Source organism: Crocodylus siamensis, chromosome 9 (assembly GCF_052110815.1).
Source record: "Crocodylus siamensis isolate JL-2025a chromosome 9, ASM5211081v1, whole genome shotgun sequence".
NCBI lineage: Eukaryota > Metazoa > Chordata > Crocodylia > Crocodylidae > Crocodylus > Crocodylus siamensis.
In genome coordinates, this window is record NC_143403.1 from 42,678,761 (window position 1) to 42,964,729 (window position 285,969).

The window sequence follows — 285,969 nt, forward strand, 5'->3', positions numbered from 1 at the left end:
GCCGGCAGCCGGACCCCGTCCCACCCATTCAAGGCCCTGCGCGGCGCCGAGGGCTCCGGCTACGCGGGTGGGAGGTGGCCATGTTCTGCCCGCGCGAGACGCAGCGGGGCGGTTCAGGCGGCCCCTTGGCAGCAGACAGCCGCCCCGCACTGTCCCTAGCGGCAAGCTCAGCCCACACCCTCCCCCGGCCGGGGAGGTAAACCACCAGGCTCCACCACGATCCCGCCATGCTTTGCTGCACCCCAGCTTAGAGGGCAGCAGCGGGTCGCCTCCCTGCCTTTCATTCAAGCGGGTTCCCGGGAATTCGTGAAGGGCGGCGCGGAGCGCGCCGGGAGTTGTAGTCTGCCAGCGTGGCCGCGAGGCATCCTTGGGCGCGGGGCGGACTCGCTTTCCCGGCGGGCCGCGCGCGCGCGGAGGCTGGCGGGCGGGGCCGGGCCGAGCCGAGCCGGGCAGGGCGGGGCGGTGCGCGCGGGGAAGGAGCCTCAGTGGTTCGGGCCGCGCTCGGGGCTGCCGCCGTCGCCGCCATACTGGGAGCTGAGGGGTGAGTGTGAGGCCCGGGCTAGGGTGAGCCCGGGTTGGGCGGGCCGACCAACCGCCCCCGGGGCTAGGCCCCGGCATCGCCCTGCCCTCTCCAGGCCGGGCCGCGTCTCCGGCTAGTGGGCGAGGCGGGCGGGGAGCCCGGCACATGGCCCGGCCCCGCCTCACGCTTCGGGTCAGCGCGGCGGGCGGCGCGTTTCGGCGGCCCCGAGGCCCGCCCCAGCTCTGGCCTGGTCCTGGCCCCGGGGAGAGGAGAGGCGGGGGCCCCCATTTCAGGGGGAGTTGTGTGTAGCCTGGGGCAGCTTCGCCTTGCTCCAGCCTGGGCTCCGCTCCCTGACTCGGAGGCCGGCTTGAGCCTTCATCCAGGCACGTGAAAGCCGATCTCGGTCTGAGTTGCTTGGTGCCCCCTCGGGGAGCGGTGTGTTCAGTGCCCACCCGGCCTGGCAACCTCTCCCGACTTTCGCAGCCTTCGAGGGGCTTGTGGGTGGCGTTTGAGTCTCTGCTTTTCACCCCGTGCAATCCCCTCCCGTAACAAGCTGCAGTTTTGTTTCCTGGGGGAAAAATTCCCTTGAGATTCCTGGTCTGGTGCTGGCCCTCTTCCCTATTCCCCAGCTGGCTGCTAGTGATCCCACTGAGCACAAGTGACCAAAACTATGGTGGGCACCAAGCAGCAGCTAGCTTTGCGTTTAAATGAAGCCTGGTTTTGTTCTCAGTGACAGGTGTTCAGGAGGTGGAGCTGGAGACCTGGCCAGCCTTTTAATCCAAACACAGATGAGTTTAGAGTGTACAACTACTAGTGTGTAAGTTTGAAAATCTTAATTCAAGAGTGTTATTTTCCTCTGGTTTAGTATTGCAGAAGATGGGAAATGTTCACCTTATTCCACCAGATATATTGGAGACTATGACTGTTTCAGAAATAGCTGATGCAAGCAAGCTTATATCAGTATAAAACTCAAAGCAAAATCTGTTATTGATGTTAGTCATAATCGTATGTTCTTCTAACTGGAAAATATCAAATGTGATGATTGGAATCTTTTCTGTTCAGGAGATATTTTTGCTGCCCTTAGCTTGAGTTTGTTCTGCCTGGGTAATTGCACAGCTCTGTGCTTCTGCAGAGAGTTGCTGTCTGGAACCAGACTCTTCTTGAAATGACTTCTAACTTCCACTGGTCTTGGTCTTGCTTTAATTTCTGATTACATCTGAAAGACATGGAGAAAGAGGGGATTGAGAGTAGAGCCAGAAGAAAATACATCCTGAGTCATAATTCAGTTTCTCGCTCGCTCGCTCACTCTCTTGCTTTCTCTCTCTTCCCCTCTTCCCTACCCCGCCAATGTCCTTGGACAAGTAACTTGACATTTTGTAGCTCTTTTTTTTCTCATGTGTAAGAAGGAAACCGTGCTTATACACCAAACATGTGGATTTGGTATAATATTTTGAAAATATAAAGCACAAAAGCTTCAGGTCCATAAATTAAATGCACACACATTTTACATCTTTTGTCCCTTGATTATTTTCTCAAGTAACAAAGTTATGCAATTCAAAGCAACCCCTTAATTCACATTCTTGAAGGACAAGAAACCAGACCAAAATCTGTTATAATACTTATTAGAAGTCCACTAACATTAATACAAGGAGCAAACTTGGAGACCTAATCAGTGGTCTCTGAGCATGTGCTAGGCTAGGAGATGCCAGGTTTATACGAAGAAATAATTTTGTAAGAGAGCATATTCTGTCACTTACTATAAATATCTGTCGAATCCTCAGACTACTTCCTTGCTTTCATTCTTTTGCCTGCATCTCCTACTCTCTGCTTTGCTGATTAGTGACATAAAAATGGCTAATCACATCTTACTTTGTAAATGAGGATCATTCTTAGAGCTCTGTACTGGAGATGTAGTAAAACATCTTAGAGCAGCTGTGCAGAACTCTTTTGGTGCATGGGCTGGATGAGTGGGGTGCAGCTGGTCCATGGGTCAGGTCTGGCATGCAGACTAACCCTGTGCTTTGGGCTTCACGCTGGCCCAATATGGCATGCAGGGCCACATCACCTGGCCCATGGGGCTCCCCACATGTCCAGAAAATTTGGTGGTGGTTGCAGCATTATATCCACAAGGCCCGTGGAGCCATGACAATTAACTCTGCCCCTGCTCCTCTGCAGCCTAATTTTCAGACGTGTAAGGAGCCCTGTGGGCTATGCTTTGAGCACCACTGTGGTTCTCAGTCAGAGGGCTGCAAGACTTTTCAGGAGTCCTTCAGTGGCCAGGTGGAATTGCCCTACATGCCATATGTACAGCCAGATGAGCAGGAAGCAGACAAGTGCCCAGTATGGCTGCTGCCCTTCTTGGTCTGGTGCTTTTCCACCACCCCTTCCTGCTTTTCCTGGAAACAGGGGCCTGTTAGCCTGGTGGAACTGCTCTATGCCTCTCTGTTTCCAAGAGGTGTGGGTGGGGGTAGATTAGGAAGGGCTATTCCAGGAGCAGGTGCTTCTGTCTGCTTGAGGTTTATCTGGCTATGCACAAAGTTCCACCTGGCTGCAGTGTTGGTGATGGTCCTCAACCAGGGTGATGCCTAATTAAACAAAAGTTATGGAAGGATGCCCTGGATTGAAAAAGGTTGAGAACCATGGTTTAAGAGGACAAATATATTCTGGACACTGCATTTACTTTACACAATAACAGATATTGTTTGTCCTTTTAGACTTGAGCCAATGTCTGGGGTCCAAGAAATGTGTTAGGTTTTGTTATTTGCTATTTCACTTCTAACCAGGGATCTGGGCTTTCCGTTTCCCACGGAAAAAACCATGGATTTTCCATGTTTATCAGAGAAAACGTGGATTTTCCCTTTTAGCAGAGAAACCTGTGGATTTCTTGCTTTTGCAAAGAGGTCTGCAGGCAGGCAGAGTTCCAGCCCGCAGGACCTGATTGCAAAAGGAGCTGGAAACCCCCAGCCCTGCCTGGAGGGGGAGGGAGAGGGAAAAGGGTGGGACCTGAAGCTTTTAGTGAGTCCTAAGGCATATCTATAGCTCACTTTCCTTTTGGAGCCTGTAAGGTTAGATAAGTGAGGCTTACAGGGGGTTGGGAGTTTGTGGGGTAGGGCTGGAGGCTGAGCTGGATGGAGGGGTGGGAAGCTGGATGTAGGGGGGGCTTGGCTGAGGGAGCAGGGAGGTGTTGATGAAAAACATGAAGTGCCCAGCTGGCTGTACTTGGACCATGAACGGCGCTATGGGCCCTTAAGGGAAGTTGTGCCAAGCCTGGTCGGGCCGATAGCGCCAGTCACAGTCCATGTGCAACCGGCTGGGCACTTTGTGTCTTTCACTCTCGGGGTGGGAGAGACCCTCTCCCCCATATCTGTGTATGGCGCAGGCTGTGGGCTCGAGCTCCCACCCTGCTTCCCTCCTGTGGGGCCTCTGCAGCCCTGCAGGCATGACCTGGCGCAGCTGGGAACAGCAGGGCCGCCTGGGGATTTCCTTGCCCCTCTGTTGCTCTGGTGATACAACTCCTGTGCCTGCTGCTGCTTTGAGGGGCGCAGCCCTGTGCCGCTTCCCTCAGTGCAGTCCCAGGTGCAGGAGACAACAAAAATATAGCATAAAACAAAATGGTGTAATATTAAGATTATATGGTACCCTTAAAATTTCAAAGTCAGTCTGATAAAGTATGGTTCTGCCATAAAGAAATTCAATAGGCAGAATTGATCTTACAGTGGAAAAAAACTTCAATTTAGATAGTTAGTGATGATTCATAACCATACTCAAATCCACAATACCTACATATACAAAATAAGGATGAATATTATTTCCAATTATGTTTGTATATTGTTTGAACAAGAATTTTTAAGAGAAAAAGCTGCAGTCATAAGTACAGTTTGAAACATTATTCCTTGTGTTTTTCAAGTAACCTGCAAATTTCTCTCCATGTTCCACTTAATAGATAGATGATAGATTTTAAACTGGTTCAGTAATCCAGTACTTTTACGTAAGAATGATAAACATTGATTTTCTACTTCTCCCAGACTACCAAAAATCAAGGAATAATTCTCCTGCTTATAACCACTTTAATGGACTGTTTTTCAGAAATTTATCTTTCTACCTTATTTATGCAGACATGCATAAAATGCAAATACACCAACTGCACTAATATGTGGCAATACAATTAATACTCTATTGTAACTAAACTATTATGGGATCTAGACGCAACAAAAACAAGCTGCATACAACTATGGGAAACACTGACTCAGCTAAATCAAGTTAGGTAAGTGGCTGTGACACTAGTAAAACTTTTGTATGTTACTCATCTGCTTATAAACTCAAATATATCATTTCATTTCTGACTTGAAGTTTCATAGGACTCCAGTCCAGACTAAACTTTATTTCAGTGTGTTTTTGAGGTTTAAGACTACAGTTTAGTAAGCACGAAAGTTACAAAGAAGCAGTTTTATGAAAAGCAGGCAAGTTTTTTTTTTAATGTTCTTCCAAGAATATCTAAATAAAATATCAATCAAAATATTTAAAAGGGCTTTTTCTTAACCTCATGTTGTATCAGACAGGTATGGTCCCAGTCAGAAGCAACGATCCTGGTTTTCCCTGATAAAAAATATTGCACATTCTCAGATAAAACCCCCAAATCTGTGATTAAAATTAAAGGCTCCCCCTTCCCCCAGCCCTCCGCTGCCAGGAAGCTGAGCCTGGGCACCATGCTGCCCCACCCCTGCTATGTGTCTGGATGCAGCAGGACTAGCCACGTGCACCATGGCCCAGACTGCTCTCTGTGCCTAGACAAGCTGGAGTTGAGGGACCCACTGGGCCAGATAAAATCCCTGGCAGGCTAGATGTGGCCTGGAGGCTGTATTTTGCCCACCTCTATTTTATGTGTTTGGCTAACTGGCAGCCACGTGCCTGTCAACATCCCCTAAATAAAAATATACTGAAAATTGGCATAATTTCTGCTTTAATTTACGTAAGTTTCATAGTTGGTAGGGTTGGAAGGGTCCTGAGCAGATCATCAAATCCGATCCCCTGCCATGGGCAGGAAAGAATGCTGAGGTCAAATGACCCCGGCAAGGTGATTATCTAGCCTCCTTTTGAAGACCCCCCACTTCCCTCAAAAGTTGGTTCTAGATCCTAGCTGCCCTGACTATGAAGTCGTACTTCCTGATATCTAGCTTGGATCTACTCTCAGTCAACTTATGGCCATTATTCCTTGTTACTCCCAGTAGTGCTCAGGGAAACAGGGACTCTCCCATTGCCTGCTGGTCCCCCTTGGCCAGTTTATAGACGGCCACCAGATCCCCTCTCAGCCTTCTCTTGTGTAGGCTGAACAGGTTCATGTCCCGTAGCCTCTCCTTGTAGGGCCTGCCCTGCTGCCTCCTGATCATGCGAGTGGCCCTCCTCTGGATCCTCTCCATGTTGTCCACATCCCTCCTGAAGTGCGGCGCCTGGAACTGGACACAGTACTCCAACTGTGGCCTGACCAGTGTCACATAGAGGGGGAAGATCACCTCCTTGGACCTGCTTGTGATACATCTCTGGATGCATGACAAGGTGCAGTTAACCTTCTTGACTGCATCCCCATGCTGCCGGCCCATGTTCGTCTTGGAATTAGTAATGATTCCAAGATTCTTTTCTGCCTCTGCACTGATGAGAAGGGAGTTCCCCAGCCTGTAGGTATGGTGCTGGTTCTTCCTCCCCAGGTGCAGTACCTTGCACTTGTCAGTATTGAATCCTATCCTGTTTTCATCCGTCCACCCCCGTAACCTGTCCAGATCTAGTTGCAGCCTGTCCCCCCCCCTTCTGGCATGCCCACTTCTCCCCACATCTTAGTGTCATCTGTGAATTTGAACAAGGTGCTTTTCACTCCCTTGTCCAAATCTCTGATGAAGATGTTGCACAGTGTGGGCCCGAGGACCGAGCCCTGGGGAACCCCAATGCCCACGTTGCTCCAGGTTGAAAATGACCCATCCACCACCATGCTTTGGGTGCGGCCCTCCAGCTAATTTGCGACCCATCTTACTGTGTAGGCATTGACACCACAGTTACCTAATTTTTTAATGAGAATGGGGTGAGAGACAGTGTTGAAGGCCTTCCAAAAGTCCAGAAAGACTATGTCCACTGCTACCCCTGCATCTAAGGATTTTGTGACCTGGTTGTAGAAGGCAGCCAGGTTGGTATGACAGAACCTGCCTCTAATGAACCCATGTTGGTTGCCCCTAAGCATATGCTCCCTTGCTGGTCCCCTGCAGATGTGCTCCTGGATAATTTTCACAAAGCTTTCCCAGGACCAAATAAGACTAGGGTCTATAGTTTCTTGGGTCTTCCTTCCTCCCTTTTTTGAAAATGGGGACCACATTGGCCCTTTTCCAGTTCTCTGGCACCTCGCCAGAGCACCATGAGTGCTTGTAAAGCTGTGCCAGCAGTCCTACAATGACCTCTGCCAGTTCCCTAAGCACTCTGGGGTGGAGATCGTCAGGACCTTCTGATTTGAACACATGTAGTCCCACCAGAAGTTCCCTGACTCGGTCCTCAAGTCCTGGCTGCGCTTCCCCTGGGTCTGTCTGAGGTCCTGGTCCCTGCTCAGAAAAATGGAGGCAAAGAATTTGTTAAAGAGGTTAGCTTTGTCATCTGGTATGACCACCAGATTTCCAAGTGTGTCCTGCAGAGGCACCACGTTACCTAGTACCTTCTTTTTACCCCCTATGTATTTATAAAAATACTTCTTGTTATCTTTGAACTAGGTCACTAGTCCTAGTTCTGTCTCCACCTTAGCCTTCCTAACAGCCCCCTTACAGTTTTGAGCCATGGAGGTATAATCCTCCTTGGTGATGGCCCCTCCGTTTCATTGTGTGTATACCTCCTTTTTAGCTTTGAGACGTTCCTGGATGCTTTTGGTGAGCCATGGGGGCTTTTGAGCACTCTTGCCCCTTTTGATCCGCATTATGATTGTCACCCTTTGGGCCTGGAGGATTGTCTCCTTAAGGAATGTCTTGGACTCCCAACTCCTCTCTGGGACCTCAGTCCCTCCCCAACTAGTCTCCTTACCTCACTGAAATCCGCCCTCCTGAAGTCCAAGGCTGCTGCTTTGCTGCAGGCCTTAGACACCCTGCACTGGATGGTGAATTCCAGTAGGCAATGATTGCTACTGGTCGAGAACCCACAGTCCCCTCACTGTGTCGTTGCCTGTGGCCAGGACCAGCTCCAACAAGGCATTTTCCCTGGTGAGACTACGTACCTCCTGGGTTAGATGGAGGTCCTGTAACTCGGCTAGGAACCTAAATGAGTGGTCAGACCTGGCTGGCTGCTCTTCCCAGCAGATGTCCGGATAGTTTAGGTCACCCATGATTAGCATGTCGCTTGACTTAACTGCTTCTGCGAGCTGACCTGAGAATTCATGGTCCAGCTCTTCCTCCTGGTTGGGTGGTCTGTAATAGACCCCCACTGTTAAGTCGCTTTCCTCCCACCCCCCTTGTATTCTGACCCAGAGCACTTCATTCTGCCCCTCCTCTGATCCAGTGCTGTTTGCTGAGGATGTGTATTGCCCTTTGACGTAGAGCGCCACACCCCCACCTTTTCTCCCCGTTCTATCCTGCCGGTACAGCCTATAGGCCTTGATGTTTACCACCCAGTTGTGACTTGGATCCTACCAAGTGTCAGTGAGCCCCACTATGTCTGGGTTTGTGTTAGCTAGCAGGCGGGCAAGTTCCTCCTGCTTGTTCCCCATACTACGAGCATTAGTGTAGAAGCACAGCTCCACTAATCCGAGAACTATCCGGACCCCTGTCTCTTACCTGGATACTACTTGTGCTCATTGCCTGCCTTGTCTGGGCTGTTCTTATGGGTGTCTCTTGGCTCGGTGTTCTGTGGCTCCCTCTGTCCTCATCCTTCCCTTCCCCCCATGAGCCTAGTTTAAAACCTGCCTGAAAGAGATCAGCCAACCTGAAAGAAAACACACGTTTACCTTTGGGGGAGAGGTGAAGCCCATCCTACCCGAGCATGTCTCTTGTTCTGAAGTATGGGTCATGGTCCAAAAAGCCAAAGCCCACCTCAAGACACCATTTCTGAAGCTGCGAGTTGACCTCCCTGATGCAGGTCTCATGGTGTCGTCCACATCTGCTCAATGGAAGGATAGATGAGAAAACCACCTGTGCCCCCGTCTCCTTCAGCTTGCCCCCCAGAGCTTGGTAGTCCATCAGGCGATCTGGGCTGCTCCTGGCTGCATCATTAGTGCCCACATGGATTAGGACCATGGGGTAGTAATCGGTGGGCCGGATAAGGGCTGGGATAATTTTTGTCGCATCCTGAATCCGCGTTCCAGGTAGACTGGAGACCTCACGTGTTATGGGACCCTCTGTTCCTCTCAGGATGGAATTGCCTATGACAAGCACCCAGTGTCTCCTTCTGGGTCAGCTTGCCTCCTGCAGCCTGTTCTGTGCATGGAGTGGCCTTCTCTCCAGAGGTTTCCTCCTCTCCTTTCTCTTCCTCCAATGTCGCCAGGGCCTCATACCTGTTCCCTAGCTGGACTGGGGGAGCTAATACTGCACTGCTGTGAGCAACCCTGGCTCTGGAGGGAACCTCCTGCCCTTCCGCTGTGGAGGGCACCTCCTGGGGTACTTTTCCCTTTGGTGCACGGCCCTGCAGGGATAGGAAATACCCATCAATTTCATCCTCTGCTTCTCTGATCCCTCTCAGCCCGCTAACCTCCTTTTGGAGCTCTCTCTAAGTGAGAGAGAGCAGAGGAAATGAGAGAGACAGCGCCTCCTTTCCCTTTTTCCACAGTGGAGAAACATCACTCCCAACTAACTAATTACCCTTCCTGCATTTAACTAGCTTTTGCTCATCACTCTGTACTTATTACTAGAGTCTTAAATCTGGAAGGGACATTTGATGTAATCCAGGGTTGTCCCTATTTTGGTGCATTCAGGGTCTACACACATTGCCAGCATGCAGCCTCCAGGCTGCACATGGTGCGGGACATGCAATGAAGGGACTTTTTGTTTTTTGCTTCCACCTTCCATCAGCCATCTTCAGACCCACAAATAAAGCAATCATGGAAGATAATCATTTTTGCTTGCTTGCCAATATATATTAAGGATGATTGTCTTCCATGATCACTTCATCTGTTGGTTTGAAGATGACTAATGAAGCTGATCCAGGATTGACAGGCTCTGTTGTAACCTGGGCACATGTTTCTGTACGGGGTGGGTAGCTCTGGATTCTTGATTTGGTCTGCAACACAGTTTCTGCCACTCACTTTCCTGTCTCCTGTTGTCATGATGTTTCAAAGCAGTAAGATCCTTGCAGTAGACTTCCCCCTTTTGGGGCAGTCCTGGGCAAAAGTCCCCTGAGTTGATGTCAATGTTGCATTTTTTTTTCAAGTTGGACTTGAGCATGTCCTTGAAGTACTTTCTCTGCTCTCCTCTTGAGTATACATCTTGAGTGAGCTGGGAGAATAAAACTTGCTTTGGGAATCTTGTGTTGAACATCTGGATTATGTAGCTGGCCCAGTCAAATTGATGTTGGATGATCATTGCCTCGATGTTTGCTTGATGTTTGCTTGCAAGAGGGCATTAATATTGGAATGTATGTCTTCCCACTGGATTTGAAGGATCTTCTGCAGGCAGCATTGGTGTTTCTCCAGCAACTTGAAATGTCTCCTGTACGTTGAACACATCTCAGCTCTGTACAGTAAAGTGGGGATCATGACTGCCTGATAAACCTTGAGCTTGATTTCAAATTTGATGTTGCAGTCTTCAAACACCCATTTCCGCGGGTGTCCAAGGGCTGCCCCTGCATTTTTAAGCTGATGTTGGGTTTCTTTGTTGATGTTGGCCTTCTGTGAGAGAGGGCTTCTGAGGTATGGGAAATACTCAAGGTTTTCCAGTCTTGCTGTAAATCTGAATGACCAGAGCTGAGGACTGCTCACTAAGAACTTATTGATGGAGGACCTTAGTCTTCTGAGTGTTAAGCGTCACTCCCATTTTCTTGTATGCCTCTGTGCATCCACAGGTGGCAGATGAGTGAAATGACCTTCAGGGAAACTTAGCTGCAAAATAAGCAGGGGTAATTCTGATGAATAAACAGTTTTGGACCAAGCAGTGGCAACACCACTACAATATGGTGGGGACATCAGATGGCAGTGCTTTCCCTTTTGAAAAGCCAGATATGTTCTTTGATAGTGCTGTGACATGGTGAGTATAGGTTGCCGTTATAATAAGCCTGTTCAGTCCCCAGCTATGGATCTACAAGTCCTCAAGGGTAGAGTTAGGAAGAAGATGATGTTGGAATCTTAGTGGCCACTAAGGTGGATGAAGGCTGCAGCAGAACAGGCTCTCCAGTTGTCTTGGCCTCCTTGCCATTGGATCAAGGTCCCATTCTGTCAAGAACCACGTGGAAGCTGATGTGCAGCAGCTTCTTTGTGATAAAAGAAATCATGCACAGGCATCTTCCATGAAAATGTCTTTCACACCGTTAAGCTCTGGTTAAACTAGAGAAATCTTTTAGGGAGATCTTATGGATTTAGAGGCTTTAAGTGACAGTCTGCCAGATCTGTAAGTAAATTGTTCTATTGCATCATCATGTCAAGTGTTAAAATTATGTACTTCATTTACTGTCACTTGGCATATTCAAGAGCTCTGACTAGCTACATTTCTCCAGGAGGCAGAGGAATTAAAAGAAAGCAAACAAAGGGAAAATTTCCCAGACATCCAAGTCCAAAAACTAGTAGGAGTAGTGCATCTGCAGCTACTCTTTGAGGAGAACTTAAAAAAAAAAGCTTTATTAGTATACAGTGATGCTAGTTCACTATATAACTGTATTCTTGGTAAGTATGCCAAATGGAAAGTTCCTTGGTTCTTGAAGAATTAAGTCTTTTAGTGGCAGATCTTTATATGAAAGAAGGGATTAAAAAAATCAACTCACACTGCTCAGAATGAAATGCAAATACCAAAAGGACAGGAACTCTTTAGAAGTTTTGATATAGCTTAGTATGATAAAATTTCATTGCTAACAGGAATGGAAAGAAAGAAACTTTCATTGTTATCACCAGTGAGCATGAGGCTTGGACAGCTGATGGTCTATAGTGTTATTCTGCCATGTGATGCTAAATACCTGTGATCAAACAATATTGTAGGTTTTACTAAGGTTTTAAAGTAAAATTTTACTTTAGCATACTTTAGTTTCAAAATAGTCATTAAATACTGAGAGATTCAGAAATTTCCTGCAAGCTCTTACTGTATTCAGTAGGGGTGCACTAATAAAGATTTTTTGCTAATACTGATGGCTGATTATTAACCAGCCGTATTGGCTGATACCAGTCTGATAGCCAATATGCAGCCTGGCAACTTGGAGAGCAGCATCCAGCCAGTAAGTCTGTGGGGGAAGGAAAGAGTGTGGAGGGACAGATTGAGGACCCCTTGGTTACGGAGGGAGTGGGTCTAGGGCAGGGTCAGGCACTGCCCAACTGGTTTGCAGGATGGAGACATAGGCAGCTTGTCCAGGGGGCACAGGAAGGTGGAGAAGGGGGGCTGCTCTTAGCTTCTGTGTGCACCCCTGGGGGAGGTATGGGGGGGATATGTCCCCCAGATTTATGTGCTGGGTGAGGACAGGCTGCCCGCTGTGGGCTTGGGGCCAGGGGCTGTGCCAGCTTCTTCCTGGTGTGGGCGCTGGGTCGGGGTTGCACTTGGGCTGGGGCAGGTGGTGGTGCTGGGAGGAGGGGCTATGGGGGCAGTGGGGCTACAGCTGACTCAGAAGTTACTGTAGCCCTCCTCTAACTGCCCTTCCTGCTGGGAAGAGGCTGGTGCAGCCCCTGAGCCCACAGTGGGCAGCCTGCCCATACCGTGTGCAGAAATCCGGGGGGGAGAGAGCAGGGGAGCACATGCCCTCCCTGCCTTTTCTGGCCAAGACCAGAACAGTCAAAGGCAAGGATGCCCATGAGGGACAGCCAGAGCCAGGGACCTGGAGTTCTGACTGGCCTAGAGTGAGGCCAGGGCCTGTGTGGCCAAAGGTCCCCAAGGGGGCCACTGCTGGAAGGGGAAGGGGTCTAGGGAGTTTGCAGCCCTGCATGTTGACAGAGGTTAGGCTGCCTGACTAGGAAGCATCCGGGTCAGGGTCTGACTAGAAATAACGGTCACAAGCTGGCAGAGGGTAAATTCAGATTAGTCATCAGGAGGTGCTGCTTCACTGTCAGGGTGGCTAGGATCTGGAACCAACTTCCAAGTGAAGTGGTGCTGGCTCCTACCCTGGGGGTCTTTAAGACAAGGCTTGGCAATCACCTTGCTGGGGTTGTTTGACCCCAAGTACTCTTTCCTGCCATGGCAGTGGGTCGGACTTGATGATCTGCTCAGGTCCTTCCAACCCTACTAACTATGAAACTATGTCAGGCTGGAATGTAGTGGGGTCCAGTGTGGGTCTGGAGCCATATAGTGATGCCATCTGCAAGGCATGGACAATGGTGTAGGAGCGGTATGGAGCCGTGTATTATGCCCTTGTCATCAGGCAGTAAAAATGGGCAGCCCCCATCTTTAAACAACTACTTATCAGTTGTATCAAAGGCATGGTAGGCAAGTCAGGTAGGCAGATTGCCCTAGACAGGTGGGCGGGCCAACGGTTAGACCGGCCATGTGACGGCTCCCTGTCACAGTGGGGAAACTTATGGGCAAAGAAGCAGAATGTTGTGTAGTCCTCAGTTTTTGCCTAAATTATTGGTCTAAATAATACTAGTCATACTTGATTGCACAGAAAAACAGCTTTGTGTGTATAATATGACATGCTGACAACTTTAGAACTGAACATGTTTTGAGTAGGCTTGTCACTCAAGTTTGAGGGACATCACAGAAAAGACTGCTGGAAGTTATTGCATGTTATGGTCAGTAGTGTGGTTAAAAAAATTGCATTTTTGCTCTTTCTGAAATGAGTCATGAAGACAGGTGCTGTTTCCTCAAGCTCAGTGTAATTTTATTTTATTCATCCTGAATCTTTCATTTTGATGCACCAAATAAATCTAGGAAGAGAAGAGAGAAGGAGAAAAAGCCCCCTAAAACTGTAATTCTACATGCTGACTGACAAGAGGTGGGGAAGAGAGAGACTGTTTTTTTCATAGATTTCATAGACATTAGGGGCTGGAAGGGACCTCATGAGATCGAGTCCAGCCCCCTGCCTGCCATAAGTAGGAAGTCAGCTGGGATCAAGTGACACCAGCAAGAAATACATCCACCATTTTTTGAAAGAGTCCGGAGTAGGTGCTTGCACCACCTCTGCAGGGAGGTTGTTCCAGACCCTGGACACTCGCACTGTAAAGAGCTTTTTACTTACGTCTAGTTTAAATCAGCCTTCCTGGAGTTTAAGGTCTAACGGCCACCCCCATCAGGGTAGGTAAGTAAACACCCAGGGCAGCCTTCCTTGGGTACCAACATAACCCTAGCTCTGGGTTATGTCCTCTTGTAGGCTCTCAGGGTCTTGCTTGCAGTTCCCAGGCAGCTTAGTGGTTCATCAGGCACTCCATTGCAGCTTTCCTAGCCAGGAGCTCTTTCCCCTGCAGTTTGCAGGGCCAGACTGCCCCCGTGTGGCTCAGGGTCTGTGTTTGTAGGGCTCCCCTGCTGACTACCTGCTTCCCAGAGCTACTGCAGATTTGGCTTGTTGGGGCAGCCTCGGGGAACCTGCAGGGCTTCTATGCAAGCCCCTGACTCCTAATGTTGCTGTTACTGCTGGTTCTGTGGTAAGTATTTGCTTGAGTCTTTTCCACCCTTAAGTCTGCACCTGGGGGTTTGTCTGGCCAGCAGGCCCTGGGGTTTGCTCCCCATTCTCTGTAATGGGGTAGGGGCCCTGTTACAGTGTGGTGGCAGTGCTGTCAGGTCTAGCTGTTGTAGTGTCAAAGAGAGGCATTGTGTACAAGATGAGCTTCAGTGAAGGTATCTGATCCTGAGATTACGAAAGCTGTATCACATTAGCGTGGTCTGCAGCTTGAAGAAACTTTCTGTCCACAGGCCAGGTGAGGATGGGAGAGCAGAGGGTGTCTTCCTAGCCTCTGTCTTCTCATCCAAGGCCCCCCAGTCCATCAAATGTGGAGACTAAGGACAGACATTACACGCAAACTGATTTAATGTTAGAGGTGTTTTCTACCGATACATTGTCTTCTCATCCACAGACCCCTGCCAGCCTGTGCTCTGCTTTGGGCCCCACCGGTGTTGGCCCTGGGACATTGGTCCCAAGATGGTAACCAGGGGGCAGGGCACCTGTCAAGGGGCGAGGCTACCCATGCAGCCCTCGACAGCCTGCCAGAACTGGGTAAGCAACCCTCTGCCCGAAATAATTGCCTGCTCCTGGTGTAGAGTCAGCTCCCATTACCTTCATTGGGAACTGCAGATTGCTGGCACCGTTGAAAATCAGTCCAGGCATCTTTAAATCAAATATAGTGACAGCTCTCTTAACTATAGTTCAAAGCAATCAGGGTTCATGGGCAGAGGTGATATCTTTTATTAGACTAACAAGATTTTTGCAAAAAAAAATTCTTGAATTGCAAGCTTTCAGGTACAAACACCCTTCATCAGGCATCAGAGAAAAGACTATAAAAGTTCTGAGTAGAAATGAAAGTTTATATTTCATAAGATTTCACAGAGGAGTAAATAGATGGAAAAACCCTCTGGGCTGCAGTTCTTAGCTGGTTAACTATAGTTCTTAACTATATTTCAGCACTTGGTAATATCCAGACTCTAAAAGTAGAGCATTTTCTGAAATAGTAAGCTTGTATTCTACACATGGCTACCAGAAATGAATTTCCAGTCTGTTACCAGCTTGATCTGTAATGAAAAAGGTGAAGGGAGAGAACTATGCGAAGACCTGACTTAACTTACCATACTGATGTCTTTCAGTTGTTAACTGCACACAGAAAAAACAGCAGTGTTGATGGTTCTTCACCCTTGGTTTGTACAGTAAAAAAGACCTTGACTGCAAACCAAAATCTGCAAGTGCTAGCTTGTGGGGCACAGACACAAGTGCAACTCCCTGCTGTAACTGAGAGTGCTTTGCAGGAAGTGTTCTGAGTTGACATGATCCCCCAACCAAGCAGAAGTTCACTGTTGGTTCCTGTGGGGAGGTGAATCTAGCTAGTGGCTGCCACCTGCATATGTCTTCCCCTAGCAGTGACCCTTCCTTCCTGCCAGCCTGTGGTGTTTTCAAAATGGGAGTGGGGAAGGGAGCAGAGGAAGCTGTTCTAGGGATTCCCCAGGTGGCACTGGAGGGTGGTGGGGTGGGTGAATCCACTATACCTGTCCCACCCTCTGGCGAAGGCTGAAAACCCCCCCGAGACTGAACTCCCTCCACTCCCTTTCCCCATTCACATTCTGAAAACAGCAACAGGCTAGGAGGGAATGCAGACAAAAGTTACAGAAGACATTCTGTTTTGAAACAATGTGGGTTCAGATTTTCACCTGATTGGCTGTTTTGAAGCGGTTGGCAGCTGTGCACTTGTGTTTGATCACAGCTATAAACCGCTTTCTGTGGCCAGATCGAGCAAAAAATGTCATTTTCTGATTGTGCTCCTAGTGCAATGATGAATGTGATGCAGTATATTAAATTTACCTAACAATTGTATTTCACTGCTGTAAAGTTTTTTAACTAGATTTCTTGTGTGCTTTTAGCTTTAATTGTCCCTGTTTAAAACTTGAAATCTCAACAGGTTAATCATCCTAATTGGACTATGAAGTCGAATTAGTCGTAAAGTCATAAAGTGCAAATGAAAAGTTGTAAAGTGCAAATGAATGGCCTGAATTTAAAAGGCTGTTTTAGAAGACCTCTAACTACACTTAAAGCAATCCTGCCTCTCACCTTAAGCAGTTAGATGCGTCACAGATACTGATTTTTGTGTCGTGTTGTACGCTCGGAACTAAACCTATACTATTACCAGCCCCATTCAGGTTACTGATGATCTCATCACTGTTGATACACACAGTACATAGAAGGCATGCTGGACCTCACTCAGGTGTTTCAATAAAAGAAAAATGGTCTTTCTTTCATGAAGTTGTTTTTCTTCACTTCTGAACCTGAACTGTTGTGTATAGCTATTCTGCTTAACAGTGGCAGTATTTCCTCATAGAGGAGGCTAAGTTTGTGTGGTAGATGAAGAGCTATTTGTGTATGGTCTGTACACAACTTTGGTATCTTTCTTCATGGAGTTTTCTTAAATTGGTTTGTCAGGAGCAGTGAAAGCTGAAGGTGCTCATTTAGATTTGAATGTAAGCTGAGCTAGAATCCCATCCAGCTCCCAGTAAAGAGAAGACTACATGATCTGTTCATAATGAGAGACCTGAGTATCCCAGATATAATGCTGTTGAATCATATGTGTGGGAGCAGTGGAAGAAGTGAGGGTCAAAGAGATGCATGGGAATCAGGAAATAGCTATGGATATACCTTCTTCATCCTTTTCCAGTTTGAAAATTGAGGAAATCTCCATGGCCCATCACGTTTATAGTTAAGTGTTCCTCAAGAAATGAGACTCCTGAGTCCTATGTTCACAGTGCAGTTACAGGCTACCTGAGCTTCAATCAAAGATCTGGCTCTGCATGTGGGGTTTACTTCCCTGTGAGATGCATGATTGGCTCTTGCCTGTCTCTTATTGGGATCTCCAGGACTTATGGTATTGACTGACTCATTCTAAAGTTAAAAAGATTTATCTCAAGGTAGATAAAATGGAAGATTTAAAAATAAAAAATATTTTTTTTATTTAAGATTATTTGTTTTGATTTATTTATAAAACAAAGGCAGCTTAAAATTAAATTTTAATTTAATATAGCATAGGCTAAAGTATCAATTAAGGCCATATAGGATGGAGGAGCCATCTGGATGGAGGAGTTCTCCAAGGTTGAAACCTTCCAGGTCTTTGAAGCCTTGGTCAACAAGCTAGCCAAGTGGATGGGGCTACATGTTTCCAACTGTACCTTCCTGCATGTCGACTGTAGGAAGAAAAGCACCGTCTTGGATGGTGACAGTGGAGTCCAGGACAAGTAGATGAGGTGCCTGAAGGATGGGGAGAGCGACCTCTACTTGGGAATGCCCACTGATCACTGGGTGAAGCAGATGCTAGAGGAAGCCATGTGAGGGATCATGCAAGATGTCCATAAATTGGATTAGTCCCTGCTGGCCCTCTGGCAGAAGATTGATAGGTGAACACTTTCCTCATCCCTCATATTGCCTTTGTCTTAAGAGGCTCGATGGAAGGGACCATCGAGCTTCTTCAGACTAATGAGGGGGCCAGCAGGGACTAATCCAGTTTATGGACATCCTGCACGATCCCTTAGATGGCTTCCTTTGGTATCTGCTTCACCCAGTGATCAGTGGGCATTCCCAAATAGAGGTCACTCTTGCCATCCCTCAGGCACCTCATCAGCTTGTCCTGGATGGTGACAGTGGAGTCCAGGACGGTGCTTTTCTTCCTACAGTCGACATGCAGGAAGGCGCAGTTGGAAACATGTAGCCCCATCCACTTGGCTGCCTCAGAGTTGATGTCCAGCATCTTCTGCAGCTGTTTGGAGTCACTGTCAAGAACAACAATCTCATTGGTGCAGGTCAGAAAGCTCAGCTTCTGTCTGCAGAGGCTGAGCTCTTCAGGGCCTTCTGCTACCACTTGAAGGAGCAGTTCCATTGTCAGGTGAAAGATGGGGCTGAGCAGGAAGCCCTGCTTGACTCCAGTCCAGATTGGGATGTTATGCATCTCGCCCACTGACAGTGGGATGGCTGTGTGCAAGAAGGAGCCTCAAGAAGGTGGATGATAAGCACTGAAGGGTTGCTGAAGAAGTGGCTGTACCTGCTGCTCTGGGTCAGCAATGAGACTTCATACATCTTCTACTGGTAGAGAGGTGCCAACATCCCCTGCATGGGTCATGTCTGTGACATCATGGTGGTCACCCACACCTCCTGACCTGACTTGACCTGACCTGACTTGACGAGTTGCTGATCAGCACTTCTGCCAGTCCCCTGAGGGAGATGGCATGTAGGAGAATTGTCAGGCAGCCCACTGGCAGAGGCCTAGCCATCTACTTTCCTGAGTGGCCCGCTGGAGGGCGAGTTCAGCTGAGATGGAGCTGAGATGCCTTGCGGTGTAGCTGGGTCCACAATATCACATGTGGCCTCAGGAAGTGCATCTACTGTTCCTGGACCTGGTTCAAGGAGTGCCAGGAGTTGAGAATCTTACTGTTCCCAGCCCTCAATACCAGCCACATCACTGTGACCTCCCTCATCTGAGGACCTGCCTGCAGAGGTTCCTAAAGGATGCTGTCAGAGCCAAGTACTCCAGAGACCTGAAGGCAAAATCCTGAAGGCAGGATAAGGTCTTTGAGCTCACCTCAGAGTGGGATGTGAGCAACCACTTCTTGCTCGGTGGGAGCTTGACGTATTTTGCAGACTGGCATTTCATCCACTGCTCCCAACTCAACTGACAGTGCCATCCAGTATGGGAACCATGACAAGAGGTTTTGACGACGATTCATAGTACGTCTGTGAATTGGAGACTCTCCCCCACATGCTGTGTGCCTGCAAGCCTTATGCCAGAGTATGGCAGCTTCGCTACAACACTGTCCAGGACCTGCTGCTGAAGGCCATTCTGGCCTCAGTTGGGACCAGGCCTGTCAATTGCATTGTCCCAGGCTGCAAGAGCCAGCTGTGCCCAGACATCATCGTGACTGATGAGAATAGGCACGTTGTGTTGGTCGACATCGCTATCCTGTTTGAGAACTGGCGGCAAGCCTTCATTGAAGCCTGTAAGTGGAAGCTAAGTACTAACCAATGGCAGATGTCCTGAGGAGGTGGAGGTATGAGGTAACGGTTGAGGTGTGGATCTTTGGGGCACTTGGAATATGGGACCCCAGTAATGAGAGTCTGGTACACCTGCTGATTATCCTGTGGCTGCACCAAAGTGATGAGATGCCCCATAATGTCCAACACCATTAGATAGTCCAGGGACATTTACATGGAACACATCACAGACGGGTGCCAGTATGAGGACTCCAGCGGACCGCCCAGAAGCAACCCCGGGTGAAGGGGACTACCTGATTGCCCCCTCCAATGGACCATGATTGAGAACACTTATGTTGTACCCCACATGCTGTTACTTGTGTCCGTGTGTATCTTTAAAACCCACAACTCTGCAACCATGCGGCTTCATCGTGTGGGGACTCTGTATCTTCTACTCCTGTATGTGCTGTGCCCTTATCTCCCCTATTCCTGCCTCCCCCACAGTAGGCTTCATAGTTGCATCCTCCCCCCCACCCACTCTCTACTATGTAGCCAGCCTTGTTGGGGCCTCTGTATCTCTTTCTACCTCTTCAACTTCTTCCATTTAACATTTACGAATACAGTTAATCTATTAAAATAATTTAAATAAAATATTATGTTGAGTAAGTGAGCCTCTACTAAAAACTTTGGAGATAAGACTGATTCCCTTCTATACAAGAATGAGGGGGGGAATCTAACTTTTGAGGTCCAGCTTTAAAAAGATGGTACAGTATTTCATGTATTAGGAGCTTGATCCTTCAAGGGGGGTAGGTTCTGTATTTGGATGCAGAGGGTCAGGAAAGTCATCACAAGTGTTGGAACTAATGATGCAAATGTAGCAAAGAAGAGAAGGAACTTGGAAGAAGATAATGAAGCAAACCTGGAACTTAAAGCATATAGTTGCAGTGCTCATTTGATGTATATTTAAGCCAAAGCTTTAAGTACTGCAGGAATAAAGGAAGATATTGATATTGAATTATTACCATATTTACGCAAATATAAGATGAGGTCCCCCCACCCAACTGGCATGGGGGAAAAAAGCCTCTCATCTTATAAATTGTGCTGTATAATCCCTTCCATAAATTGTGCCAGAAGTGCCCCCCACAGTGGCTTTTCTAATGTTTTTAATTTTGCCGCTTGCCTGACCCACCTCTGATTGGCGGAGGGGCCCCACTGCCTGGGCCATTTGCTGCTGATCACCAGGGAAGCAAAAACTATGGTTTTAAAGTGCAGGGGGCATTTCCGGTGTGATTTACAAAGATCCCTATTGCATACAAGGAAACCTTATTAAGTACGCTGTCTGTCATTAAACTGCTGCTAAAAACGCTCACCAATGGAAAGCAACTGTGAAGCTGATTAAGTGCAGCCAACACTGACCATGACTATAAAATGCATTGCCCACGTTGGGCAAACATGCTGATGGGAGTTTACTGGAAGGCTAGATTTGGGCAGTCCACCAGGAATATGGCACAATCCCCCTCATGGCCAACTCTTTTTTTTTCCCCCCTCTTCCCCCTCCCCAAGTCATGAAGAGTAATTATGGTGTGTACAGTTTGACTTCCTCTTCACTACCACAGCTGAGCTGTGCCTTTCTTTCCCATTTCCAGTGATTCCTGGAATCACACAGCCTTAAATGCCTGGCAAACATCACCAAATGAGGTCCCAAGCAGTTCACCCAGAATCCCCCTGTCACCCCCTCTCTCAGCCTGGTGAATATGATTAGTTGGCTCTGCCCTCAGTTAAAGCCAGACTAGGTTGTCCTGCACTTCATCTGCATATAAATTTTTAGAGCATTCCAAGACTCTTGACAATAAAACCTGGTTCTAGTCATGAGTGGGGGCTAATAAGCACATGAATTCTTTGTGAAGGGTATCTGAGTATGCACAAATGTTGACCTGTGGGGTGACCACAGCTTGAAATCCTATTGACCCTGGTGGGGCTCAGCCCAATGTACTATATGGCAAGTCATAAACCTTTGATTTTGGACTAACATGCATAGTTTGTACATATGTTAATATAACATATTAACATATGTTAATAGGTGCCAAAGTGCTGTTCAAAGTGTTTTTATGGAGTACCTGTACTTAAACTTTCAGCAGTTTCAAAGAAAGGCAATATGCATCAGTTCTGAATGATCTGTGGGTGTATGTGAATTGCTGTAGCCATGTTTAATTTCAAGGTCATTGTTTTCAAATTTGCTCTTTGCTTCCATGTACTCATGGAGGGCAGGGTCTGACAGTAAAGAGAGGTGGAAGAGATTGTCAGAAGAAAAATTGAGGGGTGGGGTGGGGGGAAGCAGAAGACGGAAGTGGCTACCTGACCCTCCAGATTCATTTCTCCTGCTGTAGCAGTTGGAGTGGGGACGTATTCAAGGTAGACCTTCAATAATTAGATTCTATACCTTGAAAATTATACAAGGCAAACCTTATATACAGGCCATCCTTGGACTTAGGACATAATTGGTTCCTGAAAACTGCGTTTCAAGTTGAAACGTAACTCTGAACCAATTTTCTCATTAAAAAAGCAATGTTATAAATGGGGGATTGGTTCCTGAAGCAAGGCCCGATACCCTATTTTCACCAAAAATACCCTAGAATTTTATACTCGATCAATTATAGATGAGTAATATAGCTATATTAATGTATCTATTTTGTAAATAGCAGTCACATTGATTTGGAATGACTTCTTTGAGGTGACTTTGCTGCACTTTTTGAAAGGCTCTTGGTTGGAATTTTTGAAGGGCTCTTGGCTGGAGTCTTGTCAGGAGTCTTGGCTGCAGGTTTTTCTGGAGTCATCTGCTTTCTTAAAAAAAGTATCCAAGGAAGTTTGGGCAGATATTCCTCAGGGAGATGGGCGACACAGCGAACTTGTTTGCTGGCATGGCGTTGCATCGGATAAAGTGTTGTAAAGTTGAAAATAAACTCTGCCTAGTCTACTGTCATTTAATTACCTACTGATCATCATACACTAGCATTTGCTCAAGGGGGACCAGCCCAATATAGAAGATTTTATCACTTTACAATTTCATTGCAGTCTTTAACAATGGTCCAGGGTGTAACTTCATTCTATAGGGAGTACATTCATTAAGAGTTTAAAAGTATAAAATATAAAATGCCACGGTAAAGATGAGACAGATGAAAGATAAAAACACACTGTCAGAAATATATAAAAATGCAATGTGAGGTAGTTAGAATCAAAGGCTACTGGGGACAGTAAGTGAGCTAAGTTAGCACCAGGATATATTTACAGTTTTGAAGTGCATATTTTAGTTCTTTTTCTTCTTTAGTGACACAGCTTAATTGATATGTAGATGTCGTTTGTAGGTTTCTCCTACAGAAAGCAGCTTCAGCTTTCTGGCTTGTTCTGAGCCTTGCCACGCCCATGCAGTGAATGGGTTAGGTCTCTGACAATACTTAGAAGGAAAATGAAATGCACAAAATGTGAGGGGAGATGTAGGCAAGAAGGGGCTTCTGTTGTGTCAGTGTTCAGAAGCGAAATGTACAAAGCAGGCTTTCTGCTATAGTGTGACCAGTCTGACTTGGCTGAGCGTTCCTCCCCTCACACAGCTTGACCCAGATGGTTTCTTCTTTGGAGTCGATGTTGGCCTCCAAGGAGGTGTACTGCTCCTTCACATACAGAGCTGCACCTCCACCTTTCTTCCCTACCCAGTCCCCTCTATGGCTGCGCTCCACTCATGAGGAGTCCCACCCAGTCTCTGTGGACAGGTACTGATCACCCATCAGTCGTGCCAACCATAATAAATGTCAGGGCTAGAAGTGAACAATTCAAGCAGTATAAGTTTACTATGGATTTCTTAAAGAAAGTCGCATCACTGAAGCGGTGGAAGTCAGTAGCAGAGCACCTGAAACCAGAGGGCGTTTATGCACATACTTCTCTGTGCTGCGACATGCCAGAAATCTGCTGCTTTGGAGCAGATTTGATTAATCAAGTCTGTTCTGCACATGAACTGAGGCAAACTGCGCCACGCCATATGCAGTTGTATAATTGGCAAAATGCACATCAGCACACAGAAAATGGCAGTTGTGCATTTTTGGACTAAAGCACCTCTGATGTGTTTTCGTTTAAAAGCGTGCCACGGCCATTTTCTCAGTGCTAATGCATATTTAGTTGCTTATACAACTGTAAGCATTGCAGCACCAGGTGCTTTTAAAAGTGCCTGGCGCTGCGGCCTTTGCATATGTAAAAATGCCCAGAGTTTTTTTGAAGTGCTAAACTGGCTTTTTTCAGTAGTAGCCTCCTCTCCAGGTGCATAAAGAATATTTTCTTCATTTGGACTGGTTCATTTAAAGCTGAGAAATTGGATTGGGAATTGAAAAAATTGGAAAGCTTTTTTCCCCCCTTTGTTTATGAGTAAAAAGGGGGAGGAGGATGAGATTAATGAGTTCTAAAAACTTGAAAAAAGGGGGTAAAAATTTTCAAAACAACCTAGGTTAAAAAAAAAGAAAGAAAAAAACCCCCCAGTCTCACTTTCAAGAGAATTAGGCAAGTAGGAACTTAAATAACTTTTGCCAAGGCATTTTATAAAACTTTCCCCAGGGTAACTTGAAATAATTGGTTTCACTAAATATAGTTCGCTTCTCACACCATATCAGCTTAAAACTAGTTTTTAGAACATTAGTTAGTTGTAAATGTGCACCATGTTTTGATTAAAAAAAAAATGTTTCTTGTTCCAAAGCCTTAAAATTTTGTTTAATAAATTTGAAGTGCTGGTTTTGTGTTTTTAATTAAATTCAAATTACCGTTTTAAACCAGCTGAATATCAATTAGAAGAAAAAGTAAATCTGGTGAATAAGAAATATATATTTCACCATTTTATAAAAGGTAGGATTGCTAACAATCCAAATATATTAAGTGTGTATGTATGTTTGTATACCTAGGAAGCATATGTACCAAATATACTGTAACATTATATTTAGTTTAATTATAATTATATTATATAAATTAATTACATTTTAATTATTATATCAACCCTTAAAAATAACCGTTCTTTAAAAAAATACAATGGGAAAGTTGATAGAAAATCAATTATTTAAATTGGGCTTTTGGGCTTGCTGACTTAAATCAGTGATTTAAATTGACTCGATTAAAATCAGTCCACCCTGATTTATCCATTGCCTTAATTCTTTTACACAAGTTGTACTGAATGTACTTAGGCTTTTGTAGCTGGAGTTTGTGGTCCTGGGAGAAGAATAACCTTGCAGTATTCCTATTTGGGATAAGTCTCATTTAATTCTTCTTTCTAGAAGGAAAAACCTTGCTGGAAAGTATATATTTTCTTCTTAAGAAAGGACTTTGCTTTTGGTCAGTTTTTCCATAATACAGGGAGGAAACTGGCTACTACTAGTAGTTCTAAATGTTTGCTTCTAGTTTAGGAAGGAAAATGTGTGGATTTCTCTTGGTGCCTCTCCTTGAGAATAGATCTTTTAGGTTTTGCTTCTGTTAGGGACGGATGGCTCTCATGAGTTTTTGAGAGTTTGTGGACTCTCCAGTACACTTCCTGTTACTCTGGTTCTTTCAAATGCAGTTGTTGACGTACGTTGTAGGCTTTCAGCTGAATTTGCCCTGAGCAGTCTGGCAATGGGAATTGCTGTGGTAGGGAAGGAAGCAAACTGCCTGTCTTTAAGTGTAAGCTTGGTTGTCTGTTGTGTTCTAAATCCATTTGAACAAGAAATGAGATTACCAAAAAGTTGGCTTGAAAAATTTACTGCATTAGAGATCATAGCTTTGACTCTTAGTAGGAGTAGGCTTGTACTGCTGTTGGACTATCTGTATAGTTGGGAGAGGTGTTGAACAAGTTTTTGGGCATCAGGTGCCCTTCAGGTCAAAAGCTCAGTGTTCAAAATCTTGTCCAACAGCGCTCTCAGCTAGACAATTAGTCCCTTAAAAGATATCATGAAAAATCCTTGCTGCTTGGGCTCTTAAGACTATCAGTTTTAATTATATTTATATAGGAATGTTAAGTGTCATACACATCATAACTTCTTTTGCTTGTTCCTGAAAAAAGCTACTTTACTTACCCCACCCTGGCCTGATTTTGTACTGTGTGATGTCTGTAAAGACTAGCCTGAAAGGGACTTGGTTTTTTCAAAGTTTAAAACACAAAAATCCTTTCATTTCCTACTAGTGCTCCTTACCTGAATTTTGAATTCTTTTATATAAATGTCAGTCATTCTGTTTTGTTTAGGGATGCATCTTGGGGAAAAATTAAACATCTTTGTATACAACTTTTCTTCCCCAAATCCCTAGTACAATAATTTGAACCTGGGGCAGAGATATCACTAGGGATCCTGGTTTTCCTAATTTCTCTGATTAAAAAAAAATTCCAAAATTCTCTGATTTTAAAAAACCTAAAATGCACATTTTCCCATGATTAAAATGAAATGCCAATATATATGTAGGTATCAGTTGAACACAATATTTTATTGATATATTTACAATGTTAAAGCAGTTTGGAACCCTGCCAGTGCCTCAATGATTATAATAAAATAAATTCTAAATATCTATATATTTTGGCATTTTGATTTTAATTTGTTTGGGTGTGTATTAATTCAAACTTTTCTTGGCCAATAAGGATAGCCGATACTTAACCAACCATATTGGCTGATGCCTATCCGATTAACTAATATTAAGTAATAGTTCAAGCCTTTTTAAACTACTGACATAAATAAACCTTTTTTTGTTTGGTTTGCATTTATAAATATGTGTGTGTGTATGTGCACACCCCCCCACCCCCACCACCCTGTAGCCCTGCTCCCCACACAGCCCATGCTGCTGCCATCGTGGACAGGTGGGGCAGTGTACAGCAGCTCCGGACACACTGCTTGAGTGCCAGTGGGCCCTACACAGGCAAGCTCCTGCAGCTGCTGAAGAGAAGCCACTTTTGCAAAGGCACCCAGTGCTTGCTGGAGCAGTGTCCCTCGCACAGTGCGATAGGTGGCAGAAGGCCAGGCCTTAGCTCCCTGAAATGTGTGGCAGCAGATGGCTGCAGGGCAGTCTAGGCATGGGGTCTAGGCAGTTGCGGCAGGGGAGTGGGGGAGGAGAGGGATGCGCACAGACTCAGACATGCAGCTGCAGCCTGCATGCAGCCAGGATTGCAGTCCAGGAGTGTGTGGAGCGCTGCCCAGCACAGCAGTCAAGGCTGAAGGGGAAGAGGGGGGAGCAAATCAAGGCCCTCACAGTGAAGGAGGGAGTGAGGCCTGGGGTGGGGTCATGGGATGGTCGGAACCCAAGCAGCTTGTCCAGAGGTGTAGGGGGGTGGCTCCTGCTGCTGCGTGTGTACCCCAGGGGAGGCATGGGGGGTGCATGCCACCCAGATTTGTGCACAGGGTGGAGGCAGGCTGCTGCTGCAGGTTGGGCTCTGCGACCCACTGCCTCGGGAGGTGCACAGTGTCATGTGCCTGTCACTGCCCGTGGAGGCCCCTGAGGGGAGGGCAGCAGGGCAGGGAGCCCTAAGCCTGCAGTGGGCTGACTGTATCCTCCCTTGGCCTGCACATATGCCCCCCATACCCTCCCCAGTGGGTCACTTCTGGTGCCCAACTCATCCCTGAGAGTGTGTACAGGGGTGGAGAGCTGGCCTCCTTGCCACTCCCCAGAAGAGCCATCTCTGGCTCTGTCCCACTTCCCCAGCAGCCACACATTCGCGCCCCAGGCACCACCTTGGGTAGGCAGCATCACTAGCCCCAGCTGGCAACCCTGCCCCACTCCCTCGCTCGTCGTGAGGGCCTCAGTCTGCTCCCCCCCCCCTTTACATTTACCTGCAGGCAACTGGGGGAGCTGCTGTCCACTGCTGTCTGGCTGTTTTGCTGGCCACGCACACGTGCACACATGCATGTAGGCACTTCCTGTGTCTCATGGCTCCCAGTCCCAAGCAGCCTCTTGCAGGTTGGAATTCTGCCAATCTGCAAAGGGAAACTGTGGGTTTCTCATGTTTTTCTTCTTTAAAGGAGAAAATCTGCTTTTTCCATGGCAAATGGAAAACCCAAATCCCCAGATATGACATAGCAAAGCCATGAAAAGATGTTGGCAGTTAAACACGCTGGTCAGAAGAGGGCTTGGAGAGTCCAGTACAAGAAGGAAACCAGTAAAGAGAGTCATTGGGTGGCTCAGAATAAACTGAGCCAGAGCTGAGCTTCCTGGAAACTGCCTCCAGCTGCTTCTTCAACAAAAGTTTATCATGATCTGTGAAGGTCTCTGCTGGGATAGGTTTGAAGAAGCAGAGCAGCTCTGTGTCCATTTGTCCTGTGTAGGGAAAAGAGATAATCTTTAATTTGGGCAGAGAAGAACTTCCTCTAGCCCTCCCTCTTCTGTTGAGGGGAAGCTTGGTGTCCAAACAAACTTGTTAAGTAGGCAGTTCTCAGTCAGGGACTGTTATGCCTTTGTCCTAAAGTACCTAGTGGAGCACTTGTTTGAAAAGGTTAAAATCGAGGAGGAGCTTATCTGTTGGTGGTACCTGATGGATCTGAGCTCTGCCTCCCGAGCTGGGAGGAGGCTGAAACCTGTTGCAGAAGTTGTATGCTCTATTTCACACTGAGGTGCCTGAACAGGGGAAGATTGTTTTTTGGAGTGTTTGACTTGCTGTTGTCTCCTCAGCTTATATTCATAGTCACCCATGGAAAATCACAGTTGTGAAAGGGAATCCAAGCTAGAATTCATGTCAGATTGACAAACTTTAAAAAAATTGTTGAGCCTGTTTATTACACTAGAAATAATTGTACAGGAAGGGGAAGCATAGCTTTCTCCATCCATATTGCTACTAAAACAAGGAAAAATCAAATTACAATGCAGTTCAGGGTCCCTTAGGAGCCTATGGCCTGAGGGACTATATCAAACAAAGAATCATCTGTGGGCAGCTAAAACTGACATATCTTTGTGGTGAAGAGATTATTCTCCCCTGCAGGTATTATGATGTATACAAGTCTTCTGGCTCCTTTTGACTTTGCTCCAGTTGGAGGACAGAAACAAGACAGTGACTGAGGATAAATTGTTATTTTTCTCACCAGTTGAGGGCAGTCATTGTAGTGACTTGAATAGATGATGAATGCAAACCACCTCTCTCCAGCTCCTTAGAAACCACAATTACAAACTGTTCCAGGGAATGTAGGTAACCTCAGACAAGCTGCATGCATATACATTTTGGCTGCTATTTTGGGTGCTGGTAGTAACTTTAACTTGAGTTTGTATTTTTAGATTTGATTAACCTGGTTTCTACTTAAAGGAGAAGTACAGTGATTTGTTTTAGAGAGTATATGTAAGTGGCTTTTGATTCCTGGGGTTTTCAGTATGATGGAGAATTCCAAGAATTCCAGTCAATTCAAATGGAATAATTCTTCTGAGCAAGAGGTTTGGAGGATGATCTCACCATAGCAAACTCCATATTCTGTCAGAGCAACAAATGGAAGACAGCATGGATGCACAGTGACTCAAGACACTGGCACCTGAATGACTGTGTCATAGTGTGTACCCAGGACTGTTGCAATGTCCGTATCACCAGAGCTATGACCAGCGCAGATGGCTGCTGGACTGATTATTGTTTTAATATACTTCATCACCTAAACTACTCTGACATCTGTTGGGAGGAGCAGTCAGCCAAATCTAACCACTCATGTAGGTTCTTAACCTGCCTACAGAACCTCCACTTAACACAGGAGGTATACGATCCCACTAGGGGAAACACTTTGCTGGCCTTTGTGTTAGCTACAGGGGATGACTTGGTGGGAAATCTGCAGGTACAAGGTAACCTAAGGGATAGTGACCATCGATTGATTGAATTCATTATCTGGTGAAGGGTGGGTAAACTAGCCAGCAGGGCTGAAGTGCCAGACTTCAGAAAGGCTAACTTCAGTGTGCTCAGGAGATTAGTTATTGAGGCATTAAAGCACAAGAGCATTGGCAAAAGGGTGGTTGTTCTTCAAGGGAGCGGTCCTACAGGTGCAGATGGAGACAATCCCATTGCACATAGAAGGGGAAAAGGGGCCAAGAAGCCCTCTTGGCTGAACAGGGAAGTCCAGGAAAGCCAAAGGGCAAAGAAAGAGGTATACAGGCTGTGGAAACGGGGAAGCTACCAAGGAGTAGTTTACCTCCCTGGCTCGCACTAGCAGGGAATCAGTTAGGAAGGCCTAAGCAGGATTAGAATTTAGGCTGGCGACAAAAATTAAGGACAACAAAACGTCCTTCAGGTATATAGGGAGCAAAAGGAAGGCGCCAGGTAGCATAGCAGCTCTACAGAACAAACTGGGGCAATTGGTGACAGAGACGAGGGACAAGGCTGAGCTCTGTAATGAGTTCATTGCATCTGCATTCCTAGACACAGACAAAGACAGATCTCCAAATTGCATCATAAATAGACACAGGAGGGATACCAGCCCATGAACTGTTAGTGCAGACTTAGTGAAAGGGTACTTGGAGGGGCTGGATGTGTTCAGATCAGCGGGTCCAGATGAACTTCATCCAAGGGTGCTGAAGGAATTGGCTAGTGTCATAGCAGAGCTGCTGGCATGGCTGTTCGAGCACTCATGGTCTCTGGTTAGGTCCCAGAGGACTAGAAAAGGGCTAGTATGGTTCCTATTTTCAAGATGAGGAGGAGGGAGGAACTGGGAAACTATAGGTCAGTTGGCCTCGATCCTTGGGAAAACTCTGGAAAAAATTATTAAGGATCACATTTGTGGGAGCCCAGCAGGGGAAATAATGCTGAAAGGAAATCAGCACAGATTCATTCCAGGTGGATCCTGCCTGCCTAACCTTGTTTCTTTTTATGACCAGGTTACAAAATGCTTAGACACAGGAGCTGAGGTAGATGTCATCTAACTAGACTTTAAGAAAGCCTTTGGTACGGTATTGCATTCTGTTCTCATAAGTAAACTGACAGGCGGTGATGTAGATGATTACATGGTTAGGTGGGTGGCAAATTGGCCTAGGGGTCGCACCCAGAGAGGGGTGGTGGACAGATTGATGTGCACCTGGAAAGAGGTGGGCACCGGAATCCTGCAAGGCTCAGTCCGTGGACCGGTGCTTTTCAGTGTCTTCATCAGTGACTTGGACGAGGGTGTGGAGAGCACCCTGTCCAAGCTTGCAGATGATTCCAAATTATGGGGCAGAGTTAACACACTGGAGGGTAGGGAACAGATCCAGGTGGATCTGGACCAGTTGGAAAAATGGGCAGAATGAAATGGGATGCAGTTCAACAAAGACAAGTGCAAAGTGCTGCACTAGGGCAAAAAAACCCACCAACACACAGGCTGGGGGATGACCTTCTCAGCAGTATGGCAGCGGAAAGGGATCTTGGGAGTCATAGTCGACTCCACGATGAACATGAGTTGTTAGTGTGACGAAGTGATCAACAAGGCTAACCACACTTTATGATGCATTAGCAAGTGCATCACGAACAGGTCCAGGCAGGTAATGCTTCCCCTCTGTGGCACTGGTCAGTCCAGTTGGAGTACTGCATCCAGTTTTGGGTGCTGCACTTCAAAAGAGATGTGGAGAATCTTGAGAGTGTATAGAGGAGGGCCACTCATATGGTCAGAGGCCTGCAGAAAAGGCCCTGCAATGGGAGATTGAGGGACCTAGATCTCTTCAGCCTTTGCAAGAGAGAGCTGAGAGATGATCTTGTGGCTGCCTGTAAATTCATCCGGGATGGGCAGCAGGGATTAGGAGATGCTCTATTTACTAGGGCACCCCCTAGAGTAACTAGGAACAATGGCCACAAATTGACGGAGAGAAGATTTAGGTTGGATATTAGAAAGAACTTCACAGTAAGAATTGCCAGAATCTGGAGTGAGCTTCCAAGGGAGGTGGTGTTGTCCCCTACCTTGGGAATCTTCAAGATGAGACTGGACAAGCACCTAGGTGAGGTCGTCTGACCCCAGTGCTCTTTCCTTCCTAGGGCAGGGGGTCAGACTTGATGACCTACTGAGGTCCCTTCTGACCCTAATATCTATGAATCTATATCAGGTCATACCACTCCAAAACAGTGTAAGCAAAAGAAGCAACCGAGGAAGTGATTCAGTACTGAGTGCTTGAAAGAGTCTGCTAAAAGTGATTATTTCCAGAAGCACCTTAATGAGAAACTCTCCAACCTCCCTGATGATCTTGAGGCCATTGATCATTGGGAGAGCCTCAAGAAAGGCATATATGAGGCACGTGAAGAATCTCTGGGCTTTTCCACAAAGAAACATCAGGACGATTTGATGGGACTGATATGGAAATTTAAGCTCTTGTTGACAAGGAGAGCCTTCAAAGCTTGGCAGAATGACATCAACTCCAAACAAAATCAAGACACTTAGTGTATTATTAAATCAAGAGACCCTGAGGAATATTGAAGAACAAAAGAACGAGTGGTGGGAGGACAAAAGAAAGAGATCCAAAAGTTTGCTGACATCTACAATATGTATAGTTTCTTCAGTGCAACCAAAGTTCTTTATGTATCAAGCATACAAGGAGCTGCCCCCTGAGGTCTGAAGATGGAACAACACTCCTTGGAGACGGTTCCCTTATCAGTGTATAGTAGAAGAACCCTAACATCTATGAATCTGTGTCTATGTATAGTAGAAGGAACAGTTTTGAGAGCTTCTGAACTGAGATTCTAATGTTGAAGATAATGCCATCAAAGCCATTCCACAATGCCCCATTAAGAACTGCCTTGCAGACCCACCAACCTGTCAAGAGGCCTTGAAAATCATTGGGCAGATGAACAACAAAGTGTGTGGGCTTGATGGAACACCAGCTGAAATTTGTAAGTAGGGTGGGGAAAAAAGCTGAATTATGACATTCTGGAATCGTGACCAGATTCCCAGTGACCTGAGAGATGCCAGAATTGTACCCATATTCAAGAAAGGAGAGAGATCAGATTGCAGCAATTACCTGGCATTGCACTTCTACCTATAGCTGGGATGCCTCTCCCACATTCTTCTCAGCAGACTCAGTCCCCTTGGCAAAGAGATTCTTCTAGAGTCCCATGTGGTTTCAGACCATTCTAACGTACAGTAGACATGTTGATCTTTGTTGCTAGACAGCTGCAAAAGAACTGCTGAGAGTAACATGGAGATCTTTACGTGGCCTTCTTTGACCTGACTACGGGCTTTGATTCAATCAATAGAGAGGCCCTTTGGAAGATCCTGATGAGATTTGGATGCCTGCTAAAATTTGTTACTGTCATCAGACTTCATGACAACATGACAGCAACTGTCTTAAGCAATGGCTTCGAAATAGATCCCTTCACTATTAGGATCGGAGTCAGTCAAGGATGTATGATTGCACTAACACTTTTTTCCCCCATTTATATCTGTGCTGTTCTGCATCTCATTGTTGATAGACTTCTATCTGGAGTCAGGATCTAGTATTGTATGGACAGGAATCTCTTTCACATCAACCAACTGGTTGTAAATCCAAAATAACCAACACTTCCATTACTGATCTTCAGTATGCTGACAATTCTGTCACGTGTGCCCACTCAATTGAAGAACTCAATGTCACTTGCCTGCTTCTGTAAAGTGTACAAAATGCTTGGACTCACTGTCAACTTCATGAAAACTAGTATATTTTACCAATTTACCTCAAGCCATCTAGCTGCTCCCTTACAGATTACAGTTAAAGGGCAGTCCCTGGAGAATGTTGAGCATTTCCCCTACCTGAGTAGCCACCTTTCTCAAAAAGTAAACATAGATGATGATGATCAGTACTGAATAAAATCTGTCAGTGCTGCCTTTGGATGTCTTAGAAATCTTATCTTTGTTCATGACATCAGGACCCAGACCAAACTTCTCGTGTACCAAGGTGTTGTCATTCCTACCCTGTTGTATGCGTGCAAAACTAGGATGACATTATTAGAAACACCCAAAAGCCTTGGAACGTTACCATCAGTGAAGTCTTCAGAAAATCCTCCATATTAACTGGAAGGACAGAAGAACCAATGCCAGTATTCTGGCTCAAGCAAACACCACCAGCATTGAAGTCGGGTTTATACAGCACCAGCTCTGTTGAACAGGACATACTATAAGGATGCCTAATAACTGGCTCCAGAAACAGGTCCTGTACTCCCAACTTATGAATGCTGAACCTCTCTAGAGGTGGACAGAAGAGGAGATTCAAGGATACCTTAAAGGCCAGTCTGACTGTCGCAGGAGCACTTGGGTGCCCTGTTCCTATGAGGGAATAAGGGCTGCTGAAGCTTCTTGAGACAGCACAGGTGTTGGTTGCTGGAGCAGCCAGGCTGGTCACATGACCAGAAGGGGGCAGGGCCGGGCCTTTATAAACAGCCCAGGCCAAAGCCTAGCGGCAGTTCCCTTCTGGCAGCCTGAGGTGCAGGAGCTCTGGAGGAGAGCCAAGCAGAGCAGAGACGAGCGGTGCAACCTGAGCACCCGAAGGGGCTGCATCATGGTAAGGGTGGAGAGAACCCTGATTGGGAGGCCTTTGCAAGAGATCCAGGTGGGCCTAGATCCTATGTTATAGCCAGGAGACTTATTGTTGCATTACAGCCGAATGGCTTATGGTTCTGTTTAGTTATTGTTATACCGGAGGACCGGGCGACGCTGTAGGGGTGGAGGAGGCCTCATCAGGAGCTCCCCAGGGAAGTGGGCTGCTCCCAGTGCCAGAGAGGGGTACTGTATTGCGGGGCGTCTAGACCCTGGCCCCAGAAGGGGAAACAGATTGAGGAGCCGGTTGCGTGACAAGCCCAGGGGCGCCAGTGAAGGGCGCATACAGGAATATGGCCAAATAACGTCTGGTACATCTGCGAGGCTTGGGGCGTGCTAAAGGGGAGGTTGGAGGCACGCATAGCCCATAAGGCTGGGGTGCACCAGGTTACTCCATATGGAACGGGGGACAGTATAAGCATAGCACGGTGTCCAGGGCGACAAGAGGCAGCCTCCCTTCCAGCACCATATAACAACAAGACGTGGCGGGTGAGTAAGAGGGTTCTGGACCATCTACTTGGCATGGCAGGGGGCGCTAGAGAGATCATGGCCACTCCTGCGCCCCACTCCGTGACACTGACGAAATGCGATATTAACATAAGTACGTGGGAGACTCGAGTACTGAATTGTCCCCACTGGTGTCATGAAGTACAAAAAAAATATTGACCATTTTGAGCAAACTTGCCTCACTATGGAGGCGAGCAGGCAACAAAAACAAAGGGGATCCACTCTTTCCTTCTGGAACTGTATGCCATATCTTTTCAGATTGGCCTCTTCAATCATGTCTGGACTCACTGATGAGTTTCCTATTTAGTAGAAGACTGTCATCCTTGTATCGAGGGACTGCTGACTGTGACAAGTATAATGGGTGGTAGGGAGAAGGACTGTGCAAATGGTGCTTGCTCTTTATTGTTTCCAGTTGCCAGGAGCAAAACAGGAGGAGGCTATAGGTGAAAGGAAGAAAAGAGACCCTGATTTAACTTTCCCAAAAGAAGGGTTAACACTTAGATTGCCCCCAGTATGTATCCTCATACTGGTAAAACTAAAGTAGTTTAATACACCATTTCTTCTTGGGAACAGCTTTCAATCCATTTTAAAATAGCTTGTATTGATTTTGTTTAATCCAGAAAAGAGTTGGAATAATCTAAATCAGAGTAAACCAGGTTTAATTCAGTGCTATCAGTTGCAAAAGTTTTAGCTTTAACTGAATTGGCTTTAAATTTATTTTAGTTAAATTGCAGTGATTGTCGAGAAGAACTTATGGCCCTAATGACAAAGTATATCTAGCTGGGTTTTTAGTTGTAGCCATGTTGGTCTAAGGACCTTGAATATCTACTATGGTAGAGTCTTCTTTACCTTTTGGCTCCCCCCCTTCCCGCTTTCCCTGCTCTACCTTTTTTTCCCCTAATTTCTACCTGTTTACATTCTCACTGACATCCTGCCACACTTTTAGCTTCTTTCATTCCTTGGAGTCTCAGAACAGCAGAGACTCCCTGTGCCTGAAGAAGGGTGATTACACCCAAAAGGTTGCAAAAAGCTTTTTTCCAGCTACTCAGTTGGTCTAATAAAAGATATTGCATCTACCCAAAGAACCTTGCCTACCTAAAGTACATCTAGACCTTTTCTGAAGTGATTTGTGTAAACAATTGGTGTAGCTTCCATGTGGCTCTTCTGCAACTAAGTGGAAGGAAACATGACCGTAATACCATCTGTGAGATTGTCTACTGAAAAGAGTAGAGTTCTGTTTTTGAAATCCTGTTTGGCTGTAAGTGAGCATATATTCAAAACATCCCTTAGTACTAATCTAGTAATATCTCCATAACTGAATGGGACTGGTAACTGCTTTCTGCTCATACTGTGTTCAGAGAAGAGTTGACTGATGGGATGAAGAGGGCTGGAATAGCACTTCCTCCCTAAATACCTGAAAAACTTGTCATATATATCAAGAAGTGGTGGTTGTGAATTGGGGCCTCTACTCTTGACAAACTAAGCACAGTACCTGTGTTTGAGGGTGGCATGAGAGGCGATAATGTTGAGCACTGGCTATCCCAAAACTATAACTGCTTTGCATATGTACATTCTGAACTTGAACATACAGCTTAAGCTGCATAATCATGGTTAAGATGTCTGATTCCTGTTTTCTTTGTTTTTGATGCTTTAGCTTTTTAGTGGCGAGATGTATCTGCAGTTGAATTCTGCCTAGTCTGCAGTTTTTCTTTCAAGGGACTCTTCTAGTCATCAGTGTCCATCACATTAAAGATGAGTAATGACTTTCTACCTCTGAATTGATTTATCTAAACAGTAGCATTTGTTGGGATTTTTTTAAAGCAGATCTCTCAAGAAGATGAAGCATCTTTAATAAGTTGTGGGGGGGGGCGGTGTTGAGTGAGTTGCTTGTATGGGCCAGTATCCACACCCTACTGAAACTGGTGCAGCCAAGATGGGCTGGCCACATTTCAAGAATACCCAACACTCACCTGCCGAAGAAAATCTTCTACAGTGAACTGTCAAATGGAGTTTGCTTTTGCGGCGTACCAAACAAGCGGTACAAGGACACCCTAAAGATGTCCCTAAGGAGTTTTGGCATTGACCCTGAGTCATGGGAGCAAATCGCTCATGACCATCCATCCTGGAAGTCGTCAGTCCAGAGTGGAGCACTGGCTTTCGAGCAGCGGCGCATGGCAGAGGCAGTGAGGAAGTGCGTGGCCAGGAAAAGGAGGACTTCTTGTGTCCAGTCCTCGTCGCTGTCCTGCCCCTGCTGCAGCATATTGTTCAGGGCAAAGATTAGGCTTATAAATCACCTGCATACCCATGCAAACTAGCCTCCACCCCCTTCCTCTCTCTTTTCTCTCTCTCTCCTTTCTCCTCTGTTTCTCCCTTTCTCTCTCCCTTTTTCTTTCCCGTTTCCTTTCTCTCTTCTTCCCTCCCCTGCTCCCCCACTGGATGCGGTTATCTTTGCTTGTGAAGGATGAACAACAACACTTGTACAGGCTCTTGCTAGTGCTCATGTGAGATGGCAGACAGTGAGCAAACTTCCTGCATGTGGCTGTCTGGATTCACTTCGTAGTGTCCCATAACTCTTTCCAGTTCAGGACTTTTGGGCAAGCATGGCTAGTCAGGTTGAGTTGTGTAGCAGTTCTATAATGTAGTGTCCATGGTGCGTTTGGCTTGAAGACATCTGACACTTGGACAGAATTGTAAATATAAAAGGCTAGTACTATGTGCTCCTGAGATGCTGTAATCCCAAGTAGTGGTTTGGGGTTTGTAGTAATAGAGTTGGAGTGGTACTTGTAGCTGTGAACGTCCAAGAAATATGCAAGAAGCGAGGGCTTTTTTGTGATACTTTTTAAGGTAATGGAAAGTATCCAGGACTGTTGAGTAAGTTTAGGCTGTCAGCTGCTTAAGAAAAGCATAGTCATTAGGGTCTCAGTCTGACCAGCACTTCTATACCTGAGTTCAGTGTTGGGCTCAAGTTTCACAGAAAGTCTGGAATTTTTCCTGTGCCATGTTTACACAGCACCTTGTACAATAGACTACTGTAGTCATGATTTCCAGGTTCTGTTATATTTTTAGATAAGTGTTTGCACTTGGCCACTTTTTTTTCTAGAGTGTATGGCAGGCTAGTTCCTTCTTGCCTATATCATCAGTCGGTGTCCAAGAGGAGCTTTGATTCACTGCGATCAGGAAAGAAACCGTACAAAAATATTTCTGAACTACTACCAGGAGGTTGCTTTGTTAGCCTTATTTATATGCCACCCTGAGTCTTTCTTTAGGAAGGGTAGCATATACACCAAACTAAATAAATAAAATCGTTAGTGAAGATGTCTTTTGAGGTAAACAGAATTAACAAGGGAGACTGTGTGTCAGGAAGGAAGAGAGCTCTTTGGGGTGCTTGTGAAACCAGAAGAATAGAGATTATGCTTTTAATAATAATGCTTTGTCAGAGTATCAGAGTGTGCTGTCTGACAACACACCTATAGTAAAAACAGCTTTTGTCTACTTCTAAACACTAGTAAAGTAAGTTTGCAAATATTCAGAAAGTTTCAGCATCTATTATTTGGTTCCTGAAAGGAAAGGTGCGTTCTGTTAGAAGGACAGGAGGCTCGTCTGGGATGCAGCTGAAGTTTGGCTGTTACTTTAGAACTTCTTACCGCTTAGTGTCTTCAGGAACTTGGAGCACAGAAGTGCGATTAAGTGAACTGTGTGGATTTTTAAACTACCTCACACTCTCTTGCACAATGCTTCTCCTGGACTTGTAGCTTTTGGGTACTGTTGTTTAACATTCATTGTATTTCAGAATGTGTACATAGTTAACATAATCATCAAGGAAGCAGCAGTGGTAGGGTTAGATGGAGTTTTAAAATTTTGGGGTGTCTTTTTGGGGGCCTGTTGTCTTGGTTGCTTCTCTTTTTTTTGTAGGATCCCTGAACTTTTCTGGAAAGCATGAGATACAAATCTACAAGATGAAGATGATTATTATGGCAGATGCATTTTACTGTATATAAGTTTGGTGGTCTTACTATGAATTGGGAAATGCTTCCTTCCCCACATCAGTTATCTCTGAGAGAAAAAGGGTGAGGATTTCCTCTCAAATTTTACAGATCCCTTGCAGGCTAGCTAGAAAAAAAATTTGCCCCACTCAAAACCTACATGGAGTTCAAGAGGTTCTACAGTCCTTTCAAATGTCCTGATCCTATACAGGATGTTCAAACTACTGTTTGATTTGTCTTTCCGTTCTGAGGTGAAGTCCATTTTCAGTGTCTGAGAAATAATTCTCCATGCAGAGATCCATAATTTTCTAGAAAATATCAGCTAGGTTTACCATACTTTCTGAGCCTCCTGCCTGACGAATTATTCTCACATTATGTTCCACTGAGTTTTCTTGGTTTGGTTGTTTTAATATGGATGTTCTGTGGATGCTGTTACAGAAAATCACTGCAGGTTCTCTCTCCAAGCCTCTGACATCATAGCACTGCTTTGGTGATTTCTGGTTGTCTCGGTGCTTACCAAAGTGTGGAGAATCTAGGATCACTGAGTAAGGTTAGGTTGAGGGGCATAACTTCCTGAGAGAGTGGGAACTTTTGTCATTTTATTTACAGATTAGGAAAATGTATTATGAGACTTTATACTGTATTGTCAGAACAAGGTGGCAGATGATGTTGATTCTGTTAACTAGGAACATCTCAACTCCTACCTTTCAATTAGCTCTCCATATTGCATGCCATAGTATTACCAAATTTTATCTGCAGACTTTACAAGTAGGGTTTCTCAGGTGGTGTCAGTTCCTGTGGTAGGGTACCATTTGATCTGTGTTTTGAGACCACTTACTGTAGGATAGTGATTATCATCTGCCTGCATCCTTAAATGGTGCTTCCGGTTTGATTGTTACTTCAGATTTCCCCTCTTACTTCTGAATAGCTAGCCTGTATGGACTGTTTCTCCACCCCCAGTACCCTCTTCTCCCAGTTCTGTTGTTTGTTCTGATAGAATATGGACAGGTCTAAGTCATGCCTTTACAAAAAGCGTACTGAAATTCAGTTGCTATACAGGAGATGGCAGATGCTGACACAGCAGTGAGATTAATGTACAAAACAGTTTAAGATGACTGGGTTCACTGGTTTGGCGTTATTGAGAGAGCTGTTTGGAGAACCTTTCAGAGACCGCTGTATAGTGGCATTTGCTAGTTGGTAGGTGCTACATTATTGGTACCATCAAAAGCTCCATTCTCCATTGCCAGCAAGCCAAGGAAGATAGGAGCTGTCTAAATGCAAATGTCTGACATCTGCAAACACACTGCGCTACAGTTGCTATATTGCAGCAGCACAGTTCTTTGCAGTTCCACTGTTCAAAAGCCTGGAGAGGGGGTTTTGTTCTTGATTGGCTGGAAACTGGAAGGCTTCAAGTCTCAGTTAATATTGTTGTTTACACATTAAACATAGCATTTAGCTGCTCCTGGATGTCACTGTTCTCCCTCCTGATTTTTTACAGTTGCTGGCTCTGGCTGAAGATTCAGAATGGGAGACAAGCCTATTTGGGAGCAGATTGGATCCAGCTTTGTACAACATTACTATCAGCTCTTTGATACCGACAGGACCCATTTAGGAGCAATATATGTAAGTACTTGTGGAAAGAGGGTGGTATGTCCCTTTGACTACTTTAAATTTGCTTCTTTTCTGAGGGGGAAGAAGATTCTTAACCTCTATTGGATTTAATTGATGTTTGTCCTAAATGCTTGCACAGCAGTGACAGATAGGTTTTGTTCCAATTCCTAAATATTGATCATCTTAATTCTGCTTTCTGGCTTATATCTTTGCTGGACTCTCTCATTTCTGTTTAATCTCTGGAGTATTTTTTACTTGTTTGAAGTTTGTGTAGTTATACTTGTAGCTGCTAGTGATGGGAAATTGTGACTGGTAGAGTAAGTTGTCCCATGGTGACATTTCTTTGTAGAAGCTATAATTCTTGCCTAGAATCAGATAAACTTGAGCTCAATCCTGGAGTTGCTAACTCAGTGTGACCAGCTTTCTGTGTGCCAGTCTGTGTACTGGGAACAGGATCATTCTGTTTCTTGTTACAGAAGGGAGTAATGTGGACTACAGGATTTAACACCCCCACTGCCTGCTCTGTGTCTGAATACTTATTCAGGTTTATTTTTCAAGGACTGAGGGGTTATGGCAAAAAGTTTCTGTGCTGTCTGTCTGCTCTTTACTTATTGTGCACCTCCAGACTTTCTCTTTCCTGGCTGCACAGGAAGCAGGCATAGGCCTGTCAATTATGGCTTGATTTAGTTTAAGTTTCCATCTGTATCTGACAGCTGCAGCTTATGACTCTTGGAGCTCAGGCTGTATTTTTCATCAGAGCACAAGAATTTAAAGCTTGTTCATTTGGCTCCAAGTTATTTATTTGGCTTCCCAGATTAAAGCCATCTGTGACTGTCTTGCTTCCATCTCCACAGCAGTCCTACCTTGACCAAATCCCTAGCAGGGTAGAGAGACCTGAAACAAAGAGAAAAGCTAGGAACTGTCTATTCCATTGCCTTCTTTCTACCTTGCATTGAGAGATACTCTGTTACCCAGCAGCAAAACTCAGGCCAGAGTGCCGCCTCCTGAGGATTTGCTGGGGAAAAATAGCCCCATCAGTGCTACCTATCTCTGTTATTGGTCCTTGCTCCCTCCAATTCATGAAGCAGTTGTCAGTTGGCATGGTGGAGACACTGCTCCTGCATCCTCTACAGTAACTCCCTTGAAGAAAAAAACATCTTCTAGAGGTTGGGCAGGAGTTCGGCAAACCATGCCACCTGCCACTGTTTCTCATTCTGCCCTTCTGGCACCTGTCTCAGTTACCATATCTACCAACTGCAGAGAGCCCCTTCACTGTAGTGACTGCAGTAGTGAATCAACAGGTATATATCACATTTTTTTGTAGATCTTCAGACAGTGTCTAGAAGAGACCTTCACTTGCAGAATTTCTCCAGTGATTGCAAGGTCCCTCTAGGACATAGGCCCTTTAATTATCCCAGTTATGCTTTACCCTTCCCGTACAAACCTAAACAGCCAAAGACTTTTGTAGCCCTCAAATTGTCTTAAGCTGAATTTGGCAGTTAGAGGATTTCTTATTAGCTCTTTCTCCAGTTGTACCCACGCTTGGCACATTGCTGATGGCCATGCTTACTTTCACACTAGCTGTTTTCTAACAAAAGAAGCTCCAACCAAGTTTCAGCCAAGCTCCAACACTTTTCCCCTTAGAAATACCTGGAGAACCCAGAACTGTTAGACTTGGACCTATGTCATGCTTAGAAAGCCAAGAAATGAAACCCAGACTAAAAAGATCTTTGAGTCAGTGTATTGTGACCGCTTATAGGAACAGCATTTAAAAAAGCAGACAGTCCTTGTTCCCAGAGGAACCTAAATAAAGATACTTTCAAATCATCTGAGGTCTGCTGACTCTCAGCAGGTAGCAGGAAACTGCTGCTAGAATGGACTGTTTTGTTTCTTGGTTTGGCTGAAGTCTGGGTCATATACCGCAGAGCCACTTGGCTCATTGCATTGTGTTTGTACAAAAACAAATTATTGCCTGAACTTTTGGGAATAGATTGTCAAAAGACATGGGCCATGAATAAATCACATCATCCCTTGAAACATAGAGCAGCTAACAGCTATGTTACTTGGGCAGTCAAGTAGCCAGTGTGATATTCAATCTTTTAGTGGGCTTTTGAAGTATGGCTTTTGAAGTATGGCCTTGGAAAAAAGTCCTCTGTTTGATAGTATAAGCAAGTTGGTCTATATCAGTGGTGCTCAACTTGTTGGCCCTGTGGGCCAGATAAGTGACCCAGGGCTGGTCTGTGGAACAGATTGAGCCCTAGACACCAAAATCAGGCCTGGTGTCACCCTCTCCCTGCCCTGTGTGCCGGGATGGGGCCCAGTACCACCCCGTTCCTGCCCCACATGCTAAATTTGGACCCCAGGATCCCGGTGCCGTACCTGCTGGGATTGGGTCTCTGAGGCTTGGTCCCTGGGTTTCTTGCGTAATCACATTGGCTGGGGGTTGAGCACCCCTTGTCTCAGTGAATTAATCCTAAATGCCAGCTCACTGAGATACGTGATGGCTGTTGTCAGTATTTATTAGACAGTAATTTGTTGTAGTGATTTTGACAAATGGTAAATGAAAAAGAGCAATATTTTACTGAAACCAATACAAACCACTAGCAAGAACAGCCTGGAAGGAACAAGGTGGTGCTGTGTTCTGTGGCATAGTACAGTAGCGTGGATTAAATCATTACTTTTAAAAACTTTTGTCTTTAATTGCTGCAGTTACTATTTTGTACTAGTGTGTTGTTGTTTTGTTTTTTAAATAGCTTGATTTTTTTTTTACACAGTTAATGCGTTTCATAATTTGTTTAACTTCATGAAAAGCCCCAGGATCCCTTTTTTAACTAGAACACACACAAAGTTGACAAGCTCATAGCCGGCACTATATTTGCAAACAGTAACATATTCTGATTAATTGAACAACTAGAAATTGGAAATGTTGAAATGCTTCTGTCAGACTGTGCTGTTTTATTAGGGCTTGCAATGACCATATGCTTTCAGCATTAAGAGTTTCAGAGAAGGCTGAGATTTCAGAAACTCTGAGCATCTGAGAGTGTCCAGATGAGGGAGCGTAATTTTTGCAGTGATTTCGATATGTTACAATAACTGCTAAGGGAGCTGTTTTCGTCACATGACAGATGTCAGTATCTGCTCTCCACATTCATCTGAATAGTTGGTTTTAATTTGAGGCCCTTGGCAGATATTCAGTTAAACGTGCAATTCATGGATTCATAGATGTTAGGGGATGGAAGGGACCTTGTAGATCATCGGGTCCAGCCCCCCCTACACTAGGCAGGAAGAGACATTTGGGGTCAAGTGACCCCAGCGAGGTGACTGTACAGCAAGGGTGGGCAAAATATGGCCCGCCAAGAGCTTTTGTCAGGCCTGCAGAGCCCCTTCAAAACCTAGTAATGGCAGCTGCCTGTCTAAAAGCCTCCAGCAGCAGCCAGTGGCACCAGCTGCAGGACCTTAGGCTGTTTACTTGGTTTTTGGTTGGGAGGCAACCAACCCTGACCTCAGCCTGACCCAGCTGGCCTTTCCCTGCCCCTGGCTCAGGCCACTTTGCAGCTCAAGAGGGGCAGGGGGGCTGGGCCAGAACCTGTGGTGCTGGTGAGGGGAAGGAGAGTCTGGGCCAGCTTCTGCCTCCTGCACAGGACGAGAAAGAACCCTGTTGTGCAGGTCAGCCCAGGAAAGCCGCTGCTGGGCTGGCTTTCCCCATGCTGTGCCGCTCGGGCCATGCCGGGTTGGGCTGCGTCGGCACTGGGCAGGGGAAGCAGCAGCTGGGCCGGCTGTGCCACGTGCAGCTCTGGCCTGGTCAGCACCAGGGTGGAAAGGTGGCAGCTGAGCTGTGTGCCACTTGGGACCGGCTAGGTGGGCTGGCTGAGGTAAGGGGAAGCTGCGGCTTTGCCTTGTATGGTTTGGGCAAGGCTGGACAGGCACCAGGGAGAGAGAAAGCTGCTCCTGGGCCAGTCCCGAGCAGCACATGGCTCAACTGCCACCTCTTCTGGCCGTGCTGACCCAGCCGGGCTCCTCCTGTCCACAGCAGCACATGGGAAGCCAGCTTCAGCTGCATGCCACTTTTCCTGGCTGGGCCCTTCCCATCCAGAGCAGCATGTGGCTGAAGCCGGCTTCCCACGTGGTGCTGGGGACGGGGTGAGCCCGGCTGGGTCAGCACCAACCAGCAGAAGCGGTGGCGGAGCCTCCTGCTTTTTGGAACCAGCTGACGCAGGTAGGGGGAAAGTGCAGCTGCACTTGGGGAAGGTGCGGCTGGGCTGGTGTCAGTCCCATGCCACTTGATAGGGGATGGGATGGGATGGGATGGGCTGGCACCGGGGAGGGAAAGCTACAGCCGAGCCCCCTTCGGCTCAGGATGGGATGGGTCCTACAGCACTAGAGGGGGCTGTGCTGGTGAGGGGACCTGAGTCTGGGATGGGTTCTGGTGTGTCACAGGAGGAGGGTGGGGTGGGCTGGGATGGGTCAGGGCCAGGTCATGCTGGCACCAGTGAGGGGTGGGGGGGTTGGCCAGCTTTTGATGCCTGGGGCCTGATGGGGTGGGCTGGGTCTTTGCTTGTGGGTGGGGTCTGGTGACCAGTACTGGTGAGGGGAAGGGAGGCTGGGCTAGCTTCTGCTGGCCTGTAGGTAAGGAGGGGCTGAGCTGGGTCCTGCCCCACAGTTGAGGGGAAGGGAAGGGTGGGTTGGCTTCTGCTGTGCTGTGGTGTGCCAGCCCCTGCCTTGCAGCTAGGAACACTTGCTGGGAGGGGATAGGTCTGGCCATGAGGTCCTGACCTTGTAGCTGGGAACCAGGTACTGCTGGCTTCTTGTCCCCCATGCAGGTCCAGACTTGCAGCTGGCCACCATCTGCTGCAGCCAGAACAGGACAGGCAGGGCTGGCTCCTTGCTGTACTATGCAGGTCTGGGGCTTGTAGTCAGGAACTGCTTGCCATTGGAGCCATGGGCAGCCTAAGGTGGGCTAGGCCGTGTTAGGCACATAGGTCTAGTGCTCCTAGTGCAGTTACTGGTACACCTACCAAGTTCCCCCAATCACCTGGGCAGCTGTTATAATATCCCTAATCTTAAAACTCCACAGAAGAATAATTTGGATATGAGCATACCAAAGAAGGGAAGGTAAATGTTGAATGTTGAATATTCAACAAGGAATGGACCGTTAAATATTTTTTTACTGAAGTAGGTAGGAAAGCTGTGTGCTTAATTTGCAAAGAAAGTGTAGCCGTATTCAAAGAATACAATTTGAATCAGCATTTTGAGACCAAGCATGCATCCAAATATGAAAAATTGTCAGCCCAAGAAAAAGCAAAGGAAGCAGAGGAGATGGTTGCTGCAATGCAGAAAGAGCACAGTTTTTTTTTCACAAAAGCATTGGCAGCACAGGGTGAAATTATGAAAACAAGTTGTTGCACACACAGTCGCCAAGAGGAGGTAAGGAATGTGTACTCAAGTTTGCTGAAAATTTGTGCCCAGACAAGAAAAAGCAGTTTGAGAATGTTAGTGGCACACTGTTATGAGACTTATTGGAGATATCTCTGAGAACCTGCACCAGCAATTAAAAAGTAAGGTAAATGATTTCTCATACTTTGCGTTGGCACTCAATGACAGTTGTGATGTCAAAGACACAACCCAGTTGTTGATTTTCAGTCGAAGAATCACTGAAAATTTTAAGCTTTCAGAAGAATTGGCATCAACGCAGTAAACGAAAGACACAACAACTGGAAAAGATTTATTGGACGCAGTAAATTAATCTGTCAAAATTGGGAATGGACTGGAAAAAATTGATGTATGAGACCACTGATGGAAGCCCAAACTTGATAGGCATACATGTTGGATTGCTCAAAAGAATTCAAGATCAAGTCAAAGAAACAAATCCAGAACAGAGAATTATTTTTTTACACTGTATCATTCATCAAGAGGCCCTTTGTAAAAATGTTCTAAAACTAAGCACTGTTGTAGACATGGTTACAAAAGTGGTCAACTGCATTCGAGCAAGAGGATTAAACCACAGGCAATTTGTAGCTGTGCTAGAGGAGTCTGAATCTGAGTACACAGATGTTCTGTATCATACCAATGTAAGATGGCTCAGTTTGGGTAACATTTTGAAAAGAGCATGGAAACTGAGAGCTGAGATTTCCTTTCATGTTCAAAAATGAACCAAAGATTTGGATTTCCCACAGCTAAATGATGCAGATTTGCTCTCTGATTTTGCATTTGCCATTGATATTATGGGCTACATGAATGATCTGAATTTACAACTGCAAGGGAAGGGGCTTTCTGCTCATGAATTGCATTCCAATGCCATGTCACTTACGATGAAAGAACTCCTTTTCTCCCATCAGATGGAAAACAAAGGTTTCGGCCATTTTCCTACATTGCAACAGATTGCTGTTTCTAATCAGACCCCCCAAAAATACATATCGCTACTACTGCAGTTGCAGGCTGAATTTTCTCGCCAATTTGAAGATTTTTGAATAATAGAAAAAGACTTGTGTTTGGTCTCCTCACCTTTCACATTCACTATGACAGTGCTCCATGTGACCTGCAACTTGAGCTTATTGACCTGCAGTGTGATGCACTGCTTGCAGAGCAATTCATATCAGTTCCACTTCCTAGCTTTTATGCCTCTCTCAATGAACAGAAGTTTTCAAAGATCAAGGCTCATGCCCAAAAGACACTTGCTGTTTGGATCAACGTATGTATGTGAGCAGGCATTTTCTGTAATGAAAATCAACAAATCAAACATTAGATCTTCAATTTGCAATGACCACCTTGCAGCAGTGCTCCACATTGCAACAACAGAGATGATGCCTGGTTTTGATTTTCTTGTTAATGCACATCAGAGGCTTCATTCTTTGCATTGAGTTCCTTTGTTTGTCTTTAAGTTAATCATTTAAGTTATTTATATTATGGTTGTGTGTTTGTCGTGTTGTTTTTGGGAGCATTAAGTTAAGTTAATCACAACTCAAATTATCTTTTTAAATAAAATTAAAATCTGTTATAGTAGATGTTTGATTTTTAGTATATGCTACTTTATACCTTGTTAAAATGATTTGTTCTGAAAGATTTTATGTGTGTAGTCCTTGACTCGATTGGTTTGGCTCCATTCTGGGGGAGGTCTGATGCCTCTGAAACCCCACTGCTGGGGCAGGATGTTAGAGGGGTCACAACCCCTTGTTACCTGGTAAGTTGTGTGTGTGTCTCGTGGCCCATAGGGCAGAACTCTTGGGGCCCCAGGAGCAGGCCACGCACTGTGAGGGTGGACGCTGGTGTTGGGCAGTGTTTCCCAGTCAAGGCGTACACCTTCTGATATCAGGGATCATGTGATGAAGGCAGGGGATTCTGAGACAGTTATGGTGAGCAGGGCAGTTTGGTGTTGGGTGGGTGGGTCTTATGACACAGACCATATGACAGGGTGTAACTTTCAGTTCCAAGGCCACCTCCCCAAAAGGAGTACTTCTAGGGGCAAGGGGACAGACTTCTGGTGGCAATAGTCAGGGGTTAAGGGGCGGGACTTCTGGTCCCAAGATGGCAACCAGGTGGTAGGGCAGCTGTCAAGGGGTGGGGCTACCCATGCAACCCTTGACACCTCACCAAAACTCATCAAGCAGCCTTCCACCTGAAATAATTGCCCACCCCTGCTGTCCTGTCTCTTTTTGAAGATTTCCAGAGTAGGTGACTGCACCAACGAGTTTATTCCACAGTCTGGACGCCCTGACTGTGAAGGAGTTTTTCTTTGAGCCTGAAGCAGCCTTCCAGGAGTTTGTATCCATTGCTCCTAGTCTTCCCCAGGGGTGCCTTGGTGGACAGCTGTTCACTGAGTTCTTGATGTAGCGGCAAGCCGCTACCAAGTTCCCACTCAGCCTTCTCTTCTGTAGGCTGAAGAGGCCCAAGTCCCTCAGCCTCTCTTCGCATGGCTTGTCTTGTAAGACCCTGATCATACGGCTGGCTCTTCTCTGGACCCTCTCAAGTTTTTCCATGTCCTTGTTGATTATTATCTTGTTCCCTGTAATTATTATCTTGCTTCTCTTTCCCCATGGTCTGGTGAAATACCAACCTGATCCATGATCCCAACAATTGCATCTTGTAGAATCATAGAAAGTTAGGGTTGAAAGGGACCTTGGGAGGTCATCTAGTCTAGCCTCCTGCTCAAAGCAGGACCAGCCCCAGCTAGATCATCCCAGCCAAAGCTTTCTCTAGCTGGGTTTTGAAAACATCCAAGGATAGAGCTTCCACTACCTCTCTGGGTAACCTGTTCCAATGTTTTACTACCCTCCTAGTGAGAAAATTCTTCTGAATATCTAACCCTAAACTTCCCTTTCTGCAACTTGAGACCATTGCTCCTTGTTTTGTTGTAGAAGTCAATCAGGTTGGTCAGACGTGACTTGCCCTTGGTGAACCCATGATGAGTGTTCCTAATCACCTTTTTTTCCTCCAAGTGCTTAGAAATTGATTCCTTGAGGATCTGGTCCATGATTTTTTTCCAGGGACTGAGGTGAGGCTGACTGGTCTGTAGTTCTGTGGATCCTACTTCCATTTCTTAAATATGGGCACTATGTTTGCCCTTTTTCAATCATCTGGGACCTCTCCAGATCACCATGAGTTTTCAAAGATGATGGCCAATGGCTCTGCAATCACATCAGTCAAATCCCTCAACACCCTTAGGTGCATCCCATCCGGCCTCATGGACTTTTACACGTCCAGCTTTTCTAAGTAGTCCCTAAGCTGTTCTTTCGCCTGCTCCCCAAACTGTGCTTCCTGGTGCAGTAGTCTTGGGGCTGACCTTGCCTGTGAAGACTGAGGCAAAAAAGCTATTGAGCACTTCAGCCTTTTGTGCATCCACCATCACAAGGTTGTCTCCCCAGTTCAGTAAGAGACCCACGCTTTCCCTGATCCTCCTCTTGTTACTGACATACTTGTAGAAACCCTTCTTGTTATCCCTTCCTAGCTCCAGTTAACTGATTGGCACTTCCACCCCGGGAATGCATCTGAGCCAAGGGCTCTGAGTTTCCGAGACTGGGAGCACTGATCAGCTGTTTGGTCTGGCCACGCATTCAATTTAAGGAGTGATGGGAACCAGTCACAGTTATTACACATTTTGTGTAATACCTTTGTGGCTTATTCCCTAATTTATTGGGCCACTAATTGCATGAATGTGTGACTGGGTTACTTAAAACAGGATTAACTAGTGTAATGTCTATCAGTGGCCTGAAATGCATTTGAAAGGTGTGAGGGGAATGCTATATGATTAGTGCTAAATGTGGGGAGTGCTATATGATTAGTTGGCTGATGAACAACTGAATCAATGTAGCTGAAATGTGGAAAAGTTTGCCAGTAACAGTAGATTTGCACACACAATTTTTCAGTCAGGAGACTGAGGGACAGCATATCAGCTCATACTGTCTGTGTAGTTAGTTTCTTTAACAATCGTCTTGTATCTGCCAAGCACAGGCAGGAAAGTGACTATGCATTTCTTATGCCTTCTGAAGTAAGAGAGAATACTATTGTGTGTTGCTAAAAGTTTCAATGCAGTCAGAGTTTATGAAAATCTATGGGTGTGGGAAGAATAGAAGCCAGCTTTTAGCTTAATTTTTTAAAAGTTGGTTTGAAGAGTGGGGCTGAGGAATTGTTTCAGTCACCAGTAGCAATAACACTTAGCCATGGAGTAAGGAATTCACGTTCAGTTGCTGAAGGTTTTCAGGGTGGAAGAAGAAAAATTCACAACAGAAGTGGTGGCAAAATATGCATTGCTCTGAAAGCATTATTATCATGCATTAATGATGCATCGCTTCCTAACATTTATACTGTCCCCACATGTGCTATTTTCCAGTCATGCTAGAAGACTCCAGAGCTGTGTGAAACAGCACCGTTCTGCTTTGACTGATGTTTTGGTGGAACAGTGTTTCATTTAGTTTTGTTTAATTTTGAAAGCACCGTTCCGTTTCGTGTTGAACCTGTTTCACTGTTTCGCCCATAGGCTATTCCATACCCAGTGCTAGTGGCAGCACGGATCTTCCCAGCATGGGCTGTACCCAGCACCAGTCCCAGCCAGGAGCACTAGCCTCCTGTCATCCTGCAGGCAGATTGGGGGCTTGCCTGCACCCCCAGGAGGGCTGCAGGGACTATGTTGGACTCCTCCTCCTGGGGGTGCGGGCCCCGATCGGCCTGCTGGGGGAGGCTGTTCCTGTCACCTGGGACAGTCCTTGGCACAGCCCGCACCCAGCGCCAGGAAGATCAGTGCTACCACTGGCCCCAGCCAGCAGCACCAGCCTCCTGTCATCTGGCAGGCAGATTGGGGGCTTGTCTGCACCCCTGGGAGGGCTGCGGGGACTGTGCTGGACTGCTCCCGGGGGTGAGGGCCCCTGATCTGCCTGCTGGAAGACAGGAGGCTGGTGCTGCCAGCTGTAGCTTGAGCCGTCCTGGGCCCCCTGCTTTTTGGGCCCTGCAGAGCTGGGTGGTGTGGCCATGGCAACTCTGCACCGTCGTCACCAGCTTCGTGTCCGGCCACCCGCTACCCCCCTGATGGCACTGCCACCAGTGGTGGGGGCTGTGCAGGCAGGCCCCTGATCTGCCTGCCAGATGACAAGAGGCTGCTGCTGCCAGCTGGGACTGGTGCTGAAGCCAAATAAACCTGGCTTTGAAACTTGAAATGTTTTGAAACTTTCAAAATGTTTTGAGTGCCATTGTTTTGTTTCAAAGGCTTTTGTTTGTTTTGTTTTTGCTGTTTCAAGCTCAAAATACATTGAAACAGCTTCGAAACAAAACACCAGGTGAAATTTTGCACAGTCCTAGAAGACTCTACTATACTTCAATATGCTGGAGACTTATACTGAAAATGGGTTTCTGCTGACAGTAATTCAGTTGAAATTACTTTGGCTTTGAGTCATTTTCTCTTGTGAAATACTTGGAAACTGTAATCACTGTTTGGTGACAGAAATCTCAAGCAAACAAGCATAAGTGAAAACAAGGGTGAGACCACGAAATAAAACTTGCAGTGGTTAACGACTCATGTCTCTCCTGTTAGTGTTGAAAGACTGCTTTCATAGCTTAGTTTGGTGCAAGCAGTTATGTGAATGGGAACACACAAGACTTCAACTATGGCTTTTTGTCTCAAGTAATTTAATTTGCAAAATCTTGTGCATCCTCAGCCAATTGAGTAATAGTGGTGTAGTGAAGTGATGCTTTTTTGGATTGTGGATGGTAATTTGGCTTTAAAATGTTATACTATAAAAATGTATACTGTTATATAAAACTTTCACAAATTTGACCTTTTATTCAATGCTCAATTTGTTGCATTTTTGTATGGACACAGACTACATGCTACTTTTGGTTTATAAGCAGTTGCGAATAATAGTTTTCATATTTTCAGTGGTTTGCCAATAAATCTATACTGTTCAGGAAAAATCCTGATCCTAATGACACTGGCATTTGCTTAAACTGTGCTTGTAATTCATTTAAATGTGGACATTAAAATTGTAACAGAACAAAATCTTTCAGTTAGGTTGAAGCTTTGGAAAAATTAAGCTAAATCAAGGATGTATTTAAAAAAAAAGTTTATTCAAATAATCCATTCTTCACTTTATGGGAGTGAGACATCTCTGAGTGCATTTGCTGACCAAATTCTCTGTTGAATGTGCTAAGTGGCTTTAACAAACTAGAGATAGGGCAGGCCTCTTTTACATGTTAAGTGTTCAAAATGTCTGTCTCAATCTAAATTGGCTAAAGTATTAGACAACTTTATAGAGAACCATCTGGCCTTTTTGTGTGAACATTCTTGATCTTCTAAACTTCTACATTTCTGTAATTTATTTTTTACTGGATTTGTAAAGGAGTGTGAAGGATTTATATTTGCTTCAGTGATCTCCTTCCTTTCCCTTTTCTTCTTATCCTTCTTTAATTCCTTCTGTAGAAGATGAAGGGGGACTTATTTCCTGTTCTCTGACATAAGTGGAATAGATTTTTTTTTTTTTTTTTTTTTTTTTTGGCCAATAGAATCCTGTTTGTGACGTTTTATTACTGTCTAGCCCCACATAATGTCATTTGCATTGCATTTGATCTTTGGGTTCTTTCCCCCTGTCTCCCCTTCAGGTAATTTCCTCACAGCTGTGTTCTAAGGCTACAGGATAAGTAGTTTTTTCCCTTATTAATAGCACTGCCAATCAACTGATCTAGCTATAGGTAACAGTGCAAGCATTTAATTGTTGTATAGAGTTTATTGCTTTGTAGAGAAGCATACAAAATATAATGCTCCAGTTCTCTTGGAGAAATTGAATGTTTAATCTCTGAAGTCAGGGTGAGCTCTGTTTCAGAAACAAGTGAGGACCAACATGTTGTTAGTAGGTCTTTCCTTGCTATGTTTAAGAGGGAAGGAAAGCTGAGACTTAACATTTTCTTGTCTGTTTCAGATTGATGCATCATGCCTTACGTGGGAAGGGCAGCAATTCCAGGGCAAAGCAGCTATAGTTGAAAAACTCTCCGTAAGTCTGTGGTTTTGTTTTGTTTTTTTTCAAACATCTGGTCTGGCATAGAATGCTCAGGATCTAAATTGCTTTGTTCCTCAGCTGGAGTAAAAATTTCAGAAGTGACTTAATGGTTCCAAATTGCTTAGATGTTCAGAAAATATTACCCCTAGAGTTCCATGTAGAGAAGTGATTGCACCTTGGATGTGTTAGGTAAGGCAGGTTCTAATTTAAATTTGTCTCATCTGGCTCTGAAGTATTCAGGATATTAATTTCACAGAACACTTATTCTTTCTCTTTCCAAAATAATTGGAAAGTTTGATTGGTTAGTTAAGGTTCAGAGCACTGAAGTGTTCTCTTTTTGAGTTGTCTGGCATGTTCTTCTGGGCTGTTTGGGACCTGATGAGTAGGAACTGACTCTCCTTCACCCACAGGCTGCTAGCTTACAGCATCATAGCTGGTCATTGCCTAGAAGGGATGATGGGATTTGGTGGTCAAATTTATTTTTATTGGACTTAGATGTCTACTCTTCATTGCAGTTCACAACTCTGGAGATGCTTCCTCTGTCTCCAAGGGGAGGCAGTTTGATTCTAGAGCATCCAGGAATTTGTAATGATTATTGTGTCATGGCATTTGTCATGAAAGTAGCAGCTGCCTACACTGACTTGTCAAGTGACAAGTCCTCTATTTCATTTTCAGAGACTGTACATGGTTGCCTGCAATTTTATCTCTGTTGGAGTTCATTTAATTCAGGAAATAGTGCTCTGAACACCTGTAAGTTTGTGTTTAAATACTGTGGATAATAGTTTCTAATTTTCCCTGAAATTTTTTATTTTGTAAAGTAATTCTGAAAGTAGGGCACCTGGTTTCCCTAGAGCAGGGGTGGGCAAAATGCGGCCCAGGGGCCGGATGCAGCCCACCAGGCCATTCTATCCAGCCTGTGGGGCCCCTAAAACATTTAGAAAATTAATATTTATCTGCCCCTGGCTACCTGTCATGCGGTCCTCAATGGCTTGTCAAAACTCAGTAAGCGGCCCCCCGCCCAAAATAATTGTCCACCCCTGCCCTAGAGAGAGTTGTACAGTCCTGCTCCTGTGGGCCCAAACTTTCAAGAAGACCTTGATGCTTGATCCTTTGGGAAAAAAGATGTTAGTCCAAGATAGCTTATGACTATTGACTGCTTCTAGGCTACAGTGGTAGCATATATATATAAAGAATACTTGTACTTGAATATACAAGGAACCTGGGAGAGTGATACTGTTTTAGAAGTTTCTTACAGTAAACATTTCTGTTAAAGAGCTTACATGAACAAGCAAGGCCTAATATTTGTTTGCTTCTGGAAGAGAGAATCCATATTTAGAAGCCTGATCCCATCACTGAATTGTAGAGACTCACGGAGGAATTTTGTGTGTGTTTGTATTTAGTTCAGGTTGATGACTGAGATTGCTTTGCTTTTACAATAGCTCAACAAACCCTGTAAGGCTCTCTGTTGTGCTACTTATAGGCATGATATTTTTCAAAGGATGGCTCTGATATTTTCACTTAAAATATTCCACTTGAAACATGCATTAAATGAATGCAACTGTGTTGATTATTTAATGTTAAATTTTGAATGGAGAAGTATTTAATCAGTTTCATCTTTCACTAAGAACTACCCCTGGTATTTCCTTGTGCAAAAGGGGAAGAAAAAAGGCAGAATGGGTCCCAGGTAGTAGTGGAGCTGGATGGTCAATTTGAGGCAGGAGCCCAGTAAGTGATACTGATCATTTGTGGCTGATTCCTGTCGATTCAGTCTAAAACTATATGGGCTGTACCCACAAAAACATTTTTCTAGACCAGGCTCTCAGTTGTAAACCCTGGAATTTGACTGCAGTAAATTAGGATGTGTGCCTAATATAAGGTTCCCTTGCAGAAGGATATGGACCTTATGGGGTGATCATCTGAAAAACTATTCCTTAGACCAGTCTTGAGAAATTCACACACTGAATTGCTGACCAGCAGCATCTCCATATGACACTGAGAACCTAAATATGGCCAGTTCTATGGCCAGAGTAGTTCAATATTTCATGCTGTTGGATTTAACTGACTGACTTTGTGTAATGTAATGAACTGCATGGTGAGAGAACACTTTCCATCTGCTAACCATGTTCTTTTTCTTCTCGTCTTAGAGCCTCCCCTTTCAGAAAATACAGCACAGCATCACAGCACAAGACCACCAGCCTACACCTGACAGCTGCATACTCAGTATGGTAGTGGGGCAACTTAAGGTAAATTTTTCTTTCCATTAAGAGGAATATGTGGTAATGTCTTACTTTTTCCAGGATATTCAATCCTCTCTCTTTGAAGGAATTGGCCTATATTGAAGGCACTTGTTAAGGCCTATGTTTGGACATGCTTCTGGGATAGAAGGCTGGAAGAAAACCATTTGACTTCCAGATAAACAGCCTTGTTAAAATCAGCATCTTGACAGTGGTCCTTTTGGGTCGTATAAAGGCAGAGGTTACATGGTATAGCATTTAAATATTATGGTTTTCCTTCACATTGGTGCCATTATTGTCATAAAGATCTTAATTGATACAGTTGCTGCTCAAAGGTAACATAGTTTATAATGCTTTTGCAAGATGTAGGTTCAGTTAACTCGATCCTTTGATTTCAGTAGAATTCCTCCATCTGCCTTCAGCCCCAGTCAGTCCATGGGAGTGTAGGGGCAAGTCCTTTTGTACTAAATAAAGGCTGCCCAACTCCCAAGTGGCCAGGGGATGCGTGCCCCACAGGCTGCACCAGTGGGGGCTTGCTCCTCCCCCCACCCCACCACTGTGGTCTCCCTCCCCCATCTTCAGGGGTGGAAGCCAGAAAGGGAGCCAGGAGACTATGGATGCTGATGCAGCCAAAGCAGTGGCGGTGTGGCAAGTAGGCAGGAGTCTGGGGGCTGCAGCTTAATCCCTAGTGGCCTACTTGCTGGATAGTTCTGCACTAACTGGTAAATCCTTTAGTAGAGGTTTGCTATTCTGTTTCTCTGTAAATTGCTAAATTAAGGTTTATCAGCCACAGTATGAGAGAGAGTAGCATTGACTGAGATGTAGCTTAAGTCCTGTCTCCAAGGAGGTTGCAGCTGAGTTACTGAAGTCCTAGTGTTTTTCTGGCCAAAATAGATTTACAAAATGGTAACTCCTACCTTGGAGGTCTTTAAGAGGAGGCTTGATATTCACCTAACTGGAGTCATATGAGCTCAAACCTACCACGGGTCATATGAGCTGAGTATTCATTCCTGCCCAGGGCAAGGGGTCGGACTTGATGATCTACTTTAGGTCCCTTCCAACCCTACATCTATGAAACTATGTAACATTAAGCTTGGACCACTAAAGAGACTGCTCCACTTGACACTGCATCAGATTATTTTTGCCCAGAAGAATTCAGTTTGCAGTGAACATTGTTTATGCTGTCACCTGCCCTGCTTTTGAACAACGCTAGCCTTGTCTGGTCCCATACCTTCAAAGTCCTGAAGGCTGTTGGAGGAGACTTGATGGGTTACTAATTTAAAATAAGCCTTAGGATGAGAAATGCATCTAAATTCAGGACTTGCCATTTAATGGGAAATTTTAAAATAGCAGTAAAATTTAGTTGAATGTGCAGAGGCCAAGACCTTTTTGGTTCAGTTTAACTCTAGCTGCAGTGGGGGAACTTAGTCTGGTGGCAGCCAAGTGCCTAGATGAAACCCATGGTGTTGGAGTCCCAGCTGGCATCTTTTCCTCTGTTGGAAGCTGAGCACCTGGGATGCTGGGTCTCTTCCTGCAAGGTTGTGGACCAGTTGAAGCTGGCATCACACGTACTGAATCTGACATGGGTGGATGGAGGGGGATTCGTGGACCTGATTTGGTCTATGGCTCAGGCTCTGCACCGTTCAACTGGCCCATGCACTGATCCCACACTACATATCTGACCCATGGGGCCAGATGAATTTGACACTCCTAGCCTAGGTCTCATCTCCCACAATTAAGTTAGTTGCTTTAACTTGTCTAGACTCAAGACAAGCTCGGAAAATGCCATCTCTTAACTTTCACTTGCTTTATGACTATGGAAAAATAATAGATCAGTTCTGTTGCAAATAACTCAGACCACAGCAGGTCAGAATGTTTTTGACACTGGGTCAAAATCTTGGGGTTTAGCTTGTGAGTCAGGTGTTTGCACATCCAACTGTCCTGTTGCACTCCGGTTGAGAATCAGTGGATTAAGTAGTCTGGTATGTAACTGCCCTCTTCAGCATGGGGCAGGGACTTGGGTGTGAATGACCATGTAGGAGCTACTGAAGTCAGTTTTATTTGGCTCTCCAGGTCTCAGTGGCTGTACTGTTCTTCCAGCATTCCAGCTGGACCCCTTGTCTGGTTCCAAGTAACAGTGCTGGGAGCAAGCACTATGATACAGTTAACTTAGTGAGAAAATCTGAAGGAAAAGAGGTGGCTGCAGAGATGCAGGAGAAACACAGTTCAGATACCTGGCTGTATCAAATAACTGCTCTGTGGAAAAAATGTTAGATTTCTTTGAACATGTGGGGTGGAGGAAACACTCAACTGGTCATTCTTAGAATCTTGGAGCACGTGGGGCCATTGTCAAGGTGACAGAAAAGCTGTTTGAGTCTAAAGTATTATTTCAGACTGTCAAATTCAGCACATGATGCTGCTTTGGTTAACCCTGCACACAGCACTGGATGCGTCTTCCTGGGCAAGATAGAAATCTGTTTTAACTGGATTACATCCTATAGCAAAGTATGCATTCCATGGAAAATCCTATAGTCATGGTGTGTATATATATCATGGACCCCCCTGCCTACGATTTCCTTAAGGAAGCAGGTAGTACAGATTTTGTTTTTGGCTTCTGTGGTAGGAGCATGAAGGTGATATTGTGTATAGTCTATGACTTTATCATATGTAGTGTTTTTGTTGCTTTGTGTACTTCATATATCTCTGAATGTCTTAGCTTGCCAAGTTATACCCAAGTACTAAAGAGACCACAGGGTGGTGTGTGGAGCTGTTTAACAATGTACACTTGAGTACATGGAGCATTTGATGACTAACCACATAATGTAGTGTTGAATCTGATTTCTCCCCTGCTCCCCACCCCCATTACTGTGTAGCAAGTTAAACACTTAAAGTAGGTGTTGGATTTCTACCAAAAAGCCTGTCTGTCTTCGTGTTGGGTACTGAAGTAGGATGCTAACAGGATCCTATTATGGAGTTTAGTACTGTGTTAAAATAGCAGTATCCAGAGTAGCACAAATTAGCAAAGCTAATTTTTAACTCCTGAATAATGTTAAGCTTTTGGGCAGCACTAATTTATAGGTCACGGGCATGATACAGAGGAAGGAAAATATTCTTTGGAGGTAGAAAATGAGGCATAAACTGACTTTCATACAGCAGGTCAAATAGCAGACTTAGAAACAACTTGCTGGTTTTCACTCTGTTCACAAAATTACAATGGCAAATACTTAAAAAGTACCACTTGGGATAAGTGCATACATTTCCAAAGCTGAGCTTTTAAAAGTTGTGATGTTTTATGTAGACAGTTACACTTTAGGGACCTTTTGTATCAGGGGTGGGCAAAATGTCGTTTCTGTCCGGTGACCAGACTCTGTTTCCCAGCAGCCTGCGCTTGCTTTGCAGTGGCTGGTTTCCATAGAGACCCCAGTAGTGGCAGTGCTGAGCATTCCTTCCTCCCTCCCAGATCTAGGGTGTACGGGCAGCGGATTGCAGCCCTGCTTTGCTCCGGACCACACTGTCACCGCTGCAAGATCCCAGCTTCAGTCCTGGAGCAGCTCCCCACCCAGTTGCGCACCCTGCCAGTGCTGCTGAGGCCAGTCTCCATGGAAACCCCGTCCCTGAACTGTCATGGCACTGCTGCTGTCTCCATGGAAACTAGCCACCTGATGCAGGGATGGGTGCTAGGAAATGGAGTCTGCTGCAGGGCCAGTCTGGCTTGCAGGCTGGACTTTGCCTGCCCCTGTTTTATGTGGTCCCAGGGTGCATAAAAATCAACAATTAAAAAAAAATTGGATTTTTTTATTTAAATCAGATTTTTTTAATATCATTGTGGGATAGGGATTATAACTTCTAATATTATATTATTTGAGACAATATGTTCATGTAGCCTTTTTAGAAGTTTTATAAATGGGTCCCAACAGGCCATGGACTATATTAAGGGCCTAATCTTATGGGGGTTCCCAGAGGCTCCTCTATAGATTAGTAAAGATTAAAGAAAAACATTCTACCCGGTGGGATTCAGTGCTCAATCTAGAAGTTCCCATTAAACATCTCTGATGCTTAGTTTCAGTTTCTCAAATTGTGGATTTATGTCTCCAGAGATCATAGGCAGACAAGGTTCTTTGGGTAGATGTGATATCTTTTATTAGACCAACTAAATGGTTGGAAAAATTGTTCTTTGTGAGCTTTTGGGCACAAATGCCCTTCTTCAGGCTTAGAGAGTTTGCTGCCTCAAGAGATAACATCCTTGTTAACAACAGTATATAGAAATGAGAGAGAACAGACCTGATTACCCACCTGTCAGCCCTATTGTCTCCCTGCAAATTTGTGTACACACAGTCAAGCCTTTATCTAAAAGTGCAAAGCTTCAAGAATTTAAATGAATAAATGATATCAAATAACAAGAATGCACTTTTTGCAGAAGACTGATTCAATCAAGGGTTCCTGACCAGTTATATAAATTGTGATTTTTAAATTGTGATTTACATAGATTTAATTTAAATCAAATCCACCTTGTGTGGTCCTTTAAAATATCTTCTTGGAGAGAGAAAGTATGTGAAAAGCTGATCTTTGCAACATCCTAACAAAAAAAAGTGGCCACACTTCATGTGGTTTTTTTAATGCGGTTTCCAGATATGTCCAACTGATTTGGGAATACAAATCACAAGTAAAGTCTGTTAGACCTCCTGAAAAATCCCACTCTTCATCCACAGAAAACCTCTCTCCATCTTTTATGATAAATTATATTGACAAAATGCTGAAAGTTAATTATCTACTTTCTCTCCATCTCTTCTGGGTTGTTTCCCCTTAGCCTTACAGTTCTCTGTTGAAAAGTGTTGTATGATTGTCTGGATTCTTACTGACCTGAGCAGATAGTTTCTTAAACCAGCCTTTCAACTTACTTTGGAGCTAACAATAAACTCTCTTCATATAAAATGGTTTATAGTCAGAGTGAGGAAACCAGATTATGTGCAGAATGGTAGTGCATCATGACTACATTTGGAATTAGTGCATGACAGGGGTGTCAAAGATATGGCCCACAGGCCAGGTCTGACCCTTAGAGTCCAATCATCTAACCTCCATTGCTGCCCCTGGATCTGAGTTGACCAACATACTGCTGGACTGGCCTCGTGAGCAGTGTCTGGGATGTGGATCACATGCAGCCCCCACCCCAGCCAGTCCAGAATCCACGCTGCATGTTACCCCATCCCACCCCCCACTTGGTCCAGCTCCTGGACTGGCTGGTTACCTTCATGAGGCCTGCAGGGCCAGATGCATTTGACATTCCTGATTTATGGGAAAGGTGATAAACTCAGTATATCTGTCTACCTTTATTTTGTTTCTACCATTTCTTGCTGCTTTTCCATGTTACAAGTGCCTGTGCTGCTGTTGAGCATTTGTTTGTTCAGCCAGGAAGAGGAGACAGTTTTTGAGGCCCATTACTTTGACCTACATTCAGAGACCTCCCTCAGCCAAATCCAGCAATAATAATGGCATCTTGTGTTTTTAGAGCATTTTTTTAGTAATGTTTTTCTTCTCCTATCCTGCTCAGGCAGATGATGACCAAGTTCTAGGCTTCCATCAAACTTTTTTGTTGAAAAATTTTCAAGGTGCCTGGGTATGCACCAACGAAATCTTCAGGCTAGCTCTCCACAACGTTTAACTTCTGTCCTCCCTCCGTTCCTGGTGGTCTTCACTGTCCGTGCTGAGTAAGGAGTGCTCTCTGCTCACTCTTAGACATTGATTGAACTTGTAGCATGCAAGTTGCATGTCTGGGGCTTGTGCATTCTTGAAACGATATGGCAGCTCTGTGATTCTCCAAATGCCTGTGGATGGAGTGTGGGTTTGGAAGTGATTGCTGCAGGACACATTTTGAATAGCTAATTCTGTGTGCAATGTCCCATGATTTTAACAGTTCTGGTTTCAAAAGGGAAAATGCAAGTTGCTTAGGAAACTTGAAAGTTTGTGTGATGCATGGTGAGTACTTTATTTAAAACTCGCACCAAACGAGATGATTGAAATCTGAAAGAACCTGGGACTTTAACTTTTTGTCTTGAGCCTTTATCTACCCGATTGTCTCTTCCTTTGAAGTAGGAAGGTAATTATGAATCTGCTACCTGACCATAGGCAGAAGGTGATTAGTGAAGAGGGAATTGAATTAATTGTCTCTAGTTAGATAAGAGGAGAAAAGTTATGCTTTGTCTTCACTTGCTGTAGAAGGTCCTGGAAGCTAAACATGAATCACAGTCTTTAAATATAATGCGCTCTGATATTCCTACCCTTCTGTATGCATCCATCTAGACATAATTCTTGATTCATGGATCATCTGGCATAAAGGAGGGGTTTGAACTAGGTAGTAGGGAAACTGGGAAGAAAAGAAGAACTTATAGGGAGAACATGGGCTTTGTCTTAACCCAGTTGGGACCTGACTGTTGGTACAGAAATGGACTATATTTTTGGGGGAGGAGATGATTTTAAACTGACTTGGGCTGGGAACATCCCCAAGAGCCAGAGGGGCACCTTAAGCTGAAACAAAAAATCTGTCTGTTGTTTAGGTATACAGGTTTCCCTTGCTTTATGTGGGTTTGGTATGTGTGAATTTGCTCTTATGTGATGACCCTTTTTATACCAAAAATTCGTTATATGCGAGGTAAATTCACTCTTCTGTGATCTGTGTGGTGGAAACCCGCAGTCAGCTGCTTTGTGCAGGACATTGTGGGAGTGATGTGCACCCAAATATAGTCTCCTGTGTGGATCTGTGCTCCTTGCTTGTTGTCCGTGACACATGTTTCTGTAGTTGCCATCCCCATTATGGTAACATTCACCACCACCCTGTTTGTGTGCGCTGCCTGCTGTTGGCGAGTACCAGAATTGTCTTGTAGAAGTGGTAGAAATGGGTCTGGGATCAACACAGTTGAGGTCTTGGAATGTATCCCTATTTGTTACATTGTAAAGTGGGTTCCTTTTATGCAAATATGAGTTATGCGCCATTTTCCAGGAATGCACCTACAGCATAAAGTGAGGGAAACCTGTATTTTTATCCTGCATAAAATTGGACAAATATCGTTGCTGAAATAGAAAACATGTTAATTGGAGGTACATTCTAGAAAAGGAAAAGGATGTCAGGGCTAAGCTATACCTACAGGCATGACCAAAGCCCAAAACTGTGAATGTATATGGACAAATGTAAGAAGCATAAAAATTGTAATGATTAAATCGAAATGTGTACAAAGGAACAGGAGCTTGACATGGGTGGTTGACGTATGGCTAGAACAGTGTGATACTTGGTTACCAGCTGTTTAGGAAGGACGGGTTAGATTGCAGAGGTGGTGGGAGTAATGCTGTATTGGAGGAGATGTCATAGACCAATTGGGGTCTTTTTGGCAGATGTGCCACAAGTTAAGCCCGGACTACGGGGCCAGAGACCCAGGTCCACAGACCCTCCCACAATTGCCTGCTGCAGGCTCGTGCAGGTAGGGTGGGGCTGGCTCCCTGTTGCTGCATGTACTCCTCAGGGAGCAGGGGAGACCTGTGTTCCCCAGATCTGTGCATGTTCGGACTGCCCTCTGGGTTCGGGTTCGCACCCTGCTGCCTTCTCCCGGGATCTGTGCAGCCCAGCAGGTTTGACCTGGCACTACAGGGCACAGTGGGGCCGTGCAGGAAAGCTGCCTGCTGCTGTGTGCTCCATACTGTGATGCGTCTCCTGTGCAAGTGGCAGCAGTAAGGGGTACAACCCTTATGCCACCAGCCCTGCTGGTGCTGTGCACATAGGGGATTCACAGGGGCAGCCATCTTTCCCCGCTGTGCCGTGCAGCGCCGGGTTGCACCTACTGGGCTGTGGAGATTCTGGGGGAGGGCAGCAGGGTGAGAGTCCAAGCCCACGGTGGGCAGCCTGCCCCCAGCTCTTGCACAGATGGGGGCATGGATCTCCCCTGCTCCTCAGGAGCGTGCGCAGTGGTGGGGAGCCAACCCTGTTCCCTAGATAAGCCACCTGAAGCCCCGTCCTGCTCCCCTCCATGGCCTTGTGGCCGCACATTGTAACCCCAGACGCCAGGTCTTAATGTGTTGCTCAGCTGGGCAGCAGTCCCAGCCTGGCCCAGCTTCCTCCCCCTGTTCCCCCCCACATCCCCCATACACACATACCCATCCACCCTCCTGTGGGAATTTCCTCTGTGTGCATGTACATGCACATGGAGCTCCCTACCTGACTGCCCTCCTCTTGCTCCCCACAACTTCCTGCAAGCTGGAATTCTGACAGCCTGCAGAGAGAGCGAATCCACAGGTTTCTCTGGCAAAATGGGAAATCCTTGGTTTCCTTTGGCAAAGGGGAAAATTCATCGTTTTCTCCGTTTTTCTGTGGGAAACAGAAAACCTGAACCCCTGATGATCATGTTTAGGTGCTTTTGGTCTTTGGGTGAGAGAGTATAATGTGGTGACAATAGATTAAAAAATTAGTGGGTGGCTTCTACCAACTAAATGGGCAGTCTATATAAAGAAGTGTAAGGGAACATTTTCTCTACATCTTTAAATTTTTCAAAACTGTTAGCTCTGAAGCATAACAGAAGATGTTTTTCATAGTCCAAAATAACAAGTGGCCATCAAGTAAAATTGACTAGGTAAGTAAGAGTAATTAGGTTCAATATTTAAGAGGTAGGAAGAAATATTCACAAATTAGCATGACGGTATTCTCCTTTGGGAAGGCAGGGGGACTAAATTTTTTTTTTAAGTTTAAAATTTTTAAAAAACATAATTGTACCTTGATGGCAAAAATGAAGTTAAAATTCATAGATTTAGCATGATGATCTATAAGGTCCCTTCCAGCCCCTAACATAAGGTGACTTATGCTATTATTGAGAGGCCCAAAAAACCTAAACAAGAGCAGGAAGGCAAGAGAGAGAGAGACTATGTAGCTGTTAATAGCTATGGTCAGATCTATCAAGAAATGGTAGTCCAATCCAAATTAAATTAATAGAAGTAGAAGCGAATGGTTTATTATCTTCTAGTCACTTATGCCCCTTATTCAAGTGGTTTGCTTCATTCATAGATTTTGTTAATGACCTATGGAAAATGTCAGGTAATATCAGTGGGCAAAAAACTTTTAAGATATTTAAAAATTACTTCTTTCTAAACTAATAGAAATAATCTGATGTCACAAAATGTAAGGTACTGGCCAAAGTTTAGTAGGATTAATGAAGAGATTATATAATGATGACCAACAAGAAAATTTATATTTTATAGCTTAGAAAAGCTTGGATTGATTAAACTGCCATGTTTCAGGGCATTGGCCTCTTCTATGTGGCAAGAGGGATGGAAAAATCTCTGTATCCTGGAATGCTGTTTTTGTATTGACATTTCTAGCATTGTCCTCTGAAACAAACTGGTTACATTGTCAGGATAATGAATGAGGTGTAACATTTACTGTCTAAGCATCCAAGGTCTGGAATAGCCTGCCACCGGAGGTGGTTCAAGCACCTACTTTGAACACCTTCAAGAGAAACCTGGATGTTTTTCTTGCTGGGATTCTATGACCCCAGTTGACTTCCTGCCCCTGGGCCAGGGGGCTGGACTCGATGATCTTTGAGGTCACTTCCAGCCCCGATGTCTATGAAATCTATGAAACATCTATACCAGTACAGCTGTTGCATGTTCACATTATGCTGATACCATGGAATCTCTATTCAAAACCTGAAAAGCTACTGCTTGGTTGTTTCCAATAAGGTTTCCTTCAGATTGACTTGCTTATTGATTGGAGAGAATAAAATAGAATGTTTGATTTAATCTTGGGTCTCAGGCCAATAGAATTGCTGTCACCAGGCCCTACTGTTGGTTGAGAAGAAAGTATGTTCTCCACATGAAGAGTAGAGCAGTAGTGTTTCCTTCTTTTTTTTTTTCATGGAATCAGAAAAATAGAGCTGGAAGGAATCTCTGGAGGTTATCCCATCCACCCTCCCTGTCTGAGGCAGGATCATCCCTATTCAAACCATTTTATACGAGTCCTTGTTTAACCTATTACTAGTACTACACAGTCCACTCTGCCACACCAGCACAAGACATAGGCTGCTTGCAAACATTAAAAAAAACAAAATGGTGCTTTAAACTTGACACGTTCCCACATCGAACCCCATGCATGTCCAGAAGAGGTAGCACCGCCTTAGTTGGACTTGGCTCACCTGATGTTTGTATAGATTGAGCACTTTAGTAGGGCTTTTTTGGCACTTTTATCTAACAGCTGATTGAATCAGCTTTAGCTATAAGCACCAAAAAGTCCCACTAAAGTGCCAATCTATACATGCACTGTGGAGCCAGGTTGAAGTAATGCCCTGCTGTTTCCAGTAAGCGCTGTTTGGTTGTTTTTTGTAATGTCTGCAAGCAGCCATAGTGCCCAAACCTGCCACAGATAAAGCAGGGGATCACTGGCGGCCAGTGTCCTGCTGCTGTCAGGGTTGTTTAATATGCTTGAGAGATCCAAGGAAGGGGGCCAGGTCCCACCACTGCAGTAGAAGGCTAAAAACCCCTATAATCCATAATAATATGACCATTGTGTAGAATTCCTTCCTGACTCCAGATGTGACAATTGATCTGACCCTGAGCAGGGGGCAGTACCTTCTAGCCAGGAACCCTCTCGGTTTTAGTCCCAGCAGAAGCATTGGCACACCCTAGTCTAAATCCCCAGCTTTGGTTGCAGCCAACAGCCAATGCTTCTGAGGAAAGCAAACCCTCCCACCCCCTTCCTGGACATGTGTAGCAAACATGCCATGTGGCAACCAGCAAAGCCCAGAAACATTTTGTAGTTTTTTAAGTGTATTGAAAAGCTTAGAAAGTCTAAAGCAAGCTGCCTTGTGAAGAACACTTGCATGTTTTGGATCTGTTGATCTCTAACCAACAAATGTATAGCTCTTAACTGCATGTTTTTTCTTGCTTGGTTTGTCACTTGTCTCCAGATGAGGTGCCATTCTGCAATCCTTACACTCAGTGGTGCTCAACCTCTGGCCTGTGGGCCAGATCTAGCCTGCAGGGCTGTATCATCTGGCCCAAAGGTCTCCCCACAGGTCGGGAAATCTGGTGGTGGGAGGTTGTAGCATTGTTGTTTGCTGTTTCTCTGCTGCCAAATTTCTGGACCCTTTGGGAGCCCTGTGAGCTGAATGGCATTGTCCTGTACAGGAGCGGTCCTGCTGAACACAGATGTACTTAATTTACAGGGTTTAACCAGGGACCTTGAGATAATGGTGGGAAAACTACTGTGTAGGCTGAGTCTTCCCAAACTATCCAGTTTTATTGATTTGTATAATTTAGCATTTTATACCTGAAATGAGGAATTTTCAGACATTTAGTGTGGTGTATATCCTGCAGAGGTTTCCTTGGATGCTTTTTGTTACCATGCTAAACTGTCATTTGGCAACTTCAATAATTACTGAAATGGAAAAGTAAAATTAAGGTGGTATTTTGTATATTTTATGAGACTTCTACCTGGAAATCAGGCGTTGGTACCACATGACCAGCTAGGTTCCACATAATTCACATTTCAGAAACTGGTACCCCAGCCGTCATCTAGTTAACATGAATAAGCTCTGCTAGTGCTCCTGATTCCTAGAGAAGCTTCATTTCAGATCAGCCTGCCTGACAGCAACTAAAAAGATTTTTAGCTGATTTCAGCTATTTTGATTCTCATGAAACTCCTTCATTCTTAACCATCTGATTGTTTGTTCCTGGACTTCTTCCTTGGGAACAAGAATGAATAGAACTTCAAAAGGCTTGTTTCTGCAAAGACAGGAACAACATCATCTGTAGTGTTAAGAATGCTGCTATAATAATACCAAATCTTCTGTAAGCCTCTGACTGTAGGAAGCCCTGTCAAGCACCAGTGACTGTTTAATTTCACTACACAAATCCTGCATCACTGGATTATAAATCTGTGCTGAAAATCTAAGATCTTAACCTCCGGTTTGGTTAAAACTGAATATCTGTTGAGGTGGAAGGTGTATCTTATCAAAGCATGATGTCACCATTGTCATCAACTACTCAGTCTTATTTCCATGTTCTTTTTTAATGTATTTGGCACAGTTACAAGTTGATTAAAATCTTTTTTTCCCCCCTCTCTCCACAGGCTGATGAAGATCCAATCATGGGATTCCACCAGATGTTTCTATTAAAGAACATCAATGATGCCTGGGTTTGCACCAATGACATGTTCAGGCTAGCGTTGCACAACTTTGGCTGAGCTGGCATCCCCAGGCACCAGTGCTTTCTTTCTCCTCTCCTCTTCCTGATATTATTCACACTCACGGAACATTCCAAATATCATACACAAACCTGCAACACCGCAGCGAATGAGTGAGCAAGACTTGTGATCTGCCCTTCTGCTGAGTTTACATTGTCACTAGATGAGTTCCTTGTGCATGATGTTTGGAAGTTAGACTTAGCTGCATTTGACAAGAGAAATTTGTGTTGTACCAGCATGCCTCGGAAAGAATCCATAATGCAAAAGGTTGCTTGTTTATGTACTGACAAGTTGCTTTAGTAACCCAAAGAAATGAAAGGAAATAACAGCAGCCTATACAGCCCAGATATTCATTTGTTCAGATGTTTCAATGCTACATTACACAATAAAACCATGAGATTTTCTTAACAGTTTAAATTGTTTTAATGAGCGCATAACTGTAAATTTTTACAGTCAATTCTTTGGTTCTCCCGTGTCTGCCTCTCTGGGAAATGTTTACAGATCTAAAACCCTTGTAACCTTTTAGTGCTAACAGAACACTCCGTCCATGTTTTACTGTTGCAGGTTAGGGCAAATATGCCTTTGCCATAGATATAGGTATCTTCTCTTCCCTATCACCCTCAGCGTGGAGGCTTTGGGCTCAAATGTTGATATTCCCCTTTAAAAGATTCGACTTCGAAGTTTTTTCTTTAATGTATTAATCGTTCTACATAAAACAGAAGATAATGCATAATCTTGACAATCCTGGTGACTTGCATTAGTTGATATGTCATAACACTTGCTGTGATGTCAGTCATTGCTGAGCCCTCCTTGCTAAATAGGCCAGCAGTATTTCCCCTGTGTTTAAACACTGGGTAATATAACTTCCAACTTCCTGAATTGTCTGTAGAACCTTGAGGGGGTTTCTGGTTCCTTTTTCAAAATTGCATTTAGCTTCAGTGTCCTGGCTAAATTCCTGTTCTGGTTTAGCTTATCTAAACCTGTCCTGCAGTTTTGAGTTGGGTATGGCATTCTTTGTACTCTGTCCTAAACCAATGCATAGTGTTCTTAATGTTAAGCTGCTACATGTTGCCCCAAGGGTGGCAGCATTTCACTAGTGAAGTGCATTTATCAAGTATGTTTATATTTTCCAAGATAAAAAGTGCCACATAAATAGGACTGGATTCTTCACTTCCTAGCTGAATAGCCTGCTGGTTCCAGATTTCAAGGCTCAGTATGCCCAGTTTGGTCTGATTTATTTATTTATTTATTTTTCCCCCAAAACTGCACAGAACTCAGTGGTTATGACTTTTAAGAAGTCAAGAAAACTCAGTATGATGTGCTTAGCTGCTCAATTCCTGAATTTCTGGCCACTTAATTTGGTGTCTAAATTGGAGTTGAGCTTTCATGAAAACTGATCTTGGGGCTCTCTAAAATGATATAATAAATGTACTGTCTTTGTTTTTATAGTAGTATTAGCAGTCACTTGCTCTTCTATTACTCACTGTCTGCTTGAAGTTAAATGGAAATAGAATACTGAATTTCCTAATACGCTTCTTTGGCATAGAAATAGTTCACAATGTTAATCCCTCCAAGGAATTACTCCTTAAGAGAAAGATCCATATAAACAAAAGAGCCATTCTTTGTGGTCAGGAGCTAGTGGAAAAGCCTTCTTTATGGTATTAGCCTCCAGAGCCAAATGCTTCCAGTCCACTCTGGAATCTGAGGGAGAAGGACTGACTCTCCAGTCAAACTTGGTCTGCAGAAAGATCTTGTCCACCAAGCCTGGTTGGTCCCTCAGCATCAGCAACCAACTGGATGATTAAGAACATGTGAGTAGATTAAATACCAGGGTTGAGGGATGCCCCGATGGGTCTTTTAAAAAAAATCTCTCAGTATATGACCTCTTGTTCCTGGCAGGCTCTCTGACCTTCAGAGCTATTAGCTGCCCTTTGAAGCTTCTTGCATAACATTATATTTTTCCCTTTCTCCACATTCTGCTGTTCAGCCCTGGTTCCCTAACCAGAGGAGATATAAGTGCCAATTTTACTTCCTAAGTGAGCCAATGCTGCATAAAATGCTTCTGGGAAACCAATGCATTCCTCGAGCCCTTAGTATGCAGACAAACTTGCTGTCTCTTAGTAACTGCTTCAGCTCAAGGACTTCTTTTAAGAAGAGAAGCCATTTGGTCCAACATTAACTGTTGCATTGATGGGTCATGCACCAGTTTCCATTTCTCATTGCAAATGTTGGACTGAAGACTAGTCACTTTCAAATGTTAAGAAGGCTTTTTAGAGGGATAGGGACAGGTAAAGTTGCTGCCCCTTTTAATTCTCTTAGGTGGGAGAAGGTTGAATTCTTTATACCAGAGATTCTTATTCCAAGCAGCCTGTCTTGTCCTGCCCAAACTGAATGAGATTTGGAACCATCTCATGCTTAGCTGGGCTGGAACATCATGTTGGCCTTAATATTTGCAGTGTTAATAGCCATATTAAAAAGGTGCCTTAAGAAAACTCCTTGAATGTGATTCTTGCAGGCACTGGGCACTCCACCTACTCTCATGTGTTGGCTAGGGGATGGGCAAGGGAAGACCATTTTCTCTGCATCTAAGACAGGAATGACTAGCTTATGTTTGCAATTAACCTCTCATTGTGAATATTACCTTTCAACCCTAGTGTATTTATAGCTTATTTTTCTTGATGGCATTTATGTACTGCAGTTGCAGGCAGTATAGATAAATACCTAGATTTGTCTTGGCTAGGGAAAATGAGTTCTGATCCTAGCCCAAACTGAAGGGGGAGAATTTCTAAGGTAGCCTGCACCATAGACTTGAAATTTCTTCAGTTGTGGAAAATGGCACCCAAGAGGCATTGTGAAAAAACTGTGCCAAATGTCTGACCACCTGGCCCTGTCTATTAGCTATCATGCCAGAGCTGCTTTTTTGTGAATGCACTGGAAAGCCTTTATGCTTTTTGTCACAAATAGGACGACTACATTACCTCTCTCAAAGCTAATACTTCAAATGTGACCCTCCTTCAGAATACCTCTGGGTCATTATTTCTGTCCACTAGATGTAAAAATAAAATGTTACCAAGAGTTTTGCTTATGTATTACTGAATAAAACTTGGCAGTAGATGTCGGGAGAGAGCTTACACAGTACCATACGGAGGGCATTCTACATACTTAGAGGAAAACATCTTTGTAAAATTGTAGACAATATTCAGCAATAGTTTTGCAGGTAATAAATCAGGTGAACAGTTATGTGGAGTAAAATTATACATTTAATATAAACTATTGTATGATGTTGGCTTGTTCTGATTGTACCTGTGACAAATGTGTTAATAAAGATTTCTTTAACAAATGTTACTTGCTTGAGCCCAAGCCTAGAAAATAGAGGCCAAATTATGGCTGGGACCCAGCACTAAGAAACTAGAGACCTTGAGAACCATTCAGTGGAGCTCTAATGGAACATTCCTATCTTTGGGTACTAACTGAAAGGTAACTAAGCCCAATGACCTTGCCAGCTCACCCTCCTTTCTTCCCAACCACTGTACTAGGAAGGATGCTGTTAAAGTCATGCCACTTCTGTAGCAGGCCAGATTTGTTCTGAGTACCTGAAATTCTTTAGGGAAGATCTTGCATCTCTCCAAGTGCATTAAATGTGGCTTTCTTTCCTGAACTGTAGTTGCAGGGACAGCAGCTGCTGCCTGTGTTTTCAAACTATTGGGTGGGAGAGCTTTCTTCTAATGGAAGACAGCTGTTTTTCACTCCCTGAAGAGCAGCCAGAACCTTCCTGCAATGTTGTCTTGACACACAGCTTCAGTACATCCCTTTCTTCCTGCAGTTGGGCCTACCATGGTAAACTGGCCAGAGCTGTCAGTTTCATGCCAAGTGCCATTAATAAGGTGTCTGGCATAACTGAAGGTTAAGTACAAGCAAACTTTTAGCCCAGCCAGAAGCAGCAAGTGAAAGCAAGGCCAGGGTGCTGCATCCTGTATACTCTAGCCCTTGCCTACTACAATCAAAGCTGGGGAGAAAGCAAAGTGGTATCTCTCTGAGATCACAGTATTCCCTGGTACTTTGGTTGGAGGAAGATGGGTTCTGGTTAGGTCTCCAGTGAGCTGAAAGTAGGTTCTGGGAGCAAGCCTCCACCCTTGGCTCTATGATGCGGAGGTCAGACGTACATGGCCTGGGACACATACTTCCACGCAGCTGGGAGGTGGCAGCCCATTAGGACAAGGAGGAAAGAGATCAACTGAGACAACAGCACTAAGGTTTCCTCCCAGCCCCAGAGCGGAGGGAGGCTCCCGATGCGGGCCTGGTGTCTCAGGGGAAGAACTGCAAGGAGCGGTGCAGGCCTCCTACAGGAAGGCAGGACGCGGGAGCCGCTCTTTTTTTTGGCGGCGGTTTCCACGGGCTGAGGCGGTCAAGAGCTCCGTCTCAGACGCCTCGAGCTGCCGAGGGAGATGCGGCTTTCGCTGCCCGCAGGGCTCGGTCCGCCGGCTCTGCTCCTTCCCGCCGCCAGTCCGGGGCCGCGGGAGGTGCCAGCCCACAGTGCGCGCAGCAGCCCCGGCCTCGCTTCCAGGCCCCGCCCCCTCACGCGGAACCCGCGGAGCTGGCGCCAGTTTCCGTCGGTGCCGCAGCGTGCGGACCGGAAGGGGAAGTGGGGGTGCGGCCGGGGGTGCGGGGCAGCGGCAGCGGCAGCGGCAGGGCCGGGCCCATGGCCTCCGCCAGCATCGACATCGAGGACGCGACCCAGCACCTGCGCGACATCCTCAAGCTGGACCGGCCCGGAGGTGAGGCAGCGGGGCCGGGCCGGGCCCCCGGCTCTGTGTGGGAGCAACGCTGAAGCCCGTCAGCAGGGGCAGGGCGCGGCTGCCGCGGGCCGGGGCGTCCCTGCGCCCCGGAGGACTGCTCGCTCCTCGCGCCCCGCCTGTGGCGGCCCGGCGAGCCGAAGGCTGCTCGACCCTGTGCTGGAGGCGGCAGGAGCCTGCAGAGGTCCCTCTCTGCCGCCCTGGGGGGAGGAGTGAGGCGGAGGGTGGGAAGGGGCTCCCCCGGGTCCAGCAGCTAGAATGTGCTCCCTGGAAGGATGCGGCTCCCTCTGTGAATTGTGGTCCGGCCCGGGTCGGCAGCCTCGACTCCCAGGCCAGTCCCGCAACTAGGTCATGCCCAAAGAGTTGCTGGCTCAGAGCAGCCAACCTGGGCAGCGGTCTGATTCCCTTCACTGGACCCAGTCATGCAGGGAACACTTGGCATTTTTGACTTATGCTGCCCCATTATTGATGTAGGCAAAATGCAGCCCCCAGGAGGCTCCCTGTTGCCCTCGTTTCAGAGGCTCAGCCCTCCAAGGCCCCTGCCCAGCTTGCAGCATTTCATCCCTGGGTGCCAGCGTGCCAGCACGGGCCTCCATGGGGAACATGTTGTGTGTCCAACCATCCTGCTGCACATGGTAGAAAACCTCCCTGGCCAGGTTTGGTCAATGTGTGTTTACATGACGAGTGATTTACTTTCAATCAAATCAAATTACAGAAGACCCCCTCACAGGCTGCCAGCCTGGATCTCGGAGGACTGTTGGGGGTGAGGGGGGGAGAGACAGGGCAAAAAGCTTTGAAATGCTGAGCTGCAGGTACTGTTTGTTCTCTATACTTCAAGCCTCCTTGGATTTATTAGCTCAGTTTGAAAGTTAAAATAAGCAGTGAAAGAAGAGTGTTAAACCCTTGGTTCATCTTACTCTCAGAAGCTCTCTATCAACTTTCTCTGGCTTTGTAAGTGGCAAGGTCTACCTTGGTTTAATAGTACCTCTGTACTCTGTAATAGTACTTCTGCACTTTAATAGTACTTCTGACACTTTGCTACTTGACAGGGCCCTTGTGTGACTCACCCAGCTGCCTTAGAAGTTTCTAATTCCATACGCAGTGGGCACATCTACACAAGATAATACGCAGTGAACTAATTCTACTGCACATTAGCACATCATGGCAAAAACTGTGCTAATGTGCAATAGTATTAGTCTACTGCGTATTAAGCATCATGAAAAGACCATGCACTGGTGCTACTGTGCAGTAGCAAAGGTTACTGTGCATTTAGTTAGTACCTCATATTTCAGGTACTAAGCTTAATGCACAGTAACAATAGCATATTACTGAATATGTAGAGGCACCCAGCGTTGTCCAGGTTGCAGGCCATTTATAACACTTTCATTTTGTTGTGTAGTTGTCTCCATTGTAGTTGTTCCTGAACCATGCTCAAGCTTTAGTCTGTCTACCTATTTGGAAACTATTTGTCTTCCTGATCTGGGCCAAGACTCTTCTTATTCCACTACCCTGATGTAAGCATTTGCTATTTAATCTATATACATGGGCAGTAGCAGCCCTGGCAACTTTGCTTTCCTCTTTAGTCTCATGGGCTGAATCTTCACCCCTTTGATGTATGCATGGAGAGCAGGTTACGCTACCTGGTCCGTATACAAAACGTGAGCAGGAAATATGAGGACCGAATTAATATTGGCTAACAGAGAATTTCCTGGTTCTCATTTTTGTCTTCACCTTTGAGAGTTTGCAGGGGAGTTTCTTTTCTTACCAGTCTGATAATGTGATTGGCTTGTTAGCCCAAAGATAGTCTGGAACAGAGCCTTCATTAGAATTAACCCCTTGTATTCTGGAATGGGGAATGTGATGCCCTCTGATTCCCTTTCACTTACCTCTTTATAGGTTGTTTTCTGTGAGGTACAGTAACTGTAAGCAAGTGCTGCTTCAGTAGCTCAGATGTCCCTGGTTCATAATCCCCATTCTGTTTTCAGGCTCTTTACTGGATTGTCTGGATGGGCCACTTAGTCTCTCTGGAATTGTCCCTCTGTTCCCATGATGGATGGTTCACTGTACCCTCTTTAGTCCTGCTTATCTGAAGAAATCTGATCCCTGTCTCAAATCTCTCTTTCTGTTTTCTCCCAAAGCAGGAACAATCATCTGCATTGCCTGCTGAGTGATCCCACTGGTCAATCATGTATTGAGTGAATGTATTTATTTATTTACCCACAAAAGTGTTTTGTAACGCACTGAAACCGTTCTTTGTGGTTAATTTAGGGTGAATTCATCTCAGCTTTTTCTGATTATTTTAAATTTCTTCTTTTTATCTTTAGTTTCTTAAGTAGGCCCAGGGTTATAGTGCCATTTTTTTTAGAATCCCTCTCTCTATTGCAACAAGTTTATAACTGCAGAACTGTCTCTGCCTCTTACACTAAAACCAGGTTGATTCTACTATCACTGTAGTGGCAAGTATCTGCTCCATCAAGGGCCTAGAGAGAGGGGCCTGGATTTTGAAAGGAAAGTATGTTCCAAAGGTTATCTAAAACTGCTTCTCTTGTTTCAGGTGGCCTGGCTGTTTCCTAAAGTAGGAAGAAACTTCTGGTGGGAGCCAAGAAACTGGCTTAGGACTGTGGTTCTTCTGTCTTTCTCATCTCTCTTCCATCCTAATTATTGTTCCTCCTCCCTGGGTCTTATTTTTTCTCTGTGTTCACAGACATCTCTACTTATTTCCATCTTATGTCTGTTTACATCTCTGGCCTGTCTTCTCCAAAACATTTCTACAAGTAGATGCTAGTTGCCTTGCCCTGGAGTTGGCAGATGGCAAACTTCTTCCATCCAAGTAATGGTTTTGTTAGGGAAACCCTGCAGGTGTCAACTGGATGTTAAGAAACTGGTAACAGAGAATACCTTAAAGAAGCAGATTCTGGTTCTAACTCCTAGAAGAGGAAGGGAGGAGGTAATCTTTCCCTTATAATCACCTTAATGTGGTTGCTGGATCCAACTTCATACTGCTTTCTCACACTTGCCTTGTTTTCAAGGAGTAGCTCTAAAAAGGTACGTGGCCTCTTAAGATTTGTTTTGAACAGTCTTGTTACCTGCCTGTCTCTGTAATTAGCTTAATGAGCACTAGGTAGCACAGGCTTACAGCACACAAAAACAAGTGGTGTTCCTTGCACTTTCATAGATGTTAGGGGCTGGAAGGGACCTTACAAGATTGCTATGTTCCAAAAGACTGTGATGGGGAATACAGTCTTCAAAAAGCCAGAAGAGACCAACCTAGGATAGAGAGGCAGAATTGGCTTGCAGATTAATAGTAGGAAGTTATGATCAACAGCAGTTCAGGAAGCACTTACTGGTAAGTAACTGATGGATCATGGTTAGTGGGACTCTGCTGGGGCTGACGTTAATGTCTTTGTAAGTGGAGTAAAATGATGGGATCAAGTCACCTATAGTTGATCTTGGAGCTGGAGGTATTGCTTGTGTAGCAGAGTTAAAAGGGAGTTGAAAGACCCCAGGCAAAGCAGAGTAAGATGAAAAGCTGTTGTTTAGGGCAGTGGTCTCCAAACTTTTTTGATCGTGCACCCCTATCAGTAAAAAAAACTTGACCGTGTACCCCCAAGATATGTGTATTTATATTCGTGCGCCCCATCAGTAAAAAATTTTTGAGCATGCACCCCCAATATATGTATATTTATATAAATATACATCTAAATAGAAATTCTGATATTTTCTTCCCGCACCCCAATGGATCGTCTTGCATGCCCCACTTTGGAGACCACTGGTTTAGGGTGAAGAATGTCTCTGAAGGCCTTAACTAGGGAGGTGGATTTGGGGAAGCCAGAAGGGGAAGCACTGCTGCTTCAAAGACTCATAGATACTACTGAAACAAAAGCAGTTCCTAGAGCAGGCTGAGACTTACTTGTATGTGTGGGGGTAAGCCAGTTCTCAGTAAAGGATGTTAGTGCTCTCAAAGATCGTTTCCAGTCCTTAACTCTCTTACTGTTTGGGTTTCACAGATATACCAGTTACAAATGTAAGTCTCCCATGCACAGTGCAGGTATTGCCTTACATGCCCCTTGCAGTAAGAAACCTCTGTCTTCCTAAAATTGTTTTAAGACTGTGCATGTCCTTTATTATGATTGTAGTGTCTCAGAGCTCCTGCAGTCATATGTTGAACTGCACTGTTCTAGGTGGTGTGCAAATGCAGAATGAAAAGAATCCCATGCTTTATAAAGGGACTCCCCTTGCTCTGTCAGTCAAATGCTGCTTCTTCCACAAATTCTGTCTTGATACAGGTTTTTAAAGCAGGTTTCTTTCAGCTCAACCCAGGGGTGCAACAGCTGGTGCCTTTTCTCTGGTATCATGCCCCAGGTGAGAACTGTTAATGTTTTCTCTTGCCCCATTGAACATGATCATGCTAGGAGTCTTTTGGCAGCTGTGTGACCACTGCTGATTACTGTGGGCATGCTATGCTGCAGAAGCCAGCAAGTTAGCTAGGAGACCTTCTGCTTCATATGTGGCCAAATTCCTTTAATTTCTTATTCAAACATTATTTGGCAACAGGCATCAGGCCAACTCCATGTGTGTCACTGACTTAGTGTAAAGCTCTACATTGTACAAGCCAGCATTACTTTATTACTTGATGGGAAAGTAGAAAGCATCCTACAAGAGGCTGTACTATGACCCAGAGGGTCCTCTGCAGGAAGGAGGAAATGTGGCTGTATCAGACTCTCTTCCTGAAGCCTTTGGAAGGCAAGTATTAGTGCAAAAAACATTGCTGTTCATTTGCCAGAGTGGCTGTCCTTTTTCTTCATGTGGATGCTTGGGCTGATTGCTGCTGCTGCAATGTGTTCAGCTCCCACTAGGGTGGAGTAAGGAACTCAGTGTCAGGTTTCATAGTTTGTAGGGTTGGAAGGGACCTGAGTGATCATCTAGTCCGACCCCCTGCCATGACAGGAAAGAGTACTGGGGTCAAACGACCCCAGCAAGGTGTACTTCTAGCCTCCTCTTAAAGACCGCCAGGGTAGGAGCCAGCACCACTTTGCTTGGAAGTTGGTTCCAGATCCTAGCCGCCCTGACTGTGAAGTAGCGCCTCCTGATGTCTAGCCTAAATCTACTCTCTGCCAGCTTGTGACCGTTATTCCTGGTCACTCCTGGCAATGCTTGGGGGAGAATTGCCATGGGGGTCCTTAAGCCAACAAGCCCTGGCCCCCATTTGTGCATATTGATTTTTATTTCCCCTTTCCATGAGAGTCACATCTTTGATCTGTAGGCGGCAACAGAAGCACATTCACTGGGGGCTGAGAGAGCAAGAACTTCTCTCTTTCAAGGCATTTCTTACTACAGCAGAAGGTCATGCCTGTGCTGCACAGGATGGTCTTCTGGTGGAGCCACCCATTTTCAGATGAATAAAACTAGCCACAATTGCTTCACTTTCATGCTGCTGTTGGGGAAGCACATGGTTCAGGATCAGTGCAATGGAAACTGTCCTTATCCCATAGTAATGAGTTCAGTGGTCATCCCACAGTAATGGGTTTTGCCTTTGGTGACTGGTAGTCTCTTCCTAGTGGATGAATGCAGTTGCTGTCTGTTCATTAGCTTCAGGCTTTGGCCTGCTAGTGATGTGCCTAGGTAGCATCTTAATTGGGATATCCTAGTTCTCTCCTTGCATGCTAAATAGGCATGTTAACTGATTTAGCTTCTTTTCTTAAAAGGAATCATAAATCTTCTAGAGAATGAGTAATAGCAGTTACTGCTGCTGATAGCAGCTTTAACTGCATTCCCTGCTGACTTGAAGCACTTAACTAACCTGTTTTGTACCTGAAAGCTTGTCTGGCTTTTAGAGGATTTGTTCTGTTTTGTTTTTTTGCAGTCAGAGTTATATTTGGGTTTCTTGAACTGGCCAGTAGCATAGGCGCATTAACCTTCCGGTCACAATAGCAGGCATTTCACAAGACCTTGCAAGCAGTTGTTTCTAGGGCAACAAGAAATCAAGTTTCAGTTTGCTGGACTGGTGAAAATTTCACAACCATAGTAAAGAAATTGTGCTGAGAGATGTGATTTCCTGTTATGTACAGTGCCGCTTGAGTGCAGTGAGTTTTGGTTCTCATTTCTGTTTGACATCCATTGTCTTTGGCATGGAAATGTCTCTGATACCTTTTAGCATCAATCTCCTTTTGAAAGCTGCTAGCAGACATGGTAATTAAATTCCAGCGGGTGAATGGGGTTCAGTGATTTGAAGGGCAAGAATCCCAGGAACAGGATTCCAGAGTAGGGGATAGAATATATATCCATGGTTGAAACACAGATGCCAGTCATGTTATTGAGAAGCTTGCACCTTTGCACGTGCAGTACAATCCTTATGGCTAGCAAACACAAAAAAAAAAAAAAAGGAGAACTCTGGCAGGCCCATTACTCCAGTTGCGGCCTGACCAGGTGGCACTGCATCCAGTTCTGGGCGCCGCACTTCAGGAGGGGTGTGGACAACATGGAGAGGGTCCAGCGGAGGGCCACTCACATGATCGGGGGCAGCAGGGCAGGCCCTACGAGGAGAGGTTACGGGACCTGAACCTGTTCAGCCTCCACAAGGGGGGGAATCTAGTGGCCGTTTACAAACTAGTCAGAGGAGACCAGCAGGCATTGGGGGAGTCCCCCTTCCCCCAAACACTACCAGGAGTGACTAGAAATAACGGTCACAAGCTGGCAGATGGTAGATTGAGGTTAGACGTCAGGAGGTGGTACTTCACTGTCAGGGCGGCTAGGGTCTGGAACCAACTTCCCAGAGAAGTGGTGCTGGCTCCTACCCTGGCGGTCTTTAAGAGGAGGCTGGATGAACACCTTGCTGAGGTCATTTGACCCCAGTACTCTTTCCTGCCATGGCAGGGGGTCGGACTTGATGATCTGCTCAGGTCTCTTCCGACCCTACCTACTATGAAACTATGAAACCTTTGCTCTGGTATACCAGGTGTGTATACAGAACTTCAGGCATAGTGTTCCTGCATATGTTTAGTAAATTGGACCAGATGACCCTTGAGATCCTTTCTAACCCAATGATGCTGTGTGCTTACTAGTTAATGTACATGCACACAGCCACAGTAACTGCATTCACGTACAAGTACTAGATCCACAGCAGTGTACTTGCAAGCCAGATTTTCAGAATTTGGTTGTGTAAGTAGGAATCAAACTTGGGCAGCTGATTTTGAATAGGTTTGTTCATATATGCTGTTTCAGACTGTCTGCAGACTTGAAGAATTTGCCACCCCCAGAATTAGCTGCCTCCCTTTTAGAAGGTTTCTTCTTTGGCCATAAGGACTAAAAAGCTCAATGTCTGAAAAGTGTTTTGTTCTGAAGCTGGATGAGTGGCTCAGGCTGCCTAGTCCTGGCCTGCAGGTCAGGTGATGATGCCACTAATTTGGGTTTTTCAGTTCTTAAATAAGGATTTCCTGTTCGTGTCTGTTCCCTTCTCTTTGTTTCTTTCCTGAGAAGAGTTAGTCCGATGGAGGAAAAGCTATAGCTCCACACCTATCCACAGAGATGCTTGTTACTCTGGGTTCATTGTCTCTTACCTCACTTGGACAGGTCAACATATTCCCAATAAGGTGGTGAAACCTAAGGAGATCATCCAGGTAAAAGGTATTTTGCACTGTACTGCATCACTTCCAAGGCTGACTCTTGTGCATGCTGTTCATGCTTGTCCTTAGGTTCAGTGAATGAAAATCAGCGACCATCCAATTCATACAATGGGGACCTGAACGGGCTGCTGGTGCCAGACCCCATCACAACTGGAGATGGAGCTTCATTGGCTAAGTCAATGCACCGCAGTGTTCCTCTGGGAACCCTGCAGGAGAAGCAAGTCATGTAAGTTGTTCACCATTAGTCATTTCTAATATGTGGAAATGCCCAAAAGACCAGTCTGATACAGCTCAGTTAGTTTATTGATTAAGCCTATGAAGGCTGTTAGCAATCCTTAGCCTGTGGTACTGCTGCAGAAACTAAAATGGAGCAAGCTCAGCATATTGGTTAATGCATCTCCAGTTTTAATCCCCATATAACTATAGAATTCAGCAAACCTCCATTTGCTTTTACCTCAACCGGTAAGAATCCCAAAGTCCCATGCATACACTTTCTTAAGGCTATATGGCAGTTCTTAAAATTTTTAATATTATAAAAGCCTTAGTCTGTCTGTCCATAACGCTTTATTCATGCTCTGATTGGTTGCCTCAGCACATGGTGGAGCACCGTGGAGATAGCAGAGACTGAGGGGCCAGAGCAGGGGGGGCCAGGCCAGCTTTGCTGGCTTTGCTCCCTGCCGCTCTGTTCCTTGGAGGCAGAGGGGGATGACAGGGAGTGGAGCGCTGCCATGACAGAGGGCACGCATCGGGGTGGGGAGGGAGTGAGGCCAGTGATGCTGGCCTCGCCCCCTCCCCGCCTGCACCTTGCAGCCAGGGACTGGGGCACTCCCCCTTCCAACAACAGCCTGCAGAGAAAGGCAGGGAGGGAGGGGAGTGGGAAGAAGGGGGGGGAGTTTGACTGGTGGCTGCACCCCACCGTAGCCACCACTGCTCTGGGCCTTGGCGGCTCTGGCCCTGGCCTGGAGCAGCGGGGGGGAGGTGAGGAGCAGCTCCAGCCCAAAGCAGCGGCGGGGAGGGCAGAGTGGCCCAGGCTCTGGCCCTAGCCTGAAGCGTTGCGGGGGGCGGGGGGGAGGACAATGGCCTCAGCCCTGGCCCAAAGTGGCAGGGGGGAAGTAGGGAGCAACCATGACCTGAGGCAGGGTTGAGGGGGGAGGGAGCTGAACACAGTCCTCTGTCCCTGCCGTCCCCACACCCCATCATTCTTGATGAGCATTTTGCTAGTGGAAGCATAAAAGTGCAAGATTCATCATGCTTGTCTGGTACAAAAGAAAAAAACCCGATTATAACAAATATTTTGAAAACAATGTGTTTGAATATTGGAAGATTTCATTTCATGATTTAGTATAGTGCAATAAACAACATCTTTATACGTATCTGAGTTAAATAGATACCCAAACATATACCATGCTTAACATAACAGCCTAAAGATAATATAGCTTTAGCTAACAGCATTTTGCAGGGATGCCTGAGAACAAATGGGAAGCTCTGTCAAATCTTGGTTCTGGTGAGACGGATATAATGAGAAGCTGTGAAAATACAGTTTATATTTTATAGCAATTCAGCAAAAATATTTTTCTCTTCCAAAGGCCGGTGCCTACATTTATATTGGATTGTGAGGAATATCTCTGAGGCAGATATGACTATAAAGCACCCTAGGTCCAATGTGCAGCATCTCTGCTGTTCAAGGATTAAGGAGCCCTGGTGGAACTGTGTAAGAGAGGGGGAAGCAGCTCTGAAACAAAAAAAAAAAAAAAAAGAAAGATATTCTGCAAATTGGGATTTGAAAAAAAATCAGCAGAACTAAGGATGCATGTAGCAGCAGGTACTGCAATTGATATGTGTTGGTAGAGCTGTATATGGAGACTTGTGTACACTGCAGTTCACCTATCCCCATACTTCTGTCACTTCAAGTAATGTTTGTGCTTCATGTTATAGAGCAATGTAGAGATGCCTGATTTAGGCTGGTCATAGGAAGCAGTCTAGCTGAGATAGTGTAGAGCTTCACATGTGCTCATTTCTCAAGTGGGAAAATGAACATGCATGGAGCTCTGTGCCGTTATAACTGGACTGCTTTCAGGTCTTTGGTTAGGTCTGATTTCTCTTGCACCATGCTATGGAGTGTAGACATGCCCTATACATTCCGTAGGCAGTTTGTCTTCAGGTAGCACCTAGCAGAAGAACTGATCCCAAGGTAAGTTACTACCCTGCTGAGTGGTATACATAATTAGGTGTGCCTTTGACACTATACAAAGGTTTGGCGGTGACACTGCAGGTAACTTTTTTACTTACTTTCTATTACAAGGCATGAGTGATGGCATAGCAACCCAGGTATTACTGTATAGGATTAGAGCACTGATCTGTTCAGTGCAATCCTCTTTGTCTTTGCGTGACTGCTCTTCTCTGCATTAAGCTAGTCGCATGAAGATGCCTGCAATTTGGCTTCTCTGAAGATCAGTTGTTTAGCATGTTCCTGAGAGGTGCTATTGGGGGAAGTGCTTAACAGCACGTTTCACTTATTCCAGTGACAGCATATGTTTGGTCTTAGACCAGCTGCATTTTTTGGGTGGTATTTGGACTGTGGCCCAGACCAACTGTGAGGAATCTTACAACTTGAAGGCAGAAGGGTGGATAACTTGGGTGTGAGAAACCTATGAGAGATTTTAAGCTGAAGAAACTAGACCTTTCTGCATGGTATACTAATGCTGAATTTGGACATAGAAGAGTAATGCAAGTATCACTGAGTTGCAGTTTAAAACTGTTTCTTATGACACTTGTGCAGTGTCACTCTCTTCACTCAAGAAGGCTGATGTGTGACTAACTCTATTTTTCTTCAAAGCTGCCTTTCTGGAGATGACAGCTCTACCTGCCTCGTGATATCAGCGAAAGATGTGGAGATAGTAGCCAGTAGTGATTCTAGCATCACCAGTAAGGCCAGAGGGAGCAACAAGGTAAAGGGGAAGTGTGCCTCTGTCTGGTCAATCTAAGCCAGTGATTCTTGATTAGGGTGCTGTGAGATGCTGTTAGCCAGGGGTGGACACAATACAGTCCATGGGCCAGATCTGGATCACCAACTGATTGATCTGGCCTGTGGGACAACAGCCACCAACTTAGGGGATCTGGTCCACCCACTGGTGGCTCCAACCACCATGTGGACAAGTGGGCTAGACTATTTCCACTGTACCAGGTGGGTAGGCAAGCCTGTTTCCACCTAGCGCTTCCACCACAGCAGCATCACTTGTGGACCTCGTTGGACACCCCCAATCTCCACCTGCTGGGCCCCTCCACAGCTGTTGCCAGCGCCCACCTGGGGCTGCTTATGTTATGCCAGGCAGGTGGTGGTGTACGCAGTGGACACAGCTGGCAGGTTTCAAGTTAGGAATGGGGATCAGGGCATGGTGTGGGGAGAGACGGAGGGTGACAGAGAGGGGATCAGGGTGTACTACAGCTCTAGGGCAGGGGAGAGTGGGGGAAGGGAAGAGAGATGGCCTGCAAGAGGACACTAAAACTCATTAAGTGGCCCTCCAGTCAAAATAAGAGCCCACCACTGCTTTTAGGGATGCCATGCAACATTAGTGCTGTTGGGTGTGCAAAGACTTGCACATGATTTACAAGATAAACCAGAGATTTCAAATAGGAATCCATTGTGTCAAAAATATTTGGACATGTAATCTTTTGGGTTTTCTGAAACCAGAGAATTGTTCTGTTGTTTTTCTGTACTCATAAAGTCTCAGCGAAAGATGAGAGCTGGCATTTTGCAAAGGTTTTGCTTGAGTCTAAAAAGTTTGAGAACCACAGGTCTAAGCCCATCACTGTAACACCCGAGTACCTCTTAAGGTTTTAAAAATGAAAATAACTGCTTCCTTCCCAGTTTGTCAAAGGGTAACATCTTCCTTAATTATGGCGGGGGGGGGGGTGTTGAGGAACCTGTTGAGAGAACGGTGAATCAGAGATGGATTTTGGGCATGTAACTCATTTTTTTGCAGCAGTGAGCTCCATGGTCTAGGACAGTGGTTTTTAACCCCTGGGTGTCCTCAGACTATATCTAAGTGATCTGCAAAAGATGACTATAATCAATTAAAAGTATGTGAATACCCATACTTAAAATTCAAAGGGGTCTGCACCTCTATTCAAAATTTACAAAGGGGCTCATGCCCCCATTCAAAAATTTTTAAGGGTCTGCAAATGGAAAAAAGTTGAAAACCACTGGTCTAGGTGCAGCTTCTGTGAAAATTCCCTTCCCTGCACTTCCTGTTAGTCAGTGGTTTCCTTGCTCCAAAGGGAGGTCATGGCCATGAAGGGAGAAGTGACCTAAGCTGTAGGTCTGACCAGGTCCACTGAGGGCTCTGGTTAGCATGGTTGCGCAGAAGTAGGGCTGGAAAAGACCTTGAGAGGTCATCGAGTCCAGCCCCTTGCCTGAGGCAGGATCGTCCCAATCTAAACCATCATATACAAATCCATTGTCTAGCCACTTAGCAAAATTATGCTATCAACCCTGACACAAAACAACACATAACACCCTAACCTGCTATAGGTAAAGCATTGAATTTAAGAGGACCCCCCCAATATTTAGATTCAGTACATGGACAATTATAAATATAAGAACATCAGAAGTTCCACACTGAGTCAGACCAATGGTCCATCTAGCCCAGTATTTTTTCTCCATTCATGAGTGGCAGAAGTGGATGCTGGAGGAGAGCACTGAATCAGATATCTCTAGAATGATGCATCTCCTTTTCAAAACCTTCCCTGGTGTCTACCATGTATTGGGTTAGAGATGCCAGAGAAAACACCACCAACCATTCTGTTCAATACCCATTAATACCCACCACCACCTGTGGCAGTTAATTCCACAAGTTAACTGCACATTGCTTTATGTATTTTCCATTATTAGTAGTAAACATGTCACCTACTAATTTCAGCAGGTATCCCCCCTACTTCTAGTATTCTGGGACTTGGAGTCTAATTAATAGACATTCATCGTAAATTCATTCCCCCCCCCGGTGCACGCTACTTCTGTGGAAAGTAGTGGTGGGGGAGGGGGCAAGAAGTAGACCCTTGCCCCTGCCTCTTGTCTCCCCCAACATGCCTGTGTCTGCCACCCTATCATGTGTCCTCTCTGCCCCTTTGTGCTTGTGCCTGGCTGCCACTTCTTCCTTGTGTGCCACCCTTCCTTACCTCCTGCTGCAGCTCTGTTCTCTGGGCAGCAGATGTATGACCCTGACCCAAACCCCAGCCTAGCGGGGCCAGGGAGAAGTGGAGGTAGTTCCCAGCTAGGCAAGGTTGGGGCTGGAGGACTGGAGCCACAGCCGAAAGTAAGATGGGGGAGGGGAGCAAGGGGTGAGAAGGGCAGACATAGGCATGGAGGGGGGGCAAGGAATAGGGAGGCAGGGTGCAGGGTCCCCCACCCCTGCCATATAGTCTCCCTTGTGCTCCCCACAACTGCATACCCCCTCACCTCCCAAGTGAGCCATTCTGGCTTGGGGCAACTGGCAACTAGTGGTGCACTGATAGAGATTTTTGTGGCCGATGCGGATAACTAATTTTCAACTGATAGCAATCTGATTTCCAATAGCCATGCTTTTCATGGCATCATGGAGAGCTGCGTCCAGCTGGTAAGTCTGGTTTCCTGGAAGGGGAGGGTGGAGGGAAGGGGCTGCACAGGGGCAGATCAAGGCCTCTGCAGTGAGGGAGGGTGTGGGGTTGGGGCAAGCTCTGCCCAGCTGCAGCAGGGTGGCCATGGCACAGAGTCACGGTTCATCAGGGGGATGTGGGGAGGGGAGGGTGGCTCTCGCTGCTGTGTGCCGCTTGGCCAGGCGCCATTATTCTGGCAGCTTGTCTGGCACTTGCCTGCTCATCCGGCAGCTCCCGCTGCTGCTTGTGCCACTCATCCAAGAGGACAGGGTGGGGGGTGCCCCCAGATCTGTGTGGGGCTGGCTGGGGCCAGGGCTGCACCAAGCTCTTTCTGGCAGGGCAAGGCAGGGCTGTGCTGGGAAGGGGATACAGGGGGAGGGGGTGCTGCTGCCATAAATTTGCTGTAGTCCCTTCCCAGTGCAGCCCTGCCCCACCAGGATGAGCTTGGCATAGCCCCGGGCCCATCCTACCCCCCATAAATCCCCACTCCCCTCCAAGATGAGCGGCGGGAGCTGCCAGATGAGCCACTGGACCAGCGGCTCCTGGCTGAGTGGCGCACAGCAGCGGGAGCTGCCCCATGCCACCTGGATGAGCTGTGGCTCCATGCCGTGCCTGCCCTGCCATGTCTGGGCAGCTCTTGCCCACCCCCTGCCCCAGTCCAGCCCCACTCCTCCCTTACCACAGGGTTCTTGATCTGTCCCCCCAGTACCTTTCTTCCCCACTCCCCTTCCACCTCATCAGACTTACCAGCTGGAGGCAGCTCTCCAAGCTGCAGGGCTATGCTCCTCGCCGCCTGTCAGCACTGTGGCTGCTTGCATGCACGGGTCATTTATTGGCCTAGTTATTGGCCTGATGTGGTCGATTTCTGATATAGTAAATTTTCTTTATATTGATGCCGATCCAATATTGGACTGATGTATCAGTGCACCTCTACTGGCAACTTGGCTGTTGCTTCAGCCCCAAGCCTAGGGCCAAAGCCAGAGTTGCTGCCTGCCCCAGTCTGGTACTCATATATAAGATGAGGTCTTCCCTGTCCCCCATGCTGTATTTGAGTAAATATGATAACTCTTGTTTGCAATGCATAGCCTCAGGAGCATGGCTGCTTTGGGCTCTCTAAAAGTCTCTATTTAGGCTACACTCTTCTGGATTCAGTCTGAAATTTCCTTATGAAATGGCCATTTGGTTTCTGCAGTGCTGCCTCTTTCCCACTGAAGGGTGTTTGTTCATCCCTTCTTTTTTCATTCTTCTCCAGGTTATGTGTTTCTTTCTTCCACACAGGTAAAAATCCAACCAGTTGCCAGATATGATTGGGAGCAGAAATACTACTATGGAAACCTGATAGCAGTCTCAAACTCTTACCTAGCATATGCCATCCGAGGTGAGGCATCCTTCTGTTGTTTTGTAGGTTCTGTCTGTGCTGGGTTCCTCTTGTGTTTGAGTTGTTATTAGGGCGAATACTTTCAACTTTCTTTGGAACATTCCATGTCTCATGCTCATGTTAGGGATGCTTAAGTTAGGTAGACTTGGAAGTAGGTGTGGGTGTTGGTGTTAAAAGAAGGGGTTGGTAGGTTGGAGTGGAAGAGAATACAACTATTGAATACAACTATTGAAGAGAAAGCATGTAACTCCAGTGGGAAAGGTTGAATATAGTGGGAGGAGCAATGGTGAAGAGCAGGCCTTTGAGAGAGAGAGAGAGAATAGCAGAACCAGGGAACGAAGGAGATAATGGAATGGGGCTTGCAGAATACCTCACTGAATCCACAGGATTCAGTCAGATTTGGGAATAAACATTTTAGAGGCTGGGCATTGAGAAGCTACCATGAAGAGAAATATGGCATGTTTGCAGCTGGGGGTGCCCTGTCCTTGGAGTCACTCTCGCCAGACTCTGCTACCCCCTGTTTGCTCTGCAAGTGGGGTTGTTTGAAATGATGCTTTGATAAGGCAGTCAGGGACCACTTCGTGTTGGAGCTGGGATTCCATAGGGACCTGGTTCCATCCTATTGAGAGTTCATCTCTCCTCTAGAGTTAATGTTTCTATTGAAAACAAACCTCGTCTCCATGGATAAGCACAAAAATAGGCCCTGAGTAACGAGAGTGCAAAACTATTTAAGACTGATTTATTTGCATATGTTAAGAGCAGCTGTGGGGTTAAGAGAAGCTTCAGAAGAGATGAAGCAAGTACAGAGCAGAATGCTCCCTTTGGAGCAAGAAGCTGATGCACCTTGTTAATAAAGCTCAAGTTTTCCAGCCTGAATGCAATCAGTTTTTGGACACACTTGATCAACTACAGAGGCCCTTCTTCCTCTTGCCTCACCAGAGGTCTCTGAGGTTCCCTTCATGCTGTCCCTCTCTAACACCTAGCACTCTCCCTCTACAGCAGTGGTTTCCTGTACGGTGCTTGTTGGTGCCATGGTGCCGCACCCCCCCCCCACCCCACCCCCAGTTTATTCAGGTGCTTGTGTGCATTTTTACGATCGGTAAAAATCATTATTCCAACAAATATTTTTGTAAGAAAAAGGAATCTGCATTTTGAAGTTGCAGATCTAATGCAATTTTAGGTAATGGATGAGATGATCAGATTGATCTAAATTCTATACTTTAATATTCATATGGTGCCCGCTGCTTTTTCTTTTAAATTCGAATGTGCTCTTGGGCACATAAATGTTGGGAACTCCTGCTCTAGAGAATATAGTTGTCAGGAATCTGTTGCTTCCCATCTATTTTTGTTAGGTGTGGTTGCTCTGTTGTAGGTATTTCTGAGATGCCTGAAGTCTTTGTTTTGAGATGTGGATGTAATAGAATTTGTGGCCCCAGAAACGGAGGCCGTTGCTATGTTTGGCCTGCCCTTTCCCACCAAGGTGAGTGTGGAGAGCTGGAAGTAGAATGTAAGGCACATCTGTTAGAGAGGCCTAGTGGTTTGGACGGTGGAAGTGGGAAATTTCCTGGGTTCAAGTGTGTATCTTGCATTTGATTTCCTTTTTCATTGGCCCCACTTTGCTATATGAATGCATGTAATTTTTTACTTTCATCCAGTAGAGGATGTAACTCTGTAAGCTTCTGCGAAGCTTTATCCCAGATTTCTGAAAAACTGAGTTGAAACTTAAAATTACTTAATGCTACTGGAATTTGCTGAATTGTTGGAAGCCTCTTCTCCTAATTGCCAGCTTAGGGTGAATATTTAAGGTTCTGCATAAACCCTTGAAGTTGGTTATGGACACTTCTATTGGTACAGTTCTGCCCATTAATACAAATCCTAACGTCACTGCCTTCCAAATAAGCTAAAGCAAACTTTCTGCATCAGAGCAAAGTCACCTTGGTGTGGGAGGGAGCATAACATACAGCTGGCTACTTGAGAGATCACAGGAGATGCAGGAAACTGAGCGAAGTATTTACAAGGCAGTCAAATCCATCTCATTGCCATAATGGCTCTTTTTTTTCCTCCACCAAAGGTGACTGTTTTAGTGTGATGTGGTATGAAGTACTGTACTGTACCACGCTGTATGCTGACAGGGACTGTCAGCATGCTATCCAGAATGGCTGCTGGCAGGGATGAGTGTTGAAAACTGTTGGAATCAAAGAAGAGCCTATGGAAGAACTTCCTGATGGCAGGCAGTGACTTTTCTCTTTTGTATTCTTTTCTGTAGGTGCCACTAATGGCTCCGCCATGGTGCGTGTGCTGAGTGTCAGCACAGCTGAGCGAACCTTGCTGAAAGGATTCACGGGTGGTGTGGCAGACTTGGCTTTCGCCCATCTCAACTCCAACCAGCTAGCCTGCCTGGATGAGGCTGGCAACCTCTTTGTCTGGCGCCTAGCCATGGTTAATGGGAAAATCCAGTATCTGATCAAGCCAGCTCTGTGGCAGTGTTTGTGCAGTGATGACACATTAATGTAGTAGCAAATCAGGCTGGGCTTCAGGGGCTTAACAAGCAAGCACTTAGCAAACAAGAGCCTGGATAGTTTTACTCCTTCCATTAAAGGTTATGCTACTGTGGTGACTGACATGAATGTGAATCAGTTGAGCAGAGATCATGGGTAATAGAGTTGATTCAAACCTCATAGATTTCATAGATATTAGGGCTGGAAAGGATCTTGTGAGATCACTGGGTTCTACCCCCTGCCCATATGGCAGGAAGTCAGCTGGGGTCAGATCACGCCAGCAAGATAAGCATCCAAGTGCTTCTTAAGGGTATCCAGAGTAGATGCTTGCACCACTTCTGCAGCAGGTCTATTCCAGACTGGAGACTTGGATGGTAAAGAACTTTTTCCTCATGTCCAGTCTAAAATAGTCTTCCAGCAGTTTGTGACCATTAGATCTTGTCTTCCCTTGGGGTACCCTGATGAACAGACGTTCTCCCAGTTCCTGACGCCCACCCCTTATATACTTCTAGACCGCCACCAAGTCCACCTGAGCCTTCGCTTCTCCAGGCTGAAGAGTCCCATGCCTCTCCTCATAAGGCCTGTTCTTTTGACCTCTAATTATGTGAGTGGCTCTCCTCTGGACTTTCTCAAGCTTCTCAATGTCCTGTCTAAAGTGTGGAGCTGAGAAGTGGATGCAGTACTCCAGCTGCAGCCTCACCAAAGCCAAGTAAAGAGGGAGGATGACTTGGTCTACTTGAGATCCATCGGTAGATGCAAGCCGCAGTTTTATTTGCTTTGCTGGCTTCAGTATTGCATTGGTGCCTCATGTTCATCTTGTGGCTAGTCATGACCCCCACATCTCTTTTGGTTGTGGTGCTAGTGAGTGTAGCGCTGCTGAGCCTAAAAGTATGATGTGTGCTTTTTCTCCCATTGTGGAGCACCTTGCATTTCTCTGTGTTTGAATGTCATCAGGTTTTCATCTGCCCACCTTGCTAGCCTGTCCAGGTTGGCCTGAATTGCTAGCCTATCCTTTATATGCAGTAACTTAGAATAGCGGTCTCCAGTCAATGTTTAGAGAAGGTGTCTCCATAAAGCCTTGGCCCTTTACAATCTCACTAGTGTCTATGATGAGCATCTGCAGAGAACCAGAATTTTAAATGATCCAACTCCACCCTGTGGTTATTGCTGCAGGCAAAAATGGTCTTTCTAGTTTTATTCTCCCATTGACTGAATTAAAAAATGACCCTTTAGACTAGCCAGTCTCATGCATGCATTCCCCCTAATGCCCTCCACTCTCCTGTTTTGAAACAGAACACTCATGATCTCTTGGAGGTACTTGCTCATGTTCCACTGATGGAGGCAAGATTACCTTTTAGAGTGTTGTCTCTAGCCCTACTGGGCTTCCTGGGGCACTTCTCAGCCTGGTGCAGTGCACTGCCTCGTAGGTCATGGCAATGATCCTTTAAATGTCTGAGTTAAGCCATTTTACTATAATGAAGCAGGGCAGGACAGAACCCTTGCACCCCAGTGTGTCACTTGGCTGGGATGTCCTTCCTGCATCTCTTACCATTGCCTTTTTTTCCCAGTGCTAGCTGAAATAACACAGCCCAAAGCTAATTCAGTTTCCAGCCTAAACAGCTGAGAATTTCACTCCACTTGTGTGCGTATAAGTGTAACCTAGGTATATTTCCCTGTTTTACTTTTCTATTCCATTCTTATGCAGACAGTAAGTGAAACATATAGAAGACATCTAGATCCTTGTCAGCTTCTCTTTGCAGCAGAAAAAAGCACTCTCCCTACTTACATCATCAAAGTCCTTTAACTGGTTTTCCTTTGGATCTCAGTGATCCAAAAAGTGCTAATTAACTTCAGACTTCAAAAGAGGACTCAACTTGAGCAGATTATTGGTAAACTATACTAACAGCCCAAACTGTGCAAGTTCCTTAACATTATAATTAGAGAAGAGATCCTGGTGAACATTAAACGACCTGACGGTACCCCCGTTGAACAACTTTCGGAGGATCATATGGTGCCCCTTCATTCCAGATGAGAATGAGGAGAGCAGTGAAGAGGGGAGCCAAATACTGGCGCTGCTGCATGAGGACAGGGTAAGGAGGCCTGTGGGTCTTGTTAACATGTTCCTTATTGTTATATCTAGGGGGAGAGAATATAATTGCATGTGAAATGAATGTAGTGGTTATAGCTTACTTGCAATGTGTAGTGTATAGCACACTGCCAATGTGTAGTGGCTTTTTCAGAACAAGTTTGATACTTGTATAGTAGTGAGGATGAAAAAGGGGCATGCTTGTTTCTGACTGTTAGCCAGTGTTGTTAATCCTCACTATTGTGAGCATATAAAATTCATAGGATGGTGTATTTTTTGTAAAATAAAAGCAGCCTTTTTCTCAGTTCAGTCAAATCCTTTTCTGTTGCTTTGATTTCAGTAGGTGTATTCTCTTGCCAACATAACTGACATGGTGCTGTTTATAAAAAAAAATGTCTGGAACAATGATTTTGAGCACTAAAAACACATGCTTTTAGGTGACTAAACATAGATACCCTTCTTCACAGAGGTTAGTCTAATAGGGCAGAAATGACATTGTCCAGACATGTCTGTTTCATGTTGAAGTTCTGAAAAAACTGAAACACTTAACCCAGCTCAACATTGTAGATGTGTTGCTTGTGGAGAAGATCATCATGATACATTCTAAATTAATTGTGACCATCCATGATGTCACTGTTGTCACATTGGTGGAAGCTTTTGCTCCAAGTGCAGTGACAGTCATAAAGCCAATGTATTAAGAAAAGCATTGAGAATCAAATAGCATATAATGTCATTATGCAGATAACTGGTAATCTCTTTCCTCAGATAACATGTCCAGTTCTTAACACTTTATTTAAAAAATTGCATAGGAGAAACAAAGAGGAACAAAAAAGCTTAGAGGCATGGAAAGACTTCCATGTAAGAGGGGGATGATAATAATAGAACTGTGTAGCCTAGAGAACTGAAGAAGCAATTTGTGAAGTTTCAATGTAATTTATTTTCCATTTTACTTTAACTTTGCCCTGCAAGTATTTGGATTAGTATGATAAATTGATCACATTCTTTTTCTGCAGCATATGGTCTTATTGGGTGCCAGATCAGACAATGAATGAAGTTGAAGTTCTGAGTATTCTGCAAGTGCAGAAGGTGGACTGTGTAGTGAACAAGGCAGGAAGTAGTCTGCAAGAATGGGGGGGATAATCTTGTGGATAAAGCAAAGCACTGAGTCTTAGGAGATGCTTCAAGCTTCTCTTGAGCCTTAGCAAGACACTTAATCCTTCTGTGCTTCTCTGCCATCTGTAAATAGGGATAATACTTTCCTGCTTCACAGGGTGCTGTGAGGATACATTTAATTCATAACGTCTCTTGAGAGGCACTGAAAAACTATGGTCTGAGTCATGGGGTCCCCATTCAGAGAAGTGCATGAATGCTGTGCATTGTGAGGTGATTTAAGTGTTGAACACTGAGCACTTCCCATCCTGTGCACTGAATGAGGCGGGGATCCTATAGAAGGGCAGTGTGATCATAATAGTCTGGATATGCATATGTGTGAGGGGGGAAAAAGTAAGTTTGCATGAGCAACCTCAGTATTGTCTTGTTCTGCTTACTTCATTGCACAGCCTTTGTGTTCCCCTAATGGTGTTTAAAAATCTAGAAAACCATTAAGAAACAGCAGATGTTCAAGCACCTCTATCTGCCAGACAGCAATAGTGTTGTGCATGGCACCATCTTTGCATGATGTGGAAGGGGGTGTCCTTCCACAGAAACCCCACTTGCTATATGGAAGGAAGTCTAGATGGAATGGTTTAGTACACAGAGTTCAAACTTCATAGTGGGCCAAACTCAATGAGAAGGGCTGTTCTGAACACCCTGCCAATCTGATATGTAGTCAGTCAGCCACCCCTCTTTCCCACTGGGGCTGGAACAACTTTCATGTGGCAGCTATCACAGTTGCTGATGTGGGAATCATAATAGCAAACCAAGGTATTTGTAATGTATTTTAGCACTCTTAGGCAGTGGGAATGAAGCCAACATTCCTGTTTAAAGTGGGAAAGAAGCAAATGGAAGTTTAGGTTTGGCACTGTGGATTGGCTGAGAACATTGCTTTGTAGACTTCTGTTGTACTAAATTTTGTGCATTTGGCGTACTCCTGCCCCCATGGAACATGAATGCTAGTGGGCAATGGCTAAATGCAGGTCCTTAGTCACTAATTTCAGTGGGACTCTACTAACCAAGGATGTTCAGTGTTGCATCATCTTTTCTAGGGTACTTCTGAATACCAAGTATAACTTTGTTATGTGACTTTTTCCTTGTATGCTCTCAGTTGTAGTTCTGTCATTCTTATTTTAGAGAGAGGAGAATAAAATGCTGACTGTCAGAAGAAGATAACGGGTATGAGAGAGAGAGACTCTCAAAAGCAAAGACCTCAGGGGTGGGTTCTTCTTGTGGAAGGCACCTCATCACTTTCTGCCAGTGTAACACAGCCTCCTATTTTGCTTGTCCACTTCTGTATGTCATTTTATGGATCACCTTCAGGGATCTAGTACCAGAAGTAATAAGCCCAATCAATGAGGTCTGTAGATGACACTGAAGGAGTTGGACAAGAAGATTGGTGAAGAATTAATTTAGAGGGGGAGAGAGAGAGACTAGAAACAGGCAGAAAATGAGATTCTGTGGGGAAACTGCACCTAGTACATAAAGGTAAAAGTCATAATAAAATTAGGAGCAGGACTGAATTCTGAAAAGCAGTGACACCAAATGGGGTCCTATCTGCCAGGAAAATGTAAGTTTGTAAAGTGGTAGGGCTACACAAAACCTCATGTAGTTTTTGCCTCTGTGTGCACAGTATCATTACATTATACTCCTTCAAAATAGCAAACTCAATATAGTGTGGCAGTTGACTGTAAGTGAGGGGTATCAATGTAGTGTAATTTGCAGGGGAGGGGTGGACTTGACTGGTGTGGCTATATGAAGAACCAGTTGGGACTTGGGAACAGTTCTGCAGGTGTGTACATGCACTTTGTTAGCACCACTGTCCACCAGATAGTGCTTAGGGATTGTTAAAGCACAATTAACCCTTAAATGGAATGTGAAATAAATGTAGACAACTCAGTGTCTTAAAATCAAAGTCTAACTTTATTAGTACAACAAGTATTAGCAGTTTCTGTATTCGGAAAGAGAAAAAAATTCAGTGCAATAACCTTACTCAATCCCAGATGTTACTTTGCTCAACAGAAAAGATGGCCACTCAGTTCCTGGAAGCAAAGGGTACATCATGGGTTGGGACAGTTCAGACAGGTGTTGAAGGCTGGATTTATGACAACAATGATGAACTTTCTTGCTCCCTCCTTTTATGCTTTTCTTCAACTTCACTTCTTTGACTCTTCACTTTTGGATTGGTCTCTCTGCAGTCAGCACGCTGTCCGTCTTTTATCCTGTCAGCATGTTCCATTGTCTAACAGACCCGTTACACTCACACCTCTTAATTTGGCCTTTTTCCTGTTTTTCTTTGAGCACTGTCCATTAGGTCTCCCTTATCACTTCCATTAGCATATATCCAATCCTTTTATCCTCCTGATTCAACTGGGTAGTGCCAAGTTCAGTTAACTGGAGCTGGTAACAACGCCATTGCTATGTTATGTTAAAAGAACTTCTCTCGGTGATTAAAAAAAAAAAAAAAAGATATAATGAGCACCTATGAGCTCTACAAAAACAACTCAAAGCTAGCTAGTAAAAAAACCAAAAAGTGAATAAGGACAAAACTTAAGCAATGATTAAATAAGGCTAAATATAAACACTATTTAGGTACAGGTACAACTCCAAAACATTAAACATAACAAGCTACCCTAACAACTTATCCATCCTCATTCTTTTCTAGGCAGAGGTTTGGGATCTGGACATAATCCGAGCCAATGATAGCTCTTGGCCAGTGGAGGTCACCAACATCAAAGAGGGCTTCATTGTGGTGAAAGGCCATAGCACGGTAAGAGCTCTTCTGCCTTCTGTTCAGATCCTTTTATTCTCTCTCAGAATTGGGTTTCCTTTGGGGAATCACATTTTTCAGAACAGTACTATAGGGCCAGGATCATTATTGCTACACTAGAGTCTCTTGCTAGTCGGTGGGTGCTTGCCAAAGTGCAGTTTCATTCTGTGGTACATTATGACTCCTTAGCATCTTTGACTGAAAGCTTAAGCTGCTGCCATACTTTGAGTAATGGTGTTGCAGGGTGGCCTGCCACCCAGAGTGATTTAATAATGAATGATTCTGGCATTGCGAAGCTGATGAATCATCTGTCTGGAATTATTAAACACTTAAGTATAAATAACATTCAGATCACTTGATGAAATAAAGGCAAGCCAGCTAGAGTTGGGCTGTAATCCTTTGCTCTGTATCCCTTTCATGTCCAGCGACTGTGAGGTTGGGGAGAGCAAGTAGTATCAGAAGGCAGACCCCTGAAATGCCCTTTCTTAGTTGAGCTTGCTTGTATCTTGGGGCTATGAGTCATGAAACAAATTGGTGACTTCTTAAACCAGTGGTGCTCGCTGTTTTGGCCCTGCAAATTAGGTGGATAGCACAGGACTGATCCACAGTCTGAATTAGGCCCCACATCCCCCCTGAACACTGGGATTGGGCTCTGGATTGGGCCCTGGCCAGCCAGGATCAGGCTCCATCTAGCTGGGATTTGGTCCTGCACCACCACGTGTCCAATCTAGTGCACAGGGCCATGTCCCACAGGGCTTCCTGCAGGCCAGATGACACCGTACCAAGGGCTGGATCTGGCCTCTGGGCTGGGGGTTGAACATCTCTTCTTTAAACTGCTCCAGTGTACTGGGGCCAAGTCATTTGTAAATACTCAGATTTGTCCTGTAGTTTCTTTTTTGCAGGGCTTGGTGGACAATTCTTGTGTGAACCTTCTCATGTTTTGTTAGTCAAGTCCTGATTTCGGAATGCTCTGCAAATTGACTAGCCAAAGATAACCCTTGGGAATTATTGTATTGGCCCATAAATATTTTGCTTACCATAGCTAATTGAAGGCATATTGCTTGCCAGGCCAATTAGCCCTGTGAAGCCTGATGCTCTGTTTTTGTATGGATGTCTATGACTACTCTAGAAGCATATTACTTATAGGTTAGCCCTCAGAGCCTGTAGCCTGGTGTGTAAAAAGGCGTTTGGGTTTTCTAGCTTTTCTTGTTTCAGCAGTAGCCATCTTCTTGATGCTCTTAAACCTACCTTCCACACTGATTGCTGCCCTACCACTGGTTAACTGTTATAATAGGAAGGTTACGGTACAGGTGTGAAGGAGTCTGGTTGAGTTGAACATACTATAGGTGGTATTAAGGGAAATTCTGGCCTCTACAAAGAGTTGAACATGATTTAATGGCACTTTCATTAAATTCTGCCCCAAAAGTCTCAGTTTCCATTGCAGTGTATACAAGTAATCCCCGCTTAATGCTGTTTCGCTTAGCGCTGTTTTGCTGTAACACTCATTTTAAATTGATACCTGATTTCACTTAACACTCAGCGAGTTTCATTATAACACTTGTGGTTGCCATCTTGGGTCATCAAAAACTTTCGGTTTTGTGTAATGCTCAGTTATTCAGGAACCAATTAAGAGCACTAAGGGGGGGGGTTGCCTGTAGTTAAATTATTAATACAAACAACTAAGTGTATCTCCCTTGAAGGGGATGCTGTCAATTTCTGCAGGGTTCAGCCTTCAAAATTATATGTCTATAAAATATTTTGGAAGTGTGTGGATGACTTAAGTGATTTAATTCGCTTTGAGCAGCGGTGTCCTACAGGGGTCGGTGCTTGGTCCAGTACTTTTCAACATCTTTATTAACAGTTTGGATGTGGGGGTGAAGAGCTCACTGGCCAAGTTCGTGGGTGACACCAAGTTGTGGGGGAGCACGGTCATGCTTGAAGATAGGCTACTGATACAGGCGCACCTAGACAGGCTAGCAAGTTGGGTGGATTGGAACCTGATAAAATTCAGCTTTGAGAAATGTAAAGTGCTTCACCTGGGGATGAACAACCCCCAACACACCTACAGGTTTGTGGCACCAAACTGACTAGCACCACAAATGAAAGAGACCTGGGGATAATAATAGACCACAGTATGAATATGAGCTGTCAGTGTGATGCTGTAGCCAGTAGGGCAAATAATACTCTGGCATGCATCAATCAATGCATTTCCAGCAAAACCAAGGAAGAGGTGATGCTTCTGCTCTACTCAGCAGCTGGAGTACTGCATCCAGTTCTGGGCACCATGCTTCAACAAGGACTCCAGAGAAGAGCCACCTGTATGATCAGAGTCTTGCACAACAAGCCATACAAGGAAAGGCTAAGGGATCTAGCACTCTTCAGCCTGAAGAAAAAACAGCTGAGAGGGGACCTGGTAGCAGCTTACCAGTACAGTAGGGGAGTACATCAAAGGCTCGGTGAGCAGCTGTTCACCACTGGGAATAATGACCACAAACTCCTGGAAGACCAATTTAGGCTCAACATTAGGAAAAACTTCTTCACAGTCAGGATGTCCAGATGGTGAAATAAGCTCCTTCCAGAGGTGGTGCAATCACCTACCCTGGAAATCTTCAAGAGGAGACTAGACAGTCACCTTGCTGGGGTCACCTGACCCCCAGTTACCTTTCCTGTTTGGTGCAAGGGGCTGGACCGGCTGGTCTTCCAAGGTCCCTTCTGGCCTTGCAATCTATGAATCTGTGATTTTTAATGGGAATGGTTCCTAAGTGCTTATGGAGCCCCCATTTGTTGTCAGCAACTGACATGTCAGGTTTTGGAAAATTAACAGTCCTAATATTCCTAACGGTTTGTCTAGAGATACAACTACTAGGCATGGATGCAGGAAAGCTGGATTCTAGCCTTTTAGCCTATTACTATATTGAGAGCAGGAATAAGCTATAAGGCACCTTTACACTGGTATGACTATGCCTATGCTAAAGGTTATATCTGTATAACTATATTGGTTAAAAAAACAAAAAAACTTTCCTTTAACTGAGATGGCTAGACTGATATATAAGAGCAGTGTATGGACCCAGCCAATGGTTTGGGACTCCAGCAGGTGATGTTTTGAACATTAAGGACCTTAGAAGTAAGAAGTGAGTGAAAATAGATGAGTTTCCTGCTCCAAACTGCTTGAAAATAAGTAAATGCACATCACTGTTAAACTCTAGGATTCTTGTTTACATTTCGTCATCAGCAATACATTTTTGATGCTAGCAGTACAAGAAAGGTTTGGTTTGATTTTTTTTTTTTAAATGAGCATGTGACCATTTCTCTTTGAACACGTTCTGTCTGAATTGTGAGGAGTTGACCCTTTTTTGGTTAATTTTCACTGAGTGTGCCATGGAACATAGTGCTTTGGGCTGGGTCACAATTAGGCTTGGAAGGAGACAATGTTATGTTTTACTTGCACAGCTCTTTTTTCCCCCTGCATGCATATTTTTGTTCACTTCAAATCTCTGCTTAAGCAGAAAGCACAGAGATCCAGTACTGTTGTGAACATGTCAGTGACTGCAGAAATTAAAACTGAGCAGGTTCAGAAATTAAATTAAATGTGCTTATAAGAGAGTGGGACCTCCCTTTGCTGTCAGCTCATTTACCAGCAATGTCCGTTAGGTTTAACTTGCTCTCTCAAAGACGTGATCATAATGCTATAGTGGAAATTTGCTTTGTAATTTCTTGGGTAAAGAAGTAAATTGTTGATTGCAGACACTGCTGAAACTGACAGGGTTTTTTTTTTCCTTTTTTTGCTGCTACCCTACCATGCTTTCTATGCAAGTCTGCTGCTCCTGAGCTGAAGCAGCACTCTGTTTTCCTGAGGAGCTATGGAGTGACTGGTTTTGATTTCCTGTTTCTTGTTTAGCGACTAAGTGAGGGAGCGCTGTCTCCAGATGGAACAGTCTTGGCCACAGCAAGTCATGATGGCTATGTCAAATTCTGGCAGATCTACATTGAAGGACAGGATGAGCCAAGGTAACTTAAGAAGCCAGAAACAATGGTTCCCACTACAAGGAAAAAAAGTTTCCTTTCTATGAGAGGCAGCTCTGTAACACTGAACTTCTAATAGATTCTTTTTCAGAATGTAAGGGGCAGGAGATAGAAGGTTAATATTTGACATTGAAGAGCACTGTAAAATTGCTGAGTGTCATTTGTTGTGCCTAAGCTCTTTCAAATCATTTAAATTTATGTTTTTGGCGTCAAAAGTCCTGTCTGTAGAAGAGATACTGTACAGGCTGTAGTAGATCAAGCTTCCTTGTAGTGTCCTATAATGAGAGAAATCCATTAGCTCTTAGCTGCTCTGTGAATAGTTAACAAATGGGCCAATCGTGGTGATAGTTTTTATCAAATATTTATTTGCTCTTATGTTCTCTAAACGCATCTAATTTAGAACCTTTTGTTTCTGCGAGCTTTTGTGTGCTTTTCACCTTTTCTCTGCTTTTCTCTTAGATGCCTCCATGAATGGAAGCCTCATGATGGGAAGCCTCTTTCCTGCCTGCTCTTCTGTGACAATCATAAAAAACAAGACCCAGAGTAAGTCTGAATCCTGAACTGCAGCATGTAGCCAAGTCTCTTAACTCTAGCTTTTAAGAAGAATCCTTATAACTGCATGTATATGTTGTACTTAGTGATTGTGTCTTTACAGGTACTGTCTTGTTAGCAACAAAGTCTCCATTTCTTATGATGAGAGCATAATTGCAGCTCTGTGGGGCAGCCTGAAGTTGTCCTATTCCTATGTATACTTTGGTTAATCTATAAAATACAGTTCTACCCCGCCTTCTTTGTCTTTCTGTTCATGGATATGGCAAACTTGTCAGTGAAAATACTTCTGGATGGAATGGCATCCTTTAGGCTTCTGGTATTTGCCAGTCTGTTCTGCCTCATCGCATCTTAAGTTTCGTTCCTGGTTCATAAGAGCAACTCACTTCTGCCACTTTTTTACTTCTCTGATGAGAGGAGGCCCCAGAATGTGAGGGTCTAATCTGCTTATGAAGTAGAAACTTCCTTGGGAGTGTGGAACAAAATTGGCCAAGTACATGAACTGTTTCCTTGCAAGGAAGTCCTTACAGGGAGGACTAGACCTGCTTTTAAAGAGCAGTCCTCTAGATTTACCTGTCTTGTGCCTGCAGGGTTCCTTTCTGGAGATTTCTCATCACAGGTGCAGATCAGAATCGGGAACTGAAGATGTGGTGCACTGTGTCTTGGACCTGTCTGCAGACTGTCCGGTGAGTAATTATCTACTTGGCTTAGCAAGCAGGTCTCGAAGGCAGGGGTTGGTTTGAAACTGCTGCAGAGCAAATTAAAATTCAACTCTTTGAGGATCCTGGGAGTAATAACCATACATGAGAAGAGGTTGTCTATGGTGTTTAATGCAGTACATATATATTGCTTTGTTGGGGTCCGACTAGTTTTACTTGCTTGTTATCTTTGCTCTGGTCTACCTGTACATCCTCAAGGATGGAGACAGGTTTCTGGATCCTTCTGTGAGAAATACTTGCTGTTCACTTCACTAAGGATGATTACAGTTCCAGGATTTCTTTCCCTTATTTTGCTGCCTTAAAGTGCTGGTGTGTTACTAGGCTGGCAGGGATGTACACAGGCTGACCTGAAGGGCAATGCATCATTGAAGAGAAGTTGCTACCCAGTCTAAAATCTGTCCTGCTTCATCCTCTCACATTCTCTTTCTTTCTGCTGAGGGATTACAGACTGTGAGACTAGCTCTTGTGGATGAATACATTTCACAAGAGCCATCTCTGGAGTTTCCCTTCCATGACCCACAGTGAAGTGCATTCTGGGTTTGTGTTATATTGGTATATACCCACCCTTCTGTGAACATCTGTTAGGAAACTATAAGTCAGTGGATCAAAGGTTTAAATTCTCAGGGTTAACAAAATAGGTCAGGGGCAAGCAAAAAAAGCCCACAGGCCACTCTCAGCTAGAGTGCCAGGAGCACCAGGTGGAGGCATGGAGCTGGTCCAGCCTGATGGCATGGGACTTCCCATGGCTCCTGGCATTCTAGTGCACTACTTGGCTGGGCTGGCTCCGTGCTGTGTTGATCCCAGCCTTGCAGAGGGGAACCGCATGCTGCCAGGGCAGACTGGGCTGGTTCTATGCTGTGTGGGTCCTGGCCTTACAGCCAGGAACCACAGTGTAGTATGGAGCCAGCCCAGCCTGGCCAATCCCTTTGCAGCAGCACGTGGTCCCTGGCTACAAGGCCAGGGCCAGCACAGGGCTGGCCCAACCCGGCAATGTGCAGTTCCCCGCTGCTTGGTCAGGACCCATGTGGCATGGAGCCAGCCTGTCCCCTTCATGCTGTGTCACATGGGTCCCAGCCATGCAGCAGGGAAGTGTGTGCTGCTGAGGGGATGGGCTGGGCCAGCTCTTATGCCGTACTGCATGGGTCCTGGCCTTGCAGCCAGGAACCACATGCTGCTGAGAGGGGATGGGACACATCCACACACATACCCACCCTTCCCCACACACCCCACCCAGCATACCCATACCTCTCCTCCCCCCCCCCACCCCACACACACCCTACTATCAACATCCACATACTCCCCAACCACACATCCCCCCCCACATATGCTGTCTTACCCGCCTATGCACAGTATACAATTGTAAGACTGTATTTTAACTAATATGCAATCATCCCTATATGCACTCTGCGATCATGCCCAAATCAGGGCAAAAATCTTTTTTTTAAATAAAATTAAAATGTGTTATAGTAGATGTTTGATATATTTTTTTTTAAGCATATGATTTGGGTTTTTTTCTTGTTCCAAGATGGCAGCCCCTCTCTCCTCCCAAAAAGAGTACTTCCAGGGCAAGGGGAGGGACATCTGGTGGCAAAGGTCGGGGTGGGGGAGTTAGGGGTGGGATTTCCAGTCCCAGGATGGTGCTTAAGGGGCCCTCGACAGCTCGCCAAAATTTGTTAAGTGACCCTCCAGCCAAAATAGTTGCCTGCCCCTGGAGTAGGTCTTGTTCCTGCAAATGAACCTCTTGTCTGTAGCCTTTCTAAGTATTTCTAGGGGATTCATTGTTTTGGTGTCTGTATGGTGTAATATCTGGCCAACTTGTTAAATCAGTACTTTGTTCAACTAATGTAGTTAGAAGGTGGTATCTTCCTGTTGTAATGATTGCTCTCACTTTCTGTGTATTCCCTCTTGTGCATTCAGGTTTTCCTCTGATATCTTCAGTTCCATGAGCATTCTTCCAAGTTTGAAGGTCTGCCTGGATCTCTCTGCTGAATACCTGATACTGAGTGATGTGCAGAGAAAAGTACGTGGTTCTTACTCTATTGGCTACTTCAGCTATAGTAGACAGGAAGAAGAGATTAAATCGTGCACAGCTGCTGTGTCAGGGTTACCTGCACTCATTGCTGAAATGTATTCAAAGGCTGATGCAAACAGTTTCATTGCAAGGTAAAGAATAGTGACAGTTTTGCTGCTTGGCTCTTGAGGAGCCTTGTGCAAGGCATAGAATTCCTCCCAGAACGCCCAGCTGGCGACCGGGCTCTTAGAGATGAGATGGCTGATCTGGTACATTCTGTCATGTACTGTGGTGGTGGGAAGCATCTTTTCAGGTTTAACCACTTGTTTTCAGTGAAGCCACAGAGGGCAATACCAAGTGACCAGGCTCTTGGCAGTTTTACTGCTAATTAGGAACAAACGCTCTGCTTCTGCTTTGAAGGTCCTGTTCTTGGTGTTGTACAGGTAATGGTGGCATATTTGATTTCCAGTGTATAAGTCATGCCCAGTCTTAATTTCATAGCAGGAGTAAAGGATCTCTGTGTCAAGATGTGCTGTGTTTGGACAGAATCCTCAGATGCACGCCATCCATTTTATTGCAGGGGGCAGGCGTGTCTCAGTTGAGGCTACATGGAGTTTTTAAAGTCAGTTAAAATTTATCCCTAAGTAATGTGAGGTAGGGGTTCTGCGCTGGCAGCTTAGTAGGAGCCTATGGATAATCAGCACAAACGTGGCATTATGACACCATGCTGAGTGTCAAACACCTAGACTTGTAGATTAATATTGATGCTGATCATGTGAAAACTACAGATCCCAGTTTTCATTGCTCTTCTTGGATCTAAAGAACCTGTTTGTTTCAAGCAAGTTGAGCATGACATGCTGGAGTGCAGTGTCTGAGGCATATCTGTCTATTAAAGGTAAGGGTAGCAGTGGCTTGTGAAGAACTCCTAAGGAGCGCTCTTGATTCTTTCTAGATTCAAATAGCCGAGGTAGACTTTGTACCATGTTACCTATCGCTTAAAGTGCTTTTGGGGTTACTAGCAGGACAGACTTCCCATACTTGCCAGTTTGCTGTGCAAAGTCCCAGTGACTTAGACTGGCTCCTGATTTTCTGCTTTCACAGCAGAAGAGCCCATAATATAATCAAATTCAAAAGGGATTTGGACAAATTTGTGGAGGACTGGCCCACTGGTAAGTGCTGTATACAATAGCTAGGACTGCAGCCTTAGGATTAAGACTTTCTAGGCCTGTGAATGCTGGAAACCATAAGGGGAGAGGGGCAGGAGATAAATTAGTCTGGATAGGCCCTGCTTAAATACTTTCCCCCTTAACATCTGCTCTATGCCACTGAAAGAGACGGGACACTCGGGTAGATGAACCTGCAATCACATCCCATATGGCTTTTTTTATATTCTTAGGTCTTGTATGTGATGGAGCTGATGCAGAACCAGGAAGAAGGTAAAGCCTACTTCAGCTCCATTTCAGAGTTCCTCCTCACCCACCCAGTCCTGAGCTTTGGCATCCAGGCAGTGAGTCGCTGCCGGCTAAGACACACTGAGGTCCTTCCAGCTGAAGAGGAAAATGACTCCCTTAGTGTAGGTGAGTAACAAAGGGCAGTCTCTTCCTTTTGAGACCGGTCGCTCTTTAGTGGCAGTGACTCTGCTATATTTTCTGTCTGGGGGTGGAAAGGGGGGAGAGTTTCCAAAACTCTTGCCACAGCTGAGACATTTATGGGAACTCCACTGAGTAGGATTTTGGTGGTAAAGAACACTGCAGACCTGCCAAAAAGTGCACGTATTGGAGAGGAAGGGATGGACACGTGGTTAGGCTGTGGATTCCTGAGTGGGTTCTGTGGGTGCCCCTTTGGAATATGCCCTATCTCATTAAAGTCTGAAGAAGGAGCTCCTGCCCAAGTAGTGTGGTGTGAAGTTGCATAAATCAGGGAGAGCATCTGGAGGTGGTAAGGTGGTATGAATGTGTCTTTAATGCGCACTTGTCTCGGTGAAGCATGTGTCACTAACATCTGAGGTCCGAAGAGGAACCCAGGGGAATGCCCAGTCCAAGAGCTGGTCTGCCCCTCCCTACCTGTGCTACTTGAGGGTTGCAGAGGCATGAGCCGAGTATAAAACATGCCAGGATTACAGGTACTTATGCAACAGGGTGAGGTGCAGTGCCTTAGAGGAAGCTGTTGTCCCCTCCCTGTCTGAACTGTGAATGGAGAGAGACAGGTTCCCCAAAGAGGGGCCCTGCAGCAATCAGGGAAGCAAGGAACTTGTCCTCTAGAGCAGGAAGGAAAATGCCGTCTTTGGGGTTGTCATTCTGAGGGCTGTTTTCAAGGGGTTTTTTTGTTTTTTGGGGGTGTTTTTTGTAGACACCCATGCTCATTTCAGATGTGCAGAGTCCTGTGAGGAACTAACCCCTGCTCCTTTTTTTTATCAATGCATGTGGCAGGTTTATTTTTCTTCTTACTGCTGCCTCTTATTTGTCAAAGCTAAAAAGATGGCTTTAATGATACTAACAGACTGCCTAAGAAAGCCACGGCAGTAGGAGACAGCCAGTGAATTTGTGTAATAAACGGCTGATGAGTTTCCTTCCATTTATTCCAATAGCAAACTCAGTGTCTTACATCAGCAGCAGCTTACACTGCTTCCCGAATGAGGAGTATATTGTTATCCTCTTATACTGCTATAAACTGAGGCAAGGGTGAGGGGAATGACTTGCAGAGGCCAAAGAGCTATCGAGGGCAGAGCTAACAGCAGAAGCCTGGGATTTCTGAATCCCTTTCTGGTGTCCAAATAGTAGGACCTTGGTGTCAGCAGTCTGCCCCATCCCACCTTCCATGTGCTAAGTCACAGAAGGTCTTTCTGGCAGTGACTGCTGTAGGGATGTAAATGGTTAAACAATAATTATATTTATATTGTTTACTGCTACTGTTTATTGTTTAGTGACCTCCAGCAGGAACACCCTGGCCCCTTACGTCTTCACCATGCAACTGGTGCTGCGTGGGTCCCAGGCCGCTGATGGGAAGCTGCAGGTTGGAGACAGCAGGCATAGCCAAGCTATTGGGGTGCTGTCCAGCTGTGGAGCCACAGCTTCCCCTCGTCCCCATGCACAGGGGCTCAGGCTGGGGCTGCAGGTGGAGCCAGGCTTGAGGACCTCTTCTGTGCCCAGATCCCACTGCCATGGTGAGGGAGGGACAGAAGTGCCAGGCCTCCCCACAAGTGTTGGGCAAGGCCTTCCTGCCACAAGAGCAAAACTCCAAGACCCTACAGTGAGTCTCCCTACCCTCCCACTGTGTTGGGGCCCTGGCAGGACAGCGGGCTCCCTGCATTTCCTGCCGCAACCCAGATCTAGAAGGATCCTCCATGTTACCGAGCTGGGCCCTCCCCAGCTTGCCTGAGGGGAAGGGGGTCCAGTCTCAGTGAGGTGGACTTCCATGGGCGTGCTGCCTGTTTTCCCCTCCTTTCTGTGGTGCTGGGGGCATGCAGGGCTTAGCCCAGCTCTGAGGTGGGGCTGAGCGTGCAGCTGGCTTGGGCTGAGTAGGCGCTGTGGCAGCTGGAGAAGGTAGTGCCGGGTGTAAGGGGTTGCTGCTGGCCTCTCTGCAGTGTGGCCCCAGGGTATTCCTGACGGGCTGTGGTGCAGCAGCTCCAGACTGGGAGGGTGCTGTTGCAGCCTTAATGCTGCCCCCAACATACATACTGTATGTGCAATGGGTTAATCATTTAACCAATCCAATTAGAGAAGGTTAAACAGATACTCTTAAAAAATGATATTTATATCCCTGGACTGGTGATTATCTTGGAAGTGCTTGGGCAGATCTTTTTTTTTTTTTTTTTTTTTAAATGTCTTTGGCTTTCCTCAGAGCTAAACTGTATGAAGCCTTGGGTGGTTGTTAGCAGCAGTTACTGCTGGGAAGTTGTTGGCAAGACTCAAGAGTTGTCATTGACTTTTTAAGGCCTGCTGTCAAAGATAGCCTGAGCAGGGTGCGGGACCTGGGGCAAATCAGCCTGTGCATGGCCCCATCCCCAGATGCAAGGAAGCCAGCAGTGGATTTGATGGTGGGGTAGCAGTGGCCTGACGTACTGGATTTGGCAGTGGATTTAGTGGAAAACGGGGTGCCAAGTGGCTAGGCGTGAAGCTGGTGGCCACACAAAGTTGCCGCGCTGCTCTGCAGGGCTCCCCAGAGCGCAGGGCCTGGGGCGGCCCTGCCTGCTGTATTCAGGTCTGACCTCCTGCATAGGACAGGTTAGGGAGTGATTCCCTGTTTTTCCTGTCTCAGCCCCTCACTTCTCATTAAGTAAGCTGACCTCTTTGAACTGAGCTGGGTTGTTTTTCTAAGCCTGCTACTTGGAGCATGGGTCTGACTTTCAATAGCTAAGCAAATATACTTACCAGTCTCTGTTCTTACCTCTCTTTACCCAGCAATGAGGTTAAGGTTTCTGGACTTGTTTAAATAGGTATAGAGCATTGGAGTGAAATGAGGAGAGGGTCAGAGAGACTTCAGCTCAGTGGGTTGATATGCTCCAGTAGTGGGGCAGTGATTGGTCTGCACTTGTGTAGGTCTGTTGTGCTAGTTGTGGCTGAGGAGATGAATTTCAGTTATTTTTTTTTTCTTTTCTGTCCTTTTCCCAGAAGGGGCTCAGGGTGCTGGGGCTGTTGAATCTGCAGCAGGCGTGCTGATCAAGCTCTTCTGTGTCCACACCAAGTGAGTACCCCTAGGTATTACTATGGATAGCTGTCCTTCTTGATCCCATTCTTGCATATATACACTTTCCTTCTTTCCTGCAGTGACCTGGAAGAGTAACTTGAAAAATCTGAGTGTCACTTGTTGCTACTTAATTGCAGCTGGGGCATAATTAATGACTGTTAATGCATGTACTGCAAGCTCTGCTGCTTAATCTGAAACTTGCTTGGAAGAATAGAGGATTCTAGTTTTTTTGTGTGTGCTTAAGTACTCTGAGCACAGGAGGCTGTCTTGCTGGGCTGTGTGGGGGACTAGCAGTAGGTTTTTTTGTGCTTCTCTATGCCATCAAGAGCTGTGGAATTTTTCATAGGGTGTAAGTGTGAATACTTCTACGTTTGACCACTTCTAATGGCTTGGGGGGCCAGAACTTGCTGACCTAGCTTGCATCCAGACAGCTTGGCATTTTGGATGTGGAGTACACAGGAAGGGGCCTTCAGCTCAATAAGGGGCAAGACTGACTACAGAACTCCTGCTTGGCCTTTCATAGGCAGAAGATACTAAAGTATATTCCACTAAGCCCTCCAAGACCCTTACAGTTCTCTGGCAATACATAAACTAAGGATGTCTGAATATTTCAGGGCCCTTCAGGATGTACAGATCCGATTCCAGCCTCTTCATAGCCCAGATATGGCTGCATCAATACCCTCCCATGGCTCCCATGAAGATTTTGGTGAGTGTGTTTGGGCAGGGGTTCTAGCCAGAGCTGTATTGTGCTTTGAATATTTTTTGTCAGCATATGCTTGGCATTGCTGTGTGTGGCTCTGTGCACTGCAGGATGATGTTGCAAAGGAAGCTTGCTGGGCTTCTGGAACCCTTTCTTCATAAATTCTGAACTTAGGTATAAGGAGTCTGATTGGTTATAAAAAAATCTCAGCAGAGTATGGAACTGCTACATAAATAGCATGTTGAGTTCTGAGGGATAATGCTTTTCTTCCATAATCTTGAATGATCCAGCTGGGTTTTGCTTGTGTCCTTGACTATAAGTAGGCCATGGGCTTTCTTGGTTCTTTTTATGTAGCCCAGAATGGACAGCAATGGTATAAGCCCATGCTTTGGAAGAATAAAGCTCTCCTAGTCTGAACTTCATGGAAGCTGTCTAATAACGTTTTTATTTTTCCGGTCTCTGCAGCATTTCCAGACCACTTGGCTGACCTGGGCACGGAAGGGCTGGGATCAGAGAAGGGATCCATACATGGTTCCCAGTCTGACTTACGGCGCATTTCAGACCTACCTGTGCCTGCAGACTTCCTCTCTCTCTCAAATGATGCCAAACCCAAGCTAATGACCCCAGATGCATTCATGACCCCGAGCACATCTCTTCAGCAGGTAACCAGGAGTAGGGTATAGTCTTGCAATATATTATTAGGTAAATTCCTCCCAAGCTTAGATGATTCCAACAGTCTGAATAAAATACAAAGCACAGGGAGTGCCTATTGCTAGAGCTTCTGAAAATTCAGCCTTTGCATCACCCTTTTTAGGTGGAGATGTAGTATCTCCACCAAGAAGTCTCTGCTCTCAGTTCTGTGGGCGCCAGGTTTGCTTGGCAAAAAGATGTGGGAAGTCATTTTTAGTAATTGCTTCTCAGCTTTGGAACTCCTCCATCTTCCCCTCCCCATCTTGAGGCCCACTGGACCCCAAGTCTAGAAATTGTAGGAATCTCTGTAAGAGTTTATTTGGGCAGGCTTTTAGCAGACAGGCTTGTTTGGGGGTGTTTGTTTGAAAAATGTTTTATTTATATTATCTGGTTTTATTGACCTGCTTTTATTTTAAGCTTTCTGGGCAGAGCAGCAGAGAAATCAAGTAAATAGGTTGATTCCAAGAGACTTCCTGCATGGGCCTTTAGGGTGAGGGAAACTCCTGCCCAGCCATGGCAGGGGAGAGATGCCACTTTTATGGGGCATGTGCAAGTTGTGCTGCTGCCTCTGTCACGACACCCCCATCCCCTGTATCACCACTGTACAGGTGAAGCCCTGTGGCTCTGCAGCCTCTAGGTTACTGTTCCCTGCCTTTGCATATTTTATTTGGAGAGATTGACATAACAATGGTGGCAAAAGGCTTTTGTTGTCATATGCTGTGTCTCCAGCAGGGGGCTCTGCTAATCAATAGATGTCATTGAACTGGGTGGACAGAAAGATGTGTTCTTACCTCTTAGTTATTACTTAGCTTTGGAGGCAAGGGCACCCTTCAGTGCTTCTGCACTGTGACTTGTTCATCTCGGAAGTGGCTTAGATATATTTTCTTGAACTTGTCTGTACTGCCACTAGCTGAGCAGAGGGGAGACACCAGGCATCCTGACGTGCGTGGCATTCTGCTGATCACCAAGCTGCTGAGTTTTATTAGGTGCTGGAGAACTTGCACCATGTCACAGCAAGCTTTAGTGTGTGTTGGAGACACAAGTGTGTTTTTTACATGTCTCCATTTTCTAAATGGCTGACAGCTAGGGCCTGATGTGTCACTCCCTGACATCTTTGAAGTACACATGGGCCTAGGTAATTGAAGTGTGTGCTAGAGAGCACAGCTGTAAGTTAGGAAACAGCTGCTATGTTAATTTCGTTTTCTGCTGGGCAAACTGATCCAGGTTTTGCTGGATCTGAGACATCCCTAGTGTAGAACTGCTTCTAGGAACCTGCCGCCAATCTGCATTGCTGGCAGACATATTTTAAACAAGCCCTGCCACACTCTGGTATTTAGCATAGCTGGGAGATGGATAAGGGTAGTAGCAGATTAGACTGAGCACTTTCTAAGTTTGGGTAAGCATAGCTCTCATTCTCAGACTTCTCCAGAAATACCTGTGTATGGGAGCTTTGCTGTGGCAATGGGAAGGAACAGACCCTTTGGCTTCCCTTCAGTGCTTCATTGCATGCAGAATGAGTGTCTCTGCTGAAGGCACCTTTTGCTTGTGGAGTGTTTATAGAGATGGCCCCATTGAATCTTAGTGTGCTGATCTGTTTTGGTGGCAGATTATGCTGCTCTATTGATACAAAACTCTGTGAGGAGTGAACTGTACAGAATTCCCTACAGAAGGCTCTGGAGATGCTTTCTAGGCTGCTGTCCACGCAGCGTAAGCTCTGTCTATACTGTGAGTCCTCAGTCTCACTACCAAGAAAATAAATCCCTGCCTAGCTACTACTCTGCATGCATCATCCCCAGAATTGAGGTGACAGGGATGCCCCAAGCTGCTGCTCTTGAGCCTGGTATCAGGGATGCTTCTCAGAGCATTTTTACCACCATCCTTCTCAGGAGGATGTACAGAGCAGCAGATGCAGGTCTTGACTGGTGCTGCAGGCACTAGTATGATATAGCAGCTATAAAAATCCAGTACATTTCCCTGTTCGCAGTATGCTGTTGTATCCTGGAAGCTCTTTAGTGGGACTGTAGAGCCCAGCCTTATTCACCTGAAGGCTAATAGCAGAGTTCCTGCCAATGCACTGAGTCGCATATGTGTTTTGCCCTAGATCACCGTGTCACCTGGTAGCAGCGTTAGTTCCCTGACTGCAGTCACAGCCATGAGCAGTACTTCTGTCAATGATGCTGCCATGTCCAGGTAAGCAGAGTGCAGAGTCCTATATCCTTCCCAGTGGAACTGGCTCCCACCTGCATGGAAGGGCAAGAAGGAAGGAGCCTGAAGCCAGAATTAGAAATAATTTGGATTCCCAAGTTGCTTGTAGTGGTCATCTGTTTGCATGAATCTCCGAGGCAGCTCTGAGTGAGCCTGCCTTCATGCCAAGGGTCCCAAGAGACAGGGAGTGGTGCAGTGACATAGTGTTCTGCTTCCTGCCTCAGAGGAACTCTCCCGCCGCACCACAGCTCAGTTGCTTTCTGTGCTTCTCCCAAGGGGATGGCACTGTTTACGAGGAAGGGAAGGCTGGAGGCACCAAAGGACAGAGAGGAATTACTGACAGATGGAGGGGAAGAAAATGGCATGAATAAAGAGACCCTTACTTGGTTTGAATGTTAGGCAAAAGCTTCCTAGTGGTGAGGTGTATTAGGCTTCAGAACTAGTTGGTGGAAACCTTATTGCTTAGGCTGGGAGAGAGGAGCACAGGGACTAGCTTGGCTGTTCTTATTCTCCTCTTACCTCTGCACCCTGCAGAAGATGAACTAGAGAATTTGGAAGGTCTCTTCCAAATCTGACCATGAAGTTCTAGCATTATCTGTAGTGAAGCACAAGGCTTTCACAGTCCTCTTAATGTAGAAAGGTTGGCTGGGTTGGTAAGGTCTTGGGAGGAACCCTAGAGCTGTGCTAGGATTTGAGGAACTTTAGGAGACACTCTGACTAGGATCTCGCATTAACCCCAGCATAGAGGAGATACAAGTTCCTTAGTTCAAGTGTTCTGCACAGTCTTGCCTTATGAAATAAGTTTGGTTCTTGACTCATTCCCACTTCTTCCAGCCACAGGCCATCTGAAGACCTGACCTTGAACCCAAAGATGCAGTTGGATACCAGTATCACACTGAGCAGCAGTGGTAGCAGCCTCCAGACCAGTCCCAGAAACCATTCTGTTCTTATCCCTGGACTCCCTGACAAACTGACCGCCAAGGCATCTGTCCCGGTAAGGCTCTGAGCTCTGTGTGCAACTTCCTCTTGGGCATATGGTAGCTCTTCCTCTTTTTTTCCTCATTCCTCTGGCAGCTGGGATGCAGTCGATCTCCTCTATATCTGACCCTGGCTCTTTTGGGTGGGAAGCAGACTTGGATCATATCCTTGGCTGGAAGGTGCTGTTGGTCACAGCATTACAAAGACAGCAAGGCAGCAAGAACTTGGAAAACCATCAAGCGTAGCTGTGAAATGCTAGTGCAGCATTATTCCTGTCCTGTCATCGCCAGAGAGAGCCAGGTTGCTGATTGCCAGGAAGTGCCCCAGGTAGTGTACGCTATCACTGAGTCCCTTAGAAGACTCTGGCTCCTTTGGCATCCAGTTTATATCTAAAGCTGAGTGGAATAGTGTGAGGTCTGCTCCTGCCTGTCTTTGGCCGTCTGTCTACTCTAAAGCATTTATCTTCCTGCCTATATTTGAAAAATCCAGTAAAATGGGTTATAATTTGAAGCCCAAGATCAGAGTAGTCTTTCAGTTCTGGAGAGCATCAATGTTGTAACGACAGTTGTTGTAATATCTTGACTGAAATGAATTCAAGTTGAGTAGTCCTTTAATTTGTACATATTCCCTGTCTAATGGGAGGCTTGAAATCTTGGACCCAGTACTGCGTTTCTTTACATTTCACTCACCTGAGCGACCTCCCAGTATCAGTTAGATTGGTTATGTGAGTAGGGTCAGATGCAAACCCATTAGCCAGTAAATGTTCTTTCTGACAGAGTTAAGATGATACAAAGGACAGACTCCTGCTTTACATCTACTTCTGTGATACTGGGCTGAAGCAGAATGGGAGCAAGATACAATCTTAGCTGTTATCAGAGCTGGCCTTAAGGGTAGACAATGTGGATAACTGCCCAGGGTGCTGTGGTCAAGAGGTGCCACACACTGCAGCACTCAACCCTGCCCCCCCCACCAAGTCAGCAGCACTGCTGCAGGCAGAGGCGCAGAACGCAATCAGCAGGGATGCGGAGCTGCCCACACTAACCAGCCTGCGAGCCCAACCCCCGCCCCCCAAATCTCCAGCTGCTGCTTAGGAGGAGCCAGGCCAGGTCAAGCAGTGTGGGCGGTTCTGCCTCCCCACTGGACTGCACTATATTCACCTCTGCCCCACCTGAGTCTTGCTAAGTGGTGGTGAGGGGCAAAATATAAGTTTGCTCAGGGCACCATTTTCCCTAGGGCTGGCTCTGACAGTAGGGACCTTCTTCCCCATCTGCCTGACTCCTGAACAGCTCTCTCCTAGAAAGCTACAGCAGTATTGTGAGTAGAACCCCCTGCGTGGCTCTTCCCTCCCATTCCAGAAGATGGGTTGATGTTGCTGTGGTACCAGTCCCAGTGGCTATTGTGGAGCTTTGAGGGTTCCCAAAAAGGCTTGTTTGTCTTTGGCTAGGAACAGATGCTGCGTTTGTCTCTGGATAAGTTGTGCCTGTGTTTGTCCCAGAACAAAAATATTCCAGGATTGGTGTGTACACGCATTGCTCTTGTAATCACTGTTTAGTGGGCAGCTGACTGCAATGCTGCTTTTCTGTCATTGATTCTGTGATGCAACCTCAGGATATCTGTACAGATGAAGTTCCACAAGATAAATTGTGACTACCTCTCATCTAGGAAACTTTTTTTTAGGATTTACCCCAGGATAAGTGCAACATCTGTTTTTGTAGCCTTTAAGTCTTTGGGTCTCTCTGTTATGAAGAAGATTGGCTTGTTTGTTTTGGTCAGGTTGCACCCGGAAACCCACCTCTCTCTCTAGAGCTGAAGGAAGTGGAGCCCCTTGTGGTACCCCAGGCTTCTCCCACCCGTGAACGCTCCCCAGATGTAATTTCTTCAGCCTCCACTGCTATGTCTCAAGATATCCCAGAGATTGCCTCGGAGACCCTGCAGCGCAGCTTTGCAGCAGCCCCAACTGGGCTCCCTGCAGAGGTACTGGAGGCCAACCACCATGCAGACAGCATGGCATCAGCTGCTTCGGCCTTGCACTTGCTGTCTCCAAGAAACAGGCACAATTCCGAGCACAGTCACCACTCCCTGGACATGGCCCCTGTGGAGGTGGACAGACTGAACACTCCCTCATTGCTGGAGACTGCTTTAACTCAGGAAAATGCTTCTTCTGACAGTGTTGTGAGCCAGCCATGGCCAGCAGCTCCTGACATCACCAGAGAAACCAGGAACAGCATGGCAGACAGGTAAGGAGCAGGATGTGTCTTGCTATCCTTTTACGTGGTGGCATTTTCTTGATATTGCCCAGTGGGTGTTTTGGCAGTCACCTAGTGTTTCAGGGTCAGACAAGGAATGCTCTTTACCATCCTTCATTTGCTTTCAGAGCCCTGATGATTCATTTCCCCATCATGCATACTGACTTCATAGGCATTACTTTTTTTCCCCTGACATGGGCCAGCTTTAATGAACATCTCTGGTCTACAGGAAATTCCAAAATGGCAGCATGGACTCTACTTTTCTCTTCCACAGCAGCTCAAAGGGTCTCAGTTCACCAGGGTGGCAGTACTGCACACTCACCTTGAGAATTAAGCGGGTGTCTTTCCATCTTGTGTATCATCACTAGAAATAAAGGCTGTGTAGGGCAAGTTGTCTCTGGTGGCCTCTGTGCAGCCCCTGTAGGGCGAACAGATCGTAGCCTGGTAAATAATTCTGATAGTGCACCAGATAAGTCTCTGTCTTGTGAGCAAATCCACAAGATGAGGATGAGGTGTATTTAATCAGGTCCCAGAAAGGAATCCTTTAAGCTCAGGTAGCTGCTTTTGGTTTGCTGCAGGTCTGGGTCCTTCAACATGGCTGGAGCAAAAGTTCTGACTTTTTCCCCCAACCCTCTGCCTAACAGGGGATCTCTGCATCTGAAGGCTGGCCCTGTACACTTCATCCTTCTGAGAGAGATCAGCAGGTTTAAGCCTGTAACTCCTTGCTGTGACCAACACTCCTAAGCCTCAGAGGAAGGGAGGTTGATTGGAGCATGGCAGTGCTTCTGCTGGTACTTAGGCCCCTGGTAGACATTACACTTAAAATACAATTAGCCAGTTAATTGCATTTTAAATAGTAACCCAGCCATGTGTTCAGGACAATAATGGCACAATAAAATAGGAAGCAAGCCACAAAATTATTCAACAAAATGTGTGTGATGATTGACCATCAAGACTTAAATTGAACATGAGGCAGGGTCACCACCATGTTGCATGGAAGGGCTCTGGGACCACCCCCAATGCAGTCCCAAGGCTGGAACCCACAATCAGCTGTCTGTCCCAGGAGCTGCACTGGTTCACAGGGCTCCCAGCTTTCTATTTGACAGTGCATAGGGATCTCTTTGCACTGGCAAGTAGTAGTGGCTTGATTGTGATAGTGTCTTGCCATGCACCTGGCACAGCAGGAGCATGATTGTTGGTTCAGGGAACCGATCCCATTGCACCATTAAGCGTGAACATCTTCCAGGGACCTTGGAAAACACAGGGGTTCCTACTTAAGGGTAGAGGGTCTTGCTTTTCTGATTGCCAGTTTTTAGGGTCAGGAAGGAATTTTTCCACTAGGTCAGAATGGCCCAGACAGTAGGCCTTTCTTTGTAGTATAAGGCTTGGTCTTTTATTCTAAGATCTTCTGAGCTTGTATTAACCAACTGCTTCCCTGTTGCTTCAGTGTGAGAGAAGTGGCAGCACTATGAAGCATTCTTGGTGTTTTGGATTTTGTTCTTTGTAGTTGTGCGTGAGGGTTTGTGGTGGTGGTTTTGGGGAATTCGTTTGGTTAATGACTGCCTGAGAAGGAGATTAACTTGATGGCCCAGAAGGTCCCTTCCAATCCTTTGTTCCTTAATAACCCATGGGTGTTTCTCTTTCCCCTCCTTCCACTCACCATCTGAGTGTTGTCTTCGCAGTCTTTCCAATCCTGACTGCCATGGGAGTAAGAAATTGGAACCAGCATTTGCCCTGCTTTTCTGTCTCGTGTTTGCAATCATGTTCAGGAAGGAAGATTAGAACAGAAAAACCTTAGCCCAGGAGTCAGCAATGTTTTTGGCTGGAGAGCCAAAAACACGCAAATCCTGACCCATGCCTTGACTTGACGTGCCCAGGGCCGGCTGCAGGAGAGCCACAAGGGGACCTGATCCCATGGCAGTGCCTGTGTGTGTGCCTCTGGATGGAGGGTGGTGAAGGGACCAGGGTGGCGCTATCCCAGCCCTATGTGGTATAGAGCTGTTATCCAGACTCTAGAGCCTGGTGCAGCTGTTTGCAGCCTGCCCACTGCCTACTGTAGCTGCCCAGAGCCTGGGTGCCTGCCACAGCTGTCTTGGGCTCTGGGTAGTTGTAGCAGGCAGCCAGCAGTCTCTGGAGCACAGGCTCCATGGCAATGACAGCTGCACACATGCCTCCAGGCAAAAAGCGGGGGAGGGGCCAGGGTTGTACTGCCCCAGCCCCCTCCCCTGCTGTCTGCCTAGAAGTGTGCATGCAGCCACTACCACTGTGGTGCAGGTGATCTGGAGCCCAGTGGAGTTATTTGCAGCTTCCTAGCTGCACCCCGCCCTGGCTCTGGGCAGCCTTCCAGCTGCCTACTGCGTACAGCCCAGGCTTCGTGGCCAGCAGAAGCTGCCCAGAGCCCTGGTGTTTATGGCATGCCAAGCAAAATGGCTTTGCATGCCATGCTCTGGCATGCATGTCGGGGGTTGCCAGCCCCTGCCTTAGGCCATACGAGGGCAGCTGTTTCTCCCAGCTCTCTGTTCAGGCCTCTCTGGCTCGTGGTACAGTGCAGACCTGTGGGTGGGCAGGGTAACTGTTCCATTCTGCTGTTGGCTAGATCTGCTTCATTCTAGTTCAGCTGCGAGTCTGCACATAGAGAGGATGTAGTGGCATTAAGGAGCCCCATAAAGTGCTCTTGGCCATTGCCATGTATATAAATTGTGCCCCTCTTACAATCTAAGAGGATGTGCAGTCTCCATCAAAAACTGCTGCTTGCTCAATGAAAAGGATAACATCTCCACTCCCACCCAGGAGAGCTGGTGACATATTCACCCCAGCCTAAACAGTCTCTCCTCTACCTACTCCTTTCTCTGAAGCCTGGAAGAGCAGGGAAGTCTTGCAGTGTTGCAGTCAAGGCCAGAAGCCCTGGAAAGAGAAAGGTGCCAGCCAATGGGGTTGTGATACTCTGCTACTTCCAGGCCCAAGGTGGTCTCCTGCAACAGCTGTATACTGGGAGCTTTCCCATTTGGTGGGGAGAGCAGCTGTGCTAGGGTTCCCTTCTTGCCCCTCCTAAAGGACTAGGGTTTGGTTGCTCCTACACTTCTGATGCCTTCAGGGTCCCTACTGGCAGACTGGGACTGTTATATGACTATGCTGGCTCTATGGGTTCAAACCAGGAGGTTACACTGTGGCAAGTTGAGGGAGCAGATAACTGAGCAGAGATGCTTTCATAATGGCACTTCCCTCTTTCTCCAGCCCTAGGGATGAGGTTGAAGAGAAGCACAAGAGCTCTTCCTATCACAGACACAGCTACCACCTGTTGCAGCATGACAGCCAGGATGCCAGTGCAGAGCAAAGGTACCAGAGCCCTCCACTCTCTTGCACGGTCTTTGTTCATGTTATGACTTTGTTCATGCCTCCATTTGCAGTAAGCCTTCATCTGTGGTGTGAAATGCCTTTGCTTTGCCTCCTGCCATCTGATGATGGCTTGGGAGGTTGCATAAGCAATCCAGCCCTCCTCATGACCTGGTGACTGGTGAGAGTCCTCTGGCAATGCTCAGGTTACAGTCCCTAGGATAGACACTTGCCATGTTGCTTATAGAAACCTACTGAGCCTAGTGAATAAAGCTTGGTCCAGTTGTCAGTGAAACCAACTGCCAGTTTGAAGTGCAGTCCTTGACTTTAAAGCAAGGTAGATGGCAAACTCCAGGGGTTTCTGGTCAGCTCTCCTTCCATCCTCTGCTCATGACCCACCTTCCACCACTACTTGGTTTTGCATGTCTGGTAGAGTCAGTCTCCCCCAGTGGGTGAGGGTTAGTTGTTCCCCACACTCAGGTAGGTGCTGAAGTTTGCAGCCTGTGCTAGACAGCTGGCTGCCAGCTAAAATGCACCTAAGGTACTAAGGTTTACAGTGTCGCTGGACTCTACCTTGGTTGCTCTCTGTGTCAGTTACCTTCTGTCTGTAACAATACAAGAGAGACACTTTATGCAGGAATTCCCTGCAGGATCAGTAGTTGCATCCAAGAATTCCACGCTTGCAGGGGTATGTATCAGGAACTGCCAAAGACCTCTGCAGAGCAGCATAGACTGTGCTTGTGCTTAGTGCAGAGGAGATGGTAGGTTTCATTATGAAGCCATTGATATTGATCTGTGCAACCTGGTACCTTGGATCAAGGTGGAGTGTTCCCTGCCAAGCCCTGGAGATTCCTTGGATGAAAGATCATGTTGGAATACATTTTTGCCTTTTGCCTGCAAAGCCCTTGGCTGCACAGGACAGGAATGCCCCAGTCAGTGTGGATATAAAGCAGAGTTCCACATCTCCCACTAGAAGGCAAAAACTAATGCTCTTCAACATTGAAAGTGATGTCCTCTCCCCTGCTGTTCCTTCGTAGTGACCATGATGATGAAGTTGCAAGTTTGGCTTCTACATCAGGTGGATTTGGTGCCAAAGTATCTGCACAGAGGCTGCCTGTGAAGGACTGGAAAACCAAGGCATCCCCTCGGGCTTCCCCAAAGCTAAAGCGGAAGGGCAAGAAAGAGGACGGGTATGCTCAGCTGCCAGAGTGCAGACAGCTGTGGGGCTGGCAGCACAGGGCCACAGCCTGAGAAACCCATTAGCAGCTAGGCTTTCTAAGCATGCCCTAGAATTTCTTGCAAGGAACTTGGGCTTTCCTTTTGTTTGGTAGTGAGGGAGCAGTAATTCCTAGTGAAAATTCAGATGGTGCCCATTTCACAGGGGTGTAGAAACGGTTTCTCTCTTTCCCTCTCAGCTGGGACTGAAGGTCTAAGATAGAGCAGACTGCAAGCTGGGCTTCAGAAGGATTCATGGGAAGCCAGTTCATTATTCTGGGGAGTTGGGAATGCTAGAGCTGTGCTCCTACCCTTTGGCTCCAGACCAGTGCCATGTGCCCTATTTTAGTCAGGACTGTTTTACCTGTTTGCACAGCAGAGCCTTACTCGTTAGATTCTAGAGCAGGGGCGAGCAATTATTTTGGGCAGAGGACCGCTTACTGAGTTTCAGCAAGCGTCAAGGGCCGCATGACAGGCAGCCAAGGGCAGATTAATATTAATTTTCTAAATATTTTAGGGGTCCTACGGGCTGGATAGAATGGCCTGGCGGGCTGCATCCAGCCCCTGGGCTGTGTTTTGCCCATCCCTGTTCTAGAGGCTGCCCTAGCATACATGTTCAGCAATAATATCTGGCCTTTGTCACCCACCTGTATGTATAAACTTAACCATGCAAAATGTCCTGTGCTTAAGTGTCACAAACCAGAGATGTTTGGATCTAATCAAATCCAATAGGGCAACTGGTCAAGGGATTTGGATTAATGTCTGGGAAAATGGTGCAACCCCTACAAGTGACCCTCTGGTCCTCAGATGCTCCATAGGTGGATTTGGACCTGTAGGTAGGTAGATTTGGCAGAACATGGACCCAAAGTTTTCAGTTGCTAGTTGTCATCTCTTCCCCCTATAACCAAGAGACTGTTTGAGAGAGACCATTCCCTTCCCATCGCCAATCCTTTTCAGACAGCTGAATGGACACTGTTAAAGTTATTGATCACCCAGTCTGTGAGTTACAAATACACATCTCCTTCCTGTCAAGTTTTGGTTCAGAGGTGGGTTTGTGGTTTTGGGGGAGCCATACAGATCTTGTCTGCTTAATAAAACATTTCTCTGGTTTGTTTCTTGAGGACATGCTGCCGTATGCTAATGGTGCTTTTACCCAAAGACTTTGGAGTCATTCCAGGCAATCGTTACATACAGAATCAGGCATTTTCAAAACATGCATTGGATTTTTCTTTTTAATAAACTGCAAAAAATGCAAGACTGGAAAACTGGAAAATGCAAGCATGTGATCCTTTTTGGACTAATAAAAAGTCCAAAGTGATATTTGTAGTAAAAGGTCAGCCCCAGTGAGGGCACTGTCTCAGACACTCATTGAGAGAAACATGATAACTAGAACCTCAGGTGTTAATCATTGGTAGAAGTAATAGTTGATATCACTTTCCTAGTGTCATGCAAACCTGGACTATGATATCACACTAGTGCTCTGGTGTTGGACACTGGTCAGGAAGGATGGGGTGGGATATAAGAGTGAAAGGGAGGAACCAAAAGGCAAGGTCAGTCTTAGCCATAGATCTGGATAATCCTAAATATGTAATTCACTTAGTTATATTAATTCTTTTTTTAAATTCCAGGGATGTGACCCAGTCCCCACGATCATCCGATCACCAGGTTAGTGACAGTGGAGCCATTGCTGCTTTCCCCAAGGAATGGATTCTTCCTCTCCTATTGCATGTTAGCTTGCTTGTTGATAACTAAAACAAAACCCATTTCAGTTCCTTTTGCAATCTCTTCCTCTTCTGCAGAGCTTATGGTTTACACTGTGCATAAGCAGGCAGACATTGTGTACAATAGTGCTAGCCAAGACCTTGTCAGACTAGTTCAGCATTGCTTTGCACCTTTGTCTTGCAGATAGCAGAAAAAAGTTGGCTTGAGAGAGAGAGTTGCCTGGACTTTCCCAAACTGTTGGCCTCCTTTTGCTACTTACTGTGCCTGATTTAGATGTCAGTGTTCACCATATGACCAGCGCACAGCTGTGTCTGCTCCAGCTGCTCTTCCCCACATCACTTTTGAGTGCACCAGCAGTGGGATAGTGAGGCATTCCCAGCACCATTGGGAAAGAGCCACATTTTAGGATTTGGTGAGCTGCTTGTGAGATGCTTGGATCTAAACCAGCTGCTTGCACTCTTTAGAATATCAAATGCCTTCCCTCCTGGTTACAGAATTTGGGGGAGAGAGAGAAGACACATTTGGTATCATTCCCCTTCCCCCAGGAGCAGGGCTGGCCATAGCCACCACTTCTCCTGAGTTAGAGGAAGTGCCTGGTGATTTGGTCCGAGTGGTAGTGCAGGGAAGAGCATCTTTCCCAACCTGCCATTATAAGTTCACAAGATCAGCTGCCCAAGTCCTAGGGCAGGTGTGGGTAAAATATGGCCTGTGGGCTGGATCCAGCCTGCTAGCGGGCTGGATCCAGCCTGCTAGCTGCCCCTGCAATGCTCCACATGGGGCTGAGCCTAACCTGGGCAGTCCATGCCTGCACTCTCCCAGCCCTGGTCCCAGCCAGCATACAGTTTCTGGGCTGTTCCCAGTGCAGCTGCGGGCTGGATGTTCCTCTGCTCCCCTAACCTCCAGCGGGATCAGCCGGGATGAAGCTTCCCCCCTGCCCCCACCTGCCTGGAGCAGCACAGCAGGGGGAAGGAGTTGGGAGAAGGGGCTGCTAGAGGCAAGGGGAGCACAGCAGCACCTGGCTGGCTGCAGCTGCACCAGGAACAGCCCCACCGGAAGCTGCGCACACTGGTTGGGGTCAGTGGGGCTGTTCTGCTCCCCTCACCTCCAGCTCCAAGTCCTACTCCTGCTGTGCCATGCTGCACCATGCTGCATGTTCCAGGCAGGTGGGAAGCCTCAGCGGAAGGCTCCTGCCCAGCATGTGGAGATCCAGCTCCAGCTCCTGGCTGCCTTATACCCACTTTGCCTGCCCACAGGGGCTGCTCATCAAGCTGGGTGGGCAGAGTGGATGGAAGGTGACTGGGAGCTAGAGCCAGAGCTCCATGCACAGGGCAGGAGCCTCTCGCTGAAGCTTCCCAGCTGCCCACCCAGAGCGGCGCAGCAGGGACAGGAGCAGCAGCTGCAGCTAGAGGCAAGGGAAGCAGAACAGCCCCTCCAGCCCTGGCCAGCATGGAGCCTGGCCTGGCACAGTGCAGTCTGTGCCATGCCATATGGGTCCCAGCTTTGCAGTGAGGAACTGCATGCTGCTGGGACGGGCCAAGCTAGGCTGGCTCCATGCTTCACCACGTGGTTCCCAGCTACAAGACCAGGACCCACATGGTGCAGCACAGAGCCAGCCTGGCGCCCAGGTCATCCTGCCTGTAGCACATGGTTCCCCACTGCAAGGCTGGGATGTCCATGGCATGGAGGAGACGGGTCAAGCCAGGCTGGCCCTCTGCCACACCATATTGGTCCCAGCCTTGCAGCCTGGAACTGCGTGCTGCAACAAACACAGGACAGGTGGGGCTGGTTCCCTACCTCCCACCATACCCCCAGGGCACACTCACACCCTCATACAGCCCCCTTACCATAACCCTACACCCTACCACAGCCCCCAAACCCTGCCACAGTCCCATACCCTCCACCATAACCCCACACACACCCACAACATGCTACCACACTGCCTACCATATCCACACACGTGTGCCAACACCCTCCCACTGCTCCCAACCCCCCACATCTTATACAAGAGTAAGACTATATTTTGAGCTGTTATGCAATCGCCTCTAGATACACTATGCAAACGCACATAAATTGGGACAAAATATTTTTAATTAAAATCAAAGTAAGGTGTTAAAAATGTTTGGGTTTTTTGGGGGGTTTTTTTTTTAGTACATGATTTGTGTTTTTTCCAGTTTCAAGATGGCAAACCTTCCCTTCCCCCCACCACCCCCAGGAGTACTTCCGGAGCAAGGGGAGGGACTTCTGGTGGCAAAGGTCAGGGGTTAGGGGACAGAATTTCTGGTCCCAAGATGGCACTAGGGGTGGGATAACTGTCAGGCCTGGGGCTACCCACGTGGCCCTCGACAGCTCACCAAAACTCATTAAGCAGCCCTCCAGCTGAAATAATTGCCTGCCCTTGTCCTTGGGCTTTATTCTTCTCTCACAGCAGAGGCTTTTGAATCATGTAAATGTTCCAGGTATCCAAGAAGTGAACAGACTGGTTTTCCTATTTTTGTTTTGGAAGCAAAAATAAATAAAATAAGTGGGTCTTGGAATTAAATAAATAGCCTGGGGGAAGCTGGGAATGGTTTGCTACTGAGTAGTTCATTTTTGGTTCAGCAAGGTGCGTAGCAGGACCTTGAAAAAGAACATACCCCAGCTCATCAGTCTGCTACTTGGGACAAAATTTTGACCCTGTTGGAAGGTGGAATTTTCACTTTGCTTCATTGAGGCCTGGCTATAAATCTTGCTGGGGGGAGACAGTTCAAGTTGGTACTTTAGCACTTGCTCATGGACTGTGAAGGTGAATTGCCCTTAGTCTATGCAGTTGCTCTAATTCCTTTAATTGTATTACAGGTGAGGTGGACAGTGGTGTCACCAGTGCCTGCCCTTTTGTCTCCTCTGCAAACAGGTGACTTCCGAGTATCAGGATGAGCTGATGTCTCTGCTGAGAAACCAACAGAGAGAGCTCGCCGAGCTACGGCAGAACCAGATGGAGCTGATGCGGAGACTGACTGATCACCTGGACGCTGTGCAGAGCTCCCTCATGGGCCATGTGGAGAGAGTAATTGGCTCTCAGCAAGAGCAGGAGCGTATCCTTCCATGGAAACCCCTCTGGAAGTAGACATGGTATAGGCTACGTCTGGGTGAGCATCTTTTCATTAGAAGGAAATCTGGCTAAGTCCTCAAGAGCCTTATGCCTGCTGCAGATACTCCATGCTGATGGGCTTGCAAGCCATGTAAGCAGTTGGTCTTAACCAAAGAGCCACAACATACCCCTTGTTGGCAGTGGTGGCAAACATGCTCCAGTTCAGAAAGAAAAACTGCATTGTGTAGTTGGTTTACTCACAATTTCAGGCAAGACACCAACAAAGGATGGAGTAAAAGAAAAGCCTTGATTTACCTTTCCTGTGAAGAACTGCAGGTGATGTTGAAGAAACACATGAGGCTTTGGAACAGTGGTCTGTGTGTGTCTGGTGTGTGCCATAAAACCATGCTTCAGTTTTTGCTTGAGATATGGTCAGGGTTTGGAGAAGCACGGGGCTTCAGGGCAAAATGGGGTGATATCAGAAAAGCTGGGTGCTAGCACATGAAGGTAACAAGGTGCAGCAAGGCTAGAATCAACAAGGGCCAGCTTGCCTCTGCACCTGATTCAGGCTACTGTTTCTCAATGCCTTGTCAAGATGGGAAGTTCACAGAACATAAATGGGGGAAAACACTGCTACTTTCTTTGTGTCACTGAACCTTCCAGTGGCCTGTTGGGTGGCAGGTGTTCAGCAAGTACATATTTACCAGCTGAAGCAAGATGTGTCCTAGAATGCTGATACCAGACAAGCAAATTAGGCTTTTTGAAGTCCACAGAAGTTCTGGAGATGTCTATTAGGTGAGTGTTGGGAGAAGAGGGGAAATCTCCTAATGCTTGTGTTCCTTAATGTATGATCAGAGAGGAGGCTAGACCGAGCTCTGACAGAATGGCAGCAGCGGAATGAGCAGTTACAGGAGCACCTGTCCCAGCAGCTCTCTCAGTCCGTGTCCACCGCTGTCTGTAGTCGCCTGGAGAGGACTGTTCGTGAAGAGATGAAGAAGACAGTGCCCCAATGTAAGTGCTGATGCCCAGGGCTTCGGGGCAGGTTTGTACCATTCTTCCTGTATGGTTGGTTGGCTTACGGAGTTGAAATACAAAAAGCTGGCATAATAGGAGGATCAGCACTGCAAGAGGCAGGATTTTGGATGCGCTATATTTAGCCCTTACGGCTGCCTACTGTTGCTTATCTCTCTGAGTTTTTGCATAGGTATCTGAAGAAGTGTAGAGATGCAAAGAACCTAGAAAAATGAGTTGTGGGAAATTCTCTGTAGGGAACACAGACTGGCATTTACATGCTGTGTGCAGCCCTTCTCTGTGAGCAGTTTGAGTGTGAACTTTCCTGAGGTTCAGCCAATGCAGAATGGGTTGTAGACTTCATTGAGGTACATCTGGAAAGTATCCTGGCCATACCATTCCTGAGTGCCTTGGCGTCCCACTGGTCTTTTGTTTCCTAGGGAAAGGGGAATGCTTTTCTAGCTCTTAAGCTACATCTGCATCACTTTCTCCTTCATGTTGTACTCAGGTATTTCCAAAAGCATGGACCCTGTCACTGGACAGCTGAGTAACACCATTGCAACCAAACTCACAGCTGTCGAGGGCACATTGAAGGAGAATGTCACTAAGTTGGTGAAATCAAAGGTAAGGACCAGAATGCAGCCATCTCCAGGCTGTCCAGCATTGACCTTCCAAAGTAATGATCCATTACTGATTGACTGGCAGCATCCTCACTCTTCAGTGGAGGCTGAAAATGGTTTAGTTGCTAGTGTAGAGAGAGCCATTTTCTGGTACCACAGGAAATCTGGTTGGACGCCTGCTCCCTCTCTATTCCACCTTCTGTCTTTTGTTGAACCTCCTATGCTGGTAGAGAACAAGAGCTGCTTTTATGTGAACACCCTTTCAGAGGGACTTTTTGACAGACATTTTTCCCCAGTATGGGTATACATATTTAAATGTACAAGACAGTTGTAATTCTGTTTGGGGCACCACGCTTTAAAAGCATGGACAGGTTAGATCCCAGTGGAGAGCATTGAAAATCAGTAGAAGTTTTTAAGAAATATAACTTGGGAGGAAAGATGGGAAAACCCAGGATTTAGTTTAGAGAAGAGAAAAATGGGGGGGGATTTAACAAGTCTCCAAACACCTGCAGAGTGATTATAAAGAGGATGATGACAGACTAGTCTCTGTAGCCATAGGGGACAGGACAAAGAGCAACTCTCTTAAATTGCAACAAGGGGAATTTTAAGTTGTATTTTACAAAGTACTTTAAAACTAGGGGAGTGATTTAAGCATTGCAACAGATTCTACAAAATCTCTGGTTTTTAGAGAGTCAGTTAGATAAGCACTTGTCTGGAATGGTTTGTACAGGGATGATTCTGCCCTGAGATTTCTCAAGGCAACTTTCTGAGGTCTCTTCCAGCCCTATTTTTCTGTTCTGAAAGTTTACTTAGTCTCCCCATGCTAAGTTTCAGGCCAGGTGTAGACATGGTCAGAGTCTGGCACTGCACATGAGCAGGATCTGGGTAACATCTTACTTGTTGGCATACTGGGAAGTTAAACCCCAGACTTTAGTTCACCAGAGGGTACAAAGGAATGAAGAACCTCTCTGGACTGTCCCAGGATCTGCACCTCCTTAGCAAACCCAGCACAAAGCAGTCTGCTCTTCCCTCGGCTTGCTCCAAAGCCAACATTTCTGCAAGCTCCCCAAGTAGCACCCTAGCTGTTGCATGGTCAGTGGGTAGAAAGCCAGCCTGCTGTCTGTTCCTGAGGGAATGCTCTTTCGCAGTAGTTAGCAGGGTAACAAAATGTTGAGCTGGTGTTCTCGCAACACACGCTTGCAGAAAAAGGCATGATTTGAAGCTTTAGCAATATCTCTTCTTGGGCCTTCCCCTCCTGTTGCTCAGCCTTTTCCCTTCTGGTCTTTACTGGCCTGAACAGGCAGGTGATTATAGCTTTAAAGCTGGGGAGGTCTCACTGTCCTATGTGTAGTGTATGTGTATATGTATGTGAAATATGTATTTTTCCAAAGATGGTTTAAATTCATTTTTCCAAGTTTACCTTCACTTCCTATCTGCTTTCTTAATCCAGGTCCTTTTTATATAATCCCTCTCTCCTCGCTGTTTTCAGCATCTTCCACTGAGTCTCTACAAATGTAATTAATGTTAATAGTGTACAGGGAAGTAGCCTGGTCCTCTTCCCATTGGATTCAGCATAGTGCCATTTCCTTTCAATCCCCTGAGCTCCTGCAGAGCTGTGGCTAGTGATTGCTCAGTCCCTTTTTCATAGGTTCTAAGGAAAGTAGAGCTGGAAAGGGACCTCATGAGGTCATCTAATCCAGCCCCATGCTCAAGACAGGACCATCCCAGACATCACTGTTAAGCTTTGGTCTAGCTATAAGTGGTCTTCTTGGTGCTTGGAACCATGTTGTTGCTCTATAGTTGTATATGAATCAGACTTATAAAAATGGTTATGGAAATGTATAGACTCATCTCAGCTAAGTGTCTATCTAACCTGCTGTTGAAACCTTCCAAAGATAGAGATTCCACAATTTTCCTAGGTAATCTATTCCAATGCTTGACCATCCTTGTAGTCGGGAAGTTCCTCCTAACCTTCAACCTAAATTTCCCCTGCTGCAGCTTGAGGTCATTGCTCCTAGTCATATCCTCTGCAGCCATAGAGAGAAGCCCATCTCTACCCTCTCTGTAATTGTCCTTCAGGTATTTGAAGACTTTTATCAAATCCCCCCATTCAGCCGCCTTTTCTCCAGACTAAATAACCCTAGTTCTTTCAGCCTTTCCTCATGACCGAGACAATTCACATTGAGTGGATTCTGAAGGGTATTTCAGATTTTTGTTTTCCTTATTGCCTGTGCTCTCACTGTCCTCCAGATGCATTATGAATTTCCCTTCTTTGGCTTTTCTTCTTTTGCTGTGAATATATTTTTTGTGGAATTGCAGCTTCCAGATCACTGTGCCTTCTGCACTGATTTTCTGCACAGCACTTCCTCTTCCCTCCTTTTTCATTTCTTGTACTCCATTGTTTATAATCTGGAGATGCCTTAATTACCTCTACAGGATCTAATGGCTTAAGGGGTAAGGAGTCTTAGTGTGTGCTTTTTTTGCATTTGAATTTAAACACTGGGAAATCTTTGTTTTCTAGGATGTACTATTTGGGGTTCCCTCTGCCACCAAAGTGTAGTGTTAACTGCACATCTACTAAAAAAGGGTGTTAACTGTTTGGGAGAGAAATACTTCTGGTTGGTGCTGGGCAGTCCTTGTCTGTGCTGTTTTTGGGTTGCAGAGCAAGTAAAATGCCTCCCCCCATCTTGTCTTAGATAGTAGAAAAATGCTAAACTCTGGGGCCTCTTGCATGTGTGTTTTCAAGAACCTTACAGATACCATTGCGAGGGCAGCTGCGGATGCCCTGCAGGGACCCATCCAGTCAGCCTACAGAGAGGCGTTCCAGAGCATCGTGCTGCCTGCATTTGAGAAGAGCTGCCAGTCCATGTTCCAGCAGATCAATGACACGTTCAAGCAGGGCACACAGGAATGTGAGTCATTTCTTAACCTTCCCTCCCTAGCCTGGCTGTCTGTCATTGTTAACAACAAACCCACAGTCCCAGTATAGAGCACCACAATGGCATCCATCTGCAAGGGAGGGGAGGTTTAATTCTCATTTCTCACTTTGGTCATGCAATGCAGTTTGTATGACCAAATTCAGGCTGCTACAAGAGCTGAGATGAGTCTGTGGTGCTCCTGGCTCCCAGTCTGACCTATAGGCATGGCTCTAGTTCCTCAGCTGTAGTCTCCCAGTTGATAACAGCCTTGCTGTATCATCACACTTCCCTAGTGTGGCAGTAGGGCTGTCACTCTCCTGAAGCATCATATATTTGCCCTGATATAGGCAGGGGACAGAAGGCAAACTTCTCTCTCCTGTCCCATACTGGCTGGGAGGCACAGCGCTTGGAGGGAGCTCCTTTCACTTCTGCATCCCTCTACTGAGCTAAACCCTGGGGTTTAATTCCTGGATATGCTAACAAGCAAGATGCTATCCAGTCCTTGCTCATGTGCAGTGCTGGACTCTGCCTGTGTCTGCACCAGCCATTATTACAGCACCTTCCTATTTTTGTCTTGTGGGGCAATGTGTAAAGGAACTGGTGCCCATGTTCACCTTGTCTTACCCAGGCTGCTGGTGCCCTCTCCCTTCCTTTTACGAGGCGTCAGGGTTGATCATCCTATACACAGCCTGTTTCCTCCTTGCCTTTGTTAAAGATTCCCCTTTTGAATTCTGCAGCTTTTTCCTCTCTTGGCTTTTTCAGATGTATCCGCTCATTGCCAATGAAATACTGTAGCTCGCACTAGTGTACCACAAAGATGTGTGTGCTCCCCTTGCCCTGTGTTTTTAGGCCGAGCTGAGCAGCCCATGCAAAGACTTGTTGCTACAGAACATTTTGGATTGGCTGCTCAGTCACTGTTACCTATACCCCTGATGGGGGCCTGGGGAAGTGCACAGAGGTGTTCACAGATTGGTCTGCTGTGTGGCCCAAAAGCTGGGCTTTGGGACACTCCCATAACCCCTACTAGAACATGCCATGTGGTTAGGCAGCAGAGCTGCCAATGGCTCAGCTTCCCCAAGAACACCTAGCTAGCACGTGTCCCCAAGCACCTGTCTGTCTTATGGTTGCAGATATTCAACAGCTGGAGACCCACATGAAGAACAAAAAGGTGCGAGAACAGGAGGCACGGGACCCCCTACTGAGCCAGCTCCGACAGCTGATCACCACCTTCCAGAGCACCACAGAACAGCTGGCTTCCAGCATCACGGCCAGTGTCCATGCTGAAGTGCAGCATCAGCTGCATATCATCGTGGGCAAGTAAGTTGGCATCTGGGTGTAATGTTGGGCACCTGCTAAAATTGGCATCACTGAGGAATGCAGGTGTTGGTGGGGCCAGGCAAGGTGTGCAACAGAGGCCTTTGTTAGCTCTCCTATAAAAACAGGCCTACCCCAGGGGGTAGTTCTTGGACCTTTCATTTGCAGTATGCAGAACCAGTCAACAAGAGTTTCGTGCAGGCATGTATAGCTGCGCAAAGAGGACTGCTTATCAGCATAACTTGCAGCTGAGCCTTCATTCAAACTGGAGTCTTGGGCCCTAGAGTGTAAGCTCTGTGTACTCTGTGAAGCAAAACTCAATCAGGCTTGAGCTGGGGAGAGACCCCAGAGCCTAGATCTGCCTAGCTCTGTTTTGGCAAAAGGATTCTAAGCCTCTGCTAGGAGCCTCCCCCTGCCTTATGTCTTCAGACACACCCTGAGAAGGGTTTGGATTTTTAGGTCTGCAGCAGCTCATGCCTTGAATCCCAGCTACAGGATGCAGCTGCACATGTTACAGACATGCCTGAGCTGCTGGCAAACAGACTGAATCCAGTGTCTTACTGTCTGTAGCACAGTGTGGCCCTTTGTGTTTCCAGGCAATAAGACTATAGACTTGCATCTACAGGGGACCCTCGCTGCTTCAACAAAGAGGCCAACCAGTGGAATGCAAATGCAGCTCCCCTCTCGTCTTCTAGGTAGCACCTGGGGGTGAGAGCTGACATTTGTGGAAAGCTGCTGCTGGGGGATTAGCAGAGATCCCTGCAGCTTTGCACTGGCAGCAGAGACTCTAGAGACTTAACATAGCTGAGAGCTATGAGGAAGAACAAGTTCCTGGAAAGGTTGCCCATCCTATTTCCCCCGCCCCCTGGAATCTGAGTCACTTCAGCATGTGCACTGGAGCAAGTATTTTAAGGGTGCACACCATGAGGGCTCTACAGAGCCCCAGGGGGCTGTGTGTACCCTTCACTGGTACTCCTTGTTTGTACTTGGGCCTCCAAGCAGTTTGTATGAGCCCTCTGGTGCTTGTGCTGAAGTACAAAGCATCCCTCTTAAGATCTGAATCCCAGGTTTGTCAGGTGTAAGCATAAGCAGTGAAATCTCTAATGCTGTTCTCAGGGCTCACTCTTTTTCTAGCATGCAGGAGTCCATTCTGACCCAGGTGCAGCGAGTCATCAAGGGGGAGGTGAGCCTGGCCATGAAGGAACAGCAAGCAGCTGTCACCTCAAGCATCATGCAGGCAATGCGCTCAGCGGCAGGCACGCCCATCCCCTCTGCTCACCTGGACTTCCAGTCTCAGCAGGCTCACATCCTGCAGCTGCTGCAACAGGGCCACCTCAACCAAGCTTTCCAGCAGGTACATGGGCTGCCTTATGGGGCTGATCCTTCTGAAGGAGCCAAGGGATCCCCTCTTCTGCCTGAGGGATGAAATGGGGAAAGACTCCCTTCTCCTCCCTTCCCCTTCCTCTGCCACTTGTCAGAGTCGTTCCAAAGTGAGTCTTGCGCTTCAGCCACAGCAGTGCAATGGGGCAGGCACCTGCTGCTGTGCACCACTTGACACCACAGCTGTGTCAGGGCAGCTAATTGCTAGTGGCAAAACACTTTGACAGGGCAAGTGCCCTTAGTACTGAGTATTCTGTCCTGACCACTGCTGACAGATTTTCCTGAAGGCTGTGGCAAACTGCCACTGGCAGTGGGTGAAGATGGGGGGGGCACAAAAGATGCATGCGTTCAACCCTACTATGTGTGGAGTGTATTATGTTTTGACCACTGGTGGGATCTTGGCTCCGTCCTGTTTCCTACCCTGCATCTGGCCAGCACCAAGCCCTGGTTTGTTCAATCTCAGATGTCTTTGAACAAATGTAACCCATATGTGTTGTGTGCCTGAGTAAAGGGCTGGCTGCCATGGCATAGCAGTTACTCTACACCATTACCTCACGCATTGTGGTCCATGGTCCCAACCAGCTCCTAAGCAGATACAGCTAAGTTGGCTGTGTTGGGTTTTCTGATGAGAGAGTGTGCTCTCCTGGAACTAAATGTGTGCCTTGAGGTCTGAATGAGCAGGGGGTCTCCAAACAGGAGAGGATGGGAACACCATTCAGCTCTACCTAGGCATATAGGGTCTTGTTATTGCCATTATAGGGCTCCTCATACCCCTCTCCATCCCACTCATCTCTGACTCATTTTTCTTGTTAGGCTCTCACTGCAGCTGATCTGAATCTGGTCCTGTATGTTTGTGAGACTGTGGATCCACAGCAAGTTTTTGGGCAGCATCCATGTCCACTGTCCCAGCCTGTCCTCCTCTCTCTCATTCAGCAGCTCTCTTCAGATTTGGGTACCCGGACTGAACTGAAACTGAGGTGGGTGTGATCCTAGACCTCCTTTCCAGCTCTGAGCGTGTTCTCTAAAAACATCCGCTCAATATGCAGTGACAACTACAAAGCTAGGAAAATGTTGAGCATCATTAAGAGAATTGAAAGCAAAATGGGGAACATCATGCCATTATATAAATCCATGGTGCAGCCACATAGTGAATGTACGTGCGGTTCTGGTCTCTGCATCTCAAAAAGGATGTAGTAGAACTAGAAAGATCCAGAGAGAGGCAACTAAAATGATCAGTAATATGAAGCAGTAGCTGGACTAGGAGAGACTAAAAAAGGCTAGGACTCTTCAGCTTAGAAAGAAGGCTGAGGGAGCGGTATGATTAGAAGTCTAGAAAATCATGAAGGGTGTGGACCAAGTGAACAGGGAACTGTTGTTCACCAAATCCCAGAATACTAGAACTAAGGGGCACCCGCTGAAATTAGTAGGAGAGGGATTTAAAACTAAAAAGAGAGAATACTTTTTTTATGCAACACATAGTTAACTTGTGGAAGTCATTGCCACAGGAGGTGATGGAGGCAGATAGCATAGCTAGGTTCAAAAACATACAGACAGAGTCATGGATGATAGTTCTATTAATAGCGGTTGAACAGAACACTTGAAGATGTTTCCTCTGGCGTCTAAACCAATAATGGTGGATGCCAGGGAAGGTAGGGATAGATCACGCTAAATCTATTTGGTTTGACTCTTCCTCTAGCATCCATGTTGGCCACTGTTGACAGGCTACTGAACTAGATGGGCCATTGGTCTGACCTAGTATGGCACTTCTTGTGTTCTTATGACTTCAGGCATGTTCCTAGATGCTAAACGCATTGACCTCAGGGAATGTCCTAAGTAGTGTTGAGCTGAAGCTGTCACTGAGCTGTCCATTAACTGTAGGATTTGTGTTAGCTACCATCACTGTTGGAGCAAGATGCCAAGTTGGTTGTTTGTGGCATATACCGTATACAAAGAGAAGATATTCTGAGCACCAGTGGTGCAAGTCCTGATCACCCTTGTTCAGGCGGACTTAGCCAGGGGGCTGCAATTTCTGTGGCATCTGGTTTCTGTGGTAATTCAGAGAGGTTTAAAATGTGAAGTCTGATTCTGGCTTAATCTAGATAGTGTAGTGCTACTTGGTGCGACACTGAATGCAACTTTATCCCATCCCATAATTCTTCAGCACACTGCCAGCACAATATTCAGCAACAAAGGGAAATGAAGTTGGGCAAGCAGGAGTGCTGGTAGGTGATGGTTGGAATTGTGGAATAAGCACAGTAGCTGGTGACTTTCTATTAAATCAGTAGGCAGTGACATAAGTATCACTACTGCCACTTAAAGTTGACGTCTTTCAGTTTCAGGGTCTATACCCCACTTGGCCGAAATGGTAGGTCTAAGATGTGATCTGCTGCAGGCTGTCAGGGTATTGCAAGTGCACAAAGTGTGAGCTTAGGTTGGCTAACACAAGTTATGATAGCAGAGATGAAAAGGAAGCTTGAGTTCAAGCCCATCGAAGAGCTTGGAGATGAACTTTGGCTGCTAACCTGTTGAAATCCAAGTTGCTTTGGCCTCTGTCCTGTTTCTTGATGAGTTAGCCAATCCAAGAACACAATTCTGTGTGAAGTGAAGATGCAACATTCCTATTACAGAGTGAGTGTAAGGGTTCCTTGCAGCCATAGTTGGAGACTTGGGTCTTGTTTGGATATTAAAGGATTTGCTGAAAGAGCTAGACCAGGAAACCTTTGTGTGGATGCTGTTACACTAACAAGTCCTTTTGTCAGTGTAGCTAAAACCAGTTACCCCAGCAGAATGAGCTGTATTGGCCATAGGACTTTTCCCCTCAGCTTATCTGCATTTAGGTTAGGGTTCTGCTAACAACCTGTGTGCTTCAGTGGTACAATTCCTTTTGCCCCCATCCCCAGTGCTCCTAAACTAGCAGTAGAACTGTCATGTCAGCCAAGCCATAGCTTTTTTAAATGAAAGCGGAGAGAGATTCTGGAGCAGGAAGGGGCTGACTGCATGATTTGTAAAATGTCAAAGCACACCACAGCCTGAGGTGGAGAGATTTGAGGTTAGCCTGGAGGGGGCTATCTCCTGATGGCTTCTGTAGCCACACGCTGGCTCTCAGAGCACATTTTCAGCTGCTCTCCAGTTCATTACCATGTTTGGTCACACTTGAAATGGGTCATTTCAGCTTATTTCTTGTTCAATATTTGTTTTCACCCTGCTTTCCCTACTCCAGCTTGTATTTGGTAGGTGACTTTGTGCCCTGGCTCTGGCACCCGATTAAATCTGTACTTCTGGTATGAATCTCATAGGACCCCTCATTATACTACTTGTAGATGAGGAATGCCAAAGTGCAACCCTCACACAACCCTAGGGAGTTTGTGCATGTGACTGTCCCAGCTTGGTCTGAGCAGCCAGGTTCCCAAGCAGTGGGCTTGGGGCTGCAGTTCTGCACTGGACAGGGAGCATTTTCCAAAGTCTGAACTAGTTGAGCTGGGAAAAGCTAGATGGAGGGAAGTGTCTGCACATGGCCCAGGCTGGAGCTGGGACTGGCTGTTGAACCCATTTATAACCCTGACCTTTCTCTTCTTTCCATTCAGTTACCTGGAGGAGGCAGTGATGCACCTGGATCACAGCGACCCCATCACTCGAGACCACATGGGCTCTGTCATGAGCCAGGTGCGGCAGAAGCTTTTCCAATTCCTGCAGGCGGAGCCCCACAACAGCCTGGGCAAGGCTGCCCGCCGCCTCATGATAATGCTTCAGGGCTTGGTTACACCCAGCATGACCTAAAGGCGTCTGATTCCCTAGCGGGCTGCTCCATGGGAGCCCACTTAGCAGATCCACTAGTTACTAACCACGTGTGGCTTGTGTTAAGAGCTCTTGCCGGGAAATCTATTAAGCAAGTGTGTGATGTCTCAAAGGCAAACCTATCCATTGCTAAGGCAAATGCCATCTGTGTATAGTCCCCAATAATCACTGAACGCTCACTTGGCTTATTTTCTTCAACAGCCTCTTCCAGGAGAGCTAAGGCTTCTCTGACCCACCCATCCGTCCCCAAGGCCTGGCTGGCAACCCAATGTGCTGTGTCCTGGTCGCATTCAGTTAAAGCCATTGGATTTCTTGCCCCCCTTAAGTTGGTATTTGTTGCTGTGTGGAGGAGAGGAGAGCTGTGATGAGCCCCAGTGGAGTGAAGTGGGTGGATGCCTCAAGTTATGCATGCACTCCTCACTCAAGGAAAAGAAATCTTTTTGTGCCTAAATCTATGAGCCCAGAAATCCTTTCCACCTGTGTAGGCTGCTAACTCTCTGGTGGTATTGGAGCAAGTGGAAAGATACCTGCTGGAGGGCAGGGGGAAGAGAGTTCTGTCTGTCCCCTGGGCTCCTGCAGCTGTAGCACCATGGTAGTAAGGAGCCCAATGAGCGGGTCAGGCACCAGCAGGGGGCTGTGTATGCATATCTTCCCTGTGTTGGTTCTGGAGTGGGAGTGGAGGGAGGTGCCCTGGTTCAGGTTGGCCAGGGAACATCATGCTGCAAGAGCCCAGTGGAGCCCTTCATCTTGCGTGTATTGGAGCATGTCCATGGATCAGATGTTTAGTTTGGATTTTACACCAGGGTTTTTCTTTTTATCTAAAATTTGAATCTTTTTGAATAACATTAAGAAAAGTTCAATAAACAACTTTTGGAGAAAAACCTGTGGGTGCTGCCTCTGTTCTCCTCAGGGCTGAGGTCACCTTGAACGGGCCTGCTCCCTCTAGTGGAATGGAAGAACCAAGGAGAAGCTACACTGAGGTCTCTGGGCTGGTGTGTGGTAGAGGTCTGGACATCTGGGTTCTCTTCTCTTCCTCATCTCTCTGCCTCTGAGTTACCCTTGATTAGCTCTGACCTCCCTGATTTATATCTGTTGCTGGGAAGTGGATAATACAGTACCATTCGTCTCAAGGGAGCTGAGAAGCATGTTCCTGTTTCAGAGTTCACCATCAGCAGAAAGAGGCCGTTACTCCACACTTATCTTCATTAGAAGAGGCTCTTCCTGTAGAACAAGTCTTGCTGTTCTTTGGTGCTGACATGTCTTTAGCCCCTGAATGCTGAGTTGAGAAAGGGGTGGGATGTTAGCATCTCCAGGCGCAAAGAACCTAGAGCCTGTTAGGCTTAGCAATAGGATTTGAAAAATGGATTCTAGTAAATCACAAACAAAGGGATATGTTGTCCTGTATTGTGCAAACTCCCTTTGGTAGAGGACAGTTGTCTGTAGTTGACCACACCCCTCAGCTGTCAATTGTCATTCTACTCACATTGGGACATCTCCTAACTTAATTTAGCTGGCTGGTTGGTACACATTGCTCTGTTACTCTGTGTCTGCCTGAGGAAAAAGTCAGACTGAGGCCAGACTTGCTACCATGTGAAGGATGAGTTGAAATTGGGTTTAGGTGCTACTTCCTCACTGAGACTAAGCTATGAAGAGCTGTGCTGCATTGCAGGAATGGACTGGAGTTTGCAGGAACTCCATGCAAGAACTCTCCTTGCTTCATATGAATCCTGAGCTTGTGCAGGGAGCTTGGAGAAACAAAGCCCTGGCACAGGGACCTCTGTCTGGCATAATCAGCCTCTCCCCACTGGAAGTCTTCCTGCCTCCTATTTAGAATGATGTTGAGTGTGAAAGCTGCTGCAACTGGGACAGAGCCAGTTGCTCCAGGCTGTGTTAGGCCTGCTCCAGGACAGCCAAGACTCAGCTGTAGCTATAGGCTGGGGCTGCTGCTCTGGGAGTCTTGTAGTCCTGTAATCAAACAAGTTTTCAGAGTGACTTGGACAAATCAGAGGATTGGGCCAAAAGGAATCTCATGAAGTTCAACAAGAGCAAGTGCCAAGTCCTGCACTTGGGATGGAACAATCCCATGCAACAGGCTGAGGGCTGACTGGCTGGGCAGCAGCTCTGCAGAAAAGGACCTGGGGGTTACAGTGGACAATAAGCTGAATGCCAGCCAACTGTGCCCTTGTTGCCAAGGCAGCTAACAGCATATGGGGGCTGCATTGGTAGGTGTGTTGCCACTAGGTCAAGGGAAGTGATTATTTCCCTCTGTTCACCACTGGTCAGGCCACATCTGGAGTACTGTGTTCTGTTTTGGGCCCCCACTACAGAAAGGATGTGGACAAATTAGTCGAGCAGAGGGTGACAAATGGTGAGGGGGATGGGTGACATGACTAATGAGGAAAGATGGGGTACTGGGCTTATTTAGTTTAGAGGAGAGAAGACTGAGAAGGGATTTACTAGTAGCCTTCAAGCTACCTGAAGGGGGATTTGAAAGAGGATGGGGCAGACTGTTCTCGGTGGTGTCAGATGACAAGAAGCAGCAATGGTCTCAATTTGCAGCAAGGGAAGTGTAGGTTAGATAATAGGAAGAAGGCAGTGTGTTGCCTGGTCGTCCTGGGTCAGACCCAAAAAAAGAACTTAGGTGCATAGGCTCTGCCTGAATCCTGAATTGCAATTCAAAGCCAGCCGCTCAGCAGTTGCCTAACCCTGAAGGCATCTAAATTTGCCATGCGCCTTGCTGTCAGACCTGAAAGCTCCCTCAGTGCCTGCAGCCATGCTTCTGTGCATGCCCTGAACTGTCCTGGCCTGAACAGCTGGGGGCCCAGCTCCAGCCAAACCTGACTGGGATCTGGAAGCCAGGGAGGGTGGTGCCTGTGGTCCCCTGAGCAGCCCAATCCCTCAGCAGTGATCTGAGCAAACTTGACATGCATCTCCAACTGGGTCTGAGGTGGCCTTCCCAGTCTTGTCTAGTCTCAATGAGCCCTCTCCTAGGGAGAGGGAGATGCGGCTTTTACTGCCCCATTGTTTAAAGTTTGTCCCCCATGTTTCTTTGTTGCTGGTACCCACTATTCTCTTATCCTTCCATTCTAAAGTTCTCCATATCCTGTCCATCTCTTACAACAGTGTCTGGAGTCTGTAGCAGGCAAACTGAGTTAAGCTCAGGCTCTTAGCATAACTTTAGACCTTCCTGAAACAGAGCAAATACATTGTACAGAGTGCCATATAGGGCACTGGGCAAAATGAGTGCTATGGTTGGTATGGTGGGCTAACCAGGTACAGTAGTTTCCCTAGAAGGAAAGAAAACCAAAAACCGAATAGGATTGGGAGTTCCTTATCTGAAAAGATGAGGTAAGAAACTTGAGGATTAGACGGTTTGAGATGAGAAAGTTACGATAGTGGACAAACAAAGAGACAGCGTGTGTTCGGTGTTGCCACCCTGGGGAGACGGGAACAACCTTAGACTTCTTGCTTTGAGTAACAAGAAACTAACATCCCACACACCCAGCAGAGGATCTGATGCCAGTACCATCAGGCTGCTGTAATGCCTGAACAAAACGCTTGCAAGGAGAATACTTGAAATAGTTTAGGGATTACTATTAAAAGTTCACTTGATACCAAATCAGACGAGGGGCCATATCAATCCTTGGGGGTCTCTGGTTAAAGGAATCCTAGGGGTGACAGAGTCCTCTAGGGGCATCATCTAAGTGAAAGGGGAGAGCATGGAGTTTGAGTTCATTTGGTATCTGCTTCCAACATAGCAACACAAGAATTTGTTAGATGGGAATACTCAGAAATACCTCTTGTGTCTGTAGGTTGGAGCTAAAAATCCCAGAGTGCCACTTAAGGAGCAAGCCAGGACTTCACACACTGTTTCCTTCACTGCCATGGTCTAATTCAAAGAGGTACAAGTACCTTGGGATGTCTGCAGGGTGTAAAATGGCAGAGAAGCCTTGATTCTTCTTCTTGGGGTCCAGGCGGCTGAAGTTTAACCAATTCTTTTGACAGCTGAGTTTTGCTAGAAGCAAAGTCACTGATGACATGAGACCCTATTTAGCACAAGTGTGCAGGTCTGGCCATTGGTGTTTGGGGTTTTTTTTAAAAAGATTTAATTTAAACTGGAACAGGTGCAAAGAAAGGCCACTGAGCTGATTAAAGGAGTGGGGACCTTGCCTTTATGGAGAAGATTAAGGGATCTTGGCTTGTTTATTTTAGAACCAGGCAGGATATGATCTCCCTGCACAAGTATGTTCATGGGGTGAACAGGGAGGGAGAAGTTTCTTTTCAACCTAAGATGCTTGCTGGCACAGGTCTGCAACCATTTTGTGGCCATCTGAGTAAACGTAGATGGGGAAGTCCGACAAGATTTGTAAATCTGGGGGTGGGGGAAGGTGGTATGGTGTGCGTGATATGTGAACTGTGTATTTGCAACCCCCAGGCTGGGGCACAGGGAGAGCTCTCCTGTAGTCAGCTCTGGGCTTTTGCTAGTTGTCATTTGGGACCAACAAAGGATTGTTTTCTCTCTCAATGCTGCTAGTGGTTCCCTTTCCTCTGAAGCATTGGGTTGGTCTCAGCTAAGGTTGGCACATGTGGTTGCTCCTGCTGGAGCTCGGAAAACCCAAGAGGTTCTTGGTTAGAGCCGTTCCTCTCTGCTCAGATCGTGCTGCCCTCCAGCTCCGGCACCAGGAAGGCATTTCCCCCGGGTCAGGTTGGCAGGGGGGCGCTACCTCCCTGTGGTGTTGGTCATGGGTCTTTTCTCGGATCTTCTGAGTCGCTATTAACCAGTAAGTCCCCGGGCAAGGGTGAGACTTCCTGAGTCTCAAAGTGGGCTCCCGGCTCCCTGGACCCGCTGGCACGCAGCCGTCTACCAGCTCCAGGCTCAGCTGAGCGTGTTGGAGAAGGGGAGGAGTGCTGAGGTGGGGGCGGGGGCTGGAAGACCAGCACCCCTTATTTCCCCACAGTCCCTGTATCCCCGAGGTGCTGGGACAGGTGGTTAAAACGGGACGCGCGCTGACCCGAGCCTTTGTCCCTATGGTCGTGGGTACTGGCAGTGCCCCCGCCTCCCCTGCCTTGACCCACGGCCGGGCTGGGGCCCCGTGGGGCGGAGCCTGCCTGTGACCCTGGAGAACCGGCCCAGCAGGCCCCGTCGGGCACATCTCCCACCCCGCTCGTCCCGCCCCGCGAGCCAGGGGCTGCCCTGGGGCTTCGGCCCCCGCCCGGCAGAGCCGAGCGCCGCGCGGGACAGCGGCGGGCACCTGCCCCCCCCCCCCCCCGCGCCGGGGGCGGGGCGGGGCGGGGCCGCGGCCGGGAGGCGGCACCGCTGCGCGGCGGGCGCTCGCGGCACTCGGCTGGTGGCGGCGGCACCATGGGCTGCGCCCGCTGGAGGCTGCCGGGCTGCGCCGCGCCGCCGCCGCCGCTGCCGCTCCTGCTCCCGCTCCTGCTCCTGCTCCGCTGGGGTGAGTGTGCGCGGCGCGCCCCCGCGCCCCGGCCCGACCGTGTCCCGCCGCGGGGCCGGGGCCGGGGCCGGGGCCGGGGTGCCGCCGAGCTGGGCGCGCCGCGTCCCGCGTGCCAGCTTCCGCCCGCGCCGCTGCTGCCGTCAGGCGGCCTGGCCCGGAGCCAGCAGTCTCCGAGATACGGGCGGGCGTCCCAGGCCGGGGGAGAGGGCACTGCTCGAGCTGGGAGTTGTAGCTGTGGAGCGCTTTCTGCTGCCCGCAAAGTTTGGACAGGGAAGGAGATGCGCCTCGGGGCTCTCCCCTCTTGGCTGGTTATGTCAAACTTCACCTTTTGTGACCCCTCTGTGCTGATGCAGACAGGCATCCCGAGACAGGCCGGGATGTGCTGGGGCAGATTGCTGTAGCTGGCAGTAAGCAGATCTTATCAGGCTGGATTATTTGTTGGACATTTGGGATGTCTTATTCCGAGTAAGCACATTAAAAAATACAAATAAAAATACCAAGCGTCTCAGGGCTGAGGGGGAGGGCTGAGGGCAAGTGGGGAGGGCAGCCTCTCAAGTTGGGGGGGACCTAAATGCTTCTAGCGTTTGCCAAGTATTTTCCACCTTCTTCTTAGCCAAGTAATTTATCTGGGAGTTTCCTGGCAGTGGGAAGCTGCCCAGCAGTCTGAGAGCCGCAGCTCAAGGTACTCAGCCTGTCGCACTTCATTCAGCAAATGGTCATATGAGCTGCAGGCAGCCTGGGGCAGGAGAGAGAGCAGGAGAAACCCATTCTCCGACTCTGCGTGTGAGCAGAGCCAGGACAGCGTGCAGGGAGGCAGGATCACGTCCCCCAGCCAGTGCTCTCTCCTTTCTGTAGTTTCTCTTTAAAGGGTTACATTGTAGTTTTCTTTTCTTTGCATTGATTCTTCCCATCTCCGCACCTCCCAGTACTGCCCCTCCATCTCTATTCTGCCGTGCTCCTGCAAAGCAGGTGCAAAAAGCAGCACCTTGGTTTCTTTACTTTTCAAAAAGAGTCCAGAAATGCCAGGTCTTTTCCCTGAATAATGGGACTATTCTTTATCCTTTGATGCTTTTTGTTTCATATTCTTCCCATGTGGGGTGCAATTCTCAGGGCTCTTTTGTGCATTGTGTGACATCTTGGCCTTTCCCTGTGAGAGAGGTGGGGGCCAGATGGCTAGAAAGGATCCAGACTCTGGAAGAGAATTCCCTGCCCTGGGATGCAAGAAAAGATGGTCACTTGCTTGAATGCCACCAGCATCTGCAGGTATAAAACTCTGAGCTGCTTGGATTCAGGGAATCTCTTTCTTGGGCCAGGGCTGAAGTTAGGATGTCCAGAGTATGATGCTGTAGGGAGGGGGAGGGGGCAGCCCATGGGCAACGTTATGTGTCTGATTGTCCTGCCTCAGTGGTACATGGAGGCACCCGGGGTGAGATTCAGTAGCCTTGCAGGGGCTAGAACGCATGCCCAGCATCCCAGGCCAATATAAGGGGCACAGGGCTGTGGGGTCACCGCCAATAAGCGCCCTGCCTGTGCAGCGAGCTGAGTTGGACGGAGCCTGTTGAGCAGCAGGGTGCTGTGCAGAGCGGGTTCAGGGTGCCAGGTGACTGCTTGCCTTGCCCAAGAGGGGTCCTCTTGCATCCTCAGCGATTTGGTTGGCCAGGTGCACTGTGGGTCTTTGTGCATTCCTCTAAAGTAGGGGGAGGTCACAGCTAGAGGCAGGTCTATTTGATACACAAGAGGAATGTGGGCCTTATGCCCATAGAGCAATGGCTAGGCCCTCCCCCCCCAACTGGGGTGGGGGCTATTTGGTATACATCAACTGAGTTTGGGGGACAGCTAAAGAGAAAACAGGAGTTTTAAACCTGTTTAAAACAAGTGCTCCAAGGGGGAACACTGAGCACATTACACCAGACAGTGCCCACCGGTCCCCTAATGAGTCCAAGGAGCTAGCGGACACTGCCCAGCGAAACTGCCAGAAGATGTGAATTGACCAGGGACAGAAAAATAGCCCCGCAGTCCCCAGAGGCTGTCCTGGCCAGAGCCTCCTTTCTAGTCAGGTAGATCACTAGTTTGGCTAGGACCGAGAAATCCCGGGACTCGGTGGGGCTGTGGATGGGGAATGCTTAAACAGAGAGGTGCAGGGTTGGCTAGAGGCAAGGATACTGGCCTTGATGGACCAGTAGTTTGAGCTTGTGTGAGGGCTCCTTTCTGCCTACAATTGGTAGGGGAAGAAGATCCGAAGTAAGAGAGAGACTATGGCTTGGTTAAGGAGGGGGGCATGACTCAGAGGTTGGCCTTGCCCTGATACTGCGGGCACCTGGAGTCAGTCTGCAGGTAGAGGAGATATGTGGGGCAGAGCAGAGGCCAGTGTGCCTGATCTTAGCATGAAGATAAGGAGATGGTTTTCTGGCTTTGTGGGACAGGGAGTCTGCACCATTTCCTAAGCCTCTATAAATAAAAGCAGAACAAGTCCTCACCACGGCATTGCTCAAGGAACTGGCATCAGAAACAGCTCAGACCTGTGCAGTACCAAAACATTTGAGATTTACTCCAGAAATGTCTTTTCTCCCCTGTTGCCTGGCACTCTCCAGGGCCACCTGGGGCTATTGCCTAACCTCAGACACTCGGCCAGCTCTGGGGAGAGGACTCCCCTTCCAGCCTGCTGGATGGTGGTGCACACCCTGCACAGGGTTGGGGCGGGGAGCTGTATGTCAGGGAGCCACAGGTTGGCCTGACTCCTGTGAGTTTTACTTCACACAGTCCTCCTGCAATCTTTGGATGCTCCCCGTGTTTTTGTAGGTGTATGGGCCAGGGAAGAGTGTGTTTTACTTCCAAGCCAATGTTATTCATTCAACTAAACAACATGCGACTTCTCCTTTCCCTTCCCTCAGTGTCCAGGGGGCCTTTCCAAGACAGAGGGCTATGTGGAGCTAACAGGCGGATGCCAGCTCCTTCTAGGACATTTCTGAGAGGAACAGGGCTGGGAGCTGGGGGCCTGCTGCCTTTGGGCTCCTTAGTGAATAATTCAGGACTTTCCCAGTGTTCACTGGGAAATGTTTTCTAGCAAGGGAGATGTTGTACAGTATCCAGAGCTCCTGGTAGCAGGGCAGGGTAGAGGTGGATGGGTTGGGGGCTGAATGGTTTCCCTGGCTCCTGGAGACTGGAAGAAGCAGACAGAGAGTGCAGCTTGCAGGGGCTGCTCTCTTCTTGTCTGGCTTAGATATCTTGCTCATAGAGCACCAAGCTGTCACTAGTCCACCACATGCCTTGCTGGCTGCAGGTCCCAGGTGGCAGGGCAATGAGCTGTGGCCGCCTTGTCACCTTCCCTGGCCCCTGGGAGTCCTGCTTAGATTCTGTGTATTTTCTTCTGAGTTCGGCTCCCTGGGGCACTGTCAGAACCAGGCTGTATTTGCTGGAATTTGGAATAGAATTTCTTGTGGGTTAAGAGACGGAGTTGCTTCCCTCCTGTTGTCCTGTGCGCATGGGTTGCACCCATTCCCCTTCCCAATCTCCCCATAGTTTTGTTGTGACTTCCCCAACCTGAATGGGGAGGAGGCAGGGAGACCCCAGAGCAGTGGAAAAGATCCAGGGAAACAAGATACGCTGTGCTATACATGGCAGCCTTACTACTCTAACTTTGGCAGTTCTTTGCTCCCCAGAAGCCGAGAGGCATGTGTCCTGTCTACAAGGGAATCACACAGTGCTGAAAGGGAGCCCAGGAACATGACAGTCAAGCAGCTGGCATGGCCAGGACTCCTCCTGTTCTCTAGTATCTACTTCTGCCCTGACACAATGTCCCCACCTGATTAGATCTGGGCATTGACTAACGCTAAATGAACTAGACAGGGGTGGGCAGGTCTCTGTTTTAGCTGCTGCAAACTTCTTGGTTTGGTTTCTGTCCTGTTGTTTCATACTAATGATCCAGCCTCCTTCACCAACAGGTCTGGGATGCCAACCTGGACCTGTAAATGCTAAGAGAGAAGGAAGGAATTGAGCAGAGTTTTGTCATCTTTCTGGCCTGGTCTTCCCTTGCAACCTCTGCTCTTGGGCCTAGTGCAACCTGCAAATAGTGCAGGATGGCTGTAAGCATAGCTGGTCTGGATCTACAACATGTTTGTGTAGAATGTAATCTTCTCCCTTTATGCTTGTCTAAAAGGAGGGGGCACGTGCACAGCCTCACGCTAGTGTAATTTGCTGAAGCACTCTGGTAGAGTTACTCTAGTAAAAACAGTAAAATTACAATGGTGAAACATTGGATTGGTGAAGGTAGCCCATGTACATGCTACTGTCCTGGGGCAGGTGTTTGAGCAATGCAAACAGGCTATTACCTGCTTCCCTGGTGAAGAGCCATAATAGCCCCTATTGTGGCAGTTACCTCAGGATAACTGGTCATCCATCCACTCAATATCCTGACACGCAAAACTGATATCAGTGACCCAGCAGTAATGCATCTTGTGTCTATACTCAGAGACAGCTTTCCATAGTTGCACGCAGTGTGATTAGCAAGGTGGGGGCATCCAGCTCTACTGCCTCCTGCCTCAGTCAATCAGCTGTACAACCGGTAGTGGGAGAGAGAAAACTTCTGACCTTCCACGGTGCCCAACAGTACTTTGCCATGGCTGTGTTTTCAGTGCAGTTGGTAGAAGTCTGAGTGCTCACACATACATCCTTCAGACTCTTTCAGACTCTTTCTCCTTATTTCCATCATCTGAGCAAATTACCAAGATCTTCTGGTGTCTGATTCTCCACATGGGTGGCATCTTCAGCATCTCTGACACAAAGTGCTGTATCTTTCCTTTCAGATGTAGAATCAATAACAATAAGTGGGACGGCATCATTCCCTGAGTGGGGGGCTTGTAGCCATTATTAGGTCCAACTTCCAACAACCAGTTTGCAGCGGTATCAGTGTTGGTTCTCTTAGTTGTTCTTTTAATGTTTTTTTCCCAGTTAATCGTTTTGAGCATCCATTAGTGACTTCAGGACTGTCTGGAGGAAAATATCCAGTGTAAAGTGCTTGACTCACTTTAGTTGTCTTTTGCTGCATGGGAGGTGGTGGGTGGAATAAACAGCTCCAGCTCTCTTAGGATGTCTGTCTGTTTCAGTTTAGTAGAATAGTCCTCAATGATCTTGGCCAGTGGGGGTCTGAAAAGCACAGATGGCTGGCTCCTGGTAAAGCTTGGGGCAGAAGAGCTCCTGAAAGCTCTGCAACAAAGCTTATACTTTCATAGTTTCATAGTTAGTAGTGTCGGAAGGGACCTGAGCAGATCATCAAGTCCGACCCCCTGCCATGGCAGGAAAGAGTACTGGGGTCAAACGACCTTGGCAAGGTGTTCATCCAGTCTCCTCTTAAAGACCCCCAGGGTAGGAGCCAGCATCACTTCGCCTGGAAGTTGGTTCCAGGTCCTAGCCGCCCTGACTGTGAAGTAGTGCCTCCTGATGTCAAGTCTGAATTTACCCTCTGCCAGCTTGTGACCGTTATTTCTTGTCACTCCTGGTAGTGCTCAGGGGAACAGGGACTCCCCCAATGCCTGCTGGTCCCCTCTGACTAGTTTGTAACAGGCCACTAGATCCCCCCTCAGCCTTCTCTTTTGGAGGCTGAACAGGTTCAGGTCCCACAGCCTGTCCTCATAGGGCCTGCTCTGCTGTCCCCGATCATGCGAGTGGCCCTCCTCTGGACCCTCTCCATGTTGTCCACACCCCTCCTGAAGTGCGACGCCCAGAACTGGACGCAGTACTCCAGCTTTGGCCTGACCAGTGTCACATAGAGGGGGAGGATCACCTCCTTGGACCTGCTCGAGATGCATCTGTGGATGCATGACAAGGTGCAGTTGGCCTTCCTGACTGCCTCTCCACACTGCCGGCCCATGTTCATCTTGGCATCAGCGATGACTCCAAGATCCTTTTCTGCCTCTGTACTGACAAGAAGGGAGTTCCCCGGCCTGTAGGTATGGTGCTGGTTCTTCATCCCCAGGTACAGCACCTTGCACTTCTCGGTGTTGAATCCCATCCTATTCTTATCCGCCCACCCCTGAACCTGTCTAGGTCCGATTGCAGCCTATTCCTTCCTTCTAGCGTGCCCACATCCCCCCACATCTTAGTGTCATAAGCACATTTGAACAGGGTGCTTTTTACCCCCTCGTCCAAGTCGCTGATGAAGATGTTGAACAGTGCGGGCCCGAGGACCGAGCCCTGGGGGACCCCACTGCCCACGTCCCTCCAGGTCGAAAATGACCCATCCACCACCACCCTCTGGGTGCGGCCCTCCAACCAGTTGGCGACTCATTTGACTGTGTGGGTGTCAACACCACAGTCCCCCAGTTTCTTAATGAGAACGGGGTGAGAGACCGTGTCAAAAACCTTCCGGAAGTCCAGGAAGACTATATCCACTGCGACTCCTGCATCTAATGATTTTGTGACCTGGTTGTAGAAGGTCACCGGGTTGGTCTGACAGGACCTGCCTCTAATGAACCCGTGTTGGTTGCCCCTAAGCATAATCTCCCTGGCTGGTCCCTCTCAGATGTGCTCCTGGATAATGCTCTCAAAAAGCTTGCCTAGGATCGAGGTGAGACTAACTGGCCTATAGTTTCCCAAGTCCTCCTTCCTCCCTTTTTTGAAGATGGGAACCACATTGGCCCTTTTCCAGTCCTCTGGCACCACACCAGAGTACCACGAGTGCTCATAAAGCCGTGCCAGAGGTCCCGCAATGACCTCAGCCAATTCCCTCAGCACTCTGGGGTGGAGATCGTCCGGACCGGCTGATTTGAATACATCCAGTCCCTCCAGACTTTAACTTTGCACAGTCACATTTTGCTTCCAGAAACAGAAGTGTCACTTGCAGGATCATCCATCTTACCTGTGTTCTGCTTCTACTTCACTAATAAAAACTGTTTCAAAAGCATGTATGATTTTGAAGGATTCAAAGAAAATGACTTCTGCCCTCTGAGATGAGCACAAATCCTCCCTATTGTGCTACTCAAGGACTCTTGTTCATAGCTGCATTTCCCATTAAAGGAATTACCTGTTTTCATTATTGCAGTCCCCACTTGTTTCCTACCACATATGTCAACTGCAGGCAGGTTAAAAAAGATAAATTCATACATTGACTGGTAATCATCAGACAATAATCCCCTGTTTGCACTATTGATCACAGCATCCACAGTTGCTGCAGTAAAGATTAGAAACAGCTCCCTAGTGAATTCAGTGGTAATAGCTAGAAGAGAAGCCAGGTTTGTGAAGTCAGGTCACTGGATGCCAGCCTATCTTCAGAACATTACCTTCCAGCAAACTAAGAGCCCTCTACCCCACTCATTGCTGCTAAATGTCCAGGAAAGGTCAATTCACCCAATAGCCATTTCCCTCAGCTGCCAGTGGCTACCCTCTTTTCTATACTTCTGGATAGTTCCACAACCCCTTCTCCCTTCCTGAAGACATACAAAGGTCCTTGTCCTCATCACTCTTAATCTGGATGATTAGCTTCCATTTAAAGATATGGTAACATCCTGGCATGCTTCAGAGAGAGCAAGTCACAAACTTTACTTGTGATTTAAAAAATCACGACCTGGCAGGGCCGAGGTTTTCTTTCTGTCTGCCTCGATGTTCCTTAGCCTGTTTGGGTTTCTTTTGAGATTTGTAACCTCGACTCTGAATCTCTTGGATGTGCATGACCAGTCTTGGGGTGGGGGGTGTTGTTCTGCAGTGCTGATAGGGTTTCTTCACCCTCCTATATTCTCTGTCTGGGAACTTAAATCGGCTTGTTCACCCTCCTTTTCAGATGTGTCAAGATTCACCCCTTCCTGCCCTGGGCAGAGGTATAACAGGGCAGCTCAGTGCCCTGGGAAGCAGCAGTACACGGGGCAGTGACAACTGCTGTGCTGCCAGGTGATAGTTATGGCAGCTGTTATTTTTGCACTCCCCAAAGCCGGCACCTAGGGGTGCTGCTTTGGGTATCTCCCTTAGTTATGCTACTAGCCCCTTGCAGTCAGCCTCTGTTTGTTAACCTCTCACGGCAGCATCTGAATGTGGCTGGTCTCTGGGATTTAGTGCAGAAGGGAAGGCTCACCAGCGCACAGCAATTTCTGTCCCCTGCTTGTGGGCAGCAACCTCCTCCCCCTGTCCCCCACTTCCATTTTGCACTGCTCCCTTGTGCCTGGGCTCATGGGTGGGAGAAGGGATTGTTCAGTTCCAGGCTGCAATTCTGATCATGCTCCCCTCCCCCTACATAGATGAGCTAGAGTAGGACAGCAGCCCCTGAGAGCTGTTATTGGCTCCTTTATCCTAACTGGACTGGGTGGGGAGTCCTTGACTGGACATTTGGTTCTATTTGACTAATTAACACTCCATAACCAGCTTTGCAGGTCACTGACTGCTCTGGGACAGCTGGCATACAGCATGAGCTGGATGTGCTCTCGGCGGGCAGGGCTCCTGTAGGTGGCTTGCTGGGCTTGCCTTACTGACTGCTCAGGATGGAATCACAGGGCCCAGGGGTCCAAGCAGGGTGAGTTAGGAGCTAGTTAGGAGATCAGGGAGGGACAGGTCACCTGAACTCTCATCCCATAAAGCAATAAGGAAAACACAAGTTAGAAGGAGAGAGGAGTCTTGCTGTTTTCTGCATCCTGGGCTCATCCTTCAATTACAGATGTTCCCCTGCTTTCTTATTTCCTTGAACTTCCATCCCTGGCCCATGGGGGCATGCCTGCACTTTAATCCCTGTGCACAGCCCTTGTATTCACCTGTAGTCCTTGGTTATGGTAATAACTCTCCAGTCTGTTCAAGCCCCAGAGGTGGCATCCCGGTTGTCTAAGTGGCTTTTTTTGGTTGCCTACATGGTATTTTTGGCACTTATGCATATGTAGGAACGCTGTTCCTGGACACACAAGCCTGTGTATCTAGACAACTATGTATGCAAGCTGACTGGGCATGTATTGTAAGCTATGCGCACGTAGTCACACCTACAAGTAGGTTCCAGGTCCTCCCTCACCCAGAGAGGGGTCTGACCTCAGGTCTTTTTGGCTTCCTGCCATAGTGCCCTGGCCACCCTGCCACAGGTTGGACCCTGAAGTCTTCCTCCTGGTGGCACAGAATCTTCTCCCCAGTGCGCTGCTCACCAACCATTTATTTTTCCTGTTGACTATGGTAAACATGAAAGGGCTTTGCAAAGCCTGATTTGTGATGTGGGGGTTCGAGCACTGCTGAGAAGTTGAAGAGATCCAGGTTCAAATCATGTTGAGTGAGGGGAGGAGCTTAGAGCCTCGGCCTCTGGCTTCCTAGTTGAAGGCCCAAGCCACTCAGTTCTCAGGGATAAAAAATAGCAGAGCTCTTCTTCTCCAGTTTGTTGCCAGTACCTGTAGTCATTGATACATGCAGATCTGTGTGTCCAGGAAGAGCATTCCCACCTGTGCATCACTACCAAAACAGCTAACAGAGTGCTTCCCCAGGTGCCTCGCCAGGCTTAATTCCCTTGGGCTTCAAAAGCTATCTTTAACTCTTCTTTTGCCCCCTGCCCTTCCAGTGAGGCAGGGAGCTCTCTGCCTGGCACTCCTTCAGGACCAGGCACTGACAAATATAGCCTGGATGCAGTGCCATCTGTAATCAGCTTGCCAGTGATCCAGTGCCATGTCCCTGTGCAAAGGCTGGATGTACTGTCCCTCACATCCCTCTATGCTCTGCTGGGGACAGTGAAATGACATCCCACAATGTTGGCTGCTGTTCCACATCTTTCTGGGTTGAAACTTCAGTGCCATGAGGCCAGTGTTCCTGAAATGCTAGTTCATGTTGCTGTGAGACTGAATCACTGGTTGATGGTCTTGCCATGTCTAGGGGGAAAGGGAGTTGGGTCCTTCTCTTTCCTCCTGTGGAAGATATTTATGTTGTTGCAACTCCCAGCCTCCAAGCCTCAGCTTTCTAACTCCAGCACGTGCTTCTAGCCCTGGCAGTCCATGAGGTGGTTATCATATCTGCAGCTGGGACCACTACCTGAGTACCACTCTCCCTTGAACAAGGTGCAACCTAACCCCAACCCTCTTCAGGTTCTGTCTGTCCTTCAGTTCCTAAATTTCTCTTCCCTGTGTCTTTGCTCTGGATTATCTTTGGCTTGGGAATCACAGAGCACTTGCAGGAAAAAGGCTCCTCTCTCTGTATCAGTGTTGACCTCCATTTCCTAGCACTGGAAGAGGCCCCGCAGTGCTGTGGTAGATGGTTAGAGATATCTCTCTTAGCACTACTGGGATTTGCAGCCAGGATGCAGATCTCACTGGTTACACCTCTGCTCCAAGGGGGTGGTCTCAGCCTGCCTGTGGCATCTGAGGGGTGCAGTCCGTGGGGGCACCAAGCTTTCCAGTGGGGTGGCTCAGGTCTCTCTCAAATGCCTCCTGGGAATTTTGTTTGCAAAGAGTCCAACTGAGAGGTGGGAGGGCAGAGCTCTGGTGTGATGGTGCTTCTTGGGAGCTGATGGACTCTGATATGCTAAGAATGAATATGGAAGATGGAAGCTTGTCCCTGGTGGTATGAGATACACACGTCTCCCCAGCAAGAGCCAAACAGCGGAGCTGCCACTCCTCTGGTGCTGCCCAGCAGGGCCCTGAGGTGCAGAACATGGCCCCCGCTGGTGTCCAGGAGGTGTTCAGAGCCCTCGTAAAGACCCTTGCAACTGCACCTGCATCATGAAGAGTACCTATAGCTGCTGGGTGAGGGCCCGCAGGCAGGGTGGTGTTGGATGCTGCTGTGCCCTGGCCACCCGACTCCATTGGTCCTGGAGGACATTGGGGTGTAATGCACACTGGAATTGCTGCTTTCCACAGCCTCTCATGGCCAGGCTTGAATGTGGCCTGCTCTACACCAGCTGGTCTCACAGACACCTCTCCCATAGCTCAGTGCTGTTCCTAGAGGATATGTGCTGGTACCAGGGCCTTGGGCTCCCCTGGGGAGGGAGATGCTCACTGCAGCTAAACAAACAGTGCTGGAGGAAGAACAGCTTTCCCAGGCCTGGGGTCGGCTCCAACCGTTGGTACTGGGATTTTTTTTCTCCCCAAAGGAGCAGCCCCAGTGCCCAGGCAGTGCTGCTTGATCATGATGAATCACTTCAGCAGCTGGCAGCAAGGCTTGGAGCCGTTCCTTTGGGCAGCAGCCCTGTGGGCCATCTCCTGCAGCTGCCCGAGGTCCGTGGGGGGCTGGGAGTGCACTGGGGTTTTTCAGCAGCCAGAGTTGGGGGAACCACTCTGGGGGCTGCTGAGGCCTTCTCTAATTGTCTATCACTGATGGTGCCTCCTTTGGGTTTCTGTGCTCCTACTCTGTTGCTGCCTGCTTGTCAGCCCTAGAAAGACCAGGCCCTTGCAGGACTCACATCCAGACCTTCCTAGGTGTGGAGAATGGATAGGCCCCCTAGGAGACTCCAGGCCCTGGGGCTCCTTCCTTGGGAGACAGTTGCATATCCTGATCTCGCTGGTGGGAGCAGAAGTGTAACTAATGAGATCTGCATCCTGGCTGCAAACTGCAGTAGTGCTAAGAAAGATACCGTAACTGCCGGGAGGAAGTGTCAGTGTGGCACTGGCAGCAGCTGGGGGGGACAATGTTCCCTACAGCTTCCTCCATGGCCCAGTGCCCCCAAATCTCACTGCCACTGGATGATGGCAGCATGAAATTTGGTAGCTCCCACCCTTGGACTGGCCTCATCCCCTTCCCCGAGTGCTGCTCCAATTCCCATCACTGGAGCCCCTTTTACCTCAGCACTTGGGGCTTGTGCCCTGGCCACCCGCTGCTAATTATACTTCTGGGTGGAAGACAACTCCTGCTCTCCAGTCTGGACCCTTCCTTCCTCCTTTTCCTCTTGGTGATCCTCATCACAGGCATGTGCTTCCTGTTACTAGGCTTCCTTCCAGAGGCCAGCACCAGGCAGACTGGTTGGGCTCTGACTGGCTCCCCCGTTGCTCCTGGGTCCCAGGGTATGGGCAAACGGAGGACCTGGAACTGGGTGCCCATACTGAGAAAGTGCTGTGTCATTGCCAGCCCTCCTGAGGCTGCTGATGTAAGGCTGTTTACATGCTGTCCTGAGCCCCCATGGGCTCAACGTAACAGTACCAGCTTTGCCAGGAGCTGAGGAGGTGCACCCATGTGAGCTACCATCCTCAAGGGCACTAGTTAGCCATGCAGCTGCTTCCGGGAAAAGAACAGGCTAAAAATGGCCCCTGTGCTCTGTTGTAGGACCCTTGTACCAGATTGGAGAGTATGAGGGTCCTGGAGGTGGAGGGAGAAGGGGCACAGGCAAAGACCCAAGAAAATCCAAAGTTTTAAAATGAGACCAGCCCAAATCAGAATAAAAACAAGGAGCATGTTTTAGCAGTGTGGGTGATGAGTGGCTGGGGGGGCTGGGTCAAGGTCTTTGCTGTTGGCACATCTCAACCAAAAAGGGATGTTTTCCTAAGTGTTGTGTGGTATCTGGACCAGGAATTGAGCCCAGGTTAGCCAATTCCAAAGCCACTGCTGGTGTCTTAGACTTGGTGGAAAGCCAGGACAACCCCTAAATTTGAGTGCTCAGAGGCCTTGTGGCTGCTGCTCCCTCGGGGTGTTCTCCCCTGCCCCCGTGCTGCGTTGTACGCAAAGGCAGGCTGTGTGGGCTGCTATTGATGTGTTTGATCAGATTAAATTGGGGGAGCTTCCTTAAAATATTCATGGGCTTCTTCCTTGCCAGCACAGAGCACTCCACAGTGTGTTTCAAAGCCAGCGCTGTGTGGCACAGCCCTACCTGGGGCTGATCCGCTTCCCGACTTTATGCTGCTTGTGTGATGTAGAAAGAGCAACTCCCAGCTGGATTTGCCTCAGCATGGATCCTGCCAGCTCACCTTCGAAGAGGCTGCTTTGTAGCTGCTGCCTGCAGACTGTTAAGGTTCCCCCAGATCTCCAGAGTGCTTGGAGTCTGGCTGTGGCATTGCGGGCCCTGCCAGCTGCTAAAAGGAAGTGGTGGGGATTACCAGGATGGGCAATTAGTGAAATGGGTGGTGGTAGCCTAAGCTAAGCTGCCCATTGAGCCCAGCTCTGTTCAGCAGTCTCTGTCAGCTCATTTCCTCTCCAGGGGTTTAAATGGTGGCAGGTATTCCTGTGGGAGCTGCCATTTTACCCGCACTTCCAGCCTGAAGATGCATGGCCCAGAAATGTGGCTCATGCTGGAACAACTGGGGCAGGAGAGGGCAGAGGCTTCAAACCAGGGGTAGCGGGTAGAGGGCAGAAGGCTTGGTGGAAGCACTACCTTTCCCTGCAGGCAGGCAGTCAGGAGCAGCATTTTTCAGGCAGCAGAGCATGTGTTTGTGGCTGAAGCAGCCTCAGGCCACTTGGCAGCTCAAGTCACAAGTTCTAGGCTGAGCTCTTTGGACAGAACCTTTCTGTTTAAATTAAATCCCAAAAACTTGAGGGCAGCAGGGAGAAATGGGCTCTTCTCCTCCCCTTGGACAGCTCTGGGGGCTCCTTACTCCAGGCAGGGTTGACAGTCCCCTGCCTTCCTTTGGGGAGCCTTGCCCACAGCCCTGTGGTGCTCCCTTGCCAGAAATTGTTTCCCGATGCTTGGCTTGTCATTTTGCTGGTTGGTTTCTGTTGCGTGTTGCACCCTGTGTGATCCCATTCCTCTGGTGGGGTTTCTCCTGTCCAGGCGCTTCAGGGTTGTGCTTGTTCTGCTTCTCCTCCCATGCAGGTGCCCAAGTACTGTGGATTTATTCTGTTGCTTTTCCTCTTGGATTGGTCTTGGTCATGCTGCTGAGCCTTGGGCCCTGGAATGGAGCAGGATGGGGTAACAAAGCTGTGTTCCTGCCCCAGCCCCCTGGAGGGGCAGTGGCACTATCTGTTAGCAGAGTGACTGGGAAGGTGCTGGGCGTTATGTAGCTAGGGTAGCTACCAGCCTGAACTTTCTCTTTTCCATCACTTGTAGCCATGCCCATGCCTCACATGCCAGCGGCATAGAGTCTTGTTAAGCTATTGTCAAAGTTAGGGCAGGCTGCTGCAGTATATGACGGTGCCCTCAAAGGCAAGGGACAGGCATGGCCTGCAGGCCCCCAACAACTGTGTGGTGGAGGATGATTCATTAGAGAATGTGTGTCCTGGAACGTGGCTCTGCAAGGCAAGGGGCAGCCTGAGTGCCAGGCTGGGGCCCAGCAAGCCAGCACAAAGGTTAGGGCAGTGACAGACACGCAGGGCCACATCCCAGATTGCCAGGAGGGGGCTCTACACCATCTGATTACATCTCCCACCTTGGCAGGCACATGCTGTGTTAAGATGTTGACTTCAGCATCTGGCAAAAGTCAGATGCTGCTTTATCACTGAGAACAACTGCAACAGGATGGCTGACAGAGGAGAGGGGTCAGGCTCACTGGCGCGGGAAGAGCAGCCCTGGATTTTTTGCCCTTTCTCTGGCTGTACTGTAATGACCCTATGTCTGTTGCTTTAACAGCAATTCCCTTTCTGGTGGGGGCAAGATCTGGGGGTTGTCTGTGTCTGTCCCTGCCATGGTGCTGTTGCTGCTGGGGTCTGGGCAGGAGCCTGACATCCTGGCTGAGTCATGTCCAGGAGTTAGGGCTGGCACTAAGGACACCTCTTTACCACTTCCACAATGCTTCTGCAAATGGTGGCATAACTGGAGGGGGCGGGGGGGACATAGCCTTGGGTGCCATCTGTGAGGGGACACCTGAATCCTCACAAAGTCTTTGCCTCAGCAGGGGCAGTTTTGTACTGCTGGCTGTAGGAGCTTCACACCTAGCAGTGCACCTGGGGGTTAAGTGGGATGAGCAGAACAGCACTCCTCCCCCCACCCCACCCCTGGGAGATTTTGTCAGAGCAGATGCACCCTGTGCCCAGTAGCATTGGGGGGGGGGGCAAACAGGGCATCAGGTGTGGCTCCCAGGGAGCCCTTGCCCCAAGGCTGCTGCTACCCAAGCCCACTCTGCTACAGCACCAGCAGTGACAGCGGTATCAGCTGCTTTCAGGACGCAGAGAGCCCAGGCAGGTACGACTTTCTTCCCTCTTACCCTCCCCTGCAGTGGTTGATTTCTTCCTGCCACTCCCCTGCCCGAGGCACCGAGCTTGCTAGTCCTCTGCAGGTGCCCTGCGCAGCTCTGCACCTCTGTTTCCCGTCCACACGCACCAGACCCAGGAATGAGGCCATGAAGCCTCCCTAAGGGAGTGAGACAGCAGCAGCAGGGTGTGCCCTCAGGGTGGCTTCCCTCCTTCCCTCCAGGGGTTGGCATGTGTAGAACAAGAGCGGGTGGGTGCCATGTGCTTCTTGTTGCCTCAGGAGCTCTGTGAAAGTGGCTTGGATGTGGGTGCTGGAGAGAGCCACAGGGGCTATTTCCAGCAGCCTCAGCACAGACTCCATTTTCTATTCATCCCAACCCGTGCAGTGGTACGTGTGATGCTGTGGCAGCCTCTTTGCTTCGGCAGCCCCAGGCTGTCCTTGTTCTGTGGAGGAACAGGCTGCAGGGCTGCCAGATGGTGCAGGGTGAGTGGCTGGTTCTTCTCAGGACAGAGCATGGGCCAGGCCCACGGGGGACACAAGAATCACTTTCCTTTGAAGAGTGGCTTTGTTTGGGAAGCTGAGGCTGAGACCATTGCAGCTGCCAGCAGTGCCTGGGCCTCAGTGGAGAGCTGGGAACACTGGGCCAGGCGGGGGTGCGGAGGGAGGAAGGCAGCCGACTGTTGTGTGTCCCTTTGGTTGCTCAGAGCAACCAGGAAATGGAGAGAAACGTTCTGGCCACCTGCTGCATGGTGCCAGCCCAGTGCTGGGGACCCTGCCTGCAGCCCTCCGGGGCCTGCCACAGGAGGCTCAGGGGAGTGCAATTAAGCTCTGAGGCTTTGTGCTAAGTTCCTTGTTTTGTTTTGTTTTGTTTTGTTGGGGGGGGGTCAAGGAAGCAAATCAAACCCCAGACACTTGGGCAGCTTGTTTGAAGCCCTGATTCCTTCCCCAGATGCGCCCCCGGGAACAGGGCATGAGAGGGCCAGCTGGGAGCAGCACAGTATGGATGGAGGGTGTAGCTTGTGTCTGCTACCTAATGTCATTGTGGCAGTGGCCCATCTCCCCTTCCCCTTGCCAGCTACCTGCTGCCTGTCTGAGAGCATGAAGCTCGCACAAAGCACCAGTTTCCTTGGAGCATTGGTGATGCTCCCCCCTACCCCAGGCTATGATGGGGCTCCAGGGGCTGTAGCCTTGTAAAGAGAATGGTCTTCCCGCAGCTCAGTGGAGAGTTTTGTCTATCACTGCAATGCAGCCATTATTTCTGGCATGGAAGATGGCAACAATGGCGGTGATATCCAGAGTGCGGCACCCAGCAAGTTGTCATGGGAAGGTATTTCTAGCAGCCCCTGCCCCGGACAGAATGCAGGCGCCCTGCCCTGAGCCCAGCAGATGGAAGACGGCTTCACAATGGGGTTCACATGCACTGGTGCCCTGCTGCACCCCTGCCCAGAGATAAGGCCTGGAGTTAGCGGTGTGGGGGAACTATGCAGTGACTCTCCTGTTTTCTGTGCAGCTGTGGCTGAGGAGCCAGTGAGTATGGCTGGGAGGGGATGCGACACCATCTACAAAGGCTTTGCTGGGTGCCTGATCAGCCTGGGGGACAGCATGGCCCAGAGCGTTCAGAGGCAGCAGGAGGACAGCGGGCAGGAGGTGCAGGAGCTGGACACGATCTGCAGGTGAGTGTAGCAGGGCTGCCTCAGAGAAGTGCCCATGGCAATAAGAAAGATACCTTCTCTGAATGTTCCTACAGAGCCAGGCAGCATTTGGCCCCATATGCTGAAGCGTTGCAGCACGACACCACCTGCTGCTGTATAAACACAGCTATACCGCTGCTGGCTACCCCAAGGTGGGAAGTAGTATAGACATGTTCAGGTGCAGAGCCCAGGCTGGTGTGCTCTGCCCATTGGCACAGATAATTAGCCCACTGCCAGAGACCAATTAAAGCAGCTCTCCCAACCAAGCCATAACTGGTGAGGACAGCCTCCAGCTCTGGGGAGGGTGGCCGTGGAGCATCTGGGATGGTGTCCTAGGAGGTTCTGGGAGCTGGTCCCTTGAACTGGAGGTGATGTGGCAGGCTGGGACCACAATGGGAGGTAGTTGTGCCAGAGCTCTTGGTTGGGCCTCTCAAGCTAGGGATCAGGGGGCCGAGCCAATGGGAAAGGATGTGGGCTCTGCCCTCTGTCTCCCAGCCTGTCTTTGGGTTGGGCTATGAATGGGGGGTAGGCCAGGAGGCAGCAGGGTCTTGCTGTAAGAGGGACCCTGTGCCAGGAGGAGCTGCTGACCCTGAGGGACTCCATGGCTGATGAGAGACAAGTGAGCAAGGCAGCCCTCCCTCAAGTTCACCCACCAGCAGGGAATAGCCCTCACAGTGTGAGGGATTCTCTGTACAGGAAGGCTGAGATGGTTTTGGCCAGAAGTCCTTTGCTAGCAGACTGGATCCAGCAGGTGTGGCTGGGATCTATGGTGTATAGGAGACCAGCTTGCCTGATGCCAGTGTCCTCTGCCAGCTGTCAAGGCTCTGACCCCTCCCTCTCATTGCTCACAGGTCCTGGGATGACTTTCACACCTGCGCCACTGGGGTCCTGTCCAGCTGCCCTGAGGAGGCCGCGGCCATCTGGGAGTCATTGCGCCAGGAGTCCAGGAAGATCCAGTTCCAGGGAAACCTGCATGACCTGTGCAGCTCACGGACCAAGATGTCCAGCAGTGCCAGGGGCTCGGATACAGATGAGACTAACAAGGAAACTCTGCGGGGCTCAGCCCAGCTCCCCCAGCCTGGGCTCCTGGCCAGCCTACCTCTCCTGGCACTGACATCACTGCTGGCACCCTTTGTCTAGCCATGGAGCAGCATGGAAGCCCCTTGGTCCAGACACTTCCCTGCCAGAACCCACCACAGCACAGGCTCCTGGTTTAGTGGGGGCTGCTTCCCAAGCCAAGAGCAATCTCTGCAAAATAGATCCACTTAAAGTCTGAACATCCAGCACAGTGAGGAGTGGGGGCACCACTCCCTGCCGTCCATGGGGCATCCCCCAGCCCAATCCAGGCTGTGTTAGTGGCTTTGGGGCAAGGTTCCTTTGGTGGCAGGGACACTGGGTCCCCTGAGGCAAATAAGGATGGGGCCTGAGGCTCTGTATTCCCAGTAATTTTCTTGTTTTTGGAGGTGATATGGAGTCTGAGTGCTGAGCCTCCCTCAGGCTTGTGTTCATGGAGCTCCCACAGAGAACTGGCCTGATCAATAAGCCCTTCCCCACACTTCCACCCCTTTCACCCCTGCACCTCAAACTTTCCTGTTCCTGCCACCCCCAGGCCTACCTTCCACTGAATCTTCAGAGATAGGGTTTCCCCAGGGCTCTCTGGAGACCTGCTGCCCCTGATCCTGCTACCACAGTTCAGTCTTCCTTGCCCCAGAGTTTCCTCCATAGAAAAGCCAATGGGGCCTGAGCCACACAAGTGGCCATGGCAAGGATGTTGAGAATACAGACCTTCCCCTGGAGCTACCAAGGCCTTCCAGAGTGATGTCCAGTTGCCCTTTCCCCTTTGATGCCTTCCTGCTTCCTACCATGTAGTCTGTGTTCCCTTGTTCACTAAGGGCAGCTGAATGATAAAGGGGACTGTCCTCTCCCACCATCCCAGTTACCTGGGTGCCATGACAGTTGTCTCCACCCTCCAGAGATGATGGAGCAGCCCTGCAGAGACAGTCCTGAGTGCCTGTGTGCCCTGACTTGGAGCACTGCTCCCTAAGTTGTGATACAAAGCATAGCAAACCCCTGTGCACAGCCAGCTCTGGTCCTCCCAGTGCTGGTGCATATGTCCAGCTCAAGGGTTTTCACATGTCTTGGTTATGAGGGGCTGTCAGCACAGGCACGCTGCTAGCAGGCATTTGCACAAATCAGTTTGGAACAATACCTAGGCACCATCTGCAGACACCTTACCCTGGGTTCTGGGCTTCTGGCTTTCACAGGTGCAAAGTGCCGATGAATCCCATAGGTAAGATGGAAGGGCTGATGCTCTGCACGTCTCAAAGCCAGACTCTGCAGCAAGACACAGAGTTCTGCTCTCACTTTCCCTTGAGGCATTTGCTGTTTCTCTCCTACCCCCAACATGGAGCCTGCTATGTGGGGCTCTTAGCCTGTAGGCTGCAGCACAGTGCAGACATATTCATAGAGTCATAGAATCAATGAGTAGGAAGGGACCTAGACAGATCATCTAGTCCGACCCCCCGCCATGGGCAGGAAGGAGCACTGGGGGTGGCAGGGGTCATAAGACCCCAGCCAGGTGCCTATCCAGTTTCCTCTTGAAGATTTCCAGGGAAGGTGAGAGCACCACCTCTCTGGGAAGCCTGTTCCAGGCTCTGGCAACCCTTACAGTGAAGTAGTTCTTCCTGATATCTAACCTAAACCTATCCTCCCTCAGCTTGTGGCCATTGTTCCTGGTGACTCCCACAAAGGGGGGCCCTGGTGAACAGACTTTCTCCGAGTCCCTGGTGGTGGCCCCCGATAAAGTTGTAGGCAGCCACAAGATCCCCCCTCAGTCTCTCCTCTTGCGGAGACTGAAGAGATTCAGGTCCCTCAGCCTCTCCTCATAGGGCTGGCCACGGAAGCCCCCAACCATACGAGTGGCCTCCTCTGGACCCTCTCCAGGTTCCCCACGTCCTTCTTGAAGTGCGGCGCCCAGAACTGGACACAGGACTCCAGCTGTGGCCTGACCAGCGCCGCAAAGAGGGGGAGCAAGACCTCTCTGGACCTGTTAGTGATGCCCCTGTTGATGCATGACGGTGGGTTGGCTCTGCCTATTGCTTCGTCGCATTGGCGACTCATATTCATCCTGGAGTCAATCCTGACTCCAAGATCTCTCTCTGCCTCTTCGCTGCCAGGAGGGGCAGCCCCTAACCTATAACCATAATGCTGGTTCCCTCTCCCCAGGTGCAGCACCCTGCACTTGTCCTTGTTGAACCGCATCCTGTTCAGATCCGCCCATTTCTCTAACCTATCCAGGTCTGCCTGGATGCGGTCCCTGCCTGCCGGTGTATTTTCGCTTTACCTCACAGCTTGGTGTCATCACCGAACTTGAACAGGGTCCACTCCACACCCTCGTCCAGGTCGCTAATGAAGATGTTGAACAGCACCGGCCCAAGGACCGAGCCCTGGGGGACTCTGCTGCCCACACCCTCCCAGGTCGACATCGACCCGTCCACCACCACCCTCTGCATTCGCCCCTGGAGCCAGTTTGCCACCCATGTGATCATGCATTCGTCAGCTTTAAATGATCCAGCCCAGGTGCCAGTAGGAATGTACCTGGGAGCCCTCAGCTCAGTACAGGCTAACTTTCCCTCCCTCTCAGATAGGTTTTGCAGCCCCCTTTGAGCTCTGTGCTGGGCTAATCCGACTGCTACCAGAACCCAAGTTAACTGACTTAAAGCACCCATGTGCCCACAGGCTGATTAGGCCAGGCACTGTTAGGCTGAGCTGGTAGGGGTAGTGCCCATCCTACCGGTTTTGTAGAGGCACCTCAGGCCTTGATGTGTCAGCAGCAGGTTTCACAGCCCTGCTCACATAGATTTGGGCAGGACCGGGGGCAAAGGGGCTGCAACCCAGGTATAAGTTCCTACCTAGGAGAAAGCCCTGGGTACTATAGTGCCCGCTAGTGTGTGTTGTAACAGTGCCCAGCGTAGGTGGTGGGGTGGGAGCGTGCCCGCAAGGGCTCCCACTGTTCCTCTTGATTGCTCCAGCATGAGGGCTTCCCTCCAAGCAGCGACCTGATTCCCTGAGTCTGTCAGCTCAGTTGCTGGCAGCATGACACAGTCTCCCTCAGAGGGGCAAGCTGTGTGGGTGGCTTCCCAGCCCACACTAGGACAGGGCGGGGCTAGAGCAAGCAGTCTCCTTTCAGTTAACACTGGGTTTTTATTGCCATTCACACATTCTTTAGTTGACTTGACCATGGAATAGGAACCATGTGTCTTGGGTCTGCCTGTCTCTAGCTGATGTGACAATGTCTGTGGTCTGGGTTCATTCAAATGTATCTATATTTATATTAAAAGACACTTTTACATTTCTTTCTCCATCTCCTTCTGCTGTGTGAGGTGTGTGCTTGTGTGCAGTCTGCCTGCCTGGCCCCCAGGATACCTGAGCTTGTTGGGGTATCCCCAGGTGGCTCTGCAATATGGTGGCATGGGGCAGGAGGTGGAAGATTAGGGGTCTTTTCCCTAGTGCAGGGGCTTTGCACAGTCTACCCAAGATCACATGGTTTGAAAGGTAGAAGGAGATTTTTGTTGATGGGTTGGGCTTATTGAGGGGAAGGAGCAAGTAGGGTTTAGTTTAGGAGTAGGGGACTGGCCATTCTTTTGGAAAACCAAAGATGGCAGCTGGGGTACAGGAGTCAGCGTGTCTGTGAGAGGCACTGGGCCTGGTGTAGAAGCTGCCTGGGGGATGTGCCCCACAGGGAGAGTGGCGCTATAGGCAGTACAGAGCAGAAGCTTCTTTCTCCCCTGTGAGGGGAAGGATGCTGGCCCTTAGTGCATGAGGAGTGGCACTGCCTGCAGCCCTTCTCCTGAGACTCAGCAGAGGGGAGCACTCTGGCTGCCCCCATGCTCCAGTAAGGCTGGCCCAAGAGCCTGTGTCTGAGCTGGCTGCAGTCTCTGGTCCACTCCCAGAGGGGAGTTCTTGGGCTCTAGCAGCTCCCACCAACTTCCTGAAGGGAAACTAGGCTTTGTCCAAGATGGTATCTGCCCCAGTGCCTCCCTTCCCTCCACCAGCACCAGGGGACCTGTTCCTCCACAAGCCTATCCAGAATGCCAAGGGAAGTACCAAGGGGCAGCACATGGAGCCATAGTCTTGGGTCAGAAAAAGGAAGGGTTGGTCACCACAGCTGGGTCAGAGAAGCTAGTGGAGAAACAAACCCCCACACTCATTTGCTGCGAATTCCCCAGGGTTAGTGGCACGGTGTTCTCTGTGCCCCTTGGGAGCCTGTGGACTTACTGGGGTGGTTTTGCAAAGTGGCATCTGCTAGAAGGCACTAGTGGAGAGCCTAAAACACGCTCCTTCCTGGGGCTCACCTGACAGCTGAGACTCGGCGGGAGAGGTTGGTCCAGGCTACTTCTCTCTATCATAAGACAGCCTGTAGGATGGGAACTCCTGCCTGGGCCCAGGCAAGGGCTCTGCTGGGTTGGACTGCCTGGTTCTGGCTCTGCTGGCTTTCAGTGTCCCGTGTGGTGGGGGAGGGTGCGAAGCAGGGAGAGGTGTGGGAGGCAGATGTCTGTGGAGGGGGATTCTAGTGTCTATACAGAAGGGCAGGGGGTGGGCTGCTGTTTCCAGCTCCCAGTGGGAATGGGGCTGGGGCAGGGTGTTGTGAGCTGGGAACTACTGGAGTTTCTCAGCCCCAGTAGGTGCTGTCCCAAAGTGGGACCAGATAACAGCAATTTGGTGTGCTAGCAGAGGAAGGAGACTGGCTGGTCTGGGGAGGTGTCAATAGTTAAGGTAGGGGATACCTGGGGTCTGTGGTCCACACTGGACATATACAGTAGTAAGGTAGGAGAGATGCTGGGGCGGGGGGGAGGCAAGCTCTAGGCTGACAAGCAAGGGCTGGGCAGGCAGAAGCATCAGAGTTAAGGCCGTCTGTGGAGTCTGAACTCCTGCCTTTGCAGAGAGCAGGAGACATCCACCTCACAGCCCGGGCCTCTGGTGTTGTGGGCATGCAGGTCCCAGCACAGCATCCCTCTCCCTGGGGGCAAGGCAGGAACAGGTAGTAGGGCCTGCACTGGAGTGCTGCCAGGAGGCAGAGAAAGAGCCAAGCAGGTAATTTCTTCTTTTGCCCCTGGCTGGTAGGCAGGAGTGTGGCCTGGGCACACGCATGGGCATTAAAGGGAGATTTTCACTGCAGCATGATTCCCTGGTAAAGGGTATTAAGGGCTTTGCCTGGATTTAGGTTCGACTTTCCCAGCATCACTTGCCCATAATGTAATTAATCTGCTATCTCATTTACTGGAGCCCAAGCACTCAGCACCTTCTGTCTTGTGGGCTCGCCATAAGTACCGGCACACATGTGGCCCAGGCAGGGCAGGGTGACCCAGACAGCCATTGTGCATATCTGGGAAGGAGGAAGTGGGGCACCAAGCTAGGAGACAAAGCTAAGCTTGACTTGGGGGTTTTAGAGTCTGGGTGCAACTCACCCCTTCCAGCAGGTATGGATCCACCCCTCGATTTCCTTAGATCAAGCAGGAAGCCTAATGGGCACCTGGGGCCTGACAGCCAGGAAAGAGGCTCTACTCGCCACATGGGAGGCCTGGCCTGGATTTTGGTGCCACTAGGCTACAACTCATTTTCTGATGCTGCAGGGATGGGGGACATGATGAAAGGGCACTGGGGGTGTCTGTGGACCTGAGAGCTGCCAGCTGCCTCTTTTGACTCCTCCTCAATGTAGGAGTCATCAAGCTGCAGCACTGATGAATCTGACTTTGGCACTTGGCATCCAACCCTCAGCAATCTGTGAGTATTTCATATAAGCCCTGCTGATGCAAAAGAGCTGTGAAGCTACTCCTAGGGGAGGTCTGAGCCCAGTCTAGGGTTCCTGCCTGTCTCACCTGCCCTTTCCAGGGTCCTGGCTGTTACTATCCCAGCCTTGATCTCTAGCTTTCTGTGCCCCCAGGGAATTCTTATGCAGTCATAGGGCTCCCTACATAATATGCTGCTGCAGGCTTAGCCCGTCTCTGAAGAACTGGGGGTCAAGGGAAGAGCAGGTTTTGTGGGAGGGAGCAGCTTGCTCTATTTTCACACCCAGATTTCCTGCGGGTTGGCACAGCCTCATCCCTAACCCCTGGAGAGGCCTCTGCTAAGCCTGCTGGGTTGGGGGTTGGGGGCTGAGGGGAGGAGGAACTGAGGGGAATCAGCCACCTTTGGCTGGGGAGAGAGGCAGTGAAATTATGTTTAAAATGTGCTTATCACTTATTAGACAAGGCTGCTGGCTGTGCCTCAGCACATCCCCCATAGACTGAGAGCTCCTGGGGTTCTGACCATGCCATGAGCTCAGCCCACTGGGGAGAGCAGCTGGCACCAAGGTCTTCTGCACTTACGTCCCATGAACAGGACTCCTTAGCCCAGGGAGGCATGTTCTGCTGCACTCCTGCTCCCCACAGTGCTGCAGATTTGGAGCGGCAGCTGGACTGCACCCCAGGAGCTGGCTGCATTTCAGTGACAGGTGAACAAATTCTTTATATACAGCTGGCAAAGCACTAGACAATCCTTCAAGGGGAGAGGCCCAAGAGAAAAAGTTGAGGGACCTGAGTCACCATGAACAGGTTAGTATTGAGCTTAGGCAGGCCCAGTTAATTCAAGTGTATCATAACACACTGATTTGGGATTTGGTCTAATTAATGTGGGAAAGCCGACCCCCATGAAGGTGACTCACAATCCACATCTGGGAAGTCAGAAATCCTGGAGGCCCCTCAGGGTGTTGGGCGGCGTGGTGCCATCATGTGAAGCTCAGATCCAGGTTGGAGGGATGTAGGCAGGCCTCTGTGTAGGGGCTTAATGTCACTGGGGACATTTAGGAGAGTGGGCTTTGGATCACACTTGGTGTGAAGGTGAGGGCTTACTGTGTAGTGCAACAGTAAAGCCCAGTTCAAAATCACCCTTGTAATAGTCCAAAGGCCAGCAGCCATTTAGAAGCTTTATGTCTTCTTCCTCATGCCACTGCTTCTCTTCCCACTGTACAGGTGGCGAACTAAGGCCCACGAGCACAGGAAGACTGTGGTAGAACAGAACTTGAACTCTTCTGAGTCCCAGACCCCAGTCTTCCCACCACTGGTATGGGGTGAGGAGGCAGCAGAGTGGATTATGGGCAGGGCTGGCCAGTAGTTAGACTTGCAGAACTCCATGCCTGCAGGAGGATCCTGCACTCGATACTGAGGCCAGGTCCTGCTCAGAGCCAGCTCAGAGCTCTTGGGCAATGAACTCAGCACTTTCCCTGCTGAAAGTTGTAAACAAAAGGCTGGCATCACCCTGGAGTTCAAGCCCAAGGGCTTCTGTTTTTTCCATCTCATAGCTTGTGCTGTGGGACACGCCAGGTCCCTACTGCTGCTTATAGCTCAATACAGCAGCCAAGTATGTCAGAGCTGGACCCTGGGGAAAGGCTCCAGCTCCAGGGCTAGCTAACATAAAGGTGCGAACAGCCTGGGGAACAACAGCAAGGGAGGGGAGGGGAAGGTGTTCTGGGAAAGTTCCCCTTGCTGGACACACCTCAGGGCCTCTTCCCTTCACATCATGCACATGGCCTAGGGGGGCTGGCCACATGCAGGCCACATGCAGACTGTTGCGTGTGAGCTTGTTATTGTAGGGTCACTTGTCAGAAAAGGCCAGGGAGAGCTGGGGCTGCTGCCATCTAGGTTGAGTTTAGGAAATGGCCTCTGAAGATGGGCCTCCCCTGGTAGCTAAAGCCATCTCCATGTCCTTGTCCTACTGACCTCAGGCCCTGAGCCCTGCAGTGCTGGTCAGTGCTCCAGCCAGGGGCAGAGATGCTGCTGGGCAAAATTCTGGGAGTGGTGATGCTGTGTTGGGGGAGCGGGAGGCTCTCCCTCTCCCTAGTGCCTGACATTGTGGGAGGGAAGGACAATGACTGCCAGCCTCTCCCCCTTCCCATGGAGTCTAGAGGAGACAAGTAAGCTCCTGGCTCTGACCAGCCACCTGCTGCCTTGCATGATGCATCCCAGATGTCTGGCTCCCGTCCAGCTGGGTGGGACAGGCCTCCTGGCATTTACTCTGCTCGTCTCCCAGCCTGGCCCCTTGAGTGCCTCTACCTGGGTGAGGCCCTCCTGTCCCACTGGGCCTTTCCTACCTACCCCCCCCCCCACAGGTTCCTCTGTATTGAAAGTAGCAACATGGAGGATAATCTGCCTATTCTTTCATTTACAATTTTCACCAATCCTGTGTTTAAGGGTAAATTAGTGCTGGATCTCCGCAGGCTTCAGCTAAGAGGATCAGCAGGCGACTGCAGGCGTGTGAGCTGCACTGGGGATGCTCCCCTCCTCCTTCATCTGCCTTGTACTATTGCTGTTGTCGGTCTGAGTCTTTGAGAGGCTGCGAAGGGAGCGCTGAGCAGTGAGGCTCAGTGGAGGGAGCTGTGATGTAGAATGACACCCATGCCAAGACGCTGAGCTGACCAGGGCTTCACTTTCCCGCAGAGGCAGACAGCAGGAGACAAGCCCACCTGAAAGCCACCACAGGTCTTCCTTTGGCACCAAGTGCTTGAGAAGGCAAAGGCTTCCCAGTCACTAAGGAGCAGAGCGCTGACAGGGGAGGGGCTGTGTCATTAATCCTACACTGCACACAGAGAAACTGAAAGACAGAGGAATGACTCCTCCAGAGATGCTGAGGGTCCCACCTATATGGGAAGGTGGGACATTGTAAGAGGGGGTGAATTCACCACGTACTACCCCTGTCACCTGGTAGACCCTATGACCAGATTCTCGTGTACCTATTAGATACCTAGGTGAACTTAGGTGCCATTGTGTGATGTTATTCCCCTGTGCTTGAGACTGAATAAATATGAACAGGTTCGCCTGGGTAATGTGCCAGCCTTTTTGCCTGAGGACTAAGTCACAAAGAGCAGAGAGTGGGAAGAAAACACGTCTATGGTTTGCATTAATAGTTTTCCAGGGACTCAGGCAGGATCACACTTAGGTGGGCAATAGGGGGAGCAGGATTTGGCCCTTGTGCAGGGTGACTCACTCCACCTTCAGAAGACCTCAGGACAGACCCCTACTTCACTGTATGTGCCCAAGTAGCATTTACCTAGCTATGTACCTGCCACCTTTGGCACTTATGCACAGTTAGGAATCCTACTTCATATGCCATTTGATGCACAAGTGTCAACGTGGCTCCTGAGCATGTTCAGTAGGCTGTGTGCTGGCCAGGCAAGTATGCTGTGCTGTACCCATGTGTGCTGGGTAAATGAAAGTCCTGAAGCTGTAACCAGGCAAAAAACCATGACAGGTGCAGGGGGTGGAGGAGATGGGAAGCAGAACCCAGGAGGCAGTATTTAAACATACCTGAGTGTCTAGTCCCAGTGTCCTAAACAAACAGGGTAGTAAGTCGAAATAGGGATGTAGCCTATATACACAACCATGGACTTCTTTGGGAATCATTATAAATGGCAGTTGAAGGGATTCTGGCTGGGTGTTGAAGCAGAAGAGCTGCACTGCTTTGAATTCACTGCTTTCATTCAGGTACTGTACAAACGTTCGAAAGAGGCTTCTGCGCAGGATGTGAGCTTTAGATGCTTTCAGGGCCCTGGTGCAACGCCCAGACAGAGAAGATGCACTGTGAGTTGCACCTTGGGAGGAAAAACCTGCAGCATCCTTATAGGCTCGGCAGTGCTACATTGGTTAGCACTACAGAAGAAAAAGACTTGGGGGTCATCATTGACCACAAGATGAACATGAGCCTGCAATGCGATGCTGCGGCTAGTAAAGCGACCAAAATGCTGGCGTGCATCCATAGATGCTTCTCGAGCAAATCCCGGGACGTCATTCTCCCCTTGTACTCGGCCTTGGTGAGGCCGCAGCTGGAGTACTGCATCCAGTTTTGGGCTCCACAATTCAAAAAGGATGTGGAGAAGCTTGAGAGAGTCCAGAGGAGAGCCACGTGCATGATCAGAGGTCAGGAAAACAGATCTTACGGTGACAGGCTGAGAGCCATGGGACTCTTTAGCCTGGAAAAGCGCAGGCTCAGGGGTGATCTGATGGCCACCTATAAGTTTATCAGGGGTGACCACCAGGAACTGGGAGAACCTTTCTTCACCACAGCGCCCCAAGGGATGACGAGGTCGAACGGTCACAAACTCCTGCAAGACCGTTTCAGGCTGGACAGAAGGAAGAATTTCTTTACTGTCCAAGCCCCCAAGGTCTGGAACAGTCTGCCAGCGGAGGTGGTTCAAGCGCCTACATTGAACACCTTCAAGAGTAAATTGGATGCTTATCTTGCTGGGATCCTATGACCCCAGCTGACTTCCTGCCCTTTGGGCAGGGGGCTGGACTGGATGATCTCCCGAGGTCCCTTCCAGCCCTAATGTCTATGAAATCTATGAAATCTATGAGTTGGACTGACAGCTCTGCTGTTCTCGGCTGGTCAGTTTCTTCTTGCATTGAAGCCGAATCATTCTAATGCTTACATGCTTGATTGTGTGGCGCATGCTCCACATCAAGGTTTGCTTGTTATAGATCGGTTGCATTTATGCATCAGCAGGTGTAGGGTTGGCAGACTCGTCAATTGACTGGTCAGATATTGGCAATTGACTGGTCAATTGACCACATATTTTTGACTGGTCAAATATTATAGCAATGTTATAAAAAACTACATTTTTTATAGTTTTCTTGACAGAAATATGCTTTACTATTGTTTTTGATATATTTCTTAATGGAACATTTGTGCTTTTTCTGTGTATTATTTGGACCTATTGGCAATTTTTTACAATTTTTTACTGATATTTGACTGGTCAACTAACTGAACTTTATTTGACAAGTCAAATACCTAACCCTAAGCAGGTGCTATTTGGCTTGAATGTACCACTGACCCATTAATAAACTGTTACATTGGAGATGTTAAGGAGAGCTGTTGCAGCTGTGTAAGGATAGTGAACTCTGTCTACTAGTGGTGCTTGGTTAAATAATAATACATAGGAAGGCAACATAATAGGTGTGAACTCCAGTCTGTGGAGACCATATGCAGAGATGCAATATTTTTGTCTCATCTATGACTTAATAGTTCTTATTCCACATTTTTTGATGGGCAAATTATGGCACAAAGGACTTGCTCGCAGACAATTAGCACTGAAGGTAGAAAGAACCTCTGGGGTTTTAGATGGCTAGTTTTTCAGGGCAGAGACAGTGTTTTTTGATACATGTGTGCAGCAATAGTACATCTTAGGAGGGACTCAGGTATAAATAACAAAAGCCCTACTTTCTGTTGCTGTGACCCATCATTTATGGTAGGGACAAATGAACAAAATTACAGTGAGGACAGGGACTGATTACACATCTGCTGCTCTGTGGTGGTAACTGTCTGTGTCTACACTTATTAAACTTTTGTTTTTCATCTCTCAGTGAAGCAGAGCTAAGCATGGGCTCACTGACCGTTACGGTGCGTTAGCTGACGCGCACTAAGTCCCTGGCCTCTTTTTGCAAAGCTTCCTGTACTGTGTTTCTTTGTCTGTCCCCTTAGACAGCATGCCCTTATTGTGATGAACTATATTGTAAGGCCTGGTGTAAGGTTGGCATTGATGAATGCGACTTCAGTCAAAATGATAACTTTTGTTTATCGTAATAAATAAGCATGGAATTTGCAAATTGCAGTTGGCTGCGGTGAGTTATCTACTCTCCACAAATCAAAGGTTCACACCAATCAGTTTTCTTCTGTAAAGTCTGTAGTTTATACAAGAAGAGGGAAACATCAGATTCTAGACAAATTGTTGTCACCTGACTTTGTTTTAAACACTCACAGTGAACCTCAAGGGATGGTGTTATCCCATTTGACCTCAGTCGTTGGTCAACATGCAGGGTCTTGTATAGGGTTCCAGTATGAGGAAGGATCGAAAAGGTAGGTGCAAAGCCATAGGTTTACAAGGTATGAACACAAAGTCCTGGTTTCCTGATTGTATCAGTAATCAAACAACAGGAGACAGCTTCTTTTGCTCTCAGTTCGAAGCTAAGTTCTGGTCTCTCAGGCTGTTTTACAAAGATGGCCAGCTAAACATCCAGAATCCTAAAGAAGTATTTCCACCTGGCTACTGGATGTTGGCAGAGCTAGGAGCTGAGAGAGGCGTGGTTTGTACAACCTTAGAATCTCTCAAAATTGCTGAAACCCATTAGATTTCATAGATTTCATAGACATCGGGGCTGGAAGGGACCTCAGGAGATCATTGAGTCCAGCCCCCTGCCCCAAGGGCAAGAAGTCAGCTGGGGTCATAGGATCCCAGCAAGATAAGCATCCAGTTTACTGCTTGAACCACCTCCAATGGCAGACTGTTCCAGACCTCGGGGGCTCGGACAGTAAAGAAATTCTTCCTTATGTCCAGCCTGAAACGGTCTTGCAGGAGTTTGTGACCGTTCGACCTAGTCATCCCTTGGGGCGCTCTGGTGAACAAACGTTCCCCCAGATCCTGGTGGTCACCCCTGATAAACTTATAGGTGGCCATCAGATCACCCCTGAGCCTGCGCTTTTCCAGGCTAAAGAGTCCCATGGCTCTCAGCCTATCATCGTAAGATCTGTTTTCCTGACCTCTGATCATGCACATGGCTCTCCTCTGGACTCTCTCAAGCTTCTCCACATCCTTTTTGAATTGTGGAGCCCAAAACTGGATGCAGTACTCCAGCTGCAGCCTCACCAAGGCCGAGTACAAGGGGAGAATGACGTCCCGGGATTTGCTCGAGAAGCATCTATGGATGCAAGCCAGCATTTTGCTCACTTTATTAGCCGCAGCATCGCATTGCAGGCTCATGTTCATCTTGTGGTCAATGATGACCCCTAAGTCTCTTTCTCCTGTAGTGCTATCCAACGTAGCACTGCTGAGCCTATAAGGATGCTGCAGGTTTTTCCTCCCAAGGTGGAGAACCTTGCATTTTTCGGTGTTAAACACCATCAGGTTCTTATCTGCCCATTTGCTGAGCTTGTCCAGGTCAGCTTGGATCACCCGCCTATCTTCTGACGTGGATGCTTTGCCCCAAAGTTTGGTGTCATCGGCAAACTTGGCCAGTCCACTCTTGACTCCAATGTCCACATCATTAATGAAGATGTTGAACAGTATGGGTCCAAGGACAGAGCCTTGAGGGACCCCACTGGTCACAGGGCACCACGATGAGTCACTGCCATCAATTACAATCCTCTGGGTCCGACCACGGAGCCAATTTCCCAGCCAGTGGATCGTGGTGGAGCCAAGGCCACAGCTGGCCAGTTTGGCTAAGAGGTGATCATGGGATACCAGATCAAAAGCTTTTTTGAAGTCAAGATATATGACATCAATCTCTTCTCCCTCGTCCAGGTGATAGGTCACCTGGTCATAGAAGGAAGTGAGATTGGTCAAACAAGACCTACCCACAACAAACCCATGCTGGCTATCCCTCGTGATCTTCCCACGAGATGTCTGGGTAATTGAAGTCACCCATGACAACCAAGGTCCTGGAGCAAGCGGCCTCAGTCAGTTCCCGGGCGAACTCCTGGTCAAGCTCAGGACTTTGAGTGGGAGGTCTGTAGTAGACTCCCACCGTTGTGTCCCCTGTGCCGTATTCCCCACGAATTTTTACCCTGAGGGTCTCTAGCTGTCCATGCTGGTCACCAACATCAGCTTGCAGGGACATGTCGCTTTCCTTCACATAGAGAGCTACACGCCTGCCCCTTTTGTCAACACGATCCCTCCTGTACAGGGTATAGCCCTCTATACCCGTGGTCCAGTCATGGGTGGAGTCCCACCAGGTCTCCGTTATCCCAATGACATCATAATTCTTTGCACTGAGCAGGAGGATGAGCTCCTCCTGCCTGTTGCCCAGGCTCCTGGCATTAGTGTACAGGCAGGCAAGTGTCCCCTTGGGGGCTCTTGCCTTGCCCACAGATTGTGCCAGGGCTGGGGTAGGGGTGGGCTCCCTTAAGTGCCTTTGTCTGCTGGCTTTGCAAGGGTCGCTCTGCAGGCCAGCAGTGGCAGTAGTCCCCCCATACCCCAGTGGGCTTAGTTTAAAGCCCGGTGGAGCAGGTCAGCCGGCCTGGCTGAGAAGAGCCTCCTCCCCAGGGGGGAGAGGTGGAGGCCATCTCTTCCCAGTAGCTCGCTGCCTCTCTCACCAAAGAGCGGGCTGTGGTCGTGGAAGCCAAAGCCTTCCCGATGACACCAGCTCCGCAGTCTTTGGTTCACTACGTGGATCCTCCTCTCCCTCCTCAGCCCATAGCCCGAGACTGGGAGGATCGACGAAAACACCACCTGAGCTCCCAGACCCCTAAGCCCCGCTCCCAAATCCCTGTAGCGCCTCATGACCTGGCTGGGGGTGCTCCGAGCTGTGTCATTGGTGCCCACGTGAATAAGGAGCATGGGATAGTGGTCTGTGGGCCGGAGGAGCTCTGGGATCCTCTCCGCAATGTCTCGGATGCGGGCCCCCGGGAAGCAGCAGACTTCCCGGGCTAAGGGGTCAGGGTGGCAGATTTCCCCCTCAGTCCCCCGCAGGATGGAGTCTCCCACAACAAACACCTTTCGTTTTGTCTTGGGGAGAGCGGGGGCAGTAGCTGTGGTTGAGCCTGGGTTGCCTGCGGGAGCTGGCAACTGAGCAGGCTCTGCTGGGACTGCAAGAGGTGCAAACCTGTTGCTAAGCTCTGGCGAGGGAGGGGCCTTGGTGCGGCGGGCCTTAGGGCCGTTGACCACTTTGGTCCATGCCCCTGACTGGGCAGAGCGGGAGGTCAAAGTGTTTCCATTGATTTGTGCGCAGCTCACCAAGGTCCCTGTATCTGGTGAGGAATTCATTGGCCAGGATCCCTGATACTGTCACAGCCATTTGTCTCCTGGGGGAGGTTCAGATTGTTTTGAATAATGTTCCAGTGCTATCAGCAAGTACTGAAGTTCACCGTCTAGTAAAGGCTCAAGCTCCTTAATACCAATATTCACCATTAAGGCCACATAAAATGCTGTCGCATACCAGCTTTGTAATCCAAACATCACATTTCTTGCACTTGTGTACATCCTGCCTTTATTTTCTACATCCGGCCTGCATTTCTCTCATAGCTTGGCAAGGGTTTTACAGTCCCCAAATGTCTGCCAGCATTAGAATAATGACACATCCTCAGACCCTCCCTTTTCAGCAAATACTGCTATTCATTAGGGCTGTGCGAAGCTTTGGTAACCGATTCAATGTGGAGGAGATTTGACTCAATTTGGTGTCCGAATCTCTGAATCCAAATTGAATCAGGAGACCCATTAAAAGGTCCAAATTGAATTGGAAGCATCCAAATCGATTTGGAAAGAACTGGAGACTCAGAAGGCAGGCTTGCAGGAAACAGAAACTGAGAAGAGGGAGGAGGAAGAGGAGGGGAAAGACTGTTCTGGTATGGACATCTGTAGCTGGCCAGTGACTGTGATCTTTCCCTGAGTTCCCTTCCAATCACAGTGCTCTGGGGAAGGGACGTAGAAACAACATATAAGGCTATGTGTGAAATAAAATGTGTCTGTGCCTTTTGTGAGCTGTATCTGTCTTGCAGCAGCAGCATCCGAGAGGTTCTGGCTTGGTAGCACTAGCAAGTCTCTTGCTAGCAAGTTGTATCCAATCCTTTCCTACTTACCCTTGCCTACCACCCCTATTGTTATCCCTTTCAACTTATTCTTCCCTCAAAATCCTTTTATTTGTTCTTGTTAGTCTGTCTTTTTTTTCCCCTGCCCAAAAAGAAATCTGTGTTTTCCCTGACAGTGTGTCATCACTGTGCAGGAAAGCTCCCCCCCCCACCCCCACACACACACACACTTGCAGCACACCAAACATGAAGTGTGCTGGAAAGGCAGGTGCCAGGTCTTCTGGAGGGGGGTGGAGGGTGGGCAGAGGGAGAGCTGCAAGTTCCCCCTCCCACCCAAACATAGACATACCCCTTTTTCCTGGCAGTGATGAGTCTTCTGCAGCTAGTGGGAACAAGGAGGTAGGGGCAGTGTCTGCACTTGTACCACCTCCATTAACACCAGTAATAACTACCAGCACCAGCATGATAGTCTTCACCCCAATTTCAGTTCCAAGTGTGAGCCTTCCAGTGCCAGAGGAGAGCTAGATATGGAAGCAGAGGAGCTGAGTGCCATAGCTAAGGAAATTTTTGGGAAGGAGGGGGAATCTGAGTTTGTACTCCACACCCCTGAAATTCCCCTAGAGGCAGGTCTCTTCTGGAAGGCAGTTTGGAGGAGGTTGTGGGGACATTTGGCTCAGATCCTCCTGTTGTTGTACCTCTGCCTGGTGAGGAGGGGGATAAGGCAGGATCCCTACCTGCAACCCAGGAGCAGATGGGTAGTGTAGTGTGGGATCATTTTGAGCTGGCAGATGATCTCAGGTATGCTACCGGCCAGCATTGCCAAAAGCAGATCAGCCGGGGCAAGGAGGTGAAACACTTCACCACCATGGCAATGCTCCTGCATCTTAGGAGGCAGCACCCCCTTGCCCTTGTTCCTCTTCAGCCTGGCACCAGTGGGAGGGTGCCCAAAAAGAAGTCCCCCTCTTGATCCAAAGCCCCCGTGCCCAAGAAGCAGAGGCAGGCCACCCTGGACCAGTGGGGGAAAGGTGGAGACAAAGAGGGGCACATTCCCAAGGCAAGCAAGGTCACCCGAGCACTGGGGAGATGGTTGCTGTGGATGGTCAGCCCTTCTCCTTTGTTGAGTATATAGGGTTCAGGCAGTTTATGGCACTGGTGGCCCCATCCTACCAAGTGCCGGCATGCACCACCTCCTTTAGTAAGATGTGGTGCCCTCCCTGTATGAGGCATGCAGGGAGTACTTGAGGAAGGGTCTGCGTAAGGCAGGGCTGCAGGTAGCTTTGCAATTCACCTTGGACATCAGGAGCAGCTGGGGTGGAGATCATGTCTACCTCTCCCTCACAGGGCACTGGTGCAATCAGTTAGTGCTTCAGTGGGTTCTCTTTCAAGCAGAGGTGATAGATGAGTCCCAAACAGCAAGGGAGATCATGGTGGCCATGAACCACATGGTGCAGGGGTGTGGCTCGTTGGGCAGGGTGAGCTCACCTGCAGGTTCATGGTCACCGATAATGGGGCCAATATGGTGAAGGCGGTGCATGATGCCAACAAAGCATCTGCTGTGTGGCACACAAATTCCACCTCATAGTCAGGAACACCGGACAGGGCTCCAGGTGATGGTGCTGTCACTACCACTACCAGACAGCTCATTTCAAAATGCAGGAAGGTGGTGGGCTACTTCCACTGGATCATCAAGCGGGGCAAGATGCTGTGGGACAAACAGGCAGAACTGAGCATCCCACAGCACAAAATCATGCAGGATGTGGAAACTCAGTGGAACTCCACATATCTGATGCTTGAAAGGCTGGTTGAGCAATAGAAGGCCATCCATGAGATGGCCTTACCTGGGGAGATTAGGATCTGTGGCCTCCTTAACAAAATGGAGTGGGATACCATCTCCCAGATCTTGGTGGTCCTCAAGCCATTCCTCGGTAGGCCACCGAGAGCCTCAGCACTGGTGATGCCCTCCTCAGCCAGGTGATTCCCATAGTGAAAGAGCTTGAGAATCAAATGGAGAAGTTTCAGGGGATCAGCATTCCTGGCTGGGGCAAGCCGCTTTCACCAGAGGCACAGGCCCTGATGAAATGGCTGAAGGAGGACACCAAAAAACTGCTGTTCCATTGTGGTCCAGTGCAGTCCACGTGCTAGCAGGCATGTGCAGCCTGAGGGTGAAGGGGAGCATCTGTAGCAGCAAAACCTTCAATCACTGGATGGAGGTGCTGGTGAACAGAGGCAGGGAGGCAGAAGGACAGAGGCAGGGGGACGTGGAAGAGGGGGATCCACTTTCCTGTGCCAGCACTCCAAGCACCAGCCAATCTACTCCACCACAGCCACTGCCAATGTGGGCCAAGGGCATGGCTTCAGTGTTGGGGTCCAGAGGCACCAGACCCTACCTGTTGGCTTAGAAATGGTATTTAAAGGTCTGCTTTTTGGGAATTGACCTACAGGTATAGATATATGCATTATAAGGGTTCAAGTTGGGCAACAGGGGTTAAATAGATTTCTAAAGAACTTGGAACACACATGCACAGTTTCTCATGGTCCTGAAAACAGACGGACTGTCTAGCACAACAAAGTCAATGGATGGACGCAGCCTGAGAATTGAGGGGGGAATACCATAACACAAGATCACAGCCTTCAAGGTAGACAGGTTGTCTAACACAAGGACACACAGCCTGGGAACTGAGGAAGTATGTCCCATACTGTCCCATAACATGAGATAAGTGATGCCAGCTACAAGGCCCCAGAACAGCGGCGGGGGGGGCGGGGGCTGAGTCCTGGTTTTGGGGGAACAGACCAAATTAGGCGAAGGCCCAGAAGGTTACGTGGATGTGTGACCACAGAGAGACAACCAGCCAGAGATAGCTATGGATGAAGAGTCATCAGGAATCATCAAGGGGGAAGGAGAATACAAAAGCAGAGGCTTGAGATTAACAGAGTCCCTCCCTGTCCCTCCTTCTCTTCCTTGAGAGGGGTCCCCATCCCCATCCACCAGGAAAGGTCTCTGAGGCCACCATGGATCAAGGGCATACCAGCAGCCTGTCTCATGCACCCCACTGGAGGGAGGCTTTGGACTTCAGCATCCCACCTCCAGAGTGCTGACATCTAAGTGAAAGAGCCTCAGAATGGAGCCTGCATCCTGACCAGATGTACTTTGATTCTGATGACACCATAGGATTGGTAGATATAGAATTGTTTGATTGTTTATATTGTTGCTGTTTTGTTATCATACAGTGTCAATAAACTCACCTATTATCAACTGGCAGGTGTTGTGGTCAGTCTGAGGGTTGTGCTTGCCTGGAACAAAAGTATAGGTGCTGGGTCCAAATCCAGTGCCAACACCACCATCCAGCAAGTAGCATGGAGGTCTTGGTAGCTACCTATCTTGCTGAGGATGTGGAGCCACTACATTGTGACCCCTTGGCTTATTGGGCAACCTGCAGCCAGGTGTGGCAGGATCAGGCTACAGTTGCCCGGGAACACCTTTCTGTCCACTGACCAGTGTTCCAAGCAAGAAGTACCTTCAACTGGTCTGTGCTGGGGCCAAGACCCAAAGTGGGGTTGAAGGGCCGGGGGCCCACTGCGAGGAATGACCAGAGCAACAGGCTTGGGATTCCAACTGGCCTGAAGGTGGGGCCAGGGCCTAAGGGGGGAGACAAGGTTCCAGAGAGGGGACCACAGCTGGAGGGGGTGAAGAAGGCAATCTGTGAGGCATGGGCCACAGTGTAGGGAAGGTATGGAGCTGTGGAATGGATGTCACCCCTAGATATCAGAGGCCTAAATGGGCAGCCTCCCACCCAGGTAACATCTGAATCTGTTTTCCATCAAGGTGTGGCAGACGAAAGAGGGGTGGGCCGTTGGCTCAAAACAGGTGGGCAGGCCGAGATCTAACTGGCACTGGGAAGGCCCCCTGTTACAGGCTACCATCCCTGTTGCATTCATCCCGCTCTGCCTTAACACACAAGGCAGACAAGGTTCTTTGAGTCAATCTGATATCTTTTATTAGACCAACTAAATAGTTGGAGAAGTATATCTTAGCAAGCTTTTGGGTTTAAAAACCCTTCATCAGGCTGAGGAAGCTGTTGCCCCCAGATTCCTTTTACTAGAGACCCCCCTCCAAGGATTTGCACAGCCCCTTATCCAATTTGGTATCAAGTGAACTTTTAATAGTAATCCCTAACCTTATTACAAGTATTCTTCCTTGCAATATGACCTGGCAAGTGGTTTCTTCAGGCATTACAGCAGCAACCTTCAGTGGTACCAGCCTCAGATCCTCTGTTGGGTGTGTGAGACGTTAGTTTTTGGATTCCTCGTTGTTCAAACAAGAAGTCCTAGGCTGCTCCTGTCTCCCCAGGGTGGCGACACAGAACACAAGTGTTCCTTTTTTTGTCCATCACTTTTGTAACTTCTCTTATCCCAAATTGTCCAGTCCTGTGGCTCTGTGCCAAGCATTCCTTATATGGTGCACTGTGGCAGGGCACTGGTAGTGCCTGCCACTTCGGGGTTTGAGTCAAGCAGCCAGCAGGTGCTTGATTGTGGCAGCCATTTTAAAACACTGGCTGCCTATATAACCAGAGCAGTTCACTGCTGGCAGCTAGGCAGGAACACCACCTAGCTGAACTGCTGCATGGAACATCTTGTAGGTAGGAGCTGGAGACTCTTGGTCCTGGGCATGACCTAAAACTGCACCCTACCAGGAAAGGGTGGCCTGGTGGGGCTCCTGGTGGTGCGGGAGTCCCCAGGAAATGCCAAGCCAGTTACCAGCCTGTTGAAAGGTGAGGACAGGCACCTTAACTCCAGCCCCCATCTTTGGGTGGGCTTTGGAGGCAGCTGGGGAAGCAGTAAGCACCTGAGCCCAGCAGGGTCCAGAAGGGGCAGTATGGAGAGCGCTGGGAGGCCCCACACAGAGTAGGGCTGAAGTGCAAGTAGGCCTGAAGGGCTGTGAGTGTGAGGGGGCTGATGTCAGAGTAGGCCTGAAGGACAGCACAAGGGCCAGACCCATGAGAAGTTGTGCCCAGTGAGAGGCTTGGGGCAGAATTAGCCCAGGGTTTGGCATAAGGCCTGACTATGTAGAATATGGGAACTCGCGGGAATCGAAGGTCCTGCGTGGCAAGGCCAGTATGGGAGTAGTGAAGCCTGATGGCCCAAGAAGGAGGAGTGTGGCCTGGTAACGGGTAGCATGCCAGAGGTCCCAGCGAGGGAGGGGAGGAGTGGAAGAGGCCTCCTATGAGAGGGGAGGTGGTATGAATGTGCGTGTGTGTGAAACCCAACTTTGGACTCAGTTTGCTCCGGTCTCAGACTGGGAGTAATATTAACCTGGATGCCATCTGTGAGGCCTGGGCTGCGGTATAGGATAGGTTTGGAGCTTCAGATACCACCCCCTGGCATTGGGGCACGTAATGGGCGGTCTCTTGTATTTATCATCTGTTTGTAAGAACAGCAAAGTCATGGCAGGTAAAACCAGGTGAACTGCCCTGTAGAGACAGGTGAGCAGGCAGACATGAGACCCAGCCTCAGGAGAGTGCCCTTTGTCACATGCACCAGTCCCCTGGCACTGTGCCAGCTACATTCCTTATAGGGAAACTGCTGTCCCTTGCTTGGCCAGTGCCCTCAGTTCAATTTTGTTACTTAGTTCTGGGAAGGCATGGTCTATAGCTAAAAGCCTTAGCATAACTCGGGTTGCCTGCTACAGAAGCATCTGCAGTTGCTTCACTTCATCAAACTCCTAGATACAGAAACTCATGGACTCAATATAGACATTGGAATTCTGACACACTACAACCTGCCTGACGTCTGACTCCCCAGGTACCTCTCCACTTTTACCTGCTACATCGCCCTTCCCCTCCCCCTGCCAGCCTGGCTGTCATCCCCTGACACCTCAATTTACATTTTCACTGACTGGTTTTCTTGCATGCATACCAGCCTCTGGCTTCTTTACTATTCATTCCATCCAGGAAGAGCACACACACCAACTGCAGGTGATTCCTTAGTCTGACAAAGGGTTTTTAAACCTGAAGATTGCTAAGATATATTTCTCTAACTATTCAGTTGGTCTAAGAAAAGATATCAGATTGACCCAAAGAGCCTTGTCTGCCTATGTCCTTAGACCAACATGGCGACAACCTATACCCCTTAACACACACAAGTGATACAAGTGTTGCTTTCAGCAGTTTGAGGTGCACTTTCACAGAAACCCCTGCACCTATCTTCTTGAATGTTGACAGGTTTCATGCCCTCATAAGGGGCTACCATCCCTGTTGCATTCATCCTACTCTGCCATAATACACACAAGTGATATGAGTTTTGCTTTCAGAAACTTGAGGTGTACTTACATAGAAACCCCTGTACCTATCTCCTTGAAACTTGGCAGGCTTTGTACCCTCTGAAGGTGCTACCATCCCTGCTGTTTTCATCCAAATCTGCAAGAAAATGACAGAATTATAGGTATTTTAGTGATTCCCCATTATAGGCTATGGCCAAATTACTGAACCTGTGCTGAATCTTTGAATCCAGTTTTGCCAAATTGAATCAGGACAGTGACTTGAATCACCAAATCAAATCACTGTCCCTCTGAATTGGCCGAATCTGAATCGAATACTTGCCGCTTTGCACAAGCCTACTATTCATCAGTATAGCAAGGCATTGTGGTGCTCCTGCCACTTTAAGGAGACAAGCTGCCTGAGAGGCAGCTTCCAGGTGGCTGGTGGCTTATTGTATCATAGAAACAAACTCATAGAAGTAGGGTCGGAAGGGACCTTGTAGATCTTCAAGTCCGACCCCCCCCCCCCCCGCCTAGGCGGGAGAAAAACTGGACTCAAATGAGTCCAGCCAGGTAGGCATCAAGCCTCCTCTTAAAGACCCCCAGGGTAGGAGCACCACTTCCCTTGGAAGTTGGTTCCAGATCCTAGCCGCCCTAACTGTGAAGTAGTTCTTGCGGATGTCTAATCTAAACCTACTCGCCAGCAACTTGTGTCCATTATTCCTTGTCATGCCAGGGGGCGCTAGGGGAAACAGTGTCTCCCCCAAACCCTTCTGGTCCCCCCTAGTGAGTTTATAGACAGTCACCAGGTCCCCCCTCAGCCTTCTCTTGTGAAGGCTGAACAGGTTTAGGTCTCGCAGTCTTTCATTGTAGGGTCTGCCCTGTTGTCCCCGGATCATGCGGGTGGCCCTCCTCTGGACCCTCTCAATGTTGTCCACATCCCTCCTGAAATGGGCCGCACAGAACTGGATGCAGTACTCCAGCTCTGGGCTGACCAGCATTGCATCGAGGGGGAGGATCACCTCCTTGGCTCTACCTGAGATGCACCTGTGGATGCACGACAAGGTCCATAGCCCTGCCAGCCGTGACTCCAAGATCCCTTTCTGCCTCTGTGCTCTCAAGAAGGGAGTTTCCCATCTTATAAGTGTGCTGCTGGTTTCTACTGCCTAAGTGCAGCACCCTGCACTTGTCAGTACTGAAACGCATCCTGTTTATGTCAGCCCACTCCTGTAACCTATCCAGGTCTTGCTGCAATCTTTCCCTCCCTACTGGCATGCTCACCTCACCCCAAATTTTGGTATCAGTGAATTCAAACAGGTTGCTTTTCACCCCGTCGTCCAAATCGCTGATGAAGAAATTGAACAGCGCAGGCCCAAGGACCGAGCCCTGGGGGACTCCGCTGCCCACTTCCCCCCACGTCGAATATGACCCGTTCACCACCACCACCCTCTGAGTACGACCCTTGAACCAATTTGCAATCTATCTGACTGTGTAGGCATCAATGCCACAGTTGCCTAGTTTTTTTAATGAGGATGGGGTGGGAGACGGTGTCAAAGGCCTTGCTGAAGTCTAGAAAGACTATGTCCATGGCGACACCTGCATCCATTGCCTTTGTGACCTGATCATAAAAGGCAATCAGGTTGGTTTGACATGACCTGCCCCTAATGAAACCATGCTGGTTGCCCTTTAGCATCATCCCTGAAGCTGGCCCATCACAGATGTGCTCCTTGAGAATCTTCTCAAAGAGTTTCCCTAGGATTGAGGTAAGACTGATGGGCCTATAGTTGCCCGGGTCCTCTCTCTTCCCTTTTTTGAAGATGGGGACCACGTTAGCTATCTTCCAATCATCTGGCACCTGGCCCGAGCACCATAAGCGCTCATAAAGCCATGCTGAGGGCCCTGCAATAACTCCAGCTAGCTCCCTTAACACCCTGGGGTAGAGAGCATCTGGACCCGCTGACTTGAACACGTCCAGTCCCTCCAGAAGCTCTCTAACCCGGTCCTCCCCAACCTGAGGTCTGGAGGCATTCCCCTCAAGTCCGTCTGGCATCACAGCAGGGAAGTCCCGGTCCCTGCACAAGAAAACGGACATGAAGAATTGGTTAAAGAGTTCCGCTTTCTCCTCTGGCGCAACCACCAGATTGCCCAGCATACTTTGCAGGGGCCCCACATTACCCGGTGCCTTCTTCATCCTCCCTATATATTTGAAAAAGGGTTTTTTATTATCCTTGATTTTGGATGCTAGTCCTAGCTCTATGTCTGCCTTAGCTTTCCTGACAGCCCCCCTACAGGCCCAAGCAGAGGAGGTATACTCCTCTTTGGAGATAGCACTCCCCTTCCACTGGGTGTATGCTGCCTTTTTGGCAAGCAGGCATTCCTGGACGCCACTGGTGAGCCAGGGGGGCTTTCAGGCACTCTTGCCCCTCTTGCTTCTTGTTGGGATGGACGGTTCGTGCACCTCCTGAATTAAGTGGAGGTCCTGTATCTCAGCCAGGAACCTCCTGGAACGGTCCGTCCTGGCTGACTGTTCCTCCCAGCAGATGTCCGGGTAATTAAAATCACCCATGACAACTACATCCCTTGCCTTAAGTGCCTCTGCAGGCTGGCCCAAAAATTCCCGGTCCAGCTCCTCCCCTTGGTTGGGGGGTCTGTAGTAGACCCCCACTGTCAAATCGCTCTCCCTACAGCCCCCTTGAATCTTTACCCAGAGCACTTCAGCCTGCCCTTCCTCTGACCCCATTCTGCTGGCAGAGGATGCGTAGCACTCCTTGACATAGAGCGCCACACCCCCACCTTTCCTTCCTTCTCTATCCCGCCTGTAAAGCCTATAGCCCCTAATGCTAACTGCCCAGTCATGGGATGAATCCCACCATGTTCCTGTAAGCCCTGTGACATCTGGGTTTGAACTAGCTATTCTGAAGGCGAGTTCCTCCTGTTTATTCCCTATACTGCGAGCATTGGTATATAGGCATTTAAGGCCTTGCAAGACTGTGTGTGCCCCCCCCCCCCCCCCCCCCCCCCCCCCCGTTTAGGGAGACTGTCTGGACCTCTGTTCCTTACCTTAGCACTCCTTGCCTTTGAGGAATGGAGCTACACAATTTTCCCTCTAAGGTTTTATGTTTCATGCACCCTTCATGGGCATAGACAGGTTGAGGTATCATAAGGGCTGGATCAAGACTTGTGGGGTCTGGGAGGGACCTGTTCATGAGTTGGTTGGACTCAGGCTCACTCTAAGGCCTGTGGGCAGCCTCTTACTTAATCTCAGTAACAACAAGGCATAGCAGACAAGCAATCAAGGGAAGGCTACATTACAGATGGAGCTGGGCAGGAGCCACACAACCACCAGGGAGCGTCATGACCACCCCCTTGGCTTGAACCTGGAACAATCAGCCAGTTTTTCCCTTTTGTTTCATGTCCCCCTTGTACCTAGAAAACTCTTAACAGAGTTCCTCTTATTTAGAGGAAATACAATACAGGGGACCTGGAGTACAGGCAGGATTAGGATGCCCCCTAGGGTTTGCAATGGCCACTCTCAGGGCCCATCCTATCACTCCATTTAAATATATATCAGTTCCAGTCCAGTGTTTTGAGCATGCACCAGGCTATTAGCCTTGCCCAGAAGTCCAGCTGAGCAAGACTGGCCATGGCTGCCCTCTCCTTTGATCTCCCATTGTGGCTGGTTCACTGTACCAGCTGCAAGCAATTGCTCTCAGCTGCCACAGCTTTTGTATTGCTGGGAAAGCCAATGTCTCCCTGTGCTTTGGATCTACTTCCATTTACCAGAACCTGCTTACTGAATCCAGTATAGAAAACCAGCCTGAGCTTGCTGCAGCATGCAGGGCCCCAACCTCTCTTGACAACAGGAAAGAATCCCGAGAAGGGACTTCATGTCGGTTTTTACAGTTCACACAGAGCCTGGTGCCACCAGACTTTTTCTCAACCAGAATTCCCTCTGGGTTTGACCAGCACAGACTCAGAAATCAGGGAAGTCTAGGGGTAAAATACTAGCAGGGCCTTCCACCATGAGTGAAGGTAGAGAATCAGAGTCAACACTGAAGCTCTTGGATCAGAAAGAGCTAGGTGGAGCACAGGACCTTCTCCTGGAGCCAGCTCTCCCTTGCCTCAGTGCCTTTCCCCCTCCTTGTTAGAGCTGGGTGAGGCCCCTCTATCCACCCTTAACATTATTTGTTATGAAACAGGAATCATCGGTCAGAGCATGTCCACAGAAAAATGCTCCTGCAGGATGCTATCTCTATTCCATTCCCTTTTCCAGGATACCGAATACCTTTGTCAGTTAAAAATAATTGATTTAAATTTCTGAATACAGAATCCATGTTTACCCCAAATATGTTCTAACAATTAAACAAACTGAGAAATGAATACAGTGTTTGCCCAACATTTGTCACAGAAATCGTTGGCGTTTTTCACCTGGGACAGGTGCTCACAGCTTCTCTCCCCCTGACTCAGACCCTAGGCTGGGAGGCTGAAGGAAATGCTGCCACATTTCATCTTTCCACTGAGCAGGGAGAGCTAAATTTATTTAAGGTGTGGAGGTATGAATTTACCTCTTTCACCCTTACAACCAAAGCTAGGAGCAGAGGAGAGCAGTGCTCAGAGAACTGGCAGTGGAAGAGAATTGGGACGCAGAAAGGAGGCACTGGATTGGGGAGAAAGAGAGAGAGAAGGGAGTTGAGGGGATGGGTGCAGCTGAGGAGACAGTAGGGGAACTAGTGAAGCAGAGTTGGTGTGCTGGGGGGACTTAGATGGAGGTCAGTGCTGAGGTAATGCTGTGGGGGGGTGCTCAGAGATCTGGAGGAGGAGGGGACTTGTTAGTGGGAATTTACCCAGTGGGAATACTGAAGGGGCTGGCAGAGTGGTTTAAAAACTCTTGATGGGGACAAGGTGATTAGGAGTTAGGTAGGGTCACCTGGGAGAAGAAATAACTAGGAGAGATGATGGCATGAAAGGGAAAAGCAAGAACCATTTTACAGCACTATGGTCCCATCTCTTCAACATCCTCTCCTCCACCCCACCCTAACTCTGAGAGATAGCCATCAAGCTCCCACAGTGCATTCCCCCTTGGAGCTGAAATCCTCTCTATGCCCAGGAGGAGAACATCCACTTTGCCTCCAGAATCAGGACCAATTCCTTCTTATCTCAGCCACTGGAGAGTCCCCAGCTGGCAGTGGGGATTGGTGTGCGCAGTACTGTATCTGCCAGAAGCTGCGTGTTCACCCCTGTAGAACCGTGCACACCTTTGGAGTGCCTGGCACATGGTGACAGCCCAACTCACTGGTTATGAAACCCCAGTGACCTACTTTACACTCCCTGCTTTGTTCTTAATTCCTAGATATGGCTGCTCTCCAGATTTTACCCATCAGGGCAAATTAATTGGAGTAGATCCTAATTTGCTGTCTGCTGTTCTTTGGGCAGAAGATTAAATGCTTTGCAGACATTATCTTCCCCTCTCTTTTCTAAGGGACAAACCTGAATTATATATTAAAAAAGGATAAAAGAAGGGAGAGTTAAAAGGAGATGATGCATCAATTCACTTTTTGTAATCGCAGGGGGAAATGCAGGGCGATTCCATTGTTGGAGGGTTGGAAACCAGATGGCGAGACTATTCTGGGCAGCTGTGTGTCAGAGGCAGCCACACGTGGAACAGAGATGTGAGAACCATCCGTCACAGCCACCACTGCCCTTCCCATCTTACTTTGTTGATATTTCATCCTTTTATTTGCCCAGTAAATTTCCTGCTGCTGAGAGGTATTGGGCAGGGAGACCTGGGGAGGAAGTCCCTCTTCATCCACACAACTGGCACATCATAAAGGCAAGGCAAGTTTCCTTGATGCGACTCTTGCAGACATATGTCACCTCTCTTCTAAGGGGACCCCATCAGTGTTAATCTCTCAGTTCCCTAATGGAAGCAGAGGCAGAATGGTTCAGGCCATTGTACAGAAAGATAATGATAAACATGGAACTGAACTCATGAATTCTGAACTCTTAAGCCCGTGCACTGCATACTAGACTAGATGACAGGATCTCAGTACTTCTCAGACTGTTAATATCACTGTGGTAAGCATGTATAGTAAACTTGCTATGTATCTGATGGGAGAAACTGCTCTTGTAAAGCTATCAATGTTGGCTCACCACAATGCAGCCTGATGCCATTTTGTCCAGAGATATTTACATTATGGGACAACAGCATCTAGCCTGCTCCCTTCCCTCACAAAAAAAAGATCTTGTGACAAGTGTTAGTGAGTTGGCAAATAGCAGAACAGCTTCTGTACCATTCTTACTGACCAATGGTAAAAAGGAGCTGTCACTGCTAACCTGAGAAGAAGCTGAACCACTGACCTGCAGAGGAATGTCTCTGTAGGCCATTGCACTTTCCCTAAGCCATACAAGTTTCGTCTTTGATCTGTGCTTTTGCTTGCTTCCAGAACACCCATTTCTATAAGGCAGGACTCCCAGCACTGTGTTCTCTGCAATATCTTACAGTGATGTGATACATCAGAGCCAGATTCTATTCCACTTACTGGGTATCTAAGTGGACTTAGGCAGCTAAGTGCTATTTTACTCTGTTCGTGTAATGAAAATCCATGAAAGCACCTACTTTTGTAACATACTGTCAACTTACCCATACAGCTGAGTCACAAAAAAGCACTGGGGTAGGAGACACCCACTTTTTATGATAGCTGTTATGTTATGTTTTTCCCTTTTATGTTTTTCAGGAACTCACAGGAATGTTTTTCAGGAATTCACATTTAGGCACTGTGAGCAAGTGCATCTTTCTGCCTCCCCTTGCTGCACTGGAATTATCCTGACCTTTGGATCATCCTCCCCACTTACCTTCCATGCCTTGATAGTATAATGATGTTTGGGAGGATGGATGGTCCATAGAGCAGAAGTCAGTTTGCCAGGGATGCTGGTCTTCTGCAGGGCTCCACCTCCCCTACACTCTTTTTCTGGTCACTATTCTCCAGTGATCTGGAGTGTGAGACATCTAGTAAAGGCTCTTCCTGAACTCAGCCTAGTTATTTATTTACTTCACAGCTTCCTGGCATTAGTTTCCTCTGGTCGAATCCCTCGTTTTAACTAATCGGGTTATGCTTCACTTGTCTTCTCCTCACTCTTTCTCTTTGTTGTAGTCTTTGCCTCTTCCTTGAGTTTCTTCCTGGATCAATTCATTTCATGCTTCAGGATTTCTTCTAGCCTTGCTTCAGACCCAGTAAACCAAATAATTCAAATACCCCAATGCAGGGTGTAGGATCATGTTAACCATAAATTAAAACAAAATGGCATCCATCTCCCCCAGCTGCCTCTGATTTACCCAGAGATGCTAAACCAAAAGGGATGGATTCTTGTTCTTGGCCTCTGTTATTCCTAATCCCTGAATACACAAAAAACGAGTTTTGATCACATTGGCTTCTCTGAGAGTTCAGATTCTCTGTTAGGCTACCAATACCTGCTTTAAGTCCTGATTATCATTTCCCTGGTGGGCCATGCAAATCTCTCCTTGCCCTGGCCACCTATGTTCTTCTCCAGGTCCCTCTCCACTTGGTGGGTCCATCCTTTTCCTCTTCCCAGTTAGTCTTGACTAACCGATCCCCAGGGTATTCCCCCACTTGTCCCATGGACTTGTTGGGACAACCCATACTACCCTGCCGCCTGTGGTTATTTATCTCCCTGGGGTTACAGGGAGTGATCCTTGCTTGTAATTCACCTGTGTCACAAAACTTCACAAGGGTTCACCTGGCTGGGCTGAGCTCCACTAGTCTCTCTCTGTCCTGGTCCAGCTGTGCAATGTCTGGTCCTGGAGATGCCGAACACTATGCACTTTTTGGTGTTTCCCTTTAAACTGCCCAGTCTTCTTCCCAGGCCAATCAATGCAGGGTCCCTGGGGCATGTGTTCTTCAGCTCCCAGTGCCTGCCCATTTCCCTGTCCTCCCCTGGACCTTTTTCTCCAGCACATGGGGTGCATGCCACTTGCCTGGACCCAACTGGGTAAGTCTCCCACTGGCACAGCAGGCACTGTGGGGGCATAGCAGGGACTTGGCCCCAGCTCCTGCTACAGGCACCTAAGTCCATTTATGCACCTAACAGGGGAATAGGTTCTGGTCATCAGTGCACCATATAATAGGAAATTTCCTTCCCTCTGGCACTGGAGGGAGGTAGTAAGGAGTGTTAAACCCACAGAATACTCAGACAGGTATTTTTCTGGTTTTCTGGGCTGTGAAATAATGATTTCCAAACTGGCTACTATTTCTAGCCATGTCATAAGGAAGTGTTGGAGCCTATCAGTGAGGTAGGAATAAGAGTTCTTCCTAGTGAGGGATGTAGTCACTGAAAACTCCAGAAGGTCAATGTTATCAAGTGTGTGGTCATGCAGGGGTTTCTGCTGTGCTAAAATGTCAGACTTTAAGTGAAAAACACAAAAAAGCTGCCTAAATCCCCTCCGACCTGAACATAAGCAGGAAATGGCTGATCCAGAGTCACCTTAGCCACACGTTACAAATCCCAGTCCTTCAAAACTGGCACCCAGTAATACCATAATAAGCTCAGCTTCTGGAATATGTCCCTGCTCAGCCATGTGTCAAGTTGGATTTCCTTTTTTAAGTCAATTTAATTGAGTGTCAATCCATCCCTGTTGGCTTTTACCCAGGTTTGCAGGCGGTGACCTTGATTTAACTCATTACAGGGTCATCTCCCCACATTTTTGCCTGCCTATGCAACCAGCTGGCATTGTATGGCAGCAACGTTGGACTCCCATCCCAGCCTGGCCAAATATATGTCAGCTAATGGGACACAGTGGAGCAGAATATCCTCTTTGACAGCTTTGCATTACTTCCCATGGGGCAGTGTGAAAAAAAAGTACTGAACCCTTTTGAATCACTTAATTGCATGAGCTGGATAGAAGTAGGGAAGGAGCAGAGAAGGTTTTGGACCATTTCTGCAGTTGCCCAATGTTTTCTGGAGTTCCTTGCTATCCTACATAGGTTTTACCAACTTGAATCACCTGATTGTTGTTTGCAGTATTCCACCTCTGCCACAATAAGGTCCATTGCTCAGTCATGCCCTATGGTATTACAGGAGCTCCTCCTACTTTTATATCATGCTGTGTTACTTTCCCCAGCTTATACCTGTACCAGACCATTTCTGGAGCTCTGCCACTTCTCCTTGTGTTCCTTCTCCATCTGTGTGGGCTCTCTGCTCACCAACTACCATCAGTACTGCTTCTCCACCTCTCCATCTCCATACTGTGCTTCTGAACTCATATTTGCACTATAGTTTCCTGAGCTCTTCTGTATCCCCAGTCTCATGGTGGTCTAGAATGATGATCCTGCAGGTCCACCAACTCAGATTGCATAGTTTCATAGTATCTAGGGTCGGAAGGGACCCGAGCAGATCATCTAGTCCGACCCCCTGCCATGGCAGGAAAGAATACTGGGGTCAAATGACCCCAGCAAGATGTTCATCTAACCTCCTATTACAGACCCCCAGGGTAGAAGCCTGCACCACTTCTCTTGGAAGCTGGTTCCAGAACCTAGCCGCCCTGACCGTGAAGTAGCGCCTCCTGATATCTAGCCTGAATCTACCCTCTGCCAGCTTGTGACCGTTATTCCTGGTTACTCCTGGCGGTGCTCGGGGGAACAGTGACTCCCCCAATGCCTGCTGATCCCCCCTGACTAGTTTATAACAGGCCACAAGATCCCCCCTCAGCCTTCTCTTTTGGAGGCTGAACAGGTTCAGGTCCCATAGCCTCTCCTCATCGGGCCTGCCTTGCTGTCCTCTGATCATACGAGTGGCCCTCCTCTGGACCCTCTCCATGCTGTCGACATCCCTCTTGAAGTGTGGTGCCCAGAACTGGACGCAGTACTCCAACTGCGGCCTGACCAGTGCCGCATAGAGGGGGAGGATCACCTCTTTGGACCTGCTTGAGATGCATCTGTGGATGCATGACAAGGTGCGGTTGGCCTTCCTAACTGCCTCTCCACACTGCCGGCCCATGTTCATTTTGGAGTCAATGATGACCCCCAGATCCTTTTCCGCCTCTGTGCTGACAAGAGGGGAGTTCCCCAACCTGTAGGTATGGTGCCGGTTGTTCCTCCCAAGGTGCATCACCTTGCACTTGTCTGTGTTGAAACCCATCCTATTTTCGTCCGCCCACCCTTGTAACCTGTCTAGGTCTGATTGTAGCCTGATGCATCCTTCCAGTGTGCCCACGTCCCCCCACATCTTAGTGTCATCAGCAAATTTGAACAGGGTGCTTTTTACCCCCTCATCCAAATCGCTGATGAAGATGTTGAACAGCGCGGGCCCGAGGACCGAGCCCTGCGGAACCTCACCGCCCACGTCCCTCCAGGTTGAGAAGGACCCATCCACCACCACCCTCTGGGTGCGGCCCTCCAGCCAGTTGGCGACCCAATTGACTGTGTGGGTGTCTACACCACAGCCCCCCAGTTTCTTAATGAGAACAGGGTGAGAGACAGTGTCGAAAGCCTTCCGGAAGTCCAGGAAGACTATATCCACTGCTACCCCTGCATCTAATGATCTGGTGATCTGATCGTAAAAGGCCACCAGGTTGGTCTGACAGGACCTGCCACTGATGAACCCGTGTTGGTTGCCCCTAAGCATGCAGTCCCCTGCTGGCCCCTCCTGGATGTGTGCCAGCATGATTTTCTTGAACAGCTTGCCTAGGATCGAGGTAAGACTAACCGGCCTATAGTTTCCTGGGTCCTCCTTCCTGCCTTTTTTGAAGATGGGGACCACGTTGGCCCTCTTTCAGTCCTCCGGTACCTCACCAGAGCACCATGAGTGCTCATAAAGTTGTGCCAGGGGACTTGCAATGATCTCAGCCAGTTCCTTTAGGACTCTAGGGTGGAGATCATCCGGACCGGCTGACTTGAATATGTCCAACCCCTCCAGAAGCTCCCTAACTAAATCCTCGCTAACCCGTGGCCCAGGTGTGCCTCCCCCAGGGCCCAAGGGGGGCCCAGCAGGGAGGTGGCATTTGCTTTGCTCCTTTGGCTTGGCCGTTTCTACAGCATCGCAGTAGACCTGTGATAACTCACAATGTTATATGCTTCTTGACTGCCAGAATGAGATAGAGCTAGTCTTATTACTTAGAAAATGCCCTCCATACAGAGGTCTACCAAGTGCCTTGGAAATGGGGTCCTATGCTCTGTGATACAGACTGAAAGGCTGTCTGCTGTCACTGCTGTAAGGTTTTGAATCTTCTTTAATTACATAGTGAGGATGCAGTTTGTTAGGCTGGTGCTTTTATTTTCTACCACTTGTGATTCCCAGCAAGGACTTGCTAATACCAAAGATATTACTCTCTGGCAAAGTAAAAGGAGTCATGCAGACAAGTGCTGCACATTGTTACAGCTAAAGACATTAAAAACCTCTCTATCATCTACTTAAACATTGTTGTGTCACCTGCTTTCAATGACTCATTCAAGTAGAACATATAGGGGGACAACTAATTTCTCTTGTTGCAGTAGCTGAATAGAGGTGTCACAAGCTGTGCTCAAGTGGTATGTCAGTGCAATGACAATCCTGCCTTGGGAGTTCTCAGAAAGGAATTTCTTACAGTGAGCTAACACCACAGGGTAGCCCAAGGTATGTACAATAGACAGCCCCTTACTAGGGTGATCTGCCCTTGGGAATTTTCAGCTGACCTGCCAGCTTCATGTAGAGAGTTACAAAAGTCTCTGAAATAATGTTATTAGCCCTGCAGAACCAACAAGACTGCAACAGGGAGGAGGACAACATACTCAGAGCCGTGGTGGTAACAAAACTCAGAGTGCAGCTGAGATTATGGGTGACAGAAGGCATCCAATTTGAGTTTCAGGCCTCAGGATGAGTCTGAAGGTCAGAAGTTGGTCCAACCCCGCTTTAAGTTGCAAAGAGATGATGTTGGATGTGGTATTAGCGGGAAGCAAACAAAGGGTTTTACAATCACTCTTCAAAGCAGAATAACATTTCATGGTTCACCTGAAAGTTACAAATGACTCATGGCAGCCTGCCTCCCAGATGCAGCAAACTTTGGTTCTGTGACTCACATCAGCTTTCAATCCAATTCTGGGTCCCTACTGCAACTAGCTGTGACCAGGCTACTCCAAAAACTACCTTTCTTCATATAATTTTTCACATTATTTCCCTTCACTGGGGACAGTACAGTTTATGACAATCTCCCACTCACGAGTGTTAGAACCACCATATTGTCTATGGAAGGCCCATGACTGTAAAACTCATTGCTTGCCAAAATTAGCCAGAATCAAATCTTGCAGCTTTCAGTTCCTTTGTAAGATTTCTCATTTCTATGAGTTTTTCTGGCAGTGAGTTGAGGAACCCAGATTAAATTACTTTTTCAGGGAAGCATCTGTATCTTCCTGCTCATCTGTACTGTGCTAAGTGCAACATGGTCTTGAACCCATGAGCCTTTGTGCACTACCACATCAATTATACAGTAAGGAGACAGCCTGACTGAGCTCCTCAGAAGCAAGTGGTTTTAATTGAAGAGGAAGAGAGACTTTGGCTCATTTCCTGGAAGCTGTTAATGCTTCTCCACTCTTGTGTGTTGGTGCTTTTAGACACTTACAAAGACTGTCAGCTAACAGGCACAGGACATATTCTGAAGCCCTTCATCAGAATTTGTTAATTCTTTTTCTGGCAAAATTCTCACTGGGTCTCACTTGGAAAGGGACTGAGCTAACATATGCTGACCTCAGTGTGTGATAGATGGACCCCAAGCAGAATCTTCAAGATTCAGCTCAATTAGTTAACAGGTATGAAAATGCTTTGGTTGTATAGATTTGAATGTATTATTATGTATAGGATTGGATGGGGTTTGAGGGGCTGCCTTTTTCATTTAGGTTGGGGATTTCACCTCCTGTAGTCCTCCTGGAGTAGCAACAGCCACTGTGCTATTCTGGTGGAGAAGGCATACCCAATGGCTGTCTTCAGATACACTCTATCCTCTTGAGGCTCTGTCAATTGTACTCTCTCCTCAATGTAGCATCTACTTTCCTGTACCGTAGCTGCTGTTCCTGCATCATCCCACACACTGCAAGGCCTGGTCTTGTGCCTAATGTCCTGGAACCTACAAGAGAAAAGGCCATTCTTGACATAGTTCTGAGTACTGCACAGGATTTGGTGCAAAGGATAATTGTTACTGAGCTGCTTTGCAATAGTGACCGCAATACAATTGGGCTTAACATCTATGTAGGAGGGGAGACTAGAAGAAAATCTAACACAGTGGCCTTTAACTTTAAAAATGAAGGCTACATCAAAATAAGGACATTAGAAAGAAGTTAAAAGGGGTCTCTAAGGATGTGAAGAACTTGAAAGCAGCATGGAAACTGTGTAGGAACACCATATTGGAAGCACACAGCAAATACATGCTGCAAAGCAAAAAGAATGGAAAGTGGACTAAAAGAAATCCAGCATGGTTGAATGGCAGAGTTGTAGAGGCAATAAGTAGAAAGTCTTCTTTCAACACGTGGAAGTCAAAACCTAATGAGGAGTGGAAAAGAAAAGCATAAACTTCGGCAAATCAAACCTAAAACCATAACAAGACAAGCTAAGAAAGAATTTGAGGAGAAACTTGTTGAGACAAAAGGTAACCACAAAATTTTCTTTAAGTGCATCAAAAGCTGAAGACCTGCCAGGGAGTCAGTTAAGCCTTTCAATGATTAGGGGTGCTAACAGACAGCAGGGCCACTGCTAATAAAATAAATGCATTCTTTGCATGTCTTCGCTGTAGAGGATATTAGGAAGAGTCCCTCACTAGATCTACTCCTCTCTAGGGACAAATCAGTGGAGCTGATCCAAATTGATGTTTCAACAGATAATGCCACAGAGGAAATGGATAAACTGAACAGTAGCATATCACCAGGACCTGATGGCATTCACTCTTGGGTCCCAAAGGAGCTCAGATTGGAAATTGCTGAATTCCTAACTGTAGCATGAAACCTACTGCTAAAAACAGTCTTGGTACTAAAGGCTGGAGGGTGGTCAGTGTGACTCCCATTTTTAAAAAAAACCTGTAAAAGAAACACAGGGTTCTATAGGCCAGCGAGCCTAACTTCTGTTCCTGGAAAACAGATAGAAACAATAAAAACAAAGAATTGTTCAACACATGGATGAACATTACTTGCTGGGGAAGAATCAACATGGCTTTGTCAGAGGGAAACCATACCTCACCAACCTACTAGAGTTCTTTGAGGGTGTCAATAAGCAGGTGGATTATGGTAATCCAGTTGACATACCTGTAGTATATTTGGACTTCCAAAACGCCTTTGACAAGGAACCTCATCAGAGGCTTTTAATGAAGTTAGGTAGTCATGGGATAACAGGGAATGTGCATTTGTGAATTAGAAATTGGTTTAAGAGATTGAAAATAAAAAGCAGGTGTACATAGCCCATTTTTGGGATGGAAAGAAGTAAACAGTGGGGGCCACAGGGATCTACTGGGACCAGCATTGTTTAAAATATCAATAATGATCTAGAAAAGGGGGTGAGTAGCAAGGTGGCCAAATTTGCAGATGACAAAATTATTCAGTGGTAAAGGTGATGTTAGACTGCAAGGAACTACAGAAGAATCTGGCACGACGGAGCAAACAAACAACTAAATGGCAGATGAATTTCAATGTAGGCAAGTGTGAAGTAATGCACATAGGCAAAAATAATCTACCCATACCTATACTAGGATAGCCTCTACATCAGCTGTTTCCACATAGGAAAGAAATCTGGGAATCATTGTGGACAGAGTGCTAAAAACATTAGCTTAGCAGCTGTCAAAAAGGCAAACAAAATGCAGTTTCATAGTTTCTAGGGTCGGAAAGGACCTGAGTAGATCATCTAGTCTGACCCCCTGCCATGGCAGGAAAGAATACTGGGGTCAAACGACCCCAGCAAGGTGTTCATCTAACCTCCTCTTAAACACCCCCAGGGTAGGAGCCTGCACCACCTCTCTTGGAAGCTGGTTCCAGACCCTAGCCGCCCTGACTGTGAAGTAGCGCCTCCTGATATCTAACCTAAACCTGCCCTCTGCCAGCTTGTGACTGTTATTCCTGGTCACTCCTGGCAGTGCTCGGGGGAACAGGGACTTCCCCAATGCCTGCTGATCCCCCCTGACTAGTTTGTAACAGGCCACTAGATCCCCCCTCAGCCTTCTCTTCTGGAGGCTGAACAGGTTCAGGTCCCATAGCCTCTCCTCATAAGGCCTGCCCTGCTGCCCCCTGATCATATGAGTGGCCCTCCTCTGGACCCTCTCCATGTTGTCCACATCCCTCTTGAAGTGCGGTGCCCAGAACTGGATGCAGTACTCCAGCTTTGGCCTGACCAGTGTCGCATAGAGGGGGAGGATCACCTCTTTGGACCTGCTCGAGATGCATCTGTGGATGCATGACAAGGTACGGTTGGCCTTCCTGACTGCTTCCCCACACTGCCGGCCCATGTTCATCTTGGAGTCAATGATGACTCCAAGATCCTTTTCTGCCTCTGTACTGACAAGAAGGGAGTTCCCCAACCTGTAGGTATGGTGCCGGTTGTTCCTCCCCAGGTGCATCACCTTGCACTTGTCAGTGTTGAAACCCATCCTGTTCTCATCCGCCCACCCTTGTAACCTGTCTAGGTCCGATTGTAGCCTATTGCTCCCTTCTAAAGTGCCACATCCCCCCACATCTTAGTGTCATCAGCAAATTTGAACAGGGTGCTTTTTACCCCCTCATCCAAGTTGCTGATGAAGATGTTGAACAGTGCGGGCCTGAGGACCGAGCCCTGCGGAACCCCACTGCCCACATCCCTCCAGGCTGAGAAGGACCCATCCACCACCACCACTCTGGGTGCGGCCCTCCAGCCAGTTGGCGACCCAATTGACTGTGTGGGTGTCGACACCACAGTCCCCCAGTTTCTTAATGAGAATGGGGTGAGAGACAGTGTCGAAGGCCTTCCGAAAGTCCAGGAAGACTATGTCCACTGCTACCCCTGCATCTAATGATCTGGTAATCTGATCATAGAAGGCCACCAGGTTGGTCTGACAGGACGTACCACTGATGAACCCATGTTGGTTGCCCCTAAGCATGAAATCCCGTACTGGCCCCTCATGGATGTGTGCCAGCATAATTTTCTCAAACATCTTGCCTAGGATTGAGGTAAGATTAACTGGCGTATAGTTTCCCGGGTCCTCCTTTTTTCCCTTTTTGAAGATGGGAACCACGTTGACCCTCTTCCAGTCCTCTGGCACCGCACCAGAGCACCACGAGTTCTTGTAAAGCCATGCCAGGGGTCCTGCAATGACCTCAGCCAATTCCTTTAGTACTCTAGGGTGGAGATCGTCCGGGCCGGCTGACTTGAATATGTCCAGTCCCTCCAGAAGCTCCCTAACTAGTTCCTCACTAACCCTTGGCCCAGGTGTGCCTCCCCTGGGGCCTGAGGGGGTCCCAGCGGGGGGGTGGCTGTTCCAGTCCCTGCTTAGGAAGATGGAGGCAAAGAAATCATTAAATATGTTTGCTTTGTCATCTGGTGTGACGACCAAATTTCCTAACGTGTCCTGCAGGGGCCCCACATTACCCGGTACCTGCTTTTTACCCCCTATGTATTTAAAGAAGGATTTCTTATTGTCCTTAATCTGGGAAGCTAGTCCCAGTTCCATCTCTGCCTTGGCCTTCCTGACTGCCCCCCTACATCCCCGAGCAACTGCAGTGTAGTCATCCCTGGTGATGTCCCCTCTTTTCCATTGGGTGTATGCCTCCCTTTTAGCTAGGAGACATTCCCGGATGCTTTTGGTGAGCCATGGGGGCTTGTGTGCCTTCCTGCTCCCTTTGATCCTCATTGGGATTATCTCCCGTTGGGCTTGGAGGATCGTCTCCTTGAGGAGCGACCACTCTCCTTGGACATCTGGTTCCCCTCCCCTATGGGACCTCAGTGCTTCCCTGACTATTCTCCGTAGCTCACTGAAGTTTGCCCTCCTGAAATCTAGGGTTGCTGCCTTGCTTTATTATTTACGGTCTGTCACAATACAAAATCTAGGGATCACAAAATGAAATGTGTAGGTAGAACGTTTAATACCAACAAAAGGAAGTTCTTTCTTGAATGGTGTGAAATTAAAGTGCGGAACTCATTGCCACAATACATTATGGAAGCTCACAGTTTAACCAGATTCAAAAAGGGACTGGAGGAGTTCTTGGAGGAAAGGTGCGTTAATAGCTATTGAGCATAGGAATTAGGGGTACAGCTTCTGAATTAGTACTTCCTAGATCTTAAATGCTGGAGCTTGCAATTGAGAAAGAAACAGTGGAAAAAAACCTTGGTCATATCCTGTTCATTCTACTTTCCAGCATATACTGTCTGCCACTGTATGACACAGGATACTAGGCAAGACAGACCTATGGTCAGATTCAGTAGTGGCAGTTGTCCTTAATGGACAGGAGTACAAATTCTGGTGCTCCAGTCATCCCACCCGTTGTACCAACACAGCTTGCATGTTGCTTTAGTGTGTGATGGAAGGTGTTTGGATGTCACAATGATAAGAGCAGGGTAAGAAGAACAGAGTGTATTATCCCAGAGCTCTGTAGTCATTCATTCATTACCATATTCACTTCAACATTGAGAGTGCTATATAAAAATCCTAAAATGTGACCTGAAAAAGGAAGTACATTTTATGCCTTTTTTATAATAGAAAAAAAAATAAACTAATTAAAAAAACCAAAATAAAATAATTTCAATAAACCCTGTGGGTGAATGTCAGTAGTCAGTTTAGCTACCCAGATCATCTGTGTACCTGGCTGCTTCAGCTAAACTGGTGTTTTAAATCCTATTCTTATGAGTCTCCCTCTACTGGAGGATCTTAATCAGTCACCTTTGCATGTGCGGTGAGCTCTTTCTAGTCACAAAAGGCTTAACATAGTTGGAGACTTTCTATTACGTGTTTCTACATGGCTAGAAAAAATGCAACAAGAGGTAGTTAGCTGTGTTAGTCTGAAGTCAGTCAGAAGGCAGGTAGGTATGCATCTTTACAGACTGACTAAATTAGATATATAGATCTTTATATCTATCACATATACAGGTTGAAAACCACTGGTCTAGAGGGAAGCAGAGAACGGCTAGGTGTAGACTGGTATGGCAGGAAAGGAGTGCCATAAGGTTGCAGGAGCCAGACAGGAGCGAGAAGCTGGGAAGGAAGCCAGAGCAAGAGGTGCTTCCCGGTTAAGTCTCACAGTTAACAAACAAACAGAAATGCTTCCCTTTCTGCTTCCAGCTGCCACGTAAGAGGCTCTGGGATCCCGTTCCCTGTCAGAGAAAGACGGAGCGGGCCAAGCCTTACATCCCGCTGACATCCTCGGCGGCCTCCTGTGACGGCACAAGCCGCCTGCAGGTCGCAGCTGCAGCCGCAATCGCCGCCACCTCCGTGCAGTGCAGTGCGGCCGCAAGCAAAGAAAGAGCAACCTGCAACGCAGCTCCTAAACCAGCCACGCTGACCTTTCACCTCCGCCCTCTGACCCTGCCCGTCCGGCTTCGCCAACCGCAGGCCAGAGTCTTGGCCCCGCCTCCAGCGTCCGCGGCGCGCAGAGGTGACGTCACGACGCGGCGCCGGGCCGGGTCGGAGCTGAAGCAGCTGCGGGCTGAGGTGAGTGCGGGGTCGCTTGCCCGCAGGGGCAGCCACCTCGCCCAGCTCCGTCCCGCCCTGGGGACCGCTCCGCGCCTGCGGGCACTGCCAGGCTTGGCGCCCTCCTCGACCGCCTCCCGAAGCATCGGGCCCGGGCGGCAGCTCCTGGCCCCCCGGCCTGATCCCGCCCTCAGCCCCCGGGCGGCGGAGCTTCGCGGGGGCAGGGGAACGGGTGAAGTGTGGGGTCCCCATCAGGAGTACTCCCAGGAGGGCTTTGGGGGCAGCCTCCTGGCCTGCAGTAATGACCGTGGTAGGACAGGGCCCTCCATCGGGCTGCCTGAGATCCTTCCCAGGGGTCATGGGGCCTTGCACCGACCGCGCTGTGAGGTGTGCAGACATGGTTCACAAGATAAACCCAGAGATCACCCATAGGGATCCTTGGTGTTCAAGCCATTCTGACCTGCCACGGTGTCTCGGAGGTCTCTGTAGTGGAAGAACGGCCCTGTTACTTCTCTGCAGTCAAAACCAGGAGAAAGCAAAGAGCCAGCATTTTCCAAGGGTGCCCTAAGTATAAAAAGGATGAGAACCCTTCCCCTAGGATAGGGTCAAGCGTGTTTCTCTTGGTTACTAAGTGGCTGTTTGGGGGTGATGAATGACATGAGCTAACACAAGCAAGAGTCAGAAGTTGAGCAGGGGAAAGCTGTACTGAAGTTCTTGATTTAGTGACGTTGATTGGCAGCATAGTTAACTCATCCAACCAGTGCAGTGCTAGCTTTGCAAATAGCTGTGTTTTAAAACCTGTGGTAGGCAAGGCAGAATGCAATAGGGAAGGGGAAGAAATGCTAAGGTATCCTGTCTTATTCCCCTTTGTTCTCTGTCCTAAAAAGTCATGATTTGTGTGGGGTAGAAATGAGGTGTGTCACAGCTCTTACTACTCTAATGGATCTTCTAATGGGAGTTTGTACAACTGGCCTATTTTACATAATGCATTAAATGGGGGGGAGGGGGAGAATGTTAGTGGGGAACTTGCAAATCCAAATGTAACAGCAATCAGCATTTGGGGTTTGGAGGTGGTTATATCAAAATGGGATACTTAACTGCATACACAACTACTTTATTTCTTGTACATTGTATTAAAGCATTTTTGTAGTCATTCATGTTTGGACTGGACCGGATACAGAAAAGCAAGCATAGAGATCCACCATGGAATGGTAGAATTTAAAACTAGGAGAAAAATGAATGGTGGCCAACTTAGCATTTCTTAGTTCAATGGCTTATGGCTCAACACTTAAGTACTGTATTTTATTTAGGAGCTTACAGAAAAGGAAACTATGCATTTAGGGCTGTGCATTTAGGAGCCAACAATATTGGTCATAATTCCAGGAAATGGGATTATATTCTGGTAGATAATCATAGTAGTCTCTTTTGGTTTCAAAAACTAATAAATATGTCTAGTTATTTTGTTCTCCTTCCACTGCCCTGCTCCTCTCTCCATCTTGCAAGTGTTGCAAACAGGTTTTCAGCCAGTCTGAATGGGGCTTGACTTCCCTTGTTGGCACAAGTGCATTGTCTAAAACTTTACTGCTGGAGACCCTCATTTCATTTACTGCTTGTGAAAAGATACCCAATACATTTTTCAAGTTCTGCACAGAGTTCTAGATAGCATTTCTTTGGTCAGAGTCCCTGCAACTCTGTTCAAACAAACTTAACACATTAGTAAGTCTGTTGCAGTATATGATAAATATACAGACATCTGGCAAGTCTTCTTTAGCCCACTAAGAAACATACCAAACAAGCAGGGCAGCTTATCAAGAACAGGAGCCCTCTCTGCCATCTAGCTTCCAGCCTATGCTGAACGATCTATTATTAAACATTGGCTAGAAAGGAAGCTAAATTTTGCTCACTGAAAAGCCAGTGGTGTCAGATAAGCAGTGGGGAAAATGTGTATGTAGCACAGAAGAAGCAAACAGCACACATTTTACCCCCTTTTTTCAGGTTGTATGGGACTTAACCACTGAATTCTTAGGGCATATTATGTATGTGCTCCAAGTGTGTGGGTGGGTACTTTAATTAGAGCAGCTCTGAGAGCTGCTCCAATTAAAGCATCTGGAGTGTCTCATGTATCAGCACCCCCACACTGAAAAATTGTGGTGGGGATGCTTTAACTAAAACTCATTGAATGAGCTTTAGTTAAAGCCCCCCAGCTGCCATTTTTCAGTGCAGGGGTGCTAATACAGGTAATTACCATGCTCCAGGAAACTCAATTAATCAAGTCTGCTCTGATGTACTGTAATTACAGCATGTCAGAGCAGCCTTTAGATAGGGGATTTATGGGTCTCTTGCATGATTTACCTCTGGTCTGCTTTGGGAGTATGCATGTTGAGACTGGGTTTGTACCTTACCTTGTATAGCACTTACAATGTCCTGGAACTGATTACCATAAACACTAGACAGGGACAATAAAGTGCACTCCTGAAGTTGTGCTGGTAGGAAAATTACTCAGTAGTGAGATACTTCCACAAAGCTGTTGCCCTGCACTCCTGCTCACCAGCATCAGGACTTGGGTGATGAAAGGAGAATCCTGTGTTGTTAGGGTTCTTATGCATTTAAGTCCTGGTGTTTTCAAATTTAGTGGATCATTGAAAAGTGTGTGTGGATTTAAATCACTCCTCTTTGATTGAAGCAGTCTCAGATCTAATTTTGGCAGAAGGGAGGGCAGGGTGGCTCCTTAGAGACTAACCCTGCCTTGCCTTCTGCCTGACTTCAGACTAATGTTGCTAACTACCTCTCTCCTCATAGATTTAATTTTGTGAGTGAAGACCTGTTGGTTTATCTTCAAGAACACAATTATCTGGATGGCTGAGATTTATCTCTCGGATCACCCACAAAAAGTTTATTAAATAGTAAAGGCTTGAATTTCAGAGATGCCAAGTACTTTTATTGAATTGCTGGGAGCTGTGAGTCCTCATTACATTTGACAGGCTACAGGATTTTAATATGTTAGTTGTCTGAGGAGAGAAGCCTGTAGATTTTAAAACATAGGGTTTACCTCAGCTCTTGTTGGTTACAACTGTGGCTAATCATGCTGTGATCTCCCGCTATTTGGATACTTGCTGAGTGCGTCTTTCTTGCTGGGAGGACACTCCTTGCTGAAGCTTCTTAATTCTATAATTCTTTCATTTGTCTGTGCATGAAGTTCCACAACATTGTTGCCATCTGGGCTATTATTCAAACCTTGGAGTTGACCTGTCAGTGGAGCTTAAGCCTAGTGTAGTCATTCGTTGCAACTCAAAAGTTGGGTTGCAAGAATGTATGAAAGGGTCACAAACAAACTTTAAAAATGGATCAAAAATTTAAAAAATGGATTCTCCTTTAGAAGAGAAAACAGTGAAAAATTGTGGCTTTTCCCTTTGCAGGCTAGCAGAGTTCCAGTCTGCAAGGGGCTGCTGGGGGGAGGGGGGCATGCCCCAAACACCTGCCCCGATCTGGGGGCGGGGGGTGGCAGGTTGGGCATGAGGGGTATTGGGTTGGGGACTGGCCAGTGATGTTTACATATGCATCCTGGTACAAAAAAAGGTTGAGAGCTATTGTTCTAGACCATCCTCAAGACTGATTGTCACATTTAAACTTTTCTGTTTACATGGTTTTAATAACTGGCTCATTCTCATGTGCTTTGAAACCACATTGCTCCAGTGTGTACCTAATAATACCTGAGATTATTTAGACTCAGGTTTAGCCTTTTCTCTTATTACATTATTTATTTATTTTTGGGAAACTCACTTTGGGCTTGTGTACATGTAAAGTTATTCCAAAGTGACTTCATTTACGCACAGGCTTATTTTGGAACAAGCATGTTTTGTTCTGATTCAGCTCAGTCCACTTTGACAGGGGATTAAAGTAAGCATGAATAAGGGCCTTTTATTATGGAATAAATGTCTACATGTGTAGTTATTCAGGATCAGGTTTTTATACTTTAAGTTCCCATTACACGCTAATCTCAGTTAATTTAGTGTAGACAGGCTCTTAAAATGTTCAGTGAAATTCACAAAGTCAATGTAATTTTCTCTCTACCTGTGTATGCCAGCACCAGTGTATTTGACTTGCTAATTCTGTCTGTAAAGGTTAGATTAGGAGAAAAAGTTTTTCATTGATACTTTTTGAAAAAGTGAAGTCTTATAACTATGGGTTTACTGAAAGTTTTGTGCATGTCTTCAAAATGCTTTCTACGTGGCTTTTCTGACTGAAGACCAGTTGGGCCACCCTTTCTGCCAGTTGTATGACCTGATTGGCTGGATAGGTGGTTCCTGAGTGAAGGCAAATTGGATGATGGTTAGAGGTGCAATCAGATGTAGAGGCTAACGGCTTTCCCGTAGTCCCCTGTTTCTGCTCAGGCACCACACTGCAGGGCTTAGAGCCAAAGAGCAGAAACTTAAAGCTGCCAGGCTATTTGCCAAAATGTGTGTAGGCAGCTCCTCCAACTCTTAGTCAGTCATCTTGTTTTAATCTTCAAATGTTGTAAAGTAAACCGTTGCTGAAGTGCTGCAAACTTTTTTGGCGTACATGGGGAGTGAGAGTAGTATTCCCTTAGGTACAGCAGTAGATTGTGTTCCAGCAGACTGAATTCCGTGTTATTGCTGCAGCAATGAAAAAACTTTTCTGCACTGAGGTGAAAAGGCAGAAATGGTGTTTGGTTCTTACAAACCTGAAATAAAACACATTTTGACTCTAGTATTGAAAATATCAGGGTCTGTCAAGGGATTTCTTGGGGATAGGGGAATGTGAGTTCTTTCTCCGTCTTTTAACAGGTGACTTTACAGCCTGTTCCACTTTGAGAGTTTCTAACAGGCATGGATTTTTAAAATTTATTTTAAAAGCTACCTGTTACAACTTAATACTCCCTTTTAGTGGCAGAAGTGCCTAGCTAACCAGCACTCGCATAAATGATCTTTGAGACAGAGGTTATTTGCTGGTTTCTGTCTCTTCAGACACAGTTTGCGTGGTAAAACTCCAGTTGATCCTGCTGTGCACTTTACAGTGAGGGTACTTGGTGCTGATGATTTAAAGGGCAAAACCTACATCCCAGTCTGGTTTTGATTTAGTTGGTGAAATCATTGCTTCTGAAAATTACAGGCTCATAGTACTGGCTTGTTGTGAGGCTTGCAAGTTTTTCTCTTTCCTCAGAGCTCTGCTGCTGCATCCCAGTCCTGACTTGTCATTTCATCACTGGGCACTGATCTGCAAGTCTCTTTTTTTTTTCTTCCTAGTTCCACTATCAATTTTCCCTTGGATCTCTGTTAGTGCAGGTCATTTCTATGATGCACTGCACCTTGCAGTTTGTCCTGGGTTTCCTACACACAGCTCTGCCAGGTGTCATTAATACTAAACTGCGGGCATCCTGTGCTAGTGTGAACCTTGGATTTTGTGTCTCAGAAACTGTCCAACTGTACATTGGTTTTGTGTTGGCCAAATAGGGACTGGGGTGGGAGATTGCCTCACTTGTGGCCACAGTTGAAGGTTGAGGTTTGGTCTCTAGAGATGATAATGCTGGTTTATTCCTGTCGATTATGCCATCAAACCTTGTTAAATCTGTTTCTCTGTCATTTCACTGAGCAGGGACAGCTGGCTGTAGGGGGATATGGGCAGAACGGCTGTTTGCTTTGCTTCTTGGAAGCAGCTCCAGCAGCTGCCTGTAGTGTACTTGTGGTCTGACCCATGTGACTCTTCAAATGAACCTAGAAAGGATTTTTTAAATATGATTTTAGGTGAGTAACAGGTGAAGCCATACATGGTCTTATGTCTCATATGTTGTTTGCAACACAGCGGCAGAAATATTTACCTGCTTCTAAAAATGTCAGTATACCATCCCAAACAACTGGCGTCAGGGTAAAGAAGAGAAGACAGTTTTGGTAGAGCAAATACTTTTTTTTTTTTAATTTACATTGCATTTGAAAGTCACACGTGGAATGATTGCTGTGCACAGAACACTGAAAAGTCAGTTATTTAAAAAACACAACTAATTTCTTCCATTTGAAGCAAGATCTGTGCAGACTGAAAATTATATGCAATTGTGCCCTTGATTTAGAAATCAGCTTTTGTGTCAGTTATATGGGAAGACCCATTTCAGTGTACACTGTGGGAGTGGATGGCTTATCACTTGCAGTACAGTAGTGTGGGGGTGTCAAAGATATGGTTCATCGGCCGGATCTGGCTTGTAGAGCAGGATCATCTGCATCCCCCTCCCCCACTGTTGACGGTGGCTCTCAGAATGACCCATAGGCAGCATGTGGGGCTTGCTTGTAGGGCTACATGCTGCATACAGTGCTTGGCCCAGCTCATGTCCCAGAGTCATTTAGCATCCACCTCATGCAGCACAGCCCTGGAGTTGACCGCATGCTTTTTGGGAGCCATGCTGCATGTGGCAGCAGCTTTGGTGCCATGCAGTGTAGCTTAGTTATGGCAGTGGCTCAGGGGCCTTGCAGTGCAGCCCTGGAGTAGTTGGAGCAGGACTGAGTCACACACAGTGTCCACTCTGGCCACCCCAGGACATGCGCTGGAACGTGAGGCTAGTCCGTGAGTCTGGTTTGGCCTGAAGATTGACTCTGTGCCTTGAACCTGATGAGTGACACCCCTGCTGGAGTCGATATCAACAACTACAGGACAAATGCAGAAGCAGTGAAGGAGAATTAACTTTTAGGTTTCCTGTAATATATATTTGAGGCAATCTTACAAGCACAGCTGGGAGGTAAGTGGGCCCGCAGTGGGTGGGAGTTAGCTCCTCTCAGCTGCCTCCCCACAGCTGTCCAAGGAGGGTAATGTTCTCTTGCCTCCCTCCCCCTCCAACCCTAACCGCCCCCCCCCGCTTCTACTTAGCTCAGCCTCCCAAGGAGCCACACCATCAGTGCCGCCCAGTGTGTGAGTTAGGGAAAGGGGGGGGGCACTTACCTGCCCATTCTTCAGTGGGTCAGGGATCCCCCTGGCGCTAGAGTGGCACGGTGCTGGTGGCAGGCACACTGTGCATGCGCAGGATTTAGAAGGACTTGCCAATGACAGAAGCTGCATTTGCGGTTTGGCTCTGGAGTGAGATGCGCAGGCGGAAGCCTGTCCTGCCCCCATGAGCCCAGGACCCCATAGCGACCCCCCAAAAAACGCATGGACACGAACCTTGACCCCCAGTATAGCTGGGAGGTAAGTGGGGCCCATGGTGGGTGGGAGTTAGACAGGAGTGGGGAGGCAGCTGAGAGGACCAAGGAGGGTAAGGCCCCCTACCCTAGCTCCTACTTGGTCCAGCCCCCCAAGGAGCCATGTGACTGGAGCCTCACACACAGACATGCTCTGGACCCAGTGTATGAGTTAGCATGGGAGTTAATGCAGGAGGGTGAGTAGGAGGGGCACAGGGCTCTATGCTGTGAGCCTGAAGACAAGGTTGGCACTGTGGTAGGCTGAACGATTATCTGTACCATGGTGGGGACGTGCTACACGCTGAAGATTCCCCCGCCCTGGTAACTGGACCCCTCCCCTCTGGTACTTCCAAGGCCTCCACCCAAATGGAACCCATCGTTCCGGCCTCCACTCAGATGGAGCCCCTGGCTCTCGGCTGTGGGGGCTGCCAGGTACGACTCCAGGCACATGGGATCAGGAGCACTGACACCTCCCCTTGTGAGGTTTGTTCCGTATTAGAGTCTCTGGAGTGCCAGATAGTGGCACTCCAGACAATGGTGCAGAGGCTGCATGCCATCAGGGATGACGAACAGGAGACTGACTCCTATTGCCAGGCCCTTCACCCCAGGGAAGAAGAGGGAAGAGTTAGGTCACCTGCCAGGACCAGGGTAGACAAGAGGAGCTCCCATACTGTCCATCCAGGGGTTTGGACAGAGTTGTCACCAGCCCCAAGGCTCACTGCGCTAGGGTCATTGCCCCCCTGGATCTCTGCAACAGGTATGAAGTCCTTGCAGAACCAGTAGAGCCAACAGAGCTGCCAGGTCCTGCAAGTGAGAGAGAAACGCGACCAGCTACCTTTCCTAAGAAAAATCACATAGTAGTTGTTGTGGGAGACTCCCTCCTGAGGGGGACAGAGGGAGCGATCTGCAGCTCCACCCCCTTAGCCCAGGTGGTCTGCTGCCTCCAAGGGGCCCATATCCAGGATGTAGCTGAGAGGATCCTAAAAGTTATCCGGCCTTCTGACCACTACTCCATGCTCCTTATCCATGTAGGCACAAATTATGTGGCTCGGAGCAACCCCAGCTAGGTTATGAATGACTACAGGGCTCTGGGAGTGCGGGGCTCGGGGGTGCAGGTGGTTTTTTGCTCAATCCTTCTGGTTACGGGTCACAGGCTGAGGAAGAAGAGACAAATTGAAGTAGTGAGCAGAAGACTGTGGCACTGGTGCCATTGTGAATTCTTTGGCTTCTACAATCACAGTCTGCATTTCAGAGAGGCGGCGGCCTGTTGGGAAGGCATGGCCTCCACCTCGCTCCATTGGGGAAGAAGCTCTTCTCAGCCAGAATTGCTGACCTGTTTAACCGGGCTTTAAACTAAGCTCGTTGGGGGATGGGCAGACAACCACCGGTGCAAATTCACCAAGCATCAGCCACAAAATCAGGTTAGTCTGCTCAAGGGAACCCACTTCTAACAGGAACGGAGATTTTCCATGAGTGTAGGGAAGTCTAGGGCCTCCAATGGCACACTTACTTGCCTGTATACAAATACCAGGAGCTTGGGGAATAAACAGGAGGAACTGGTCCTTCTAAACAGAAATGACTACAATCTTATAGGGATAACAGACCTGGTGGGACAACTCCTATGACTGGATGACGGGTATAGATGGCTATACCTGGTACAGGAGAGATTGTGCTGAAAAAGGGGGAAGGGGTGTAGCTCTCTATGTGAAGGAGCAGTACACTTACCTACAAGCAGAGATTGGCACTCAAGGAGGATGACTGGAGACTGGTGAAGGGGATACAATGATAGGAGTCTACTACAGACCTCCAAATCAGGAACAAGAGCTGGACCATGAATTCGCTAGGGAACTGGCTGAGGCTGCATGCTCTTGGTGCGTAGTTGTCATGGGGGACTTCAACAACCTGGACATTTCATGGGAAGACTACTCAGCCAAATTTTATCAGTTACAAAGCTTCCTCATGTGTGTAGATGAGCTCTACCTGCCTGAAGAACTTTATGGGTCAACAGGAGGTAAGGCACTGCTGGACCTGGTACTGGTCAAAGGGGATAATCTAGTCAGTGACCTAAGAATTGAAGGGAAGCTGGGTGACGGTGACCACGGGTTGATCACTTTCATTTTGCAAAGCTGGCAAGTCAGTCAGCAATGCAGAAGTCCTTGACTTTAGGCAAGCCGACTTTCATAAGCTCAGGAGGCTTGTTGTCGATGCCCTGAGAGGCTATGATTTGACAGGGAGGGGAGTTCAAGATGAGTGGTCGCTTCTTAAGGAAATGATCCTAAAAGCACAAGGGAAATCCATTCCAGCCCAAAGGGACCACCCTGCTTGACAAGATGCGGGATAACCAGTGCGAGTGAATATATGCCCACTGTTGGTATAGATCTTGTGAGGGAACACCTTGAGAAGCTGGACACCCACAAATCAGCTGGTCCAGATAGATTGCACCCAAGAATGCTAAAGGAACTGGCAAATATAGCGCAGTTGCTGGCAAGGATATTCGAGAACTTGTGAAGCTCGGGTGAAGTACCTGAAGATCGGAAAAGGGCCAGTGTGGTGCCGATCTTCGAGAAAGGGAGGAAGGAAGATCCGGGAAACTACAGGCCAATCAGTTTGACCTCAATCCCTGGAAAGATCTTGGAAAAAAATATCTAAGGGAACGTTACATTCCAGCACATAGGAAAGGTAGTAAAAGGGCTCAGCAACCCCTTTGGCTCAACAGCATACCCATGGACCTCCTATGTCTAAAAAGAGAAGCTTATAAAGTATGGAAGGCAGGAAACGCCACTAAGGAGGAGTATTCTGCACTGGTCTGCACCTGTAGGGAGTGAACTAGGAAAGCCAAGGCTGTAACTGAACTCCATAGGCTTGCAAGGTGGGCAAATGAAAACCTGATGGTGTTCAATACAGAGAAATGCAAGGTGCTTCACCTTGGGGGAGAAAAAATCCCTCATCACACTTACAGGCTCAGCAGTGCTATACTCGCTGGCACCACGGCCGAAAGAGACTTGGGGGTCGTGCATCCATAGATGCTTCTCAAGTAAATCTCAGGATGTCATCCTCCCGCTGTACTTGGCCTTGGTGAGGCTGCAGCTGGAGTACTGCATTTAATTTTGGGCTCCACAATTCAGAAAAGATGTGGAGAAGCTTGAGAGAGTGCAGAGAAGAGCCACACACATGATCAGAGGGCAAGAGAGCAGGCCTTACAAAGAGGCTGAGAGCCATGGGACTCTTAGCCTGGAGAAGCGTAGGCTCAGGGATGACTTGGTGGCAACTTATAAGTACATAAGGGGTGTGCATCAGGATCTGGGGGAATGATTGTTCTCCAGAGCACCTCAAGGGAAGACAAGGACCAACGGTCACAAACTCCTGCAAGACCATTTTATGGTGGATATAAGAAACAACTTCTTCACTGTCGGAGCCACCAAGGCCTGGAATAGACTTCCCCCAGAAGTGGTCCAAGCACCTACTCTGGACACTTTCAAGAAACATTTGGATGCCTATCTTGCTGGAATCCTTTGACCCCTAGCTGACTTTCTGCCCCTTGGGCAGGGGCCTGGACCCAATGATATTAGGCTCCTTCCAGCCTAATGTGTATGAAATCATGAAATATATGAAATTGGGGTGTTGTGTAATCCTTGCAAAGTGTTTTCAAGTCCTCTTTAAAAGTGACTTGCAGAGGGGAGAAATAGGACTGCGTGTTCTTGTATTACTTCTTTATAACGGAGAAAGGAAGTTAGAACGTTTTGTGCTTGATCTTTTACAACAAACATCTATGTTTTATCTACTGCTATGAGTAGGACTCTGTGAAATGTAGGAGAGCTATCCTATTAGTAGGATTATATCATTGCACGCACAAAAATGAAATCGGATTGTATAGGGAAGTGATTTTCATGCAAGTAATTTAAATTTGGAAGCACTTGTTTATCTCAAATTGCTACAAACTTTGGAAGGCAAAGAATGTACCCAGTCTATTTCTCTAGGCCTGCTAAGGAGTTTTCCAGAAAACAGGGAAGAAAAGACACGATGTTTCTGATTGCTCTGGGGAAAGTGGGTAAGTGGGTGGAGAGGGGGGAAGAAATGGAAGTACTTTGGCAGCTTTTTGGAGGGTTTTTTTAGGCTTTCTTGATATGTCACAAAAAAAGGGAACTTTTTAAGGGTTTTTCTATTTCTGTTGCTCAGTATGGTAAGATTTGATTGCCTTCCCTAGTCTACACAGGTAATGTGGGATGCAGTTATAGTGGAACTTAGTTTTAGTGCGAGACCTCCTCCAACCACATTTGCAGGAGACGCATATTCATAATTCCCTTCCTCCAACTTAACCTGTCAAAAAAGTACCTCTGGGCAACACCCCTTCCTCATCTCTGGGTGAACCATGATCTTGCATGTGCTCAGTATGTGGGAAAGGGATTTATTATTAAAAAAAAATTATTATTTTATAAAAGGGACTGAGTTTTAGAGGATGCACACGGTATGCCACCCAGTGCATACAGGTAAGACTGGTATCATGACACAACCTTTATCAGCCTTTGCAGTCCTGGCTCCAAAATAAGAAACAGGAGAAGATGGTATATGCCTAACATAGGAAACTTTTCATAGGTTCTTTTCTCTAAAGTGGCTACACAAAGTCTAAACATTTAGGCTAAGTACAGACAGTCAAAAAGCTTGGGGCTGAATTGATTCAGTCGTTGCAGGTTAGTCTAAGCTGCATAGATTAAATTGAAACAAGTGAACAGGCATTTACCTCTGATTTAGGAAATGCAGCCATATGCTTGCAGTGGCTCAGGCCAGAACCCTGGAGGCACTAGGGCATGGCCTTCTGGCTGTGTGCCCACTTCCTCTTCATGCTGCCACTGAGGTTGCTGGGATTTACAGTCCAAAATCAGAGCAGGACTCTGCGAGGATGGTTCATCACTTCCTCTTCCTGCTTCAGGTGCCTCTGGGATTTGTAGTCCACAGTCACAGCCAACAGTAAGTTTGAGCAGAGGAAGTGGTGTTTAACCCCAGTCCCTGGCCCCAGACCCCCAGCTGGTGTTTGCCTGGAGGGGGCATCTCCCTCCCCCCCCCCCCCCCCCCCCCAGCAAACTGGGATGCATCCCTAGCCAGGCTTGTTGTGTCCCCCCCGTCAGCCTTCTCTCACTGCTCCAGCTAGGGAGCAGAGGGCAGGGCAGCCCTGCTTTCTGGAGCAGACAGCACAGCTGAGTCCAGTGCAGGGCTGGAAAGCATGCTGGGATTGCTGGGGGACTCTGATTTAACTTGAAACAGGAGGGGGTCTGGGATAGAAGGTTCATACACTGGTTTGAGCTAAATCAGTTAAGTGAGGTACTACATTCAGCCAAGGTTATCTTAAACCAATTTTGGCAATTTTGAAACTGGTTTATGTACAGTGAGCTTCTGTTCTGTTACAGGTTTAAACGAGTTTCGGATAGCCTTGGAGCACAGCAAAAGCAACCAGTGCTCAACTGGAAGGAGATATCGTGTGGATTCTTGGTGGGATATGTTTCAAGTCCAGGATTATTTGGTATTTTAACCTTGGAGACTAGTGCAGTCAATGTGCTAATCAAATCAATGGATGATACAAAGATAAGAGGGTTTGCAGACTCCTTGGGGACTAGAATATACTCTGGTCTTTGTGTGTTTGTTAGCAAAATGGGTCCAAATCTATCAAGTATGGGTCCAAATCCCAAAAAGGGAAATGGGCAGTAGTAAAGTATAGCAGGGTGGTGCTCTAGAACAGGGGTTGTCAACCAGGGGTATGTGCACCCCTGGGGGTACTTGGGAAGGCCTTAGGAGATATGTGGCAATGGCGTGGAGAAGTGGGGGCACTTCCGGCTTTGCCATCTGCCTTCACTACGCGTGGGGGACCCCTCCACCCCTTCCCCCTGCTTGTCCATCAGCCACCGGCCAGGAGACTCCCTGCTTCTTGACTGGCTGCTGGGGGTACACCAAACAAAAAAGGTTGAAAATCCCTGCTCTAGAATAGGGGATTCTGGCTGGATGGCTATAATATCAAATGTCTTAGAGAAGAGATAATTGTTGACCTGGGTTCAGTTTAATAGAAGCCTCTTCTATGAAGTGGGCAGGGTGACTATTGCAGTTCTCACACTAGTGGTTATACTTTAGCTGGAGGATGGTTTGAATTTGGGCAAGGCTGACAATTCGAGAAAAACCAGGGGAGAGCAGCTAAAATGATCAAGGGTTTGGGCATGAAGCACTATTGGAACTATGTAAGGGAGCTTAGCATGAAGAAGAGACAACAAAAGGGACAGAATTGCTTGTAAATAGGGAGAGCAGTGTTGTAAATTGGGTCCATATCAGCTATTGTTAATGGATGAGGATAGAGCAGACTTACAGTAAATGCTGGGAAAACCAAAGGTGAAGTTCAGTGTAAGGGAATTTTGTAGGAAGAGTTCAGTTAGATAGGTTTTCAGGGAAGGTTGTGGAATGCCTTTAATTAAAGATATTTGAGGCTGTGAATAATTCCTGGATGATGGCTTCCTTCAAAAGTGTAAGAAGGAGGATGCTCTCACATTAAAGATCAATGTTCACTGCTCCCATAATCCAGAGGAATGGGCTAACTCAGAGCTATCTAACTTCTAAGTCCCTGGGAGCTGTACCTGATGAGGCATGGGTCACCGGGCTGTGCTGTATGCAGACACTCCCCAAACCCCTTGCTGCACCATGCACCCATGTGGGCAACCCCTCCCCATCACTGCATTGGGAACCCCCACCACATTTCACTGTGCCCCCTCCCTCCTCCCTCACTGCAGCATCAGACACTTCTCCCTCCCCTGCCCTACACATGGCTCTGCACCAATTCTCAGCTCTCCATGCAGTGTGCTGCATTGCCCCATCCTCTGGGGTGGAAGCAGCAGCTGGAGGAGGGAGGGGGAACTTGAAGACTGGCTGCAACAGCAGAAGAGGTGGCTGTGTAGGAGCCTCGTGGCTGCAAGTAATCTGTCATGGGCTGAATGCAGCCCATGGGCCGCCAGTTGGACAGCACTGTGCTAGCTGATCCCCGTTAGGCTTTCTTTTGGGGTTTCCCATTGTCCACAGAGTAATAGTATTTTGTACTCACTAGGATTGTACCACGTGTTGGCTGAAGTGCAAGTGTAAAGCCCTCCACTTTTCTTTCTAGTGTGGCTGCACCCTTAGTCTGTGCAGTGGGGTCCTGAATGTCTTGTACAGTGTTTAGTTTGATGTTACAGATCTTTACTACCACAATACCTACTTTTTATCTTTCTCTTATCTCTCTTTCTTGGAAGGTTCAGATGTGGAAGTTGTCACAGATAAGGTCGCTGCTGATGTTGCTGTGGGAGAATGCCTTGATTAGTACCATTCAGTGATGGGCTGTGGGACAAGCAAAGTGCTTCCCGAGCCCCCCAAGGATGTTCAGCTAGATCTGGTTAAGAAGGTAGAGCCTTATACTATTCATAACAATGACATCTACAAACACTTCATCAAGGATGATGGTGGGACTCCTATCAAAGCTGGCTCTCCTTCCCCTCCTCGGCACACCAACCCCTATCCCAGTGGCCACCTGCCTATGCACTTGGAGCAGCCTGAGACCCGAAAGAACAAGGTGGCAAAGTACCGTGCCAAATTTGACCCCAGAGTGACAGCCAAGTATGACATCAAAGCCCTGATTGGTCGAGGCAGCTTTAGCCGTGTTGTGCGAGTGGAACATAAGGCTACTAAGCAACCCTATGCAATCAAGATGATAGAGACCAAGTACCGGGAAGGGAGGGAAGTGTGCGAGTCAGAGCTTAGTGTCTTGCGACGTGTCCGGCACACGAATATCATCCAACTCATTGAGGTGTTTGAGACCCAGGATCGGGTCTACATGGTGATGGAGTTGGCCACAGGAGGGGAACTCTTTGATCGAATCATTGCCAAAGGTTCTTTTACTGAGAGAGATGCTACCCGTGTGCTGCAGATGGTATTGGATGGGGTCAAGTACTTGCATACACTGGGCATCACACATCGGGACTTAAAACCAGAGAATTTGCTGTATTACCATCCTGGAACAGATTCAAAAATCATGATCACAGACTTTGGGTTGGCAAGTGCCCGGAAGAAGGGAGATGACTGTCTAATGAAGACCACATGTGGGACACCAGAGTACATTGCTCCAGAGATCTTAGTCCGGAAACCGTATACAAATTCTGTCGACATGTGGGCACTGGGTGTGATCTCTTATATCCTCCTGAGTGGGACTATGCCATTTGAGGATGACAACCGTACCCGCTTATACCGGCAGATCCTGAAAGGAAAGTACAGTTACTCAGGGGAGGTGAGTGTTGTTTGCAAAAGCCGAACCAAATGGGGCTCCAAACAAAGTGTTTTTTCTAACTAAGGAACCATCAGAGATGTGATTAGAAGCATTAGGGAGCATTAGCTGACTTTCAAGAAGGACTTCTATTTGTCTTTTAAGTTGGATTTTCATGTTGGAGTCCATCACCTGTTTATTCTTTCAGGCCTCTATATCTGTTCATATCTGCTTCCTTTTCCTTGGCAACCTAAGATGTTTTACGCCTGTCATTGTTGTATATAAGGGTGCAAATTTTAAACAGGTAGATTTGGTGCTGGCTTCCTGCAGAAAGCAGTAGATCTACAGTTCAGGCCCTGTAAAATCCTTCTATTCTAGATTCTCTCTGCTTTGCAGTGTAGACTACCTTGAGCTTCAGATTCCTTTTTTGAAAAAACAAAACAAGCGTTTTCCTGTAGGACATCATAGAAGGAAATGTAAAGCATCAGAACATTGCCTGGCTTCTGGTTTTAGCTGAGCCAACCTCAGTTCTGTTAAACTCATTTTGGATAGGAGAGAAGTAATTTTACGCTGAAAATGAAATTATAGATAAGCTTTTGAAAAGCTTCTTATCGCTTTCATTGAGACATAGTGTCTTCAATCATTTTTTAACACAAGACTGAAGTTTCTGAAGTACTTTTGGGAGTTTTGCCTTAAAGCCTTTTCAGAGTTGGTTTAATCCTAGTCTCCCATTAGATTTGATACTTTTGATCTGTTTTGCCTGTTCTGTACCTTAAGTGGATATATCAAGTAGAGGTACACTGATACATCAGTCCATATCATATCAGCACAGATAAAATGAAAATAGACATTATTGGCAATCCACTTTTTTTGGTGATATGGCTGATAATGTTGGTGATAAATGCCGCATGAATGTGCAGCCACAGCACAGCACGCAGGTGGCTAGGAGGGCTGCTCATGGAGAGCAGTGTCTACCTGGTAAGTCTGGTGGGGAAGGGGCAAGGGAAGAGGAAAGGGGTCTGGGGGGGGAAGACTGAGGCTCCCTGTGATAAGTGGGGAGTGGGGCTGGGATGCAGGATGGAGCCGCAGCTCATCTGGGGATATTGGGGGGGGGCTGCTCCCGCTGCTGCACGCACCCCTGGAGGAGCCATGAAGGGCATGTGCCCCCTGGATCTGTGCATGCAGTGAGGGTGGTCTGCCACTGTAGGCTGGGGCTAGAGATGGTGCCAGGCTCTTGCTAGAGGGGAGGGTTGGGCCAGGCTGTGCTGGGGCAGGCAGTGGCGGTGCTGCAACAGGGGCTATGGCAAATTTTGGGGTGGCTGCAGCCCACCCCATAGCCACCCTCCCAGTGCCGCTGCTGCCCACCCTGAGCACAGCCCAGCCCAGCCTAAACTCCCAGCTGGAAAAAGCCTGGTGGTGCCCCCAGCCTTCGCCACGTGCACATGCCCTTCATGGCTCCCCTGGGGGTGCTTATAGCAGCAGGATCTACCCCCCTCTCCACACACCCCCTGGATGAGCCTGTCCTCATTGAGGGGTCTGGTGAATGTTGTTGGTGATTAAGTGGCACTTTTTCTTCTGAGTCAGCACTAGAACACTCCTCCACTAATAGTGGAGTAGAAGGTATACTGCCTCCAGGGGTGTCATTTGTCAGATGAGACATTTGATCTTGACATTTTGTGGTTGTCAAGGATCCTACAGAATTTTCTTATGATGCATTGGGATTAAATCAGTGTCTGAGCAAGTTGTATGCTGCCTCTTCAAATTCCAAGTTTCACTTGATTTTGATAGCCTTCCTTTCTTGTGTTACATTACTGTGTTGCTGTATGCTGTTAAACATTTATCAGGTTGTGACCCAGAGGTGGCACCAGGCTAGCAGAGGATGTAGCACTGATTCCAAGGGTATAGCAGCTTGCAAAGCAGTATGAGACCTCTGAAGGATGGAAAATGTAGAAAATACCATTCCCATCAGAGCTGGTATTGCCAACTGTTGCTAAGGTTGCCCAACACTTTCCATTGCAAGTCTGCATCATCAATTGCTTGTGACTTGGCCAATTTTTTAACGGTTTAGGATGAATTTTTTCATGCCAGGTGTCTGTCAGGCTGAAAGTTCTGGAAAATGTTTTTATAAATATGTTGACAGTAGGGGGATTGGGTTCCTGGTGGGGTGTGGGTCTGAGTGGTTTGTGGGCAGTAAGAATGTTCCAAGTCTATTGTATTTTGAAAGTGCATGTATACAAGCTTGTAATATGTTGCCTGTGTCCGGGAGCAATGATTACTATATGTGATCTTTCTGAGGATTGTTCTAGAAAGCTATACAATTCTTTTTTGTTTGGAATAGTCAGAAGATGCATCAGTCAGTAGCCTGTACTTGTGGGCCATCTGGCTTCTGCTGTTGTAGAACCGATGAAAGCGAAAGTCCTGCCTGATGTACAAGATTAAATAAGCCTATATGCCTGAATGGCTGATACACTTGAAGGCTGCCATATACTGGCACAGATGTAGCATTGTGCTGCCCAATGCAAGGATAAATTGTAGGTAGGAGAAAAGGGTCATAAGTCCAGAGGAGCATAGCTGGTTTCTAAGACGGCCCAGTCATTCTTTCCAGGCAGTGCATGTTCTCTGGGATGGTAAAGTGGCTGCTTTCCTGGTAGTCATGGAGGATTGTTCTTCTATATCTCTTCTTCTATAATGGGGAAAATGTCAGAAGTGAGATTTGTCAGGTTGTGGCACTGGCTCCCAGGAGAAAGGGTGGGGCCCCCTTGGCTTGCTGCATTTAAATCTAGACTGGACAAAACTCTTGAGAATCTACTGTGGAGTAGGGCTATGAAAAATTTTGCCATGTGCTTCATTTCAAAACTATTTCAATGCATTTTGAGCTTGAAACAGCAAAATAGAAATGAAACAAAAACTTCAAAACAGCTTCAAAACAAAATGAGGGCACTTGAAACTTTGGAAACATTTTGAATTTCGAAGCAGCCTGGTGGCGGGAGGCACTGGAGAGCCAGGGCTGCTCTTCAAGCGGCTCCGCAGCACCATGGAGCTCAGCCTGGCAGTGGGAGGCGGAGTGCAGCCCTGGCTTTCCCCATCTCCCACTGCCAGGCTGAGCTCCGTGGGGCTGGCGGAGCTGGTCTGAGCGAAGCCCTGGCTCTGCCTGCCTCTTGCCGCCAGGCCAGATGACAGGAGGCTGCTGCTGCTGCCTGGGGCCAGCGGCAGCATCAGTCTTTCCCAGTGCTGGGTGCAGGTTGCGCCCAATGCTAGTCCCAAATGGCAGCAGCAGCCTCCTGTCATCTTGAGCAAATCTGGGGGCCCGCACCTCCAGGAGGAATCCAGCACAGCCCTGCAGCCCTCCTGGGGATGCGGGCCCCCAGATCTGCGCTGGATGACAGGAGGCTGCCACTGCTGGCAAGTGTCATGTGTTTTGTTTTTTGAAGTTTGAGATGCAGTTTCTGAGAAACCTCTGCACGTGTCCCCTTGAAACTTGGCATGCTTCATGCCCTCAGAAGGGGCTACCATCCCTACAATTTTCATCCAAATCAGGCAAATAAAGACAAAGTTTTAGGCATTTTCACGATTCCCTATGATAGCTTATGGGTGAAATGTCGAAACAGTTTCAATGAAATGACAAAACGAAACACTGTCCCTTTGAAACAGTGAAATGGACGTCAAAATGAAGTGATGTTGTTTTGCACAGCCCTGCTGTGGAGAAAAATTGGTCTCGGGCAGGGAATGCAGAGAGATGGTCTTGATAGGAACAACTGGGTTTTTTTCAATTCTCACTTTGAGACTATGAACTCAGGGTGTATATATCAGGGAAAACTCACAGGGGAGAGATGTACAAGATTGCGCCCAGTAGTTTTATGCTTGTGCTGGGCTGGTTGAGCAAGTGTCAGTGGTGAGGGTGCTTGCAGGACAGGAGGGAGCTGCATACTAACCCTGTTACTAGAGGTGCACTGATACATTGGTCCATATCAGATCGGCACCAATAAAAGGAAAATTGACATTATTGACAATCAGCTATTTTGGCTTATGTGGCTGATAATGTTGCCGATAAATGCCACGTGCATGTGCACAGCCATGGTACAGCATGCAGATGGCCAGAAATGCAGCTCGGCAGCATGGAGAGTTGCATTCAGCTGGTAAGTCTGTTGTGGGGCAAGGAAGGGGCATGTGGGGGAAGACAAGCCCCCATGGTGAGGGAGGGAGTGGGGCTGGGGCAGGCGCTGCACAGGTTGGGAGGGATGTGGGATGGAGCTCTGGCTTATCCAGGGGATGTGGCTCCTGTTGCTGCACATACCCCAGGAGGGTGTGATGGGGCATGTGCCCCCTCGATCTGTGCATGGGTCGGGGGTGGTACAAGGCTCTTCCCAGTGTGGGGTTTGGGCCAAGGCTGTGCTTGGGTTGGGCAGCACTGGGAGGAGGGCTATGGGGTGAGCTATAGCCACTCCAAAATTTGTGGGGCAGGTGGCGCTACCCCCTCCCAGTGCCACTGCCACCTGCCCCGAGTGTAGCCTGGCCTAGCCCCCCTCCCGCTGAGAAGAGCCCGACATTGCCCCAGCCCTAGCCCACAGTGGCAGCCTGCCCTTGCCCTGTGCGGAGATCTGGGGGGCACATACACCCCAGGAGGGCATGGGGGGGTGTGCAGCTGCAGGAACCACTCCTTCCTTCCACTGTGATCCCCAGATGAGCTGTAGCTCTGTTCTGCACCCTGCTGCAGCTGGGCAGTGCCTGCCCCTGCCCCAGCGCGGGCCCTACTCCCTCACCATGGGGACTCGATCTGCTCTCTCCATGCCCCTTCCTTCCCCTATGCCTTTTCCCCCACGACAGACTTACCAGTCAGGTAGACATCAGGGCTGGAAGGGACCTCGGGAGATCATCGAGTCCAGCCCCCTGCCTGAGGGCAGGAAGTCAGCTGGGGTCATAGGATCCCAGCAAGATAAGCATCCAAATTTCTCTTGAAGGTGTTCAATGTAGGTGCTTGAACCACCTCCAATGGCAGGCTGTTCCAGCCCTTGGGGGCTCGGACAATAAAGAAATTCTTCCTTATGTCCAGCCTGAAACGGTCATGTAGTAGTTTATAACTGTTTGACCTCGTCATCCCTTGGGGCACTCTGGTGAACAAATGTTCTCCCAGATCCTGGTGGTCACCCCTGATAAACTTATAAGTGGCCATCAGATCACCCCTGAGCCTGTGCTTTTCCCGGCTGAAGAGCCCCATGGCTCTCAGCCTGTCATCGTAAGGTCTGTTTTCCTGACCTCTGATTATATGCACGGCTCTTCTCTGGACTCTCTCAAGCTTGTCCACATCCTTTTTGAATTGTGGGACCTAAAACTGGACGCAGTACTCCAGCTGCGGCCTCACCAAGGCCGAGTACAAGGGGAGAATGACGTCCCGGGATTTGCTCGAGAAACATCTATGGATGCAAGCCAGCATTTTGCTCACTTTACTAGCCACAGCATCGTATTGCAGGCTTATGTTCATCTTGTGGTCAATGATGACCCCCAAGTCTCTTTCTTCTGTATTGCTAGCCAGCATAGCACTGCCGAGCTATAAGGATACTGGAGGTTTTTCCTCCCAAGGTGGAGAACCTTGCATTTTTCAGTGTTAAACACCATCAGGTTCTCATCCGCCCATTTGGTAAGCCTGTCCAGGTCAGCCTGGATCATCCTCCTATCTTCTGGTGTGGATGCTTTGCCCCAAAGTTTGGTGTCATCGGCGAACTTGGCCAATCCGCTTCTGACTCCAATGTCCACATCATTAATGAAGATGTTGAACAATATGGGTCCAAGGACAGAGCATTGGGGGACCCCACTGGTCACAGGGCACCATGACGATTGATTTCAGTCTATTACCGCCCTCTGGGTCTGACTACGGAGCCAGTTTCCCAGCTAGCAGATCGTGGTGAACCCAAGGCCACAGTTGGCCAGTTTTACCAAGAGGTGATTATGGGATACCAGGTCGAAGGCTTTTTTGAAGTCAAGATATATGACATCAATTTCTTCTCCCTTGTCCAGATGATAGGTCACCTAGTCGTAGAAGGTAATGAGATTGGTCAAGCAAGACCTACCTGCAACAAACCCGTGCTGACTATCCCTCAGGATGTTGGCGCCGGCCAGTCCATTAAGGATGGCCTCTTTAATAAACTTTTCTAAGACCTTCCCTGAGATAGAGGTCAGGCTGATGGGCCTGTAGATTGTTGCATCCACTTTCCTCCCTTTCTTGAGGATAGGCACCACATTGGCCTTCTTCCAGTCTTTGGGCACTTCACCAGAGCACCAGGAGTTCTCAAAGATCCGTGCCAGAAGCTGGGCTATGATGCTCGCCAGCTCCTTGAGTACCCTGGGGTGTAGATTGTCAGGCCAGCTGACTTGAAGGTATCCAGCCTCTCCAGGTGTTCCTTCATGAGGTCAGCATTAATGGAGGGCAGGGGATCATCCTCACCTGGACCTCCCTGTCCCGTAGTGGGCACGCGCGTCCCATGGGACTGAAGAAAGACTGATGCAAAGTACGTATTTAATAGGTTGGCTTTTTCCTGGGTGTCAGCTGTCAGATGTCCCATCTGGTTTAGCAGGGGTCCAGTGTTGCCCTTGCTTTTCCTCCAGCTCCCCACATACCTGAAAAAGGACTCTTTATTGTCCTTGATACTTGAAGCTAGTTGGAGTTCAGTTGCAGCCTTGGCTTTCCTGGTTTGCTCCCTGCAGGACCAGACCAATGCAGAATATTCCTCCTTGAAGGTGAATCCCACCCTCCATCCTTTGTAGACTTTTCATTTTAGCCTCAGGAGGTCTGCTAGATCCCTGGAGAGCCAAGGGGGCTGCTGTGCCTTCTTGCTGCCTTTCCTCCAAGATGGAATAGAATTAGCTTGTGCATTGAGGATTGCTCCCTTGAGGAACAACCACTCTTGCTGAACTTTCCTCCCCCTGGGGTCTTGGTCCCTTTGGGCCTCACTGACAAGCCTCCTGAGCTTGTCAAAGTCAGCTTTCCTGAAGTCAAGGACTTCCGTGTTGCTGACTGACTTGCCAGCTTTATGGCGGATGGTGAAGGTGATCAGCTCGTGGTTGCTGTCACCCAGCTTCCCATCAATAACTAGGTCACCGATTAGGTCATCCCCAGTTGCCAGTACCAGGTTGAGCAGCGCTTTAACTCTCGTTGGCCCATAGACTTCTTGAGTCAGGTAGAGGTCATCCACACACAATAGGAAGCTTTGTGACTGCTCGGATTTTGCTGAGTGATCCTCCCATGAGATGTCCGGGTAATTGAAGTCACTTGTGACAACCATGGTCCTGGAGTATGTGGCCTCAGCCAGTTGCCGGGTGAACTCCTGGTCAAGCTCTTGTCTTTGGCTGGGAGGTCTGTAGTAGACTTCCACCATTGTGTCCCCTGTGCCATGTTCCCCACAAATTTTAACCCAGAGGGTCTCCAGTTGTCCACCCTGGTTGCCAATATAAGCTTGCAGGGACGTGTAGCTTTCCATAACATAGAGAGCTACACCCCCGCCCCTTTTATTAACTCAGTCTCTCCTGTACAGGGTATAGCCATCTCTACCCACGGTCCAGCCTTTGGGAGCTCTTGCCTTGCCCACAGATTGTACCAGGGCTGGGGTAGGGGTGGGCTCCCTTAAGTGCCTTGGCCTGCTGGCTTTGCAAGCGTTGCTCAGTGGGCTAGCAGTTGCGGTAGTCCCTGCGTCCCCCAGCGGGCTTAGTTTAAAGCCTGGTGGAGCACATCAGCCAGTCTGGCTAAGAGCCTCCTCCCCAGGGGAGAGAGGTGGAGGCCATTTCTTCCCAGCAGCTTGCTGCCTCTCTCGCCAAAGAGTGGGCTGTGGTCATGGAAGCCAAAGCCTTCCTGATGACACCAGTGCCACAGTCTTTGGTTAACTATCTGGATCCTCCTCTCCTTCCTCAGCCCATACCCCCGAGATTGGGAGGATCGAAGAGAACACCACCTGTGGCCTCAGACCCTTTAGCTGTGCTCCCAAATCCCTGTAGCGCCTCATGACCCGGCTGGGAGCGCTCTGGAGCGCTCATGTCATTGGTGCCCACATGAATAAGGAGCATGGGATAGTGGTCTGTTGGCTGGAGGAGTTTGGGGATATTCTCCGCAATGTCTTGGATGTGGACCCCCGGGAAGCAGCAGACTTCCCAGGCTAAGGGGTCAGGGCAGCAGATTACCCCCTCAGTCCCCCTCACTATGGAGTCTCCCACGACAAACACTTTGCGTTTTGTCTTGGGGATAGCGGGGACAGTAGCTACAGTTGAGCCTGTGTTTCCTGTGGGAGCTGACAACTTAGCCGGCTCTGCTGGGGCTGCAAGAGGTTTGCACCTGTTGCTGAGCTCCAGCAGGGCAGGGGCCGTCATGCGGCAGGCCTTAGGGCCCTTGACCACCTTGATCCAACCCCCTGACTGGACAGAATGGGAGGTCCCAGAGTCCTCCCTTATCCTGGAGGGAGACCGTGGTCTACCCTTTGGCTCCTGGGGGAGAAGAGCCTGGCAGTAGAAATCTATTTCCTGCTCACAGTCCCTGATGGTACGCAGTCTCTGGACTGTGGCCTGGAGCTCTTCCAGCTAGTGTGCCAGAGACCCCAAAAGGGAGCAGACCCCACAAGGGGAGGTGCCCATGCTCCCAGGCCCCAGAGCCTGAAAAAGGGACAGGCAGCCCCTGCAGCTGAGAGCCAGGGGCTCCATCTGCGTGCAGCCTGGAACCATGGGCTCTGGGTGGCCATCTCAGAGGTGCCATGGGGGGGCAGCAGACCCTGAGGGGTGCGTGAGTGCCCATCCACGGCATGCTGCTGGTAGGAGGGCTGGGCCTGAGTCTACCTACCCTAGGGGGCTTGTAGACAGGGCCTTGGGCTCTCCCGTGCACCCTCCTGCACAAACTCCATGCTATCTCACGCACTGTCAGACAAGCGCGGCTGTTCGTGTGGCTCCCTGGGGGGCTGGGGCCAAGTAGGGGCCTGGGTGGGGTGAGACCCTGCCCGGCTCCTACTCAGCTGCTTCCTCTCACACTCTAGGAGTTAACCCCCTCCCACCACAGGCCCTGCTTACCCCCGGCTGTGCTGGGGGTTGGTGGGGGGCTCTGCAGCTGCCGAGGGGAGGCCCCGGGGGGGGGGGGGGGCTTCAGGGGAGCGGGGGCGCAGCGGGCTTTCACCCACGTGTTTCTCACCGCTCCCAGAGCCTAACTGAGGTTTTTTGCAGTTGGCGGGCCCTTTTAAACTATGCGCATGAGCAGTGGGCCCGCTATCGGTGGAAAGCTGCTCCCAGGGTAGGGGGGACCCGGAATTCCGGGGACCCTGCCCCACTGGAGGGACCAGTAGGTACCCTCCCCCTACTTCTCTCTCTCCCTGGGGGGCTGGGCCAAGTAGGGGCCTGGGTGGGGCAAGACCCAGCCTGGCTCCCACTCAGCCGTCTCCTCCCACTCTAGGGGTTAACCCCCTCCCACCATGGGTCCCACTTACCTCTAGCTGTGCTGAGGGTTGGTGGGGGGCTCTGTAGCTGCTGGGGGGTCTCTGGGGAGCTTTGGGGGAGCAGGGGTGCAGTGGGCTTTCACCTGCACGTCTCTCGCTGCTCCAGGAGCCTGACTCTCCAAGCTGCTGGGCTCCATGTTGGCTTTCAGATCTGTATCAGCTGATATGGCTTGTTAAAAATCAGCCATCAGTATCAGCCCAAAACGTTTGTCGGTGCACCCCTACCTATTACCATAAAACTTCACAGCCAGTGGTAGAGAAATGAGGCGAAGAATCAGAAGAGGTTGAGACCAACTTTCTCTGGTGTAGCTGGGCTCCAATTCCAGGTAGAGAATTCAGAGACAGATTAAGAGAGGAACAGAAAACCAGAATGCATGCTGACCTGTGAAGTATTCACATTTTCTTGACAAGAGATGAGCTGACACTTGACTGATGTAGTTGCTGTCTGAGAGATATCTACTTATCTACTTACCATTGCAGTTCACAGGAACCTCGTGCTGTCGAAATAGAAGAGGCTATTAGCAAATCAATAGTCAAGGTATTCCATAATAGCTCATTTGGATACTACTGACAGCACTGCTCTCATTATTGCACCTGTCTCCTCTGACAGTTCCTAAACTTTTTGGAGTAATGAGTAGAATGAGGTTATGAAGATGAACTACAGAGAGAAAGTAACTTGGTAAGCTCTGCTGATGATGCCAAGTCTCTAAATACAAGTTCCGTAGTCCATCAAAGCTGTATTGTGGCAGTCTTTATGTTAGGAAACTCAGTCTCTCCCCACTTGTCTTATTAGACTGGTCTCACCGAGTGGCAGAAGTTTTTTTGTTTTTTTTATTTGGGCGTTATGGCCTACTTCCAAGATTTTCTATGTAGCATAAAGCATAGGGGTGCACTGATAAAGATTTTTGGGGCCAATACCGATAGCCGATTTTTAAGGTGGCATATCGGCTGATACCAGTCCGATTTTCTGATATGCAGCTCTTCAGCTTGAAGAGCTGCATCCAGCTGGTAAGTCTGGTATGGTGGAAGGGGAGGGAAGAGGTGTGAGGCAGGGGCAGATCAAGACCCCTGCGGTGAGGGAGGGAATGGGGCGGGGGCCGAGGTGGGGAGGGGCGTGGGACAGAGCCACAAGTGGCTTGTCTGGGGGGTGGGGAGGGTGTGTGTGCGCCCCTTGGAGCTGCACAGCACGTGGTGGGCTGCAGCTGCAGGCATGGGACGGAGGCATGGCTCATCGGGGCGGAGGGTTTCCACCGGTGTGCACACAGCTCATCTGGCGCTCGTTTGGCAGCTCCCACCACTGCTTCTGCCCGTCATCTGGGAGGGTATGGTGGGGGAGTGTGCCCCTGGATCTGTCCAGCCGGGAAGAGCCCAGCCTACCTTGCCCCGCACAGATCTGGAGGCACAGGTACCCTCTCCCCCCCTGTGTCTTCCCAGATGAGTGGTGGGACCTGCCAGACAAGCACTGGGCAAGCTGTGTGCAGCAGCGGGAGCCCCAGCCCCAACCCCAACCCCACATCCTCCCTCACGTTTGGAGGCCTTGATCTCCCCCTGCCCCCAGTGCCCCTTCCTCCTCTCCCTTCCCCTCTCCTCTTCTACCACAGCAGACTTACCAGCTGCATGCAGCTCTCCATGCTGCCGGCTCTGCTCCTTACTGCCTACACGGTGCGCTGCAGCTGCGTGTACATATGGGCATTTATTGGACAAGTTATCAGTCGAAGCAGCTTGATTTCTGTTGCAAAAAATTTTGTTTGTATCGATGTATTGGTATACTAATGTATGCTGATCTGATATTGGACTGATGTATTGGTGCGCCCCTAATAAAAAGCAGGCTGTTTGTAGCACAGCTACAAAAACATTCAGGGCTTCTGGCTGGCTGCTGAAGCAGGAGAGTGAATCACCAGCACTCACTGAGATGGAATTAGAACCATCTTGTTCCAGAATATGTCCTTTGAGTGTTTTACTGATTTTCCCCCCCCCCCCAGTTGTATCCAGCTACTTAACACTCTTGCATTAGGAGGGAGAACATGTTGCCCAGTGGGTAGATCAGGGACTGGAAGGTTAGGACTCCTGGATTTTATTCCTGGTTCAGAGTTTGACTCGCTGATTGACTTCTGTATACCTTTTGTGGGAAACAGATATTTCTTTTTGTTGTCTTTGTGCCACCATAAAAATTTTAATGGCAGCACAAAGCAACAGCAAATAGACATCCATACGTTTTGTCTGGATGCCAGTTTGGCCATGACAAAAGGCAGCAATAAATTGTTGGGGTGTGACTGTCTGGTTGACATTATGGTGGGAGAGTGCAGGCATTCCCCAACCAGCCTGGGCAGGTGCTTCCAGGCCTTGAGAAGCCTGCATAGGATTGGACTCCTCAAGCCCTGGGATTCTTTGCCCAACTTTTGCTAAGAGACATGTGCACATGGCAATTTCTGAAGCATGAACCCCAGAGATTGCTGGGGATGCACATCTGGAAGCAGGGGATGCACTGTTTGGTGTTCTGCAAGATCAAAGAGTGGGTCAGTGGGTGACATGTTTTGCCCATTTAAATGGATAAGCTGTGCTAGGACACATCTCAGCACAGCTGATCCACTTCATTTGGGGATATCTGTTTCTAGCCTTAGTTACTTCACCCAGGAATTATTTTATTTTTTCCCATTTTTCTTTCCCCCCCATTTTGTGTCCAAATGCACCTAGAGCATTACATTTTATAGCAATTAAACATGCTCCAAAAATACGGTACAAAACTTAGTGTTGTGAAGATTCCTTGATGATGGTTTGTAAACTGCAATGAGAACCTTGTACAAGAGGATTTAGGGCAGGGGTGGGCAGTTATTAAGGCTGGAGGGCTGCTTAATGAGTTCTGGTGATCTGTCAAGGGCTGCAAGGGTAGCCCCACCTGTGGTCACCATCTTGGAGCTAGAAGTCCTGCCCCTAACCTCTGCCATCTGAAGTCCCTCCCCTTGTCCTGGAAGTACTCCTTTTGGAAGGTGGAGATTGCCATCTTGGAACCAAAAAAAAAAAATCGTATACTAAAAATTCAAAAATCTACTATAACATTCTTTAATTTTATTAAAAACATTTTTTGTCCTGATTTATTTGTTTGCATATAGTGTATATAGAGGTGATTGCATAATAGCTCAAAATCCAGTTTTATTCTTGTATATTGTGTGTGTGGGGTATGTGGTTGGTGAGTGAGGGCCAGGGCCTGTGACAATTCTTTTTGCTTATGGGGGGGCTTTGTGGGCTGGATGGAATTGTGTGGTGGGCTGTATTTTGCCCACCCTGGTTTAGAAAATAGCAGCATTATTTTGCTGAAAGACCTGCAGTATCTTCCTCTGTGAAGTGTTTCCACCTGTGGGTGCTGTTCTTTTTTTGTGAGTACCAGATATTGGCACAGGATGTTGTTATGGGAGAGAGCTGGGTCATACCTTGAAGACACAGATGTCTTCATGCGATCCATTGTTTTACTGGATAAATAAATGCAGCTTGGTGTCTCAAAAGGCTCAATTCCAGTCCCCATAAGCAGTGCCCTGTTGACCACAATAGCTGGGGAGACAAATGGGATTGAACCATCCATAGCTGTGTCAACAGTCTCTTAATACATTTTCTTTGTGGATTGCAGGTAGTTGTCTACAACAGAAATGACAGCAGCCACATGGTGAATGGGGCATTTTGTGTGGGAGAATATATATCTTACTGACCCCTCCTTGGTTGTTAAAGGGGCTGTTTTGCATTTGGGAAAAGAAAGTTTTGATGACAAGAACTGATTCTACCCGTTCAGAAAAGATTTTTCTGGACATACCATGTAAGTGTTGCCGTGTTTGGTGCCAAAGGTACAAGACCGTAATGACCTCATATTCTTTTCCATAGCTGTCATGAGGGACCTACTGAATTCATAGTGGAAGTAGAGTGTGTGGTGGCTCCTTTCATCTTGCATGTTTTCTGCCCCCCTCCCTCCTCTCGCTGCTGATTTAGTGGAGGACCCCACCACTCCCTTCTGATCAGCAGGGAAGCTAAAACTGTGGTTTTAAACATGACACTGTTTTTGCCTTCTCACCATTCAGCAGCAAACACCAGGGTCATCTGGGGCCCCATAGTTAATCAGTGGAAGGAGGCAAAAACGGCACCATATTTAAAAGTGCAGTTTTTACCTCCTCGTTGATCGGGAGCAAGCTGCAAGCGGAGCCCCTCCACCAATCAGTAGGAGGTGGGGTGCAGGGAAACCTGCAAGATTAAAGGAGCCACAGCACACCCCACTTCTGCCAAGGATTTGGTAGTTCCCTATTTATCACCTTTGTAATGTGAACGTTTCACATAATTGCTCTAATCTGAGTACACACTGTCCCTACTGTGAAAGGTATTACTTGTTTTAGACCCAGATTCTCCTGCATCTGTATTGCTTCTTTGAATTACTGAATGGAATTTATTGAACCCCTCTGTTATTCTGTAAGAGTGAATCCGTATTCTTCCTTTTTTCATTATACAGCTTGAAGCACTCTTACCTACTTTAAGGATGTGTGCCTTAGTTTTACTGTGGGCAAACTGATATTACTGGTGAGAAAATCACCTACTCAGTGTGTTTGAAGCAACAGTGATGCATTCCTTAAGTCCACTCATATATTTTGGGGATTTTGGTGGCCCATTTAATGCTGGTGAAACAGAAAACATTAGTGTCATGTGGTCTCAGCTTCCATGTTGGAGGTGGAATTATTTCAAATGAGACTGAGGCTGAAATCAGTTCCATGATTTGTTGGTTTCCACGTGTCCACTTTTCTTGGGTAGACGTAAAATGCACTTCCAGCGCTTCCAGATGTGCAAAGGAGGAAAGAGAGGAATGACAAACTTGTAGCATTTCCAAGAAAGGGGACCACATTTGCATAGTTCCACAAAGTCCTTTCCTAACTGCAGTCTAATGGGAGAAATTGATAAGAACGCAGGCGATGAGCACATGTTTTTTGGAGTTGATAAGTTTTTGTGTTTTGTAGGTCATGCAAGTATAGTTTAATTTCCTTGTTTTCTTCTACAGTTGTGTTCTAGGTGGGTGGAATAGATGTTCCAGGGGGGAAAATGAGTCTTGTTTGACGTTTTGCAGCTATGAAAAAAAACCTGTTGGTGTGAATTGCACTGCGTATGTGACTGCCCTTCTCTCTGTGGTGACTCATTCTATTTGAAACACTAATGCTGTGCCCTTCCAGTTGGCTTGCCTGCTTCATTTATTCCACCAGAGGCATTAGTGATAACTTCATTCTTCCTGCCAGAGCTTTCCCTGCTAGTTTGTTTTTTGTTGATCAGGATCTTGCTTGCTTGTTACTCTTTTTGTTGGTATTCTTTGTTCTGCTCCAGCTATTAGTTTGGATCTATCTTAGGCTATTTTTCTAATGTTTCCTCTCTTGCTTCCACTGCTCAGCGGTGGGGTGGGCAGTGGTGGTGCTGGGAGGGAGGGCTAGGGAGTGGGCTACAGCCACCCCAAAATTTCCCATAGCTCCCCAGTAGGCCCCCTGCAAGTGCTGCTGCTTGCCCCACCCCACCTCTGTCTGCCCCAGGCACAGCACTGGCTCAGCCCTCCCCACCGGGAAAAGGCTGGTGCAGCCGCTGGCCCTGTGCTTACAGCGGGTAGCCCACCCTAGCCCTGCACACAAATCCGGGGGGCACATGCCCCCTGTGCCTCCCCCGAAGGTGCATGCAACAGTAGGGAGCCGCCCACCCCTCACACCTCCCAGATAAGCTGCCTATGGCTCTGTCTTGTGCACTGGGCGGGCAGTGCCTACCCCAGCCCCACTGCCTCCCTCACTATAGGGCCCTTGATCTCTACCCCCCATGCCCCTTCCCCTCTACAGACTTACTGGCTGGATGCTGCTTTCCATGCTGCCAGGCTGCATTCCTGGCTGCAAGCATTCTGTGGCTATGCGCATGGATGCAGCATATATTGGTAATGTTATTGGCTACACTGGCCAAAAAAAGCAAATTGCTGATAATGTCAATTTTCCTTTTATCAGTGCTGATCTGATATAGACCGATTTATATTAATAGAATCATAGAACCTGTAGGGACCTATATGATCATCAATTCTGCTTCCTTGCCATGGGCAGGAAGTATTGGGCTCAGATGAGCTCAGCAATGTGCCTGTACAGCCTAACCTGGAACACCTCCAAGGAGGGTGACTGCACCACCTCTGCTAGGATTTTGGTAACCCTTACAGAGAAGAAATTTTGCCTTGTATCCAACCTGAATTTACTCTTTATTAGTTTATGCCCATTGGTCCTCGTCTTCCCTTTAGGTGCCCTCCTGAATAGTTGCTCTCCTAGTTCTTGATGTCTCCTCCCCCCGAGGTACTTGTAGGCAGCTATCAAGTTGCCTCTCAGCCTTCTCTTCTTTAGGCTGAACAGGCCCAGTTCCCAGAGTCTCTCCTCATAGGGCCTACCCTCCATGCCCTTAATCAAATGGTGCCCCTTCTTTGTACCCTCCTGAGCTTATCCATGTCCTTCTTGAAGTGTGGTGCCCAGAACTGGGCACAGTTCTCCAACTGAGGCCTCACCAGCACTGAATAGAGAGGGAGGAATACCTCCCTGGATCTGTTGGCCACACTGTGGCTGATGCACACCAGAGTTTTATTGGCCCTTTTGGCAGCTTTGTCATACTGTTGGGTCATTTTAATCTTCCAGTCGATTGTGACCCCCAGGTCTCATTCAGATGTTGTGCCATCCAGTAAGCCACCACCCACTGTATAGTTGTGGTGAGGGTTCTTCCTACCCAGGTGAAGGACCTTGCACTTCTCCCTGTTAAACCTCATCTGATTTTGTTCTGCCCATAAGTCCAGTCTGTCAGGGTCCTCCTGGATCTTTGCCCCATCCTCTGGTGTGCCTGCATTTCCCCACAGCTTGGTATCGTCTGCAAACTTAATCATTGCACTTTTTACCCCTTCATCCAAATTGTTAATGAATATATTGAATAGCACAGGTCTGACCACTGATCACTGGGGGACCCCACTGGACATGGCCCTCCAGGATGAGGCCATCCCATAGATAACCACTCTCTGGAAGTGGCCTCTGAGCCAGTTGTCCACCCACCTCACTGTAGACTGGTTCAGCCCAGTACTCTCTAGTTTGTTAGAGAGAATCCCATGGGAGACATTAGGAGGTGCTACTTCACTGTCAGGGCGGCTAGGATCTGGAACCAACTTCCAGGCGAAGTGGTGTTGGCTCCTACCCTGGAGGTCTTTAAGACAAGGCTTGACAATCACCTTGCTGGGGTTGTTTGACCCCAGTACTCTTTCCTGCCATGGCAGGGGGTCGGACTTGATGATCTGCTCGGGTCCCTTCCGACCTTACTAACTATGAAACTATGAAACAAGAGTCAAAGGCTTTACTGAAGTCTAAGTAGATGACATAAACCTTGTGTCCCTTGTCCAGAAGGTTAGTGACCTGGTCATAGAAGGACACAAGGTTCGTGAGGCGTGATCTAACCTTGACAAAGCTGTGCTGGTTGCTGTTTAGCACCCCATCTGTTACCAGCTAGTAGTTGATGGCCTCCTTAACCAACTTTTCAAAGATTTTACCCGGGACCAAGGTTGGACTGACAGGCCTGTAGTTTGTTGGATCATCCCTTTTCCTTTTCTTAAAGATGGGCACCACGCTGGCCCTCTTCCAGTCATCTGGGACTACTCCTTAGTTCCGCAACTCTTCAAATAGCTTGGCCAATGGTGCTGCTATAAGTTTGGCTACTTCTTTCAGGACTCTTGGGTGCAGGTCATCTGGTCCAGTGGACTTGAAGCTGTCCAAACGTTGTAAAAGATTCTTCACCTGTTCTGGGCTGATTTTAGTGTAGGTTGTTACCTTCCCTTTGTTCCCTGGGCCTCTAGTCAAATGAGCAGCCCCCGTTGGGTTTCAGGAAAACCAACATAAAGTAAGTATTCAGGAGTTCTGCCTTTTTGCATGCATCAACTGTGGGCTGCCCCTGGATATTCAGTAGAGGTCCCACAGTGGAGCCCAATTTTTTTTCTTGCTCCTTATGTATCTGTAGAAGGACATTTTTGTTGCACCACTGTTTATTTGTAAGCTTTTAGGCTCGTGTGCCTTTCCTCAGGTGAAGGAAAATGTACTTCACAGACAGACCGACCAAGTAGACTAAGTAGAAGGTATCTGCTCCAAGGAGTTGGCAGTCTAGATTGGACAGCACTGAGAGAAGATGCTAAGCAAAGGAAGAACAGGAGTTAGAGCCTATGGTGAAAAATCAGTTATGCTTCAATTAAATGTGGTGATTGTTATGTCTTCTAGATAGCTTTCTTCTGTATAAATTAATTGATTCTGTTAAGATTTGTGATGTGTCTGTCAGGACAGCTGAAGCTGAAGATGGCACTTGTCCAAGGAGAATTTAGATATGAGTTTTGGCTGCCATGTGCATGCTAGCCACTTTCTACAGTTTTTAATAAAAACCACTGAAAAGTGACTGTACTTCTTGCACCTCAAAGACATCACAGGTAGAAATGGCATGGACCTTCTTTCTGATGTACAGCGTAGAGCTTCTAATTCTGTATGCTTCAGCCTGAAGCTGTTGTGGCTGTGTCTGTACTTCTTGCTTTGATTACTACGAATGCACCTATAGAGATTTTTGGGGCTGGTACTGATAGCCAATTTTTTTTAAGGAGGCTTATTGACCAGTACTGGTCTGATTTCTGATACAAGCTTGGCAGCTTGAAGAGCAGTGTCCAGCTGGTAGGTCTGTTGTAGCGGAAGGGAAGGGGCGGGGGAGGTTGGTGATCGAGGCCCCTGTGTTGAGGGATGGAATTAAGCTGGGGCAGGGGCTGGGGCAAGGCCTGGGACAGCTGCAAGCGGCTCTGGTAGGGCACTGGGGAGGGGGGGAGCACGTGCCCTTGGATCTGCGTGGGGTGGGCTGCCACTGGGGCTGCGTTGGGCTTTTCCTGGCAGGGGCTGTGCTGTGCTGAGCTATACTTGGGGTGGGCAGCAGTGGTGCTGGGAAGGGGCTGCAGCCACCCCAAAAGCAGCCATAGCCCTCCCCAACCCCCACCTTCCAGTGCTGCCACCACCCACCCTGAGCACAATGCGGCCCAGGCCCTCCTGGGAAGAGCCCCGCCGCGCCCCACCCTGCCCTGCCCCGCACAGATCCGGGGGCACCCCCCACCATGCCTTCCCAGACAAGTGGTGGGAGACACTGGACGAGCGGCTTCTGTACAAATGGTGTGTAGCAGCAGGCGCTGCTCCCCCCGTGCCCTGTGGAAGAGCCACAGCTCCTTCCTGTGCCCTCCCCGCCCCAGCTGGGCAGCGCTTGCCTGAGCCCCAGCCCCATTCCCTCCCTCACCATGGGGGCCTTGATCTACCCCCACCATGCCCCTTCCCTTCCCCCTCCCTTTTCATCACACCAGCAACATGCAGCTCTCCAAGCTGCTGGGCTGTGCTTCTTATTGCCTACGTGCTGCACTGTGGCTGTGTGCCTGCACAGGCCATTTATTGGGGCCGGCCATTTATTGGGGCCAAATTATTGGCCATATCAGGCTGATTTCTGATGCAGACAATTTTGTTTATATCTGTGTGCATCTGATATCGGACCAATGTATTGGTGCATCTCTATTGATTACTGCAGCTCCTGATCCCATATCAAGTCCTGGCACCAGATTCTTCTTACACTATATCAGATTCATCCTCATCCTGCAGACACTACAAATTTCATCTGTGCCACTATTTTCCTTTCTTGAACAATTATGTTCCTCCCACCACCACCTCTCACTCCTGGCTTTGTTACTCTTAAGCTGCCACTAATTTGGGGTCAGCATTGTCACCTTTTATATGTGGAGAGCTCTCCCTTGCTCGTTCATATCTCTCTGTAATACTGGTTGTGTTTTGTCTGTGTGTGTTTGTGAGATTACAGGGGCAGGGACTTGGTTTGTTTTGCTAGAGCTGTGTTCACTGAGTATATGAAGTGATATAATTAGTAATACCAGAATGTTGCAGGGTAATCAGTAGTAAAGTGTCTCTAAATTGTATAAAATATTGTTCTTGCTTACTATGATTCAGGTTTTCCTTAACTGTCTGTCTGCCAAACAGCCATGCTTGGCTAAGACTGAGTGACGCTGGGCAGAATGAAGCCCTTAAGGTACTTTCTGTCCAGAGAAAGCTTGGCTCTTGACTTACCCATGAGTAGATCCTGAAATGTTGAACAATAGTAACTGAAAATAAAATCAGAGGAGCCTCAAACATAGTGTCTAAACTTTTCCCATTATTGCATCAAAGCTTCTGCAGCATTATGCTTCTTAATGGGTGGAAAGAACCTATTCACATTGGTATTTCTATTTAAAAGTTTCTTCTCGCTTAGGAAAGTGGCTGCTGACATCTCCCTTCTCCATCTGTTTTCAGTGCTGCTAGGGGCTTTGTGAATCGCACAAGCTTTTATCCTCTGCTGAACTCTCCTCCCTGCCCCCAACAGCAGATGGAATGGGATTTAAGCCACCTTGATATCTAGCACCCTTCCTAAGGTCCCTGGAATACTACTTGTTTGGCAGCATGGTGCTTTACATGTCTCTTGGCAGGCATTGTTGTAGGATCCTGCTTATATGGAGTGTGTGTGTTTGAGAAGAGAAAGGAGTAACTGAAAGAGGTTACTCCTGCAACACTACAGTTACGTTACAGGAATGGATCTTCTCAAATGAGCCACATTTTTATGTTGTGCATGAACATAGCAGTGTCCATTCATAATGTATTGTCTACCCTGGAGACTGAATATATCTGTTTTCTGCATATTGCTACCTTGCATGTCTGCACAGTCAAGTCTTCTGGATGACCCCTAGCCCTATAATACTGAAACAATTAATGAACTGCATTGTATTGCACTGCATGCAGTCTGTTTAGCAGAACTCCTATGTATTTATTTATTTGTATCACAACTCTATCTGTAGGATCCATGCATGGAACAGCTATTTTGTCTTAATGAATTCCATCACAGGGACAGCAAGTTATAGAAGGGCAGGCCCAGTTTCTTAAGAAGAAAAGCAGATAAAATTTGGATAACAGTTGAACATTGGGCCAGTAGATCCATTAGTGCCTGCTTTTTCCTTTCCTGAGGTGCTCTTGTTCCCATCCTTTACAGGCCATGGGATGGGATGTGATAAACCCCAATATCAGCAGATGAGATGACTGGCCCAAGACTTCCAATCTGTGGCGAGAGCTGGGGATGATGTTACAGACACTTTTGCTTGCTTTCTTGCTGGTTTGGAGCTACTGTAGGGACCTACTTTTGTTATGTATTAGGGGAGGTATTGGCTTACATTAGCCTGATAAATGACTGTAATGCTTAAGGAGCAGTAGAGATCTAAGATCTCTGACAAACAGGACTGTGGTAAGAACAAACCTCAGCCTGGCTGAAGAATCAATGCAGAAAGGATCTGGGTTCAAGAGAGCTTGTCAGAAGTAGAATGCAAACATAGATGGTTTGCATTCAGGACCATAAAAGGCATCCTCAGGTAGGACTTATGGTGGGGGTATATGGGGAGCCCCATATAAAATCACTCTATTTCCTGTTTCCAAAAAGTGGAGGAGGGAGGGGACACACCAGGATGTACTGGGCCCCTACATTTCCCTTGCAGGTCTTGTCCTCAGGAATTAGACCCTAACCTCTGCAGGTTGTCTGGTGAATAGGAACAGTACCTCAGTCATCAGTATCAAGTGGAAAGGAACATGCTACCAATACATCAGAGAGAAAATCCAACCATTAGATCATCAAGTCTGGGATGGGCCATCCTGTGACACAGGAGCTACATCTGGCATGGGCAGCTTGTGTGTGCGGCATGCAGCAGATCGGGGAGGTGACAGGTACAGCAGCAGATAGGACAGGAAGCAAAAGGCGAAGCAACAAATTGGGCAGGAACCACAAGAAAGGAAGTAGATGTAATTTAAAGCATACATTCTAGTGTGCTCTGCAGGCTTGATTGGAAGGCACCAAGAGATGGAGAATCTACAACTTCTCTCAGTAGTGTGTTAAAATTATGAATCATCCTTACTATTAAAAATGTGTGCTAAACTACATTTTGAATATTTGTTGATTCAGCTCTTAAATATTGGAACCAAAGCTTATGTCTGTCTTATGCTGCAGTCAAGACACCCATTAGTTTTCTTTTTGATAAATTAAGCTGAATGAATTTGTTGAGCCTCTCATTATAATAATGTTTCTTGGCCCTCAAACCATTTTTGTGGCCCTTTTCCCTGCACCCTCACCAATATTGTCAACATCCTTTTTGAAATGTGGACACCAGACCCGTACACAGTCTTAAAGTATCCATTTTGACAATCCTGCATGGAGAGGTAAAAATTACATCCATGATTTTCCTTTTGTTTGTTGTTCTTATTTATACAGATTAAGCTTATATTAGCCCTTTTTTGCCACAGTGTGATTTGAAGAGGTTGCATTCAATTGTCAAGACTCTAAATCACTTTCAGAGTTGCTGCTTTCCAGGATTCAACCCTTCATTCTGTAGGGATGGTCTGTCATCTTTGTACCAGGATGTAGAACTACACATTTGGCTGTATTAAAACTCAATTTGTTTGAATTACCAAGCAGTCCAGTCCATTTTATATGACTGCCCTGTCTTCTTTGTTTGTTACTACTTGGCTGGTCTTTGCCATCAGAAAATTTTGAGTAGTAACTTTATTTTTAATTTCAGATCGTGAATCAAAATATTGTTTAGAACTGATCCCTGCAGAACCTTGATGTAAATTCCCCAATTCAGTGCTGATTCTCCGTTGACACCTACTATTTGATTTGCTACTTGGTTCTTTATCTGTTTGACACATTCTGCATTGATGTTCATAGATTCATAGGTTGTTAGGGGCTGGAAGGGACCTTGTAGATCATTGGGTCCAGTCCTCCTGCACTAGGCAGGAGAAGACAATTGGGGTCAAGTGACCCCAGCGAGGTGACTGTCCAGTCTCCTTCTGAAGATTACCGGGGTAGGTGATTGCACTGCTGCTGGAGGAAATTTATTCCACAGTCTGGACACCCTGACTGTGAAGGAGTTTTTCCTGGAATTGAGCCTGAAGCAGCCTTCCAGGAGTTTGTATCCATGGTTCCTGGTCTTCCCCAGGCGTGCCTTGGTGAACAGCTGTTCACCAAGTTCTTAATGTACTCCTCTGATGGTAGCGGTAAGCCGCTACCAAGTCCCCTCTCAGCCTTCTTTTCTGTAGGCTGAAGAGGCCCAAGTTCCTCAGCCTCTTCTTGTGTGGCTTGTCTTGCAAGTCCCTGATCATATGGGTGGCTCTTTTCTGGACCCTCTCAAGTTTTTCCATGTCCTTGTTGAAGTGCAGTGCCCAGAATTAGATGCAGTATGCCAGCTGCAGTCTCACCAGTGCAGAGTACTGTAGGAGTATCACTTCCTTATTTTTGCATGAGATGCAACAGTTAATGCACGCCAGTGTCGTGTTTGCCCTGCTGGCCACAGCATTGCACTGTCAGTTCATGTTCATGTGATGGTTGATCGCTACCCGTAGGTTCCTTTCTGCCATGGTGCACGTCAAATTGTTGTCACTGAGCCTGTAGGTATGTTGGGGATTGTTTGTCCCCAGGATGGAGCACCTTACGCTTCTGAGTGTTGAACTTCATCTGGTTCCAGTCTGCCCAACTCTCCAGCCTGTCCAGGCCCACCTATATCTGCAACTTATCTTCTGGCATGACCATGCTCCCCCATAACTTGGTGTTGTCTGCAAACTTGGCCAGCGAGCTTTTCACCCTCACATCCAAATTTATAGCATCATAAGGGTTGGAAGGGACCTAAACAGACCATCAAGTCCGACCCCCTGCCTTGGGCAGGAACGGATGCTGGGGTCATATGATGCCAGTCAGGTGTCTGTCCAGCTCCTCTTAAAGATCCCCAGGGTGGGAGCAAGCACCACTTCCCTTGGAAGTTGGTTCCAGGTCCTAGCCGCCCTGACAGTGAAGTCGCACCTCCTGACGTCTAACCTGAATCTACCATCTGCCAGCTTGTGACTGTTATTTCAGATGCCCCCCTCAGCCTTCTCTTGTGGAGACTGAATAGGTTCAGGCCCTCTAGTTTCTCCTTGTACGGCCTGCCCTGCTGCTCCCTGATCATGCGAGTGGCCCTCCTCTGGACCCTCTCAATGCTAGCCACATCTCTCTTGAAGTGTGGTGCCCAAAATTGGACGCAGTACTCCAACTGTGGCTTGACCAATGCTGCATAGAGGGGGAGAATCGCTTCCCTGGACCTGCTTGTGGTATTGACAGCTCATGTTCAACGTGGAGTCAACAATGTTTCCAAGATCCCTTTCCACCTCTGTGCTGATGAGAAGGGTGTTCCACAGCCTATAGGTATGCTGCTGGTTCCTTCTCCCTAGATGCAGTACCCTGTATTTGTCCACGTTGAATTCCATCCTATTCTCATTTGCCCATCTCTGTAACCTGTCCAGATCTAGCTGGATTCTGTCCCTCCCCTCTGGCATGCCCACCTCGCCTCACATCTTGGTGTCATCAGTAGACTTGGACAATGTGCTTTCTACCCCCTCATCCAAGTTGTTGATAAAGATGTTGAACGGTATGGGTCCTGTGACCGAGCCCTGGGGAATTCCACTGCCCACATTCCTTCAGGTCGAAAACAACCTGTCCACCACTACTGTCTGTGTGCGACCTTCCAGCTAATTGGCCACCCATCTGACTGTGTAGGCATCAATGCTGCAGTTGCCTAGTTTTTTGTGGTTTTTTTTTTTAATGAGAATGGGGTGGGAGTCGGGGTCAAAGGCCTTCTTAAAGTCCAGGAAGTTGACATCCACCCGTCCAAGGACTTTGTGACCTGATCGTAAAAGGAAATAAGGTTAGTCTGACCGGATCTTCCCTTAATGAACCCATGTTGGTTCCCCCTGAGCATGATCTCCCCTGCTGGTCCCTCACAGATCTGCTCTTTGATAATTTTTGTTCTTCAAGGAGACAGTCCTCCAAGCCCAAAGGGAGTCAGTTCCAATGCATACCAAGTGGGGTAAGAGTGCTAAAAAGCCCCCACGGCTCAGCAAGGGCATTCAGGATTGCCTGAGGGCTAAAAAGGAGGCATACATCCGATGGAAGCGATGGGCTATTACCAAAGAGGACCACACCTCCGTTGCTCCAGGCTGTAGGGCGGCTGTTAGGAAGGCCAAGGCTGGGATAGAACTGGGGCTGGCGACCAGGATTAAGGATAACAAAAAAAAAATCCTTTTTCAAATACATAGGGAGTAAGAAGAAGGCACTGGGTAATGTAGGGCCCTTGCAGGATGTGCTTTGGCAATCTGGTGATTGCTCCAAATGAAAAAGCAGACCTCTTTAATAAATTCTTTGGTTCCATCTTTCTGAGCAGGGACTGGGACATCTCCCCCGCTGGGAGTACAGAAGGACTCAGGGGTGGCACCGCCAGGCTCAAGGTTAGGGATGACATGGTTGAGGAACTTCTGGAGGGGCTGGGTGTGTTCAAATCAGCAGGCCTGGATGCTCTTCACTGAAGGGTGTTGAGGGAATTGGCGGGGGTCATTGCAGGGCCCCTGGTATGGCTATATGAGCACTCATGTAGGTCTGGTCAGGTGCCGGATGACTGGAAAAGGGCCCGTGTGGTCCCCATTTATAAGAACAGGAGAAAGGAGGACCCAGGTAACTATAGGCCCATCAGTCTTACCTCAGTCCTGGGGAAGATCTTTGAGAAATTATTGATAAAGTTGTTGAAAAGCGTCAGTCCAAGCATGGACCCGTGAGGGACACCACTGGCCGCTTCTTGCCAGGACGACACAGATCTGTTCACGAGAACTCTCTGGGTCCTACCATGCAGCCAGTTTTCCAACCCACTGACCTGCTGAGAACTTAAGCCCACAATCTTCCAATTTTTCCACAAGGACATTGTGGAATACTAGATCAAAAGCGTTTTGGAGGTCTAGGTATATAATGTTGACCTTTTTTCCCATGTCCAGGTAGCAAGGGACCTGTTCGTAGCAGGAGATGAGATTAGTAAGACAAGACCTATCCGCGATGAAGCCATGCTGGCTGTCATTCAGAATCTTACCCTCAATGAGCGTATTGCATATAGATTCTTTAATGAGTTTTTCCAGGATTGTCCCTGGGATGGAGGTAAGGCTGACTGGCCTATAGTTGCCTGGATCCTCCGTCTTCCTCTTCTTGAAGATGGGCACAATGTTGGCCCTCTTCCAGCCCTCAGGAATCTCCCCTGTGTTCCATGATTTCTGAAAGAGTTTTGTCAGGGTTTGACAGGGTGCTGTTGTCAGCTGCATTATCTGTAGGCTGGTGAATGGACACCTGTCAAGTCTTGCTGAATTTTCCTCCCTTGGGGATCAGCTTCCCCTCCTTTACTCAGCTGACACAACTTGATGTTACTTGGTTTTTAAAAAGAGGGAGACTGACTCAAACGTTCCCAGACAGGCTCTAGACTCACCACCTGTAGGATAATGCGCTTATCCTCATTTAGCCCTTAAGGACTAAATGCATACTCCTAACTCCACTTGATGTGCCCTGTGCCTTGCAGATGTTTTTATAATTTTCTCGTTATGTTGGGGTCTCAGCTGCTGTGGGCTTACTTCCTCTCTCTAGCTAGGCCTGTCAGTCAAAACCCACTAAGCAGGGCTTGACTCTGAGGCTGTAGCTGTCTAACCTGCTTGGGCTTAAGGCCCTCTGTTTCATACTTTCCATGACACCAGGCCTTCTGGCCCTTCTGCACTGTGCCCATATGTGGCACCAGGCTGTTGGGGCCTCAGCCCCTTCCAGCTTTGCCACCCTTTCTGTAGTTAGGGGCGTTCACCTGAGCCCACTCAGTAGGACTTCGGCTTCAAGGTTCCCATCTTCCCTTCAAGCGACTGGACTTGTGGCCCTAGTACTGCACCCCTAGTGCAGTAGGACTTTTTGAGCCCTCTATCATGGCACTCCTAGGCACTAATGATGTCTCCTCCCCTATAGCCTCAGCCACAAACCACTGGCTTTAACATTAAATGTAAACCATAGGCCCCTATTCCTGTATAATGAAAATAAAAATAAGAGAGGCGATCTGCCCGCTTACATGCGATTATGCTTCTGTCTCGCAGCATGGCGCATTCTTCCCAAGGAGGCTGCCGTAGCTGCTCCATAGTCATCAAGACTCTCCCTCTCTGCTGCTTCCCTGGCCTTTTCTGCTTGAGGTTTATATGGGTCTGGCCTTGCCTTTCCTTTCCTGCACCTGACCAGCTGACAGGGCTTGATCCTTAACACCGGCTCAACTGGATGGCTGTACCCAGAAAGTTCTGGTTTTAAAGGGGCTGCTCTGCTTCCTAGTAACAGGGCTAGGGCTCCCTGTTACACAGGGGTTTTGCAGTGACCTCAGCCAGCTCCATCAGCTCTCTTGGGTGAAGTCCACCTGGTCCTGCTGACTTATAAATGTCTAGGTTTTTTAGTTGGTTTTGCACCAGCTTAGCATCCACAGTGGGAAGGCTATCATTCTGACCATGCCCCATGTGATCCTTTTCTCGCTTGTCTTTCCCCTTGGTCCGGTGCTTCTAAATAGAGTAGTGATTTGAATACAAAGGATAGGAAAGTAGGAGCAAAAGGAAAGAGAGAGAGGCAAGTTGGATGGAAGAGAGAGAAAGTAGTTAACTCACTGAGGGACATAGGGGCTTATGAAAATAATCCAGATAATGAGATAAATCTGGTCTAAACTGAGATTACAGATTGTTAACACAATCCCATTTGTGGATGACTTCTTGTACTGCAGTATCCCATTTAAGTTGTTTTTTTAAAGTTTTGTTGTTTGAGAACAGTTACTCTGAGGAGTTACTCTCTGGAGGTTAAAGTGTACTGCCACAGTCCTTCATCTCTCTGGAGTTGATGTCAAATTGGTGTTCTTCATTCTTTCCTACTGGGATTGTCTTGTCTTTCCAATATAGACAGCATGCAATGGCATATATTATTTTGGTAGAAGTGCAAGTGAATGAATCTTGCATGTTATATTCTGTTATTTAGACAAGCGATGATATGGTCTCTGATGATGAGAGGGCACAGCTGGCATCTGAGTTCGTTGCAAGGGTCTGTTGCTGGAGGAACACAACACCATTTGAGGTCAGAGGGCTGTCTGTAAATCAGGATAGGTTTGTTCTTCCTGAAGACTACCTTGGCATGGTCATCAGTTTCCAGGAGGGGTTGGATATTGTTAACAATGTGTTCCAGCAGGGCAATTCTCTTGTCCTAGTCTTGGGGCAGGTATTGCAGCAGGTCAGAGTGGGTGGGGTTTGAGTCTGGTTGTATTGTTTGAAAAGTTGTTCCTTATCTTGCTTCTTTCCAACCACATAGTATAAAAAATGTATTGAATGCTTCAGTCTTTTTTCAATCATCATTGGTTTTACTATCCCTATCCATCCGTTGCTGTTTATTAGGATTCTTTTGTTCCTAGTTTATTTAAGAGAAACTTCCTTATTGTCTTGAGCTTGACCAGCTATAGGTTTTTTTTTCCCTGATGACTTTAGCTTCTTTTATCAATTTTCTGTAATTCCTAACTTCTTATATATCATTGACTGTAACTTTCTTTACTTTTTTCCCCCTTCTCTTGGATGCCTACTGCACGTCTAGGAAGAAAGCAACTGTCCCCAGCTGTGTCTTAACCCCCTTTTCACAGTGTCTGGTTCTCTCAGATTCTATCCCTTCCTCTGATGCAGCCCCCTTGGACAGAAGCTTTTTAAAACTGTTACACTACCTAACTTAAATCAACCTGTGTTGGTGTTGGGGTTCTTCTGTAGTGTTTTTATCATTTCCAGCCTGTCTTATTTCCTTTTCTTTCTCCTTGTTGGAACAGCCCTGTATCTGGCTTCTCTCTCTATCTAGATCACATTAATTTTTCTCTTATTCCAGCTTCTGTCTGTCTGTCTCTTCACTTGCTCACATTTATCTTCATTAACTTCCGTTTTCATGTCCTACTGCACCTTTCCTTACCCTCACCTCTCCATTCAACCTGCAGCCCTGAGTTAAGCCTCCTGTTGGTCAAAAGGCCCTTCAGTTCATTTTCACCAAGCACTGCTTTCTCTCTGATCTCTCTCTCTTAGGGAATTCCCTCTCTCTGACTACCATCTGGTCTCTCTCATCTTTGTGACTCCAGTGCTCACTGCCCTGTCACTCAGTCTTTCTGTGACTTCTAACCCATCAGCCTTCTTCTCTCAGATCTCTCTTTTTCTTCAGTCGATGTGGCAGTTCTCTGTGCTACAGTCTCCTACTCTGTTACTCATCTCAGGTCTGTCCTCATCTCAGGTCTGTCCTGGCCCCCTGCAGGCCTAGCTCAACGCTCACAATCATTCACTTCCACTCTTGCTATCATACTGCAGTGTCTCTAGCATAAATCCTGTGACCAGTCTGACTTCTACAACTATTAATTTGTTTTCTTTACTTTCATCTCTGTCATTTTCCCAGCTAAACAGCTCTGCTTCTCCAGCTTAATCAAATCCCACGCTTGCAATCCCAGGTCTTTTGTGCCACTTGTGACTCATTTATCAAAGCATCTTCTTGTCTTCCCTCCACTTTGTCTCTGCTCAGGATTGCGTTGATTTCATCCAAGAAAGACATTGACAAAATATGACAAGACCTCCCTTCCCAACTTGGTTTGCCTCGTTTTCACCCTTCTCCTCCTACAACTTTCTAGTGCTTCCCTGTCTCAGATGCCAACTTTTTTTTATCTGCTCTCCTTCTCTTAATGTCTCCCCATATCACCATGGCCTTGTCCCAACCCTCCATCTGATTTCTACCCCCTCCCCCTGCCATTTTTTCTCTTTCCATGCTTGGTTTTTCTTCACAGTACAAGCATGCTCTTATCTCTCTCATCTTAAACACCACTCTACCTCCATCTCTCTCCTCCCTTTTGTCTACAGGCCTCTTGAATAAACGATTTTAAGATGGTATCTGGAGGTTCTCTCCAATCTGGCTTTCACCTTTTGTACTCGACTAGATTTTCTACTGATGAAGTTTGTAATGACCTCTTAAGCTAAAGCTTGGAACCAATGCTCCATCTTTATCCTCCTTGACTTAGAAAATTCAGGTTGGAAGAGACCTCCAGAGGTCATCTAGTCCAACCCCCTGCTCAAAGTAGGACCATCCCTAACTATATCATCAACTTCTCTGCGTAGCTTGTTCTGATGCTTTACTACCTTTCCAGTGGAGAGAGTTTTTCCTAATATATCTTAATACCCTTATTGTCCACTGTATGATAAGCTGGATATGAGCCAACAGTGTGCCCTTGTTGCAAAGAAGGCTAGCAACATACCGGGCTGTATTAGTAGGAGTGTTGGCAGCAGATTGAGGAAAGTAATTGTTCCTCTCTATTCAGCACTACTGAGTATTGTCTGAAGATGCCTCTGATATATCCTGTCACTGCTGAGCGTTCCTTAAAGTCTTGTCTTCCATTGGGTTCCATGACTTTGCTCTCTTCTAATTCTTCTCCTGTTTCTTATTTCAGCTTCAGTATGTCCTTACCTCCCGTCCAGATTTCTAGGTTGCACAGGGCACTGTCCTTAACCACCACCTTTTCTCCCACCAGACCTTTTCTCTCCGTATTTTTTACGTGTGATTTTTATGTTGTTGATGATGATGACTTGCATATCTACTTTTCCAGCCTTGTTCTTTCTGTTCAAACTAGAATCAAAACCTGCTTTCTTGACATCTTTTCATGACTGATTAGACAAAAGTTCTTTTCTTCACAGACTCACCCCCTTGTCCCTTCTTTATTGCTGTAGATGGCACCACCATTCTACTTGTGCAGGTCTGTAGCCTGGCATTATCTCCAGCTTGGATCTCTATCTGGGCCCTGGTGTCTAAGCTCTGTCTAAACTTTTACACTTCCTTCTGTGTAAAAGATACTGCTTTTCCTATCTGTCCTCCTAACTAAAACTCTTGTTTGGGCCCTCATCATCTTGAGGCTCAGTTGCTGCAACATTGTTGTGTTGGCCTTTACAGTTTTATTTTGTCCTGCTCACATCCACCCAGAATGCTGTGCAAAGATCTTATTCCTAGCCTGTCTCTGACCATATCCTCTCTCTCTTTGTATCCTTTAATTAGTCTTATCTCTTCTAATGCCTTAAGCATGGTCTATTTGTATTCACTTTCAAGGCTCTATTTGTAGGCTTTAAACCCATGGTTCCCCACATTTTTTTCCTTTAAAGGAGAATCCATTTTTAAAGTTTGTTGATCTATTTATAATGTTTGTTTGCAGCCCTTTCGTATATTCTTGAGACCCACTTTTGGGTTGCGACCCACAGGTTGAGAAACGCTGCTATAGACCTCTGGAAACATGGTCCAACTGTGTGCTGTGTCCAGGTAGTTTTTTTGTTTGCAGAGCATTTATTCATGGTCACCAGCTCCATGCTGCACTAGGGGAATCTAAAGGCCACTTTGGTAGCAGTTTTCAAGTTAAGTAATGGAACAAAAGAGTGGCACCTGTTGGAATGATCTCAGATTGGCTGGGTCTAGGGATGGGTCACCCCTTTCTGCCAGTGGTCACTATATCTGGTTCTTTCTCCTGAATCAGGAAATGCTCAGCCCGTACTCTGGAGGTCTGTGGACCTTCATACTAATAGAAATGAGAGGGGGGGGTTTTCAGCCAAGCATCAGTAAGTTGTTCTTAATTTTCTAGTCCTTAAGAATTCAAAGTGCTATAAGTCAGGCTGTTTATAAGTTAACCCAGCACAATAAAGAGATACCAAGCACAGGGCAGTTAGTTTATGAAAGACCTTTTAAGGCACTTTTGCATGGCACCTCTAGACCTGAGTGCCTACATGAACTTTTGTGTCTTTTTTTCAGTCTCCCAAGATAGTGCCATTTTTCCCAAATCAGCTATTGCATTGCGTCTTCTGTGAGCTGTGATAGGCAGTGCAAACACTTTACAATACAGCTGCAATTGCAAGAATTCATAACATTTTTCTAAAAATTTTTTAGACTAACCTTTTCTGAAAGGTAGAAATGTTTGGATGTACATCCAGGTCTCTGTCTCTCTGTCTTCCTCTCTCTGTGTGTGTCTTTCTCTGTCTGTCTGTCTCTTGGCAAAAGAGAAATCAATTTGCAGAAGAATGTGCTTTCATATTTCAGATGGTAATGACAGTGTGGTGATTTTTAGTAAGGCAGCAGTAAATCAAGTGCACTCTGTTAAAGAGGGCATAATTCTGTGTGTTAGAGATGGAAATGTGTACCTTTCCTTGTCTGGTGCATGCATGCTGAAGTCATAGTTTCGTAGAAGTTAGGGTTGGAAGGGACCTATTAGATCATCGGGTCTGACCCCCTGCCCTGGGTAGGAAAGAGGGCTGGGGTCAGATGACCCCAGCCAGGTGTGTGTCCAATCTGGTTTTAAATACCTCCAGGGAAGGGGATAGCACCACCTCCCTTAGAAACGTATTCCATATTTTGGCAACCCTCAGTGTAAAGAATTTTTTCCTGATGTCCAATCTGAATTTGCTTTCTTTCAGTTTGTGGCCACTATTTCTAGTCACCCCAACAGGCACTGTGATAAACATTGTATCCCATATTTCTTGCTGCCCCCACCCCTGATGAATTTGTAGGCAGCCACAAGATCACCTGACATATATCAGGCTGACCATGAGGTCAGTCTGACAAATATGCTATACCATGGTGCTCGTGTAACTTCTTTTAACTTCTGCTGTTTTTCTCTCTTATTGCACTGGCTGAATAAATGCAAGTGAATTCATGTTGGTTTGTGCATCAATAGGTGAAGTGTTTGGCCAGTTCTCTTCCTTTTAGGAACTGACTTGTTAGGGTCACTGAAGCTTATCATGTGCTCACTAGGAAGTTGGGAAATCTTACAAACTTATGCCAGGGACATGTGCTGCCGTTGAACTTTGGAAAGCTGCATTGGAAAATTCTTTGTGCCTAAAAGAAGAAAAGTATCACCTCCTACACCTTTCTCAGTAAAAAGGTACCTCTGCTGGCATAAAACCAACATATGGGTTTGAAAATCTATTCCCTTTCGCTGACTGTGACTTCTTCTTTCAGATGAAACCATCTTGAACTCAGGAAGTGATGCATCACAAACACCTGTATTGTGTCACAAACACCTGTAGTAGTAGACTATTGTTACTTTCCCTTCCATACCACGTACTTCAATAGCTGGAGTTTATGTTGTGACCAGTTCTTTGAAGTTGAACTTAGAATTGAGTTGATCAAACAGGAATTGATCTTCTGTCTTACATCTATCTTTCCTTCTTAATGCAGGTATACCCTGGCTCATTATGGGGCTTTAGAGATTTTTCTATAGTTTCTAGTTTAATACAAAGCAATAAACCCATTGTATCTGAGCCACTTATCCAAAGACTGACGCCTGTGGGCTTTCACTGCAGTCTCTCTGGCCCAGAGGTGTCTGCGATATCTTGACCGCAATGAAGCTGGACAGTGTATGTAATTTTGAAGGCTTTTGTTTTGTGTCTTGGTATAGTCTTTCAGTATGCCTGGTAGAGAAATAGCAACCCCAGAACAAATGTATTTTGATCCAAGAAACCCTCAGTAGAATAAAGGAGAAGTGAGCAAGTCCTTGAGGTGAAATATGGGAGCAGGCATTTTTGTGTAGCATGTCTTGTTCATAGTCTCTGTCACAAATGTTGATAGAATTTTCCATAAGAGCGCTAGTCATAGGTCCAAGATTGAGTTGTGTTTTTGGGTGAATAGTTGGGTCTAGAGTCAGGTCAGACCAGATCAAGTTTGCTACCATTATGACCAGGAATCCAGGTTTTCCGTTTACCATGAAAAACGCCATAAAACTCGTATTTTCTCATTTAAAGGAGGAAAATGCTGGAAAAACATGGAAAACAGTGGGTTTCCCATTGTAGATTGACAGTTTCAGGCTGGGAGGAGCAGGAGGAAGGTGGTCAGGCAGGGGCTACCACATGCACCTGCCCCCCTACCACCATGGGCTCAATGGGCTTGGATGCTGCTGCAGAGGTCAGGGGGCTGTGGACCCAGTCCCTAGCCCTGAAGCCCCGGCACCTGGGGGTCCCCTCTGGCAGGGCTGAGGTGAGCAGCAGGCTGTGGGTGGGGAGTGGGGTGGCAGGGACAAGGCACTAGCATATCAGGGCTCCTCAGTGCCACAAAGCAGTGGGGGTGGGACAGCTGCAGCTGGACCCATGTTCTAGTGAGTGAAGGGGGCAGGGGGAGCTCTGATTTTCCATGATAAAAGACCCAAAAATGAAACACCAAAATGTATATGCATTTAGACTTTATTTTATTGTTAGCCAACTGCCTGTCAGGAATGATGGCTGGGGGGAGGGCTGGCCAGGGACAGAGACCTGCATCTGGCCCCACTTCCCCCCCCCCCCCCCGCTCACTCCATTGCTGCTACCTACAGGGCCAAGGGGTGTGTGGCCAGTGGCACTGGCCTTGCCCCACACCCCCGTCTGCTCCGTTTTCATGACCTGCAGGGGGGATGGGGCCAGCACCCCACTTCTGTCTGCTCCATCACTGCCACCTGCTGGTGGGGAGGGGCCGGGCAGGGACAGAGGCTGGGAACCAGGCTTGCTCCCCTCACCCTTGTCCCTGCTACTTCGGAGATGGGGCTGGAGCCATGCCCTGCCGGGGGGCCAGCAGGGACATAGCCCATTGTCCAGCCCAGCCCCCATTTCCCCCCAGCAATTTGGGTTCAGGCCCAGGGCCACTTCCCCACATCCCCCTCCCTGCCGTGGCGGCCCTGACCCTGTTCCTTGCCCCCTCGTGTTATCGCTGCCTCCTCCACAGAGCTGGCCTGGCCCCCTCCTTGTCCCCACCATCATGGTGGCACTCCGCTGCCTGCTGTCCCTACTGCTTTATTTGCATTCTGATTCGCTCCTGAGACAGCCAATCAGAGAGTGAATAAAGCATTACCGACAGACAGACTAAGGCTTTTGTATATATAGAATAGTGACTGAAGCACTGGCAGGTTTCCAAATTGTTTTAAAATTGTAAATATATCGATAAAACATTGTGTTCAACTGATACCTATATATATATATATATATATATATATATATATATATATATATATATATGTAGTGGTGTTTCATTTTAATCATTGAGAAATGCGGATTTGGGGGCTTTTAATCAGAGAATTCGCAATTTCTGGTGCTGGGCATGGGGTGGGGGAGGGGCCGCTTCCTCGGGGCCCCCCCCCCCCCAGAGGCTCAGCACCAGCTTGTAAACTGCCCCAGCTGGGTGGCAGAGAGTTGGCGGTGGAAGCCTCACCACAGCCTACTGCGGCGCGAGCTCCGGGTGGATAGCAGCAACCACTTGCCTGGCGTGGCAAGCAGGGAGGCCGCAGCTGCTGCCGCCATGGCACAGCCCCAATGGCTGAGCCCGGAGCTGGTCCAAGGCCAGGTTACAAGCTGGTGCAGGGGGAAAAGCAGTCGCTCGTCTGCCCTGTGGCTGGCGCCTCACACTGCAGCCTCTTGCAGTCCGTGTGGGGATGCCTGTGCCTGCTCAGGACAGCCCCATGCGGGCTGTGAGCAGCTGCAGCAGGGAGCACTGGCCATGGGGTGGGGGAGGAGCCGCTTTTCCTCGCGCTCTGCACCAGCTCCTGCCCTGCCCTTCCTGTGCTGCCCCCCCCCACACACACACACACTTTACCTGAGCTTCCTGCGTCGGGGCAGCCACGTGGTTAACAGGATTGCTGCAGTCACATTTTGCAGATCTCCTAATACACCATTTGTGCATCAAGTGACCTCAGCAGCTATGCCCAGATTGGATCCAATTTAGAGCTTTCCATGTTTTTTGCAGAAGGCCAAAACCAAGAGGTTTTTATTGTTGGGTCGGAAATTAGATGTTTATTCCAAATGGTGGTTTTATTCCACACTTTCCTCCAAGCTGCTTCACTGTTGTGTAGTACAAGAGCTTGTACATGTGTCCACAGTGGTTTCCGGGAGACCAAGTGGTGAGCTGGGAGGTTCTTTCAATCTCTGTGGATGGGGAGGTCTGGAGGGAATTGTCATTCATGTAGTTGACCTCTCTGTATGAAGCTTCGTCGTGGCGAATGTCTAGAGGAGCAATATTGACCAGACCGGTAACCACTGAATTGGTGTAGATTTCAGGGTTCTGGTGATAGCATGCATCACAGAATTTAACTGGACATTCACACATTTGGTATGAGTGCTAGCAGTCCAGATATGTGCACAGTACTCAGCCATTGAAAAGACCAGTGCCATAGCACGAGTGTGGCGTACTCCCCTGGTGGCATCCCAGCTCGTTCCAGTGAGTTTTCGCACTGCGTTCACCCGACCCTTAATCTTTGCAGCTATTTTCGAAGATGATTAGAAACATTAAGGTGTGGTTGAGTTTCATGCCTAGATAAGATATAGAGTTGGATTGTGAAAGTGACATTGAGATTTCATAGATTTCATAGACATTAGGGCTGGAAGGGACCTCGGGAGATCATCGAGTCTAGCCCCCTGCCCAAAGGGCAGGAAGTCAGCTGGGGTCATAGGATCCCAGCAAGATAAGCATCCAATTTACTCTTGAAGGTGTTCAGCGTAGGTGCTTGAACCACCTCCGCTGGCAGACTGTTCCAGACCTTGGGGGCTTGGACAGTAAAGAAATTCTTCCTTATGTCCAGCCTGAAACGGTCTTGCAGGAGTTTGTGACCGTTCGACCTCGTCATCCCTTGGGGCGCTCTGGTGAACAAACGTTCCCCCAGATCCTGGTGGTCACCCTTGATAAATTTATAGGTGGCCATCAGATCACCCCTGAGCCTACGCTTTTCCAGGCTAAAGAGTCCCATGTCTCTCAGCCTATCATCGTAAGATCTGTTTTCCTGACCTCTGATCATGCGCGTGGCTCTCCTCTGGACTCTCTCAAGCTTCTCCACATCCTTTTTGAATTGTGGAGCCCAAAACTGGACACAGTACTCCAGCTGCGGCCTCACCAAGGCCGAGTACAAGGGGAGAATGACGTCCCGGGATTTGCTCGAGAAGCATCTATGGATGCAAGCCAGCATTTTGGTCGCTTTACTAGCCGCAGCATCGCATTGCAGGCTCATGTTCATCTTGTGGTCAATGATGACCCCCAAGTCTCTTTCTTCTGTAGTGCTAACCAACGTAGCACTGCTGAGCCTATAAGGGTGCTGCAGGTTTTTCCTCCCAAGGTGGAGAACCTTGCATTTTTTGGTGTTAAACACCATGAGGTTCTCGTCTGCCCATTTGCTGAGCTTGTCCAGGTCAGCCTGGATCACCCGCCTGTCCTTTGGCGTGGATGCTTTGCCCCAAAGTTTGGTGTCATCGGCGAACTTGGCCAGTCCACTCCTGACTCCAGTGTCCACGTCGTTAATGAAGATGTTGAACAGTATGGGTCCCAGGACACAGCCTTGAGGGACCCCACTGGTCACAGGGCACCACAATGAGTGACTGCCATCAATTACAACCCTCTGGGTCCGACCACGGAGCCAGTTTCCCAGCCAGCGGATCGTGGTGGAGCCAAGGCCACAACTGGCCAGTTTGGCCAAGAGGTGATCATGGGATACCAGATCAAAAGCTTTTTTGAAGTCAAGATATATGACATCAACCTCTTCTCCCTTGTCCAGGTGATAGGTCACCTGGTCATAGAAGGAAATGAGATTGGTCAAACAAGACCTACCCGCAACAAACCCGTTCTGGCTGTCCCTTAGAATGTTAGCCTGGGCCAGTCCCTCAAGGATGGCCTCCTTAATAAACTTTTCTAGGATCTTCCCCAGGATAGAAGTCAGGCTAATGGGCCTGTAGTTAGCCGGATCCACTCTCCTCCCTTTCCTGAAGATCGGCACCACATTGGCTTTCTTCAAGTCTTCGGGCACTACACCAGAGCGCCAGGAGTTTTCAAAGATCCGTGCCAGGGGCTGGGCTATGACGCTCGGCAGCTCCTTGAGTACCCTGGGGTGCAGATTGTCAGGGCCGGCTGACTTGAAGGTATCCAGCTTCTCAAGGTGTTCCTTCACGAGGTCAGCATTTATGGAGGGTAGGGGATCCCCATCACCCAGATTTCCCTGTCCCATAGCAGGCATGGGCGTCCCATGGGACTGATGAAAGACTGACGCAAAGTACCTATTTAATAGGTTGGCTTTTTCCTGGGCGTCAGTTGCCCCATCTGGTTTAGCAGGGGTCCAACATTGCCCTTGCTTTTCCTCCGGCTCCCCACGTATCTGAAAAAGGACTTTTTGTTGTCCTTGATGCCTGAAGCTAGTTGGAGTTCAGTTGCAGCCTTGGCTTTCCTGGTTTGGTCCCTGCAGGACCGGACCAGCACGGAGTAATCCTCCTTGGAGGTGAATCCCGTCCTCCATCCTTTGTAGGCTTTCCTTTTTAGCCACAGGAGGTCCACTAGGTCCCTGGAGAGCCAGGGGGGCTGCTGTGCCTTCTTGCTGCCTTTCCTCCGTGTTGGAATAGATTTAGCTTGTGCATTGAGGATCGCTTCCTTGGGAAGCAACCACTCTTCTTGAACTCCCATCTCCCTGGGGTCATGGTCCCTGAGGGCCTGACTGACTAGCCTCTTGAGCTTGTGAAAGTCGGCTTTTCTGAAGTCAAAGACTTCTGTGTTGCTGACTGACTTGCCAGCTTTACAGTGGATGGTGAAAGTGATCAGCTCGTGGTCGCTGTCACCCAGCTTCCCATCGATCACTAGGTCGCCGATTAGGTCGTCCCCTGTAGCCAGTACCAGGTCGAGCAGCGCTTTGCCTCTCGTTGGCCCATAGACTTCTTGAGTCAGGTAGAGGTCATCCACGCACGAGAGAAAGCTTTGCGACCGCTCGGATTTTGCTGAGGGATCTTCCCACGAGATGTCTGGGTAATTGAAGTCACCCATGACAACCAAGGTCCTGGAGCAAGTGGCCTCGGTCAGTTCCCGGGCGAACTCCTGGTCAAGCTCAGGACTTTGAGTGGGAGGTCTGTAGTAGACTCCCACCGTTGTGTCCCCTGTGCCGTATTCCCCACAAATTTTTACCCTGAGGGTCTCTAACTGTCCATGCCGGTCGCCAACATCAGCTTGCAGGGACATGTAGCTTTCCTTCACATAGAGAGCTACACCCCTGCCCCTTTTGTCAACATGATCCCTCCTGTACAGTGGTCCAGTCATGGGTGGAGTCCCACCAGGTCTCCGTTATCCCAATGACATCATATTTCTTTGCACTGAGCAGGAGGATGAGCTCGTCCTGCTTGTTGCCCAGGCTCCTGGCATTAGTGTACAGGCAGGCAAGTGTCCCCTTGGGGGCTCTTGCCTTGCCCACAGATTGTGCCAGGGCTGGGGCAGGGGTGGGCTCCCTTAAGTGCCTTGGTCGGCTGGCTTTGCAAGGCTCGCTCTGCAGGCCAGCAGTGGCAGTAGTCCCCCCATCCCCCAGCGGGCTTAGTTTAAAGCCCGGTGGAGCAGGTCAGCCAGCCTGGCTGAGAAGAGCCTCCTCCCCAGGGGAGAGAGGTGGAGGCCATCTCTTCCCAGCAGCTCGCTGCCTCTCTCTCCAAAGAGCGGGCTGTGGTCATGGAAGCCAAAGCCTTCCCGATGACACCAGCGCCGCAGTCTTTGGTTCACTGTGTGGATCTTCTTCTCCCTCCTCAGCCCATAGCCCAAGACTGGGAAGATCGACGAAAACACCACCTGAGCTCCCAGACCCCTAAGCCCTGCTCCCAACTTCCTGTAGCGCCTCATGACCTGGCTGGGGGTGCTCCGTGCCGTGTCATTGGTGCCCACGTGAATAAGGAGCATGGGGTAGTGGTCTGTGGGCCGGAGGAGCTCTGGGATCCTCTCCGCAATGTCTCGGATGCGGGCCCCCGGGAAGCAGCAGACTTCCCGGGCTAAGGGGTCGGGGCAGCAGATTGCCCCCTCGGTCCCCCGCAGGATGGAGTCTCCCACAACAAACACCTTTCGCTTTGTCTTGGGGAGAGCGGGGGCAGTAGCTGTGGTTGAGCCTGGGTTGCCTGCGGGAGCCGGCAACTGAGCAGGCTCTGCTGGGGCTGCAAGAGGTGCGAACCTGTTGCTAAGCTCCAACGAGGGAGGGGCCTTGGTGCGGCAGACCTTGGGGCCCTTGACCACCTTGGTCCATGCCCCTAACTGGGCAGAGCGGGAGGTCCCAGAGTCCTCCTTAGTCGTGGAGAGAGACAGAGCTCTCCCCTGTGGCTCCCAGGGGAGAAGGGCCTGGCAGTAGGAGTCTATCTCCTGCTCGCAGTCCCTGATGGCATGCAGTCTCTGGACTGTGGCCTGGAGCTCCTCCAGCTGGCGCGCCAGAGACCCCAGTAGGAAGCAGACCCCACAAGAGGAGGTGGCCATGCTCCCGTGCCCCAGAGCCTGAAAAAGGGACAGGCAGCCCCCGCAGCCAAGAGCCAGGGGCTCCCTCTGCATGGAGCCCGGGACCATGGGCTCCGTCTGGGTGGCCGTCTCTGAGATGCCCGATGGGGGGGGCGCAGAGCCCGAGGGTACCCTCGGTGTGGCGTGCGTGCCCATCCGTGTCATGCCTCTGGTAGGCTGGCTACGGCTGGGGCTGGCTATGGCTGGGGGGGGGTCGCAGGCAGGGTCTCGTGCCCTCCCGCGCCCTCCCCTGCGCGAACTCCGCGCCAACTCAGAGATGAATGTGTGTTTTGTGGTTGTTGAGGTGAAATGCTGAAATGACGGACTTAGTTGAATTTGGTCGCAGCCTCCACTTGCAGAAATATTCTGCCATTATTGGCAAGTCAGATGTTAGTATATCATCAGTCTCTTTGAAGGTCCTTGCCTGTGTGGTTAGTACCAGGTCTTTGGGATATGCAAATTTCCTTGAAGGGGTTAGCAGGCATATTGCTTATAGAAATGTTGAAAAGGGCTGGGGCTTGAACACCTCCCTCCAGGAGACCTTATTTAGGGTCCTTGGTCTGTTCACTTTGTCTCGGAGGTAGACACGCATCCGTTCGTTGCCTAGAAATGTCCACAAAAGGCGGAGCAGTCTGGCACACAGGAGAAGGTGGGACAGTTTTAGCAACCATGCTTCCAAACAGTATCATATGCTGTAGAAAGATCAATGAATGCAGCGTCAGAGAAATGGGAAGAACAGATGGATCACTTCACAACGCAGATTCACTTGAGCCTTTGACCTGGCATCCCTAAGATAGTATCACTCTGTTTTCCAGAGTCTCAGTTTTCACTGGAAAACAAAGACTAAGTCTTTTTTTCTGACCGGTGTCACTAGGACAGAACTGTTCATTATGTGAACTTGGTGTAATCAGTGCAGTGATGTCTGTCTTTCTGAATTTTCATGGGAGCCTAAAAATGTGACCTGCCTTTTTCATTGTGATAGATTTACTCAAGTGCCCAAAACAAATTGATATTAAGGCTCTGTCTGGGTGGCCATCTCTGAGGTGGCCAATGAAGGGGTCACAGAGCCCGAGGGGACCCTCGGTGTGCGGTGCGTGCCCATCCGTGTCATGCCTCTGGTAGGCTGGCTACGGCTGGGGCTGGCTATGGCTGGGGGGGGTCGCAGGCAGGGTCTCGTGCCCTCCCGCGCCCTCCCCTGCGCGAACTCTGTACTAACCACACAGGCAAGGACCTTCAAAGAGACTTATGATATACTAACATCTGACTTGCCAATAATGGCAGAATATTTCTGCAAGCGGAGGCTGCGACCAAATTCAACTAAGTCCGTCATTTCAGCATTTCACCTCAACAACCACAAAACACACTCCGTCTGGCTTACTACTTCAGTGTTGGTTAAAGCCTGTGAGAGAAGAAGATGGCCAAACATGCCCCAAAGAGTCATGGGTCTTAACATCAAAAGAGATCACTGGGATCATCTACTCCAACATCAGCCAAATAAACTGAGGGATGATGTGGCAGTTGGGTGTGTTGCTGAGGTTGGACCATAACTTCTTCCTTCCTTTTTTCAGATTGTGGAACCAAAAGGGGAGAGCCAGTTCTGCAATCTGAGTCATCCAAACTCTGCTTCTAGCTGGCTGTGGGCAATTAACATCATATTATTTAATTAAAGCTGAGATTCTGATGCCATCATATAGCTCAAGGAAATGGGGTCAAAGGCATGTGCCTGTTATGTGTTTTGTTACAGCTCTGCCCTTGACTGAAAGGAACCCTGTGGTAGAGCCCAGTAGGTTCATATTTTGAGTAACCAGGTGTGAGGAATGTTTGTTTTGCCCTGGAATATGACTGGAGATTGAAAGTACTTTGTGTCTGAGAGTACTTAGATGAGCTTCATAGCTACTGTAAGATAGCCTCTTTTAGAGCAAGAGGTGATGTGTTCTGTATTCATTTGAATGAGTGGAATGGTGGACTGGAGCAGAATGTGCCTGTTCCAGTTGGAATTTGGGTAGGACACTGGCTTTTGGGAACGGTATGTTAGGATCTTTAGTTTCAGGTAGTTAAGATCTTGCTTATATATCTCCCTTGGAAGTTGGAGTGTTGTGCAAGGGGTTTTGAAGCACTGATTCAAAAGCATCACCTTGACCCTTTGCATTTTTAAAGGCATGGGGACACATAATGCTTAGTACAGTTTAAAAATGGTTTAAACTTGAATAAGACAACCATACAAGCCTGTTAAACCTCTTAAAATCCTCTTGTAATTGTTCCACAGTGTACCTGGAAACTCAGGTACCGTTTTGAACTGGTTCAGTGTTGTCACCAAATGTTATATAACAAGGGTCTCGTCAGTCCTCCCGACATCCCACAATGCATTGTTAGTAGCCTCCCCACCATACACTGCTGCATGTAGCCAAAATTTTCGTATATGCCAAAATTCTACTGCCGACTTTTCTTTCCTTTTGTTGGTACATTATCAACAAGCTCCCTTGAACCGTTTGTACTTTAAAACCTATTTTTCTAACATCCAGCTATGTTCTCACTTCTTACTCAACCACAGCTGATCATTATGCCCCCGACTCCCCACATAGCTCCTGGGGAATCAAAAAGTACTGGGTCCATGCACTTCCTCCCCACCCTGCCACCCAAGTCAGGGGAGTGCCTACAGGCTTTGGTTATTTATAGTTTATTGAACTCATGTGTATAAGAAATGAGGGAAAGCAGAAAAGTGACAACAAAAGTCACCCACCCCTTGGGACTCTCAAAGCTTGGGTGTGAGCTTTCTCCTCACCCCACCTCCCATTTTCTCTCTGGAAGGCATGCTGAGCTGGGTAGTCACTCCCACCCCTGGTGTCAGAGCCAGAGCACTTCACACAATTTTGAACCAGTTCTGAACCAGTGACACTTCCTGGAAAGGTTCAGTTGTTACATATGTCTGCACCCAAACATTCTTTTTTTGTGAAGCTGTGAGGTTTTTTTCTCGAAGGTCTCTTCTCCAAGTACTGCACAGCATCTGATGAAGTGAGCTGTGGTTCATGAAAGCTTATACATCTGTAACTCAGGTGCACTGCTGCCTTGCCTTCTCCTTGATTTTAGACTAATATGGCTACCCACCTCTCTGTGTCAAAGTACTGGAAAAGCCAAACCTTACTTAACAAAGGTCATAAGATCACCATCCAGGCTGCAGGCAAGGGCTGATTTCACCCTTCAGAGCTGTGGTGGTGTTGGTGAACAACTCCTCCCTCCACACACCCAGACAACATACCCTGAACTCTGCAAGAGATTTTTTAAAATTTTGATTGTGTGGTTGGTGCTTGTTTCTGCTGGGAGGGGTCTGCCCTTCCTCTCCCTCCCACCTCCCTTTTCTGCCTCCCTGCTGCTCTGTGTGAGTGCCAAGATGAAGATCCCAAACATGTTTCCCAATTCATTCTTTATCTCAACTTAATTCTTTTATGGATTTTTCTGAAACCTGAGCTTGCACTAAGACAGCAGATTAGTGCTGATTGGTGAAATGGGAACAGTGCAGACATCCTTGGTGAAGGGGGAGGTGTCTCCTGCTGTTGGTTATCAGTGACCCTGCTGCTATTGCCATACACACCAGCCTGCTCCTGGGAATGTCTGCCTGAGCATGTGTTCATAGTTTCTGAAGTTCTATCAGCGTAACATATCCCACACACTGAGTATACCCATCAACTCTGTGCATTTTGAATGATTCACTTGCAGGTTTGACTTGATAGCTAAAGTACAGTAGCATGCCCTAAGAGTTATCTTAGGGAGAAAGAGTTTGCCTGTTTTGTAGCCATTGTTCTTCCAGTCCTGTCTGATAAATGAACTTCTATAAGGAATCAGAACTCTTGGCAGAGGTGATATCTTTTATTAGATCAACTAGGTATTTGGAAAAAAAATTGTTTATTTGCAAGCTTTTGGGTTTTAACATTTATCTAAGCCTTATTGACCCAAAATGAACTTTTCCAACCAGGAAATCTTACAACACTTTCAGCTGTCTTGTGAAATATGAATTTTAATTTCTACCAAGGAGAAATTTTACAATCTTTGCATTCTCATGTGCCTAAAGAAGTGCAAGTGTATCCAAAAGCTTGCAAATAAAGATTTTTTTTTGGGCAAATATCTAGTTGGTCTAATAAAAGATATCACTTCTGCCAAGAGTTCTGATTTCTTTTGCCCAGGGGTGGGCAAAATATGGCCTACGGGCTGAATCCGGCCCACCAGCTATTCTATCTGGCTTGCGGGGCCCCTAAAAAATGTATAAAATTAATTATTACTTGTCTGTGGCTGCCTGTCTAAGCTGATGAGGCATCAGTGGTGGTAGGACCCAGGAGAAGCCAGCAGCAAGGCCCGACTGGCCCTGACCCCCACAACCTCCCCCCCGCCCCACCTCCAGCCCCCAACTGGAAGCCTCTGCCTAGCAGAGGTGCCTGGCCTGGCCTGATTTATCTTCGGGGCTGTTCCCTGCCTCCATCCATCCAAGAGTGCAGTTAGATAAGAATGGGGTGGTGCGGGGAGGATGCCAGTGATCGCCTCAGTCCATGGGGCTAGGCTGGTTCCTGCTGTGTGCTACAGTCCCAGCCGTGCAGCTGGGAACTGCATGCTGCCAGAGCGGCTGGCAGGTGGGTGGGGGGGAGGGGAGAAGCAGTGGGAAGGTGGGGAAATGGCAGTGACAGCAGTGGCAGGTGGGGAGGGGAGTAGCAGCAAGCAGGTGGGCAAGGAGCACAGCGACAGCTGAGTTGGAGTATGGGAGCGCAGCCTGGGCTGGCAGGGGCTCTATGGAGCCAGACTGGCTCTGCCCCTCTCCCTGCCAGCGCAGCAGGAACTGGCCCAGCCCCTGCGATTGCTGGCTGGCTCTGTGTGCTGTGGCACCACATAGTTTCATAGTTGGTAGGGTCGGAAGGGACCTGAGCAGATCATCAAGTCCAACCCCCTACCATGGCAGGAAAAAGTATTGGGGTCAAACAACCCCAGCAAGATGTTCATCTAGCCTCCTCTTAAAGACCCACAGGGTAGGAGCCAGCACCACTTTGCTTGGAAGTTGGTTTCCAGACCCTAGCCGCCCTGACAATGAAGTAGTGCCTCCTGATATCTAGTCTGAATCTACCCTCTGCCAGCTTGTGACTGTTATTTCTAGTCACTCCTGGTAGTGCTTGGGGGAACAGGGACTCCCCCAATGCCTGCTAGTTTGTAACAGGCCACTAGATCCCCCCTCAGCCTTCTCTTGTGGAGGCTGAACAGGTTCAGGTCCCATAGCCTGTCCTCATAGGGCCTGCCCTGCTGCCCCCTGATCATGCGAGTGGCCTCCTCTAGACCCTCTCCATGTTATCCACATCTCTCCTGAAGTGCGGCGCCCAGAACTGGACGCAGTACTCCAGCTGTGGCCTGACCAATGTCGCATAGAGAGGGAGTATCACCTCCTTGGACATGTTTGAGATGCATCTGTGGGTGCATGACAAGGTACACTTGGCTTTCCTGACCCCACACTACCGGCCCATGTTCATCTTGGCATCAACAATGACTCCAAGATCCTTTTCTGCCTCTGCACTGACAAGAAGGGAGTTCCCCAGCCTGTAAGTATGCTGCTGGTTCTTCCTCCCCAGGTGCAGCACCCTGCACTTGTCAGTGTTGAAACTCATCCTGTTCTCATCCACCCACCCCCATAACCTGTCTAGGTCACATTGCAGCCTATTCCTTCCTTCTAGCATGCCCGCATCCTCCCACATCTTGGTGTTGTCTGCAAATTTGAACAAGGTGCTTTTTACCCCCTCATCTAAGTCGCTGATGAAGATGTTGAACAGCGTGGGCCTGGGGGACCCCACTGCCCACATCCCTCCAGGTCGAAAATGATCATCTACCACTACTCTCTGGGTGTGGCCCTCCAGCTAGTTAGCGACCCATTTGACTGTGTAGGTATAGACGCCACAGTCCCCTAGTTTTTTAATGAGAATGGGGTGAGAGACAGTGTGGAAGGCCTTCCTAAAGTCGAGAAAGACTACATGCACTGCTACCCCTACATCTAAGGATTTTGTGACCTGGTCATAGAAGGCCACCAGGTTGGTTTGACAGGACCTGCCTCTAATGAACCTGTGTTGGTTGCCCCTAAGCATAATTTCCCCTGCTGGCCCCTCGTGGACATGTGCCAGGATAATTCTCTCCTAAAGCTTACCCAGGATCGAGGTAAGACTAATTGGCCTATAGTTTCCTGGGTCCTGGCCACATGGGGCACAGCAAGAGACAGCCAGGAACCACGTGGTGGCAGGGGGAGGGGCAGGCAGGGGAAGCAATGGTGGGCTGGTGCCCTGTGGCCAGGGCTAGGGCCAGTGGGGACCCAAGTCAGGGCAGCAGGAGCACAGAACCCAGGCTGGCAGAGTCTCTGTGGAGACACCACATATCTACACACATCCACATGCTCCCTCATTCCACAAAGACACCCATCACACCTATCCACCCCCCACAAAGCCCACACCCCCTACCTACACACATACCTACATGCACACACACCCACAACCCCATATAAACCGTGTGCCCACCCACCCAAACCCCTCTACCCCTCCATACATCCCCCACAATATACAAGAGTAAAGCTTCATTTTAAGGTATTATGCGATCAGCTCTATGTATACTATGCAAATACATGTAAATCAAGACAAAAGTATTTTTTGAAATCAAATAATTGTATGTTGTAGTAGATGTTTGATTTTTTTAGAATATAGTTTGTTTTTTTCTGATTCCAAGATGGCAACCCCCTTGCCGAAAGGAGTACTGGTGGTGGCATAGGGGGCGGAACTTCTGGTCCCAAGATGGTGATCAGGGGATAGAGCACCTGGCAGGGGGCAAGGGGCTACCCATGCGGCCCTTGACAGCTCATCAGAATTCATTAAGCAGCCCTCCAGCCGAAATAATTGCCTGCCCCAGCTTTTGCCTGTAGACCAATATGGCTACAACCTGTATCCCTGAACTTCCATAAGAAATTTTAGAGAAGTCCAGGATCTATTCCCCTGTGGGTCTTGTTATATAACCCTCCAGCATAAGAAAATACTTTGCCCTGACCCAAATTAACATGTAGACATTGCTGATGGTAATGGCTAAGGTTATGGCTAGGGACCTATTGGCATTGCCTGCAAAAGTGGGCAATGTCCGCTAAATCCACAACTCTCCCCCCCTCCCCTGCCAGGTTCCCTCTAAGATGTGTGGCTGCGCACAACTAAAAGTGTGGCCGTGAACAGCCTTTTCAAGGCTGCGCACCAGGAGAGGCTGGAGCGGGAGCCTGGCGCAGGCTCTGCCAACTCCGGGGAAGTGCTCCCATCCCCCGCATCAGGGCCGGGGAGTGGAGCACTTCCCCAGAGCCGGCAAAGGCCGCGCCAGGCCCCTGCCCCAGACTACATCCCTGCCTTGCCTGACCTCGGGGAGGAGCTGCTGCCTGCCCCAAATGAGACTCTGCCAGCTCTGGGACACTGCTCCGCTCCCCGGCCCTGATGCCACATGCCTCCTTGCTCCGTGAGGTGATGCCAGGGAGCAGAGCAGTGTCCCGGAGCCAGTGGAGCCTCACTCGGGGCAGGCAGCAGCTCCTCCCTGAGGTGAGGCAAGGCAGGGATGGAGGCTGAGGCAGGGGCCTGGCATGGGCTCCGCCAGCTCCAGGAAGTGCTCTACTCCCTGGCCCTCATGTGGGGGAGCAGAGCACTTCCCTGGAGCCAGCGGAGCCCACTCCAGCCTCTTGGCCCCCAGCTCCAGCTTCTCGGCTCCCAGCCCCAGCCTCTTGCCTCCAGCCTCTGGGCCCTGGCCTCCAGCCCCCTTCGATAAGTGTCCCACACTGGACTGAGGGGGCATGCTCACAGAGTGCTACTCCTTAGAGGGAACATTGCCCCCAACCTCCCCCCCAAAACTTACTGAAACTAAAATGCTAGCTTCCTAGCGAGAACCAGAAGTCCTCACAGCACTGTGGTTCATCTGTGCAGCTGGTGGGGTGGGGGGGTCGGGAGGTGCCCTTGCAGGAAAAGGAAACCAAAATGGCTGCCACCCCTACCCCTCACTGCTGATTGTCTGAGAGAGCTGCCTGTTGTGTGGCTCTGTGCCCTCCACCATTTGGTGGGGGAGGGGCTGCATGATGAACATCCCTCACAACCAATCAGTGGCAAGGGGTGGGGCTGTGTGATGGACAACCCTTGCAGGCAGTTTGCAGTGAGGGGCAGGGCTACTAGGGCCCCTTAGCCAGTTGGCATGGGAGGAGCCCCTTGCCGTGATCAGCCCACAAAAATGACAGCTGGTGCTGTGATGTCCCTATGAAATATGTCGGTTGGCTCCTCAAGTTAGACCCCTAGTAATGGCTGTCTGTGACTTTGTACCACTAACAAAGTGCTTGTAGTTTGTCAAATGTTAGTGGTCCTGGCTGAAAAGTTTATGAGTCTTCCTGTCTCCAGGTGACTTTTTGAAAATTTTCAACAAAAATAGCTCAGTATGAACAAGGTTATGGAAAAAAGATAGGTAAAGTGGCTTCCAGGCAGCTGTTTTTTTTCTTTGAAAAACTCTGGCCCTCCTAAGTCTGGAATAAGAACTTGATATTGGCATGGGGCTGGTGTTGTGATCACTGAGGTTTTCTGACTCCATGATTATCCACCCAGATTTGTCAGTCTCTCGGGCTAGGGACAGAAGTTACACATAAACTGGTTTAAGTGATCAGAAAGTGGTTACAGAACAGAAGTTCAGTGCACAGAAACTAGTTTAAAAATGGCTGAAACTGGTTTAAGATGAACCTGGTTGAATGTAGTATCAGACCTAACTGATTTGGGTCAAACTGTTTTATGACCCCTTGATGGTTCACATTACATCACAGTCCCCCAGCATCCCAGCATGCTTTTCAGCTCTGGGCTGTGCTGTCTGCTCCAGCAGAGAAGGGTTGGGGGGGTGGGGGAAGAGGCAGGAACTGCCCCCCTCCAGGCAAACTGGCAGTGGTCTGGGGCCAGGAAGGGTGGTTAAACACCCCTTCCCCCATTCAAACTTAGTGTTGGCTGTGACTGTGGGCTACAAATCCCAGAAGCACCCCCTGCCTGTGCCTGGAAGCAGGAAAAGTCCTGCTGCTGTGTGTCTGGACTGCAAATTCCAGAGACCTCAGAGGCAGGAGGAAGAGAAAGTGGCAGAGAGTGGTGCTTTGGCCCTGCCCCCTTGGGTTCTGGCCTGAGTCACTGCAGGCATGTGGCTGCATTTCCTGAATCAAAAGTAAATGTGTGTCCCATTTTTTCTCAGTTTAATCTCTGTATTTTAGACTGACTTGCAAAGACTGAATCAGTTCAGCCTGAGGCTTTTTGACTGTCTGTACTTAGCCCTAAAAACAGTTTCCAATGATTTTCATGCACATGTTCTGCAGTGCCGAGTTTGACAGAGGCTCATTTGCAAAAGCTAGGACGGTGGGGGGGCAGCCTTTTTGTCAGATTGGCCCCATGCCCTCCCGGAGTGCCAGTCTGATTCGCTTCCCCTGCCCAGCCTGCTGCTCTGCTTTCTGCTGCTTGCTTTGTCTTCTTCTGTGCTGCCTGTCTCCTCCCCAGTCAGTACATGGTCATCATTTGTGACACCCATGCTGCAGGTTGGCCGCTCGTGATCTAGGGAAAACCTTTTCTGTCTTCAGCATGCATAGGGTTACTATACGTCTGGGTTTTTCCGGACATATCCTCTTTTTTGGGCCGTTGGGCTCCATCTGGGCAGGTTTTTGAAAATGTCAGCGAATGTCCGGGTATTCACTTTCCCTCTGCTTTTGCTTGGGGCTGGGGGCAGTGGGGAAGCTGATTGGCTGTCAGGAGATCATGTGCTGTCCGCGTGGGCTGGCAGTTGTTGGGAGGTGTGTGTGTGTATGCAAACTACTTGAACAGCAGAGCTGGGAGGAAGCAGGGGGCTGCGGGTCAGGAGTCAGGGGCACCAGCCAGCAGGGCTGGGGGGTGGGAAAGGGGCTGTGAGTCATGAGTGAGGGACACTGCACCAGCAGAGCTGGGAGGCAGGGGGCTGTGGGTTGGGAGTGAGGGGTACCAGCAGGGCTGGGAGGGTGGGGGCACTGACAGGGTGGGCAGGGGCTGCAGGTGTGGAGTGAGGGGCACTGTCAGGGCTGGGAGAGGGGCAGGGGGTTGTGGATCAGGAGTGAGAGGCATGGAGACGGGATGGGTGATTCTGGGTTGGGTGTGCAGGACACTGGCAGCACCAGGGGGCTGTGGGTCAGGAGTGAGGGGCACCAGCTAGGGGTGGGGGGCAGGGTACTGCTGTTTAGAAGGGGGTGCTGGCAGGGCTTGGGTCAGTGGGTCTGGAGTGAGGGGCAGCAGCAGGGCTGGGGGGGATGTGGATTGTCAGCGAGGAGCAGCAGGATGGGCAGGGCAGGTCGCCAGCATGTCACTGCCCCCCCACCATTGTATTCCCTCTCCCCACTTCCCGTGACAGATGTCCTCTTTTTTGGACCTGGAAATATGGTAACCCTAAGCATGCACCAGCCCCACAATGCTCCTGGTCCCTTGGTCACAATGAGCATGTTTCCAGGCACAGAGCTAGAGCTAGTGCATTAGCCCTGTGGGGAGACAGGGCTAATGCAAGAGGGAATGGGGAAACAAAGCTCTTTCGAAAGCAGAGCAGTAGCTCCTTCCTATCCTTTGCTTTGGTGAGCAGTGTTCCCCCATGTCTTCTTCCTCAGCAACCTCCAGGAAATGGGCAGTCAGGTTCTTTGGGTGGACGTGATACCTTTTATTAGACCAACTAAGTAGTTGGAAAAAGTGTTCTTTGCAAGCTTTTCACCACAAACACCCTTGTTCAGGTGCAGGGAAACTGCTGGTGTTGCATGTTGCAACATTGTAAATTAGCTTGTTTTCTACCTTGGAGAACATGTAACACTGGCAGAGTGTCCCTATGCCTGAAGAAGAGCGTTTGTGCCTGAAAACTTGCAAAGAACATATTTTACAAATATTTTGATGGTCTAATAAATGAGATTACATCTGCCAAAAGAACCTTGTCTGCTCATGTCCTTAGACCAATACAGCTACAGCCAGCAGCCCTCCAGGAGAGTGGAACCTTTTTGTTTCTGTTTTATCTACTGGGGGAGGTTGTCTTGGCACCAAGAGACCATGTGTTTTAGCCTCTCTTCCTTCACTGCCCAGTTCTGGGAGACTTCAAAATAAATTGTGCAAACATTGGCTCAACTGGAACTCATATAGCAATACCTGGTTAAATTGCTGGACCCTTTCCTTCTTCAGCCTTTCACTAACTACTCCCAGCTCTAGAATGATGTTTCTCAGCAGTTCTTAGTTATCCTTTGGTCTCTAGAAATGTGTTTGCTGTTTCCAGGAATCCCACCCTTGAGCTTTGTCAGTATGGAGTTACTTGACTAGGGTTACGTTTAAATCCTAGGGTCCCTCTGGGTTAACAGCAGCCTGTTAACATGCTCAAAACATTTGTCTGCACTATGTGCTAAGTGGTCTTTAAAGGTAAATTAATTAAATTGTGTGTACTTAGACCCCCTAATTTAGCTGCCATTGCAGTTAAGAAAGTACTCCCTGGCTTTTGGTCAGAGTGGTGAGAGGAGGGAGGGTGCCTGTGTGCTGTTGAGTGCTGGGTGGACTTGCTGTGTTTGATGCTAGCTGAGATGCATAAGGAGTGCCTGCTGACTATTTTCATTTGAAAAATCTGGGTTATAGGAGTTCACAGCACCAGATGGCTGCACATACTTATAGTGCTGTGGATTATTAAAGGGCTGCTGCGTGTCCCTCTTTCATCCTTCCTTTCTCCCTCTCTGCATCATCAAATTACTGTTGAATGCCTAGGAATCTGTGCTGCACAGAGTTTATTTAGCACGTTATGGCTTTTCATTTGGAAACTTTTTGTTCCAACCTTTTCAGCTGTTCCACTCTCCTGGGCACTCCTTTCAAGCTGCTGCAGGGCTAAGCAAAGAATTGGACAAATGCACCACCCTTTGCTTTTAGCAACCTATGTTCAGGCCTTGTTCATTTCACTACATGATGAGTCTTGTGGCTACAGCCTACCCAGCTGGTTTATCTGAATTACAAAACCATTGTGCGATGTTAGAAAACCTAGTTTCTGCCTTCAAAAGGTCAGTTAGCCTGTGGCAGTACCCTGAACCAAGCCTGGGGTACAGTGAATCAGGAAGAATGGAGTAAGCAGGGCATGCTGTGAATTGAGATAGAGATGGATTAGTAGAGCTGAGTAGGGACCCTGACAGAAGGAGTATGAGGTGCTGTGGTCTCAGATTAAGGTGAAGTGGCTGCACTTCACCAGCCATTACGAAACTTTGAAAACAATTCAAATATACAAAAGTTATTTTCTTTCCGCTCTTTCCTTGCTGTAATGATATGAAACCTGTGAAGTGACTGGTGAGTTCTGTGGTGAATGGTTAGACCTATTTATGCCACTCTTTTCTGTCTTTTTCATGAACCCTCTCTAATGTGTATTAATGTGCTGATTGCTGTTGCCTGGTAAGAGAAGTGTGCAGGCTCCTCACCAATGAGCTAATGCCCGTATCACACAGCACAATGTTAAACACTAAGAAATGTTGGCCTCTGGCTGGGAGTTCATGCTCTGAGGACATCATCATTGTCTTTGGCTAAGGGATAGTAACTCACAGTTTTCCTTTAAAGATTGATGTCGTTTTTCAGTACCCAAGATACCTGGAGCATGCAAAGCTGATACGCTAGAAATTTAACAAACTGAAGTATCTTGAATGTGAGAAATTAAGCAAATGCCCAGTGTGTATCACTTAATAAGCAGACTGGGTTCTTTGGGTAGATGGGTAGATCTTTTATTAGACCAACTAAATAGTTGGAAAAACTGTTCTTTGCAAGCTTTCGGGCACAAACACCTTTCTTCAGGCAGAGGGATAGTCTGCTGTTGTTTTGTGTTCTCCTAGATGGAATAGAAGCCAATATGCAAAATTCAGGTCTGTAAAAATGCAAATGCATGGCAGTGAGGATCAGAGGCCACAGGAGATGATAAGTGTGAGACAGGTAGGTTGGGGAGGGAAGAGGGGGAATGTTGACTTGATGATAGAACCTAGCTAGTAAAATGTAGAGAGGTCTCTCTACGTTGTCACCAGGTCAGCATTCCTCCCTACCTTCCCACCTCATACCTATTGTCTCCCTCCCGTGGCCTCTGATCCTCACTGCCAAGCATTTGCATTTTTATAGACCTGCATTTTGCATATTGGCTTCTATTCCATCCAAGAGAACACAAAACAACAGCAAACTACCCCTATGCCTGAAGAAGGTTGTTTGTGCCTGAAAGTGTACGAAGAACAGTTTTTCCAACTATTTAGCTGGTCTAATGAAAGATCTACCCAAAAAACTTTGTCTGCCTATGTCCTTAGATTAACATGGCTACAGCTAACTTAACCTAAATTAATAAGTACGTTCCAGTTTTTAAAGTTAGTGCATGGTTTTACTTTGAAGTAGATCTGTATTATTAGTATATCTTCATGCTCTTTTTCTGTCTCAGGCTCTGTTTTATCAGTTGGATTTGTTTGCTTAGGTAGGGAAAAAACCTGTTTTTTACTACGCTGTATTCATATTAGTGAGTCAGTGGAGATATGTGTGAACTGTTTTTTGTTTGGCTCCGCAACTAATGGACTTGTATTCAGATGCCCTTATTGACCACAAGCATGTGCAACCTTGCTGAAGGCTATGAAGTGCCAGAAATATACCTGAGTGTGGAATCCAGCTGCAAAATCCTTATTACTAGCACTGACGAGCAAGACAGAATTTGGCCATTAGGGGCAGGGGCTGATTCCAGGCTGTCTCTGCAAAAGCAGCAGTTCAGAAAAGTCATTGGTTTACTTGTAAGTCAAGCATGTAACTCTGGTGTCCCTGAAATATGCCAAGCCTGGTACGGCCATTTTTAGAGTTCTTTTTTAGAAGTCAGCTGCAGTTCAAGCCACCTCCACCGCACCTTTTGTTCACAATGCCCTGGAAACTTTGCCCTGAAAGATACCAAACTATGGAAAATCACGCTTTCGTTTTGGTGATGTTTTTTCTTTGTCCCAAGTGTCACTTCCATTGCCAAATCTTGTTTAAATGTAAGTAGTCAGCATCCAAGTAATGAGCTACTAAGCAACAGGAATTTTAATGATGCCACTGGCCTCCTTCCTTTTCAAGAGGGCAAGTATGACAGAGCCCCTTCCTGACTGCATAGAAAGCTGATGACTGCCCCCTTTTCTCTTTGGAAGTGTGAAGCATGCCTGGACCAGTGTGTAAAACTAGAGTCTAGGGGTATCCTCCATGTGGTTAAAGAAACATAATACGCGATTACAGAGTCAAGTGATTTAGGGTCCAGGTTTAGGTCTTCTAAAGATGAATACATATACACACTATATAAAAGGATTGTTATGAAGAGCTTTAAGGGAAACTTTCTCTTTGGTTATTTGTCACTTGGCTGTTGATGTTAGCCAGCCCCTGTAGTATCAGGGAAGTCTTTTATCTTTCAGTCAGGTGCTAGGCTTCTGTCTGGGAGTGAAAGATGAGAAACTGACCAGCCTTGTTTGGTTGCCAAGCTGAACAAAAAAGTACAAAACACAGCAACCAATAGCACAAAATGCTTCAGCCAGTCTTCTTAGCAACACGGGTTGCCACGAGCGCATCACAAGGATTTTCTGCCCTCAACAGTGACTCCCCATTGAATACAGAATTATATTCAAGGTCTCTGTCCAGATATAAAAACCCCTCCGTGGGATTTGCCCTAGCTATCAGAAAGCTTGTCTTCCTCCATCACCATGACCTTCTATAGCAGCTGTGCTTCTGCCTTTAATTACGTGGGAGGATTCAGGTATTATGCCACCGATCCACCTCCAGCCTGTGCACCCCGCCCCGGGCCTCTGGCTTTGTGCACTCCCCTCCCCACATCCTTCCTACCCCCTAAATCCAGTCCAGTGTGCCCCCATGTGGCCTCCCCATTGCCACTCCACTCCACCCCACCCCACGTTGCAGCCAGCTCCCAGGAATGGGGGGGAGGGGAGTTTGCACGTAGCAGCAGCCACCAACACTGGGTGGCAGGCAACATTTCCCACCCCCCGCCTCCCCTCCCTTCCTGCTGCCTCCCCTTCTCTGCCAGCTGTTGTTGGCACCAGGCAGTGGCAGCAGGGGGGCGGGGAGGCTGCCACCTCCCCTTCCTCCGCTCTTCCCCACTGTCTCCCCCTCCCTGTCAGCTGTTGGGGGGGGTGGGAACAGTGTGGCCGTTCCCTTGCCTCCTCTGTCTGTAACGCTCCGGGCCCTTGCAGCCAATCAGCACGCGCTGTCTTGGCAGCTCATGCACAGTTGACCTAGAACATTATGGACAGACAGATAGACTAAGGCTTTTATTATACAGTAAAAGCTGTGCTATCTGGCACTTTACTAACCGGCATACTCTTTTAACTGCCATGCTGGTAGACACAGGAAAAATGAAACCTGAAGTCTCATTGTGGCACTTCCGATTTCACTGAGTCCCATGGCCCAGGGCAAAGCAGCCTGCTTAGGGCCCCCCTCCCTGTCCCCTGGCACGCTGAAGCACCGGATGCAGTGGGAGGGGCAGTGGCCTGAACAGACGCCTCTTAGATAATGGGCAGTTTTGATTAACTGGCACTCCACATTCCCCCTGGATGCCGGATAACACAGCTTTTGCTGTATTAGAGTTGGAGCGAGTTCAGCGGAAGGCAACGAAAATGGTGAAGGGGCTGGGGCACATGGCTCTGAGAGAAGGCTGAGGGAACTGGGTTTATTTAGTCTGGAGAAGAGAAGACAGAGGGAATTTAGTAGCATCCTTCAACTACCTGAATAGAGGTTCCAGAGAGGATAGAGCTATACCAGGGGTGGGCAAAATACAGCATGCAGGCTGGATCCGGCCTGCAGAGGGACTTTGTTGCCTGTGGCAAGTCCCTTGGTTTGTCTTGTCCAGCCCATGGTTCATCTCGCCATTCCCCGGGCACACAGCGTGGCTGGGGTGGTGGCTCTGCAGCTAGACTGCCTTTCTAGGCAGCCGAGGTGGCGGCAGCTTCTTCCAGCTGCCACTGCCCCCAGCCCCATGGTATTGGCAGGGACCTGCGCACACAGCCCAACCCCAACCCGCCCTGCACCTGCTCTGGACTCTGCCTGACTGAGCAGACCAGCTCCAGACCAGCCAGAACCCGTGCTGAGCAGCAGCTTCTGCCCAGCTGCTGCCACTGCTCAGGCATGGGGTAGGCTGAGTTTGGGACTGTACATGCAGGTTTCAGCTGGGCCAAGTATGGGGCAAGTATGGAGTGGGCACAGGCCAGGGTCGGGGCTAGGGCTGTGTGCTGTTGGTAGTGCTGGGGAGGAGCCACAGGGCTCACAGGCTCCAGGCTATTGCTGTGTGGGAGGTAGGATGGGGGAGTGCTGACTGGCTTGCGGCAGCTCCACAGAACTCCCTATGTCACCTGCAGGCCCAAATAATTTCCCATCCATGAGCTATACTGTTCTCAGTGGTGGCAGATGACAGAACAAGGAGCAATAATCTCAAGTTACAGCAAGGGAACTTAGGTTAGATATTAGGAAAAAACTTTTTCACTAGGAGGATAGTAAAACACTGGAACAGGCTACCCAGAGAAGTTGTGGAATCTCCATCCCTGAAGGTTTTTAAGATGCAGCTAGACAAAGCGTTGGCTGGAATGATGTAGTTGGGGATGGTCCTGCTTTGAGCAGAGGGCTGGACTAGATGACCTCCTGAGGTCCCTCCCTTCCAACCCTAATTTTCTATGATTCTGTGATTTGTGAATATTTTGGTAAGGATCCCTCTCCCCCATCTGCCTTCCCTCCCCACTTTCCAAATTGGGACCATGACTCATCTGTGGTGCATGAGCAAGTGCTTTTGCCTTAAATCAAGATGGCCATCTTTTGGCTCATTATTTCTGCTAGGTTGAACCAGGATAGAAGTCTATCCCCATGCTATATAATTAGGAAGCTGAGAAGATGTCTTTGGCAAGCTCCAAGGCACCTGTGGGTAGGAAGCTGAACTCCGGGCCTGGGGGCTCTCCAGCATCTGATGAAGCTCTGTAGCTTAAAAAGCAGCTCCTCTCTGATGGGCCATGAGTGGCTCAATGTGTGTCAGTTCTTGGCAGGGTCCTTCAGCCCAAGAATGCAGGCACCATTGTGGTGGATTTAGGGCACATAGACATGGATTCACTGGGACTCCATAGATACTGTTACAGTTCCTGTTCTCTTCTTTCCATCTCAGACATCTTGTTCCTTCCATATTCTCTATATGCCACAGAGAAAATCAGTAAGAGCTTCTCTCCTCTCAGGATCTAAACCTCCTTCTAAGAAAAATATATGGCAAAATCTGTTAAAAAAAAAAAAGATGAAAGTGGGCGAAGAGTGACTCCTACCTAAGGTAGACCCTAAAAAGGAAGTTAACTGAACCTTGATGTGTATACATAGGTTGCCATAGATGATGCCAGACTTCACAGTGGCACAAGGTATTTCTGCCCCCAGCTGGTAAGGAAACATGTTAATGTATAATAATGTTGAATAATTTACTTCACATTAATCCCCCTCATGAAAAAGCATGAGACATCCTCATGTGCACCCCACAAGCACCTATACCACACACTGTAAATGGACACGCACAACAGAGGTCTGAATATTTGGTGAAATTCTAATCCAGCAGTTGAAAAGATGCTTTGCTTCCTTAGCATTGCTCACACTCTTCTTTCTAGCCTTTGCTAAGGCCCTGTGGACTCAGGGGCAAGATTTCTGCATCTGTAGTACTTCATTAGACTGGAAGTTCTCTGTAGCAGCTTTCCTTTGCTTTAAAATATGGTGGTTTAATTGATATGACTCTCTTTATGTGAGTGATTAGGTGCTGTAATAATGAATCACTTGGAGAGGCTGTAGATTCTCTTGCTGGAAGTTTTTAAGTGCCTGATGGGATGTGGACATAGTACCATGATCACCTTTTAGGTGTTGAAGTGCTATAGCTCTGACCCCAGGGTGTGAGAGTGAGGACTCAGTTCAGCATGGCTCCCAAGCCTGGGTGGAGGGGATGGCTGGCAGGGGAGGTAGTGCTTGTACTTATACATTAGGCTTCCCAGGGCATCTGTACATATCACAGGGTTTAATCCCCATTAAATTAAATAGGTTTATAAAATTTAAACTTGTTTACTTCAGAGCATCACATCAGTGTTTGCACATACCAGGTTTTTGAATAAAGTAAGCCCAGTCTCCAGGTGGCACCACAGGAGAGAGGGATGGTTCCACGCTGTGCCCCTAGCCTGGGGCCTCCCACCCCATGCCCTGCCATGCAGCTGTGGAAGCAGGGAGCTGGCACATGGCACACAAAAAAAAAGTGGCAGCAATTCAAAGGGGTGAACTACAAAAAGGTTGCAAGTCCACTTAGTGGACAAAGAGACTCATTACATGTCTTAGAGTGCTTTTGTGTTTGCACACAATGAATCCATGGATGCAATGCTTTAATTCCTGGGGAGCCAAACTAAACTACAGCTGAGGAGTTTTAGTTTAATACACTAGAAAGACTTTTAAAGCATCTGGAAATCTTGTTCATACAGTCACGCTGTTGCAGCACAAGAAAGGTCAAAAAACATGTCATGTACAAACGCCCCCCAGGGATGTGGGTGACTTGTGGCTGAGGACATCTTCCCTTTTCTGCTTTCTTTTATTCCCTAAACATCCTAAACATGAATTTAGTAGAGTGCAGACTGTGGTAAGTTGCAGGCAACTGAAGTGTGCTTGCCTAGTTTAGGGTGCCTGGGAAACTGGGGGTAGTGTTTGGACCCATGATTTTAGGTTCCCAAGGGCTGAGGGGACATGATGAGGGGTTGCAGTATAGGGAGTGAGAATCTAACTGGCTGTTAGAAAGACAGCTTCTGTTGAGCAAACAGTTCAAGACAGCTCATTGATAAAACATGCCAACAAACTGGGGACTGCAGAGTTCTAGGCATGTACCAGGGCAGTCGGTTGCAGCAGTGAAGGGCAGGAGTAGCCAAGGAGTGATACTGTATGGGATGTCTGCAGGACTAGCCAGACCCATGTCGTGGAACTCTTGATGTCCACACATAACAGGTGCTCATTTCACAGTCCACTGGTTTAAGAGTGCCCAATTTTCCAGGTACACCTTTGAACCATTTTGGGCATCTTTAAACTGCTTTAATTATCTTGTACATCTGTCCATTTCAAGTTTAAACCTCATTTGAATCAGGCTATGTGTTATGTGTGACCATACCCTTAGAGAGTCATTTTTCGGGGGGGGAGGAAGAACAATTTAAAGAGGAGTGATCCTGCCTTGAGCAGGGGTGTGGACTAGATGACATCCTGAAGTCCTGTCCAGCCTTATTGTTCTGTAATTCTGTGGAAGTGTGCTACCTGATTAGTACAATAGACCTGGTGGTGTTAAAATTAATAGATTGTTGCATTTATTTTGCCCTGTCACAAGGCTTTCAATTTTTGATATGGCACAGATTTTTCTGTATTGGTAACACTGAAACACATCCTCAGAGTTGTGGGGAGGAAAGAGGTTTGTGTAACTGAAGCTTTTAACAGGGAAGCAAGGGGTAGATAGGAAGGGATTGTGAGAATAGCAAATTAGCTGGAATCTCAGATTAATCAAGAGTTATGTAATTAGCAACATTGGGATTTAAATTGCCACTCTTAAGGTGTCAGATTTAACCTCCCAATTGATATGAATGGAGTAATTTGCACTTCAGCTGGATCTATCTTTTCAGGCTTTTCTCCATACTCATAAAAATAATGATGATTATAATCAGCTCATGTTTTCAAAGGTTGGGAAGAGTAACCATCTTGGGTAGAAACATACATTTTTAAATGTAGCATGGGCTGTGGAGCACAATCCTATGTCAAAGGGAGGAGATTTCTGCAAATTCCCTGGCTGCAGAGCTGCAGAGGCCACAGGATTTTGCCACTGGCTGCTAGAGTATGGGGAGATCCTGTTAATGGAGGGGATGTGTGCTTGTGCTCTCCCTAAGAATTAGTTCCGTCTCCCAACTTCGTTTTTGTTTCTAGATCTTCAGCTGAGTGGTTCCAGGTTTTCATCTCTTAGCGTTCAGGCTGTTCGGTTCTCAGGGATGCCTCTGTACAGCAGGTGTGACGTGACTGTATCTAAGGGCTTTGGCTACTATTGGTGTCCTTTACTGCTTAAAGGCATGCTGGACTGAATGTATTCAGACTTGGCTAATGCTTGGCTAAGAGACCATCTGGGACACCTGGCTGCCCTGGCACAAGCAGAGGAGTCATACTCAAATGCAAACAGGGGAATGAATGAGTGGGTGGAAAGACTTCATTCTGCTCTTTTGTGGTCTCTGAGCTGCTGGACAGGAATTAGAAATGTGTCCTTGTTGCAGCCACAAATGTTCTTATTTACTCTCGTGCTATTCCTTTGTGAACCATGCAGCCTTCGCAATGAGCTTTTCTCGTTCTCACTCTGAGCACTCTGAAGAATGGTGTTTTTTTGCTCTCTCCTAAGATTCTGGTGGGTATTGTAACTTCAGAGACATGGCTATGGGCTGCAATGTAGGGTGCCAGATTCTGTTTGAAAGGGTGCAGGTTGCACTGATCTGGTTTCTCGTGATTGCATTTCTTAATGAATGTTTGTGTTGTGAACCAAGTTCGAGCTACCCTGCCCTTCTGGGAAATTAAGTATTGTCCTTTATGAAGATAGTGCATTTTGTTTTAATGGCACTAGCCAGATACCTCGATAAAATGGTACCAGACAGGCCAAAGAGATGTTTAATCGGCACCAGTTCCAGCGGCAGTTAGAACTCACCTCTAAATTCACAATGATACCTAGTAATAACAGAGCAGAGACAGCCATGCCACACAACCCTCTTGCCTTGATGTAGTTAGTGGGTGCATTTAGTTTTAGACACTTAAGATGGAGAGTGGGCCTTTCTTGGAGAAAGGCCAGTAAAGAAAATCTGAGCATGGATTAAAAGCAGAATTAAAAAGTGAATATTTGTTTTGGCATGTCAAACTCAGCCCCCCAGGAGACCACAGTGTGGAGACAAGGAAGGAATATATTTTCACCAACAGGAACATATTATGCTAAGAGACTTAGCTCTTTCTTTTGTCCCCCTGCAATTTAGTAATTAATTGCACTACATTTCAGGATGATGCATGGTTCAAGGTGGCATTGCTGCTGTCAGAGAGCAGCAAATTCAGCTTCTTCCTGGGGGATGGATTTTTTGCGGTTACAGACATTTTCCACCCATTGGCTTTGTCTAAGGGCAACAGTTTTCCACTCTGAACCTGGTCTGTATCATGTATCTGTTTCATGAGCAAGGCCCAATGGCAAGTAAAGTGAGGTTCCTTGGACCTTCCCTGGGCAAGGGGCAGTAGAACAGCCACTAACCCTCAATGAATCACTGTTAATGACCTTTGGATTCTGATGAGGTTCTGCTCAGAAGTATGTGGCTTTGCCTCTATTTGTGAAAAAAGTTTGCAGCATGGAAGGTATGGAGTAAGTTGAGATCCAAAATAATATGGTGCAGCAGGATGAAAGTACATACTGAATCCAAGACTCCATTGGTAATTCATTGAAATTAATGTATTGGGGGGAGGTTAGAGGGAAGATGGAGACTCTTTTTGATGGTTTTTTTTTTATGGCTTTATTTGGTGTTCATGTCAATGAAGGATTAATAGCATAGTCAGAATCTGTCACAGCAGTGATGAGATGAAGCACTGTGCAAATTTCCCCTGTTGTGCTGTCAAGGCAAATCAATCTTGACTGTTGGTGCCTCAGTGTTCCTCTCTGGGCCCTGACATCAAGCTCAGGGAGTGGCTGCCCCTTCCTGGCCTGTGCCACCCCCATGGATCTTACTTGATCAGAGACTGATATGGTGCCAACTAGTTTGATACTTCTGTGAAATGAACAAACTTCTCCAGGGATTAGGGCTGAGAAACTACTAAACTCATCTCACTCAGCAGGATACATTCTTATTTATTCTTTGAGGAAAGGGTTTAATGAAATAAAACCAGAGACTTTTACAGTACAGCAGGTGAAATCTCCAGTAGCATAAACAGATCAATAAACTGATTTGTGTTTGCTGACCAGAAGAGATTTCTAATTACAAGAGCTCCATATTCCCGGTTTCTGATGGAACAGAGTAATTGGAAGGATAAGAAATCCAATTCACTTTTGTTTGGAGTTTGTTTTTGTTTAGTTTAATTTACTGAGCTAGTGAAGCAAACTCTTCTCTGGAGGTTGAGGTTGATTATTTTTTTCCCAGTTTCCTACGAATGCCAGCTGCCTATTCAAAGATTATGAAGTTGCTGGCAGATTTCTTTAGTCAAATGCTAAATATTGAGATGTTCCACCTTCAAAAATGACCAGGCTCCTGGTAGTGCTCTAAAATGTTTGCCTGTGATCCATCCAAATTCTCTGGTCCACATAGAGCAAATGTAAATTTGCAAATTATTAATTAATTTGAATATCCTTCTTTGATAACCCCCAGGCCAGCAACTGCATGTCATTTGTCTTTAAAGTGAAAGAGTTGTGAGGATGTTTGTGTTGCCATTGCTACAGTTCCAAGGGCTCTTTTCTGAGGGGAAAGAGTAGACGCCTCCGTATTGATGAGGAATCTGCGTTCTGATGGCAGGAGACATCTTGAAGATGATGTAGACAAGATCTACACTGGATAGTGGACCTGCTTCTTACATGGCACCATAGTTTGAAAAAGTGATAGCAAAGCTGTTGCCAGATAAAATGGAACATTAAATCTGGAACTAATTGGTGCCTTTCCACATGAAATTGCTGGAACCAGGGTAAAAAACATTCAGCTAGAAAAGGATCCGTTGGGTTGTGTTGCCACTTAAAAAAAAGAAAAGAAAAAAAGAAAAAAATAAACATGCAGAACTTCTGTTGTTAAGTAAAACTGGGTTGTGGCAAATAGTTCCAGCATGGGAGCGTTGAAGAGGAGATGCTTCTTTTGGAATGGGAAACGAAGGATATCAAATTGCTGGGTGCATTTGGTCATCCATGTAAAGATAGTTGAGAGAACAAATCAGGGGTTCACTGTGAAAATAACTCTTACAATGAAAGGAGAAACAAACCGCAGCATAGACAAAGGGGACAAGTTGCATGCATCTGTATAGGAAAAAAAATTAAGGGATTGAAGGGGACAAGCTGAGCCAGATGAGGGATCAATCAACTGGCAAATTAATCTGACCTTGTTGTAGCTTAAATCAGGGCTGTCCGATTTCTGGACAGTGAGGGGCCACATGCCCCACAGGCTGCCAGCCCCTGGGTTGCACACCTAGTGGGTGCTCCCTCTGCCCCCCTTTGCCTCAGAAGCAGCTCAGCTTCTCTCCAGCTGCATGAGCAGCCCAACCTTTCTCTTGGCCATCTATGAAGTTCAAGCAGACTAATCCCTCTTTTACCATACAAGCAGTCTGGATCTCCCTTTGCTGGATGGACTGCAGTGCCCTCCTGCTGTCCAGGCCTGTTGTGTCCCCAGGAGTGTGGGCAGGAAGCAGAGGCCAGAGGAGAGAGGAAGAGCCAGGACATCCTACCTGCTGCAACAGCTGGAACTATGGGAGAGCAGGAGCCTGGGGGCCACATTTTGGCTCCTTGCAGGCTCCCAGTTGGGTGTGTCTGGCATAAAATGAAGTGAAACTTCAAGTGCTGTGGACAGTAATTAGTGAAACTGATATTGAAGGAAAATTGGTTGAGAATATCCACCAGGAATATTTTAATATCTAGGACAAATGTGACACTTGTAAAAATAAATTGTACAATATAGTGCATTTTTATTAACAGTCCATGGCCTGTTCACCTTCTGTACTATTTGTAGTCAGCCTTACCCAAAGTGTGATTTAGGATCAGTAGAGGCATGAGACTTTATTCCTTTATGGCAGAGGCTGATTGTGAAATAAACCGTCACATGAACAGATCAGCAGTGTCTATGTTCTTTAGGGTAATGCTGGTTACCTGGTTGCAGGTCTTGTCCCTAGAGTTCTAGGCAAATGTTGAATGGGTTCTTAAGCTTTTCTATCCATTATAGCTAGGGGCACACCGATAGAGATTTTTGGCACCAATACTGATAGCCGATTTTTAAAGAGGCATAGCGGCCGATACCGATCTGATTTCTGATATGGCTGCATGCAGCTAGTAAGTCTGTTGTGGTGGAAGGGGGAGGGAAGGGGCGTGGGGGTGCAGATCAAGGCCCCTGTGGTGAGGGAAGGAGTGGGGCTGGGGCTGGGGCCGGGACTGGGGCAGATGCTGCCCAGCTGGGGCTGGGGCAGGGCGTGGGATGGAACTGCAGCTTGTCCAGGGGGCGCAGGGAGGGGTGGAGGTTGGCTAATGTTGTTGCTAATGTTGGGAGGGCACGGGGGGGCACTTCCCCCCAGGATCTACACAGGATGTGGGCAGGGTGGGTTGCAGCTGTGGACTGGGGCTGGAGCCAGGGCAGTGACAGGTAGGTGGCTACAGGGGTGGGGGGGCTGCAGCCACCCCCAAAATTGCCATAGGCACCCCATAGCTACCCTCCCAGCGTCGCTGCCGCCCGCCTCACGCAGATCTGGGGGCACATTCCCCCCCATGTCCTCCTGGATGAGCAGCAGGAGCAGTGGTGGGAGCCGCCAGACAAGTGGGCGAGTGCCAGACCAGCGGCTTCTGGAAGAACAGCACACAGCAGCAGGAGTCACCCCCTCCTGCCATCCCCACACCCCGCAGATGAGTTGTGGCACTGTCTTACTTCCTCATCATGGGTACCTTGTTCTGCCCCCCTGCACCCCTCCTCTCCCCGCCCCTCTTCTCCTCTTCCACCACACCTGACTTACCATCTGCACACCGTTCTCCATGCTGCCGGCTTGACTCCTCACTGTCTATGTGGTGCACTGTGGTTATGCACATGCACGGGCCATTTATCAGCCAAATTATCAGCCACGTCAGGCCAATTTTCTTTATATCGGTGCTAATCTGATATCGGACTAATGTATCAGTGCACCTCTAGTTATAGCATCCCTCCTGTATTAAACTAGATTTGTCTATTCCATTGTTTCAGCAAATCTTTCTCATGATAGTTAGGTCTGTCTGTCTGGTTGGTACTCAATGGCATGGATGCCAGACCATGTGGAAAAAGCCTTTAAAAACCAAGAAAATACAAAGTTTTTACAACATATGCTTAAACTTACAGCTGAACCCACTCCAGCAAGCTAATTCTTGAATGTGAAAAGAAAAGTGCTGGTTTTGCTTATAAGCATATTTATTGTACAGACTAGCTGGATGAAACCAGACATTCTGCATCTTTCCTACAAAGGGGAATCCAACTATTTTAAACTGCTGAGAATAGCTGATGCAGTCAAAACTATAATCAGTTAATTAAACTTTCCAGACTCAAAGCATTTTCTTTGAGAATCTGCATTTTTAGTTGTTTAACATGGTTCAACTCGTGAGCATCTGTACCAATAAACAAATTGTAGGGTCTTTCTCTGTCAGTGTGAATTCAGCTTGATTGGTGGTTGAATTTGTATCTTTAATGTAATAAGGTGAATCAGTGGTTTCTAAAAGTGTTTCTTGTTTTAAATCCAGGCAGTGTACCAAAAGTTTGCTCATCAGGAAGGCAGTTGTCTTGGCCCACAATAACAAATGGTCTTTTATTGTAGCCAGTTAAGATTTGTTTCTTGAATGAAAGTGTGGGGGGGGGGTGTTGTTTTTTTTTTATGGAGTTTCCCACTCACTGACCATCAGCAAAGACAGCTTTCTGTCACCTGTTCCTGAGATACTGTCACTTGTATTTGACAGTTTCCAAAAAAACACAGTTTGTTTTCACCCTAGGCACACCTGTTGCTTCTGTCAAAGATATTTCTGAATGTAGACTCTGGGGTATTCCACACCTCTGGATTAGGTACCTGATTCTCATCAGCAGGTGATTCTTGACAGCCTGGTATTGAAGTGGTATGGGCTTAAACCACTTTAACTAGATCAGTGGCACCCAAACTACCAGTCCTGAGGGGTCAATCCACAGGGCAGATCCTGCACTGGGTAGGTTCATGGATATGATCCAGAATGCTGAACTGGCCCAGTACACCCAGATCCCCTGGACACTAGTGTGCAGGGCTGTATTAGCCCCACAGGTCCAAAAACTTTGCAGCAGGGGAACAGCAGTTAATGATGCCACCAGTGGCATATTTATGAATTCTTGGGCAGCCAGATGATAGCTCCACAGCTTGGTTCTGGTCCATGGGCTGGTACTTGAGCATCCTGAACCAGATTGATTCTTAGGGATTTGGGCAGACCTATGCCATTCCTTTATGTGGTTGAGGCCCAAGTTTCCCATCTAGAAAACAGGGTTAACAATACTTCCTTTCTCCCATCCTGTGACTCTGTCAGGTCTTATTTGCTGTTTGTGTTTCTTTATTTTGTGTTTATACAGTGCCTAAAAGGCCATTTGTTTGAAGCCTCTGGGCAATACTGGAATATAAATAATAGTTTTTAAAGAAGCCTTGTTTAACCTCCTATACCCTGGACAAGCCCTTAGGATACTCTGATTTATGAATTATGCCTTAGATGTTGTTTTCTGCAGCCCGCAGCTATGGCTAAAACATATTCTTTCCCATGGTCTTTAGAGTCTGTTGACATTAGGGATTTTTGCTTATAGCTGTACCACTGCAAACACCCTGGATATGGGCAGGCACTGAGGCTTTTGTATCTTAATCACACACATGATATGAGCCCCGTATTATTTTTCATGTCTAGGAAGATTGCAAGTTATAAACCCAACATTTTAACTTTTTCTTAAGTGTTGGAGATGTTAGATTACTTGCAAAACAGCTATTTAATTGAGACTGTATTCAGCCCAAACAGAGGAGCAGTGCAGGTAAAAAGTAATAAAGGCCTCCTTTCAGTCCTGTGATAGGTGGGTGATAGCCTGCTTCAGCCTGGAGTTTTGCCTGTTCCTGATATACGTACATGAAGAAAAATAGGATTGAAGAGGGGGCACCAGTTGAGCAGGAGACAGTGGAGATGGCATCAGATAAACAGGCAAAACCAAATTTATGACCCTGTCCAAATTTCTTTTGGCTTTCCACACATTAGATCTATACATGAAATGTGAAAGGCAAGAAAAAAGGAAATGGAACACAAAACACCAGAAGTGGAGACAAAGCGGCCCCCAACCCTTCCCTTTCCAGCTTTGGGTTACACTTAGTTCATCAGCACTTGGAAAAGTGCACTGACTCCTAGCACAGTTCCAGTATTTTCTATTATATTAAACCCAATAGTAAGAACTTATAAAACAAAAAAAAGCAACCTTGAATGGGATCTTGGAAGCAGACAGAAGACACCTTCGTTGTCATGTAAGAGGCTTTATTTTTACTTTTACTTTTTAATATGTATATCAACAACAGATAGTTAGGGATATGTGCATTGGCCTAGTTACTATGATTGTATCCAGCCCTTTGTCTAGTGGGTTTTTAAATAATTACATGCTGGACTCTGGTCACAGTTTTTGAGTGGTTCTGTATTTTCGTCCATCTCTTACAAAGCTTCAGTACCATAATGATGGAGGCTACACGCAACCCTGAGGCAGAAAAAAGACATGGTTTCAGAGATCTGTCTCTGGTGGGGGTAGAATCTACACTACTCTTTCCTTTGCCATGCTCTGTTATTCATCAGGCTCATTGCTTTTTCCACCCTGTTGCACTACAAGCTTTGCTTATAACTTTTTTCTCCACCTTCCACTATCTGTGCCCTTAGCTTCCCATTCCCCGATGAAGGCATAGAAGTGTTGCTTCAGTGCCAATACAATATTTTTTCTTAAATAAAAATGACTATATTTATTGCAGGGGTGAGCAAAATACATCCCATGGGATGGATCTAGCCTGCTAGGTCCATTCTATTCGGCCTGTGGGGCCCCTAAAAAATTTAGAAAGCTAATATTTATCTGCTCCTGGCTTCCTGTCAAAGATGACAGGAGACAGGGGCAGTAGGACCCAAGGGGAGCCAGCAGGAGCCAGCAACAAGGCCAGCCTGCCACCTCTATTAACCACCCAGTGGTTGAAATATGTTCAGATCAACTATTTGTCCTAGTACTTGAAAAAGAAACAAATTTGTAAACATCACAAACCACCAATGAATAGAAAAAAATGCTCAATTTACAGGAAGAATCATTTACAATAGATAATTCAGCTACCCCCACTGATGAAGTTTCCATACTAGCATTTAATTATTGGGCTGTGTCAAGCGGGAGAAGATAAATTTCTGTGAAGCTGGGAATCTGAGTCTGCCGAAAGATAATGTTTTTCTCAGCGTCTACTTGGAAATGTGAAGCTCTGAGCAGAAAGTCAGGTTAAAGTAGTGAATGGACATTGCTCAGGACCATTTGAAATGTACATTCTTCAGCTCTAAGGGAAACTGTTCTTCTGAAACCACAAACTGAAAAAATTAAGCCAGTTCTAGAGCAACAGTCTGTCATGTAGAGATAAAAGGCCAGATCTTCAGTATCAGCTGGCCAAGTTCTATTGAAATTGCTGGAGTTATGCTGGTTTACACCAGTTGAAAACTGGTTTGAAATGTATTGATGGCAAAGTCAGGTAGCCTGCAGTAGCAGAGGAACAGTGTTTAAGATTGAGCACAAGCCTTTAGTTGTGTGTGAACTGAGGCTCAGAGTCTGGCACATGTGGAAATGGAGCATTGTTCATCAGTACTAAGTCTAGGACTCTGGCTTGGAGGCTCTGCAGGGAGTTGCATCTTGTGCTCTTTGGCCTGAGACTGAGATAGATATAACTTGGGGATATGAGGACAAATGGATGAGTAAAAGGGGCCATGGTGGAAAGGAGAGTACCTTGTTTCCTGGTTGGCTGTCCTGGTCCAGCAGGAATGGGTGTTCATCAAAGTTGTGTTGGAATGCTTTGTTCTAATTGTTTCCTTTTCATTTTTCAGCCCTGGCCCAGTGTCTCCAATCTGGCCAAGGACTTTATTGATCGCTTGCTCACCGTGGATCCCAGTGACAGGATGACAGCCCTTCAAGCCTTGAAGCATCCATGGGTGGTCAGCATGGCAGCCTCTTCATCCATGAAGAACTTGCACCGCTCCATCTCTCAGAACCTCCTCAAACGGGCATCCTCTCGCTGCCAAAGCACCAAGTCTGCCCAGTCCACCCGCTCCAGCCGCTCCACCAAATCCAATAAGTCACGGCGTGTGCGGGAACGGGAGCTGAGGGAGCTCAACCTACGCTACCAGCAGCAGTACAATGGCTGAGAATTGGCAGTAAACAGCCAGAAGTCTTCCCAGATGCACTTCCCCCATCATGGGTGTGCAGCAATCTACACCTCACACTTGGTGTGGAGAACACCAGGGCTCCTCGCTTTCCTCCTCCAGGAGTGACCCTCTGTGCCCACTGAGCATGGAGGAGATAGGCTTTCTGGTGGCCACTGCATCCCTGTCACCACCCCTGAGTGCTTCTTGCTCGGGTGGATTGTGTTACAGAGACAAATGCAGAAAGTGGAGTTGTGAGAACCTTCCCTGTACTCAGTCAGGAACAGTGAAGGTCAAAGTCCAAGTGCCTTGAGCTGTGAGCAATAAAGAAGCCACTTAAGAAGAGTCCCCTCCTTAACCCAGGAGTTTGGCTGCCTATAGTTATTTATTAATTCCAGACCATTATGTTTCTCTCTCTCTTTCTCTCAATATATATATTATACTTTTTAAAACTATTTATATCACACTCCATGATGCCTTTCTATTGATGCTGGAGTGAGTCACAGCAATTCCTGTCCTAGCTGTGTGTGTGACTCAGCTGCAAACTAGGTCCCTGCTCCTCATCCTACTGCAGCACCAAGGAAACACCAGGCAGCACTTTTCAATGAGGATCACGAAGTAGAGAGGTTTCCCCTGAGGGTCTCCGTCACTGGGACAGCGTCACAGGGTTACTTATGTTGTTTAAGGATTGATGTGCAAATTGGAAAGTGGGATGTCCTGAAGTGCTCGCCATCTGCAGTCACATTTCCTTATGTTCTGATCTGAAGTTTTCTGGTTGTGCGGAGGGGAGGGGATAAGAATCCAGCTGGAGAAAACTGTTTAGGTAAAGCATTTTTCAAAGCCCTTGGCTCCATTTCTGAGTCTCCACTCAGGGAGTTCTCCTTCCTCTAACAAAGGAGGTTGCTTTGAGGCAAAAAACTCCAGAGCAGATGGAAGCAAAGGATCATTATCGTATGTAGAATGGATGTCCGCAGAGACACACTTGAGTTTCTTCTGGAGGCTGTGGCTTGTTTCTTCGGATTCTTCAACCTAATATGTAGTATCATGCAGCCTGCACACCACTGGTTAGAGCTCTGCCACTTTGCCAGGCCAAATCTGGCTGCCTCAAGTATTACATGCTGTCTCCTATGCAGCTGTGCTTATTTTAATTCACTGGAAGGACTGGCATGCTCTGTATTCCAGCCCAAACTTTGTGAAAGATTAGATTGTACACAAATGAACTGGAGTTGAGCAGCTGTGTTCGCTACAGATAAGGAGGAGAAACAATCTGTCGATATAGAGCCCCAGAGTGTCTACCATGGTCACACAGTGCTGTAGCAGTCAGGAACCACTATTCCAGGGGCTTCCTCCAGCATTGTCAGAAACAACCTTTGAGTTAGCTTGTGTGTGATGTTCACCACTTGATTGATGGTATTTGCTAGGAGCTAATGACCAGCCATAAAGAAATGGATGTGTTTCAGATTTGACTGCGGTGTTCACTTTACAGCTGCACAGTGTGAACAGTCTGCAGATTCTCTGGACTGGGCTGGAGGATTACTCTTTTCTAGTTTGTAGCCAGAGGTTCTGACACTGTGCCCACAGAGGAAGGGTGGCCGTGTCAATCTAGTGCAGAAACCCTTGTTCACCCAGTTTGTTTTACCATTATAAACAAGGCTACAAACATCGTGTTGGAGCTACGAGGGGAGGAAGAGACCCAGAGCCTGTGTTGTCTGCCAGCTGCAGCCCTTTGGCCAGTGAATAGTGAAGCATTACCATATTTTCTTGCATACCACACTCTCACCTTTTTCCCAGAAATCAGTACTCCAAAATTGGGGTGTGCATCTTAAGTGGAGAAGTTGATTTGTGTGCCAGTGTGGAAGCATGGAGATGCTATAATGGCTGCCATGCCCTCTCCCTCTTGGCCCCAGAAAGGGAGGGACAGAATTCAGTCTTCAGGGTCAGAGCTACTGTTTTAACCCTTTCACAGCTGCTGCCAATTTGGCAACATCCATGAGAGTGTTAAAACACTGGCTTTTGCTGATGTTGAAGAGTGTACTCTGCCCATACAGGAAGGACTCTGCCATGATTTTGGAAGAAACTTTTTTTCTTCATTCTGCCCTCCCAAAGTATGGTGTGTGTCTTATTTGGGGGGGCAGAGGGATGGAGGGAGGGGACAGGGTACAGCATGCAAGGAAGTATGGTGGCAACAGCTTCAGAGGCAGGAGACTGTGTGTCCTGTTGCAATGCTGTGAGGATGGAAGAAGTTTAGCATTAGGGCAGACAGGGGCTGCAGTTTTTTCCCAGTGCTTAACCAGATGATTCCTGGGATGTCCAGCTCCTACTGGAACCTTGTTTTCCCCAACTGCACTCTGGGGAGTAGGGATGGTAAAGTGGATGAGGAGGGTGGTGCAGAGGTGAGGTAGCTGGAGAATGCTCAGCCCCTTGTGTCATTTAAGTGTTCTTTACAAACTGTCATTCTTAAGCCCTTATTTTCCTACAACCTTCCCTCCTCAGAATAGCTATGCTGCTGCTGCCTCCGAACATAAGAATCCCACTACTCCAAGTGCATTTCTTCATAAGTCTTCTGAAAGCCAAGGAAGAGTCTGCTACTTCTAAATCTGCGTTGCCTCTGACTTTCTATAGCATCCCTAAAACTAACCTATATGTGTTAACTGACTTATCCAAAGCACTGTCACTTTTAGATTTCCAGACTCAAAAAGATATTTTCTTTGGTTGTAGTTTACCTTTCTTTAATCTTGATGTTTCCATTATAGGGAATTAGAGAAACTACAAACTAGATGCATTTGAGAAGCTCATGGCATTTTGATCCCAGAGGTGGCTTTATTATAACCAGCAAGTCACAGCAATAAGCAACAGGCAGTAACTAGAATGCTGTACACCTCAAGGAATGAGGTGATGAGACTTTCACCTAATAGGGCTTCTCTGTTTAAACCTTTACATATAACAGTCTTCTGAAAAGTTAAGGCTACAGATGTTGACTCCTTGATTCAGATTCTCTAGGCAATTTCCTAGAGTCACGTAGGGAATCTTAAAGAAGGAAACCTAAACTGAGGTCACTGCCTTAACCACAAGGCCTTCCAATTGCCTTCTCTTGCACTTCTTTATAATATGCAAAGCTAAAAAGAAGGTCAGAAAACCAGGTATGCAGCTTTGCTCTAACTGCATTTGTTCCCTCCATGTCCTAATTCCTGAATGGGACAGAACATTTAGAAACTACTTTTGTCCCTAGGAAAAAAGGTCCCTCTTTATTAACAGTATTACTTTTTGGAGCATCACAACTGTAAAGCCATGGTTGTGACAATTGAATTATGTGATGTGTCATCAGGAAGTGTCCCATGTGACATCACTCACAGGAGTCACAGGGCTTCATGTATGTTGGAGAACAAGAAGCTTCCATGGAGCTCTCATCACTGCACTGACCCAAACTGGTTCTTGGTGACTCACTGTGGCTCCTGAAAGGTCTGTCTGGGGAGTGACAGGAGCATTCATGTGTGAATAGCACTGTATTTGCCTCCCCCATTGAGTTCATGTGGGCTTGCTGTGCTCTAGAGGCTTGACCTTAATCTGATTAATATTGTGGGAGAGACAGGTCACCCTCATAGTGGCTTTGGGCTTTTCTGTGAGCTTGTATAACAGGCTGTGTGGGGTCCAGCCCCAGCATCTGACATGCTCTGGTGGTCTGAGTTGCCTGCTTTTGTTCTCCAGCCTCCCTCACCTCCTGTCTTGCCTGGCACATTTTTGGTTTTAATGATATGTTGGGTGGGGGGGCTGCCCCTAAAGGCCAGTGCAACCTCTTCCTTGGTGCCAACCTTCTTGACCAAGTCACTAGGGCTTCTTCACCCCAAACTTAGTTCTGGTTCTACACTTCTCTAGGGATATATTCCATTTAAGACAGGCCCCAGGCTTGCTCTGCTTTGCCCTGCACAATGGGGGTCTTGTAGACCCTGAGTCCCACTTAACCTTTTTAATTGTGCCTTAGGGATTATAATCATGGCCTCCATCCATGCCTTGTAGATATTACTTGGATGTCATTTACTGGATACTGTGTATCCTTTGAAGCACCCAACAAAGATCACAATTATATGTATGCACTTGGTGAAGTTCTTTGTATACCCCTTTCACTGTTTGTCATGCTGGGGTTTGGTTCACGCTTTCCTTGTTCTAATTGGATTGTCTGTAACACTTGCTCCTAGGCAGTGATCACCTGTAAGCAATCATGACCATACTGGAGTT

General features: G+C 47.8%; 4 protein-coding genes across 12 annotated transcripts in view; all 4 read left to right on the top strand.

Moving 5' to 3' along the window:
• The first annotated feature begins 387 nt into the window (after positions 1 to 387).
• NUTF2 (nuclear transport factor 2) lies at positions 388 to 67,150 on the top strand. Of its 5 annotated transcripts, XM_090062392.1 has the most exons (7): positions 456 to 541; positions 14,667 to 14,806; positions 35,876 to 35,973; positions 39,701 to 39,827; positions 52,214 to 52,285; positions 54,436 to 54,534; positions 66,626 to 67,150. In XM_090062392.1, the coding sequence occupies exons 4-7, from the start codon at positions 39,729 to 39,731 to the stop codon at positions 66,737 to 66,739; spliced, it is 384 nt and encodes a 127-aa protein (XP_089918518.1). In that variant the 5' UTR covers positions 456 to 541; positions 14,667 to 14,806; positions 35,876 to 35,973; positions 39,701 to 39,728; the 3' UTR covers positions 66,740 to 67,150. The 5 variants fall into 5 exon arrangements, with proteins under 5 accessions (XP_089918516.1, XP_089918519.1, XP_089918518.1 ...); XM_090062393.1 differs by lacking the exon at positions 14,667 to 14,806 and having other exon boundaries at positions 442 to 541; XM_090062390.1 differs by lacking the exons at positions 14,667 to 14,806; positions 35,876 to 35,973 and having other exon boundaries at positions 388 to 541; positions 39,703 to 39,827.
• A 4,208-nt stretch (positions 67,151 to 71,358) lies between these two features.
• On the top strand, positions 71,359 to 134,732 carry EDC4 (enhancer of mRNA decapping 4). The gene is given in 30 exon segments (XM_090062408.1): positions 71,359 to 71,514; positions 79,224 to 79,380; positions 81,991 to 82,102; positions 86,064 to 86,163; positions 88,430 to 88,619; positions 90,603 to 90,642; positions 90,644 to 90,751; positions 94,565 to 94,669; positions 98,568 to 98,677; positions 99,152 to 99,235; positions 99,832 to 99,927; positions 101,878 to 101,980; positions 103,368 to 103,548; positions 106,582 to 106,654; positions 107,272 to 107,363; positions 107,823 to 108,019; positions 110,149 to 110,237; positions 111,087 to 111,246; positions 113,004 to 113,467; positions 116,711 to 116,812; positions 117,847 to 117,999; positions 119,653 to 119,689; positions 122,637 to 122,817; positions 123,669 to 123,824; positions 124,333 to 124,448; positions 127,191 to 127,356; positions 128,493 to 128,679; positions 129,811 to 130,030; positions 130,870 to 131,033; positions 133,641 to 134,732. Coding segments are annotated over 30 exon segments (4,212 nt in total). The 5' UTR covers positions 71,359 to 71,438; the 3' UTR covers positions 133,834 to 134,732.
• Positions 134,733 to 138,988: 4,256 nt separating this feature from the next.
• NRN1L (neuritin 1 like) lies at positions 138,989 to 160,333 on the top strand. Its single transcript, XM_090063514.1, has 3 exons — positions 138,989 to 139,304; positions 155,804 to 155,966; positions 156,836 to 160,333. Exons 1-3 carry the CDS (start codon positions 139,214 to 139,216, stop codon positions 157,122 to 157,124), a joined length of 543 nt encoding a protein of 180 aa, XP_089919640.1. The 5' UTR covers positions 138,989 to 139,213; the 3' UTR covers positions 157,125 to 160,333.
• Positions 160,334 to 197,354: 37,021 nt separating this feature from the next.
• The window catches only part of PSKH1 (protein serine kinase H1), a 94,106-nt gene continuing 5,491 nt past the window's right edge, over positions 197,355 to 285,969 (top strand). The window contains exons 1-4 of one of the 5 annotated variants that reach the window (XM_090062297.1): positions 197,404 to 197,422; positions 209,982 to 210,063; positions 211,839 to 212,866; positions 281,422 to 285,969. The exon at positions 281,422 to 285,969 is cut by the window's right edge and continues 5,491 nt beyond it. In XM_090062297.1, the coding sequence (XP_089918423.1) occupies positions 211,919 to 212,866; positions 281,422 to 281,739 (1,266 nt within the window). In that variant the 5' untranslated portion in view covers positions 197,404 to 197,422; positions 209,982 to 210,063; positions 211,839 to 211,918 and the 3' untranslated portion in view covers positions 281,740 to 285,969. Of the gene's footprint in view, positions 197,423 to 209,979; positions 210,095 to 211,838; positions 212,867 to 281,421 lie in introns of those variants that run through there. The other 4 variants (XM_090062300.1, XM_090062295.1, XM_090062298.1 and 1 more) reach the window with 4 other exon arrangements.

Bases quoted from the DNA above. Each gene is read 5' to 3' on its own strand.
- NUTF2 (XM_090062390.1), top strand. From the start codon at position 39,729: ATGGGAGACAAGCCTATTTGGGAGCAGATTGGATCCAGCTTTGTACAA. The intron at 39,828-52,213 runs GTAAGTACTTGT...TGTCTGTTTCAG, and splicing joins CCCATTTAGGAGCAATATAT to ATTGATGCATCATGCCTTAC. The intron at 52,286-54,435 runs GTAAGTCTGTGG...TTCTCGTCTTAG, and splicing joins CTATAGTTGAAAAACTCTCC to AGCCTCCCCTTTCAGAAAAT.
- NRN1L (XM_090063514.1), top strand. From the start codon at position 139,214: ATGGGCTGCGCCCGCTGGAGGCTGCCGGGCTGCGCCGCGCCGCCGCCG. The intron at 139,305-155,803 runs GTGAGTGTGCGC...TTTTCTGTGCAG, and splicing joins CCTGCTCCTGCTCCGCTGGG to CTGTGGCTGAGGAGCCAGTG. The intron at 155,967-156,835 runs GTGAGTGTAGCA...CATTGCTCACAG, and splicing joins GAGCTGGACACGATCTGCAG to GTCCTGGGATGACTTTCACA.